Source organism: Triturus cristatus, chromosome 8 (assembly GCF_964204655.1).
Source record: "Triturus cristatus chromosome 8, aTriCri1.1, whole genome shotgun sequence".
NCBI classification, from domain to species: Eukaryota; Metazoa; Chordata; class Amphibia; order Caudata; family Salamandridae; genus Triturus; species Triturus cristatus.
Window position 1 is genome coordinate 694,429,576 of NC_140591.1, and position 288,358 is coordinate 694,717,933.

Consider the following 288,358-nt stretch of genomic DNA (forward strand, 5'->3'; position numbering starts at 1 on the left):
CAAATAAGACCCTCTCATATATGTAATTTCTAAAGGAAATGCTCAGGGTATTACAGTTTTGATTACATCAAGATGACGTCAGGCGTTCCACACTTTTGTAATAAATATAGAATGTTAGCAATCTAGTTGTTCATTGGGATACTGTTGAGAGGCAGAGGCCAGGGGCACGGACTCTGAAAATTGAAGGCAGGCAGGAGAGTGCAGAGGCTACAATTTGACCACACTGGGCAGGCAGGAAGGGCAGTGGCAGCACAAGAGACTATGGAGGGCAGTGGAAAGGGGGGCAGGGGCAACAAACCAACAATACAGGACTGGCAAGAGAGTCTGTGGCAATATAATAGACCACTGTGGGCAGAAGGAAGAGACAGTGGTAGTACAACCATACATGCCAACAGACCCGTTTCAGCCAGGAAACGTCCAATGTTTTTAAGCTCAAATGGGCTTTATTTGATCTGTCTCCTGTCTACAATCTCCTCTTTTTCAATGTAACTCAAAGGAGAAAATCAATACCCCAGTTTTTTTTCAAAATCTCCCTCTTACCAAGTTCAAAATGTTTGCAAGTATGGTACATTGGATCATGGTAGGCAGGAGGAATTGGTGTAGGGACATGGACTCGGATAAAAGAGGACAGGAGGGACATGGAGAGGTCGAATTTTTGTCGAATCCCCTTTGAATGGCTTGGTGTGCATGTGTATTAAATGTGCCCGTCAATAGCTACCCATGTTTGTATAAATAAATGACAAGGGTGTCTACCGGGATTAGGCACGGTAGGGCATCGGACATGTCAGAGCTTCACTAGTGGTGTAAATACATTCCACGTGGATTCATTGTATGCATAGTCGCCTTTTAATGAATATCACGCAAATCGTCATGGTGATAGGTACGTACGGTTTGTCCAGCATGTCCTAGGTGTGTCTCTAAATATATATTTTTTTAAAATAATAAAAAACAGTGGCCGGCCCTGGGGATTGGGGTCAAAAAAATATAATTAGGAGACAGGCCCTGGGGGATGGGGTCATCAGGGCCAATAAATTAGAATAAGAAGGGGAACCACACAGCCCCCCTTCTTAAAAAATTAAAATAAATAAAAGACTGGCATCGTGCCGGAGGCCATGCCCCCTCCTTGCAGCACTCTGCAAACGCGCCCCCTGGCAAGTTGTAAGTTGGGGAATTAATTCCTCTTCAATACTGAGGGTCCCTGAGGGCCAACTAGCCCAACAGGCATCTCCAGTATGCGCCAGGGAGCTGCGCTGCAGACAGGTGTTCTGAGGCCAAGCCCCTTTTTACACCTCTCTGCAAGGCAGCTCTGTGGCGCTTACTGGAGGTACCTAGTGGTCTAGTTTGACCCTAGGGACCCTTAGGATTCAAGGGGACTTAATCTCTCAACTTAGAACAGCCACAGGGCGCGTTTACACAGTGGTGAAGGGAGGGGACGGGGCCTGAGGTGACGTGTGCAAACACGCACTATGGCACGTTTTAAATTGGGGATATAATTTCCCTTCAATACTGAGGGCCCCTGGGGGCTAACTAGCCCACCAAGTGCTTCCAGTGAGCGCCACTGAGCTGCATTGCAGAGAGGTGGTCCAGGCCGTGCCACTTTTTACACCTCTCTGCAACGCAGCTCTGTGGCACTTACTTGAGGTACCTAGTGGGCTAGTTGGACCCTAGGGACCCTCAGGATTCAAATGAACTTAATCTCCCAACTAAAAACGGACACAGGGCGTGTTTACACAGTGGTGAAGGGAGGGGACGGGGCCTGAGTTAACGTGTGAAAAAACGCCTTGTGGCCTGTTTTAAGAGGTAGTTTTCATCCCCCTGCCCTATTATATACTAGGGGCTTACAGAGGAGGTCATGCTAATCACAGGGGGACCCCAACACATAATGTTCCCTAGTGTATGTAGGTGTTTTCACTGTATTCTAAGTGTCTTTTAACATAGCACTGGCTCTAGGACTGGTTAGTCAGACTCAGTTACCACCAGTATCCATCTGAAAAAGTTGAGGGTACAGGATGATTTTGCAACAAGGCTTCTTTCTGCTCTTCTTTTTGTTCTTTCTGCACGTTATCCTTCTTCCTGCACTTTTTTTCGTCTTTGAGGATTTCTGTTGCTTCTTTCTGCACTTCTTTTTTTCTTTCTGTGCATTTTTTCTTCTTTCTTCACATGTCATATCTCTGTAGGCATAGTTAGAAATTAGCATTTAAAAAACCTTTGAAATTCACAGAAAAAACCATAGGTTTCAGGCACGTTATAGTTAGGAATTAGCATTTAAAAAACCTCAGAAATTCACTGAAAAAACCATAGGTTTCAGGGGTGTTATAGTTAGCTGGACTTTTCACTTGTACAAAACCATTGAAATTCCCCCGTTATAATTAGTTCAGCTAACTATAACTCGCGCGCCCGCAATGCACTGCTGATGACGTCACATATTACATCACTCATGACATGGTTAGTGACATCACTCATGACATCACTGATGACATCTTAAATGACATCACTGATGACATCACTGATGACATCATCCTTGTGATAGAGTGGCAGACCTCCTCTCACCCTAATATAACCTTTGATACACACATTCAAAAATAGAGACTAAAATTTTCAAAACAATGGACATACCAATACCAGTTACAACAACCTCTTCAGTAATTCTAAGATCCACATACACATCCACTCATTCACCAACAGTCCTATACAGTCACTCATACATGTACTCACTCATCATATGTACTCATACACCTATACATCCTGTTACACAATGCCACTCATCCATAGAGTTACTCACACACATAGTCACTCATGCTAATAAAGAATCAAATATACATTTACTTGCATAAAGTTATACACACACCACCACACTTACTTCTACGGAAACTTACACATACTTAGTCTTTTAAACAATCACTTATAGAAACACATACTTATTCATACAGGAACTCTTTCAATCTCTCACTCTCACATATACTCACTTATATACACCAATAGTCACATATACTAGTTTAAAACATATGTAGTTACTCATAAAGACACTATTGAGACAGTCATTCACTCACTAACACACCCATACACACACTCATCCACCCATACAGTCCTGCACACATGCTGTGTTCAACACATACAAACAGTGAGTCACTCATTCATGCACCTATGCACTACGTAATACCCCCACCGAACCATGCAGACACTCAGACTGATACTCAAAAAACCAACTAATAACCTATATAGACACCCATGTAGCTACTCACCAACCCATGCAGCCACTTATACACAAAGTGAGAGACTGATACAGATATTTACATATTTAAACATTACTCACTAAGCCATGTTTTCACTATGATACACTTAATCAGTCAGTTACACAATCAATTTTTCAAAAACAAATCATCCATTTAGACACTTAAATACCCATTTATTCTTCCATTGACCTTGAGATATACATATATAAAACATATTTAATTTTCAGAAAAACACACATTCACTGGATGATGTCATCAGTGATGTCATCAGTGATGTCATGAGTGATGTCACTGACCATGTCATGAGTGATGTAATATGTGACGTCATCAGCAGTGCATTGCGGGCGCGCGAGTTATAGTTAGCTGAACTAGCTATAACGGGGGAATTTCAATGGTTTTGTACAAGTGAAAAGTCCAGCCAACTATAACACCCCTGAAACCTATGGTTTTTTCAGTGAATTTCTGAGGTTTTTTAAATGCTAATTCCTAACTATAACGTGCCTGAAACCTATGGTTTGTTCTGTGGATATATATATATATATATATATATATATATATATATTTAAAGAGCGAAACACGTGTCAGGGGTTGCTTTTATTGATTTCAGGTTGGCTTGCATTTTATTTTACCAGTCCAAGGCTGTAATACTGTGCCTGGAGTGGTAAAAGGCTTTGATCATTTTACAGCTCTGCATGGATAGCTCTGTGCTAATCATATGCTTAAAGACTTTGCTGTTGAAATGGCAAAAGTCTTTGTCCCTTTCTCTCTCTGCATGGATGGCACTGTGCTAATCCTATGCTTAAAGACTTTGATAGAAAAGCAGACATTTGAGGTGAGCAAATTTAGAGTGTTGCTGGTGTTGAGAGTGCTGTATACAGGAGCTGCTTTCCACCTAAACTTGAGACCAACCCAGAGTTCTCTGCTTCTTCTTTTGTATCTATCTATCTATCTATCTATCTATCTATCTATCTATCTATCTATCTATCTATCTATCTATCTATCTATCTATCTATCTATCTATCTATCTATCTATCTTCTTATATATATATATATATAATATGTTAGCGTAGGGACTGCAAGCCCCAGAAAGCAAAGCGAGGAAGAGGCCCATTGGAGGGCGATAAATGGCTAATTAAGAGACTGCCTCCCTACGCATCTGTACAAGGAGCAAGCCACGACCCGTGATCAAGGAGCAGGAGCTCCGAAACATGTTGGGTGAGGCGAGGAAATATCCGGATGTGTCTGCTGACTGCTGAATAAAGACTCCGTTGTGAAAACTGGGGTCTGCCTTTCATTGTGTGCGTCTCCGCTCTTGGGCAACCTTTGGAATGAAATATTACCGGCCAGCCTCGGTCGGGGAGACAGCACCACCGTATATACTACGGACTGTCGATTCCTGACACACGGGAGTCTCCATGACAGGATGATAAGGGAGCAATATTTTCGTCAGCAAGCACACTGGAGGCTCTATCAAGAGTTTGAAAATATTGTTCTTAATGCAGAACCCATCCAGGGTAATATGTTAGCGTAGGGACTGCAAGCCCCAGAAAGCAAAGCGAGGAAGAGGCCCATTGGAGGGCGATAAATGGCTAATTAAAAGACTGCCTCCCTACGCATCTGTACAAGGAGCAAGCCACGACCCGTGATCAAGGAGCAGGAGCTCCGAAACATGTTGGGTGAGGCGAGGAAATATCCGGATGTGTCTGCTGACTGCTGAATAAAGACTCAGTTGTGAAAACTGGGGTCTGCCTTTCATTGTGTGCGTCTCCGCTCTTGGGCAACCTTTGGAATGAAATATATATATATATATATATATATATATATATATATATATATATATATATATATATATATATATATATATATATATATATATGTTACCTACTGACGGTCAGCAGTAGGTAATTATAGTTAGGACCCAGTCTCCATATAAAAAGCGTTTTTTGTTTTGCTAATAACTTGAGCGCTGTTTGATGAATCTTCAAGAAGTTTTCAAAAGCTGACTCAAGTGAGTTCAGTGGCTATGTTGAAAGTTTCGGGTTTATCTGTAAAGCGGGGGCAGAGAAAAAGGGGGGTCCCAAAACATGTTTCCCCAATGCAATTTCTCATAGGGGTTTTAGACACGACTACATCCCGAACCGTTGGACGGAATAAGACAAAATGTGGCAGAAAGCTAGCTCTTGGGCCAGAAAGAGCGCTTTTTGTGATGTGATGTAAATCCGTTCAGTAGTTTTGGAGTTATTAAAGAAAAAAAGAAAATTGTATATCTACAGACGCAAATTCTCCGCTGATCAGACAGATCTCATGCTGAGATCTGATTAGCTGCCAACACTTCAACCAGGAAGTGTTGGTAGCCATCTTGGGACTTGGACTTGTCTGAGTCCCATGAAATAAAGGCAAAAGAAGGGGACAGGAATACCCTGACCCCCTAGGCATGGTGATGGGGTCCCAAAATTTTTTAAACCAATTTTGATTTCAAAGAGAATCCACAAATTTGCAGCAAAATGGAAGGGTAAAAAAGCACGGTCTCCCGCGCTTGTTTTTCTCAGCCACAATGGGGAGATCATGAGGCCCTCCAGTGAATAAAAGCAGCCTGTGTACCTGCTTCCGCTGCGCTGTCCCTGTCCAAGCAATTTGCAGCTGGTTTGGGGGCTTACTAGTTGCCGTGGTGATCGAGTGGAGTTGGAATGGATACAAGTGTTTCAGCACACGCAGCAAAAGAAATTGTCCTGTCTGGCGGGACCCAAAATCTTGTGGAGACACGCGGGGTGTGTGGCACTGCCAGAATCATTTTACAAGAGATACGGTTAGGCGGAGGTTTAAAATAAAAAAATAAATAAACAGCAAGTGCCTGATCCAGAGATTTAATGTTCATTATAAAGCAAGCATAGTGGTTTTGCAGCAGTTATATATATTTTTCAGAGCCCATTGCTGAAAAGGTTATACGTTCTGATATTTATCCATGTCCATGAACCTCATTGCTAGAATATACTCGTGAGAAAGTTTCACTCTAGTAAAGGGCCAATTTCAATGTCGAGTGGAATTGCTTATGCCCGATACTGACTGGGTCCTGGGACCAAACGAAACTCAGTCGGCGGTCCTGACGGCCTAATTAGGATGCGACCGAACACTGTTCGGTCGCATTCCTACATTTCCCAATGGGAGGCTGCATTACAGTTGAGAAAACAAATTTCCCCTTAGTATTCGATAAAAGTTGAGAAGTGCAATGCACTTATCTGTCATTCACACCGGTTATAGAGGAATAGAAAGTCTGCTAAAAAAAAAGTATTTTTTATACTAAATAATATACCACCAAGCCATAAATAAAGGTCAAAGATTATTTATTCTATATCATAAAAGCTTAAAGACCTTCTGGCAACAAATCTTAAGTAACACACCAAGGGTCTTTTCCCATATACTCTCAAATGTATAAAATTCATGTACCGCATAACATTTTTAATCAAGAGATAATATGCAATCAAGGTTAAAATACGGCGAAAAAATTGTCACAATCAGAAAATCAAAAAAGTATGTTTGAGAGAGAATTATTTTTAACTTAAGGGCACATGAGTCCCTAGTGGCAGACATATTATAGGAGAACTAGTTTCCCTATAAATAGAACAAGAAATATGAATCACCACTCACATACCTATACAACTGCTCACAGACCCACTCACACATCCATAAAACCACTCACAGAGCTACTCACACACCCAGAAAACTACTCACAAACCCATTCACAGACCCATATAGCCACTCACATACCCACTGACAGACCTATACAGCCACTCACTCACCTATTGACAGATCCATACAGTCACTCACATACCCATACAGCCAGTCACACAGTGATACAGCCAGTCATGCATCCACTCAGATGACATATGTTAGAAATAGTATCACTCAGTAGTACAGAAAGAATAGTAATTCAACTGATGTAGTAGCTTAGTATGTTTAATTATGTCTCCGAAACATTTACAAAACACTTACACTCATTGGATTATGTCATCAGTGATGTTATTTGAGATGTCATCAGTGGTGTTATTTGGGATGTCATCAGTGATGTAATCAGTGATGTCGTTTACCACGGCCTGAGTGATGTAATATCTGAGTCATAAGCAGTACATTGCAGGGGCTTAAGTTATAGTTAGCTCAGGTAACTGCTGAATTTCTATGGTTTTGTGTGTATAAAATCTGGACCTAACTATAACAACATTGTAACCTTCGTTTTATTGTGAATAATAGATATGTTCACTGAAAAAAACAAAAGTTACAGGGAAGTTATAGTTTGGCTCAGAATTCACTCGTAAAAAAACAGTGAAATAATTGTTACTTTTCTTTGGTATATGGCCCTAAACTATTTATGGGTAACCTGCTGGGTACTTTTGGATGTAAGGCACCCATTAACAAAAACTTAACTGCTTAACTGTGTATTCTTTGCAGTTAAATAGGTCTATGAGAAACTGCAACTCTTTTTGTGCTCCATGTCCAAGGTAAAGAGCAACAGCTCCTGAGATTTAAGATAAACCTAAGTCAAAAACATTCTTTCTGAAACTAGATCACCAAGGTAGAAAAATACAAAAAACCCTAATCACAGAGGTACATTTATTCATGTAGATTTACGTATGCGAAAATGTACTCTAACACCTTGTAGTAACTTTACTACTTTGGCTATTTACAATTTCCAAGTGCGAAAAGCTGTACTTACTACCGCCTTTTTTGGCTGTATTTTGTATTGAAGTGCAGTCTGTGAGTAGCAATGGGCTTACTCTTTTATGGGTTGGTGTTTGTCCACTCATTAACCTTCTGTACACTCCTCTCATTTTGTAGTAAGCATTCCACATTTTCAAGGCTCTTCCCTGGGCCTCTCACATTTACTACTAAAGCATAGGCACAGAAGGTTGGAGATCTCTGCAATCAGGGCAGAGATATCCTCAGACAAACAATAGGAGAGGCAGAGACATAGACCTTCACTCATTGGATAGTGAATAGCATTTTGTAGTACAGAAGTAGTTCTATTGTAGTACTACTAAACATATTCCAAAGTGGAGTAAGTGAATAGGCCCTGTGGTTTTAAATGGGACACATCTCCTCTACTGGGCACAAGTTGGGATTTATTTGGCTAATGGCAGATGTCACTCATAAATAAGTTTAAGGGTGATCAAGGAACAGTAAAATTACAGGTATGATAAGAAATAGGACTAAGATATGAAACACTGGTTAAAGTATATAGGTAAAATGTCAATATATACAATATATTCAATCATGCACCTTACGTTAGCGTGTCTTGATCAGTGGTCTGACATGTCCAAAAAAAAAGTCTTCCTGATGTGTAGCACATCATAAAGGAGGAGCTTCAAGAGGTTAACAGTGGAGAAAATAGAGAGGCAAAGAGCTACTATCAATACAAACATACCCAGCCAAATGAAAGATACCGTACAAAGCTGGCACCATCAGCCATGTATAGTAGTGAATAATGGTAACCACCTCATCACTCTTCCTAAAATCAATTGAACCCACACCTGGGTGCATTCCTTTCCCCACACAGGTAAGCTCCCTATGGAATGAGCTTCTCTATCAGCTACAGATTACAAACTGCTTTAAGGGGGCCCATTAGACTTTAATGTTTTAGGTCCCATCCTACTATGCACTGAAGCAATTGGTTGACCTATGGTTTTAATGTTCTATAAATGTAAAAAAACAAAAAAGATTAAAAAGGGAACTTGATACATACCAGTTTTCAAACTTGTCTGCACATGCTCTTTATAACGCATATCTGCCCTACAGCTCTTGTGCCAGCTTTTGTATGTTCATAAACACAGCGCTGGGAGGGAGATAGTAAGAATGAACTGAACTGAATGCAATTGGATTTAATATAGAGAGTAGGGGGGGAAGGACATAATTTATGCAAAGAGTAGGGCAAGAAGAAAGTAAGAGAGAAAGATACTTAATTGTAGGGAAGGGAAGGAAGGAGAAAAAATAAACACTGTGATATAGTAATAAAATTCTAGGGAAAGAAGGAGGAAAAATAAATGGATTACACTGAGAGACACAGCGTGAATGGAAACGGTCAGAGTGAGGGAAAGAGGTAAGCAAATTAGGTCAAGAAAAGAAAATTGCAAAACCCATTTTGAGCTCCACTGGGTGATTGGGCTTCAACCATGGTGGTTGAGGTCATTTGCCACTGGTGAGCTGGAGGCCATCCTACTATTGCTCTGCAAACAAGGCTGAGGACACCTTTTCCATACTTGACTCTCAGGGTAGTCAGGAGAAACAGTTGCTGTAGCGCCCCTGGGCCCATTTACTCTTGAGTTTTAATTTACCTGGCACTAGACCATTGAATCGTTTACTTTGGTCCTCCAATGAATCTTGAACCGTGCCGAGAGGGGTCGGATATAGGGGATCCAGATCAGTCAGCCAATGAGGGCCAGGAATTGGATAACTGTCTATAAGCTAGAATTAGATTCATTTATATAACTCTCAAAGCTACACTATACAAATACAGAATTATGACCGCTAGGCCAAATCTCCTAAAGAAATTTAGACAAGCTAGGATCATGCAAACGAGTAACTTGGTTAAAGCTATAATAAATAGTAACATTAAGATCTGTTGACTAGAAACCTCTCTATTAGAAGTCCCATCCCTCATTAAAACCATGGAAATGCACAAGCAATCATTGGAGACAAGGCATAGAGAGACATAAACAGGATTTGCAAATGGTTAGATTTTATCAGCAATTTAGGAAGTAAGGGGCACATGCATTAAAGTTTTTTGCGAGCGCAAACGGTGCGATTCGCAAAAATTGGCTGTTTGCGCCCGCAAAAAGGCCTTTCGTGATGCATGAAAGTGTTAGGCACTCGCAATTTAAGAAATCACAGTTTATTGTGATTTCTCAAATTTGTATTGCATTTAAGGAATCGCAATTTGCGATTCCTTAAATGCAATGCTAGAAGCACTTAGAAATAGCGAATTCGCTATTTGGGGACGCAAAATGCAGAGAAATTACTCTGGTGTGTATTTTGCAAAAAGCGTGAAAAATGCACTTAAGTGCATTTTTCAAGGTTTCAGGTTACACACACACATGCCCTTGGGGCATGTGTATGCGCAACATGGGTGCACATCACAATTTCAGGGGTGCAATAGGGTGTCATGTTGACACCTTTGCACCCTTGAAATTGCATGCACAATTTGCGAGTACCTAATGCAATTTCTCATTCATTCCTATGGGCCTGTAGGCCCATAGGAATGAACGGGAAGCCATTCCTTAATTGCGAGTAACAATTTACGAGTCGCAATTAAGGAATGTTTAGGAATCGCTATTTTAATAGTGATTCCTACATGCATAGGCTTTTGAGAGTTCTTGATTGCGATTCCTTAATAATCGCAATTAAGGACTCGCAAAAGGTTTTGTTGATGCATGTGCCTGTAAATACACTAATACTAGGCATTAAAGATTAGAATGCAGAATCATCAAATTGTTCTCTTTGTGCCATCAATTACCAAAGTTCTGGCAGGAAAGTTCAGGAAAGGACATGAATCATGTCAGCTCAAAGATTCTCTCCCATGTGTAAAAGAAGTCTGGGAAAAGCACACACAGGGTATGCACCAGCCAGCAGAGTCTGCCAGTAAATTTGTCTCTCAGTTCGATAGAAAGGAATCCGCAAAAAGGAATGCATGAATTACATTTTTACCCAAACCAGTCCAGGGGATAATATATTTTCTTAGTTCCGGGGTGGCACCTCCAAGGTTTCCTCAGACCACTCAGTCCATTGGTCAGTTCATATAAGGCGCTTGTCATGAAACATGAAGAAGACACATTTTACGGGACTATGGGTGTTTCAGGTTATGTAAATGATCAGATCATCTGGTAGAGGTGGATCTTTAAACAAAGATACTTTAACAAAGAACATGAGCAAGTTTGAAAGGGCAGTTTTCCAGGCAGATGTTCCTGGTGCAGAAACAATGGCATTCAGTGATTCTTGTAAACCCATAAGAACTTATGAAGCAAGATACAGTTGCAAACATTTGTAATTGTAATTGCATTTATATTGCTTACTACCCCTGATGAGGTATTAAATCGCTTTTTCAGGCGAGTAGCACGCTACTCCGGAACCCAAAAAGGATTTGCGGTGAATTAGTATAGTGAAATATTAAATTAATTTGAGCGGTGGACATGTTAGCCTGTTATTTGGATTGAAAAGGATGGTGGAGGGATAGAAAAGGGAAGGGTTTGCATTTATATAGCGCTTGCTACCCTTGATGAGGTGTTGAAGTGCTTTTCGGCGAGTAGCACGCTACTCCGGAACCCAAAAAGGATTAGTGGTGAATTAGTATAGGGAAATATGAAATTACTTTGGGAGGTGGACATGTTAGTCTGTCATTTGGATTGAAAAAGGAATGTTGAGGGATAGAAGAGGGAAGGGTTTGCATTTATATAGCGCTTGCTACCCCTGATGAGGTGTTGAAGTGCTTTTTGGTGGGTAGTACGCTACTCCAGAACTCAAACAGGATTAGTGGGGAATTAGTATAGGGGAATATACAATCAATTTGAGCGGTGAACATGTGAGTTTGTTATTTGTAATAAAAAAGGATAGTGGTGGGATAGACGAGTGAAGGGTTTGCATTTATATTGCGCTTGCTAGCCCTGATTGCGCTTGCTAGCCGGAACCCAAACAGGATTAGTGGGGAATTAGTATAGGGAAGTATGAAATTAATTTGAGGGGGGACATGTTTGTCTGTTATTTAGATTGAAAAGGATTAGAAGAGGGAAGGGTTTAGAAAGTATTTTTTGGGGGAGTTAATTGTAGTAGGAGGAGGTTTTGGATGGGTAAGAGAGAGGGGGAAGAGTCAGAGGGTAGGGTTGAGAAAGGCTTGTTTGGGAGATCTGAATAGTAAAAGAGGTATTAGATGATGCAAGGAGGGGTAGAGGAGGCAAAAGTCTAGAAAGAGTTATTTTGGGGATCATAGTAGTGGAATAGGATTTGGGATGCGTGAGAGAGTGGCGGTAGAGGATATATTGAGAGAGGTATAGGGTGAGAAATGGGGTATTCTCCCATGGAAACAGAGCTGAGCAAAAAGAAAACGAAACAATTTTCATGAACAAGGAAGCAGACATATGTGAATTTAGGCTAACATAAGCAAGAATGTAAGTATTCAAATATGTATTTTCATTATGAATTATGACTCTTAGATATGATTTGCAGTGTAAATAGATGCTTAAAATAAGTTAGTCCATTGTAAATGGCATGTGTAACTATAACGTACTACTGCATTTCGAAAGTACCAACATGTAACCTTATCTCAAAATCATTAAAATAATATGCGTTTTAGGTACATTACATTGGTGCATATATATAGATTATTCTGTGAAAATGTCTGCGAAATCAGAATTAGCATTTATGTGCAATACAATTACTTCTTCTCTGTTGATGCACACTTTAACATTAGCAAATATAGTAATATGCAACTTTTCAATCAGCGTTCATAATGTTCATAATGTCATCTAATTCGCATTTAGTTTTAATTTTTAACATATATAATTAACTTCAGAAAAATATTCAATAATACCTTCAAACATGAGTCATCACTTTACATTTCTAATTAACGTTAAAAGAATACCATAGACTCTTAGTAACTTCACAGCTATGTTAGTCAAACGAGCAATTTTACATCTACTCTACTCGTTCTCTGCATGCTTTTACAATGCAGTAACTATGTTTCTTTATAAACTATGTCTCAAAACACTTCAATGTAAATGAGCATCAATTGTGCACGTCTGTTGCTTTCTTTCATAAGTTGTTGGGATTTAGTTTTTATGCCAAGTAAAGATTGAGCAGTTTATCTGCTTCATCACAGTCAAAGGCTTCGCAGGGAGGTTATTATTAGACCTGACATCCTTGGTGTGGTATTCCCCTAAACTGTTTTCCTTCACTTCTCCTGTTTTGCTGAATTCGTTTTTGTTGGCTTTAGTACACTGTGCCCTTTACCACTGCTAGCCAGTGTTAACATGGTGAAAACCTGGTGAAATTGGTTTACACCTGATTGGCACATTTAATTTACTTGTAAGTCCCTAGACTATGGTACTACAGGTACCTAAGGCCTGTACTTTAAACACTACTAGTAACGCATTATGCCACCCACTCAAGTAGCACTTTAAAACATGTCTCAGGCCTGCCATTGCAGCCTATAGTGCAGTTTTAAGCTGCCATCTCCACCTAGCCAAATAAACCTTTTGACATATCTAATTCTTCCTTTTTAATACTTCTAAGTCACATCTAAGGTAGGCCCAAAAAGCTTATAGAGCAGGGTGCATTGTATTTAAAAAGTAGGATATGTGTACTTACGTTTTATCTGCCCTGTCAATGAAAACTCCTAAAATCATTTTTACTGTCTCCCATTGGCTAGCTAACACTGGGTAACCGTATTCCATTGAATATGTGAAAACATTGGATTGGGAGCAGATTGAATATGTTGTTTACACTCAAGTAAATTGTCATTTGAAATCCTCATTAATGATAAAATTGTATTTAAAGTCACAAAACTGAAAATGCAACTTTTAGAAAGATGACATTTTCTTGTCCTAATCACTTGTGCCTTTTACCAATGTCCTGAGTCCTATGACCTTAAGTGGCTCTCCTGTTGAAGGGTTTGTGTATTACTCTCAGACAGTGACACAAAGGGGACTAGATCCTGCCAGGATGGCTAGGGGTGGAGCTGTGTCCCAGTAGCACTTCAAGGGGTGTGCCTCTAGCACACACAATAGAATCTGACACCAGCCTTTTGTCCCCCCAGACTTATTAGAGCCTTGGCAGGGAAAGGGAAGAACTTTCCCTATTTGGAGATAGGCCAGAATGTTCCCACACACAAAAAGGCTGGCACTAAGTATAATACTAAACCTCCACAGCAACTCATCAGAACACTCCTGGACCTCTGGATATTACAGAAGAAGGACTGCCCAGTTGCCAGAGGACTGCCTTGCAGTCTGAGAAGCGAGGCTGGACCTGCTTCCTATCATCCCAGGCTAACGGCTAACCTTAGTGACTCCAAGAGTCATTTGGCTAACCTATTTGAGCTACAGGGACATAACAAGCTCCAGAGGCCTCACTGCAACTGCCCAGCTGCCCTGCTACAACCGGACCTGCCTGGACCTGCAAAGACATATATTGCAGGTGCTGGCTCAAGATATCAGGATCTGTGGCCATTTTTGCCTGCTTTGTAAATTATTGCACAAAAAAAAAAAACAATGCGTTAGTTTTCCGCTGCACTAAGTTTAAAGGGGTTGAGGTAGGAAAATCAGAATTCCTAGCAAGAGGCAGGTGTTAGCCAATGAGAAGGAAGAAAAAACAAGCATTGGCATAGCCAATAGGTCTCGCCTTTGGGACCTTATAAGTGTTTAGCCATGCAACAGTTGCATAACTAAATACTTATAAGGTCCCATAAGCGAGACCTATTGGCTATGCCGCGAAAGTGAAAGTAATCGCGGCGCGCTCGCCCGCGCACATGCACTGTAGCTCTAGGCTGGCCTGGTAGCACTTTTTGGAGCCCTCTCAATAAGTCTCGCCAGACCAGCGCATGCGCTGGGTCAGGCGAGACCTAAAAACCAGTGCCGCAGCTCAGTGCCTGAATTGGAGTCAGGCGGAGTGAAATTAACCATATGGAATTCTGCTGTGCCTGATTATGAGTGGTCTGATTTTCCCAGGTACAAGTGCACAGGTCCCAATTTTACCAGTGGTCATTCTGGCTAGTAAGCCACATGAGGCTTTTGATGCGTTAGCAGCCAAGCCTTGTCCCCACTCCACCACAATTATTTTCTGTGGCAAAGGGGAGCATTCCGTGCTTCCTTCTACCAGAACTAATCTTCCCCTTTTCTCCCTACCTTCTCTCCCTCCACTCCTGTCTCACACAGAAGCCTCCCACGCATTACCACATATATCGCAACTGCTCAGAGCAGGTGGTAAATGTGTGAGTAAAACACCTCGGAATAGGGAATACCATGCAAAATACTGCATGGTCCTTAGGTGTGTGCAAGTTATTCCCCATTCTGAGAGAATTAACTCGTAATAGGTGGAATTCTATGCAAAGATACTGAACGGTAACAATAATTCTGTCCACTGGGAATCCCCGCATGGAATTCCGACTAAGACATTCATCATCAGGGCTTAGTGGGTAATCAATAATATACAAAATGTTTTCCCAGCCTCTCTTGCACTAGGAAACGCACTAAAAACATGTTGCAGTAACCTTGCAAATCGATCTAAAAGTTCAACTAAATATTTTAATGATATCCAGGGGTGTAAGTTCATGGTGGGGTAAAAATTAAGGGGCACATGCATCAAGGGTTTTTGCCAGCGCAAACTGGACGATTCACAAAAATCGGACGTTTGAGCCCGCAAAAGGGCCTCTTGTGATGCATGAAAGTGTTAGGCACTCGCAATTGAAGAAATCGCAGTTTTATTGCGATTTCTCAAATTGCGATTGCATTAAAAGAATCGCAATTTGCGAGTCGCAATTAAGAGATGTTTAGGAATCGCTATTTTAATAGCGATTCCTACATGCATAGGCTTTTGAGAGTCCTCAATTGCGATTCCTTAATAATCGCAATTAAGGACTCTCAAAAGCTTGTGTTGATGCATGTGCCTGTTACTCCTGTAGATTGTCCCCAGGGTCGACAATCCTCGAGAGTAAGTTTAGTTGGAAGAGGATACTCCTGGAAATTCACTACTTAATCAGATTTCCCTGAATAGTTCTGGTGAATTTTGTTGATGGAGATTTATTTCTCAGATGCACAACTTAAGGGAAATAAAGACAGAATTCTCGTTTGAGAAATTTCCTTGCCTGTTGTAGGAGAAACATTTTAATAAAGGGCTCTGCAGTGTGCCAGGAGGCTCGAAAAGGAGTATAAAACAAACGCCATTTGCTTAGTTTAATTAGGCCTCAGCACTGTCTTTTCCAGACCTTCTGGGCTCATGACAGTGCATAAAGGAAGCCCGCAGGATATGTAACTCCGAACAGCCATGTCTTGCCTTTGAGCAGCAATTGTAAAATTGATCCAAATAATTGATTCGTAAGCTGCTGTGTGGCATGCTTTAATTTTTCTTTTTATAAACTTGTAAATCCATAAGTGAACCGTTTGCCAGCGAGCAGATCTCTATTGTACAGTTTGAACGCACCCACCCGACTACTTGTAACACAATGCATTTTTATCACACAAAAAAATATTCGTGGGCACGACCAGCATGATTTCTTTGCTTTCAAAAACTCTGCAGCGGTATGCATGAAGAAAGACACTTGAAAAAAACGTGAGTTAATAGGATCAGGCATCCATTTTCAAATCTAGTCCTACAAATATGTTTCTGCTATTACCAGGGGCTGTAGGTAATACATGTATGAGTCCTGGGAAACATTATCCTAGCTCGGAATATCGGAGAAATGGCTGCTGGTAATGTTACGAAACGACTAATTATTCCTGAATTATTTTATGGGCGTTCTGGATTGTCTCACACCATGGTGTGAAAAAAAACCCAGTTATCGGATTATTGGATTGTTATATGTAATATTTATGGTTGGTTTGATCCGAATGTACCTATTACTCGTTTTCGGAAAGGTCTCGAGCCTCTGGCAGCCTCTTCCTGTAAGGGAAGACATTTTGAAATGACTGGTGGACCTCTTTAAAAGATGGAGGAAATGATTTCCCATACTTTTAATGCGTGGACTGTCATTTCTCCAATATTTTAAAAGATATGGGCTGTCCTATGTTTTTGAGTTATGTGAACAGTGAATAGGACTCACAGTGTGCCAATTTAGGAATGAGTTGAAGGCGCACCTCTTTAAAGTGCACTACATCACAACCTATTAACATACTACAACCCAGCTATCTCTCCTATCACCTGCTGATGTTATGCTGCACTTTGACCATATACATTGCTCCAATGTCTTTTGACGAGGTTGGCACTGTAGGCACCACATACATGCATAAAGAGTTTTGTAGAGAAAAAAATGTTCTAAAAGGAATGACTAGTACTGATTTATTTTTATTAATGCCGGATAAATCATAATAATTCATCATGATGACATTTATTATAATAAAGGAAATCAGACACAAATTCTAATTTATGACCCCATTAGGATAGCGGGCGGACTGAAGTCCGCCTTCAGTCCGCCTGCCACCATAGCGGTGTTGGGATCGTCCACCAGCGGTGCGGTGTTCCCGCACCACCAATTAGGATGCGACCGCCACCCTGGCGGTCGCATTCCGTATTGTTAACATTGTGGCGGGTGCAGCTGTGAGCAGCACCCGCCGCAATGCCAAAAATACATGTTGTGCATTGCCATGCACAACGCGGCAGGGACAGCGCAGTGCCTGCCAGCTTGTGCATGGCAATGAGGGGGGAGGTGCAGCCCCGCACCCTACTGGGGGCCCGCAAGGGGCCCCCAAAGCAATTGCCGCCAGCCTTTCCATGGCAGCAGTGCCCCCATGGAAAGGCCTTAACCGCCAGGCATCGTAATATGGATGGCGGTGCCTGCCAGGCACCGCCACTATATTATACCCGAGTTCCGCCTGGCTGGCAATCGCGATGATTGCTGACTGGCGGAAAAGCGGCGGACGGACTTTCCGTCTGCCGCGGTACCCCCTGCCATGGTAATATGGCCGGGGTAAATGTGGTTGTGATGGCGGGCAGGTCGCCACCGGCGGCCGGGCGGTGGCGATCCACCCGCCATCATAATCAAACCCTTAATTCAAATGAATTTATCTTCAGACGAATAAATGTTGATACACAAAACATAACTCTTCAATTCAAAATACTATCGATCTAAGGCATGACGCCGAATACGTACTTATGTATCTCATCACCAATTATTAGTAGCAAAGGAGCAAGATGGCGGCTGAATGGAGAGAATGCCTCATTCCACTTCAGAAGTTGTAGATGGTGTGAGAGGGTGACCTCTGCATTGGACTGATCTTTGTAGTTTGTAGGTCTTGGGAGTACAGCTGGCTCTGATACTCCCTCCTCCCCTCTTTGTATTTTTGTGGACAATTTCTGAACTCAGTCGGACTGAAATGATGAGTCCTTTTCAAAAGAGCTGCTTTACCTTCCACCCAGCATCTCGCAGTTATTGCAATTTGGCAGTGTGGTACCTGGAAGTTTGACTGGTTGTAGAGTAACTCATAAACACCAGAATTCCTCAAGATTCAGGGCCATATTTATTAAAGGGTTGTGTCACTTTTGCACCACGCAACGGGGTGAATGCGTGATGCAACCCTTAAGTGTGATTTAACAAGCCATGCAAGGCCACCTTGCATGGCCCTGAGTGATTTGATAAATCCAGAGTAACTCAATGCAGGGCAAATCGCTGCATTGCCTTTCTCTGTCCCAGGAAAGCATTCAATAAGTAGTGCATGGGTGTTCCAACGCAACACCCATGGATTTGGACGTATGCCCAGATTTCCCATAAGTGGTAAACCTGGGAATGCACCAAAACTGCTACCCCTTACCAGGTGAGTCACAAAGAGGATAAATATCTTTACCTCTCATAGTTTTTCCTCTTTATGCGTGTGTTGCATTCTGCAGCTCACAGAGAGAGAGGAAAATGCCTCAGGAGATTGTTTTTGGTGCTCCTTCCTGCACAAAAACAATCCTGCTTACAATGCAAGACCCCTGCACCATGGTGAAAGAGTGCCTGCATTGGTGCTAGGCAGCACATCCCATGCCAGCACTGGGAAGAGGCAGGAATTCTTCGCATTATGTTAATATGGCACATTCCTGCCCTTTCCCTGTCACGCAGCAAGGTGGCTTGCTGCCCTGTGTCACATATTGATAAATATGCCTCTAGGAGATGAGCAATCTGCATCTAGAAGGAGAGAGAGAAACAACTAGAGTGAGAGCAAAACTCAGCATGGGTGCTATAGGATGCAACAAAGCATGGATGGTTGTTCCAGGTTTGCAGCAAAGACCACTCCAGAGAAGGGAGCATTTTGAAGGGATCTAAGAATGTTGAGTGTGTCATTTAGAGGATCCGTCTCCTTCTGCATTCAGGGCCCCTTGTTCTCACTCAGAAAACACAAATGTTTTCACCATCATTATTACATAAGTCTCTGATCACCACTCATTTTGGTGGACGCATAATGCATTTTTAAATGTAATACTACTGACATAGTGAGCATAGATTTTTTTAATACCGTTAAATGATGTTATGCTGACATTAAGTACTATATTTTAGGTTGATAAGTCTAGTTCCATATTTCAACTTTGAATTGCCATTAAAAATCTGACATTTTGTCTGTTGGTAGTTTGGATCAAATTAGATAATTAGCCACTCCATTATAACATATAGCATTTTAAAACCATTTAAACAATTGAAATATGAATTTAGCTTAGCAATAATCACTTTAATCAATATCTAATCCATCAAGGAATATATGTAGCATACATCTCCTGTGGTAACTCCTCCTCAAGTCCCTCACTCACCAACGAAAAATGACTTCTGCCGCTGCTGGTCTGTTCTATCTGATGCATGACAAAGTCGATACAATAGACTTCATGGATATAGAAAAAACATGGTATGCAATATTGTATTGCTTCTGACTTGAAACAATAGGACACACGTAAACTCAGCACTCTCAAGATGAGGCAAATGTACTGCTGCACCTTTAAATGACACATAGAAAAGGAACTCAGCACTCTCAAGATGAGGTAAGGAAACTGATTCAGGTTCATTTAAAATTAAACATGTGCATTTATTAATTCAACACTTTTGAAAGGAAGTCAAAATATATTGGTTAATGCAGATTACCAAATATCAACTGAAAGGAGTCAAATGTAAATAACATGTGCACAAAAGCAAGAAAGCATCTGAAATATGTACACGGAGCAAAGAAACTCATGAGATATATACACAAGGAAATAAGGGAAATACATCACCAAAAGAGTGTCTTTCAACACTCTGGCCTACAGACAGGGAAGCCCTTGATCGATCGGGCACACCAAAGATGCCCTGTGACAGGGTGTCCGCTCTACAGGCAAGCTTCTGTCTGAGAGCCAAGATCCCACACCTTAAATACCTTTTATTCAACCTGAGGAGAAGTTCCTAGAAACCTCCCCCTTTCTTCTGTTACGAAAACCAGGCTTACGGCACCGGTCTGTGTCAGGGTCATCACAGAAGCTGGTCAGGCCCCCCTGCTTTGACTGGGAGACAGAGCTGTACATTCTGCACATTTGTCTGGCAAAAACAATCTCAACCCTGTGAAAGGTACCAAGCGTGCATCCCACACAACATGTTCCAGCATACTCTGCACAGTGAAGAGTGAAAACAGGTAAATAACAAATACATCCCTTCCCCTCCTGAAACTGCTTGAAAACACAAAAAATTGAGTCAGTTATACAAAATGAAGTCGATAGTCAATGTACCATTCCTAATAGCATCACACTCCACCCTTTGACTATTGACTCCCATAACATATTAGTCTTAAATCAATTGTTTTAGGTTAAAACATGGATAAAAGATTAGGCATGCATTGAACACAACAGCATAGTAATATCAGAATACATATTGCCATTATTATACCACCTAAAATAGAGCGAAGTTTACCAAAATCAGGTAGCCATCCGAACAACCAATGCAACCATTCTTAGTCTACATCCTGTCTCACGTCTTTAACCCATTCATTAAAAGCTTCAATGTGAGAATGAATTGATTTAGAATGATCTGAAATGTTAAAGCAGCACATACCATTGAAGTTTGAACACCCAGGATCATGTTTTCATAGTAAGTAATCTATCACTGCTCTATTTTGTACAATGGTTTTTCTTGCCCCCCTGCATAGCTAATATTAATTCTGATAAAGCAACAGATGTGTGATTGATGTTCTTGACCATCAAACATGCCAACTCATTAATAGTCCTAAAATTATAAATGGTTAAGCCTGGAACTCTTACTATTGAAGCAGCTATACTTATATATTCTGACTTAGATAATCAATGAACTCCAGAGTCACAATCTACATTGAGCTGAACAGTTTCCCTCGTATTACGGACATGCAATGTTGGATTCACTGGAAGGATCATATGTCCTAGCCACGAGAAAGCACACGGTCCATCTGTTATATTTGCTGGAATATATGTATATGTAACATTACCACATCAAATAACCACCCAATTGGCAATTTAACGTGCTTGATATGACTGGCAGCAGGTACTACATCCTTACATGACGTACTTTTACGTACATTTTCACATAAGCTCTCATTTCGGCTTCTACATAGGGCCTGTTGTTCCCAAGTCATCTTTGAATTGGTTTTTTCAAGTCTCATTTGAGCACATTTACCAATTTATTTATTTATTTATTTTTAGAGTTTTATATAGCGCGAACCAGACCCAGAGTAGGGTAACAGAGCACTTTACATGGTGATCAGGGTACAAGTAACGCAATTAGTATCAACATAGCATACATAAAAATAAGACCAACGAATACAAAGTAACAGCATAGAATAACAGAGATCGTCAAGATCATTATAGTCAATTTAGAGGATATAAGCTGGCATGGTGTTGTGCAGACTTTAGGGGAGGAGTTTGCTCATCAAGAATGATTTTGCTTCCTTTTTGAAGAGGGGTCACGAGGTGATTTTTCTGATGGATGGCGGAAGTGAGTTCCAGATTCTTGGCGCTGCACCTGAAAAAGCTCTGTTGGAGGTTTTAGTCTTGTTGAAACATGAGGGTTTCAGGAGTAGATTATCTGCACTCCTAGAGTGTCTGTTTCCTCCCGATAGAGTACGTTTTTGGGATAGGTATTGGGGGGTGTTGTGGTGTAACGCCTTGTGTGTGATGCAAGCCATCTTTAGTTGAATACGAGCATCATAGGGTAGCCAGTTGAGTGCCTTTAGGTGTGGCAATATGTGGTCAAATTTCCTAGATCCAGTTATGAGTCTAGCTGCGGCATTAAGACAGGCTTTTAGTGGGGCGGTAGAGATTTTGGGAAGCCCTGAGAGGGTAGTATATCCATATTCCAGCCTCGATATGACTAACGATTGAACTGCCGTTTTGAGGTCTGGATTCTCGATGAATGGCTTCATTTTTCTGAGGTAGCTGAGATGAAAGCGGGAATTTTTAGCCATCGAGTTGATGTGCGCTTGCATGTTAAGGTTCTTATCCAGTGTGATTCCAAGTGATATTGTGGAGTCCACCAACGTTGGTGTGCAGTTCAAAGCAGTGATCATTTTGGTCCAATCCTTTATTTCCTGGGAGTTATTGGGGGGAGAGATTAAGAGAAATTCAGTTTTTTGTGAGTTTAGCTTGAGGAAGTTGGTTGTTAACCATTGGACGGTTTTTTCGAGAGCAAGATTCATTGACATTATCTCTTCCATGGAGGTGATCTTAATGTAAAGTTGGGTGTCGTCCGCGTACATATGGTGGGAGATGTTTGCCTGCTGAAGTAGGTCGGTAAGTGGTTCGACATATAAGTTGAATAGTGTGGGGGATAGGGTAGAGCCTTGTGGAACTCCCAGTAGGTTAGGTGAGGAGAGAGAAAGAATCTTGTTGGTCATGAATGATTGTGTTCTGTTTTCCAGAAAGGATTTGAACCAACTAAGGACTGTGCCAGATAGACCCATCCTGCTTTCTAGTCTTCTTAAGAGTTTGTCGTGATTGACAGTATCGAAGGCTGATGAGAGGTCAAGCAGAACTAGTAGGCAGGTTTCATTGCGGTCAAGAGCTAAGAGGGCGTTGTCTACTATATGTAGGATGGCAGTTTCTGTGCTTTGGCCAGGTCTGAAACCCGATTGGTGGATGTTTAATAGATTGAAGTTTGCGATGTGTTGATTTAGTTGTTGCTGAACACATTTTTCCAAGACCTTAGCTAGCATGGGGATGTTGGTTATAGGTCGGAAGTTGTTGGGGTCGGAAGTGTTGGCTCTCGGTTTTTTTAGGATAGGGGTGACTTGACCAGATTTTAGGCAGTCTGGGATGTGACCTTGTGTTAGTGAGGCGTTGATGATTTTTGTCCAGAGAGGAGAGATGATATGGTAGAGGTGAGGAAGGCAATTAGCTGGGACAGGGTTATTGAAGTGGTTATTGAGTTTGGTAGTCTCTATAATGTTTGTGATGTCCTTGAGCTCTTAAAGTTTGAAGGTAGACAAGTGAGAGTTATTTTTGGGCAGACTTAGCTTTTGTTGAGTTTGGTTAGTGGCTTGAGCGATCATTGGGGTGGCTAAGTTGATAGCTGCCGATCTAAGTTCAAGTTGGAGGGAATTTGTTTTTGTTGTGAAGAATGAGGAGAATTCTTCACTATTTAGCTGTGAAGTCGTTTTAACGGTTGATGATTTGGCAAGTTTGTTCGATTGTTGTTTCAAAATTTCGAAGAGTTTTTTTGGTTTATTTTTGGCATTCTCTAGTTCAGTCTTTTTTTGATTGTAGAATGCTTTTATTATATGATTTTCTGGCTTTTCGAAGTAGTTTAAGATGGAGGGGGGAGGGATGTTGCCACCATTTACATTCTGTTGGTCTGAGTTTGCGTCTCTCATCGTTCAGGGCTCCGCTGAACCATGGGTTTTTATCCATGCCTGGAATTCTTTTGAGTTTTGGCGGAGCGGCTTGGTCGAAAACCTTGGTCATCGTGGAGTTATAAAGGTCAGTGAGGGCATGTCATTAGGGGGGGTAAGGGCCTTCTCACATTGGGAGGCAAGGTTTTTTTTTTTTTTAACTTTATTTTTAACATTTTGCACATTACATCTTTCTACGACACAGCATGAGTAAATCAAAAGGCGAAGACATCAAGCAAGTAAACACTGATCACAGTCCCATCTGGCCACACATTCCCACAGGGGACCTCCACACCCGTCCAGTATTATAGGCTATACACATCTCACCCCGCCCCATGGGTTCCTTATATTGCAATATCCTGATAGTGTTGTGCGGCACAGAGAAAGCATACAACATGTGGACTATACACTCTACCTTCGCGTCTCTGGGAGACCGCCTGACCCCCTCTCACTGTATACCGGTGCCAGAAAACAAGCACCAGGGGCGCCATGAACCCCAACCAAGAGCATTCTGCGCTGCGAGGGAACAGCCTCCCAGCCCCCCCACACCGAACAGTTTGTGTGTCAGTGATAGCCCAGAGGAAGCAAGTCTCCCCCCTAGACCCCCGTATCCTGCTCCAAAGCGGGGGAGTCTGCCACCCCCGCGGCAGTCAATAAAAGGTAAGACTGAAGGGGCCCCCAAATATCTTTTGGTCTAGACATTGACGGAAGGGTCTCGGCATATGTGGCCAACCATCCCTGGCAATAGGTCAGGTCAGCAATCCAATCTTTGAATTTAGGAGCCCTCCCCCTACCCCACCTGCAAGCCACCCTGCGCCTGGCCAACAGCAATACCATACCAGTGAATTTGCGATGCGCCTGAGGGATGTGTGCAGTGTAACCTAGTAGCGCCAACACGGGGTCTCTCTCCACTGATGCATTCACCATCCTCCCCAGAGCCTGGAAAACTTGTGTCCAGAAATCCAGTATTCTCGGGCATTCCCATGCCAAGTGTAGAAAACCCACACCTGGCTGGCGACATCTCTCACACCTGTCATTATCCGCCAGCGCGAATCGAAACTTTTTTGCGGGTGTGTAGTAAAGGCGCTGTAAGAACTTATAATGAATGACTCGCAATCTGCCACTAGCAGACAGCCTTGCAGTATGGAGGCAGCAATACTCCCACTGCTCTTCAGTCACTTCTCTTCCCAACTCCCCACCCCACTGGGTCCTCGCCGTGCAACGGGGCCCCGCATAATGTGTGCGTATGTTATGGTAAAGTCGGGATACTAGGTGCCTGCCGTCAGCGGACCCCAGCATCTGGTGCAATGGTGCAAAGATCTTGGGCTCCTGCGGAAACTCTGGAAGGATAGTGCGAAGGCCCTGCCGTAGCCGGATGTATAGAAATGTATCTAGGGCCGAGGGAGAGGCCTCACCAAACATTTGCGCAAGCGTGCAAAACTTGCTGTTCCGAAAGAGATCTCCCCATGTGACAATCTGCACCCGTGCGCGCATATGATGAAAGACCCGTTCCTGTAACAGCGGCATACCGGGATGGTAGGAGAGCGGGAGCTTCGGGGAGTATAGGCATGGGGACCCACATATGCCGACTATGTTATGCCACACATCCACTGTGCATGTTACAGTGTTGGGTGGGATGTCGCGGGTGCGCCTTGGGGCCTGTATCATTCCGTCCAGTGGGATAGGGTCCGCCAGCCAGTGCTCCGCAGCCACCTGTGGCATATATAGAGAGTGACGAATCCAGTAATAAGCGTAATGTGCTTGTGCACTAAGATAATATATTTCGAAGTCCGGAATTTCGAATCCTCCCTGAGCATAAGGTTGGGTTAGTATAGACCATTTAAGCCTGGGCTGTTTGCCGCCCCAGAGCAACCTGATGAGTTCCGACCGGAGAGTCTTAAAGAAGTATCTCCCAGGGTGATATGGTATATTCAAGAACAAATATAGGAATCGCGGGAGCACCACCATTTTTATCAAGGACGCCCGTCCAGCGAACGAAAGGGGCAACGAGATCCATCTGGTGACAGCATCAGAGAGACGCTGCATCGCAGTGCCATAATTGAGACGAAGCAGCTCGTCGCGATCCCTAGAGATCTGTATCCCGAGGTACCGAAGATCAGAATCACACCAAGCCAGCGGGTAGTCTAAATCAAACCTGGTGGTTATCGCCGTCAGCGGGAAGACTTGCGATTTCCCCCAATTAATATGGACCCCGGAGAGTCTACCAAAAATGATAAATTCGCGGAGCAGTGGATTGATATTCTGCTGAGGGTCTCTCACATACAATGTAATGTCGTTTGCGTATAGGGACACTTGTATTTGACACTAGATACATCGGAACGCTTTTTCCCCATGGTGCTGTCGCAGCCTGGATGCTAATGGCTCCAGTGCTATGGCAAACAGCAGGGGGGAAAGCGGGCACCCCTGGCGCATTCCCCGGGTGATAAGAAAGGCCTCAGAGAGATGCCCATTGATCAACACCCTAGCAGTGGGTTTGTGATATAACAGCCGAATCCAGGATATAAAGAGAGGGGAGAACCCCATACGTCCCAGTATCTCAGATAGTCCCATTCAACGGAGTCGAACGCTTTCGTTGCATCTAGGAACACCGCAGCCAGCGGTAGCTCCAGATCAACAGTTTGTAGCAGGGAAAAGAAGGTGCGCAGGTTATGAGAGGTGTCGCGTCCCGGTACAAACCCCGACTGATCGGGAAGTACGAGCCTATCCAGTAGCAACAACGCCCTGTTGGCAATGACTTTTGCCAAGATTTTCATATCGCAGTTGATAAGAGATAGCGGTCTGTACGAATCGCAAGAGTCGCTAGGTTTGCCCGGTTTCAGAAGTGAAACTATTAATGCCTCCCGCATTGATCGGGGCAGTTCCCCAACCTCCATCTTTTCCTTGTATACCTCCTTGAGCACCGGAGCCATTATGTCTATGTATGTTTTATAGAATTCAATAGGGAGGCGATCTAGGCCCGGTGCCTTGCCTGATTGCGTTGTCATAATTGCCTTTCGTATTTCGTCAAGTTCGAACGGTAGGCAGAGAAAGCCGCGATGTGTGTCGGAGAGCCAGCACAACGCAACGTCTCCCAAAAAATCATCAAGATCCAGCGAGCCACTGCGCTGTGAGGTGTAGAGGCCGTCATAGTGCGTGGTAAACGTATCTAGTATGTGTGAAGTGTCTGTGTCTCGTCGCCGCAGGGCCCAAAATCTCCAAAACGTAATTGGAGAACCGGGGTCGCCCGATCACTTCAGCCAGGGCCCTCCCCGGCCTCTCTCCCTCACCATACCTGCGGGCCTCCCAGTACCGCCCCCGGAATCTCGACTCGCGCTGCACAGTTTCCTCGTACTCCGACAAATATGCCCGAAAGTCAGCCTGCACCTTTCCCCCTTCGCCCCGCTCCATTCGGTGTTCCAATTCCTTAAGATTTTTTTCCAGGGTCCGTAACGTCCCTAGTATATCCCGGAGCACTCCGAAACTTTTGGAGATGCAAACCCCCGTATTGTTACCTTAAAGGCCTCCCAAATTGTTTCAACGCTATCTACCGAGCCCTTGTTTCTTCCCCCAGCTCATGCTTAACCACTGAGTCTAACAGTGCTGTGGGTTGCAATCGCCAACTAGGCCTGGGTTTGTCATATCCCGGTGGGTGAAGCCTTATCCTCACTGGACAATGATCTGAGAGTGTTCTAGCAGGCTGCGTCGCTGCGCTTAGCATCAGCGCCACTCCCCGTGTGAGGAGAATGTAATCTATTCTGGCCCAGGTGGATGCATGTGTCGTGAAATGTGCGCCTTCTTTGGCCTGAGGGTGAAAATGACGCCAGGCGTCCACCAGGCCTCCCTCCTCCAAAATATCTTGTAGTACCCCCTGAGTGCGACTGTAATGGTGGGAATTGGGGTTGGACCTGTCCATTGCTTGGTCAAGTACCGCATTGAAGTCACCCCCCCATATGATATGTGTAGAGCCTATGTCCACGATCTTACCCCAAAGTGTGGTGAAAAATTCAGGCGTGTCTGAGTTGGGGCCATAACAGCAAACCAGTGTAACGGAGTCTGCTCCCAATCTATCCCATGCAATGACAAAGTGCCCCTGTGAGTCCACCACGGACCCTGCCAAAGCAAATGGCATCTGTTTCTTTATTAAGATCGCCACGCCACGCGCATAGGAGGAATATGAGGAGAACAGCCTATGATCCGCCCATTTGGTGGCAAATGTATTGGAGATTGTGGGGTGGATGTGCGTCTCCTGCAACATAGCGATGTGAATCTGGTGACGGTCCAAGTATGCCAACACCTGCCGCTTCTTCCTAGGGTCCCCCAGGCCCCGAACATTCCATGAAAGAACCCCTAGTTGGGATGCGGTCAACCTAGCTTCCGTGTCCCCTATGCGTGGCTGGCTAAGCAAAAAATGAGGGCCCCCTCCGTAGCTGCGGGGCAGAGGACCCGAATAGTCCTCCCTTGGATAGCTGTCAGTGCTATGAACATGCTCTCGACGTCAATTGTGTACCTGTCCTTCAAGGCGTAGTGCTGTTTCGTGTGCCCCCCAACCTGTAAAAAAACTCTGTGATGACCTCCCCCCTCCCACTGAAGCAGCCCCAACTTTCCAGAATCCCGATTCCCTCCCCCCTCCCTACCATCAAACAACAACTTCGTAAATGCATTTCTGAACATGCAAAAAGAAACCAAAGGGGGTTGCCCGCTGGGGGGAAACCCTAGGCGGCGATCCGGGACCACCCCTCCCCCAGAGCCCAAGGGTGATGAGATAGCCGAGCCCTGTATGGGATTAGGGGAGGTGCCCGGCGCAACCTTGAATGCCAGGCCCACAGGTGTGCCCTGTGCAAAACCCGATGCAGCGTCAGGCCACCCATACCAAGCACATACCGAGTCTGCCAGCAACCCACCACCCCTGTCTATCACTTTGTCTTACTGTCTCCCGGCCAGGGCCTAGCCGGTGGTGGTGTACATCAGTCTGGCGAGGTGGAGTGCCGCGAAGTGGATGGCGAGCCGGGGCCGACGCCAGTGCGTTTGAGATGTTTTAGGAAGTCTCCCACCTGCTGCGGATTAGTAAAAAACCTTTGCTTGCCCTGGTGGGTGATCCTGAGGCGTGCCGGGTATAGCAAAGCGTAGTCTATCTGTGCCTGTCGCAGCTTATTTTTTACTGCCATTAATTTACGCCTGTCCTCCTGCACTGCAGCTGTAAAGTCCGGATAAATGGAAAAGGTGACTCCCTCATAGTTGAGTTGCTGTTTGCTTCTAGCCACGCGAAGTACAGCATCGCGGTCTCTGTAGTTGAGGAGCCTAGCGATTATGGGGCGAGGCGTGCTCCCCGGTGGCGGGCGGGGCCCCAGGGACCGATGGGCTCGCTCCACAATGAACTGAGAGGATAGGTGTTCCATTCCGATAGCTGAGGTCAACAATTTCTCCACATACTCCTCCATTCTACCAGTGTTGGTGGTCTCCGAAACACCAAGAACGCGGATATTATTGCGTCGACTCCTCGCTTCCAGATCCTCGTTCTTGGCTGCAATAAGTTTCAGAAGTTTGTCCATTGCCCTACCTGCATGGAGACCCGAGTGGAGGTATCCTCAGTATCCGAGATACGGCGTTCCGCCTCTCACAGACGGTCTTCGTGATTGTCCAATTTGTGCACAATGGCATCCATGCGCGTGGACATGCCGTCCATTTTGTCAGCCATTGTCGCAAAGCCTTGCCGGACCTCCTGGAGAAGCGACGCCAACTCCCCCGCCCTCTCGGTGGGGTCGACAGCGGGGCCCGGCTCACCCGATGCGGCACGCTCTTCTGGTGGGGCGCGATTTGTCTTTTTCGCCTCAAACGTGAGGCGGGATTGTTTGGCGTCAGCCTTCCCCATCTCTGGCTCCAGTCGGGGGGGCTGTGCAATGCACTGTAAGATCAATCCCCCGGGATGTGGCGACGGTGGATGCAGCCGCCCGCCCCGAATCTGCTGATCTGTCGGAGCCACGGACTGGCCCCACCGACCGACCACACCCGTGGGCTCTTCTCGCTGGGGGGCACTCACCTGTGCCTGTCCCTGCTCCTTTCGCGGTCGAGGGGCTCAAGGGGACGCCTCCCGGGGCCCCATCCGTACGGCCCGCACTCCTTCCCAATGCTCGGGGGCCCCTGGTGTACCCAGCTCACGAGACAGAACCGGAACCGACACAGCGCCGATGTAAGCCACCACGTCCAGCTCAGCTCCTCCAGGGGGCAATTTCAACCGCCAAATGCACTGGGCATCGAGGGAGGCCCAGGGAGCGCCACACCACGACCTCCCATCCGCTCCCCTCCGTCTTCAGCACCCAGGCGGGGGTCCGCGTCCTGCCGTCCCAACCGCCTCCGCTCCGATCTGCAAGCTGGGAGGGTCGAAATCAGGCCCTCGGGGGAAGTGCAGTTTCGGCTGCCCCCGCTTTCCGCCGCAGCACTCTCGCATTCAGGCAGCACCAGTCAGAGCCCAGACTCTCACCAGGGGCAGTCGCCAGTCCGCGTCGACTCAAATCTGCCTGCTTCTCGCCTCCCGGTTCGGAGGCCCAGTCGCCTCGTGTGCAGCCGCGGGCTCTCGTAGGTCCGCCCGCCGGGTCTCACTCGGTCCGCGATCTCCCAGATGCAGCGGCTCGGCGTCAGCAGCTCCTCCACGGCGGCGGGAGCCCTCCAGCCACCCGATATTTTCGCCAGCAATGCACGCAGTGCCAGGGCATTGGCACCGACGCTGGCAGCCCTCTGCAGCTCCCGTGGGCAGGATAAATTACGGATCGAAGCGCCGGGCGGCAGGAGCCTCACATTCGTGCAGCCATCTTGCGCGGCACCACCTAGCGCCCCCCCCTGGGAGGCAAGGTTGTTCCAGTGAATGTTCTTTGTGTCTCTTATCCATTGTTTCGGCTTGATTTGTTGCGAGGGAGTTTTCTTGTTAGTGAATGGGATTTGGAAGGTGATAATGTGATGGTCTGACCAGTCACAAGGGGTAATTGAGATTGATTCAATTGTGTTTTGTTTAGAAATGAGCCAGTCGAGGGTAGCGCCCTTTGTGTGAGTAGGTTTTGTTATAGTGTGGTAAATAAAAATTCCTTTACCGGGACTGAATTTGATACAGGAACATAGTAAAATAGCTCAATAAAATGAGAGGCAGAATCCGTGGTATTAGAGGTTCGGAATGGGCTTTATTCCATTAATTCGATTATAATCGGTTGCTCCCAATGTTCCGTCACCACGAAGGTTCAGGAAGTGAAGCACACACTTTATTGACAAGAAATGACTTTTATAGTACATACATGATAATGAAGTAAATGCAGTAGGCGTAACAATTGATAAGGAAAATGACGAGTTGTTCTGCGTAACCAGAAATGGGTGTAATAAGGCGAAAAAAGGAACATAATTGGTTGTGATGTCATGTATAGGTGGATCTATAAGATAATACTTGGCATGGATGCGCGCGCAGCGGTCTGACGTGTAATTGACGTGTAACTAGGGGGTGAAGGGGACTTGACATTTAGCTCTACATGTGGAGACAAGAAGTCTGGGGGGTCAAGTCAACCTAATCCCAAATCATATCTAACATCCTATGTTTAAAGAACTATGTTATCCATAAAAGAGGGACTCTCGGACAGAATCTATTCTATACTGACTGTGCGTGCGTGTACAAGCGTCTCAGTGTCTACACTGAATGCGAGGGGGTAGGAATATTCCATGGTAACAGGGCTATGAATTTACTTGCATGAGGACAGAGAAGATGGGCCTTTTTGCTTGGTAACTGGAAGAATGTTTACTTAAACTACTAGGCAGGAATGCATCGGCTGAGGGGGAGGCAGATAATTCGAAGGTGAAATACAGTTCTTGGCAGAGAGTAGGCTGATGTCAGGCTTCGTGAGCCGCGCAGAGAATGAGACAAAGTTCATGGTCACAGATGCAGGCTCGGACTGGAGCTTTCAGAGGCAGAAGGCAAGAGGAGTTTTGATGACAGAATCAGGGCCTACTTGCCTGGACTGTAAAGTGGCATAAGTGAACCATATAAAGCCGGTGGCCTTTCATATTTAGGAATGGAATATCCGGCCTATTCATGGCGGATCTGACAGAGGACATGTTGACGGTGGACGCACATGTGTTTGCGTCTTTATAACTGGAACTGGAGGGAACATACATGTACTTGTGACATGCACATGGAACCGTTGGGGTCCAAGATAGGGGACATAACTGACCAGAAAAATCCATATTTCCACATTCCCTCCTTGTCCCCTACTTGCCCTTCAAGAGATATCAATCTTCATCAATCCATTGATCTGTTCATATAGCATCATTTGTTCTTCTTTCTTCTTCCGGGATCTTGAATGAAAATCTTGATGTGGAATGCACGATGTGGCACACAAACCACAAATCGCTGGTCCACATTGTAGACATAGACAGCAACTGAATAGTATGAGAAGGCCAATACCTAGGAAGGATAAAACTCTCCATCCCCAGGCTGATACCGCATTCCAAAACCAACTGGACCAAGTCCAAGTGCCTGGGTTCTGGTGCATCTGGCTTACAATCTTGTGAAGGCGAGTTATAGCTTTATATACAGATGGCGAATTTTCTGGTATGAATACGCAGCAGCTTGATCCGATGACCCTACAAGCTCCGCCTCTATCAGCCAGGATGACGTCAAGGACAAGACGATTTTGAAGCACAACAATCCGCATAGCAGACTGCTCTTCTGTTAAATTGCCTAAGGCGGAAATAGTTTCATTCACTACTGCTTCAAGGGTTCTAGTTAATCTACGTATCAGCTTACTATTGGTAACTGTACCTATATAGGGAAAGATGCCTTTATTGAAATCTACATACTTGTCCCATGCCGTCTCAGTATAATCGACAATTGGGAGATCTCTCCGCTCTCTATTGTGTACTAAATGAATATTTCTATAATAATCAGGAGGAGCTAGGAAAACAGGTGGCAAAAGGAATGCTATGTAGCAGGTACCATCCCAATCTAGAGGTAGACGCATATATGCAGTCTGACCACATATAAAGTAGGAGTGGCGATAAGCTCTGAATGAAGATTTGCCTTGATCACTGAATTCTACTGTAGTAGTGCATTGACTATGGCCCATATGTATGGAACCAACCTTTCTTACACACAATTCACCTTTTGCTGGGAATACTGACATGGTGGGTAAGACTAGCTCAACTTCGGATACGACATTTAGAATCATGAGATTAGGTGTAAAATTACCTAATCCATACACTTCATTTTCTAGATCAGTTCCTGTTCTTTTGGGGCGACCCTCCTTGTCAGGGTAGCAGACTTTGAGTAAAACTAGGTTCAGGTTTCCCCATATCCAATGATCTTGGTAAACTGCTGTGTCTGAGTCTATGGAATTGATTAAACTGAACCATGCTCCACAGGAGCCATTGTGTGTAAATGGGTGTGGAAAGAATGGCAGGACTCCTTCATAATTCTGATAGGGAGGGAGTCGGCCACACACCCAACAATTAGTAGCATTACTAGTCTGATGGGAATGATGTAACATACTAATGAAAGTGTTATTGCGCAGCGCAAGTCTATAGGACAATTCATGCGGGGGTAAGTCACTAAAAGAATGTTCTGCAATAACATTGTGAACATTTCTGGCAATAGGGTAATATATGTGCAACAACATACTGGTAATAATTATTAAAAGACTTAAGGAAAACAAAATTAATAATGTCCCTATACAATGGCTACGCAGTGATTTACAATACGCCTGTCGTTTCATCATTTTTCGCGACTGTTCATGATTCAGGTCTAGAGGATACATGTCAGAGACAGATTCAACCGCTTCACCTAGGAGAGGACTCAAACAATCAAACCGTCTGACGTCCTAGGCCTTAACTTAACTTTGTAAAGTTCGCTTTCAGTTTTTTCCACCAAAGGAAGTTTTGAATCAGTCTGTGAGGGAGTGCAGGGCACAATGTCTATATCCGAGGATTGTCCATGAAATTTTTTGATATGGCTTGAATGAATCCAGCCCTTGCGGCCCTCGATCTTCACGGCTGTTCTTGTGGTCAGCAGAACCAACTTGGGTGTCTTCCACCTGGGCTCCAGCTGAGTCTTTCGGTCGAAATTCCTCACAAAGACGAGATCCCCCGGAACTACGTCATGGGGTTTCACCTCAGTGTTGTCAGGAAAGGCTGCAGCTACCTGTGAACGACAAGATTGTAGTGCAGACATCAAGGAAGCCAAGTAATCTGTCAGCATATTACAGTCAATATCAGTTATTTTGCGTGGTATAGGCGTCCCCCACATATTTGGTGGTCTACCGAAGATCACCTCATACGGGGATAGCCCTGTTCGTGAATGTGCTACCATTCTCATGTAAAAGAGTGCAACGGGTAACGCTACTACCCAGTCGATACCTTTTTCTCTGCATATTTTGGACATTCTGATTTTCAGTATCTGGTTATGTCTTTCTACGAGACCTGCTGCTTCGGGGTGTCGGACACAGTGGAATTTCCACTGATAACCTAACAGAAGTGAAACGTGTTTCATTAATTCGGATGAGAACGGCTGGCCGTTATCTGAGTGAACAACACGTGGTAAACCGTATCGTGGGAAGAATTCTCGAACCAACTGTTTGGCAGTAGTCGGGGCAGTGTAATCTGAAACCGGGTACGCCTCTGTCCAACGGGACAGAGCGCAGACAACTACGAGAACATATTTGAATCCTCGACATCGTTCCATCTGGATATAATCCATCTGTAGGACTTCAAAAGGGTGATCAGGAGGATGAAATCCACCCTGTTCTACGGGAACACTTTTTCCTGGGTTGAACTGGCAACAGATCATACAGGTACGGACCTTTTGTTTGGCTGCTGCTCGTAAATGTTTATTAAACCAAATGTGTTGAATGCTGTCTAGCATAGCTTTTTCTCCTAGATGTGCCGGACTATGTATAGTGTTAATTATAACTTGGACCATTGAATCAGGAAGGAACCATACAGACTTTTCCTTCATCATCCATCCTTGGTCCGTTTGGATCCCTCCTAATTCAGTCCATTTCTTTATTTCGTCTGGTGTAGCATGTGTCTGTATGTCAATTACGTCAAGAGTAGGATCTTTAACTGTCATACAATGTGTCGGCATCGGGACTATTGTCTTTGTCATGTCGGGAGTTTGAGTTTGAGCAGTCTGTTTAGCCGTTCTGTCGGCTAGATCATTGCCTTGGGAAATGATATCAGTAACTTTCGTATGAGCTTTACATTTCATAATTGATATTGCAGTAGGTAGATGTATTGCGTCTAATAAGGCATGAATGAGGGGTCCGTGCTGAATGTGGGCACCGTGGGAAGTTAAATAACCTCTCTCTCGCCACAGCACGCCGAAGTCATGTACAACTCCGAATGCATAACGTGAATCAGTGTATATGTTGACTTTTTTATTCGTGGCTTGAATACAGGCTTGTGTCAGAGCGATGAGCTCTGCGGCTTGAGCTGACAAAGTATTTATACGATTAGTTTCAATGACTTCAGTATCTGTTGTGACTGCATAAGCGGCCACTAATTCTCCTGTACTTGTTCTCATACATGAACCATCTACATAAAATGTCAAGTCTGGATCTGACAATGGAACATCGGTCAAGTCTTGTCTGGGTTTTGTCGTTACAGTAATAACTTCAATACAGTCATGGGCTAGTGGGTCTGTTCCGGTTACTGGCAAAAGTGTGGCAGGATTCAATGTGTTACAGCGTCTTATTTCTATATGTGGCTGAAACAATGTAAGTTCATACCCTGTAAGTCGTGCTATGGTCAAGTGTTGTGTTTGTGTTCTATTTATAAGAACCTCTACTGCGTGTGGTACTTGAACTGTCAATGGATGTCCTAACACTATGGCATCGCTTTGTCTGATTGCTAAAGCTGTCGCTGCCACTGATTTCAGACATGCAGGCAAAGCCTGAGCTACGGGATCTAATGTACTAGAAAAATAAGCACATGGTTTGTGTGCTCCTGCTTGATCCTGTGTGAGTACTGACAAAGCAGTACCTTCGCGTTCTGTAACAAAGAGTGTAAACTGTTTTCTGTAACATGGTGTTGCTAAAACAGGTGCTCGACATAAAGCTTTCTTTAGGCTTTCAAAAGCTTGTGTATGTTCCTGAGTCCAAGGGAGAACAGTCGATGTGGCTGCCTCCTGGGTTGTCAACTGAATGAGTGGTTTTGCTAGAAATGCATATTGCAGGATCCACTGTCTACAGTATGAAGTGAGGCCTATGAAAGCCCGCACCTCCTTTTGTGTCTTGGGTATTGGCATGTTAGCTATTAACTGAATGCGGTCTGGTGTAAGCTGCCTTCCCTCCTTGGACAGCGAGTGTCCAAGATAAATAACTCGCTGGACACAGAATTGCAGCTTAGAAGGGGACACCTTGTGCCCTTTTTCGGCTAGAAATTGTAAAACTGTCAGTGATGCTTTTTCACATTCAGGTTCGCTTCGGGCGGTGATCAGCAGATCATCGACGTATTGAAGCAGAGCAGTGTTAACTGGCATGTGGATACTGTCAAGTTCTCGTTTCAGTGCTTGGCTATAGATGCTGGGGCTTTCTGTAAATCCTTGAGGTGCGCGTGAGAATTTAAAGCTACGTACATTTAAACTAAATCCGAACAAATATTGGCTTTCCGGATCTATTGGGACGCTGAAAAAGGCATTCTTGAGATCGATTACAGTAAAGAATGTTGCTTCGGAATCAATAGCTGTCAATAATGACGAGATATCTGGGACCACAGGGAATTGTGGCACAATGCATTTGTTTAACTCGCGCAGATCAATAACCAATCGATATACTGGCGGGGCCTTCGGATCTGTTCGTTTAAGAATCGGTATTATCGGTGAATTACATATATTGGAGTCTGTTTCCACAACTACTCCTTGGGCAATGAGCTCGTCAATGATTTGTAGTAAAGCCACTACAGCATCTGGTGGTAGCTTGTATTGTCGCATTCGTGGTAGCACCACTCCTGCCTTTAATGTGACTCGATATGGTGTAATATTCATGCATCCAACATCAGTAGGGCCTTGTGCCCATAGACGTGTAGGTAAAGTCTGCAGTCGGGGATCCATGTCTCTAGATACATAGTGACCTTTAAAATCACGTAAAAACAACCTTACTCCTTCCGGAGAACAACATATTATAGCTCCTAGAGCTTTTAACGTTTTTATTCCTAATAGATTTTCTGGACATGATTTAGTAAGCAATAAATCTGTAGTTCGGGTCAAAGGTCCTATCGTAAGTGGCAGAGGTTGTGACACTTCATTAACAATAGGTTTTCCTGAAAAACCAAGGGAAATATTCTGTGAGCCTGAGAGGGGTGCCCCTGGAACTTCACTACGTTTTATGGTCGTTCGACTTGCCCCTGTATCGAGTAGAAATTTTCTATCTTGGCCTAATAATTCACTATGTACATAAGGTCCTTCTTGGTCTACTGGGATTTCAATAAGGGGTAAGTCAACTTCCCTCTCTAGGCTTGTTCATGCGTAACGCTGATACTCGGGATATTCATACTGTGCGGTCTGATACATTTGTCGTGTTGTTGTTTGTGTGGCAGCAACAGGCAATGGGGGTGCAGCTGGCACAAACTGTATTGGCTGTTGTGCGGCTGGCATGGCCTGGGCATGCTGCATAGCTCCTTGTTCATTCTGATCTTGTCTGAGTGGCCGTGATCTTTCTTGTGTTTTACCTATGGCGATATTATGTTTTAAAACTGGACAATCGTGTACGTAATGGCCTGGCTTTTTACAATAATTGCATGTCCCTTTTACAGGTCCTGCTGAATCGGAATGTGTCATACCCCTTTTATGCCCTTCAGCTGGAACTGTCTGGGAAACTAACATTTTCATTTTCGTGTCTTTCATGCGTCTGTGTTCATGTTCTTGTTCCTCTCTAATTCTATTGTGATGGTACTGTAACATTTGTAACATTTGTGATGGAGTGTTACCTTGCCAGGTACTCTCGAATTTTAATACTCTATTCTTTACTGGGGGCAGAGCATTTTCTACTAATTTTGTTACAAACAAATGTGGGTATGATTCGCTACTTGCTTTTATGCCACTATTTATACCAAAACATTTTTCAAATCGGGCATAGTAATCACTAGTGTCTTCATCTTGCTTCTGCTTACAGGCTGAAATTGTACCCCAATCTTCCTTTTTCGTAGTTAATAAACGCGGCAGTACCTGTACTAGTAATCCTGGTAATGCCTTAGTTTTGTCCCCAAGCCCTGCTCCTGCAGTTCGGGCCTTTTCTTCAGCTTCTAACACTGACCATTCTATCTTTTGGTCTCCTACCTCCCACTCTTTTTCCTTGAGTTTTTCATAAATGCCAGCAGGCATCAATACCTTTAATATTGTCATAATGTCGGGGTAGGTATACTCTCCCATGAGTAACATGTCTTTAATTTCTCGGTGAAAACCCGCTGGGTCTTTGTCATGACTGGGTACCACTTTCTTCATTTGTAACAATTCTATTTTCGATATGGGCATATATACAAATACGCGTTTAAACTGATTGTCCTCACCCTTTATTGGGTGCACTTCTCGTAAGGGATTCTGTCTATCCAGGTGATACGTGGTTCTTTCCTTGACAGGCAATGGGACATGCTCTGAGCATACAAAAAGAATATACTGCTTTCTTGATTCTAGAATTTCTTTAATTAATTCAGTACCTGGACCTCTCCATTTATTCATAAGTAATTCAGTCAGTATGTCAGGCAAGGGACCAGGGTCCGAATGCTGACTCCGATATAGTATAATGAGTTGTTGAATCATATAAATCCCAGCTAACCTTTGTTCATCTGGGGTAAGATTCAAAAATGTGCGTACTACTGTATCATCACTATATTTTCCGGGACTGTCCACCCAATGGACAGCTGCCCTGGCTAAATCTTGTTCATCCATAGAATCGAGGAAATGATAACCCCTTCGTTCTCGGAGTAGTTTGTCGGCGGTTTGGAACGAATGCTCGTTAGACCTTATATTAATTATAGGTATTTGAAAATTCCTGTTATTATCTGGACATATCGGATGTATTGAGTCAGTATGATATCTAGTCTGATTCCTATTACAAGATCTTCCTCTACCTACATAGGCTATGGTGTCCGACTGTCCTGTGGGCAGTCCTGACCCTTCTTCCTCGTTTTGTTCGAACTCGTCTACCTCTAATCGCTCTTCGTGTAGGCGTTCTATTTCTTTACGGATCTTTCGGCACATGGCTATTATACAATTTTGTTTATCATGTCTCCCTTCTGATATATTCTGGCTCCATCTTGTAAGAATTTTCATTGCTTCCGGGTCTACCCCCGGTCGGTCTTGATTTCTGATCACACAGTTTATGAGGAAACGTAACAGTTCCCCCTGTATCTCTACTTTCTGGTATTCCATAGCTCTGTAAATACATTCTGGATCTCGCCCTGTTTGGACAAAATGATATATATTATCTAGATGCGCAGCCATTCCTGGTAACTTCGCTAAATACACTGCGGCTCGTCTGATACGCAATGATGCTAGGGTCATTTCGTCCTCCTTTCCAGGCACCGGGTCATATCTACAATCTATAAGAAGTTCCTTAAGCGCACGGGCACTAAGGAGTTTGGGTGTACGTGAATGCGCTGACTCTTGAAAAGTAAGTTTATTTATTCTGGGTGGCGTAGAAAAGATATTGGTAGCTCCTCCCGCGGCCCCATCTGGGGCGTCGGGTGTAAAAGGATTCGTCGAACGTGACACAGCAACTACAGGTGTGGACACAGCCATAGAAGTAGCTGTAGGAGCGGATACAGAAACAGATGTGCGTGCCGGAACTTGTGACTCGATTTGTTGCTGTAGGGATACGGGCACTGGATCTTGGCGTTGAACCTCCCTGGTATGCGGTCTATGTGGGGCGGAATTAGCATACTCGGGAGCTGCGTCATCTAAATATGAGGAAAGAAAAACATCTTCTGCGGTTCTAGGATGCCCCTTAGGATGTACCTTTATTGGGAACAATGGGGTTGGCAAGTCTTTTGGTGTTTCTGGAGTAGCCTTAGGTAATCCTTCGGCCAGAAGGGGATACATACCATTCATAAGGGCATTTCTTTGTCTGTCTACTTGTTCTGATTTCACTCGGATACCTTCCTCAATTAATAGATTCTCTCGAACTTTATTGGAATTCTCTTTACTCTTCTCTTCCTGTCTACGTGCTTTTTCTGTTCGTCTATGTGATTCTTTACGCCATAATTCAACGGCGTCTTTCTGTGACTGTCTGACTTTCCTTTTCCATAACTCTTCCTCGACTTTCATGATGCACTCTGCATCCCAGGTCCCCGCTGTGGGCCACCTCTGACTTTCTGGTAATCCCTTGGTATAGTCTACCCATAAATCAAGAAATAATATAGCGTCTAAGCCATGTTTGTGATACATAAAGTGCCCTGGAGTGTCCCTAGGAGGAATAGGGACGGCTTCTTCGAGAACCCCTTTTCTGGTAGTGATCTGTCTTAATTTCGAAAAGAGCGGCATATTGAGAACTGACCTTATACTTGATTTTGACCTGATACTTGAATTTGAACAGACTTAATACAATAAACACGATAATGAACAGTCATTCATACCACGATATACAGAACATACTTAAACACTTTAAACATTAAACATTAAACCTTTAACTGAAACAACAATGATGATCGTCTGCATAACTAATCACCAAGCTTAATTCTCGACAATAACTAGACAATAACTAGACACTTCGGAATACTTCGGAATACTTGATATACTGCTAAACAGTACAGATACACTGCTAAAACAGTGCAGACCGGATTTGTGTACCCAAACCCGTCTTGACCGGCACAACCTATGTGCACGTCAGAAATGCCTCCCCAGCAATGGTACTCACCGGGTAGCTTCGGAAACGGAAGGCCTCAGTAACTTGAACTTGAACCGGACTGGACTCGACTCGACTCGACTCGTCGGACACTGGGCTTGACTTCGGACTGGTGGGTCTCTGTATACCTCGGATCTTGCTCTCTCAGCTAGGCTCTGGTCGGGATACTTCGCACTTCTCACCGCCTCGTCTGGGTGTTGATCGCAGTCTCAGTCGCCCCCGCTTGACCGGAGGGAGATACAGGAAATCCTGCTGGTACGCGTTATTGTCCGTCCAGCTGTGGCAGGAGACCGGGCCTGCAACGCACCGCCGGCGCGTGAGATGAGAAAGTGTCCCTGTTCGGGCGCCATCATGTGGTAAATAAAAATTCCTTTACCGGGACTGAATTTGATACAGGAACATAGTAAAATAGCTCAATAAAATGAGAGGCAGAATCCGTGGTATTAGAGGTTCGGAATGGGCTTTATTCCATTAATTCGATTATAATCGGTTGCTCCCAATGTTCCGTCACCACGAAGGTTCAGGAAGTGAAGCACACACTTTATTGACAAGAAATGACTTTTATAGTACATACATGATAATGAAGTAAATGCAGTAGGCGTAACAATTGATAAGGAAAATGACGAGTTGTTCTGCGTAACCAGAAATGGGTGTAATAAGGCGAAAAAAGGAACATAATTGGTTGTGATGTCATGTATAGGTGGATCTATAAGATAATACTTGGCATGGATGCGCGCGCAGCGGTCTGACGTGTAATTGACGTGTAACTAGGGGGTGAAGGGGACTTGACATTTAGCTCTACATGTGGAGACAAGAAGTCTGGGGGGTCAAGTCAACCTAATCCCAAATCATATCTAACATCCTATGTTTAAAGAACTATGTTATCCATAAAAGAGGGACTCTCGGACAGAATCTATTCTATACTGACTGTGCGTGCGTGTACAAGCGTCTCAGTGTCTACACTGAATGCGAGGGGGTAGGAATATTCCATGGTAACAGGGCTATGAATTTACTTGCATGAGGACAGAGAAGATGGGCCTTTTTGCTTGGTAACTGGAAGAATGTTTACTTAAACTACTAGGCAGGAATGCATCGGCTGAGGGGGAGGCAGATAATTCGAAGGTGAAATACAGTTCTTGGCAGAGAGTAGGCTGATGTCAGGCTTCGTGAGCCGCGCAGAGAATGAGACAAAGTTCATGGTCACAGATGCAGGCTCGGACTGGAGCTTTCAGAGGCAGAAGGCAAGAGGAGTTTTGATGACAGAATCAGGGCCTACTTGCCTGGACTGTAAAGTGGCATAAGTGAACCATATAAAGCCGGTGGCCTTTCATATTTAGGAATGGAATATCCGGCCTATTCATGGCGGATCTGACAGAGGACATGTTGACGGTGGACGCACATGTGTTTGCGTCTTTATAACTGGAACTGGAGGGAACATACATGTACTTGTGACATGCACATGGAACCGTTGGGGTCCAAGATAGGGGACATAACTGACCAGAAAAATCCATATTTCCACAATAGCTTGAGTCAGTGAATGGTCTGCCAGGAAGGATTTGAGGGCGATAACCTGCTTGTCGAGTGGGTTCTCCCAGTGCAGATTGAAGTCGCCAAGGAATATGTCAGTGGAGTGAGGGGACGAGTTAGTAGTGATGATTTCCATAAGTTGTACTGTGAAAGTTGTGTTTAGACCTGGAGGGTGGAAGAGTATGTGCAGTTTGAGGGAGTGGTTACTTGATGATTTCACAGAAATCCCAAAGTATTCACTGGAGTCTAGGAGTTCCGCTTGAAATTTTGTGACTGTGATGTCAGATCGATGTATGCAGGCTAGGCCTCCGCCTGTTTTGTATGGTCTGTCTAAGCTAATGATGTTGTAGTCTGGAGGGACAAGAAGGTCTAGGCATGGTGAGGAGGATTCCTTGAGCCAAGTTTCTGTGAGGATGATTATATCCCTTTTCATGCTAAGGATGAGGTCGGCAATGTCAGACGCATGTTTAGGGGCTGAACGGCAGTTTAGTAGGAGGCAAGAGATTTGGTTTGAGGAGTTCGTTAAAGTAGTAAGCTCCTGATTAGCGAGGTTCGGGGTTATAGATTGAAGATTGTTCCGGTTTATTCCTCTATGGATTGGATGGGATGTTCTGCAAGGGTTGCTGGGGATTGGGAGGATAGCGTATTCCTCTTTGTCTATGTTAGGGCAAGAAGGCTTTTCGTATAGCAGTAGCAGTGATTGTATTTCCTGGTCTGTTAAGTAGTTGGGGAGATTGCGTGTGCGCAAGTGTCGATTCAGTAGAGGCAGGGGGATAGATTTTATCATGATGTCATCTGTCTCAAGAGAGTTCTGAAGATGCTTAAGTTTAGTAAGAGATTTTTCTACAAGTAGTAGAATGGTTCGAATTTCTAAGATAACGTTATGTAGGTTCCTGGAGGTGTGGTGTGAGTGGGTTTTGAGTGAGTCTTGATCAATCTGCGGGTGTGGTGAGGGAGATAGGATGTTGGGTGTTGAGGGAGTCGTGTTGCTGTTGGCTCTAATGGTAAGTCTAGGTGAGGGTGTTAGTGCAATGCAAGCTGAGGAAGGAGAGTTGTTGACGTTTCTTACATTGGTTATAGGGGCGGGAAGGGGTTGATTTTCTTCCGGAGAAGAAGGGGTGGTGGAGGTAGTAGTGAGGTAGTGAGAAGTGTTGTGTGAAGTGTGCGAGGGTGTCAGTGTAGTGTGTGCAAAGGAGTGAGTGTTGGTATTTCTTTCATCGGTTCTGGGTGAGGGAAGGGGTTGATGTTTTCCAGTAGAGGAAAGAATGGAGGGGGTAATAGGAAGGTCTTGAATAGCGCTGCGTGGAGTGGATGAGGGTGTCATAGTAGTGCGTGTTAAGGAGGGAGAGTTGTTTCTTTCATTAGTTCTGGGTGCGGTCATGGGTCAATGTTCTTCATGACGGGAAAGGGTGCAAGGGGTCGAGGTAAGGTTGTGAGAAGCATTGTATGACGTGGAAAGGGGTGACAGTGCCATGCGTGAAGTGGGTGGGGATGTCAGCGCAGTGCGTGAACAGGAGGGAGGGTTATTGTTGCTTTTATGCTTGGATCTGTGAGAAGGAGGGGGACGATGAGACGCGCTGCATGAGGTAGATGGGGGAGTTAGTGCGATGTGTGTTGGGGACGGAGTGTTAGTAGTGCTTCCTTCCTCAGGTTTGGGTGGGGTGGGGGGACGCTGATCTTCATGAGTAGAAGGGGTGGTGGGGGTAGTGAGGATCTGAGAGGCATTGCGTGGGGTGAGGGTGTGTGTTTTGAGGGTGATGAAGTATTTGTCGAATAGTTATAGGTCCTTGTTAGCTGCTTGAATTAGAACAGTACCATTTTTATAGGACGTTATATTCAGTGTGGCCCTGAGGTTCTGCGTGGGTTTCGTTGTAAATCTAGTACCGTAGGGAATATTTTTATGGACATGGATGGTTAGTAGCTTATGAAAGGCCAGTCGCCATTTGGCTATTTTTCTTGTGAAGAATATAAGGTTGTTGCTTATAATGCCTTTTCTGGCATTGAAGGAGGGATCCAGGAATAGGGTATCAGGGTTTTTTCTCAGAAGGTTGTGTTTAAAGGCTTTAGAGGCACTTTTTGACAGATTATGAGGGTAATGAATAGAGTAAGCGCTGTTACCGTTCTGAGTCATGTTTGGTTCAGTCATGATGTGAGATTCCATGAAGACAGGGAGGGAGCAACGGTGTAAAATAGTTTGAGAGTCGTTGCCAGATCTTAGAGGGTTTATGCAGTTGTCCTTCAATGTGGGTAGATCTTGTCGCAGATTAAGAATATATATACATTAGCCATTGCAAGATTGCTGCTGAGTTAGTTTGGAGCCATTATTAAATGGGACCTTTTTTTTCGTGCTGATAGTAATAGATATAGCCGTTACAAGATGGCCACCGTATTAGTTGGGAGCCACTAGAACATGTGTGCTGTTATAGGTGCTGATTGAGGTTTAGCCGTTCTACGATGGCTGTATTTTAAGTAGGGGCCGTTATAAGATGTCCACTGTTATGGATGGTGCTGTTGTGATATGGTTGCTGGTTATCGTAGCCGTTACAAGATGGCTGCCAGAGTTGGAAGAGTCCTTCATAGGTAGTCAATAGGTTTACTGTCTAGTAGTATTTTTTTTATTTTTTATTCATTCAATAGATTTTAGGAGATCAGCCATTTTAAAGCTGGAGATTGAGAGGGGTATTGTTCACAATAAGATGGCTTCCCTCTGCAATTTAACAGCTTAAAGGGATTTTACCTTCTCTGAATCACAGTCTCTATGAGGGAATCTAAGGCATCTAGATCAGAGACCCCGTCTAATAGGATCTAGGAATCTACTCACATTTGGCACTGGTAGGATTCATCATATCCGGAGATCGGGGACGACTTAGGAGACGTGAGTGACTTTCCTGATGATGAGATGGGGGGCGCGGTGGGCTGCTTCGAGGTCGCAGGGAAGCCTGTGGTTGGCGCATCGAGCTCCGCATCGAGCTCCGCCGAGAGCCTTTAACAATTGACCATGTCTCTGTGAGCCGCACGTCCCCACCGCGGGTGAGGGCTCCAGCCGCCCGCGCTCTCCGCATGCAACTCTTGCGGGCTGCTCCGTGCTCCGCGTTCGCCGCGGGTGCTCCAAACCGGCTGAACACAGATGCGGCCCAGCCAGGACCCACGTCGCAGGGCAGATGCCACCCGGCGGCGGACACGCAGCCGGTGTCCGGATCACTCCTCCGGGCGCGACGCCAGGGGGACTCCGCAACCGCACTCCGCTCAGCCCTGCATCCCGAGGGACCTCGCAATCAGAGATCCCCGTGCAAGCCGCGAGGTCTGATGGCGTCTGGTGCGGTAAGTGCCGTCCGGAACCGTCAGAGCGGGCGCAGTTCCTCGCGCTGTGATGGTGCAGTGATGTCTCGTTCTTATTCTTGTCTCGTTCCTGTTCCTTTGTTGGGGCCAATGTGCAAGGTTAAACGGGATTAAAGGCGATGGCTATCCCTTACCTCAGGAGCTCGTAGGAAGAGCTCCGTCTCCGTCGGCCAATGTTAGCTGGATCGCAGGTTAAGTTATTACAGACTTCACCTACAGTGACATTGTACGTTATCACTTGAGTTAGATTCTCCTACTTATCATCAGTGGCTTCTGGATGTAACTGATAAAATTTGTACGGGGACACATGAGTTCTCACACTACTTTCTTCCACTGCCCCGTCTTTACTTGTGCCATTAAATGCTTGCAGTAGTATATTGATGTGGGTAGGTATGGCTACTAGGCATGTGGAAATAATATCTATGGTGCTCTTCATGTTTGTCATGCAAAAGTACGACCTGTTGAGAACCGTCTGCGCAAGGTACGTCCACACGGGTCGATTCAGCAAAGATGTCAGTCAGTGCTGTTGGCTTGTCACTTTGAAAACTCTTTTTATTTTGCAAGAAAAACAAGGTCACAAAAGACAGTATCATCAAAGCCATGGAGTTGCTGCCACCTCGGCGACACACGGTCACAGTGCAGGTCAATATGCATTCACAATAGTCTGTTACCGGCTAGGTTTAGTCCACAGTCTCAAGGGGCTTGTCACTTTGGAGTTAGGGACTCCCGATCCCTCCCGGTTCCAATCGAACACAACCAAACACAGTCCAGCAAGTGCAAGAAGGGCACAAACATGCCGCGCTGTGATCTAGAAGAACAGAGAACAAACCAGTATTATTACTTCTCGCAAGTAGCATTTGTCAGCAGGCACATGTTCTCATTTCTCTTGCCCTGGTTTCATGATTAGCAGACATTGTCTTTCACTATTCAAATGATTTCTGCCTGTTCAGGGGGGACTATTTGGAGATTCTACTCACACCTTGGACCCTGGGTTCTTCTCGTGGAGCCAAAGCCTCCTTCCCCTCGCACAGTGAAAAGGGCTGGGGCAATCCCCTTCTTGACTATCCCTCTGTACACTGGAATAATCACTATTTTAGCAATTCTATCTCCATTTTGTATTGCCAAATCAATGTACCTTGTTCAATAAGAAGACATTGATCTCACCTTGATAGTCTGCATCAATCACCCCTCCCAACACTTGAATGCCTTTGAGAGCCAACCCAAATCAAGGAGCGATCAATCCAAAGTGCTCCGGGTGAATCTGCATTCCCGCTCCTGTCTCAATGAGTACTATATCTCTTGGTTTGAGCTTGTACACTTTCAAAGCATGCAAATCAAGACCTGCAGCCTCTGATGTCACCCTGTATGGAGCAAAGGTTCTGCACGTTATCTCCCAGTACAGAATAGTATTAGTGGCCACATGAGGCTGAATCTGAAAAGGTGGAGTTAGCATCAGCATCAAAGGGGTCTCTGCATTTGCCAAGGGTCCATTGTTCAATATTTGTAATGCTTCATTCAAATGATCTCTCCAATTCTTCAATGACCTGTCTGATAGCTTTCTTAATCGGTCTTTCAACAATCCGTTCATGCGCTCTATCAAACCTGTAGCTGCAGGTAGTATGAAATGTGAAAGACCCACTTTCTAGTGTGTTGTGCACCAATTTGCCTTTAAAATGACATCCGTTATCACTTTGGATCTGCAGTGGAATTCCATAGTACAGAATCAACAAGTCTAACATTTTAAGTGTATTCAACTGAGTAGCACGTTTACATGGAAAAGTTATCAAATATCCAGAGTAGGTGTCCACCGCTGTGCACCATATTGACATTATCGACTATTTGGCATGGGCCCAATGTAATCAATCTGTCATATTTGTGCTGGTAATTTTCCTCTGTCTAGCTGACCTCTCACTATCTGTGGGACTGGTCTATTCTGTGTATGCCGACATATGGGACATTGTATGATAGCGGTTTTGATCAGGTCTAGGGGAATATGCATCCCTCTATTCTCTGCCCACCTGTTAGTGGCTTTCTTTCCCAGGTGACTATATTTTTGGTGTGCTCACTTAGCCATTCCCACCAAATCAGAATTCTGTGTCACCACTTCGACCTCTGAGATTTTAGCTTTTTAATCTGTAAGAGGATTAAACTAGCAATCGAGTGAGTCAGTGGGACAATGAGCGTCTACATGATGCACAGTAACAATGCTTTGTGGTAACTTTTCCGAGATCTCTTGCCACAACTCCTTACCCCACACTTCTTTTGAATGTATCGTCGAGTTATGAGTATGCCATGTGGGAAGCCCACTGGCTAACCCATTGGCAGTGGACCACAAGTCAGTGTAAAGAAAATATTTTCCAGGTAGCCCTTTTTTCAGAGCTTGATATCAATCAATCAAATTCTTTTAAAGCACTACTACTCACCTGTAAGGGTCTCAAGACGCTGAGAGAGGCTACTGGTCCGTCTAGGCACTGTGGTTCAGTCGCAGAGCCAGGTCTTGAGGTCCTTCCTGAATTGGGGCAAAATCTGACATAAGTGAGGGATATGCTGTCTCCAAAAACCAAACAATGCAATGAACCTCCGGGCTTCCTTGCTATTTCGTGGCACAACAAATTATTTAATCTTTTGTCTCACTTGTGGCACCACCTCTCTTGTTCCCTGATGCCATTGGGTACCCAGAAATTTCAAGTTTTGAGAGGGTCACTGTACATTTGCAGGATTTATCTTCCACCCTTTACTGTGCAACTGTTCCACAATCCTGTCCAGTTGAATCTACACTTGTTCTTGTGTCTCTCCCTGTATCATCACATCATCAATGTAATGGCAAAGCTGCACCCCGTGAACGACTGAACCTTGTCCAAGTGTTCCGCCACCTGTGGTGGCAGATGGTAGGACTATGCAAGTACCCCATAGGGAGCTTTTGAAATGTGAACTGCTTACCAGCCCACAAGAAAGCAAATTGCTCCTGGCTCTTGGGGTCTATTGGTATAGAAAAGAAGGCATTGGCAATATCAATAGTTGCATATTAGGTCCCAGGATGTTTCTGTATTTTTCAATTAAGGTAATCGTATCTGAGATAGTGGCAGTCAGAGGAGGAGTGTGCTTGTTCAATTCGCTATAATCAACTGTCATGCACGAACTGTTGTCACTTTCGCACACAGGCCACACCAGGTTATTCCAGGCGGTAGTGATTGGAATCAGCACCCTTTCTTCTATCAAGTCTCGTATGGTCTCACTGATCTCCTCATGCCCTCCTGGAATTCTGTACTATTTAATATGAATTACCTTAGTAGCCTGGGACACCTTCACTGGAGGAATCTTCAAATGACCCACCCTCATGACGGCAATTGAAATTTACCTTTTTATCCAAATTGATAGCACTCATCCTCCAAATACAGAGTCATTCCCTTCAAAATATCAATTCCAATAATATATTCGGAGAGGGGCACTATCAATAGAATTTACTTTCTTTTTGGTTTCCTCCCTATTTCATTTGGACCTTTGTTTGCACAGCTGGTGTCTCTATTCCGCCGAAACTTGTAATGGTGAAGTATTGTTCTTTACATTTTTTAGGATTTCCATATATCAAAGTGGCATCCGCTCCGGTGTCTACTAGGGCATGGGCCTTCTGAACATTACAATGTTTATAATACATTTCTATGTCAACATAGGGTCCATTATCTTTGTGAGCCTATCCCTGTACCAGAGTTTGGCCTACACTTTAACCTGCTTTCAATCTGCCAACCTTTTCCCAAGTCAAATCTGGTTACAACCTGCCATACTCTTGGAGGAACTCACTGAACCACTCATTGTCTGAGCCTCCTTCACCTTCAAATGGGTAGTTCTTGCTCTCTTTTTCCTTTTCCTCCATCTCTAGAATTCTTTCCTCAATTGCTTCTTGTCCTGTTTATTCACTTTCCTAATTCCTTCTTCCTTGTCCTGCCTTCGCTTCTGATACATCTCCCACATACTCTTGGTTTTTATCCCATCTCTCTGTTCTTTCTTCACTCCATCCTTCAACAAGGCCATGAACATTTTTCTCCTGGACAAGCTGTTATTGTCTGTCCGGGTCTTAGATCGGGAGGCTCTTTCAGTCTTTATCCAGTCCCCTAACTCCCGCAACCACAATGAACTGCCTCAATTGCCTGCACCAAATTCTTACCAGTCTGGTTAATTAACAGGGTCATTATTACCTGTTTATAGGCTGGAGGAGCTGAACAGATTTTTTTATTTTGCACTTATACTGTCAACAGTTCATCCACCAACTCATGTGCATTACCCAGGAAAATAGAAGTTTTCATTGCTTCCTCCTTAAGTCTCTGCATAGCATCTCTCAATGTGAACCAAGGTTTGTCATTCACTGGCCAGTCTGACTATGTTGGGTACTTGTGGCTGCACCCAGCAATTGTTAATTGTAGCAAGCTGATTTGACTATTGTCTCTAAAATTCCTGAACTGTTCCTGTACAGTTGAGTCAGTGCTAAGTGTGCAAAACCTAACTGCATCTCCGTGGTCCAACATCACCCGAGAGGCTCCCATATCAATAGGTTGCACCATCCACATAAGCAAAGCCTCCCCGGGTCTCTGTCGGAATCTGTGTACAAGCATACCAAAGGGGGCTACTTCCCACACAGGTATCTCAGTTGGCATCTGGGAATCTACCTTTGTCTTTTTGGAAAATATTTTTTCCTTTAACTTTCTATCCTGCAAAGTGATGCCAAAATGTATTGAGTCTGACTTGAAACAATAGGACACATTTTGTCAAGATGAGGCAAATGTACTGCTGCACCTTTAAATGACACACATTGAAAAGGAACTCAGCACTCTCAAGATGAGGCAAGGAAACTGATTTATGTGCATTTAAAATGAAACATGTGCATTTATTAATTCAACACTTTTAAAAGGAAGACAAAATATATTGGTTAATGCAGATTCCCAAATATCAACTGAAAGGAGTCAAATGTAAAATAACATGCACGAACCAAGAAAACATATGAAATATGTACAAGGAGCAAAGAAACTCATGAGATATATACAGAAAGTAAATAAGGGAAATACATCACTGAAAGAGTGTCTTTCAACGTTCTGGCCAGCACAACCGGAAGCCCTTGATTGTCAGGCAGAAGTCTCGATCAGAAACACCGAAGATGCCCTCCACTCCACAGGCGAGCTTCTGTCTGAGAGACAAGAACCACCGCCTTTAATATCTTTTACTCAACCTGAGGAGAAGTTTCTAGAAACCTCTCCCCCTTCCTTCTGTTACGAAAACCAGGCTGACTGCACCGTGTCTGTGTCAGGGTCATCACAGAAGCTGGTCTAGCACCCGTGTTTTGAACCCAAGACAGAGCTGTACATTCTGGACATTTCCCTGGCATAAACAACCATGTAAAAGGTACCAAGTGTGCATCCCACACAACATGTTTCAGCTTACTCTTCACAGTGAAGAGCAAAAACGTCCCCTTCCCACCCTGCAACTGCGTGAGAGCACCAAAATTTAGTCAGTTATACAAAATGGAGTTGATGGTCAATGTACCATTCCTAATAGCATTACAAAGGTTTACTCAGGAAATGGACCCCAGTGTATGGAGAAAAATATGCACTGGCTGGCTTAATCTGCCTAATGTATAAAAAAAAAAGTCTTTCTTTCTACGTAGGGCATTATGGGTCCCAGATTGCTTATATAAAGCAAAACTGTATACAATTCAACATTGCTGGTGCTGTCAGTAAAGCTGTCAGTAAAGCACTGGCTTATTAAATATGAACATATTTTGATGGCCTCAAAATAAATACCTTCTGGCATAAGGTTTTTCAAAAATTGTAATCGTTTTGGGACTTGAGAGCCAAAAATTCTACTTTGGCTACAGATACAAGTAATACTTTTAACATCATGGCTGTAGCAGGTGGAACCACTAAAAAACTCCTCTATACCTAGAAAAAAAGCACATCATTTTATTGCATGGTGTATAATGTTCATTATTATGAATTTTTCCCCTCCCAGCACACTTGTGATGCATCTTGTTAATAGTTTGGTAATTTTAACCTAATTATTATTATATTAATTAATATATGCAGTAGTTTGTTTATAGAATTATAGAATTAACACTTGATATAATATATGATTGGCTATTTTAAGTAAAATTAAATTTGAAAACTGTTTAAAAATCTTGGATGTTTCGGCTGCCCCATAGAGGCGATCTATTGTGCCGGGGGGGTTAAATATAAATACAGTGAGGCTTTGTTTAATAGTATCTCCACCTCTGTGGTGCAAATGGAAGCATTTTGTATTTTCTTTATTAGCAAATATTCACTTGCACATTAATATTAAATGAAAGAAAAATAATTGACAGCTTACAAAGATATGAAACAAACAGCTATGCCAGAAATGCATAGCTGTGATGGCAACTTTAGACTGAAACCTAAGATGACTTTGTTTCAAGGTTATGTGTGGGTAATATGAACCAGAAATAAATAGAAGTTGATAAATGCACATTACTCCATGGATGATCAATTTCTAGCATTTTTCTGAAAACTCCTGGAATAGTATCACAATATGACATCCTCCTCTGAAGAGAAAATCATCAAATAATCAGGGTAAGATTGTGGTCCTCAATCAAACTGTTCGGTCTCTATGATTTCTTGGTATGCTTAAGGAAGAAGAGACTGGGTAGAAGGCTATAAGTTGTCAAAGGTGTTGGCTGGAAACATCGAAACCCAAATATCGACGGGACAGAATATCCTTACCACAATATTGAGGGACAAAATATTGAAAGTTACGTTTATATTTCTATATCTAACTTCACATATACATACCCCGGTGATACATATACATCTCTAAGGTGCACAGATGTGGATCTAAGAAATAGTGAATCCTTACCTCCCTCTTTGCATTTACCTTTCGATATTTTGTCCCTTGATATTGTGGGAGCGATATTCTGTCCTGTCGATATTTGCGATTCGATATTCTGTACTACAGTTGTGGTCAAAGGTATATGTGGCCCTTATTTGATCCAATAATACTGCCAAAAAACTTTGAACGTAGAAAATAGATTAGAGAAGTCAATGAGTACAATTTTCCTTAGACCTGCTTCTATATCAGGCTACAAATATGCAGCTAATGGCTGTATGAGTCACTACTACTAGAAGTAGAAACATGGATCGCATATAATGGAGCTTTCTGACACTAAAATGGCATAAAAGACGTTTCCTATTTATACCCACTGGAGTAATCTACTTGGATTAATAAATGCAGACATTATGGACTTCAAGGGAAAAATTCAGGAACGTGATCAAAAAGCAGACAGGAGACTAAGAAAATTAATAAATACTATTGCTAAAGTTGAGAAATGGCCTGAGATGTCCTAGATTGCAAAATGCTAAAAGGTAAAAACACCCTCCGCATTTTGGAATGTGTAATGCAATACTTTAGAAAAGTAGAATACATTATCTTGGATGCAACCAATTCCGATGCTGAGACCAGAATCCATAGCTGTTCCTAGAAATTCTCTTAAACAGTGGAAGTGAACAATTTCAAGAAACGAATTCTGTGTGATGACTGGCCATAAAACGCTCAGGCTGAACGGTGGTAAGCACGGGAAAGCATGTTGCGGCTAAAAAGTAGTTGAGGGCAGGATGAGGGCACTTCTCATCACGAAAGATGGTCCAGATACCTCCACCCGGGTGGCAAGAAATTAATAGTGTGGGAAAACATGCACCAGCCTCAGAACACGGGTAGGACAGGGTAAGGCCAGAAGAGACAGAGGTAACATCTATGACCTAAGGTAGCCGGCAAGCCTTTGTGCACTGTTGGAAACTGAAGGAGAGGAGGCTATAGAAGAATTTGAGGGTGTGGCGACTGAAGGATGCATTTGAGGGTTTCAGAGAGTGAAACACATAAAGACCCTTCAAAAGAACTCTCTGAAGCAAGGCGAAAACGTAGAGGTCAATCTTGGCAAAGATCATAAGAAAACGTAGGGGCATATTTCCAAGCCTCTTCCGCCACCAGAGCATCACTTTTTTTGATGCTCCGGTGGTGCTATGTGCTGGCCCATATTTACAATGCCACGCAAAGCCACTTGGCGTGGCCTTACACAGCCTTGTAAATATGACCCTCTTTACGCATTACTCTGCTTCAAAGGGGCTTGTCATTGGTGTTGCTGTGGGTTTTCCCATGCAACACCCATGGCTTATTGACACTGCCCTGATTTACAAGAATTTGTAAATCCGAGGCAGCGCCAAAATTTAAGGCCTTTCCAGGGGTGGCGTTAAAGTGGTGCAATGAGGAGAAATACTTTTATTTCTCCTCGTTGTTTGGTCTTTCCAAGCAAAACGCCATTAATGATTGTTTTTGTGCAGAAAGATGTCCCCTCCTGTACAAACACAATCATCCTTGCAACGCAGGCACTCTTGCACAGTGGTGCAAGGGTGTCTGCGTTGGCGCACGGCTGCTGTTTGGGCACCAGCAGAGGAGAGAGCACAGGGGTGCGCCGTATTCTTATAAATACGGCACATTCCTGCATTTTTTTAAATGATGCACTTTGGCGCAGCAAAATTGCTTGCGGCCCCTTGCTGCACCATTTAATTGTAAATGTGCCCCTAGTTCTTTGTAAAGGCCAAAATGGGACGTGCCAGATTGGAAAAGGAGTGTTGCAAACAGGTCCAACCTCTAAGGAAGCCCTTGAAACGTAAATAGGTGTAAGTGATGGGACAATACCTGCATAGTTATAAAGTAATAAAAGGCAATTTTATATTTTTATGTGTTTTAAATTTCAACCCATATAATGCTCCTTTCACCCCTTTCTCCCCCAGAAAACCTCTAAGATAAAGAAATTCTGTTCTCTCTCTAATTCACCACTTGCCGTATGCCCAGTGTTTCATGTTTCTTAGGCTTAGAGTCTACTTACTCTCTCAATCCAGCCAGCAGACAAAACGTTTCCTTTGCATTTCCTCTCCACCTCTTTTGGGAACTAGAAATTATACACGTCCCTGGTGACATACGCTAGTCTGGGAACCAGCTATGGAGCAGGCCATATTAAAATGGGGAGCGGAGGGAGAGAAGACTGTAAAACAGATACAGTTACTGACCTGCACTGGGGCTGTTAAAGCGATCAGAAAGAGAGGTGAAAACTCTTAGTTTCAGCAACTGAATACAGAATACTGACTCAACTCATTATGAATAGAGGGTGCCCCACTGATCCCTCAAAGGTGGCTTTATAGAATCTAGTCGTGGCGCGTGCGCACCAGCCTATCCTTGACAGCCAGAGACACAGTCAGAAGCACAACCGGCATGCTCACCCCTCGCAGGACGGGCAGCAGGAAGGAGGATATGGAATCTATAGAAAAAAAACCCATAAAAATTATATATATATATGTATATATATATACACACACACACACACACATATATATGTATATATATATATATATATATATATATACACACAGAGATATATGTGTGTGTGATATGTATAAATTGTATTATTGCAATATACAATCAGCTTCATAGACACAAAGTACAGCATTGTGTAACAGCACGTGATAACAAATTATAAAATTCAGTATAGGAGCAGAAACCATATAAAACACCAACTATTCTGTGACTGTTTACATTTCAATAAATTCAAACCTTCTGGCCTATCTAATTACCCGGATCTCTCCATGTTGCGTAGTTGGGCCCTTTTATGACAATCAGCTGAACCGTAGGAATGAGAATAATTAGAGGAGGATCCATTACAGGAAGAAGAAAAACTCAGGAATCTTCTCCACAGAATGATTGAAGAAGGTGGAAGGAGATTTCACTGGCACAAAGAAAGGTATTACCGGAGCCTGAAAGCATCAAAAACGTAATCCGTGCCTATGCACGACTGACCGAGGGATTGCAACAGCAGAGAATACCACTAGAATGGATTGCACCGAATTGGCAGACCTAAAATTGAAGTAAAAAGTAGATAATATAAAGCAACATAGATATTACAAGGTTGTTGAAAGGGGAGGAGCGTGAGTCATACTGTGCAAAGCAGGGACGGATTGGTAAAAATGCTCAAATCTCCCTCCCTTCATCACCTTGCACAATCTCTCTTTCCATTCATCTATTCTCTGCTCATCTTCTCTCCTCTTTCTCGCTTCCCTCTCTGATCTCTTCCTCTCTTCCGCTCTACCTCCCCCCCTCCCATTCTCTCTCCCTTTTGTAGCCTCCCTGTGCCGCTACGAGTAACCTCAGGAGATGGGGAAGGTACACTGGCACCAGAGGCGGCTCTGGGCTTTCCAAACAGGCAACCAGGCCCAGGGCGCCAGCCCACCGAGGAAATGCCCAGCGGAATAAATGGTACAAAAGACAGTGGTCCTGCAACAATATTTTAATTTTGAATCAATCAGAGATTATGATTTAACATATTATTGAATAAAGTACTCAACATAAAAAGTGCAAAAAACGACCATATTCTGTATCACCATATATTTATTTAAAGCAATTTGGTGAAAACCAGGCAGTAAGCAATACAAATAGCAATTTGAACAAGAGGGGGGTTGCTCCAGAGGGAGACGTGCAATGAAACAGAGTGCTCGAAAGTGAGGTGATGAGGAGAAATATTTCAATAGAAATATATAAGAATTTGATATGTCAAAGCAAAAACAAGGGAGGACCGGTTGCAAATCACCGTCCTTGGGTAACCTGACCCAAGTATAATCACACAAGTTTTTAATAATAAATCAGTTCCGACTAGAAATCAATTCTAGGATGGCACGTGGAAAACAAGGTTAGGGGTCCAGGCTAGATTAAATGGGTGTCGACATTTCGATCCGACTTGTGGCCAAAAGGGCGATTAATTCCTCGGCCTGGCGGATCTTCATCAGGACTGGGCTGGGCAACCTAAAATGGGAGGGGGACCAGAGGTCAGGTCGTTGCACTAGAAGATTAAAACTTTGAGACGTAACACGAATTGTATCTATGTTGGAATAGTCTCACCCGTCAATTAAAGGTGAGGACTGAAGTCCGTGGTTCCTATAGTTAATCCAACAGGGAGGATATGCGTATCCAACGTAATCTTAAAAGAAAAATCATATTTGAATTGAATGTGCTAAGTAAAACCCATGAGTTTAAGTGATAAACACTAATTTGAGTAAGGTCAATACCTTAACACTTAGTTTCCAATGAATAGGCCCCGGTGGCGTCAAGGAGATAGATGCAATTCCATGCCAACTGAAGGGAAAAAGAAAGAAAGGGGAACTGAATTCAACCTCGCGCTTAGCACATAGTATCTCTCACATAATGTTAGCGCTAAATTATGCAGCCTGTCTCACAATCACCGAGAATCTAAGATGTACCCACACTACTTAGCGTATGTCACCTCACCAAAAGGACAGAAGTTTATTAAACCCCTAAGTCAGGCACTAATGTAGCTAACCGGGGGTGGGGGGCATGGGGGGTTCGATCAGGTGGTTAACCAACTGGCTATGGGTCTAAAGGGCCGAGCGTTTCCCAGAATTGTAAAACGTCGCGTTAAAGATTAACGTAATGCCAATTGTTTGGTAAATGGTCACAGACACGGGAAAAGGGTTATCTAAATTACGCTTTAACTCTATGCCATGGACACGGGAAAAATATCTTAATGAAATATACAAATGGAACGCTTTGACCTAGGTTATTCGGCGGCCACAAACAGGGCAGGGTATTTTTAACTTACTAGCATTAATCATGACTTTAAGGAGCTCCGGGGGTTAAATTGACAAACGCGCCTTCAATCCGCGGCCGTCTCCAGGCTTGCAACAATGCCTAATGGAGGCGGTCGACGCGCGGGAGCGTTAAGTCAGTTACTGACAACGTGAGGCCTTACGTGATCGGTACAGAAGAAGGGAAAGGGAGGAAAGACTCTCCCGGTGTAGGTAACAAGGAAAAGAGGAAATAGTTAGGGCAAAGATGCCAAATGTCAGCAAAATACATCATGAAGATAAACCATCGAAAAATGATGAATAGTTATACAAAGGCATCCTAAAGGGAATGATTCAACACAAAAAACACAACACTGACAATACTCTATATACAAGGTAACAGTTTACATGTTAAAACAGACGCAATCTGAAAACGATTAGACAAAAATTACAGTCATAATAATCAAACAGCATCTCATTATATTATTAAAAATTACCAAGAGGTGCACACAGAACTTTTCCCAATAATGTCCCACACTAGATCCCTAGTGTATTATAATTGGGAATGTGTTGACCCACTAGTTATTTAACAGACATAAAACTGAATATCCCATACCAACTAACCAGATCCCTGGTATAGTCTAATGGCTCGCTGCCTCAATAGTAGGGCCAATTTCATGTGTTAGTGAGTACAGACACTTGCCTACTGATCTCTTCAAATTCATTTAAACCCCGGGTAACTGTGTCCAAAGAATGTATCAATTTACACTCACGTTTGTTAAGCACAATGCTAAAGTCACCCCCTCTTGGGTTGGGTTTGACCTTTTCGATGACCCACCATCTAAGGCTGTCAGCTGTATGGTCAAACATAGTAAAATGTTCAACCAATGGGGCACCTTGTACCTTACAACGTATACGACTACAGTGTTGTAGAATACGGCATTTGGCTTTCTGGATGGTTTGTCCGACATACATGAAACCACAAGGGCAAGTGATTGCATAAATAACGCCACTAGTGTTGCAGTTACTGTGTTCGTTTAATGTATACGTTCGGTCATTGTGTACAAACTCAGTCATCTCCTTAGACATGTGACAAGCTTTACATGAGCCGCACTTGCGATGGCCCTTGATGGGTGGAATCCCCCATAAAGGGGTCTGCCTAGAGGTCCTTGGTATATCTAATAGAGATTTAACCACAGAGTCCCTAATATTTCTGCCTTTCCTGAATGCATGTAGAGGGGTCGGTATATTACCCAATTCATCAGATACCAAATGCCAATGCTGATTGATGGTCTTTTTTATAGCATTGCTTTTCGTATTGAAGGTAGTTACACACACTAGACGTTCATCCTTGTTATCAGTTCTGGCCTTTGGGGTTAATAGGGAATCCCTATGGTTATGCCACGCACGTTTGCGTGCTCTCTTTAGCAGTCTGATGGGGTAACCTTGTTCACTCAGTCTGGCTAGGAGGCCTGCTGACTCCTCAAAATAGTCCTCCTTTTTGGAACAATTCCTCCTTAGCCTCAGGAATTGGCCAAAAGGCAAATTGTCCCTTAAATTGCGAGGGTGGTGACTGGTATATCTCAAGAGAGTGTTACGCTCACTGCTTTTCCTATACAAACTAGTATATAGTTTACCTGACTGAGCATTTATTGTGATATCCAGAAAATGTATTGTCTCTCTGCTGGAATCAAGGGTGAACTGGATATCAGGAGAACAGGTATTGAGCCACTGATGAAAAGATGTAAGTTGTTCCTCATTCCCCTTCCAAATTATTAAGACATCATCAATATAACGTCGCCACAGCACAATACAGTTTCTATGTGGATTATACTCATTCAGAACAAAACGTTGTTCATATTCATTCATAAATATGATTGCCAGATTCGGGGCAAAGCTCGCCCCCATAGCCACGCCCTTAGTTTGTACATAGTACTCACTCAGAAAAGTGAAATAATTTTGGGTCATAGCAATCCGTAAAAGCTCAATGATAAATTCAGTCTGGGACTCTATGTGGTGTGGGCCGTTTATTTAATACTGACTCAATACATGTCAGAGCAGTAGTTTGCGGGATGTTGGTAAAAAATGACGTTATATCCATAGTTGCCAAAATGTCAGTAGTAGGGTCATATGGACGTTCATCAACTAATTGGATCGTCTGCATGGTGTCTTTTAGGTAAGTGGGGGTACTTTCAGCAATGGGTTTCAGGAACACATCAACATACTTGCAGAGTGGTTCTAGAATGGAGCCGCAACCAGAAATTATTGGTCTCCCAGGCGGACACTCCATGCGTTTGTGTATTTTAGGGAGGGTATAGATTGTAGGCATCCTAGGGTGTTTATTATTGAGGTACTCATTTTCAAGTTTACTAAGAACACCTGATTCAAAGGCCTCATGTGTAACACACCTTATCATGTTGCTAATTTCTTGGGTGGGATCCCTTCTCAGTTTCTCATAGTTGCCTATAGTAGATAACTATCCAAGGATTTCTTTCTTGTAGTCTTCCACATTTTGTACCACAATCGCACCACCCTTGTCCGCTGGTTTTATCACTATATTGGTATTGGCTTTTAGAGATTCCAAACCTTCCCGTTCAGATTTACTTACATTGTATTTCACATACTGTCGATTAGCCAGTATCTTGTCCACATCCCTCAGTACCACCTGTTCAAAGGCCATCAATTTATGAGGTAATAAATGAGTAGGGGGATTAAATTTTGAGGGTGGTTTCAATCCACTGCCAGAGAAAGTCGGGTTAAACGGAATTTTTAAAAAATAGTGTTTCAGCCTAATTTTCCTGAAAAATTGGTGAAGTTCCACCTTAAGATTGAAATTATTGGGCATATTGGTAGGGACAAAAGACAGACCTTTTTCCAGAATTTCTTGTTTATGTTCAGCGGAATAAATGGCCTGCCCAGCCCGCCTTGCAAAGACATTTCTAGTGGATCAAAGTGAGCATTCATCCTATGAAATAGACAGACTTCACTGGACTCCAGGGAGAAAAGCATCTACCAATCAGCTTTCTGGAGCCTCCTTTGTGCAGTTCTTAGTGTTCAACAACAAGGAAGAAATACTGCATAGTTTAACACGGTCTGTCGAGGCAGTGAGAGGGGAAACATTTGGCTCTTTAGGCTTGCAAGGAACTAATGGGAAGAATGATGCAATCTACCTGGTGTTTTAATCCATGCCTGACAAGATTTACATGGAAAGAGAGGAGGCACACTTTGATGCACTAATAGAGACAAAAAAAACAGAAAGGCGGGGGAGACTAAAGAAAGGCAGACGAAAATAAACATAAAAGAATAAATAAGTTTTTACTTTCTACAGGTTATTCGTAGATTGAAGCAGTACAAAACAATAGCAACACAACACTAAAGAAATAAATACTAGTTAATAATTGTTAAATAGTTTGACTCATGCCAGATCAGGGAGCCTGTGCTCTAGGCATTTTCTAAACAGATTTAAACCAAGGAAGACAGGAAGCGATGAATACAAAAGCACGGAAAAAATAGGAAGTTGTTCTACTTGGAGTTCTAGAAATATTTTTTGAATACCGTTGAGGAACTTCGATTTTTGATCACGATCGTATCGACCCGCCATTTTGTGCTCCGCCGCCATTTTGTGTTACCCTCACTCCTGCAGCACTGTGTTGAAATAAGCCTTCTGCCTTTATTTACAAAGCTGGTGTTAGGACTAGCCGAGTACACTAATCCCCGTCTGGTTTTCCTAATCCTTGTCTCAACTATCTGTTGGTTCACACTATTCTCTTCTAACTTTATCTTATCGTCTGGCCTTCGCTGTCCTCTGCTCGTATTCTCTCGTTTCACAACTGTCCTCTAAAAACATACAAACGTGTCTCGCCACCTGCAAGTCAGTTACAAACCCGTTGATTAATTAACTTGTGGGGAGGGATGACAAACACAGTTGGAGGAGAGGTTTCTTCGAGTTACCCGATATCTTTGTTTTTAAACTTTTTCTATTGGTTCTGTTCTGTTTTCCAACTTCTCGCATTGGCTCTTCTTGTATGTTTTAGGTGTGTTCTTGGTTAATGTATATGTCACCTATGTACTATATAAGATTGTGCGCCACGGAGTGAAGTGGCAGTCTCCTGAAAACATACCGTGTGTACTTCTAGGACAACTGTACTAGCTGCAGCTAATAAATCTGATCTTTTACGCCTGACAGAGTGTCCCGTGTCTCTGTGTAGCTGAGCAGGAGAACCCCGGAGATTTTAGGCGTACCCTTCGCCGCCAGGCTCATAAGGTTCTGGTTCTTCAACTGGCGCCCAATGTGGGGCGGTTTCAGTGGTAGTGGTTCTGCCTGAAGGTTGTGAGGAACCCCGCAAGAAAATTCTGGAGGAATCGCGAGCCACGTCAAGCGACCCCTGTATGTCGAAGTGGTCCGAAGGTCTTTTGCAGCGTGGTTACTCCTTCCTGACGGCTACTGACGACTGCTGCCCTGACTGCCGCCCTGCCTTGGCCCTTCCTTTGGTGATGTATGGTAAGGCGAGACGATAAACGGGCCTCTGTTGGCGTAAGAAGACGTCCTTAGTTAAGTATTTTGGTGGGTCGCTCCCACAACTTTGGTTCTTTGTTTTGGTTACTTTGGTCCTTAGATTCGACTATTGCAATAGCCGAAGCCGAGGGGTAAGTGCATTTGTGCTGAGTAACGAGTTTACACCCTTGAAGTTTGTGAACAGTCCGGTGACATCACGAGATGCCTGGTCTGACTAAGTTTGGTAAAATTTGTTGCTTTGGTTGTAATAGGGATTCCCGGCTTGAGGACTCTTGTCCGATTCCTTCGGTTGGAACTCCCACATATGAGCTCTATTCTAAACATGGTGTTGGCCCCATTGCCTTTAACAAGACATGGACCCGATACACGAAGAAAGATGGTGTTTTAAAATGGCCAGAAAATAGTAGTTTCAAGCCTGATGTGCTAGATAATTTGAAAGTAGTTTTATTTCAAAGAAAAGCCCGGCTGGCAATGTTTGACTCTTTCCGCCTTTGGCGTAAGGAAACCAAACAGAGAGAAATTAAGCAAGAAAAACGAGATAGGAAAGCACAAGGCATGACGATTATACAGGCTGCCCAGCAATTCAAAGATGACAAAATTAATAATGCGATAGAAATTTCAGAGAGACAGCATCGTATGGCGATAGATAAATGCTATCCAGTGTTGCCTGTTTCTCTTCCCGATAACAAGAAAGACTTAGAAGAAGATCCCCTGATGTCTCACTTATTGAGATTGCCTCCACCCTATGCACAAGGTGCTAATGCACCTCTGTTGTTTCAGCCTGTTCAGCCGCCAGCAGTACCTCCGCCTGCTCCGGCTCTTCCCTTCTAGTTTTGCCCTTACCAGTTTTGCCTTCAACTCCTGCTACTTTTCCCTCATCTCCTGAAGATCGATCTCCTTTGCCTTCTGCTCCTCCTGTTATTACTGGTTCTCCTTCTGTTAGTTTACCTAATACCTTGTCCCCTATTCTCATGTCCAATTCTCCGTCTGTGCGTAAGCGACTCACGGACACTGTCACTGGTATTTTATCTCCTTTCTGTGAAGCTTTTAATGTGTCTCCGGCTTTTGCTCGAAGACAGTCTCGTAGTTAGTTCCCAGATTCTGAAGAACGAGAAAGGTTGGACTCTCTCGCACACATATGGATTGAGAGGGGTCCCCAGTATAGCGTGCCTGATATTATATCTACCTTTTTGCAATGGAATGCGCCTACCTAGAGATATGTTTTTAATATTATGTGTGATACTCTCGTTAAAAATTGGGAGGATGTGAATTTGAGTTCGGTTCCACAGGGTCTGTTAGATGTTCAGGCTAACTTCGATAAAGGACTTATTGTGGGTCCTAAGGTTGAGATTGCTGTAAGGACGCTTATTACCTTTAGATCCTTATTGTCCTCCCAAACTTTTCTTGACTCCGATCCTTCGGTTAGACTGACACTAAAGAATTATCCTATGAGAGAGGTTCCTCCAGTGTGGAAGGAAGAAGTTGCAGCTCAAGGTAATAATCCAGCTATTCCTGCTCACTTCCAACGTATATGGGTACATGTCCCCTGGAAGAGATCTGAAGTTTTAGCACTTAAACAGACTCTACCGGATCCTCGTAAAAACCCTGCGGGTTATTATAAAGAATTGTCGCAGACTGTTGATGCTTGTATCATGAATTTAGCTGATATCGATATGTTAATGGGAAATGTAGTTCCGCAAGCGTTATGGGCTAGGATTCGTAGAGAGAATCACGTTCAAGCATTGGGTGGTGATTGGGCTGCTATAACTGCTGTGGATGCAGCTCAAGTGGGTGGTGCTAAGCCTGATGCTTTGATTTCAGAACTCCCTGGTAGGATAATTACATTAATGAAAACAATGATGCCTCCCTTAAAAGTTAATTGGGATAAACTAGCGGCATGTAAACAAAAGAAAGATGAGAGTGTCTCCGATTTCTTCACTCGTTTCGAGGAGACATTTATCGATCACAGTGGTCAAGATATGGCTACAGAAGGTGGACAGCGATTATTTGTGGATAAATTTGTATTTAATTTGCTTCCCGAGCTGTCACACAAATTGAAAGATTCTGAAAGTTCATGGGCAGTTTCTTCTTCTGCCCAGATATTGGCTACTGCTCAATATTATGAAAATAGAGATAACGAAGAAAAAGAAAAGCAAGAGAAAAAGACGAAGGAATTAAAAACAAAGGTTCTCTTGCAACAAGCTTATCCTCCTCGTTATGCTCAGCCTCAGTTTCAACAGCCCCAGCAGTTTCAGAGGTTGTATCAAAAGTCTGAGCCGTATACTCCGCGACGGATGTATGACGTTACAACGCACACTTTTACAACGCATGCACTTACAATGCATTTTTTACAACGCATAATCCATTACAACGCATGACATTACAACGCATGACACTACAACGCATTTTTAAAAAATACCTTTACAACGCATTACCATTACAACGCATACTACCTTTACAACGCATACCATTACAACGCATAATATTAAATTACATTTAAGGTAAGTATTAGATAGTATAGGGGTAAAAATTACTATTCTAACTCCAGGGGGTGCAACAGTAGGGTAAGTGTTGGATAGTATAGGGGTAAAAATTACTATTCTAACTCCAGGGGGTGCAACAGTAGGGTAAGTGTTGGATAGTGTAGGGGTAAAAATTACTATTCTAACTCCAGGGGGTGCAACAGTAGGGTAAGTGTTGGATAGTGTAGGGGTAAAAATTACTATTCTAACTCCAGGGGGTGCAACAGTAGGGTAAGTGTTGGATAGTATAGGGGTAAAAATTACTATTCTAACTCCAGGGGGTGCAACAGTAGGGTAAGTGTTGGATGGTATAGGGGTAAAAATTACTATTCTAACTCCAGGGGGTGCATCAGTAGGGTAAGTGTTGGATAGTATAGGGGTAAAAATTACTATTCTAACTCCAGGGGGTGCAACAGTAGGGTAAGTGTTGGATAGTATAGGGGTAAAAATTACTATTCTAACTCCAGGGGGTGCATCAGTAGGGTAAGTGTTGGATAGTATAGGGGTAAAAATTACTATTCTAACTCCAGGGGGTGCATCAGTAGGGTAAGTGTTGGATAGTATAGGGGTAAAAATTACTATTCTAACTCCAGGGGGTGCATCAGTAGGGTAAGTGTTGGATAGTATAGGGGTAAAAATTACTATTCTAACTCCAGGGGGTGCATCAGTAGGGTAAGTGTTGGATAGTATAGGGGTAAAAAATACTATTCTAACTCCAGGGGGTGCAACAGTAGAGTAAGTGTTGGATAGTATAGGGGTAAAAATTACTATTCTAACTCCAGGGGGTGCATCAGTAGGGTAAGTGTTGGATAGTATAGGGGTAAAAATTACTATTCTAACTCCAGGGGGTGCATCAGTAGGGTAAGTGTTGGATAGTATAGGGGTAAACAATACTATTCTAACTCCAGGGGGTGCAACAGTAGAGTAAGTGTTGGATAGTATAGGGGTAAAAATTACTATTCTAACTCCAGGGGGTGCATCAGTAGGGTAAGTGTTGGATAGTATAGGGGTAAAAATTACTATTCTAACTCCAGGGGGTGCATCAGTAGGGTAAGTGTTGGATAGTATAGGGGTAAAAATTACTATTCTAACTCCAGGGGGTGCATCAGTAGGGTAAGTGTTGGATAGTATAGTGTAATATTATGCGTTGTAATGGTATGCGTTGTAATGGTAGTATGCGTTGTAATGGAATGCGTTGTAAAGGTAGTTTTTAAAAATGCGTTGTAGTGTCATGCGTTGTAATGTCATGCGTTGTAATGGATTATGCGTTGTAAAAAATGCGTTGTAATGGTAGTGCGTTGTAAAAGTTGCGTTGTAAAGGTTGTTCCCCCTCCGCGACCTTTGTTAGGTCCTAATCAGTGTGCCTATTGTAGAGAAGAAGGTAATTTTAAGAATAGTTGTCCGGTTTTATTGCAGCGTAATGGAGCACTATCTGCTCCACGAGGTCGTGGTGGCCTCCAGTCAGTAAATAGAGGTAGAGGTCGAGGTGTGTTGACCCAAGAACAGCGTTCCCTTCCTCCTCCTAATTCCGTTAATTATTTTGATCAGCAAAATGTTAGATCTACACAGTATTACAATGAAGACCATTATGTTGAAGGTGAGAATGAAAGTCTTCATGTTAACTAGGACAGCCATGGACAAAGTAAGGGAGTTGTGTCGATTCTAGTAAATCAGAATGGACCATATGTTAATGTCACTACAATGGGTGTTTCAGAGCCATTTCTTTAGGATTTGGAAGCTCCGCTTCTCTTGACAAATGGTTGCGGTGAGAATCTGTTGGGTTTGGACTTATTGAAGAGAATGCATGCTACGATATATTGTTCTCCTTCTGGTGTGTATCTTACTTTAGGACAGAAACTGATTTCGCCACTGTATTTGTCTAAAGACCAATTTCCACCTGAATTGCTCTCTCTTCCTGCAACGCTTTGGGCTACAGGCCCGAATGATGTGGGTTGTCTTGAGATTCCACCTTATGTTGTTACTCTTAAGCCTAATGCTGAATTGCCAAGCATTCCGCAATATAGAATTTCCACTGAAGGTGAAAAAGCGCTTTTGGAAATCATTCATGACTTGATTCAGAAGGGTGTGGTTGAAGAAACGAGAGGAAATATATGCAATAGTCCTATTCTTCCTGTTCTTAAACGCACTGATCCTTCTCAGCCTCCTGTATACCGTATTGTAATTGATCTTCGGGAGGTAAACAAAATTGTTGTACCACAATTTCCGGTGGTCCCAGATATCACTGCTCTGTTGACAATGATACCTTCCACAGCGACTTGGTTTTCTGTCATCGATCTAAAAAATGCTTTCTTTAGTATTCCCATTGCCGAAGAGAGTAGGGATATTTTTGGCTTCTCTCTTGGAGGCCGAAGCTTCCGGTTCAAGCGCGCACCTCAGGACTATTGTGAGAGTCCCTCTATTTACAGTCAAGCTTTAAAATGTCATCTTGATGCTTTCCAATTGCCGTCTGAAGCTACTCTTATCCAGTACATAGATGACTTATTAATCGCGGCTGATTCAGAAGATATTTGCAAGAATGTGACTGTTGCATTACTACGTCATAAGGTTTCACCTTCTAAGCTACAATATGTTCGTCGAGAGGTTACCTATTTGGGTCATCTCTTGTCAAAGGAGGAAAGACGATTAACCCCAGAACGTATTCAAGCGATTGCGCAAATGTCTGTGCCATCCACACAAAGAGAGGTACGTGCCTTTCTGGGCATTACTTCTTATTGTAGGCAGTGGATTCCGAACTTTTCTTTGTTGTCTAAACCTCTGTTGGCACTCACTTTGAAAGATACACCTCAGCCCCTTCCATGGTCTGATTAATGTCAGAAGAGTTTTACTGATTTGCGTACTGCTCTATGCTCTGCTCCTGTATTAGGTACTCCCGATTACAGTAAACCTTTCACGCTCTATGTCCATGAGAAAGAGGGTTGTGCATTGTCAGTTTTAACGCAGCATTTTGGAGACAAACAGCGGCCGTGTGCTTATTTTTCATCTACGTTAGATCCAGTAGCTAAAGCATTGCCTAGTTGTCTTAGAGCAACAGCAGCAGCAGCAATCTCTATTCGTCAGTCTGCTGGAGTAGTGTTAGATAGCACTCTTATTGTTATGGTGCCACATGCAGTGGATACCTTGCTAAACAGGACGAAAACGCAGCATCTTACGAGTGCTCGTTTGTCTGGATATGAGCTGACTCTCTTGGCTAGTCACGTGCACATCAAATGATGTAACACTTTAAATCCAGCTACTTTATTGCCTCTTCCAGAAGAGAAAGGTGTTCAAGAACAACATGATTGTTTCCTCCGTACTGAGGAAGAGACAAAGGGAAGAATAGACTTGAAAGATACTCCGCTAGAAAATCCGGATGGAATTCTATGGGTGGACGGTTCTTGTTTTAAGCTTCCTAATGGAGAGACAGTTTCAGCATATGCTGTTACTACCTTACATACAATTGTAGAAACAGCACGTATTAGACACAATTCAGCTCAAGTAGCAGAACTAATAGCTTTGACTAGAGCGTGTGTGTTGTCAAAAGGAAAAAGAGTGAACGTGTATACTGACAGTCAGTACGCGTTTGGTGTAGCGTTTAATTTTGGGCGTTTATGGAAAGAAAGGGGATTCCTTACCTCGCATGGCACTAAGATACAGCATGGTCAATTGGTGACTAACCTTCTTGAGTCACTTGCTTTGCCTGCTCAGATAGCAATTGTGAAGTGTAGTGCACACAAGAAGATTACAGATGATGTTGGCCGAGGGAATGCATTTGCAGATGAGATAGCGAAAAGGACAGCGAGAGATGCTACAAGTCGAATGTATGTTGCAGGTCCTGCGAATTGGGTCAGAGAGAGAGGAATGTATGAGGATACAGTAGAAAGTGTAAAGTCGATTCAGGAAGAGGTTACAGAGAAAGAATTGAGAAAGTGGAAAGAAAGTACAGCAATGTTAGATGAGATGGGTTGTTGGGTGGAATTGTCAGAGCACCAACGTTGGCTGTTACCAGACGCCTATATACTACCAGTAGTTACTATGGCGCATGGTCCAGCCCATTTAAGTGCGAAGGAAATATGCAAGCTTCTGGCTCCAGTATGGCAAAATGAAGGAATTCCAAAGTGTGCAGAAAATGTAGTGAAACATTGTATTGTTTGTCTGATGTACAACCCAGGAAAGGGAACCCCAACTCCAACAGGTCACTTTGCTCCTCCGACATATCCATTTGAGGTGTTGCAAATTGATTACATTCACATGGAGAGATGCAAAAACCTCAAATATGTTCTGGTGGTAGTATGTGCCTTTTCTAGATGGATAGAAGCATACCCTCTGAAAGACAACACAGCTTTATCAACTGCTAAAGTTCTACTAAAATAATTTTTCCCTAGGTTTGGTTTGCCGCGCATTGTCTGGAGTGACAATGGAAGCGAATTTGTGAGCCAAGTCATGCAAAAAGTTTGTGCAGGTCTTGGTATTAAGCAGAAGTTCCATGCGGCAAACCATCCACAATCAGCGGGACTAGTGGAATGTTACAATGGTACTTTAAAGCTTAAGCTCGCAAAAGTGCAAGCTAGTACAGGACTTAATTGGCCCGATGCTCTACCATTAGCTCTTCTATCCACCAGAACTGCAGTACACTCTCGTTTGGGACTTAGCCCTTATGAAGTGGTTTTTGGACACCCAGCTAATATATGGGGAGTCCCTCGCCCTAAGAAATATTCAGACTTGCCATTCCCAATGTTGATTGATTATTTGCATGACCTTACGACTAAATTGCGTGTTGTCCATCAACAGGTTCAGAGTGCATTGCCAGAGGCTTCCACAGACTCGGGTCATTCCATCCAGCCAGGCGACTGGGTCTGTGTGAAGAATTTCCAAAGGACGAAAGATTTGGAGCCTCGTTGGAGGGAACCTCGACAGGTTCTTTTAGTAATGAGAACAGCAGTGAAAGTCGAAGGAAAGAAAAACTGGATTCACGGCGTGCATTGCAAGAAAGTGCCTTTGCCACTACCCTTTGATCAGTGGGTCCGAAAGGGTATTAGAGACTCTGAGAACGAGAAGGTTCCACAATTTGTACCTTTTAGTAATGCACGCCTGAATGGAACTTTGTCGGAGAAAGAAGACGATGAAATTCTTCAGCAAGCTGTACCATCACGTCTTCGTTTGAATACGACAAATCCACGAACATTGTTCCGAGATCAAACCGCACCTGACAAAGAACATTATAACCTAAGACCTAGAGTAAAGAACACCTAGGATTTTCTCCTATGTAGTTCTCTATCCCGGTTGCAGGGTCACGGTAGGAGTCTTCGTTGCGACCTGAGTAGTGGCAATAGGCCTGCAGGACTTGCAGTGTCATAGGACGGCAGACAATCGTAACTAAGTGATTGAGGAAGATTGCCGTCAGCATCCGTTTAGAAAGATGGAGACTACATTAGGCAAAAGAGAAAGAAAGAACAAGATGAAAAGAGAACACTGCAAATCGATGTACAGTCATTGTGGTATTACTTTATGTATTATTATATTATTGTGTATTCTTTTGGCGTGTATAAATTGGATTGTTTATGCTTTGCAGCGAAAAGTTGTTCCTCCTTCTATCTCTTTGTCTCCTACTATCTCTACACATCTATTTCATACACTTCCTCAACATGAATTTATTAGAAGAACCGAATTTTACAATAATTCATTTGTCCAGTTATTACATCAACATCAATTAGTGATAAATACAACCGACTGTTGAGTGTGTGGACTTATGCCACATACCACAGAAAAAGGAATGCCGTATTTAGTTCTTCCATTCTCCTATGAAGGTTCCGCTTGGGCTTATTTTGTTATTTTCTCCAACGCCTATCAAAGCAAATTCAGATGGCCCGTTAGTTCATATAGTGGTGGTCCAGATTTTAGTCACAGTTCATTGATAAAGGGAATGGTAGCTATGGCTAAAATCATGGAAAATAGTAGGATTTCCATTGATGAAAGAAAAGCGTATACTAACTGGAATGTCACCCATTATATCACTAGCCTTAGTGATAAGGTTAAACAGGGAAAATCTCCACCGATTTGGACTATAACCTCATCAGGGAAATTTCTGTCTACAAATAAATGGTCAGTTTGCTGACACCGTACAAAGAAATAGTTGTTCCCACACATACATTCACTCCTCTCAGAATTCGCCGCCGTTGGTACCATCTCAGGGCACATATTTCATCTGCCACGATAGAGCTTACACTTGGTTACCGACTGGTTTTTCTGGTACCTGTTATATAGCTTTCCTTCTTCCCCCTACATACACTGCTCCTTCCAATCATCATCGAAATAGATATGGCAGAGGAATTATTGATTCCAAGGACACAGCAGGACAAGAGGGAGGAGATTTCCTCAAAGGATTTCTTCCTTTTTGGGATCCTATGGCCAATAGCAGGAATATAAGGCAACTGGTTCGTGTTCTAGAAACCACCATAGACATCACTGTAGGAGCTTTGAGTAATATCACAGCGGAACTACAGGTGGATCGTCTTATGACTGCAAAATCATGTTGCCTTAGACTTTGTTCTTGCGGATCGTGGTGGAGTGTGTAAATTGATCGGGTCAAGTTGCTGTATTTTCATACCTGATGACGCTCCGACAGTATACCAAGCCATTTCTAAATTACATATAATCTCCAAATCGATTCATCAGGACGAAGGAGATTGGTCATTATTGGAGTTGTTTTGGGGACTACTGTCCAAATGGGGTTGGAAAGTGTTAACTTTCCTTGGCATGGTTTTAGCCATCGTTTTCTCTTGTTGTCTTTGTATGCATTGTGGTCCCGCTATCTACGACCTTTGTGCTACTGTATGCATCTCGAACCCTAAGATACAAAGAACAGAGAATATTAAAATGATGGTACAGCAACAGCTCGATGACCTCATGGCCATCGACATTGACTCAGATTAACGTGAGTCTATAGATCTTGCCTGAGTTCTGGCAAAAGGAGGGTCTGAGGAACTTCGATTTTTGATCACGATCGTATCGACCCGCCATTTTGTGCTCCGCCGCCATTTTGTGTTGCCCTCACTCAGGCAGCACGGCGAACGAAGTCTTTTCTGCTTTTCCTGCAGCACTGTGTCGAAATAAGCCTTCTGCCTTCATTTACAAAGCTGGTGTTAGGACTAGCCGAGTACACTAATCCCCGTCTGGTTTTCCTAATCCTTGTCTCAACTATCTGTTGGTTCACACTATTCTCTTCTAACTTTATCTTATCGTCTGGCCTTCGCTGTCCTCTGCTCGTATTCTCTCGTTTCACAACTGTCCTCTAAAACATACAAACGTGTCTCGCCACCTGCAAGTCAGTTACAAATCCGTTGATTAATTAACTTGTGGGGAGGGGGGTCAAACACAGTTGGAGGAGAGGTTTCTTCGAGTTACCCGATATCTTTGTTTTTAAACTTTTTCTATTGGTTCTGTTCTGCTCTTCTTGTATATTTTAGGTGTGTTCTTGGTTAATGTATATGTCACCTATGTACTATATAAGATTGTGCGCCACGGAGTGAAGTGGCAGTCTCCTGAGAACATACAGTGTGTACTTCTAGGACAACTGTACTAGCTGCAGCTAATAAATCTGATCTTTTACGCCTGACAGAGTGTCCCGTGTCTCTGTGTAGCTGAGCAGGAGAACCCCAGAGATTTTAGGCGTACCCTGCGCCGCCAGGCCCATAAGGTTCTGGTTCTTCACCGTGACAAGCTTTTTTGTAATAATTAAAAATGTTTTTAAGTCTCAGTATGATCCGACAGTCCAACGGGGAAGGATATACTTTCAGAAAGAAGGTGCTAAAGTACCTCAGCAAACAATTGTTTCTGAAAAAGTACTCAGTTCGGTGATTTGTCACAAACAAATCCTACAGATGTGGAGAGCCGGTAGGCTTTAAAAGAATAGATGTTTGAGGTCTTCGGCAGATAGTACTCTTACAAAACAAGAGAGACAGTGCTATCAGCAAAAAAAAAAAAACTGTTCCAAAAAATGTATGCATTCACAATTGATGGATAATTCTACTAAGAGTACTGGTACCCTTGGGCACTCATTGCAAGTAAGGCAGAATTGGCCCATAGTGAGGAATTTATTATGTGTGATAAATACCTCCAATTCCGAATTTTTTACTTTCAAATAATCTATAACATATAGAAACAGTGTTTAACGCACCTAATTTTGCATGGTTTGCCTTTTTTTCCAGGCGTTTTTCCCTGATAAAGTTCAGCAGGTTTGATATTCTGAAATTTATTAGTGGAAAGCTGCAAGGGTGTAATATTTATCACACAACTCGCCATTCTGATCCATGTGCAAACATGTGGGAATTTAAGCCTGCAACTGTACTCAGGGCCTTAGTGGGAGATCTTTTGGTGCTGGTGTTGACCAAGCTTTTAACGAGGAACAATCTGAGGTTTATTCTTCATTGAATTGCACCCTCTATAACAGATAGGGTACAAATTATCTAATTGAGGGAGATTATAATGTGTTTTCAGTTCTCCTATTCAACAGATCTATCATGGAAATAGTTAGCCCAAGTAAGTACTGTAAAAAAACTGGGTACATGGAAGATAATCCAACTTAGAGACATTCATTGACGTCACATCTCAGTACATGGCCTCTTCACCTATTGATTTTGTTCTGAAACAGACAAGATATCTCCAACCAGATAGAAGTTTAAGTTTTAGTTGCAAACATTTCTTACCAACTTCCTCTTGAGACAATGTTTGGGTTGGAACGCTTACCCTAAGTCCGAAAACAGACACATTATTGTAGAAATGTCTGAAAAAAATGAATCAACATTTTTTAATGAATTAATTTCATAAGATTCCATCCTAGTCCCAAATCACACTCAAGGCACATGAATATTCAGGTGCGAAAGAGGAGTTGGAGGAACCTACATACCAAGGCTAAGGACTCCCGATGCCATGCTGTGGTTCACATCTTGATAGGGCTACCAATCCCAATGGGTTAGGAAGGGCAACTTACAGTGGTACACCTTAGCTTGGGTGATGGGAATCTTCGTTCCCAACCAAGTAATGGCCATATGTTTTCCCCCTGGCATGTCTGGCTTTTGATGGCCTCTTAGGGGATGCTGTAGGTAAATATGCAGTTTGCTGCCAATCGAGTAGGGTGGTAGATACTTCTGGGTTACCCCTACGGAGGGTAGCAGTTGTTCCAGTCCCAACACCAGAAGAAGAGACGTCAGTAAGACATCTCAGAGTGGGAGAGACCCACTAGGCAGGAATAAGTGAGCGTTCATGTATGTATGCTTCCCAAACGATTGGTGTCCTGGCTTTCTGGAGGCTAGTCATGTGAAATGTATCTAGTCAGAGAGACAACCTAGAGGCCTCTTTTATATCAGGAACCCCATTCCGATTATCCCTGAATAAACACCAGTGCATCACACCAGCTAGGTGTGAGTATTGTTTTCTGGTGTGTGTTCTTGAGGTGGCACTTTTTGTTCTGTTCGCCATTAAGAATCAATGAGGTTACTGGTTATGGCTGGGACAAGTCTGTATGAGTGACCGTGCCTACTGGTTTGCAATGGGATTTCAGATTTCAAGGGAGTTGTCGAAGTGATAAAGCAGTCAGAGAGTACTGAATGTTCCCACTCAGAAGAGACCTCAGTTCACAGCAGTGTGGCCGTCGGGTGCATCACTGGATTCAGAATCCCTGCGGGGCTCTAGCATGAGAGGCAGGTGGGAGGAAGATCGCCTTTCTGAGGGTCAGTGCGTTGGAAGGGTCTCTCTTGGAAGATGTTCAGGGTCCTCAGAAACCTAGAGGCAAAATAGCACAGCGCTGGGCTTGTGTGAAACCACTGAAGAGCTGCTTTTCCACAGCTACAATGTCCAGACCGTCCAGAAAGTGCATGGAGGCATGGATGCTGCAAAGGAGTTGGCAGCAAAAGGCTCTCCCACATGTCCCTTTGTTGCTTCACTGCTTATTCCCCGTCGCAGGCTGGTTAAGAAGGAAAGATGGCGGACATTGTTGTGCGGCTGCTACAAAAAGGTAGAGTTTCCCACAGTCCCCAGAGTGCCCACACATCAGTAATATACCAAGGCATGGGAGAGAGCCAACAGGCAGGGTTTAATGAGGTCTGCTATGTTTTTAAAATGTTGAGATGTGCCTAATCTGTTCACCTAGCTTTCCAGAGAGTAAATGGTGACAAATGTTTATAGTTTCGATCAGCTTTTTATTGTAGCCAGCGAAATGCCCATAAGATGGGTTCCTGGACCACTGCAACAAGTTGGAGGCACACATATTGTAATGACTGGCTGAATACTGCAAAAATGAAAGCACATATAGGTGACGGATCACTGACATAATATCGACTACAAAAATATAGACTTAAAAAAATATCGATGCCAAAATATAGAATACCAAAATATCGAATCCCTATCTCCAAACAGGAAAGTACAAAAATATAGAATCCAAAATATCGTTGTAAATAATATAGTTAGTCAAAATATCGATTTTTTTAAATGTTTTAAAAGTAATGTAAAATTAATGAAATAATACATATAATTAACTGACACATACTTAAAATACTTAAATAACATTAAAATTAATAAATAAATAATGTAAGTAAAAAAAAGAATTAATACATATATATTAACGTAATATTAATTAAAAATATTCAATGTTTTCTGCGTAGGATAGCGGGCGGGTAAAATTTACTATTACCACTCCAGTAAGTGCAATAGTAGGGAAAGCGTTGGATAGCGGGAGGGTAAAAATTACTATTCCCACTCCAGAGAATGCAACAGTAGGGAAAGCGTTGGATAGCGGGAGAGTAAAAATTACTATTCCCACTCCAGAGAGTGCAATAATAGGGAAATCATTGGATAGCGTAGGGGTAAAAATTACTATTCCCACTCCAGAGAGTGCAACAGTAGGGAAAGCGTTGGATAGCGGGAGGGTCAAATTTACTATTCCCACTCCAGTGACTGCAACAGTAGGGAAAGCGTTGCATAGCGGGAGGGTAAAAATTACTATTCCCGCTCCAGAGAATGCAACAGTAGGGAAAGCGTTGGATAGCGGGAGGGAAAAAATTACTATTCCCACTCCAGAGAGTGCAATAATAGGGAAAGCATTGGATAGCGTAGGGGTAAAAATTACTATTCCCACTCCAGAGAGTGCAACAGTAGGGAAAGTGTTGGATAGCGGGAGAGTAAAATTTACTATTCCCACTCCAGTGAGTGCAACAGTAGGGAAAGCGTTGGATAGCGTAGGGGTAAAAATTACTATTCCCACTCCAGTGAGTGCAACAGTAGGGAAAGCATTGGATAGCGTAGGGGTAAAAATTACTATTCCCACTCCAGAGAGTGCAACAGTAGGGAAAGCGTTGGATAGCGGAAGGGTAAAAATTACTATTCCCACTCCAAAGAGTGCAACAGTAGGGAAAGCATTGGATAGAGTAGGGATAAAAATTACTAATCCCACTCCAGAGAGTGCAACAGTAGGGAATGCGTTGGATAGCGTAGGGATAAAAATTACTATTCCCACTCCAGAGAGTGCAACAGTAGGGAAAGCGTTGGATAGCGGGAGTTCAAAATTTACTATTCCCACTCCAGTGATTACAACAGTAGAGAAAACGTCAAATGGCGTAGGGGTAAAAATTACTATTCCCACTCCAAAGAGTGCAACAGTAGGGAAAGCGTTGGATAGCGTAGGGATAAAAATTACTATTCCCACTCCAGAGAGTGCAACAGTAGGGAAAGCGTTGGATAGCGGGAGGGTAAAATTTACTATTCCCACTCCAGTGAGTGCAACAGTAGGGAAAGCGTTGGATAGCGTAGGGGTAAAAATTACTATTCCCACTCCAGAGAGTGCAACAGTAGGGAAAGCATTGGATAGCGTAGGGATAAAAATTACTATTCCCACTCCAGAGAGTGCAACAGTAGGGAAAGCGTTGGATAGCGTAGGGGTAAAAATTACTATTCCCACTCCAGAGAGTGCAACAGTAGGGAAAGCATTGGATAGCGTAGGGATAAGAATTACTATTCCCACTCCAGAGAGTGCAACAGTAGGGAAAGCGTTGGATAGCGGGAGGGTCAAATTTACTATTCCCACTCCAGTGAGTGCAACAGTAGGGAAGGCGTTGGATAGCGGTAGGGTAAAAATTACTATTCCCACTCCAGAGAATGCAACATTAGGGAAAGCGTTGGATAGCGGGAGAGTAAAAATTACTATTCCCACTCCAGAGAGTGCAATAATAGGGAAAGCATTGGATAGCGTAGGGGTAAAAATTACTATTCCCACTCAAGTAAGTGCAATAGTAGGGAAAATAATAAATTAATATTTTTTTTTAAATTAATTAATTATTAATACCAAAACAAGTATTACAATTAATTACCAATCACACAAGATTTAATAATTGATTATTTAGAAACACCAATACATTTTTGTTTAATTAATTACATATTAATAATTAATTAACAACCAATTTTTTTTCAATAACAAACATTAATAAATGCAAATAACACCAATTAATAATTAATTAATAATATATTGATTAACGATATACACAAATTATTTAAATAATTAATTTTTTACAATTATATTACTTCCCACCATATTCCCCTATAAACACACTACCCGCTACAAATATTAAATGAATACAATTAACATAATTATCAATTAAACAATTAATACAAATTAATTACCAATTAATACAAATTATTTACCAATTAATAATTAATCAACAACCAATTAATTTTCTACACCAATTAATAATTAACTAATAACAATTAAATTACTTCCCACCCTATTCCCCTATAAACCTGCAACCCGCTACAGAAGTAAAACGCAAAATTAAATTAAAGATATATTAATTAACAATATACACAAATTAATTAAATAATTAATTATTTACAATTATATTACTTCCCACCATATTCCCCTATAAACACACTACCCGCTACAAATATTAAATGAATACAATTAACATAATTATCAATTAAACAATTAATACAAATTAATTACCAATTAATACAAAGTATTTACCAATTATTAATTAATCAACAACCAATTAATTTTCAATACCCATTAATAATTAACTAATAACAATTAAATTACTTCCCACCCTATTCCCCTATAAACCCACAACCCGCTACAGAAGTAAAACGCAAAATTAAATTAAAAATAATTAATAATTCCTATAAATTATTATTTAGTGTACTATAATTAAATTACTTCCCACCCTACTCCCCTATAAACCCACAACCCGCTACGGAATTAAATTACACAAAAATAAAATAACATAAAATTCATTACTTTAAAAATATTCTAACATACATTCCAATATTAATACATACTTTTAACACATATACTAACACTTAAAACACTATAAAAAATTCGATATTTTTAACAACTATATTATGACTGTCGATATTACTTACTTCTATATTATTGAAATCGATATTTCTTACATGATTTTCGATATTCTTCACCACTATATTTTGGCAATTCGATATTCTGTCCATTCTATATTAAAAACTCGATATTCTGTCCATTCGATATTTTTTTTCCGATATTATGTCTATTTACCATTGGTGACTTGTGAACATGTATTTCTACCAACACTGTGAACTAGGATGTGTGCCCACTCCAGTACAGTTTAGCGCCATTGCCTCAGATGCAGCTCAACGTGTAGATTTCCAGAATAGAGCACCCAGGATAACATATGTACGAGGAAAAATACATCATAATTAAATATATGCAGAAGAAAGGCATTTTACCACTTTTGTATGAAGTATGTTTTGTTTTAAGGGTAAATGAATCTGAATAATTTGCTTGAAGAAAAAGTGCATGGTGAAAAATATAATGCTAAGCGATCCAGCATGTATGGACAGGGCTGATTTGCATGTGACTTTGCTCCACACATCCCCAATTATCATTTTATTTATTTTTGTCCATGCCAGTCATTAAATGTAGTACATAAAGAAATATATAAACTTGCATGTTTTGTTCTTAAAAAGAATAAAAGGGGCTTGGATAGAATTATAGAAACTGTGGTACTGTTGGAGGCCATGTTCAAATGTGCAAGAGTTGCAGAAAAGATCCATGACCAGAAAAGGGAGTCCATAGTCAGGCATGTACTATACTAAGTTCGGCCAAGATGGGAAATGTGGCAAATGCTGTTCAGTGTGGGCGATATTGGGAGTCAACTCGAACACGTGTTAGCCCCAGTGCTGCACTCATATATTGATTATATGTTGCTTGGAGTCTTTTCCTTCGCCCTTGCTTTACTAGTCAGTGTCTAGGAATCCAACTAAAGTAGCTGTGGTTAGTATAAGGAGGGAAAGAAGAGGGTGTGTGGGGAATTGGGGCAGAACATGGGACTGTTGGCAACGTAGCTCTGTTCTTCAAGACCTCAGTTGGTAGAGCCAGACTATGTCCAAAAAATACTCTTCTTTAAAAGTTTATTGATTCATGATATTTCTTCTCCTTTGACTTCTAATCTTTTGCTCCTGGCTGTTATCTTTCTTCCATTCCTACTTAATTCATCCAGGGCTCTCTTCCTTCCTCGTTAACCAACATTCCACTTGTTGTGTTTTATTTTCAGCGTCTAGTGGACCCTACCAGACGTTGGTGCCACGAGAATAGCCAGTTTACCTTTGTGAATCGGGCCCATAGTTTTCTTATTGGCCATTATCAGATGCATCAACCATACTTGTGTAAAAATTGTCAGAGAAGACAAAACTGTTCAGCACCTTTGTTTGCCTCCTTTATTCAGTCTAAACCTATGCTTTCTATCTAACTTGGGTGGCAATGTTCTGGTATAGATTCATGATGGTTATTCCTGGTTCATTTCCAAGGCCATTCTTTTGAGTTAGCTTGATTGGGTCAACTATGTTGAATCTTTGGCAACAATTCAAGGATGGCATGTACAGACATTTCTGGCGAGGTGTCATGACGATACCACACAACTCACGTTCCCTAAATATTTCCAGCAGCATATGGCTGCTGGAGGAGAAAACGGGGAAAATAAACAAATCAACAAATAGAAATGCTAGAGGGGAAAAAATGCACTACTTACTCCTCCCTCTAAGGCGGAAATATCTGGCAAAAACATTAATAGACCACTGAAAATGCTGTAATGTTTACCAGCGAGTGCTCTAAATTGAGGTTAAAGATTGCTCTGGGACAGGTGCAATTTTGCATTGAGATTTGTACTTGCATTTCAACTGCTACAAAATCGATTTTTTGCCCTGGTTATGAAGTGCACATGCATTTTTTGACTTGTCAAGAAGGGCAAATGTCGCAGAGGAAGTGCACTAATGAAGTCTATATGATTTGGAAATGTGAGTGCAAAAAATCATCCGCATCGGTGCATTGTGGGTAATCCAGCGTCTGGAAGGTTTCAACGAGCATGAATTGTCTATGGTAAATTCACGTCAATTGCTGTGATGAAAAACAGATAAAACACTCCAATGATAGTTGAAAAATAGACACACACCATATGCGTATATCCTAAGAGATTTGCTATCATAACAAAATCTGAAAAACAGAATTTCGATTCACAGAGCTCAGGGAGGATGAAATAATTATGTTTATTCTCCGAATACCGGATAAACCGGAACTACTGCCAACAGGGCTTGTGACTATGAATCATTTTCTGAACCAGGCTGCTGCGTGAAGAAAACAATTCGGAAAAACAGGATAGAGTGAGTGAAATCAGTATGTTTGCAACCTGCATATATTGGTATGTGCCATTTGGCAGTAGATCTCGGTTACTAATTGGGGATTTGCAAGGGGGTTTAAAATAAGGAAATGGAAGTCACTGGGTTGAGACCAAACATGCATATGTTTACACTTGCTCTCAGTTCTTGTTGGATAGATCCACACTCTCTTTTACTAATTGCTTTGTAGCAGATCCACACATATGGTCTGGTCTTTCCCTGTCAGTTCGGGTAGGTTGAAGGGGACAAGAAATGGGGGTTCAGCAGCTGTGTTGTCCCCGCAACAGCTTTTCTAGGTACGTCCTGCGTACAAATAAACATGTTTAGTAAAATCGAAACTCAATAGGGGCAGCTAGTACATGTACAGACCTGTAGACCCATTTACCTATTGCAAGTTCATAAACGGCTTGCTTTTTCAGTGCTCTGTTTGCTCTCCGTTCTAGACCGAGGCCCTTCATTCTGCTGGAGCCTCATGTGCTTCTATAAATGGACACAGTTTTTCACCACGAGGCTCTCAACATTGGTAAAGTGAGTCGTCGGGCCTAATGACTGCATGTAGGTACATTGATTTTAATGGAATAACGCTGACATCCGATCTGTAGGTTTGTGTGTTTGTGTGTGTGTGTATGTGTGGTTGTGTGTGTGTGTGTATGTGTGTGTGTTAGGGGGGTTAGTGGAAACAAAGCCGCTTTACTATGACTCGAAAGAGTGTGAGTGGTTGGTGTTGCAAGAAATCACCCACAAAGTGTAGTATCTGGAGATTAAGGCAATTTAGATATTTAATCAATAGCTTGAATGGACTTATCCCCCTAAACTCTACACTTGTTAAGCGTAAGGATGAATAACTCCAAACGTCTATGTAGCTGTTCCTTCACCATGATTTTCCTTTGTTCAGTTCCCCTGTATTTTTCACTTTTAAGGATAAGTTTTAGGTAACCCTAGTCCCAAGGAGCATGCTAAATTCCAAATATTGTAGTCCCTGGGGACACCTTTGGTGAACCTGAAGTCAAGGGAGATATTTAACTGGGCTGTATAGTCTGTAGTCTTGAGGGGGTGCACCTGAAACTCTTTACTGAAGTCCTGGCTGGGGGCACCATTTATGTACTGTTTGGGTAAGTATCTGTGCAAAGGGGCTAGTTCCATCTAGCACCATGTGTACATTTTCATCCTTTTGTGTATATTTTTAATAAATGTGAATATTTGCTAACTGGCTAGACTCCATTTGCAATAATTATCGCAAACATCCGAACAAGTGTGGAAAGAAGACTGCTTCTGTGCACCCATCATCATGGTTACCCTTAGATAAATCTCAACATCTTTGTGTAGCATAGGTAAATGTAAGACAGAGGATGGCTGCTGCCCACAGAGAAACAACACAGGTAGTCTATCTGAAGGGAATGGACATGGTTTTACCAGAACCGACAACTGGAAAATGTACAGCCTTGCCATATTGTAGCCACCAACCTTAATAATACATTCATGGAGCAGGACAACACCTGCTCTTCTCAGCACCCTTTCTGAGGAAAACTCTGTTCCAATCTTAGTTGTTGGATTTCTGAACTGGAAGAATATAGTTAAACTGATTGGCAGCCCTCCGTAGACCCTACGGCTTTGCTTTCTGATTGGATCTGCATGCTGCTCTTTTTCTTGTAGTTAGGGCTAAGCCTGGTGCTCTGTCACATCTCTGCTGCCTTCCCTGGCACTGGCATTGTACTTATAGAAGCCACTGGCCAACACAGAGAAATCCTTTCTACCAGATACCAGTTAAGGGCTGCCTGAGAACTGGGAAACAGCCTTTACTATGCAGCCAGAACTACGCAATACCATTACAACGCTGCCAATGCAACAAACGCTTTGTTACCACGTGTTCCATTACCATGCAAATCGTTTCGACTTGCATTAGGGAAAATGTTGTTGGATCTTAAATCCAACACCTTCCCTACTGTTGCACAGACTGGAGAGGGAATAGTAATACATACTATTCAAAAGTTCAGCGCTTCCCTAAGGCAAGTCGTTATAACGACTTGCGTGGTAATGGAACGTGTGGTAAAAACTAATTTGTTGTATTGCCAGTGTTGTATTAGCATGCGTTGTAAAAGCATGCATGATTGTGTCATACATCCCTGAGAACTATCTACATCTGTGGGTGATCAATGCAGTGCCTACACCTGTCAAGCACACTTCTTCTTTGGCGGCATTTGATTCCTTGATCCTTGTGAGTCCTCCTCAAATATACCTTGTTCTGAACTCACTAGCATCTACCATGTGTGGCATGACCACAGGTCCATCGCCACCATCGGCAACCTGCAAGATGTGATCCTGAGCCACAAATGGGAAACCGAGCCTTGCTTTGCAGTGGACTCACACCGGAGTGGCTACTGCACTAGCCAAATTTCGAAGTCTGAGGAAGTCTTTTGTTGCCTGTTTGTGTGTCTTTTGCAGGGCTTTAAGTGGGATGAAAAACCTGGGGGTCTCTTGAAGGGACGTGGCCAATGCAGTTAAGGGCATGGCTTAAAATCATATGTGCTACAAATCTGTCCTTAGCATAGTGTGCCATCCTAGTGGTACTATGCTGCTTCTGTCATTGCATCCAGATATATAAGACAACAAGTAACATTACAACTACAAAAAGCCAGGACTATTGGCTTTGCCAGTGATTGTTAGTTGCATAAGATAAATAGGCAACAACTATGACTTGGTTGCATATAATACTGAAAATGCTTCAGTTCTGAAATGATGAGACTGAAAGAACTATAACGAGTCTCTGAAGTTACATCAAAGGCAGTGGATGGTGGTACAGCTGCAAGGTTACGATCTTTGTTTCTCCCTGATGGCAAGTGAAAAAATTGAGAGCCCGATAGGGACCCGTCTCAGCACCTGCTTTTTAGAACTGCTGGTGCAGAGCACCGGTAGGACCCGGCTCACTTAAAGCATCGGTCTTTTGTGACTCTGGGCCTACACCCTAGTTTCCCCCAATGTTCCCCTTCAGCAACAATATCTGTGCCCCCTGGGTGTGCAGCCATTGACACTGTGTCACTAGCACCCTTGGGTTTCAAACTACCCATCTTTAAAAATTATCTCTTACCCTAAATTGGAAGACAAGGCAGTTTTCAGAGTCAAATGGTTATTTACTGCAAACACCAAGGTGTTAGCTTTTATTGTGCTGGTGTCTTATTTTTTTATCTTTGCATGTGGCATTTTTTACATTGAGTATTTTGTGAGTTTTGTTTTAGGGATGAGCCCAGAATTCTTGATCCGTATTGGAAGAAACAGTATATAATGTGTGTTATGTGGGTGCGCATTGTTTCTAGCTAGTTGATTGAGAAAACCAGGGGGTCCCACGTATCTGAGTGCACATGGGCAAGTGATGATGTAAATGGCGTTGCCGGAATCACAGTGTGTGTAGCTGTTGAGTTTCCAAGATGGATCAAGAACACGGCTACCGGCCACTTTGATTGTTCTTGTTTGTTGTTGACTGGGCATTGCTTGAATATCATGGCGACCACCCACACTAATTGTGTCAGTTGCATATTAACCTGGCACTTACAACATGCACTTGGGACTTCAATGTACCGTGCAGACATGGGAAGTTTCTTCCGGTGACATTAGTATCAGCTGTTCAAGGGTCCCTAACTTATATGTTGATGTCAGATAATTGGCTTGTCAATTTGCATTTCTTAGACACGCTTGGTTATTTTCTGGTCAAAGCAATACTTGATCCGCAGACCTTACCGGCCACATCACCGTTTCTGTCAATCATGGTTATATGTCTGTGATGCTCTAGAACGGATATTCCAACTACACGGTTTGCTTGTTTGACCTTCCAGCACATTGACTGACTTCCTTTCAAGATATATTCGAGACAGATTAGGGAACTGTCTAAGAATCGCCTTTCCATGTTGCATGACTCATTAGGGTGTTTGGTACATGTATACTTTGAATGTGAGATCACTAATTTCAGCTGTGTAAAACGTTGCTGACTCACTGATCACTTGGTGAACAATTTTTATCTTAAATAGAAGTACCAGTCGGAAATAGCAGTGAGCAGCAGGCCAAGTTAAGGGACTCCAAGCAAACTTCCTGAATGATAAAACGTTAGAAGCCTTCGCTCTGCGCATGTAGGTTTGAAGCAGCATTGCATATGAGCTGCTTCGAATGAATTTAAGCCTCTGAAAGGTGCTGCAATTTTTTAGGTCTCGCCTGGCGTAGGCTGCACGCATGCGCAGTCTCGCTGGCGAGATTTAGTGTTAACAGGGTATTTTCTGTAAGGGGCTTTAAGCCCCGCCTCTGTTCCATTGGCTGGCGTCACCGTTTATGCTACACGGTGGCCAGCCATTGGAACAGAGGTGTCAATGACGTTTTTGCTTGGCTTTTCGAGCCGTCCCATTTGGACGGATTCGCTTGCTTTGTGTTGGTCGCAAAAGGTTTCTTATCTTTATAGGGCCAAACACATGGCCCCATAAAGACAAGAAACCTTTTGGCAGAAGCCGAGCAAGTATGTCATGGCGAGCGCTTGTGCAATGTGAGCATGCGCAGAGCCTTTCGGTCCTAGCATCGCCTCTTGTTTTATTCTCCTTTCAAGGGGTTTAATTCAGCTTCCTAAATTGTTATTTTGAAACACCAGAGATAGATTATTTTACACCACTTGTCCTTTGTTTTCATTAGCTGGTGTTTATATTTCCCTGCATGGAAAACGGACATAGACCGGTCTCGGCTTTAAAAGTGTTCAGCTGAGACGTGTTATGTTACAAGCGGGTGCGCCGGAGTTATCTAGGAATGATCTTTCAGTGAAGTGGACGGCCGTGCCTCTGCTGTTAACCTTTCTGTGCATGCGCGCATCCAGATTAAACGTGGAATGCCTCCGACAGACTGGCCGTAGTGGTGGTATTTTAATGTACTAGAGGGAACGGTCGGCTTTGGCAGTTATTGCAGCAGAACCGGAACTCAAGCTTTTTTTTTCCAAGATAATAGCGTGCCCCGGGTGGAGAACACAAAGAGCCGTCCAGGTAATACTAATGGTGTTTAATTCGGTTGAACTGCATTTTCTTTTATCATATGTGTCCAGAAAGGTGTAAGACGATGCTGAGGTGCGTGCCACTGTTGGAATGGCGACATGTTTACAGTGAAAGTGCTCCATGCCTCAAGCGTCCAGAGCTGCCGACTTTGCCGACTCGGCTCAACATCCTGTGATTCTGGGCAAATCACTTATTCTCCCCCATGCCTAACCCCCCCCCACACACACACACAAATCCATGTGTAGTTCTGTAATGTGCCTGATGCTCATGTAAAGCGCTCAAACCTTTGGGTTGTGTTCGCGCTAAAACTGCAAAATAAATTGTTCGGCGGAGGCGTGTTATGTTACAAGCGGGTGCGCCGAAGTTATCAAGGAATGATCTTTCAGTGAAGTGGACGGCCTTGCCTCTGCTCTTAACCTTTCTGTGCACGCGCGCATCCAGATTACACGTGGAATGCTTCCGACAGACTGGCCGTAGTGGTGGTATTTTAATGTACTAGAGGGAACGGTCGGCTTTGGCAGTTATTGCAGCAGAACCGGAACTCAAGCTTTTTTTTCCAAGATAATAGCGTGCCCAGGGTTGAGAACACAAAGAGCCGTTCAGGTAATACTAATGGTGTTTAATTCGGTTGAACTGCATTTTCTTTTATCATATGTGTCCAGAAAGGTGTAAGACGATGCCGAGGTGCGGGCCACTGTTGGAATGGCGACATGTTTACAGTGAAAGTGCTCCACGCCTCAAGCGGCCAGAGCTGCCGACTTTGCCAACTCGGCTCAACATCCTGTGATTCTGGGCAAATCACTTATTCTCCCCCATGCCTAACCCCCCCCACACACACGCACAAAAATCCATGTGTACTTCTGTAATGTGCCTGATGCTCATGTAAAGCGCTCAAACCTTTGGGTTGTGTTCGCGCTAAAACTGCAAAATAAATTGTTCGGCGGAGACGTGTTATGTTACAAGCGGGTGCGCCGGAGTTATCAAGGAATGATCTTTCAGTGAAGTGGACGGCCGTGCCTCTGCTCTTAACCGTTCTGTGCACGCGCGCATCCAGATTACACGTGGAATGCTTCCAACAGACTGGCCGTAGTGGTGGTATTTTAATGTACTAGAGGGAACGGCCGGCTTTGGCAGTTATTGCAGCAGAACCGGAACTCAAGCTTTTTTTTTTCCAAGATAATAGCGTGCCCTGGGTGGAGAACACAAAGAGCCGTCCAGGTAATACTAATGGTGTTTAATTTGGTTGAACTGCATTTTCTTTTATCATATGTGTCCAGAAAGGTGTAAGACGATGCCGAGGTGCGCGCCACTGATGGAATGGCAACATGTTTACAGTGAAAGTGCTCCACGCCTCAAGCGGCCAGAGCTGCCGACTTTGCCAACTCGGCTCAACATCCTGTGATTCTGGGCAAATCACTTATTCTCCCCCATGCCTAACCCCCCCCCCCCCACACACACACACAAAAATCCATGTGTACTTCTGTAATGTGCCTGATGCTCATGTAAAGCGCTCAAACCTTTGGGTTGTGTTCGCGCTAAAACTGCAAAATAAATAAACAATACATAAATAATCAACCTGAGGTCAGAGCATTCGTACACTTACGATCTCAGCCAGCACCATATCACCTTTCTAAACAAGCATTTGCAATGCAATAGGTCTCGCATTTGCGAGAGTTTAAGCTATTGGCATTGTAAATGGTAATTCCTTTCATTTATGTTTTAAAAACCAACACGTAAATAAAGGCATTGGCATTTACAATGCCAACAGCTCAAACTCTCGCAAATGCGAGACCTATTGTATTGCAAATGCTTGTTTTCTGTTTTGTGTAATAAAATCCTTTTCTCCTCACTCCCGAATGTTAAAGTGTGTGAATTCAGGGAAAGGCCTCCCAGGGTAAGTTCGAACCCTTAAACACCAACAATTGAATTCACCTTCCAGTGTGGTATGGTTAACCTACAAGGTCCTATAAACCACTGGGGTTTGGTACATGTATGTTTGTGCTTTTGCTATGTTCACGTTTGTGGTGGTGCACATTACTTTGACAGACCCAGTGAGTTTCAAGCACTGAGATTTTAACTCTCTTAAATTAATTTTCTTTTTATTTCATTTTAATTTCCACTTCATAGATCGACTGAATAAGGTGGTTTCAGTAACAGGTATGAGAGCCTCACTGCAGGTATTGTGTGTTAGTGTGTTCACACTAAATAGGGATTCTATAGCCCTGAAGATGGCCGTCGATCCAGACTGGCAGTCTAATGGCCAAAACATGTAGGCAGTGATTTTGGATGCAGGAAGCATTACCTTCTACAGGCATGCCGGAAAATTCAATTTTTAATATTGCCATTGGTACCCTTCTAATAAAGTAACATATATTGGGTATACCACTAGGCAGTTCTAAGCTACCTGGATCACTGAGTATGCTTAGTTGGAACTATCTCTGTACTTCTGATCGCAGTTGAATCTATCTAGGTGGTATTCATCTACCTTGATTTGGAAAGCACAGCGATGATGAATCATGTCACAATGAACATTGGGTGAGGTATTCTTTCCAATATAATATTAGAGCAGTGGCTTGGTATTAGGCTAGAGTCATAAAATGATCTGCAGCCTTTGCGTGTAGCAAGATAATATATCGGGGAGTGCACACGTTCCCTCCCAGTCTCCTTTGTATGTGACATACTGAAAAGGTGCCCAATATAAGGGCACAGACTACTGGCGAGAAAGAGCAACCACCTTTCCTAGAGAGTTTAATCCTTGGCACTGCTGCCAAGGACCGCTAAGGAAAGCACATCTCCCCTGTGGGAGAGCAGAAGTGTACCCTGGTTTCAAGATATTGAGGGCTTACATGATATAAAGCTCCATGGGTTACGACAAGCACCTGGAACAGAATCAATGTTTTGACTGGGAGCTAGTGGAAAGAATATAGATAAGGCAAAGCCGCAGTTCTGAAAGGAAATTTAAGAAGCCATGCAGCCACATTTTGTACTACCTGAAGCCTTTTGATCAGGTAATCAGGCAGGCCTAGGTAGAGAGCATTAGCATAATTCAACCTAGAAGTAATTAAGGCCTGAACCACCATTTTCCTGGCCGGTAAAGTTAGAAAATGCAAGAATTTCTTTAGTATGTGAAGAAGCTCAAAATAGATCTCCACCAATGCTGAAACCTGAGGCTGAAAAGAGAGCTGGTTATCAAACTTGACCCTCAAATTTTTAACTACTTCAGTTGGGAGGCCAGAACTTGGACTACTCGAAAGGAGAAGCAAGAACGAAAAGGAGGACCTCAGTCTTATCTGCATTACACATAAGCTGATTCTGGCTTCTCCATTTGAAAACTGTCCCCAGAAAAGATTTATTAAGACCTAGGTAAATTTCTTCAACCTTATTAAAAGAGAAAAGCAGCTACGTATCACCGGCACACAAAACTATCTTTGCTCCAACGATTTTACAAGCTGTGCCAAAGGGGTCAACTAGATATTGAAGAGTGTAGGACTCAATGCAGATCCCTGTGGCACCCTCACTGATAGAGCCTTCGTACTTGATGATAAAGGGGGCATCCATATCTCTTGGCCTCTATCCTCCAAAATGGATTTAATCCAACTCACCGCTAAGCCATTTAAGCCAATGGCCCGTGGGCAGTGGAGGAGCAGAGAGTGTGATACTGTATCGAATGCCACAGAAAGATCTAACAATAGCAGCACAACTTTGCCACCCTTATCTAGAGAACGTTCAATGTGTTATGTCATACATACATACATATATACATACATACATACACACATACACACACAAGCTGCCTGCAGCATGTGGGGCATCAGGGAGGAAGCAGGCTCAGCCTTGACAGAAGTAGAGGTGACGTCTCTTCCCATGTGCCCCAACAGTTGGTGACTCTTAAGCAGCTGGTAGGGGGTAACCTTGTGTTCCTGGAGCAGGCATATTCCAACGGCTGTCTGCCGCAGGTCCTCTCAGTTGGTGGGGCTCTGTACATTGGCAGCAGGTGGAAGATGCAGTCCAACTTCTTCCTCAAGCAGATTGGTCTTCCTCCTTGCACAGGCTGCTTGCTTAGGTTTTTTCCAGATTTTGTCCCAGTTCAAAGGGAATGATGTAATAATCAAAGTCCTCTTAGGCCGCAGCCTTGCTCAGCGACATTGCTGTGCAACTCCACCCTGATTGAAGAGAAAATGTGGAACACTGCATTGGAGAAGGGGCCCTGTACTTTTGGCCATTCTTGGCCAATCAGATATTTTGTACTTTTTTAATCTTGTGCCCCCCCCCCCAGTCCTGGAAGGGAATGACCACTGTATGATCAGCATGTGCAGTGGTCATGTCACACAGTAGCTTCTCCTGGGCTGTTTTAATCTGTCCTGCTAGAATGTGTATTCACTTCAGTCAGGAGTCCAGATCCTTTGGTTAGTCAAAGCCCTGGAATGAAAATGGGAGCCACTGGCATTGCCCTGGCAGAGGAAACACCTCTAGTTCAAAAAGGGCTAGTGGGCTACTTCCCCCAACCTACGAAGATGACTGATTTTGGAGAGGGGAACAACAGGATGTGAACATGCAGGCTCCCAAATCCAGGAGGACCCTGATCAGCTTGCACAAAGCCTAGCTACTGTCTTGTTGGGATATGCACAAGTGAACTCCAAAGAAATCTATAATTTACTCAAATACACTCATGAATCTCACAGTTGACCAGCACACTGCACACATGTACGGACACAGACACACACCACACACACTACATCCTTCATAAAGCGTGGAGGGGCAAAAGACTCGGATTACTGCGGATTGGACATAGCATTAGCCAAGAGGAGCCAGTAGGCCTTTCTCCCAAATGGTACTGGAAAAAGGCCTCTACAGGAACACTCATGTTACTACTACCACCGCCAATCTTTTGTACTCTGGGGGGAGAGGGTATTAGACTCTCTGATTGAGGGTGTACCTTGGTTGCCTACTTCAACATTGGAGTCCAGCCTCCCGCCCCATCTCTCTCCAGAGCCATGGAGAGGACTTTCGTTCCACACGTATGATGTAGGGGAGAAGCATGAACAGTCTAAAATTGTAGATTGTGTGGGTATCAACAGCACTGAGGTCTCCACTTCGGGATTCCAAGTGACATGGTAGATAACATGAGCCATCCTCTGATAGTCTATATTGCTTCCTGAAACACCTCCTTATTGATACCTAACCATCTATATAATTATATATATGTTTTGCCCCATCAAACTACATTTAGGGAACTTGGAGAATAGAGAATAAAACATTTTCTTGACTTATGCGTTTGGTCCCAGTAACCCAGTAATACGAAATGGAGCCTCTCACATATGTGATTACATGATTTTTTACCTTTCTTTAATGCAAGCACTGTGACCAATACAGTGATGTCCTTTGTATGGCCCTGCTTTCAATCAGGAATTATGTAATGTATGTTTAAGTTTTTTTTTTTTTAATTTGACAAATGATAACTAATTGATGCTAAAGTATTTGCAGGCGTCAACATGCTTAGATATTTTGTTAAGCTGCTCATGAAGCTGAAGACACCATGTTGCTGGTTCTTGGATGTACCATATATAGCACAGTGTTCACAAATTGGCTCTTGAAGTCGCTATATCTAATACTAGGACTAGATTTACATTGTTGCGCTGGTTTGACGCTCGCGAGGCACTGCATAATTTTGCGCCACTTTTCAGGACTTCTATAATTGTTTTATAAATTGATGCAATGCTTTGCGTCACTTTGCACAGCCCTGTATATTTTAATGATATGTGTGATTGCATATTTTCCCTCCCACTCGGGGCAATCTAGTTTGCCTCTTTTACTTACAACCTACTGGCTCAACGCACTTTTTTTGTTGTGCCCTAACTACCCTGCACAGAGGACTAGATTGCTTAAACTGCTTTTCTGATAGTTCGTGTGCTCCAACTATGTATTGGTATGTGCTGTTAAGATTTTTTAAACGCAGGTTGATGATAGGTCTGACAAAGAATTTCAACCCGACTGTCAATTACTATGAATAATGCAGCAAGATTGTATAATGAATGACTTCACATAATATTATACGCTGGTGTGTCAAACATTGCTTTATTTACATCTGAGCATTTTTATATTTATTAGGCATTTTGGTATGATGACGCTAGGCATTTTTAATGTTGTTTAGGCAGTGATTTCCAAACACCGAACTTACCGTGAATACTAATGGAAATAAAGGGTGTTAATGTGAAAAAATTTGATAAAACACAGAGGGGTGTATTCTCAAGGAGCTATCGCAGAGTCAACGGCACTTTATCGCAGCCAAAGTCACGATAATTTTACCGCCCCATTCACAAGCTGGTGCAAACAGCCAACATCACCAGATTTCCGGCGATAGCTTCCTCAAAAAACATCGCCACAGATGACCATGGCAACTATCGCTAATGAGATGCAGAGTAGGCGTACCCGAGCAAAACGCCATGACAACACTACACTGCAACATTCTCAACGACCAGCCAGATCGGCGATAAGATCACAAAACATGTGATAAGGCGCGTTAGCAGCAGGAATTTAACACCTGCTCTGACCTGGTGCAAAGTCGGACGACAACCGGCAACAGAAAAGGGAGCCCAGACCACAGCCACACCTGAAGACTAACAGACACCATGGAGCCACTGATCATGCAGCTCGGAGCCCCAACAGAGCCACAATACCCACTGCCACCACACCCAGGACTGCCACCCCCCACTGACCCCCCAGACCACCACAGAGGCAGCGCGGACAAATACAGCGGACACCCAGGAAATGCACCAGCCTCATAAACCTAACACCTGACAATGTCATTGCCCACTACAGGCCCAAAAGGACAACCATCCTACGCATCCTGACCATCATCACCCAACAGGCTGACGGCACCAACACAGCAGACAAACAACATCCCACCCCAGACAAAGCTGCTGGCTGTGCTGCACCTGTTGGCGACTGGTACCTCCCAACCAACACCCACCAGAGTCGGAGGAGTCTCACAGCCAGCCACATCCAAGTCCCTCACACCTGTCCTGGATGCAATCATCAGCCTGGTACCCCAGTACCTATACGCCCCCCACAATCCGCAGGAACAGCTGGAGACCAAGCAAGGACTATACACCATAGCTGGATGCACGCACGTGTTGGGGCCAATCGACAGCACACATGGCCCACTTGTGCCCCCTGGTGACACAGCACACAATTACCTCAACGGAAAGCACACGCCTCCCATCAATGTGCAGGCAACATTCGAACACCGTGGAATCGCCACCAACGTCGTCACCAACTACCCAGGCAGTGTGCATGATACCTTCATCTTCCGACAGTCCTACATCAACCAGCGCTTCCATGATGGCACCAATGGAAATGCACAGCCCGTTGGCAAGTACAAAATGAACACCCCACATACCTCAACTCCACAACCATGCAACTCACAACTCTGGCAATGGACACATCACAAATTCACATACAACATGCAAAACAACATGCCCACCCACCAGACACGACAGCACAACTTACTGTGGTAACCTGGGCTAGCCATGAACATGAGCCATCAATGTCATGGCACCTCAGCCACACAATAGCGGAATGTGGGGAGAGGTGGGAACCAGGCATGTGTGAAGGAGGCAAGTGACCCATAAATGGGAAAGTACACAATGCCAAGTGTGGCGGAGATGTTCTGGACAGACTGCAGCATGCAGAACACACCCATATCCATGGCAACATACAGCGCTGGTGTATGGAGTCTAGTGGACAGTGGACGCAACCATGTCACCCCAGCCAATGGGGGAGTTTGCGGAAATGTAGCCTGTTACGTCCCCCCCCGTAAGCGTGAGCAGATTGGGCTGGCCCGGCGTACGTCAGGTCAGCGTAGGGGTGTGAATAAAAAGCACGTAGCCCTGGGCGTGGTTCTCTTCCGGAATGACCAACGTCTCTGCCAGGGCGGCGCTTCTCACCCCGCCACGAGGCAGACGCCGTTGTCTTGCGCGGAGTTGCCTGCGATCCTGTGTGCCTGCTGTACCCCGGGCCGCTGGACCCCAAACCTGTTAGGCTCGCCCCTGCGCAGCCAGGCCACACTGCTCACCTGCTGACACCAGCGTGTGTCAAAGAGGGCCCACCACGTGCCGGCACAAGCTCCGAGGCCAGCGACCTTGGCAGCCTCCACAGACCATCACGGCCTACGCGACACCGGCCCGCTTTACTCCTTTCTCGTTGACGTACTCTACTGCTGCATCCGGCCTACACTACAGTCAAGTAGGTCACACATTTGGAACTGAGTCTTGATTATGCAATGTCAGAGTACACACTTCATGGCTGAGTCATATCTGTGTTCTCCCTTCTATGTGGGGCCAACAACTCTGTGCACAGCATGCGAAAAACAGCTGTCTGTGGTCCCTTGCTGACTACTGCCTTCGGCCTACACTGAGTCCGAGTAGGTCACAAACTTGGAACTGAGTCTTGATTCATGTATGCCAGAGTTCGTATCATTACACGCAGGGAGAGGTGTAAGAGGAAGACGTGGTTCAGTCCGGAGGAGAAAAGGATCATCGTAACAGAGGTGATCGAACACTGCCGACAACTGCTCTGGTGTCACTGACTCTGTGCATCGCAGGTCAACGACACGTGACTGTGTGCTCCTGGTGACCGCTGCCTCGGGCCTACACTGCGGTGAAGTAGGTCACACATATGGAACTGTGTCTTGATTTCATGATGTCCAAGGCCATATATACATGGCAGCCTTACTTCACTGTACACCCGTCGATCAGGTGGCAGCAACTCTGTGCATAGCATCCCAGCGACATGTGAGTGTGGTCCCATGCGGACCGCTGCCACCGGCCTACACTGCGGTCGAGTAGGTCACACATTGGGAACTGAGTCTTGATTTATTCATGGCAGATTGTATATCGTTGCACTGGCCTCATCGCAGACTGCATCCCCTTTCAGCTCCGGTGCCACTAAGTCCGTTCCCCGACATCTATGGACACTTTCTGGTTGAACTTTGGAGGCGACTGAGTCTGTGGACTGGGGGTTGTCTTCATCATCATGTTGGTGATATAGACTTTACTGCAAAAATGAGGCTGTAGCATTCCACTCTATTTGCAGCTTTCGGCTGGCTTCTGCCCTCTGCATCATGCCCTGGAGGACACCTTCCACTGTCCCCCGCAAGCCTCTGCCACATCCACCTTGGACATCGATGATGACCCACTCAGCACTACATGTACCCCCATCTCCCTGCACCGCAAGTCACCGTCCCATGGCGGTGTGCCTGTGCCGGCCACAGTGCATCTGGGGCCACTAACTCTGTGCAACTCAAGTCAGGGACCCTGCCTGCTGAGATATTGGATGGCCTCTGAGACGGTGGCCTTGGGTCATCAACGCCATGTGTCAGTGGCCCTGCGCTGTCCGCTGCCTCCAGCCTCAACTGTGGACCACCAGAGCTCACAAATCAATTTGAGTCATGACCGGCCCGGTCGTCGCATCACCACAGGAGGCACACGCCACCACCGCCAGGACCACCTCCAGATGACAACTGCCAGAGTCGTAAGTGTCTTACTGCCAGACTATCAGAGCGGGTCTCACCTGTCGTGGATGCCATCATCTGCCTGATACCCTGGTCAGCACTCCAGATGCCACTGACTCAGAGCACCACGACTCATGGACCATTTCTGATTAAGTTGTGTGCTGTGGAGAGGTCAAGCAGCAATGTCAACTCAGGCAGTGTGGGAGACCTGGGACGATGATGATGAAGATGATGCAGGTGTAACACACACCACTGCAGCTGCATCATGTATTTTCCAAAGGGACACAATCCTAGACATTTTCTTCGCATGAGCAAGCTCAGATCTAGTGCCCCAACATTGGTGCACTGCAACTCACGGACACATCTGTTTGCATGTTGGGTGACAAATGTACTTGCTCCAGCTACCAACATGATGCTCCGCAGTAGTCTCTGTAATGCTGGTGTTTACTCTTTTTGTTTCCATAGTGTTCACTGTTCAAGTTGTTGCCAGCACCAACCACTCTGTGTGGGCTGGCTTACACTCACCCCACACACATCCAGCACAGGCGTCACTGTGCATGTGTCCCTGCGAATAAAGGAGCTGGGCGCACGTGCCCGTAGCCAGTTCCACAAACTATCTCAGTGTGTCCGTGTGGTCATGATGTGTGCATGAGGGTCCCTGGACCTACAACATCACATTGTGCTGTGTGCAGCGGACGTAAACATGTTAACGCTGGCAGCGGGTAAGACTTTGGACATGCAGCTTTGTCGTCACCCGCTCAATACGTGGGAGGAGTGGACTGGGCCATCGTACGGAGGCCCAGCATGGGGGTGTGAAGGATGGTTCCTGGGCTCTGGGCGTGGTTCATTGTAGGAAATATGCATGTGTCTCTGTCGAGGTGTGGGTCTCCTTTGTGGGGTGTAGGTGGTCCCTGGTGGGACTTGAAAACCCACGTGTGTGATCTAGTTCGCTTCCATGTGCTCTGACCCCACCCGCACCTGTTCGCCAACCTCCTTTTGGCATTCTGGGCCATATGTATCAAAAAAGAGTTTTGCAATTCTCAAATTGTGATTTTTAGCGAATTGCAATTAGAGAATCGCAAATTCAATGTATGTAGGATTTGCTAAAATATTTGCGAATCCTACATATTCCTTATATGCGAATCGCAAATTGAGATTCGCAAATAAGGAATACCTTCCAATTAATTCCTTTGGGCTAGGAGGCCTATAGGAATGAATGGGAAGACATTCTCAATTTGCGATTACCAATTAGAGAATCGCAAATTGAGAATGCAATTTCAAGGTTGCAAGGGTGCCAAAAGGACACCCTGTTGCACCCCTGAAATATGCATGTGTGCACATTTTGCGCAAGGGCAAGTATGTGTGACATATGGCACTTTAAAAAAATCCAAAAAGTGCTTTTTTAAAGAAAATCGCAAATTACCACCAACGTGAAGTTGGTGGTAATTTGCAATTCCTTAAGGCCAAATAGCAAATTTCTGGTGCTTCCAGAACTGCATTTAAGGAATCGCAATTTACAATTCCTTAATTGTATTAGCAAAATAGAGAATCGCAAATTTTGCGATTCTCTATTTTGTGATTGCCTTTTGGGATGATACATCCCAAAAGGCTTTTTTCCATTCGCAAACGGGCAGATTCTGAGAATCTGCCCATTTGCAAACGGGAAAAAGGCTTGATACATATGGCCCTCTGTCACCTGGCGTTGGAATGCGATGTGTGCCGAGGTGGAGTGTTGGGAGCCAGCCGTGGAGGCGGGTGCTTCCTGCTGTGTGGTCTGTGCAGGTGTTGGTGTCTCCTCTATGTAGCCTGGCTGCCCTGCTCCTGGGGGTGGGTTGTCTAAGATGTCCATGGGCTGTTGTAGGGCGCCGATGTCAAAGGTGTGGTGGTTCTCTCCAGCATCACTTATGAGTAGTCTGGCCTGCTCTGCTAGAGGTGTTGTTTGTCCCTCTGCAATGTGAAGGGGAGATGCATGTTGACATTGTGTTGACATGTGTGTTGGTGCATTTTTCTAGTTTACATGCAGATTGTCTGACAATGTACATTGTGACTTTGGGAGGTGCTGTGTATTTGATGCGGGACAGTGGACATTTGGACTACATGACGGAAGTGAGGTTGTACACGTACATTTCCATCTCGCAGTTTCCTGCTATGTTAGATGCGATTGGCCTGTTTCTGCGCATGAGCGGACCCAGTTGTGTCCTCTGTTCTGCAGTTTCGGTGTTACACTTTGTACCACATTGTCGTTGGATGTGCAGGTATTGCTATGTGTGTGTGCTGCAGTGTGCCACGCGGGATAAGGGACATGATCCAGGGTCATTGTGGTTGTGCAGTTTGCTACACATCGTCGTGCATGTGTGCCATTGTGCCCATCTCCCCCCGTCCCCCCAGTCCCTGGTCGTTACTCACCCGGTTGATGTTGTGTCAGTTCCTATCGGGCTGTGTCCGGACTCCCAACTCCTTGCGTCGTCTCCACCCTGATGACTGTGTCCTCCATTTCCTCCAGCTCCTCCTGTGGCGCAGGACTCCCACCTCCTGTCCTTGTTGCTGCCTTCCTGTTGGCGATGGGTTTGTTCTCGGTTAGGCTTTTCACATCGTGCCGGCGCATCTTGTCCTCATCCATAGACCTCCTGGACACTGCGACTGCATTCACATTTGTCATACTGATGTTCAGTGGATGATGGTGTTCTGTCACCTCCTTGACGCTGATCTGGTTTTCCTGCGAACTGCACCCCGTCTGCCTCTTCCTCTTCTCCTTGGCCTTCCCCGACCAAGGGGTTCCTTGGTGGTGGTCTGTGGGGCTTGTGGGGTTCGCGTTGGCCTCAGCACTCGGTCCGGGAGCATTCATGGTGCCACGCAGTTTCTTTTTTTCTCCCTTTATGTTGTATATATTGTTATAGTGCATTTTCCCCGCATGACGCGTGGGAATTGCAGGCCTGTCGCTGGTTTTCGCAGATTTTTGTATCGTGCTTGGCGTCATCGCAACATTTTTTGCGTTCGGGTTTTGCATTTTTGCTGCATCGTGTTGACTTTATCACGGGCATTTGATGCGTTATCGTGAGCCTATCGCATGGTACCGCCGGCTTGTGAATACCACGTTGCCACGGTGTTATTTTTCCGTGATAGACTGCGATGTGGGGAGTTGCGTTAGGCTACTTTTGCGGTGGTTATCACACGTTCTTGAGAATATCCCCCAGACATTTATACGAGGGTGTGAAGTTAGGTGTCATTTTGACATAGTGCGGCATTTCTACGCTAGGACATGTAATTGCCAAGAATGTCAGAATTGTTAGAACGGTGAGTTTAAAAAGGAAATCTGCGTTTGATAGAGACACTGTCTTGCCAGCCCAGATATTTATAGTAGCTTCCGTGAGGACGTTCCTCACAGACCCAGCAAGGGAGCGGCAGCTTCTCTGGGAATCCAGGAATGATGTTAGCTGTAGCTTAGGCGGGTGTTAAATCAGTCCTCTGCCGGAACTGGAGGGCTGCAGAGAACCGGCGCAGTGTTGCATAGCAACCGGAAGGCACTTGTGTTCCATTCTCTATATCCGCTCACTGTTTCATGTAAAGCAATAACAGCTTTCCACTCCTCGAAATGTGAAGCAGAGCCTCTATACAGACGTCCCTGCAATTTCAATCACCATACAGTAGGGGATATGGCCTCTTTCAAGCACCTTCGCGTTACAGTAAACAAGCATTGGCAAAGCCAATAGGTCTGGCCAGCCTTTGGCTTTGTCAATGCTTATTTTGTTTTTGTGAAACTTTATTGTTGGGTGGGCTGCCAGTCCCTCGCCAACATGAACAAAATTGGCCAAAAGCAAAGCAGTATTTTGGTCTCAAAACATACATTGACGTAGTAACTCATGGCACTGAAAGCATTACTTTGTGTGTGTATGTGGTCTTTGAAAAAGAGCAGAATGCCATCCCTCACAGTGAAGTTAGCCAACGGCTGAAATGGCATGAACCACTGCCCCATGCTGCATGCATGACCAGTGGATGAAGTGGGCCGTGTGAATGCCCTATGACCCTATAAGTAATTATATTGCTATGTATGGCTCTCATAGGGAGCTATTAGCCTGAATAACTGGAGTCCAAATCCAGTAATTCACTGCTATGATGTAGCAACAGTGGGCAACAAAATTTTAATTCTGGGCCGCTCTGACTGCGCTCTCTCATAGCTGGAAAGCAGGGAGCGCAGCTTCAGGAGGAGAGGGCAGTGTTGGGGGTAGGTAGCAGGAAGACAGGTATTTGCTTTATATATTTGGCAAGCAAGATAGACCGTGTTATGTATGACTCCACCATTACTCCAGTTCCCATTTGTACCAGCTGAAAGCAGGGGCAGATGTTTCTGAGCGACATGCATGCCATAAAATTATAGATGGTAAAAAAAGGTGAATTTAGAGGGATTTTAGTTTCCTCAGGACTCTGAGTATCATCATAGACAACTTGAGCTTTGTTTGTATTGTCTATTTCATGACATTCAGAGTCACTTGGTGAAAAACATCCCTGAAATTCACTGTTACCCATCTATAAATCTCTCTATATGTGTGATTTTATAAAAAATGAAAAGGTCTTTGCTAACGCCATACCTAAAAAGAAGACACATGTCAGGTTTAGCTAAATATCTGCCTGTGTGATGGTGAATTCTAACCCAGTGACCCTAATAGTGAAAACTTAGAGAACAAAAATGATAAATTAAGGAAAAACAGGGAAACAATGAAAAGAGTTTCACTATAGGGGCAGAGATTGTAACTGTAGTCGCATTTGCATGTTTAGAGAATTTCGTACACCTTGCAGAGCGCCGAAGTTCATTATCAGACTAGTAGCATGCTACACGGTGAAGGCATGCCAGGGTGGAAGGATTTTGTATTTGCAATGTGTAGGAAGGTGGAATCTGACTGCATGGTTGCCCCCACTTTTTTCCTGGTGTTTGAATGGTTTTTGACTAGTCTGGCTGGGATCCTGCTATCCAGGACCCCAGCCTATCTGCTTACTCCCCTAAACAACTTGGAGTGCATATTAGATGCACTAGTGATTGGATACTGTGGTACCTTATGAGCCCCTGGTATATGGTACCTTAGGTACCAAGGGCATAGGTACTTCACAGGCCTACCAGGGGCTGAAGCATGTATTATGCCACCCCTGGGAAGCAGACTAAATATGACACCACAGGCCTGCTACTGCAGCCTGGGTGAGGTAGTGTTAGCACTCCTCACTGAGGTATAGGTTCCTATATCTCACCTTACACACACATATAAACCTATCAGTCAACCCTAAGGCAGGCCCTATCAATCCCGGTTTACAATGTGAGGGGGTGCCTCTGCATGAGCAGGGCCCCTCTGCAGCTGGCAGGGTCTATTCTCTGTGGCTGTTTGTGGATGTGGTTAAACCATATACTCTTAAGTGCATTATAACCTAGCGGTAAATGCTAACTTTGGAATGACTGCATCAAAACATGTCGTGTTTGGTGTCAAACAACTTGGAATCATACCCCCACACCAGTAACTGGTGTGGGAGTATGATCTCACCCTTCTAGAGGGGACGACATGTACCTACTGTGGAAACACGGTAGAAATCTGAAAGAGCCCTGGCATCACAAAATGGATGCCACCAGCACAGACACTGGGCTGCCCTCCTGCTGCTGACTGAAAATCGCAGTGGAGGAGGCCCAACAATAGGCATCCTGTCACAGGGAGGTGTCACCACCTTCCAGACAGGATTTAGTGTATTGGGGCTGGGTGGGTGCACTCCTAGAGTGCTTTGAAGTCCTGCACTGGGGGAGCAGTAGGCTCCTCTGTGCATATGCCAGCTCAAACCGGTTCAGGGGCTACCTGCCCCTCCTCTGGCGTGAAACTGGACAAAGGGAAGTGGGTGTAACCACCCATTCCCCTGACCCTCCCAGAGGACTGGTCATAGAGCTAGTCCCTCCCTTTCTTTTGGTATAAGTTAGGGAAACCTTGGCATTGCAAATCAGATATCCCTGGACAACGCTCTACAAGAAGAATCCTGGCCCTTCGACGTTCCACTACCTTTGGAAGACTGAAGAATCTCCCTTGAAATCAAGGAGTGACTCCCCTGCTTGGCAGGCACCAAAAACTTGAATCAACGGTCAAAAACTTTCCCGCTCCCGCCAGAGTACAAAGTCCCTGCAGCCCCAAAAGTGGATTTCCTGACTTCTCAATGGCCATTGTGAGTCTCCAGCAGAGCTGAGGCAAGTGGACCCCACGAGTGACGAGGAACAGCAATACCCGGGTACCATGCACTATTGTCAAGTGCAACCCCTTCACGACATTCTACGAACTTGTGCATTGGAACAAGTGTGATCCAAGCCTCCAGCAGTATTTCCTTTGAAAATCAGAGGCCTACCTAATCCCGAGTGACCGTGAGCTCCTGTGAAGCGAATCCTCACAAGGCGTCTTTGCGATCCCTTGCCAGTTGGCTTGTGGGTCCCCTGAAGACTTTCTCATCAAACCAAAGGGCTCTTCTGGTTGCTCCATTCCTACCCTGACTAACCCTCACTGGGTGAGTCCCCCAGATCTTGCTGGTCTGCACCGCTGACTTTCTTCAATTTCCACAAGACTTGCTGTTGCCAAGACTTGTTGGCTCCAATCCAGTTGACAACACCTCAGTAAGCTGCAGTCTCTATGGGACACTCCGAAACCAGCTTATGGTCATCGTCAACGCCTGCTGGACCTCGTGGCTGAAGAGTCAAAACACCCTTGATCACCTGAAATCACCGACTTCCGTGGGCATCCATCTTCCTGGCCCCGGGTCACTGGCAAGTGACTGTGAACACTGTCCCTTCTGCTTTCAGGTCTTCTTCATCCTGAATCCAGCCTTGGATTCCACCGGACACTTCTCCAGTCTTCACAAGCAGCAAAACTTCTTCGGCTTCCATTGAAAACGACGACGCGACCGGACACCAAAAGACACCAATGCACCCGGCTTCCCTAGGTGAGGTAACTCGTGCACTCCAGTGCTCCTGTGGGTGTTGGCCCTCGAACTACTTACCTTGTAAGTGGCTTGCTTGTAGACTCTCTAGAAGTACCCTAAAACTTTAAAATTCCAACCGCGACTTGCTCCATTGAAATCAAAAGGGAACCCATGGCTGTGTTCTCACACTGCATGCGTCACCCGTGGGTCCTTTACTTACCTGCCTTGGGTGGATTAGTGAAGCCCCAGCGATTCCACAGGCCCTAGGCCTTGTCCCCTTGCAAGTTGACTTTCCTAAACCTCTTTTTTAGTATACGGTCTGGTACGCCCCTAGGGCCCCAGCCATATTTGTGCTTAACTTATTGTGAAACGTTGATATTTGCATATGTTCCTGACTTCTAATCTCATAACAAGATTAGTAGAGTGTATCTAGCAATAAATACATATATATTTGATATATATACCTGTGTGGTGTCCTTTCATTTGGTAATTCAAGAGATTATAAGGTAAAACAAGCTGCTTTACATTCCTCTGAGACTTAGCCTGAAGGCTGCTCTCCACAGCTACCACTAGGATAGCTTTCTTTAAAAGGTTGTCTTAAACCTATCTACCATAAGAGTCGAATTGGACTGGTGCAAGGTGGCCACTATAACTAGTGACCAGCATATGCCAGGCCAACTTCTCACACAATGTTAATAATGTTTTGGTGTCCTGCGTGAGTGATCAGAGTGTTACTTTTTCCTGTCCTGCTCAGAGTTTCATAGTATGATGGAAAATAAAGGAGTGAAAGATAGAGCGCACGCTGTTCACATCAGTTGGGAGCTATGAGTTACTCTGCAAGTTCCTCATGCATTTATGTGGTGAACGCCGAATCTTCAACCACATCCTAATCTAGATACAGCAGTTAAGGCATCTACTATGTTAAACTTGTTATGGTCTAATGAAGAATGAGAGGAGAGAAAGTGGAGAGATATGCTTGGATGTCTGCGTTACAGTTGCCCATGATGATCAAACCCAGTCCCAGATTAACTAACAGTTCATGCAATGAAGACCAGCAAGGCACGTTGCTGAGCTGCATTGCGGGAAGGGGAGAGAGTTGAACTGTGCCATATTTACCCAGGGCGGACTGGGGACCAAAACCGGGCCGGACAAAGTGCTCGGCCGGACCGCCAGAGGGTTAGGGGTGCGGCCGAGCTGTTTGCCAGGGCCGGTTTTGGCCAATTTTGTTACAGGGCAGATTATGCAGCTATGCTGCAAAAATGGCCCTGTAACAAAAATGGCCCATAGGGGCCCCAAATCGTCCCCCACCCTGGCAGTTCACCGGGGAAACGCCTGGTGCCCGCTACAGCCAGTCTGGCCTTGTATTTACCAGTGGCCCTGTTCAGCTCTCTCCCTCTGCTGGCGCACTATAGCATCAACGCAGGCACCCTTCCGCCATGGTGCAAGGGTGCCTGTGTTGTGGGCAGGATTACTTTTGTGCAGAAAGAGATATCTCTTTATGCACAAAACCAATCCTTAGAGGCGTATTTCTCTTTGCATGTGTGCTGCAGAATGATCGGGCAGGCACACCATTTTGGCGCATACCCAGGTTTACTGACTTTAGTAAATAGGGTTTGCATCAAAATACATGGGTGGATGCACGGGAACACCCTTGCTCTATCATTTAAAATCTTTCCAAAGCACCATGGCTTTGTAAAAGTCTCTTAAGTGCTTGTGTTGCATGCGTCAACTTGCGCGACATGAGGGCAATGCAAATGCTTCTTAAATCTGGGCCCCTGTTCTTTGTTGCGAAGCATTGGAGGGAGGAGAGAACATTTATCAAAGCTTTCCTAGACATTTCAAGAATATTTTAGTTCAGGTGCAAGGCAAAAAGCAGCAGCTATGAACAAGAGATTCAATTCACAAATTAAGTCCCGAATCTCCGGATATGTCAATGTAGGCCTGCCGTTCGTACAGATTTGCAGCTATTTGACCTGTTCTCAAAAGTCCCCGTTGTGTGCAAGTGCTGCATGAGACTTTCTGAATTTATGCGTGTAAATGTATAATTCATACACATTTGATGCTTAAGTCTACTTTGTCCTACACCTATGCATACAGAATTTCAGCATTGCTGAAAATCTGCATAGGTTAATGCATTTTGAAAATCTATTTCCTTCACATTGAAACATGGGGGTGCATGGCAAACAGCAGCTAAAATCGAAAGTAACTAGTTTCAGCTTACTGGACATCCTTGCCACAAAGTTACTGTACTTAATTACTGGAGGTGCCTGACTTCATTGGCTCCACTGGTAACAGTATCACCACCTTGGAACATGCTAAAACGTATTTTTGGTTTATGCATTTTCATATTCAAACTGGTATTTAAGATTGATATCATCTCCTGGTACACCTTCTCAAAGAGATTACTTTAGAGATTATTTTCCCACTCCCCTGTATTTGCTACTCGATGCGATTCGCAGCACTACTGTGGCCACACCCTCTATCAATGGTGGGCTACTTAGACACAACTGGAGAGTGTCCATCCTGCGGATGCGATGCTGGGGCACCAAAGGCAAGCTTGTCTGCGTTTGTCCTTGCCGGGATACATCCAATGGCCTACCAATATACCCACTTAAAGCTACTGTGTGTACTGTAAGAAACAGCCAACTCACAATGACAACTGACAGTAAGTCAGATGCCCTTGTCAGGGAAATCTTAAATCTCTTCTCCTTTAATTATCTGCTCCAACCATAGCCAGGTGGAGAGATGAAGACTTTCATCCTTGCCAAGAGCCACAAGACCACTAGACCACTATGCACGCCTAACTAACTCACCTCAAACTTCATTGTAAAAAGCAGAATAAGCTGAAAGCAGCCCTATGCAATGCACACTCAGCTGTAAAGAGACATGCAATTATTAACGCATAAACGATTAATTATGAGCTGGACCTATTTTGTGTCATAGAGACCTGGCTGTGACCTGATTGAAACCGTATTCTTGAAGATGTAATTCTGCCCAACTATAAAAATTGTAAGACATGACAGACCTAATTACAGTGGTGGTAGCATCACATTAAAATGTAAAGATCATTTACAAATATCTCCCCCTTCATACATGCGGTTTCAAGATTCAGAAGCCTAAATGCTAAAAATCAATTTACATCCTAACCCAAACTTGGACTTCATCAGTTTATCCTCTCTCCCACCCCAACACTTAGCCTGGACTACCTTGATTGGTTAGAAAAGCTGATTATTTATGCTCTCACAATCTTCCCAGACCTAATAGTCTTTGAACACTTCAAAATATGGGCAGAAGCCCCCAAGAATGCAAAAATCCCTGGATCCTTTTTTCCAACTTAGATTAGCACAGGTAATTGAGGACTCCCACTCCATAAGGTGGGCTGCACCTTTGACTTAATCTGTACTACAGCTGAAGAGATTCAGCTCCTTAATGTAAATCAAATTCCCTGGTCAGACCACTACTATATTATTTTCTTAATATAACATGATAAGAGAAATCACCCCCCCTTGTCGTCAGTGACCCTTACCTGGAATTGTAATCAATTGACACTAACAAAATTAATTCAATTTTCTCCAATAAAATGCTCTCAGATCAGACCCAGAACCCTAAGGACACCAGCAACTTATCAGAATGATATTATTGCTCATTATTAAAAATCCTATATCAGGTGGCTCCAAACAAACTCTGAAACTTAAATGTAAACTTAATCGACGATATACCAATAGTCTATTTGAAGAGAATAAACAATTGAAAAAAAATTATCTAAAAGGTCTGGAAAAAAAACTACTCTACCCATGATAAAAACCCTTGCACCCTGTTTAAGACTATTGATACTTTACTTAACCCTGCCATGACAAAAGCGACTACTGAACCATCACAGGAACTCAATGATTCATCATCAAACTTTTTAATAAACAGCAGAAAGGAATTTCCAAATAATCCTGTGCCAGATAACAATAATATCTCCCAGTTGAACTATACATCGGACATTATCATGGCATTTTCACACTTCGCCCCACTCCCAAGTGAGGAAGGCTTAACCTTATTAAACTCCAGCAAACCTTCAGGATCATCTCTCAATATATGTCCTGCTGCTGTTACTAAAGCTCTAAAAAGCACCGGCAGTCCAAGAATTATGAACATAATGAATTTTACATTTAAAGAAGGCATTGTTTCGGTGCAGCGCAAAACTGCCCACTCTTTACATGTCACTGAAACCTTAAAAGCAAATTTTACTTGAGACACGAAATGAACGTGCAGTTTGCACATGAGCCTTACATGTTGTAATGATTCATGAACACGCTGCACCTAACACTGCTGTTGCAAAAAAAGTTTTACTGTGGAATTTACAGTTTCTCATATAGAATGTTTACTAATGTTGAAAGAAATACATTTTATGTTTAACTTAGGAACTGTCTTCTCCAAATGGGAGATGGGTTTAATATAAATAAACTAGAAATAATAATTTGATGTGGATGAATAAAGTGACTGACATGTAATAATAAAACATTCGCTTCATTGCAACTAAACAGTTTTACAGTAAATACGAGTGCTACAATGCAACGACAAACATTAGTAATGTGTCGTTTGTTTCAAACCATCCTCTTTACTTCATAGCTGAAGCCTTGCTCATGATTCCTAAACAGGTGCTATATTGTATGTGTAACTGTTAGAGACTTCGTTATTAACTGTAAATGATCCTTAAATGTGTAGGATGCTAGCATTAGTCAAACAATAAGTCATTCAATGTATGCATTAATGTTACAGGTATGTACTTTCAAATGTAGTTCATACTCATACCTACTGTTGTGTAATTTGAATATTCACTATATGCTAATGCAATATAACCTGAAAGTATTAAGAAATATTGTATTCGTATATCTTTAAATGTGTGACCGTATATTAAATATGCACCCTTGATTTAAGTGTTAAGTTAGCAACTTTACTATAAAGGTCTTTATTTGCGTTCCATGACTTACTGTGCGCCTGTATTTTGCTGACTTGCTTTCCTTGCAGGTGTTCTCATGCATTGCTAGTTTGGAATGGATACATTTTTGTAACAGCAATAGAAACATGTCTTATGAGAAAGGAATTTAACTACGAGCTCATGAGAAACCTGTGGACGTATAAAGGACTATTGTGCTCTAGCCTGAGCGTGTGACAAAGACAATGTTCCCATGTCCAGTGTGGGGTTGTTCTCTATTGCTGCAGTGTGTTTCATGTGAGTCCACACAGAGATTGGAACAAATCCAATGGACTTCCATTGATGATACAACTAAAGGGGAGTTGTCAACAGACTCTTTCGATTATAACTAATCGTTTACCCTGGTTGAGGAGGCAGATGACTTTGGTCTTTCTTGCAGACCGTATGCTGAATTTCTTGCTGAACTCCTCCTGCAGACCGTATGCAGAACCTTCCTTGGACTCCAACCTGTACCATTTCCCTAATCCACATTGCTCCTTGAATGGACTCTTAAAGACATTCCCCTATGTCCTGTTGTCTTCCCCTAAGTGTGGTTTAGACCAACACTTATTTCTGACTACTGACTATTCTTTATTGAGCCTCTGCAATGCTATTGATGGTGTTGCTCATCCACTTTTGCCTTACTACTATTGCTTTCTATCAAGCTCTTTGATTTCTGAATTCCGAACATTCCTGTACCTTGGTATGTGCTTGGAAGATTTATATTGCTAATGTATAGAAAAGACCAATTGGGATTGTTTTCCGAACCCCAAACTCTTATGTTGTTTTTCTGTAGTGTGGCGACGTAGCTGCTTGTTTATTTAATTCTTGTTCATCTAGATTTCTTTAGGAGGCTTGGCCTCCCTGTTGCTATCTTATACTTATATAGTTTGGTCTTAAGAGTGATATACCTGAATCTGATTACTAATTTGTAATAGACACCCTTGAACTTGGCTACCAATTCCTGGTCCTCATGGTGTAGCAAAATTGGTTGCACTGTCAATTACATTGTGATTGATGGGATAAATGCTAGCTCTCTTTCCCCTCAGTGCGACTCACAAAGATCCATTGGAGGACCAAGTTAGAAAGTAGGTAAGAGTTTAATGATCCAGTAGAGGTGATAACTTTGACCAGAACCGGCCGTGGGCTCAGAAACTCCAGATTCAGCCTCAAGATGGCAATAGTAGGACCTATATTGAAAAAATCTAACTAATGTTAAATGGTAGCGGCAGTCGTAGTCGATAACCTTTCAAGTATTGCCCGGCGGTAATCGCCTCTTATACCATTCGATGCTAAACCAACAAAGAGGCAGGCGCCGGAGACTGGAAGGCAGGAAACAAAGTTTTATTCCGTTGGAGTGGAACACATCAGATCAGACAGCGAGGTATCGTCACGAGGTGCTCTAACTGCATCTCTGAGGCCTGGCCTCTTATACACAGGTTTATGACTTTATTGCAGGTTTATCATACATGGCACATTCTTGAGATCGCTTTGATACATGAAAGAACATCCTCGGAATCCCCACTTCAAGCTCGTTCCCACACATATCTATAGTAGAAGTCCCCACCCCACCCACAGTAGGAGATGGCTATCGCACAGCTGGACATTCCGCACACGGGTGTGTGCGACCGGTCGGGTCTCAGGGGGTGGGGGGCCTTGATCTACTGTAATCCCTTTGATGTGGGGGTGTTTCCCTTACAGTAGGGGCAATAAACTGCATCCGCAGGGCTAGGTGATGGCCTGGGATCGGTTCGGACAATTGGGCGCAGAGGAAGGGGGTTATCAAAGAGATGCATGACCATGTATGGGATGTCGGTCAGGCGTGGGATGTGGTTCCATGGCAGGGTCGCGCAGAAGGAGAGGTTTTACGGCCCATGTACGAGACAGCGGGGGTGGCCAGCGCGCGGGGGATGTTCGCAGCGCCTGAGGGACGCGCTGGTGATCGTCAATGAGCGGGGAGAGAGAGAGAGAGAGAGGCGCCTAAAATGGCGGCCGTGCGTTCGCTGTGCGTGGCGCTGGGGAGAGGCAAGATGGCGCAGATAATGTTCAGTTACAAGCTAAATTTCCACAGTCCTCCCTTTTAACATATCTCGCCAGCTTGTTTAGTTCGGATCTATCCCCATAATACTATGAACTTCCACCTCATACAAAGCTTTCATTCGTTCCGCTTCAAAGTTCAAAGTCTTAGGGCAGATGCAGTTCATAAAAAGCGAACATAAAGGTGGCAGACACTGAATCCCCAAGCAACATCCACATATTATCACAATCGGTATTAGGATAAATGAAAACAGCCTCCATCCCCAACTTCTAATAGTGTCCCAAAACCAACTTCCCAGTGACCATCCTTCTTGCTCCTGATGAACCTCTGCGGAAAGTCTGTGGAGGTGTTGTAGACTGAGGGTGAGTTATCCGGTACGTAGGTACAACAGCTGGACACAATGATGCGGCATGCTCCTCCACGATCAGCCAGAACCATCTCTAGAACGAGGCGGTTCTGAAGAGCCACCAGGCGGACGGCCTGAAGCTCGGCGGTGTTGTTGGCGAGGATGCCAGCCGTAATGTTCATCGCCGTTTTGACTGCCTGAGTTAAGTGGCGGATGGCACGGCTGTTTGCCATTGGACCCCAGAGTGGAACAAGTCCCTTTACTGCATCCAGGAAACTGTGCTCCGGTGGAGTCGGCTTGTACAATGTCTTTGGCACGTTTCTGTCGGTGATGGTTTGCTGGAGCCACATAAGTCGGAGGAAGGACAAAAGCGATGTAGCAGGTGCCTCCCCAACCTTTCGGAAGCCAGGTGTAGGCCTTAGTACCACAGACGAAGTACATATTTGGGGAGGTAACAAAGGAGGGTGGATCAACTGAGTCCAATGTTCGGGTGATGAGGCAGGAGCTGTGGCCCACCAGCTGCGCCCCCAGGCCTTCGAGGCACACAAGTCCAGTGATGTTGATGACGGATAGGGCTACTGTTAGGGTGGCGGCCGTCCGTTTCCGGAGGTAAGAGAAGGTGGGTCTGGCTGGGTTGTTGAATACCTGCATTTCAACTCGTTCTTTGGCAGGGATGTCCATGTGAAAGGAAGTGTTTGATCTCAGAGGACAGAAGGGAGCAGAAGTTTTTCCAGTTTTGTTCAGCCAGAACCCATGGTAGAAGTGTGACACAGTTTTGCCGGAAGTGGCATTATCCTTGTAGCTTTCTTGCAGGAGGATTAGCCAAGCGAGGCAGGAGCCCTGGACAGAAAAAGGTGAAGGGATGAAAGGGATAGAGTGTCCGGTGGCATGTGGTAGCAATCCACAGATCCAGCAATTAGTGGCATTGGCGGCAAGATTGTGTTGGTGGAGCAACTGTACAAAAGAGTTATTCCAGAACTCCTTACGCCTTTCTCGGAGTTGGGGTGAAAGTGAGATCAGATGGTGTTCTCTCATGGTGGTAGGTTGAACGGTGGTCAGCAATGTCCTGTGAGCAGGTGCGCTCTCCTCTACGATCCAGAAGGTGACCACGAAGAGAAGGCAAAAGAGAAGGGTAATGAAAAGTGCAATAGTCTTTGAGCTGTGCATTTTGTCAGTTTTTGGGATTTTGTAGTGGATCTTCGGACGTCCGGTTGCTTCCATCATCTTCATGTCGGGTGCTTCCATCACCTTCAAGGGACTCGGTAGCGGGCAGAACCACAGACTTTGTTTAGTTTCTCTCCTGGTGGCCTTTGAGGTGGCTAGGCAACCGCTCTGAGATTTCAACTTAGTTTGTGGTCTGCTTAGCCGAAGTTCCCTCCTTTCGTCATAGGTTATACCCTTCCTTGGATGGCACAGTGGGATCGGGATATTTCGTTAATTCAAGTGTCTCTGTATCCGGGCAGTGGCTCAGGGATGGTCGGTCTTTGTCCAGAAGTTCCTCTTGGTTGGTGATGTTGTCCGTAGTCGTCAGGGTCGATGATACCTTCTTGCAGTGGTGTGCATGCAGCCAATTGCGCTTCCCCTCCACTCGAAGAGCTGTTCGGGTGGTGATCAGGACTTGCAGGGGGCCCGTCCACCGGGGCTCCAGACTCTTGGTGCGCTGGAAGTTACGCACTAAGACAAAGTCACCGGGTTGGATGTCGTGCCCGGGGCCCCTGGAAACGTCGGGAATGGCTTGCAGCACCTGCTGATGGATAACAGACAACGTTTTAGTTAGGTTGTACAAATAGTCAGACATGAGGACGTCCGGGACGTCGTGGATGGATGTTGGTTTTGGTGCAGTCCAAAGGTTCATGGGCCGCCCGAAAACGACCTCGTAGGGGGTTAAGTGGTGTTTGGTGGGGGTGGAACGCATTGATAGCAATGCTAGCGGGAGAGCGTCTGGCCATTTCAGTCCTGTGGTGGCAACTATTTTTGCTATCTTAAGCTTCAATGTGGCATTATGTCGCTCAACCAAGCCTGCAGATTGGGGATGGAAGACCGCATGGAACTTCTGTTTTACACCCAGCCCCTTTAAGATGAGTTGGATAACCTCGGCTACAAAGTGGGGGCCGTTGTCGCTCCACAAAATTCGACAAAGGCCGTACCGGGGGAAGAATTCTTTCAGTAGTACTTTTGCGGTAGTCATAGCGGTGTTGTCGCGGGTTGGGTAGGCTTCCACCCACTTGCTGAAGGCACACACAACGACAAGTACGTACTTCAAACCTTGGCACCTTTCTAACTGGATGTAGTCCATTTGTAGGACTTCAAAGGGGTGATTGGGAACCCCAAACCCTCCCCGGGGTACAGCAGTTCCTTTCCCAGGGTTGTGTTGGAGGCATACCAGGCATTGTTGGACCAGACGTTTGGCTGAGTCTGGGATTTTGTCGTTGTGCCAGACTTTGGAGATGAGTTCGATCATGGGAGCAGACCCTATGTGTGTGGGGGAGTGTGCCATGGTCAGCATGGGGATCAAGTATGAGTCAGGTAGCAACCATTTGTTCGAGTCTTTAGTTCGCCAGCAACCGTCATCGTCCTTCAATCCCACCCGTGCCCATTCAGTTAATTCGTGTGGTGAGCTGGCTAATTGGATGTCCCTAATCGTTTCCCTAGCATCCTTCCATTTCTCAGTTTGTGAACTGGTTACGTACATACGGGTCGTGGACCTATTCTCGGCTGTGGTTCGGGCAGTAATGTCAGCTAGTGCATTTCCCTGTCCTATAATGTCTGTCACCTTCTTGTGTGCCTGGCATTTGATCACAGCCAGCCGTGTGGGGAGGAGGACTGCTTCGGTCAGGGCAGAGACTAGATCTCCATGCAGGATGGGTGTGCCATGGGAAGTCAAGAATCCCCTCTCCTTCCAAAGGAGCCCAAAGTGGTGAACTACCCCGAAGGCGTATTGACTGTCTGTGTAAATGTTTGCGGTTGTCCCTGCTGCCAGGATGCATGCTCGTGTGAGAGCAATCAGTTCAGCCGCCTGTGCGGATCGCTGTGTGATGCGGGCTGTCTCAACAACTGTTCGGGCTATGGTGACTGCATAGGCTGCTGAAGTGGTGCCATCGGGGAGCTTGATGCATGAGCCATCCACCCACAGTTCTCCGTCAGGGTCCGGGAAGGCAGTATCTCGAAGGTCAACCCTACTCTTGGTCTGTTCGTCGGTGAGAGTCACGCAGTCATGTATAGGGGACGCATTGGGGTCAGTGTCAGGGAGAGGTAGTAGAGTGGCTGGATTCAGAGTGGTGCATCATTTCAATGTGATGTGGGGTGCAAGCAGAGTCAGTTCATAACCAGTCAGTCGTGCGCTAGTCAGGTGTTGAGTCTTGGTCTGGTTCAGGAGGGTGTCAACCGCATGGGGTACCAATACAGTGAGGGGGTTTGAGAGCACGATCCCCTCACTTTGCCGGATAGAGACAGCAGCGGTGGCTACTGCTCGAAGGCAGGCGGGCAAAGCTCTGGCTACAGGGTCAAGAGTGGCAGAGAAGTAGGCACAAGGGCGTTGTTTAGGACCTATGGACTGTGTTAGGACAGACAACGCGCATCCCTCCCTTTCGTGGGTGTAGAGGGAGAAAGGTTTAGTGTAGTCTGGGGTTCCTAGGACTGGTGCTGAGCAAAGGGCATCTCGTAATTCTTTGAAGGAGGATTGGCATTCGGGTGTCCAGGGGAGGGGGAAGGGGGCATCTTTAGCCAACAGGGAAAGCAGAGGTTTTACAATAAGACTGAAGTTTGGCAACCACTGTCGACAGAAGGAGGTGAGGCCTACTAGAGACCGCACTTGCTTCTGAGTTTTGGGAACAGGGGTTTCTAGGATGGTCTGAATTCGGTCAGGGGTAAGTTTCCTCCCGTCCTTGGATAGGAGGTGGCCTAGGTATGTCACTTGGGGTTGGCAAAACTGTAACTTCTTCCTGGAGACCTTGTGACCGTTCTCCGCGAGGAAGTGGAGGAGGTGAATGGTGGCTGTGACAGCAAGTGGGGTGGTGTCGGCCGCCAAAAGAATGTCGTTGACGTACTGTATTAACACCACTCCATCGGGTAATTGGACTGCATCTAGTTGTCTCTTGAGGGCTTGGCTATAAATGCTGGGACTCTCAGTGTAGCCTTGGGGTGCCCTACAGAATCTGTACGAACTGGCTTTTAAAGTGAAGCCGAACAGGTAGCGGCTGTCTGGGTGGATGGGGATGGAGAAGAATGCGTTCTTGAGATCAATAACAGTAAAGGTGGTGGCAGTGGACGGAATCAGGGTGAGGATGGTGGTGATGTCTGAGACCACGGGGTACTGAGGTATGACTACTTTGTTAACTTCTCGTAAGTCAACAATGAAGCGGTATGCTTTCTCATCTCCCTCGCCTTGCTTCTTTACAATGGGTAGGATAGGGCTGTTGCAAACATTACTGACTACTTCTTCTACTACTCCTGCATCGACTAGGGACTGGATGATTTCTCGCCTTCGGGCGATATTCGATACTGTGGAAGCTTTGGGAGCACTGCGTCCGGTCGGACGGTTATGTGTACTGGGTCGATCACCATGCGCCCTACATCTGAGTCGGTTTTAGCCCATAGATGTGAGGGTAACGTGTCGAGTAGGGACAGGTCAGCATCGGTTATAGAGAGCATACGTCGTGTGCGACAAGGTCTGAACAGATCTGGGTTATCGTGCAGGATGACTCGAACTCCGTCTGGGGAACATCTGATGGTAGCTCGGAAATGTTTTAGCAAATCGAGTCCCATAATAGCATCGGGGGTGTTGGAGGAGAGCAGAAAGGTCGTGTCAGTGGCGTTATCTTCTAAGTCAAAGGAGATTGGTGCTGACAAGGGGTTAGTGGAGGGCGTTCCATCGAAGCCTATTGAGGTTACGTGTGAGCCAGACAAGGGTGCCCTAGGAATCAGTCGTTTAGATAACGCACTACGTGTCGCCCCAGTATCTACCAGGAATGGAGACTTTGTGCCCAAGACCTTAGCAGTGACGTAAGGACCTTGCTGGTCAACACGGAGTTCGACTGGATCCCTCCCTTGCCCCTAGCGGTCCTATGCGAAGTCATGGGTGCTTTCGTAGTCGGACTGCTGACACTGGTTTTGTCGGGGGCGATCAAAGGTGTTTGGTCTGCCTGGCCTGTCGTTGATGGCGTCGTTCGTGTACCCTCGTCCCTGTCCTCTACTTCTGGGGTCATATGCTATGTCTCTGGGGTCCCTATTTTTGTTCATTTCCAGAAGGACCGGGCACTGGGATTTCCAGTGTCCGAACCCTCTACAGAACGCACATTGGTTCCCATCTAAATCTCTTCGTCCGGTGTAGGGTGCAGGTGTATGGTCTCTAGGGGGTAGATTTCTAGAGGCGGTTGGTTGGTAATTCCCTTTAGTCACCCCTTGCAACTGTGCTATCATTACCCTCTCCTTCAGTTCCTTTTTCTTTCTCTCGGACGCCCTATCGTTCTCATTCTTTTGATGTTCGTAGTATTGGGCCATCTGGAGGATTGCTGGGGGTTTGGAGGCTGCCCAACTACTCTCGCTGGTCTGTAGCTTCTGGGAGACTTCTTGCGACAGACCCTTCACATAATTCTGGACAAAGAGGTGATGTCCGGTTGCAGTGGTCCTGTCCTGGCCACTATAATCGGAAAACACGGTCTCGAATCGAGAGAAGTATTCAGACACATCCTCCTGGGGTTTCTGGCGACAAGCCGTCACTATCGACCAGTCTACCTTTCTTTCTGGGATTAGAGTCTTCAATTTCTGTACAATCTTGTCTGGGAGCTCCAATATGGCTTTCGGGGGTTTCTGTCCCGGTTCTCGCTGTTTGTCTATGGTATCAAGTTGTACCCAGGTATATCCGAACGGCTCAGCGTGGTCGACTTTCCGGATTTGCTTCCACACATCAGCCGGCAGACATAACCCGAAGAACAAGTCGATATCTGCTAAGGTCATTATTGTTGAACCTAAGGCTGTACCTAGTTCGGTGTAGAAGGCAGTCGGGTTCTTTCTTAAGTCGGGTAGGGTTTTTCTAAAGGTCAAGATGTCTTGTCGGTCCCATGGCTGGTAGACCCAGTTATATACAACCCTTCCCTTCGCATCTTGGTGGTTGATGTCGTCATGTGTTCCCTGACCTCGTGGGGGGACCAAGTAGGGGGCGGCTTCTTTGATGGGCATCATGGTGTCAGCCCTTCCTGTCTGGGGTTTGGTCGCTATGGGGGTTTCTGCTTTGGTTGTCTGTCTGTGCTCTTTACGGTGCCGGAAGACCTCGAGTGTACGAGTGAAGAGGTCCGTCACATCGCCCTCTCCTTCTTCCCCAATGTCTACCTTCCTATATAGGGCCGCTAAGCCTTCAGGACCTTTATCGTGGTACCTATCCTCATATGTATTCAGGGCGTGATAACAAAGTCGTACGACAAAGTGTCGTCTGCGGTTGTCGGCATACGAGTTATACACGTCTGTTATATACTCCTCACTTTCCTTTCGCTCTACCAGTGTCCTTACTATCTTATCGATTCCGGCTCGTTCATCCTTTGTTAGTCGATTCATTCTGGTGGAATCTTTCTTTCTCATCTCAGGGTCATCTAACGTTATCGCCAACGTTGTGTTCAGTACAAGAGGCTCGGCCGGCGCGGAGGCCGTGAGGACCGAGGCCCTGGTACTGCTTTCGCTTGTGTTTGGGGGTTGTGGGTGTTGCACTACCGGTTGGGAGGGTGCGTATGGAGGGGGCATGTAGATGATCGGGGGACCTAATAGCAATTCGTCATTCGTTCGTTGCTTGGAAGGCAACTCAGGGTAGAGCATAGAGGGGGTCCTAACAGGGTACTGGCCTGATGTTTCAGGCTCTTGTTTTAGTTTAGCTTCCCTTCTCTCCTTTATTTCTTCCTCTAACTTTCTAGCGGCAAGGTGAGCTGCCTTTCGTAATTCCTTTTCTGCTTTCACTTCTTCCCTCTTTTTTCGTTGCGTTGCTTCTTTGCGCCACATGCCGATACTGTCAAGCATAGTAGGCGTCGTTTTATTACTACGTAGAGCTATTTCTAGCGTTTCTATTTTATGGTCATCGAAGGATCCCATCAGTGGCCACTGACTCTCGGGGTCCTTCTTTGTATATTTATGCCATAGCTTGCTATAAGCTACGGCGACTAGTCCATATTTAGTGAACATGTCCTTATTAGGGGTGCCCTCCAGTGGAGCCGGATGGTTCACCTCTAATAAGCGGTCCGGGCAGAACCAACTACCAATCAGTGGGGAGAAGATAGGCATGACGGGTTACAACGGGGACAAAAGTCAGCACTACCTATCTTTTCACTGCTTGCAAAGACTAGATAGAATATCTCATTCCTCGTTATTTGTAAGCAGAGAATACCTCCAAAGAACCAATATCGAACAACTAGTGTTTGGACAATCAATCAATCAATGGTGAGAAAGAGATAGGCACGACGGGTTACAATGGGGACAAAAGTCTGCGTTACCTACCCTTCACTATTTGCAAAGACTAGACAGAATATTTCTATTCTACGTTATTTGCAAACAGAGAATATCTCAAAGAGCACTATCCTTCAAAACAATCAATATTCGGACAATCAATCAGTGGGGAGATAAAAATAGGCACGACGGGTTACAATGGGGACAAAAGTCTGCGTTACCTACCCTTCACTATCTGCAAAGGAAGAGAGAGTATTTCTACTCCTCCCCGTTTGTAGACAGCGAATATCTCAAAGAGAACAATCAATAAGCAAATACTAGTATTTCAATCAATCAATCAATCGTTTCGCAATTTGTCGTGTTTCACGACCTTACCCGGACCGCGTGGACAGTTTCTCGTCTTCCGCCTCCAGCGCCCGATCGTCCTCTACTCTCCGTTATTGCTGCGGCACTCCTGATGGTTCCCAGTCAGGACCGTAGATCACTCGAGAGAGGTCTGCTCGGAACCAGTGAAGTTCGGATGATCGGCTGCCAGACGAGGGTCTATCGGGCAGGAGCTCTCCCGATCGTTGCAGTCGTTCACTCTGTCGTCGGGACCTCTCTCTTTGGATCCACGTGTCGCTGATGGGCCCCACGCTTGGGACGCCAATTGTTAAATGGTAGCGGCAGTCGTAGTTGATAACCTTTCCCGGTAATCGCCTCTTATACCATTCGATGCTAAACCAACAAAGAGGCAGGCGCCGGAGACTGGAAGGCAGGAAACAAAGTTTTATTCCATTGGAGTGGAACACATCAGATCAGACAGCGAGGTATCGTCACAAGGTGCTCTAACTGCATCTCTGAGGCCTGGCCTCTTATACACAGGTTTATGACTTTATTGCAGGTTTATCATACATGGCACATTCTTGAGATCGCTTTGATACATGAAAGAACATCCTCGGAATCCCCACTTCAAGCTCGTTCCCACACATATCTATAGTAGAAGTCCCCACCCCACCCACAGTAGGAGATGGCTATCGCACAGCTGGACATTCCGCCAATTCCCGGGGGTGTGTGCGACCGGTCGGGTCTCAGGGGGTGGGGGGCCTTGATCTACTGTAATCCCTTTGATGTGGGGGTGTTTCCCTTACAGTAGGGGCAATAAACTGCATCCGCAGGGCTAGGTGATGGCCTGGGATCGGTTCGGACAATTGGGCGCAGAGGAAGGGGGTTATCAAAGAGATGCATGACCATGTATGGGATGTCGGTCAGGCGTGGGATGTGGTTCCATGGCAGGGTCGCGCAGAAGGAGAGGTTTTACGGCCCATGTACGAGAGAGCGGGGGTGGCCAGCGCGCGGGGGATGTTCGCAGCGCCTGAGGGACGCGCTGGTGATCGGCAATGAGCGGGGAGAGAGAGAGAGAGAGAGAGAGAGGCACCTAAAATGGCGGCCGTGCGTTCGCTGTGCGTGGCGCTGGGGAGAGGCAAGATGGCGCAGATAATGTTCAGTTGCAAGCTAAATTTCCACACTAAGACCATGAAGATCCAGCCAAGTACAGAACAATTTCCCTTCTTCCACTAATTTCTAAACTTACAGAAACAAATTGTAACAAAACAATTGCAGTCTTTCAAAGAATCAAAGAACCTACTATTCCCCACACAAGCAGACTTTAGATTTGGCATCTCTACTGAGTTGGTCATAACATCCGCAGTAGATAACGTAAGAACAATGGCTGATCAGGTTGAGTTAGAAGGTATTATACTCCTTGACCTAGCCACATCCTTTGAGACAATAGACAAAGCATTTAGTTGGCTAACGTCTTATCTCTGAGAGAGATCTCAAATTATCCAATTAGGAAGCTTATCCTTATTCCCAAGAATAACCCACTGGGGGGTACCACTGGACTCAGCCCTGTCACCATTGTTTTACAACATGTTCATTCATCCTCTAGCTCAGATTCTAAACAATCTAAAAGTCATTGCAAACCTTTATGCAGATGACACACAACTAGTAAATAATCTTCTCAAGTACCCATTCCATGAGAGCTCATAATGCCATGAGTACTATTAACAAGTAGATTACATGAAACTTTTTAAAATTAAACCCAAGTCAGAAATCCTCTCTATTTGTAATAAAATGTACAAGTGAAAATGATCCCAACTCTGAACCAAGTTCTTCGGGGACTGCCCACAACAAGCGTCTTTAGTCAGGGACCTGGGAATCACTGTTGAGTCTAAGCTCAGCCTGAACCTTCAAATGTACAAAGTCACTAAGTCATGTTCCTTGCAGATCAGACTGTTTAGAAGGGCTATGCCTTTTTTTTAACCTTTCTATGGGAAAATGACTCTTGCAAATGACTTTGTCCAAACTAGAGTAGAACACTGCAACTTGGTGTATTTGCGTCTATCAAAGAAATCCATTCAGAAAAATACAAAATTCCCTAATAAGAATCATCTTAAATTTGAAGAAATTTAAATCAATATCACCATGTAGGCAACAACTCCACTGGCACCCACTATACAACCACATTGTATTCAAACCTTGCTGTGTTAATCATAATATCAATTATGGCAAAGCGCTTATATTTCTGAGGGAGAAATTCATGAAACATTCCTCAGCTGAACACCACATTTTAGTACAAAGGTATCCTTCACCATCCCGCCCACAAAATTTGTTTTGTGAAGAGGCCGTGTCGTTAGGAATCAGGGAACTCTTCTATGGATCAAAATCCCACTCATTTCAGTCTAGCCCTCCCCACTTTTCAATTAACAGCAATAAAAACAAGGGGGCTAATTTATTAAAGAGTTGCTTCTCCCTTGAGCCACGCAATGGGGCGTAAGAGTAACGTAACTCTTAATTTAGATTTATCAAGCCACTCAAGGCCTCCTTTCGTGGCTTGATAAATCCAGTGTAATGCAAAGCAGTTCGAATCACTGCTTTGCATTACTCTGCCCCAGGGACGCCGTCCATGGGTGATGTGTGGGTGCTCCCATGCAAAACTCATGGCTTTTTATGTATTCCAAGATTTACCATTACTGATAGACCTGTGAATGCATCAAAATACTACACCTGCACAGATGAGGCATAGGGAGGAGAAATATCTTTTCTTTCTTCTCATTTTTTCCTCTTTCAATGTGTGGTGCATTCTGCAGTACATATAGATAGAGGAATATGTGTAGGAAAGTAGTATCTGCTTCTTATGGTTACCCCCCACATTTTGCTGATGTCACACTGTTTTTGGCCTAGTCTGACTGGGATCCTGCGATCCAGGACCCCAGTCTATCTGCTTTCTCTTGTAAATTGATATGTATGTACTTTAGGTACACTCCAGATTGGATTCTGGGGTACCCTTATCAGTCCCTAGTCTATGGTACCCCACATACCCAGGGCATAGGTACCTCAGAGGCCTCCCATGGGCTGAAGCATGTATTGTGCTGCCCCTGAGAGGTCATTCAAATTGACACGACAAGCCTGCTGCTGCAGACTGTGTAAACTGGTGCTTGCACCACTTACTTAAGATATAGGTTCACTATATCTATCTAAATCACTACACTTAAATACCTATCAGTCACACTTATGGCAGGCCTTAACAATCCTGAAGGCAAGGTGCTGGGTTTTACATGAGAGGGTGCCCCTGCATGAGCAGAGCCCCTCTGCAGCCTTCGGTGACCATTCTCCGGGGTTGTCTGTGATGCAGCCAGACATATATGTTTAAATGCATTATAACCTCCCGGTAAATACTAACTTTAAAACAGCTGATTAGAAACATGTTGTATTTGGTGTCAAACACCTTGGAATCATACCTCCACACCAGTAACTGGTGTGGAAGGTATGATTCCACCCTTCCAAAGAGACATATGTGGGTCAGTGATACACCCGGTGCCAGCTTTCTCGACCTGGGCAGCACAAAATGGATGCTGCCAGCCACAGACACGATTTTGCTCTCCTGCTGCTGAGCCAAGCATGCGCAGAGAAAGGCATGACAATAGGCATCCTGTCACAGGGAGGTGTAACCACCTCCCAGACAGGATTTAGTGTATTGGGGCTGGGTGGATGCACTCTTAGAGTGCCAGAAAGTCTGCACTGGGGGCACATATGGTGTCCCTGTGCATAGTCCAGCTCAAACCAGTTCTAGGAGCTATTTGCTCCTTCTCTGGAGCAAAACTGGACAAAGGACATGGGTGTAACCCCTCTGTCCTGCCCCTCCCCTAGGAGGGTCCACAGAATCTTTCCAACCCCTTCCCATGGGTATTAAGTGGGCTACCTGGCTACAGGACTTTAGATTTTACCTGGGCAAGATTCTGCAAAGAAGAGAGCAAGTACTTCGACTGGCTGCATGACGCTGGACGACTGAAGAATCTCCCTTGGAGTAAAGGAGTTACTCCCCTGCAAAAGCAGGCACCTAATCGCATCTGACCAGTTTGCTTCTCCCAAGCTCCTGAGGACTCCAAAGATTTCAGCAACACAGGAGGTGGGTTTCCGAAGGTCCCTGAGGTTGATCTGCCCTCTCAGCAATTCTGAGACCAGTATCCCTCGTGGGGACCGTGCAACCCGAACCCCTGTGCACCGCGTACATTTTCAGCTGCATATGCATAGTGACAATTCATGAGCCTGTGCTTTGGACTCTGTGTAGTCCTGACACCGAGCAGTATTTGCACTGAAGATTTTTGGCCTCCACTCCTCGAGTGTCCTGTGGGCTGGCACTTTGCAAACTTGCTCGAGGTCTCCTCGTGATCCCATGTATGTTGGCCTGTGGGTCCTGGCGAGGGTCACCTTGTTAATTCTTGGACTTACCTAGTTTCTCCAGATGCTCCCTGACTCCCCATTGCTTAGAGAGTCCCCTGGACCCTGCTGGTCCACACCGTAACCTGTTTCCTTTGACCGCATGGGTTGCATTTGCCAAGGTTTGTTGGTGCTCCAGCCGGACATCGACCCCTCAGCTCTCGACATCCTTCGTGGGATAGCTCACCTCCGGACTCTGGTTGTCCTCGACATCTCCTGGTTCACGTGGCTGCAGAGTCAAGCAACCCTTCTTCACTCCTGAAGCACTCGACATCGGTGGGCATTTGACTGCCGAGCCCCTAGTCACCTGAAGTGACCCAGACTCTGTCCCCTCTGCTTTCAGGTTCTTCTCACCTCGAATACAGGCTTGGATTCCACCGGACACTCTTCGCCCTCCTGGCAGCAGGGCTTCTTTGCAGCTCTCCATTTAAAACGACAAAGGTTTCCGACACCACTTGACCCCTAGGCACCCGGCTCCTCTGGGATAAGTAACACGGGTACTTTGGAACTCACTAGTGGGTTGTCCTTAGAACCTCCTAAGTTCCAAAGGGTTTGCTTGAAGTCCTCTTAGAAGTGTCCTTAACTTGTAAACTTCCAACCGTGACTTTCCCATAGAGTTGTACAGAGCACTCGTCCGTGTTTCCTCACTGCACCCGTCCTCCGTGGGCCGCCTGGGGTCCCAGCGATTCTACGAGCACTAGGCACTGTGTCTAGTTAAGTTGTTGTTGTTATACCATTTCTTTAGTATATGGTTCGCTCTCCCCCTGGAGCCCACTGTGTATTTTGCTATTTACGAATGTTCTATTGATTCAGTATTGTGTGCTTTATGCCCTAGTCTCGTATAGAGACTAGTATAGAGTGTTATATTAATAAATACATATTTTTATATAACCACTGTGTGGTTCTCCTTTCATTTAATCATTTAGGAGGTGATAGTCTGGTAAAACAAGCTGCTTTACATTCCTTTAATTAAGCCTGAAGGCTGCTCTCCATAGCTACCACTAGGATAGCTTTCAATAAGGTTATCTTTGACCTCATACATCATAAGGGTCATGTGGCCTGGTACAAGGTGCCCACTTTAACTAGTGGACAGCATATACCAACCCACCTTCTCACAATATGCCTCTCTGGATTGTTTTTGTGCATGAAGGCGACCCTTCCTGCAAAAAAACAATCCTGCTCACAGCACAGGCACAGTAAAGGCACCCTTGCACTATGGTGCAATGGTGCTTGTGTTGGTGCTAGGCAGCACATTGTACGCCAGTGCAGGGAAAAGACAGGAATGGGCCATATAATGTTAGTTATGGCACATTCCTGTCCTTTCCCTAGCACGCAGCAATAATAATAATAATAATGCACCCAAAGGTCATGAAACAATTTTGAAGATGGCAGCATCACTGAAGTTTGTGATAAGTGAACATTGTTTGAGAAAGGGCCGTGTTCTGTCTTGGCCTCCACACGTAATATTCAGACTATGCTCAGGAGTATGAAGGCTTGTCCGACTGTGATGCAGGATAAAGAATGTGCTCATAGGCGAATAGTAGCGTCGGTCTGTGCTGCTCAGGTTGCCCCATTGATCTGATTCTGTGGTTGATCTGGCATATGTGTGGTATGGTCACCAGAGGTGGCTGGCACGGTTTGGGGGTGGTGGGGTTGGGGGGATTGGATATGTAGAAAAATATAAATTTTAATAAACTTACTTCACCACCGCTTCTCTATTCGGTCGTCTCTACGCTGCCAAAATGGAAGCAGGAAGCACACAGGCTCACCTAGCCAATCAGATTGGTCTTAGCCCCAAGATGGCTGACAAAACTGTCATGCGCACTTACAGAGTGGCAACCACTCCTGCCCCTGCTCCTCTATGAGCAGAGCAGCCCGCCCGTTTCGCAAAACTGCCTCAGCAGGTAAAAATAAAATGATATATATTTTTCCTTTTTTTACACTGCTGAAAAGCAGTAGGGAGACGCTACTCCGCCTTAGCGGAGGAGCCGCCACTGATGGTCAAGGAGGTGAGTGCACATTGATGTATCCAGGGAGTCTGCACCATTGCTGTGATGGTGGTGGGCGAGTGGTGGTCTTGTGCTGGGTGCTGAATGCAAAATGGGTGCAATCCTGAGTTTTCTTGATTTGGCTGCGGTGAGACTTGAATCCACTGTGCATAGATGGCTGAATGATAACTGATGCAGGTGCAATGAGGTGGCTATGCAGCATTGATGAAAATTATGCAAGATGGCAGGACAGATGCACATGCAGAGATGGCAGACTTGCATATGGGGTTCTAGGTGTTCTGGAACTCTAGGAAGAGCAGAGTGAATGTCGTGTGCCGTTGTACAGCAATAGAACTAGAGGGAACACACTCAGGCGGTGTAACAACTACTCTTTTAACTGTAAAAACTATGGCAGAACTAACTGCAAAACGGCATCGTTGGGTATCAAGTGGAGGGAGAAAAAATACTTTCAGTCAGCTATGGAGCTGCAATGCTTTGCCGAAATTTTACAGCTCAACGCAAAACTAAACGACGCATATGGATGTTGGTCTTTCCTTTGGCTCCTTTCCTGGCTGATTCGCTCCTATGAATCGCCAAGAAAATAACAATGTAAACCGCACTGCGTACGCCACAAGCAACAATAAAATGCATTACTCCACCCTACAAATTAAAGCCTTCTCCTTGTTCTACTGGATCAGAATTTTTGCCACTGAATTTGGCAGCCTGCTTCCAATCCTGAGAACAACGAAGTCGAGTAACGCGAGGTGGAAACATGCCAACACAATGAACAAGGGCAATAGCACCACCATCAATTTTAATAAAATATTGAGAATAAATAATGATAAAAGAATTTTAATAGGACTTATCATCATAAAACCCTCACCAGGCATACAATAGAATGTTTTTTTGTCCTTAAGGGAGCATTTTGGTCTCACTAATTAAAAACAAATTGACATATTTTTGACTCTCTGCCACATCAATGCACAATAATATCATGAACTATATTTCTCTCTATTCGTGTGGAATATTGTTTAAATATTTATGAGTTATTTGGATAATTATTAAACACACTGGAACAAAGCACTAAGGTGAAGTTATTTTTCGTTTGAACTATCCTAAAGCTAGAATAGTCATCAAGAAAATACAACGTTTAAAGTTTGCTATGAGTAACAATGTTCATTAAATATATTTGCCAATTTTAATTTGAGGTGCGAGTGCAAACAGCTGTTGACTGGAAAGCATTTTTTAAACCAATAACCAGTTTTTGGAGGTCGTGATTTCTGGTGTATGGAATATTCAAGAATGCCCACAACACAGTAGTAAAAATGAGAAAGAGAACTAGAAAGGTTGTGTTACTAATAACATGATTATGATAGATCTTACAGATCCATATGCCGAATATAGCATGCTGCAACGCATGCAAATACATTGCGTTCTGTAACAACGAGTCATTACAACGACCGCATTGTTACAACGCGATATCATTACTACGCAAGTCATTACATCGACGCAGCAGATGGCGCTGTAACATTAGGAATGTATAATTTACTATTCCAACTCCAGCCTACACAACAGAAGGGAAGGTGTTGGAATAGTAATTTTACTATTCCGTATGTTAGAGCGCCATCTACTGCAAGTCGATGTAATGACTTTTGTAGTAATGGCATTGCGTTGCAACAACGCAGTCATTGTAACGACCGCGCTGTAAAGACATTGCGGTCTAATGACGTGATGTAAAGGTTGTTTCACCATATGCCACTGGTTTTGCCACCTTTTGTTCTATGACCCAGCTGAATACATATATCCAGTAAACAACTAGTAGTAGTGTAAATATAGTGTTATTCACGAAAAAACGACAAGCACAACATCAAATTGCCCAATTGTACTTGCCAACAAAGTAAACCTACTTGCTAAAGAAATTATTGTGCTAAATTAGATTTAGAGGATAATTACTGGATTATTTACACTTATCTTGCTAACACTGAGTCGTGTCTTTTTCGACATAATTCTTTCTATAATAAGGGGATGAGCCATGCCATCTTGGTAGAGACCTTTTGCACTGCAACTCTATTTACTAAAAATATAAAACCACTGCCCAGAGGAAAGGCCACAAATATATCAATAATGTCTACCATAACACCATGTAACATTTATACAAGCAGTACCCACTTAAGGAAAAGAAGCTAACCAAAGAAATACCAGTAAATCAAGGGAAACAACCTTTACAACGCAGTCATTACACCGCACTAACTTTACATAGCAGTCATTACATCGCAACATCCTTTACATCGCATTTCATTACAACGCAGCCATTACATCGCATGTCACTACAACGCATGTCATTACAACTCATGTCACTACAACGCAGGCATTACATCGCAAGTCATTACAATGCATACCATTACAACGCATAGTACCCTTACACTATCCAACACTTACCCTACTGTTGCACTCACTGGAGTTAGAATAGTAATTTTTACCCCTACACTATCCAACACTTACCCTACTGTTGCACTGACTGGAGTTAGAATAGTAATTTTTACCCCTAAGCTATCCAACACTTACCTTAAATGCAATTTAATGGAATGCATTGTAATGGTATGCGTTGTAAAGGTATAATGCGATGTAATGGAATGCGTTGTAAAGGTAGTTTCTGAAAATGGGATGTAATGGCATGCGATGTAAAAGAATGCATTGTAAAGGATGTTGCGATGTAAAAACTGCGTTGTAAAGGCATGCGTTGTAAATGTATGTGTTGGAACATCATACATTCGGAAATCAAATATGAGGCAACAAAGAGATTACTCTACTACGTAATGTTGGTAATCCACATTAAGTAATTCAGTCATTACCATATCACCCGTCCCTGTTCTATACTGACCGTACCAAAATATCAAGGGACACAAGGCTAACTTCCTGACAAAAGTGGAACACTTATTGTAGCTTGGGCACAAACTCTGGACAGTGGTTGAGCATCAGTGGTTCTCGGTGGAAATGCATGTACGGCTCTGAAATTGAGAGAGACCATGTTTCCCCTCCCTCTTTTCAAACCTAATTGCTTGCAAAAACAGAATTTTGAGAGAGACATCCTTCAATCTTATTTCAAGCACGGACATAAAAGGAAGACTTCTCTCGGCTCTGAGGCCCAGATCAGGTCACAGAAAGCATGTAATACAGAGGTAGAGGAAGACAAAAGAAACCTTCAGGAGGTAAGAAGAAAAAAAAACAACCTTTACAATTATTCCTCTTCTTGAAGGGCCCTTTACATGTGCAAATGATTGCCAACTGTGCTCCAGAGGTGGAGAGCACCAGGCCCAATGAAATAGCCCCCTGGCAGAAATTCTAAACCTTTCATGGGTTCACAGGAGTTCTTGGGGATACTTACCCAAACACAATGAGGAGACATGCCAATGTTAGAGTGTGGATGGGGGTCTTAGAGTCTCATAAAGGGACTTCATATCCTGTGGCATCTATGGGCTGCACCTATCTCAGTCTGGCTTCAGGTGGGCTTCTGACCACATCTTGGACTCCTCTGGCTACGGCATGGGTCCTCACTGAGGGATCTGTCCACTGCACTGAAGAAGGATCCATGCACTCCAGTAGTGATCTGGAGGAGTCACTGGACATACTACATGTCTAGGAAAGGCCCTGGCTTCATGAGGAACTATGGGATTGTTAGGTCTCACCTGGATCTGTGCATGGACAGAATAGGAGGACTAGCTGTGTGCTCTTGACGGGTCTCTGAAGTCAAGTATCTATTGACTTCACTGAATTCTTCCAAAACAGGAGAGAATCACCATGCAGCTTATGCTGATCTCACCACTTCTGAAGAAGGCTAGATAGCCTATTTCTTATATGAGTGAAGGACTAGACCTGCTGAGGCTGTATTGAAAACAAGCATTTGGCAAAGTCAATAGGTCTAACTTGTATTTTTAATTCCTGGCTAAAGCAATAAAAAGCCTCATGTAGTAAAAAAGACAAAACAGAAAATGTTGCTTTCTCTATTAAATATATCTATGAGATTATGCATTTAATGTATAATGACGCAAAGATCTTTTGACGTGAAATAGTGTATTGTGCTTGGCAATGCAAGACCTGTCTAACGTGAAGTAATAATACACTCAACAGCCAATAGCAGGAGGTGAAATAGAACACTCCTTTAGACAGAGCCAAACACAACTCTACATGTATTCTAAAGATTTGGTAATACTTTAGGAAAGCAGAGAGTTGCGCTGTCAAGCCAGACCTGAAAATTTGGGGCAATATAAGGTCTGCCCTTTTTAGGTCTCGGCTAGCGAAGGCTGCGCTTGCGCAGTCTCGCTCGCGAGATTTAATGATTTTCAGAAGTGGGGCTTGAACCCGCCCCTCTTCTTCCCTCTTCTCCATTGGCTGGCCTCTTAAATGCTGGTCAGCCATTGGAGAAGAGCTTTGTCGCTCCAAACAAGCCCCGTCTTTTTCGGATTCGGGGGTGTGTTTTTTACTTTCTTTCTCTCCTCTGGAATGTAAACATTCCAGCCAATGGCAAGAGGAGAGAAAGAAAACACGCCCCCGAATCTGAAAATGCCGCTGCGTTTCTCCGAGGCATTTCTGCTTGACCTCGGAGAAACATGGTGGTGTTCAGGGCGATTCCCTCAACGACTGGCAGCTGGGCTCGCTCGCCGTGGCAGCACGTAAGACTTGTTCACAGAAGCTTCAGGTACGTATACAAGGCAGCACCGCTACACGGAGAAGTTAGTGAGGTCACTGCCAGCGCCCCCAATGGCAGCAGGATAGCACGAACTGCCTTATTCCGGGCAGCAGGCTGGGCAGTATAAACCGAATGGCGTGAAGTGCTTCGATGCCAGACAAAATCGAGAAGCACGTAAGAATTCCCATTTTATTTAAAGGTGGAGACGCCTTTTGTGCAATGTGTACTGAAATGTCCAATTTCCACATTGTCTCATAATCGTTGATTGCATAATGCAACAAGATGGCGCGCCCCTCCAGAATATAACGAGGCGCCAGAGTCTCCCACGTGTCACAGTCTTGACCTTAGGCTAAATGGGGGCCCCCTGAAGCACCCACAATCCCGCTGCAGGGGCCTGCGTTACTTATTACTCCCTGCGCGCCCTAATCAGAATCCCCGGCATCGTGCCTGACTGAGCCCTCTGCGCTTCCGAGGAAAGGCAGCTGCGTGTCCCGGTCTCTCATTCCGCATCGTCAGCTGATCCCGCTCAGGGAACCCGGCCAAGTGCATTCCAGGACCGCTTCCGCAGACTTCCAGCGGCCGCCACGCAGCGCATTCCGATTTCATTCAAAAACAAAGGGCGACGTTCACTAACCGGGGTTCTGTTTCACAGAAGCATTAAGGCACATGCCAACATATGGAAATTAATGCATGCGGAACAACTTCCTATGGGCCTGTTGATTCCTCCCCCTCCACCCAGCTACCCTGCATTGCCACGCCACCCTCTCCTCCGTATCTTGCTCATGGTTGACAATGCCCTCCCTAACAGCCCGTGTTTCACTGTGAGCTATCTGTGATTAGTGTCAGGACACGTGTGGCAATTCAGACGCTTTGAGGTCCAACACAAGAGTTGGGTGGTTTTCACTATCAAGTGTGCAAGGGCCCTAGTGCAAGCACGGAAAACAGGCCCCTAACCGCTGCACTTGTAGAGCAATAATATAACAACTATCTGGGTCCAGTGCCCTCTTAGGCCTCTGGAAGCAGGTGCCACTGCACCTGCTGCACCTTTGATAGCAGCACTACTGCACTTTCTCGATCCTCTCTTATAGGGAGCCAGTTAAAGCGCTTTCATTGTTTACACTTCTTAAAATTGTTGGGGAACTGCGGGTGGGCAGCACTTTGATTCCTTGCCTCATGCACAAGTGTCCCCGGAGCCGCCCCTCCCCCCCTTCACTGAGAGGGTGTGTCTTGCGTCGTGTCTCACCACACGCTAACACTTGCACAGCTGCACCGGCCGTTATTAGAGCCCCAGTGAGTGGTTCAAAACACTACCGGGAGTAGACATCGCACGGGTTTAGGACAGAGATCTGTGCACACGAAAAATGACGCTCCAGTGAGTCTCACCCGAACACACATACCTTCCTTCTCTAGCTTCTTCTTATCCTCTTTTCTCGTATATTATTCTTATTTCTTTTTCTTTCCCACTTCATTTTCTTTCATCCTCTCAATTCCTTTCCATTCTTGTAGATATTTATTTCCTTCTCTATGAGTGTCGCACAAAAAGTATGCTTCAAAAATCATAAATCTCAAAATGTCTTTTCCACCTTTCAGATAACCTGTCAATTTTTATTAGTCATTTTTTTTCTAAAAAGCTTAATTTTGAGTGATAAATGCAAAGATCTAGAAACAACGGTGCCACTTCTGCTTTGTCTCCCAAGATCAATGTGTATGTGTCTAGATCTATGTGTGTGTGTGGTTCTGTTGGTGTGTGTGGCTGTGTGTGTGTATGTGTATGTGTATGTGGCTCTGTGTATGTATGTGTGGCTCTGTGTGTGTGGCTTTGTGTGCGTGGCTCTGTAAGTGTGGGTGGCTCTGTGTGTGTGTGGAAGGCTCTATGTGTGTGTGTGTGTGGGTGTGTGTGTGCCTCTGTGTGTGTGGCTCTGTGTGGGTGGCTTTTTTTGTAGGTGGCTCTATGCATGGGTGGCTCTGTCTGTGTGTGGGTAACTGTGTGTGTGTGTAGGTGGCTCTGTGTGGGTGGCTCTATTTGTGTGTAGGTGGCTCTATGTGAATAGCTCTGTGTAGGTGGCTTTGTGTGGTTGGCTCTGTGTGGGTGGGTGGCTTTGTGTGTGTGGCTCTGTGTGTGGAGGCAAATGCAATAGGTCTCGCATTTAAGAGAGATTAAGCTATTGACATTGTAAATAACAATGCTGTTTCTTTAAATGTTTTAAAAACAAAAACATAAACAAAAATAATGTCATGAGCAATGCCAATAGCTCTAACTTTAACAATGCCGAGACCGTTGCATTGTAAATGCTTGTTTATACCTCTGTAAAGCTACGTTTTGCGTTAGAAATGTTAGAAGAGATGTTATTTCATTATGTTAATATTCATTTGAAGGTTGTTTTCGTTATGTTGCTCATTTATTTAGAACTCATGTTATTTTTAGCTACGTTTTCACATACGTGTATTCAATGTAACAAGCCACAGTGGCCTTCTGCTGTTTTCACGGGAGTTGTACAACGAGCACTGTTGGTTTTTACCTGGTTGCAACACTTGATAGCTGAGGTAAGTACAGGGCACTGCGAGTGCTGTAGTAAAGACAGTAAATGTGAGGAAAAACTGAAATGGGAGAGCAGCACAGCTTCTGGCTCTGGCCCACAGCCTCGATCCAGTGTTGAGGCGCGCTGTACAAAAAGAGTGTACAGGTCAAGCTGCTGTTGCCCCTTAGAGCTGCACTGCTGGAAACATGATCTGCATGCACAGAGGCCTGCTTTACTATTCTGACAATAACTGGGTGCGATAACAAACCCCTGCCCCGTTAAACTTCAGCAGGTTAAACCTGTCGAAATGTTAAGGAAGAATAATGCCCTGTCATTACGGGGGCATGTACCAAAATCCGCATGTTATTCCCCATTTTAGGGGAAAACTCGTAATAAGTGATATTTACACATGTTAATAAATTTACCCTTCTGTGTTGTTATTTATCAGGCGCGTTAAATATCGCAGCTAACACCGGGCAACTCGTAATAAGTGCCAAGGTCAGTCTGCAGGGTTTGAGCTGCCAGTCAACCCTGGATCAGCACCTACAATGAACTATACACTGCTGGGCCCTTTACAGGTGTTTTTCAAAGCTGGTTGTTGATGGAAAATCTTTTTATTTGGACACCTCAGAACAGATAGCAGTGCCAACTGTGAAGCACAGTCAGTGGGCGATGCCAGTCATGTAGTATGTACTTTGTCTACTTGTTCACATGTCCTTAGGCAGGTATCTTTTGTCTCCTCCGCCGGAGCACGTGGCACGAGGCACGATCCCTTCACATGTTTATGCGGTTGTGGCACTGAGGTAAAATATTGGATTAGAAGAAATGTTATCACACCATTTTAGCTCATTCTCATGTTTTTCCTGTCCTGGAAAAAAACAAGGCAATGTTAAACCTCTCGCAAAAATATTTTTCATGCAGAAAATGTAGGTATCAATCATAAAACAAGCATTAGCAAAGCCAATAGAAATGCTCTTGGCAAGCATGCATTGTTTTTATTTTGCCAAATTTGCCGTCCATTACAGTGCAAGACAGCCAGTGGGGGAAGTGGGCTCACCCCCTGCCAAACACTGTATGCAGTGGTGGGCAGAAGCACAATGTAAAAGACACTTCCAACAGACCAGTAGCAGAAGTCGGGAGATCAAATTTCCATTTATGTATGTACTTATATATATCAATGAGACTCCGTGGCCCCCTTTGAATCTGGGGTGGCGTTCGAGTGCTGATTACCTTGTTGGACACCCCACTGAGCCTTGAACATTAAAGCGGCCGTCCTGCCGCTAAGCAAGCACCACCCCCGATTCAAAGGGGGCCACGGAGTCTCATTGAGGGACTCTACAGTGGAATGCGCCTCCTGGATTAAGTATGACATCGCTTCTTGGGGCTCATGATGAGCTTTGTACCCAGCATTCATTTAAGAGGCATCCATCTGAGGAGAAATGGCGGACTACATCTCCCATAGGCACTACTTACAGACTCATTCAGAGCAGCTGCATGACAGCGTAGGATATTGTTTAAAAGGAAGATGTGACCCGCAATGCCTCTTTCGACCGCTCAGCCTCTGATGAAGTGAAGCCACGAAACGCGTAAGGCTGCGGTTGTATGCTTTAATAAGGACTGAGAATGGATGACATACACACCAAATAAAGCTTTTACGGTGAAAAGCGGAGCTGCGTTCGAGTGCTGCTTACCTTGTTGGACACCCCACTGAGCCTTGAACATTAAAGCGGCCGTCCTGCCGCTAAGCAAGCACCACCCCAGATTCAAAGGGGGCCACGGAGTCTCATTGAGGGACTCTACAGTGGAATGCGCCTCCTGGATTAAGTATGACATCGCTTCTTGGGGCTCATGATGAGCTTTGTACCCAGCATTCATTTAAGAGGCATCCATCTGAGGAGAAATGGCGGACTACATCTCCCATAGGCACTACTTACAGACTCCTTCAGAGCAGCTGCATGACAGCGTAGGATATTGTTTAAAAGGAAGATGTGACCCGCAATGCCTCTTTCGACCGCTCAGCCTCTGATGAAGTGAAGCCACGAAACGCGTAAGGCTGCGGTTGTATGCTTTAATAAGGACTGAGAATGGATGACATACACACCAAATAAAGCTTTTACGGGGAAAAGCGGAGCTGCGTTCGAGTGCTGCTTACCTTGTTGGACACCCCACTGAGCCTTGAATATATATATATATGTATGTTTTTTTATCAGATTTTTTGGGAAAACAACGGCTGCCAAGACTGCTAAAGAGGTCTCTAGAACTGACATAAAACAGAGAAAGAAAAAGGAAAGGAAACACAATTTTGGCCCCTTTTCCCCCACACAGGTACATTTTCTCTGAAGGATTAAAGGAGTAAATATTTGACTTAATCTCACTTATAGGGTTGTTTGTATGAACATGTTGTCACATTGTTTAAGATAGCTTGTTACTGAGGAAATGTGTTGTTCCCAGGATCACCAATTCTGTCTGCACTTCAGGAGTATTTGATTCCTTAAAGTTTTGGGGGAATATTTTCCTGTCAGTTTGAGAATAGGGAGAACAAATTAGCATGCAGTGTATCACACTGTTTGATTACTTTTATATGGAATTGTAGCGAGTACCCGGTAATTAAACCTTGGCAGGATAAACAGTCCTCTTTCTCTATTAATGGTGCCTGAACATGTGAAATAGAAATGCATGTTTGTTGTATTAACATAGCTAGCGATTGGAAATGTTCTGATTGCTATTGTTTTCCCTGTAGCCTGTGGTGTGCTGTTCCTGAAACAGTTTTCAGAACATGAGTTGGCAGTCTTTTGTTCCAGGAACATGTTTGGATGAAACCTCCCAGACTCAGGTTTTGTAATTCATCTCACAGAGGTTTGAATTATTTGGCATCAATTATTATTTCATTGGTCATTTAATTAATCAGGTGGTTAGCTTAGGACCTGAAGAGTTTTAGAGCCTATCCTGGGGATTGGGGTGGGGGGGCTTAATTCGTTCACTCAGTGGTGTATATCTGAGACATTGCTCCAAGGCTATAATAGAAGAGTTGTTTAAGAAAATTAGCAAAATACGTCCACAAGAACGTTCAGAAACAGCCAGTTGCTCCAAGGTGATGCCTGAACCGATCAACTCTGTCCCATAAGCCAGAGTTGCTGAATTTGGACTTTATATCTACTTTTTGGGATCTTGTGTGGTCATGGGTCCTAACCAGGTCAAAGGCCTTCTACCTTCACCACCTCCTGATTCTAATGGCGGTGACAACTCAGACAATGTACTATTCAGATGCCCCAGTGCAAAAACTCTTTCACATTCCTTCATTTTTCTTATATCGCCAAGAGGGCTTTAACCGGGTCTGTGGTGATCCCACCAAAAAGTAAAACTTTAGCTATCGCTGTTGTTGTTCGTAAGGTTCTTTGCTTGGCAATACTTCTCTACTGTGATACGTGTGTTACTCTCACGATACATACAGATTCAGCTGCATAATGTAGAAAGGGTACTTGGCATAATCCGGCGACCAGAACATGGCGTGATGCTGCATGACTGTCTTGTAAATGGAATGGAGGTATGATGGAACCATGATGGATGGCAAGTGGAGTCTATATTGAACTGCAGTACTTGCAGTGAGGCTTGAGATAAGTTTCCCTTCACAATATCTGGGATGTGGTATCTATGTGCAGCTTTCTTATTACACAGAAGAGATTGGAATCCATCTTTATGGGTGATAGTTCCACCTAAAATGTGCTGAGTCGTATGTATATATGAAATCCAGGTATGCCGCACACAATAGCATTTTCATAGCATCTTCATGTTTGTGTCCAAAACTCTGGTCAACAGTTTAAATAGACTGTCTTGAAAACCTCCCTGAACCTGTTTGAGATGTGCATTGCTTGTATCTAATCATAAAAAGACCCCCACGGCAATCTTTTTCCAAATCCTGCTGTCAGTGTGAAGCATGCTTATTGATCTATGATGTGTTGCCTCGTTTTAGAGGTATTTCTTGTAAAGTGGGACAAGTGCACTGCTCGTCCAAGAGGACAGAATGCCTCTGTGCATGGTGGAGCACATGAAACACATTAGTATTTGACCCACTTTGTTCAGGCCCGCTTATTCATTAGCTTTTGTGACCTTCTGGTTGCCAAGCTTCCGTCTACTGTCACTATAGGTCTTGGTAAATTGCGGCTGCCAGAGGCCCCCGCAGGGGGCCACTAAAGAGGGCAGCCCTCTAGCCCTCTCAGCAGTTTTACCCAAACAAAAATTGTGTTGTGTGTTTATTTATTAGCATGCATGCTATGTGTGGTGGGGTGGGTAGTGTTGCCAATGGTGGTGCTATAATTCACGTATCCTTCTCTAACACGTTTGTCTCTATGTTTGTCACAGCTTCTGTGTCACATGTGATACAGCTGCAGAAATCTGATTTCATTTTGTAGAAAAACTCTTGCTGCCATGAACTACTAGCAGAATGGCTTGCTTTGTGCCCACCCTGCTTCCTACAATTAGTGGAAAGCAGTGTCCACACTTAGATGTGTGACGCAGTAGCACACTGAGGCAACAAGAGGCCCCGCAATCTTGGCAGCCTGTGGAGCCCCATGTATACTGCGGGGACACAGCCAACAGGGCAGGCCAGCACTTGTGCATCAGCCCTCCCACACCACAAAGATTGCCTCTTGCTTAAAGATGATGCCATGGTCACCAAGAGAGGTGTCACTGCTTCCCCAGACTCCAGGGCAAGCAAAGATCTCCAGAGCAGCAGCCTGGAAGACCTTCCACCTCCACAACCCTTCATAGGCCTAGGCAGGCCTCAGCCATTATAGGGGTGATTTGGAGGGGAGCGTTTGCCCAGCTGAGTTGTTGTGCTCAACAGCGCACAGACAATGATAAGGAACCAGAGACCGTATTAAACAAAGGGTGTAACGGGCGTGTGCGCCTGCTTTGCGCGCCCCTTTGGGCAATTTGATTTTGCAGACAGGGCCTCAGACGCTTGTGCAGTCCTTTCTGCAATACAGATAGCACTGGCGCATCACTGGAGGGTGTTGCCTCATTTGCATGGGGGTGTGGCTCCATTGCAATGAGGGTATCTCTATGCCTCCTGCACAATGAAACCCAGGATGCCGCACACATGGAAAGAGAAAAAAAGAAGAAAAAGAAACATATTTCTCCTTGTTACTCCTAGGAATGTGCCAATAACCATGGGTGGATGTGTGAGAATACCCACAGTCCACCCATGGAATGCCTTAACAGGGCAGAGACACGCAAGGCAGTGTCTTCTTTTTGTTGTTGCAAGAACTGCATTCTTATGAACTTGCACAGTTGAGCATATTATCCATCTACCCACAGTAGGCAAAGATGGTTGTTGTTTACACCGTTCTATTGGGAGTATTTAGTTTACATAAACTATGTTCATGGTGCTAACCTACTCTACTGTTGATGTTAGTTGCTGAGCTAGATATGAGGGTCTTTGTTGTCTTCTCCCTTGCAGGTTTCATAGTGAGAGGTCTGCACAACTCTCCTGTCTTCTAACTTTCAGGACAATCCACAGCTGGCAGTCGAGGAAGATACACCACTTAAAAATACCGTGTAATATGCATACGTTTTGTCAACATTACATCTATTAAATGAAAACATTTTTCCCACCATCTGCGTGAGGATTATACACATGTAAAAGCCATGTGCGATATGGTGGGAGGCTGGTTTGAGTAGAAAATGCCTCTGAGCCAGAGTGCAGGCCACTTTCAAAGTTCCTGCTTGAATTTTTTTGCATGAAGCTGTCTCTGAAGGACAAAAATGACATGAAAAGGGTATCCGGCCAAGAGAAATATGCAACACCCCACAACCGGAAATTATCCCTATTTTCATACATGGAACAAAACCTTCTCTATAGTATAGTTTTCTTCTGGCTTGCTAACAAGGTTCACATTTAACTATTTTTTTTTATAACTATAAAAATTAAGACAATACATTTTGTAAATAAAAAATAAAAGCAGGCAACATTAACTGCCTCGCAAGAGGTCGTCAAGCAAACTAAAATGTGTTTCCCTAAAGTGCTCATATTAGGTACAACCTTCTACAGTGTTCCTTGGAATAACCCAAGGTTATTTGTGAAGGATCTGGGTTGCTTAAAAAGGATATCTACAATGACATCTCTACATACCGAGTTTGAGGGCTCATCACCCCCAATTTAGAAATGAGTTGTAGTTAAAAATCCTACAATCCTGGTGATAACACACTAGGTCGAAAAGCGAATACACTGGTGGACTTCCACCATATTGTCCCGATGGAGGAGGAAACTCCACCCTTGAAGATTGCAGATTGCAGATTCAGCACTTCTTCCAGTGATTGGAGGACTTTCCATTACCTCCCGAACTTAAATCAGTTCCATCGTCTTCAGATAGAGATAATTATGACCTTAATCTCTTGAAAATGTCTGATTCAGCCTTCTTGATTTCTGGTGACAGATAGTCTACCTTGGAACCACAAAGTGAAGCTTTCTCCTGGCTCTTGTGCTGCAGCTGCTGAGCCTAATCTAACATTGACTTCCAAAGCAGGCCTTGTAATGGTGTATGATGAAGAGGCCTCCGCATAGCACAGAAAATATACTATAGATGGTTGGTTCGAATAATTTAACCTGTTCATACCAGGCATCATTTTCGGTTGAGTACAATGGAAAATGTTTTCTCTATAATTCACTATCACTTCACAGGCAAATCTGGTGACAACAAGGGCCATATTTATAAGTGGAGTTGCATCAGTGTTGCACCATGAAACGTGGTGAAAGCGTGACGCAAGTCCAAAATGTGATTAATGAAGCCACGCAAGGTCACCCTGCGTGGCCCTGAGTGGCTTCATAATTCTGGAGTAAGGCAATGCAGCATAAATCGCTGTGTTGCATTACTCTGCTCTGGGAAGGCATGGCATTGTGTGGGTGTCCCCACGCAATTCCCATGGTTTTTGACACATTCTGAGATTTACCCAAAGTGGTAGACTTGGGAATGTGCCAAAAAGATCCGACTTCCCAGGCAAGGTGTAACGAGGAGAAATATCTTAATTTCTCCTCGTTACTTCCTGTTTCTGTGTGTGCTACACTCTGACGCTAAAATCTTGGCTAAAATACTGGCCAATAGGTTAAACCTGTTGTTGGAAAAATTGGTCCTCCCCGACCAGGCGGGGTTTATTCCAGGGCAGGCAACCTCTCACAATCTTCGTACTTTCTTCTCTATATTTCAAAATGTAGACTCCAATTTGGCGCTTGTGGCAGTCTTTCTGGACGTCACAAAAGTGTTAGATTCAGTAGAATGGGACTACTTACTGGGATTATTACAGCGCATGGGAATGCCAGTGGGGTTCTTATCATGGATAGGTCTGTTGTATAAATCCCTGACAGCTAAGGTTCTGATCAATGGGCAGATGTCACTGGCCTTCCCAATTACCAAAGGCACTAGACAGGGGTGCCCTTTATCCCCTTTACATTTTGCGCCAGCCATTGAGCCACTTGCGGCTAAACTGCGGCAACATCACCAGGACAAAGCATTAAGGTATGCCATGTGCCAGGTGCTTGTGGTGTAACTCTGAAGTAAAATATCTGGGTATTCGCATCACCAAAGAAAGGGAGGAACTAATGCTCCTTAACTATGGCAGGTCGTTAGAGAATATTATGAGCTGTGTTACACGCTGGATCTCCCTGCCCCTATCAGTGGTAGGACGTACCTCTCTTATTAAAATGGTGGTTCTCCCGCAGTTACTATACTTATTTATGAACATGCCATACTACCCAGGCAGACATTTCTTCACAGCTTTACGATCCGAACTGATCAGATTGACATGGGGAGGTAAACAACCAAGACTGCAATGGGACATAATTACCAGGCCATATTCTCACGGTGGGTTCAATGTCCCAAACCTGGATCTATACTACATATGTGCCCAGGCTCACTACGCTCACTACTGGTTCAATCCACCCAGATACATACCACACATAGCAGTGGAACAATGACTCGCAGATCCAATACCTTTGGAAGGCATGATATGCAGCGTTCCCCAGCCTTGTGAGAAAGACACCACGACGCCACATGTACGGTGACCGCTTGGCGACGTATAGCCAAATTGCTACAGGCTCCCATGATTTAATCTCCGCTGCTTCCACTGGCGTATCACCCATGCATGCAGCTGTTACAGGAGACTGTGTTCTGTAAAGTCATGACGAAGACAAACATAACGTTTTGGGGTGATCTATATCAAAATGGGAAATTTCGCACCCTAGAACAGATCTGTTATGCCTACGCCATTAGACTTTTTTTTATATGTGAGGCTTAGGCAAGGCATTAAGGACAAAACTCCAGCATACCTACTAGAGCCTCCAACTCTGGCTCCACTTCATACGATACTGCAGTCCACATCCCCTGAATACGCTGTTTCAGCGCTACACCATGCACTGCACACTCAGCAGATGATGGGTCAGTGTCCTGCTCGAATACATTGGGACAAGGAATTGAGGTGTGAAATATCAGTCATGTAATGGTCTTATTGCTGCTTACAAACAGAACAGGTATCGGCTAGTAGCAGACTGTGGATTATCCACTTCAAATCTTTACACCGTCTGTACTACACCCCAGCCAAAACGTACAAATATAAACTCAGAGATAATGATAGATGCGACAGATGTGGGATGGAAGGAGCTGATTTCTCCCACTTGGCGTGGAACTGCCCGGGGGTTTATGAATACTGGCGCCAGGTCTTTGGTGCGCTGGAACAGATGTCGTCACTGACACTCGAACCGTCTCCACTGCTGGCATTATTAGGTTACACTGAACTCATATACAAACCCTCTCGCAGATATGTTGCTCATGCACTACTGATGGCCAAGCGCAGAATTGCATGCAGATGGGGACGAGGTAGAGCTCCCAAGTTCAAGGAGTGGTTCAAGGACTTAATATTCTGCCAAGAACAGATGCTCAATTATGTGGACCTGCTCCCTAAACACATTTGGGAACCTCTGAAAGCAAACTTAAATAATTTTTTTTTTTTAAAACAGTAAAGGGTTTCTGTATAGTCCTCTCTCCAAGTGTTAAGTTATGGCCCAGGCGGGAGGCTCCTAGTCTTCCCCACATAGGCCTGTGTAAACAGAAAAGCACTTACTCTAATGAAATGCTGTACAGTCTTGGATTCACTGGAAGCAAAACCAGTTGCATTTCCTCTCCTCTGTCCTCAACCAGCATGTGCAATGGGAAGGCTGTTTCATCAGTGGCCAGATCAAGAGAATGCAGCCCTCTCCCTTAACTCTGATTGACTGTTGCCAACTGATCAATATGGAGGGGTGCTTCACAACATTGAAAGTGTGTTGGTCTGACTGAGGGATGATGAATGAGAAGTAAGGATGATGGGTGAGAACTAGGGATGATGAATGAGAAGTAGGGATGATAAGTAAGGATGATGGGTGGGAAGTAGGGATTATAAATGAGAAGTAGGAATGATGGGTGAGAAGTAGGGATGAGAAGCAGGGAAGAGAAGTAGAGATGATGGATGAGACGTCGGGGTTATGAATGAGAAAAAGGGATGAGAAACAGGAATAAGGGATGAGAAGTAGGAATGATGGATGAGAAGTAGTGATGAGAAGCAGGGATGAGAAGAATGGATGATGGAAGAAAAGTAGGGATGATGGATGAGAAGCAAGGATGAGGGATGAGAGGCAGGGATGAGAGATGAGAATTTGGGATGATGAAAGAGAAGTAGGTATGATGGATGAGAACTAGGGATGATGGATGAGAAGTAGGGCGAGAAGTAGGAATGAGGATAACCTAAAAATGTAAGCTGTACGTGAGTCTATGACTAGAACGAGTGCTACATTTTATAAAAAAGTAAGTGCTGGGCCCAAAGCTTTGTCTCGATGCTACCAGCCGGTCCTTTCGATAGTCAGAGTGCCAAATATCTAGGCTGCGTAGTCTTGATTCCATCCCATGCCTCTTGCATCCACCACCAAGCACTCCTTGTTCCTTCACCTGACTCTTGCAGGTTCTTTTTCATCCCTGCTTTCTTACTTTGTCACTGTTGTTTATCTTTTCTTCCTCCCCCCACCCTTCTGTGCTGTGCTCTCACTTCCTCTGGATCAACGTCTATTGGAAACAAGCATTTACAAGGCAATGGTCTCGGCATTGTTAAAGTTAGAGCTATTGGCATTGCTCATGACATTATTTTTGTTTATGTTTTTGTTTTTAAAACATTTAAAGAAACAGCATTGTTATTTACAATGTCAATAGCTTAATCTCTCTCAAATGCGAGACCTATTGCATTTGCACCCACACACAGAGCCACCTACACAAAGCCACACACCCACACAGAGCCACCCACACAGAGCCACCTACACAGAGCTATTCACATAGAGCCACCTATACACAAATAGAGCCACCTACACACACACAGAGTTACCCACACACAGACAGAGCCACCCACGCATAGAGCCACCTACAAAAAAAGCCACCCACACAGAGCCACACACACAAAGCCACACACACAGAGCCACACATACATACACAGAGCCACATACACATACACACACAGCCACACACACACACATACAGAACCACACACACATAGATCTAGACACATACACATTGATCTTGGGAGCCAAAGCAGAAGTGGCACCGTTGTTTCTAGATCTTTGCATTTATCACTAAAAATTAAGCATTTAAAAAAAAAAATGACTAATAAAAATTGACAGATTATCTGAAAGGTGGAAAAGACGTTTTGAGATTTGTGATTTTTGAAGCAGCGAAATAAAAAAGAAAGAAAAGTGTGCGTCTGTGTGCGACACTCATAGAGAAGGAAATAAATATCTACAAGAATGAAAAAGAATTGAGAGGATGAAAGAAAATGAAGTGGGAAAGAAAAAGAAATAAGAATAATATATGAGAAAAGAGGATAAGAAGAAGCGAGAGAAGGAAAGAGAAGGAAAGTATGTGTGTTTGGGTGAGACTCACTGGAGCGTCATTTTTCGTGTGCACAGATCTCTGTCCTAAACCTGTGCGATGTCTACTCCCGGTCGTGTTTTCAGCCACTCACTGGGGCTCTAATAACAGCTGGTGCAGCTGTGCAAGTGTTAGCGTGTGGTGAGACACGACGCAAGACACACCCTCTCAGTGAAGGGGGGGGGGAGGGGCGGCTCCCGGGACATTCGTGCATGAGGCAAGGAATCAAAGTGCGGCCCACCCGCAGTTCCCCAACAATTTTAAGAAGTGTAAACAATGAAAGCGCTTTAACTGGTCTGGGGACAGACTTTGCCAGAACACTGACGAAATCTAGAATTAATACTTGTTAACCATCTGTATGTGGCACAGCGGCCTGCAACACGGGGCGCAGGAGGCGCTACAGCAGCCCGCACAATTTGAAAGATTTTAGACAGAGAAGAACAATTATATATATGCTCAACATCTAGATGGGACTCGAGGTTACTTTGCCTCCGCCATTTTAGAAGCCATTTAAGAATATCAATTTGTAATGCAATAGGTCTCGCATACCTTTTGTAAACATACTTCAGTGGCGCCCTGCCGCACAGGAGAGCCGTGAATGTCCATCCCTGGTGTATGTGTCATTCTGTCCAGCTGGAGAAGCGCTGCATTGACGCAGACGACCTGAGTGGCTCACAGACCTCTCCTCCCCCAGCCCGTCTGGAGAAGCCGAGCAAGCCTGCGCATTCCAGTGAAGCACCGAGCGCCTCAGGGACTCGTGGCGATACCCTCTGCTAGTCTATTACACAGGTATATTAGAGCGAGATTGGGAGCCGGTCTGGAGCGACTTTTTCTCTCCTCGCCTTCATTTGCCTCGGCTGCTGTAAGAGCGGACGGCACCGAGGAATCCGTGAAATCCTTAACCTGGACGTGGGCAGGAGGCGGCAGGAGCGGCCGTCGGGGACTGTTAATGTCTCCCCCTCGCTCCTCCGCCGCCTCAGTTAACAGCAAGCCTGGTTGTGCCCAGCTTATATACATAGCTGTGCACCTTGCTGCTTACATCTTGCCTTTGGGAAATGTCTGCGGTCAGGGTTAGATTAGAGTAAGGGCGCGAAACTCATCGAGCCTAACTTGGAAAATGATGCTAAATACGATTCAAGAGCGGACAGGAAAGGGACGTTTCCACAGTCACACAGTGCATCAGCCAGGACCAAAAGCAAGCCACCCGAAACGGAAAAGGAGAAAATCAAGTGTAAAAGAGAAAGGGGAAGAGAGAAACGGGAAAAGGGAAAGGAAACAACGAGAAAGTAAATTAAAAAAAGAAAGTAAAAATAGAAGAGAAAGTAAAGACGAAAAACTATTTGACTTGACTTGAATGGAAGACATTGGAAAGTAAAACCGGGTAAAACGGGGAAACAGTGAGAAGTGCACGAAGGAGACACGCAAGTAGAGGTGCCCCGAAGGAAACCTCCGCTTGTCGTCCAGGGCGTCACTGGTGCCAGTGAGCCCGGCCACCAGGGGAGGCTCCAGACGGGGAAGTTCACTGGCTTACAACAGTGCAGATATGTACACTGGCCAGCCACTAGGCAGGGCGAGATGCTGCATATTCCGACTCGCCACTGAAGGGTCGTCCCTGCTGATGCCACCCCCGGCAGATCACCACGCTCTTCCCACTGGGCTGTGGGCAGGACCACTGGAATTATGTGGCGGCAGATGACCCCCTTATGCGGTTGGAGTAATCACCAAAAGAAAGCCGAAGCAGCACAAAGGCGAATTATGAGGCACAATGTGGAACTTGGACATTTCAGTACACGTTGCACAAAAGGCGTCTCCACCTTTAAATAAAAGGGGAATTCTTACGTGCTTCGCGATTTTGTCTGGCATCGAAGCACTTCACGCCATTCAGTTTATACTGCCCAGCCTGCCTCCCGGAATAAGGCAGTTCGTGCTATCCTGCTGCCATTGGGGGCGCTGGCAGTGACCTCTCTAACTTCTCCGTGTAGCGGTGCTGCCTTGTATACGTACCTGAAGCTTCTGTGAACAAGTCTTACGTGCTGCCGTGGCGAGCGAGCCCAGCTGCCAGTCGTTGAGGGAATCGCCCTGAACACCACCATGTTTCTCCGAGGTCAAGCAGAAATGCCTCGGAGAAACGCAGCAGCATTTTCAGATTCGGGGGCGTGTTTTTCTTTCTCTCCTCTTGCCATTGGCTGGAATGTTTACATTCCAGAGGAGAGAAAGAAAGTAAAAAACACGCCCCCGAATCCGAAAAAGACGGGGCTTGTTTGGAGAGACAAAGCTCTTCTCCAATGGCTGACCAGCATTTAAGAGGCCAGCCAATGGAGAAGAGGGGAGAAGAGGGGCGGGTTCAAGCCCCTCCTCTGAAAACATTAAACCTCGGAGCGAGACTGCGCAAGCGCAGCCGAGACCTAAAAAGGTGCTGGTCCCCAAAAAGAAGTGTAAGTGGGCCCCTCCTGCAACCATTGTTTCACATTAAACACTGACTGGGACGAGGAAGATGGACCAGGTGGTAATGAAGCATACCTAAGGAAATAATGCATGATTGTGCCTAAAAGAGCAGACACCTGTCATGCATATTTCGGTATCAGGATGGGAAGTGGTGATGTCGGTGTCTTCTTGTGTACTGCAATGCTGGGTCAAACCCTTAACGATTTTGCTGTTGAAATATGAGGGGGAGTTACCTATTGGACATTTTGAAACCTAACTGGTTACAACGAGAAAAAAATGGAGCAGATGAACTTGAAACTAATTGCTCTGTGTGAAAAGCAGCATTCCTCAGTAGTTAAAAAACAAAGAAAGACAGCAGTTTTAAATGGTATTTTTAAAGTCATATATGAGAAAGAATTGCCACGGCGCAGACCTAGGCATGCAAGTAGGCCTCACAGCAAGACGCCGACATGAAACATGCACACACACAGTTACAATGATGGCAATGGCCATGAGCGACCATCTTCCCCTTTATTTATCTCCTTGGACCGAGGCCAGCCCTCGAGTAAAAGGTGGATACTTTGTATTGTAGGCACCGGGTGGCAGTCTACACGCATCTGTCATTCCTCCTTTAACGAAAAGAGCTCCGCCAATGTTCAGGGTATAAGGTTACTAAGAATAAGGACTCGTGTATTCGAAAAAAAAGTAACAATTATTTAGTTACACTGACATCTTGTATCCAAAGGGGAATTTACCAGCAGTTTTATTTTACCCTTCAGCTAATCTGTTGCTTCTTTCTTCATTTTACTAAATCTTCAATTCCCCATCAAACATGGTAAATGCAGGTTGAATGAATGCAATAAAAACCAAATAATGTGTTTCATTTATGCCACTCTCTCATTTCCATTTCACACATTGTATTAACCAATCGGATTTAATGCATCAAACAGAAATTAACTTGCTTCCTCTCCTGCCTTCAACACATTTGTGCTAACGTTCCACGCTGTAAAAATGTGACTACACACATTTTCTCTGTAAAAGAAAAGACTTGTGTTGTCTAGATAGGTAGCACACTAAAAGGAAAGTTAAGTCAATTTGCCTATAATTTCTTCAAGCTTACAAATCTATTTTTGATTTTAAAAAGAATGAAAATTATATATATAGCAAGCCTAGCAAATCAGTCTTGGTCCTACTGCAATTGGAACAGTTAAGCCGGAACTACCAGACAACATCACCGGCGTAACATAAGCCCTGCAGCCCCCGTGGGAGGGCCCCCTGAGCTCTGGCGTCACTCTCAACAAATGTGCTAGGTGGTGGACTCAGGCAGGAAGGCCCCCTTCATTTACTTTGCAGGGGGCCCCCTCAAGTTTCGTTACGGCACTGGGCAACATCCCCTCTGAACAAAACACAAGCAACTCCAGACCTTTTTCTGTCTTCTGGGACCTCATCAGGGAGATGCAGCTTGGATCCTATGACACAGCGAGCAGGGGACCCAAGTCTGGGCAAGTACATCATTCTAAAGAGTAGAAACATGATCTTGGCAACTCGAAATGAATGGGAGCTTTGGTACGGCCTTTCATGAATTTAGGAGTGGACCAACATCGTAGAATAGCCCCATAAAGCAGCGGTGGCTCCTATGTAATGGCGGTGGAGCATCGCCCCACTGCATAATGTAAAAAAAAACGATAATAAAACAATTTTATTATTGTTTTATTTTTCACTGCCAGCCGATGCTGCCAAGTCTAGAGCCGTGCCAGGCAATCCTCTCTTGACTCTAGCGCAGGGACTGGGAGGAGGAGTGGCAGGCACTTGTTAAGCATGCATGTCAGTTTGTCCGGCCGTCTTAGTGAATTTCTCCACTCAGCTGTATTGTACAGCTGGCTGGAGAAATGTCACAGGTTCCCATTCCCTTAGTGAGCGCCTAACCAGGCTGCTCAAACCAATCCAGGCGCTGCTCTCACAGCATGAGTGCAGCGTCTGGTTTGGGTGGGGATTCTAGGAGCCTGTGCTGGCCCTGGGACTTCTGGAAGAGAGGAGCACCGAGACAGCTGGCAGGTAAGTGCTTTAAAAAAAATCATTTTCCTCGTGCTGCCTCACCACTTTATTTTGGCAGCAGCCACTGCTGCCATAAAGTCTCCTGTAACTCACGTCTCCAATACATTTAATATAATGAATTCCACAGGGTGCACCTGATGCCCAAGCTCCTAAAAACATTGTCCCCAATGCTGATTCCTATTCCAAGTGCCTCAGAAGCGTACGGCCAGGCCAACCTGTTACACATGTTTCGGTTGCCACACTACTCTAACTTCTGCTGCAAGGTAGTGCAGCTCCCCTCTGGATTCGACGGGCGAATTAGTGTCATGCTAGCTGAGCTCAACCTACTTGGGTCTCTTTAAGTGCTCAAAAACCTGCAGAGCTGAATCCAAATTCTTGGAATTGTCTCTCTTGCTTGCTAAGTGATCCATACCCTTGAATTGGAAGAGCTAACCACCCACCTATGTTGCAGAAGGGGCTCTGCATGATGTTGTGATGGGCAGTGACCACTGGCCTTCGCAATCATCCGATACTTGGCCACTTTGCTTGGACTGCGTGGAGCCACAAAATTGAAACTGAACTCCCTTGATTCCCTGGCACTCATCTGTTCGCTCTCTGCAGTTGCTGGCCGTGCCCTGCCTCCTCTGTTGCTGTCTCAAGCTCAGCCAATTGGTGCTCACTCACACTACACCCTCACCTCTTTCCCTCGCCCTCATACTACTTGGACCCTCACTCAGCAAGATGCCTTTGGCAAGGTTGCACCTGGATGCCTTGCTGACGGCCTGGCTTTGGTGGCCCCCTGCATTGCTGCCCACTATGCTGACTCACCCTCAACTTTGCCACATGCTCACAATTGATGCGGTTCTCAACTATAATTCTTGAGGCTGTCTGTGAAGCCTTGTTTCTTTAGCTGCCGTGTTGCTCTTGTTTTCCGACTGTGATCATTTCATGCTGAGGGTGCTTATTTTAATCATTGCTGGTTAAAATTGCAACCACTATACTACAGCTTGTGGACTGATACCATGTCCATTTGTCACCGTGCAGCAGTAGCGGCTGGCATCTACGAGGAGGTGGGGCAGGCGCACTTGCAAAAACTAATTTAGAAAACAACACTTACCTGAACCAATGTCCTCCATCCTCTGCTCCCGAGCTCGACCCAGGAACTGGATGCATTGTGGGCACCAATCCTGGTGCAGCTCTCATGCTGTTATAGCAGCGCCTTTGTTGGAGGGAGCGGCCTGACTCGCCGCTCCTGAAGACACTGGAGCCCTGCACTTACTGTAACAGCTGGGTTAGAAGTTAGAAGTTTCAAAGTGCGCATGAGTGACTGGCCGTCACAAGACAGCCGGCCCAAGAGACATTTGAAAAGTGCACAATCAGCCCACCCTCCTCCCTGCTGCTGTCATTCAGAAGCGCCCGCCCCCTTCCCAACTCTTTGTTCAGGACAGGAGAAAAAAAACATTGGTAATGAATTACCATTTTATTTTTCGACTTAGGGGGAATTAAGTGGGGCGACCCGCCCCTGTGCAGCTAATGTTGTTCACTTTATACTTACATCTTTGTCGAACCATGTACGACAGGCAACACGCTGGTCCGATTGTTGTATTTCACTTATTTCAATCATAGCATTTTTTTTCCTATTTCGCTTTATCTTCTTCCTCTCCCTCATTTCATTGACAAAATATCCAAGAGTGACAATTGGTCCTGATATCATCCCTGGAAGGAATCGAGGGGACAAAAGGCCTTCTTTACACATCACTCAAATGATGAAAACCTTACATTGCTCCTCATTTCATCTATGAAATGACGAAATTCGCATAATAGGCATTTTTTCTATCACATTCAGAACCGTGAAAAGCTAACAATGAATCTTGATTTCATATCCAAAGTTATGGAAGCTGGAATTCCGAATCCTTTCTTCTTCCTTGCAAGTGAGATAAAATGCCTTAATCTTTTGAGTGAATTGAAAAACAGCTTTCTGTCTATGAACTCCCAGAGTCCGCCTGCACATGTTTATAAATATGAGTTTTAGACACCTATAACTGTAACTTGATAGCAGTGTAAGCAGGGTCAAGCAGCATGGAAGGGATATGTTATAACTTATTACATGGTACATCCCGGCCACCCCCACATTCTACTGCACAGTGGTAACGTTCAGAATGTTGACAGGAAGGCAGCCTTCGAATGTTGAAGAGGTTGTCTTCACTTTATGTTTGATGGCCAGTAAGCAGAGGATGCAGTTAACCTATGACTTGAATAAAGATAACCAATAAGAAAAGATAACGCGTGTACTTACTTCAGATGGCGACGAGGATGACTGGAGCTGTGACAGGGACGGCGCTGCATCTTCCCATGTAGAAACTTCGACTTACTGGCTTTATGGTAGCATAGGAAAGCTCCTGGAAGAAGAAGCTTGCCTACGGTGTCCTGACATCTGGCTTCGTTCATGGTGAGGAGTTAAGAATTGGGGGAGAGACTGAATTGAATTACCCCTAGTCAATTACCCCTCGCTAACGGGGTGTGCAGCATACTCCAGCGGTGAAAGTCTGAGTCAGGACAGCATTGGATTGGTGAAGGGAATTGAAATAACACCAGCTGCGGTGCTTGATGGGCATATGTAAAGTAATATGACCCGGTTCTGTCACGAGGGGACCGAAGTGATGAACTGAAAATATGACAAATGTGGTGTTACAGCGGGTGTGGTTGTGAAGAGGAGCAACAGGCACGGACATCCCTTAGTCGCAAGCCCTGTGGTAGCGCTGACGACAGAGTATCGGGTGAGCGTACCACAGCAGCGTAGGGGCAGAGAACAACGACCGCAGTAGCACAGCAGCGCTCAAGGGATCCCAAGCGGGATTAAACATTAACTTGGTGAGGGGGCGCAAAACTATTCATACCCTTCCCCCCCCCACCTTTTATTTTTGAGCTCCGTTTCAACCCTGGTGACACAAAGCAGCCTCGAAGTAATTAGTCAGCTGGGAGTTGGCCGCGCGGCTTATGTGGAGTGCCTCATCCTGTCATCGGAGGTCTCCGTGTGGAGCGGTACGGTGTGCGGCCAGCGAGCGGATTTACAACGCGTTGGGTGAGCGGAGGCAGGCGCGAGCAGTCACCCCCTCGTCTGACGTGCACTGTGTGCGGGGGGGGAGCAGAACAAGGTTTAAGGAAGCAGCCTACGAACTGAGCAGTTTTAAAGTGGAAACCAAGGTTAGCAGTAACAAGATTCACCTCAGGAGCATTAACTTCCTCACAGTCTCGAGTGCTTCAGGCTGCCACAGGAAGGGCTCGTCATAGCACCACTAGAGGAACCATGGGAAAAACAGCAAACAAGGAAAGAGGACTGTCCTTGTGGAAATAAGGGAAGAGACTTCAGGTTACACAGAGTTGACTAACGAAGCAACCCTGCCATTGCTAACGTGTGGGAAAAAAAGTATTTAAATTCATGGTGGTTTCTGTATTAATAATCACAGTGTAATTGTTGTAGCTGCTGACTTAAGGAAACAGTTGGAGTGCCGGTACTTTGAAGCAAGACAGTGAGTTACACATTCAATAGTATGGCAGGTGCAGGGATGAGTCAGCCGCCTCCATTTCTAAATGAGCTGGGGGAACCAGAAATTCCGTGGAAAAGATGGGAAGGCATTTTCAAGTCATATCTGATAGCTATAGGAGGTGGGAATTTTTCTAACCTAAGGAAACAACATATTCTTTTGCATAATCTGGGTATACAAGGAAGAAAAGTTTTTAAGGATATAACAGGTAGACAGGTAGATGATGAAGGGAGCGGAGAAGATGAAGGGGTGGATGTGTATGAATATACCTTAAGGAAACTAGAAGCACATTTCAAAGTAAAAAAAAAATGTGGTGTTGGAAAGACACAAATTCTTTAAAAGAGTACAAAGGAAAGAGGAAAAGGTGTCGTCTTACATAGCGGTATTGAGGGGCATGGCAGCAACATGTGAGTTTGGGGCGCTTACGTACTCGCTTATCAGAGACCAATTGGTGAGATGCACTAATGAGGAGAAGGTTCAGGAAGAACTACTCACTAGAAATCCTGACTTGGAGGAAGCCATTAGCATAGCAAAGGGGCTGGAACATACTGCACAGTGTATGAGAGAAATGAAAGTTTCAGAGGGAGCAAAAGAGAAAGCAGCAGGGAAAGACAGCGCGAATGGGGAGGCAGTATGCAAAGTTGAGAATAGGAATAAAGAGAGCGTATTAATAGAGGGGAAGGCCTGAAGTGCTTTAGGTGCGGAAATCACAATCACTTCGCAAACAATTGGCGCTGCCCAGCCCGTAATGTAATATGCAGGAAGTGCAATAGGAAAGGACATTTTTCAAAAGTGTGCAATGTGAGTACCAATAAGGTTCATGTAGTAGAAAACAGAGAGGGGGAGGAAGAAGATGAGAAAAATTTAATTTTTCAGGTTGAAGATGAAAGCAAGGATGAACATACACAGTACCCCACATGTGAAATAGGACTGGATGGGAAAAGGTTTAATATGTATGCGGATTCATGCTCCCCATTCACTCTAGTAGATAAAGACAGGTTCTATGAGAAGTTTGCAAAACATAAGCTCATACTAGAAACAGCTGAGATAGCTCCCACGGGTTACAACAGGGTACCCATACCATTGGAGGGGATGGTGAGAATGAGAATTTCTTTTAAAGACAGGCACACTGTAGGGAAGGTCTATGTAACAAAGGAGGGGTCAAGTTTATTAGGGTGGAAACACCAGAAGGAATTGGGAATAAAACTCGACCCCAATAACCAGGAGCAGGTGCTTTTGATTGACCCCCCAGTGGTAGGATCCAATTTAGTGAAAGAATTCCCTGAAGTGTTCAGTGACAAGTTAGGGGTACTAAACAATTACATGCACAAGATTGAATTGAAGGAGGGAGCAATACCAGTGGTGCACAGAACACGATCGATCCCTTTATTGATGAGGGAACCCTTGAGATTGGAATTGAAGAGGTTGGTTGAGCAAGGGGTCATACAGGAGATAGAATGTGCAGCATGGTTGGCGCCCATTGTCATCACGAGCAAGGAGGGTGGAAAGAGCATCCGGCTATGTGTGGATCTCAGGACACTGAATGCCAACATTGTGGTGGACAGGCACCCCTTACCCAGGATACACGAAATGTTGAGCACACTGCAAGGGGAAAGTTTTTCAGTGTTCTGGACCTCTCATCGGCCTACCACCAAATCAAACTCCATCCTGAATCACAACCATTAACGGCGTTCACCACCCCATTTGGAAACTACAAATTTTTAAGAATGCCCTTTGGGCTGGCATCAGCAGCATCGGCATTCCAAAGGGTGATGCAACATGTGATGAAGGATTGTCCTAAATCTATGTGCTTTCAGGACGATATTCTAATATATGGAGCAAATGAGAATGAACATAATTTAAATGCAAAGAGAGTACTCAACAAATTAAAGGAGGTTGGGTTTACCACGAAAGAAAGCAAATGCAAAGTGGGTGTAACTGCTGTAGACTATCTAGGGCATACCATTTCTGAGGAGGGGATAAAACCAAAAATTGATCTAGTAGAAGCAGTTAGAAGAGCACCAACGCCATCAAACAAAGAGGAAGTGCTATCATTCTTGGGCCTAGCGGAATACATGGCCAAATTCATTAAGAACTTTGCAATGTTAGCGAATCCCCTAAGAGAGATCCTAAGGAAAGACATGAAATTTGTTTGGGAGGAAAGTCAGGAACAGGCTTTTGAGGACATAAAGGAAGCAATAGTGACAGCACCATACATAGGCAACTTTGATGTTACAAAGGACACCATTATTACTACTGATGCAAGTGGTAAAGGAATAGGGGCCATGCTCTCACAGAGGAGGGGCAGCGAGGTGAAAGTGGTAGCTTTTGCATCAAGGTCGTTATCTGGGGCTGAGTCCAATTACTCTATTATAGAGAAGGAGGCGTTGGCGGTGTATTGGGCAATTAGACATTTTAGTTTCAATGTGTGGGGATTGCTATTTGAAGTGTGCACGGACCATAAACCATTAATCTTCTTGTTCGGCAACAAGGTCGTGGAAAACATGACCCCCCGCATAGCGAAATGGGTGCTAGGATTGCAAGGCTACAACTTCAAGACAGTATATGTCCCGGGCCAACAGAACAAAGTGGCGGACTTTTTATCAAGGTCACCAGTGGGAAGGCAGGAGGAGGAGGTCGGGAACAGTGAAGGGGTTCTTGAGGTCAAACTTCCTGCAATGACAAAAAATCGGTGGGACTACCATATGGAACAGGACAGCACTCTCAACAAGGTAAAAACTTGGGTAATCAAAGGATGGCCCATGAAATGCAAAACTCTACCAGAAGACATTCAGCCGTACTGGAATGTAAGAAATGAACTGTCCATAGTAGGAGGATACCTCCTCAAATCGGGCAGAATAGTTCCTCCAGCGGGATTAAGAGGACAGATCATGGATCTCACCCATGAGGGGCACCTGGGTAGGAGCCTATGCAAGGCAAGATTGAGATCGGAATATTGGTTCCCTGGGATGGATACACACATGGAGGAGAAGGTGAAGGATTGCTACGCATGTGGAGTGAGCGATAAAGCAAGATGTACCAGGCGATCTCCGCTTAGTCCAGTGGAGGTTCCACGATCGCCATGGGACAAATTGGGATTTGACATCACAGGCCCAATAAGAGCTAAGGAACCACAGCAATGGTACATCTTAGTGCTGATAGACTACTACTCAAACTGGATCACACACAAGTTTGTGAGCAACATCAACACAAGATCGTTGATCGAATTTTTGAACGAAGTGTTCTCAAAGGAGGGCATTCCCTCCACCTTAATTACTGACAATGGTGTCCAATTGGTATCGGAGGAGATGAGGGAGTATCTTAAGGACATGTCAATAAAACACATACGCACCCCGTTGTACTGCCCAAAAGCAAACAGGAAAGTGGAGAGGGCTAACCGCATGTTGAAAGAGTGCATACAACTAGCAGTGAAAGCGGGGACTCCTATTGAGGGGGCGCTGAGAGACATGCTTTGGTCCTACCACACCACACCTAGTCTCTCCACAGGACATACGCCGTTTGAACTATTGAGGGGGAGGAAGGCAGGTACCAAACTATCCCCCAACTGGATGATCCCCAAGGATCCGGTGGTGATTGATTGGGAGGGAATCAGTAAGAGAATTGACACAAGACAAAAGAGGTATAAAGAGTGGTACGACAGAAAATGGGGAGTGCAGGAGAGATCGTTCAGAGAGGGACAAATGGTGGTTATCAGGAAACCAATGAACCTAGGGGGTAAAGAGGAAAGGTACTACGCCCCAGGGAAAATAAGAGAGGTTAAAAGAAATGTGATCATCATGGAAGAGGGGAAAAAATGGAGCATGGACCGGGTGGCCATGGGTCCGAGGGAGAGGGACCAAGAAGGAGATGGTAGGTCTCATGCCCAGAGTTCCCGAACAGAAGGGGCACAAGGTGGAAGGGAACTCAGGGACCGCAATCCCCCAAGGTGGCACAAAGAGTTTCAAATGGGTTGAGTTTGCATTATCACAAGGTTATTCATATGTTATGTTAGAGTATCCTCGGACTGCACCATGATACACCCTGGCCCTTAGCTTCATCCCTGTGTGAGTATATCTTTTCTATAAGGAGGGAGATGTGTTATAACTTATTACATGGTACATCCCGGCCACCCCCACATTCTACTGCACAGTAGTAACGTTCAGAATGTTGACAGGAAGGCAGCCTTGGAATGTTGAAGAGGTTGCCTTCACTTTATGTTTGATGGCCAGTAAGCAGAGGATGCAGTTAACCTATGACTTGAATAAAGATAACCAATAAGAAAAGATAACGCGTGTACTTACTTCAGGATATTCACAATTTAAAAGTTAAAGTTTCTCCTAGAAATGGCCACTTACTCCTACGTTAAGATTACGTACTGCTTTAGCCATGGGTAGTGTAATCTCCACGTGTCTATCAAAAAAACTTTATTCTCATTCTACAATACAAATAAAATTAACCTGTTCTTTCCATAGTGCTAAATACCTCACCTCCTGTTTTTAGCGCTGGGCATGACATATTAGTATAACTCACTGGAGGCCGCCCACGCGGCAGCATTTGTGAGGAAGTCGTCGGCGAGAGAAGGAAGAGGGAGCCCCGGGACGCCGCAGCTCAGGTAAGTTATTTAATTTACTTAAACCTTGTTTTTTAAAAGTTCAACATTATTCTTAATGTATTTTAAAAGCGGGTGGCAGGGAGGCGGGGGGCGGGCAACTCGCTCCGCCGTGGGTGTGCGTAGCTTGCATGCCCTACGCCTACTTCGCGGATCGCGAAGTAGGCAAAGCTATGCACACTCCGCGGCCGGAGCGTAGCACTGCGCCCAGGGTTAGTTCCCACTCCACCATGACCTCACTACATCAGTAAATGCGGCCAGGTACATCGAAATCTGTTTGGGGCAAACCCGCCAGCATGACAGCAATGGAGTACTGTCACTCAGCAGAGAAGACCGCGGTCTCCTGTCTTTTGCCACAAAATCTAAATACCGCTGGCGGACCACCATCAGCTTGACGGAGGAATTGGGACCGCCGCCACGTCGGGACGGCAAGATTTATGCCAAGATCTAAATCAGGTCCTAAGTCTTAGCATTTATGTGGGTTCAAAAGTCAAGCCATTATCAAAAATAACTTCTAAGTTCCTCACAGTCATCACTGGAGTAGATGAGGATCCCATTTGGTACTACCAATGAAAGCCGAGAATTAGTATCTCTGTTTATAGGCAAATGAGGCCTAACCAATTTTCCCAATCACTCACTTACACATCTTGACTGAGTTCTTGGAATCATCTTTAAGATTGAGGGGAATCTGGAAGGCATCATCATTGGAACCGCCGGCAATGTCCTCCTTTGAGACCAGCCAGAGGGAGCATGAAAAAGTTAAAAGAAGGGAGGAGAGGGGTGGATCCTGTAAAACGCCATAGGCTGCACCACCACAGTTGAAAAACGGCCAAGTGTTGATTCACTGTGATCTGTTGCTTTGGAATGGCCCAACCGTGTCCCATACTTTCACCCTCAATCTATAAACTTTTTAAGTAGGCCTAAATGAACACCAGTGTCAACAGCATGAATAGCAAGTATAACCAAGGCTGATGGTCTACCTTTATCCCTAAGATCTGCAAGATGCTCCCAAACAACCATGATGGCAGCCACTGACTGAATAGCAGACCGACGCAATCCTGTATTTGCCCCGTGGTTTGGCATCAATCACCTCCCACATAAAAAGGAAGTGAGGAGATAGGGTGAAAATTAGAGGACTCTATTTCATAGACATTTGGCTGTTCTAATATTGGCATCGTTATTGGGTTGTTCAGTTCTCTAAGATAGACACTGTTTCAGGGATTCATTAACTACAATAGAGAGATCTTCAGCAATAATCGCCATATTACTTTTGAGAAGAACATCAGGGATAATAGAAATGATTCACAAATAAAGTAATGAATTAGCATCCATAAAAGTATACCTACTTATAGGTTCATATTTACTACTATGTAGCATTCACAAAAATTCCCAGTAGTACTACTGGAATAGGTACTAGTATGTACCACTGGGAATGCAGTGTGGCATGTCCACCAGGCTCATATTAAACTATTCTTAATTCTTCACAGACTATAGCACAGGGGGAATGGAGCTAGCTTTGGAAATTAATTTTGGGTTTTTTTGCCCGAAGGGGAAGCTTTTTCCTGAGGTAAAATCTCTTCCTCTACACCCCTACTAAATCTGGGTGTGATCTGTTCTCCTTCACACCCTGAAAGGGAAGTTACTCCAACCCTTTGTTGGAGTAAATTTCCAACTATTTAAAGCATCGGAAAGGGTCTGTAAGAAATTTGGGAACACACACTAATATACAAGTTTGTGGGTGTTCTATGCCTTCTAAGGTCCACTTCCCATTGCTAGCACCAGATTTACTTGTGTGCATTTCTCTGCATTGGTGAGTCTGAAAATGCCTTTATGAATTGGCCCCAGAGTCTTCACAAGAGCTGGATACCTTCGGAGGACATTGTGTACATACCACATAATTTGCTGTCAGTAGGATTACAAAGGAGAATTGGTAGCGCGACCCTCTCTCATTGTGGCCCTGAACTCGGTTGTGCTACCATATTTGAGAATATGCTCAAGAATAGTGCACTTTTTTGTGTGGAAAAAACTCACTAGGGAGTTAGATATCTCCTGAAGGAGGGGTGCCCTATCCTGGCTGTGATGTGCACTCAGTCTTTGTAAATTCCGAAACACTCATGCCCATTATTATGGGATCTTAGCCCACTGACAAGGGCTGTCATAGTTGTGAAAGGCATGAGTTATGGGCCCAAGTCGCCTGTAACAAGGGTGAATGCCTTCAGCAAGCTTTATATCCTTAAGCAGAAGGGCGGTAATGCTTTTAAAGCATTCCACCTAATAAGGGTAGAATTTTCAAAAATAAACAAGGAGAAACCGAAAGACAAGCATTGGAATGTTTAAGCACACGTACTATACCAACCACTATTGTCCCTGAGACACTTCACTGTCTTCAATGAAGCTCTCAAGATTCCAATGTTCTAATATTGCTTCATAAATATGTTTAGATTAGTATTGTCTCTTTCTCAAATTAGTGACCAACCTATAATACTCATTGTATTGCTGACAGTGTTTTTTTTTGCCTCTAGTCTAGGTTTCCACCACTTATGCTCCAGCTTTGTTCTCGCTTGTTTAATTTGGATAGTTTGAGGGAATAACAAGGGTTATATATCACAGAATCTAATTTCTTCCTTTCCCTATGGATGCAACCCATTAAAACACACAGGGCCTCATTACGATGTCGGTCTGAAAGCATTCTGACTGACTCTTGTCGTAATGGTTTCGGACCGACTCAGGTTCGGGGAGTCCGACCGACCGATTACGATGTTTCCAAACACCGTTCGATCGGACTCCAATTGATTTCAATGGGATCCTTTGTTCCGACCGACCACACAGGCTCGCATTGAAAAAAGGGTTGGTTCTGGAAGACCTTGCACCTTGTCACAGGCACCCCATGGTGCCTGCCACACTGTGCATGGTTGGAAAGAGGGGTCCCATGGGTACCCCCACGGGTCCAAACCCAACGTCAGTTTCCGACAGCCGTTTCATGTCGGACAGACCGATTCGGAAAGGCTGTCAGAATCCGACATTGTAATACGTCGGTCAGAAATGCGGTCTATAGACATAGTCGGAACAGAGTCGGAAAGACCGAACAGTTACCATCTATCGTAATCGGTCGGTTGGAAATGTTTCTGAGTCAGTCGGAAACATGGGTCCCGACACAGGTTAGGAAATTACGAATGCCATTCAGAGTCTTTCTGACTGACAACGTAATGAGGCCCACAATGTGGAAAACACCTAGGGGATTACCGGGTGTTGAAATGGTAATAATGCATTGTGGGTGATGTTACGGTGTCGACTCCCACTAAACTCAGGGACACACATTTTTGCTACCCTAGAACACATGAGGTCATGACTTGCAGTACCGCTGCTTTTTTTGCAGTTTTATATAGCGCAAACTCGACCTGAAGGTATTGGAGCATTTTACATGAGCACCAGTTACGTTGCACTAGGACACATTCATTTTTGTTAGGCACGGGGAGATTATCTGATTTGCCCAGAATCACAGGATGTTGAGCCGATGCCAAGACTCAAACCTGGTTTCTCAGCTACAAAGTCAGCAGCTCTGGCCTCCCTCTTATTCCACAAGCTACTGGGCCAGGGTCTAAATATAGCAGAAATGGCTGGTGGTACTTTCCGCCATAATTACTGTCATGTTGTTGGTCAGGATGTACATGTGTCTAGTGCCAAATCTGCAGCGCTGCTGCACTTTGCAATGTGTGGTACCGCAATTACCACATCAGCAGTACTAACATGGATTAAGCAAGTCATTGTAAATGAGGGTCTTGGTGTCTGAAGCAAGGAAAAGACTAGCCATCCAGCTCAAGCTTCTCATAAAATATGATTGCTGGAAACATAAAACAAACCTAAGTCTAACTAGGCCTTTACCCCAATGTCCCTTGTGATCAAACAGGCAGTAATGGCATCAGTGATGTCACTGACCATGTCATGAATGATGTAATATGTGACATCATCAACAGTGGATTGCGGGCGCGCGAGATGTAGTTAGTACAACTAACTATATCGGAGGAATTTCAATGGTTTTGTTCAAGTGAAATGTCCAGCTAACTATAACACCCATAAAACCTATTCTTTTTTCAGTGAATTTCTAAGGTTTTTTAAATGCTAATTCCTAACTATATCAGGCCTGAAACCTATGGTTTTTTCAGTGAATTTCAAAGGTTGTTTAAATGCTAAATCCTAACAATATCAGGCCTGAAACCTATGATTTTTTCAGTGAATTTCAAAGGTTTTTTAAATGCTAATTCCTAACTATATCAGGCCTGAAACCTATGGTTTTTTCAGTGAATTTCAAAGGTTTTGTAAATGACAATTTTTAATGTATTAATTGTTATACTGATTTTTTTGATACTGATTTACTACATTTTTTAAACTGTTTATTTTTAGATATTTTAGTTTTTTAATTACATTATACATTACAATACAAAATATACTTTTTCAGAATGAATTACTTTAGTTTAAATACTTTGCAAATAGGCAATAGACTTTTAAGTACAGTAGTTACAGTTGTTGCAATGGGCAACAACATTTCAAACACAAAGCAACATTGAGCTCAATGTGAATTTCTAGTCAAATGCAATTAGTTACTTTATGGATTACTTTTCTAACCACAGGACTGGATCCTAGATTCAGTCCTTGGACATCTCCTGTAAACAGTTGAGTAAAAGCATTTTGGTTACAGTAGTGATTTTTAAGGATTATTATTGTATTTTAAAAGTTGACACTTCGAAATTTTTTCACATAGAATCACCAATGTTATCCTATGGCAGAAAATTCACTTAGCAGGTAAGAAGTGTTATCGTTACTTTTTCTTACTCAGTGGTGGATCCTGGATCCAGCACTGGCCAATCTCCTGTAAACAGTTGAAAGAATGTGTTTAAGTCATACAGACGATTTTTAGGAATATTTTTAGTTTGTGAAAATAGACACTTAGAAACTTTTCTGCTGAAAACCACACACTGGATTCCTATGGAAGGAAATACAAGTTACTGGTAAGTACGCTTAGAATTACTTTTCAGGGTCAGTGCTGGGCTAAAAGATGCAGCCCTGGGTTCTCTCCTGATAACAGGTGAGTAAATTGGAATTCGTAGTTCGGCTGATTTTAGAGGAATATTTGTACGTTTCAAAATTGGACACTTAGAAACTTTTGTAGTGAAAACCACACAATGGATTCCTATGGAAGGAAATACAAGTTACTGGTAAGTATGCTTAGAATTACTTTTCAGGGTCAGTGCTGCTCTAAAAGATGCAGCACTGGGTTCTCTCCTGATAACAGGTGAGTAAATCGGAATTCGTAGTTCGGCTGATTTTAGAGGAATATTTGTACAATGGTGAAGGAAGGGGGCGGGGCCTGAGGTGAGGTGTGCAAACACGCCCTGTGGCGCGTTTTAAGTTGGGGAATTAATTCCTCTTCAATCCTGCAGTCCCATGGGGGCCAACTAGCCCACAAGGTACCTCCAGTATGCGCCAGGGAGCTGCGTTGCAGAGAGGTGTTCAGAGGCCACGCCCCTTTTTACAACACTCTGCACCGCAGCTCCGTGGCGCTCACTGGAGGTACCTGGTGGGCTAGTTAGCCCCCAGGGGACCTCTGGATTGAAGAGGAAATAATTCCCCAACTTAAAACGTGCCACAGGGCGTGTTTGCACACATATCACCTCAGGCCCCACCCCCTACCTTCACCACTGTGCAAACGCACCTCGTGGCGTGTTTTAAGTTGGGGGGATTGAGTCCCCTTGAATCCTGAGGTCCCCTGGCGGCCAACTAGCCCACCAGGTACTGCCAGTATGCGCCAGGGAGCTGTGTTGCAGAGAGGTGTTCAGAGGCCACGCCCCTTTTTACAACACTCTGCAACGTATTTTTTTTAAAGAAAATAATATAAATGTATTAAAATAAAAAATTAAAACAAGAAAATTAAACAATATTTCAGTTTGAATTTTTAAAAAAAAAAATTGGTGCAATTTTTTAGAAAAATATATAATGTTATTTAATGAATAAAATATTTCTAAATAAACAGTTAAAAAACTGTACAAAATCAGTACAAAAAAATAGGTATAACTACTATCACACTTAAAAATTAGCATTTAAAAAACCTTTGAAATTCACTGAAAAAAAACATAGGTTTCAGAGACGTTATAGTTAGAAATTAGAATTTAAAAAAGATTTGAAATCCACTGAAAAAACCATAGGTTTCAGAGACGTTATAGTTAGAAATTAGCATTTAAAAAACCTTAGAAATTCACAGAAAAAACCATAGGTTTCAGGGGTGTTATAGTTAGCTGGACATTTCACTCGTACAAAACCATAGAAATTCCTCCGTTATAGTTAGTTCTGCTAACTATAACTCACGCGCCCGCAATGCACTGCTGATGATGTCACATATTGCATCATTCATGACATGGTCAGTGACATCACTGATGACATCACTGATGACATCTCAAATGACATCACTGATGACATCATCCACGTGACAATCTGATACACCTCATCATACACTAGTATAACCTTTCATCACTCACTGTAAAATACAGAGTACCATATTTGAAACCATTGACACACCAATACCAGTTACTACATACCCACTCACTGATTCCTAAGGCTACACACACAACTACCCATTCAACAACAGAATCACTTATACATGCAGTCACTAATTAATAGAACACTATCAAATGCACTTATACACATATATAGACATTGACACATCAGCAGACATCTTAGTCGGTTATGCAGTCATCCTACTCACTCATGAAAACAATTAATCACACTTACATTTACTCACTTACACAATTATCCAACAACCCCTCATTTATTTAAACACATAGTAACTCATAGTTAATATGTTAAAAAACCACCATTACAATGATACACTCATTCATATAGTTACTCTCACAATCACTGACTCTTATACATACTTATTTATATACACCAACTCTCACATACAAGGCCTTTTATTTTTTTACTTTGTTGAAGATGTACAACTAAAACATATATTCGCTCACCAACACACAAATAAATACACTCAGTCACCCAAACAACTGTTTCCACATGCACTCTTAAACCTATACACCTAGTCAATCAACCATTCACACATCTATGCATAGAGTTACACACGCCCCATCCAACCACACACAAACTCAGTGTCCCATACAAATACTCACCCAACTAATCAATAACTAATATACACACTCATGTAGTTAGTGACCAACTGATGCAGCATGTTATACAACAACAGAGACAGTGCTGCACACATTCACATAGTTTAGTTACTAATCCATGTATTAAGTGAGACACTTTTAATTACTCACTTAAACAGACAGTCAGACAGCTACTAAATCCTCCATCCAGACAGTTATATATCCACTCAATCTTCAATACAGATTGGTATATATATAATACATATTTAAATTTTTAACTAAACCACATTCACTGGATGTTGTAATCTGTGATGTCATCAGTGATGTCATTTGAGATGTCATCAGTGATGTCATCAGTGATGTCACTGACCATGTCATGAATGATGTAATGTGTGACATCATCAGCAGTGCATTACGGGCGCCCGAGTTATAGTTAGCAGAACTAACTATACCCGGAGGAATTTCTATGGTTTTGTACGAGTGAAACGGCCAGCTAACTATAACACCCCAGAAACCTATGTTTTTTTCTGTGTATATATATATATATATAGATATTACCTACTGGCGGTCGCCAGTAGGTAGTTATAGTTAGGACCCCTTTTCCATAGGAAATCCGCAACATTCTATTTTGAATAACTTTGGCGCCGGTTGACGAATCCTCGCGAATTTCTCAAAATAGGTGGGGCGCTACGCTCCGCTCCTACCCTGAAAGTCTCGGGGGGATTCGTCAAGCGGGGGCTGAGATAAAAGGGGGGTCCCAAAACGCGTTTTCCCCATGCATTTTTCCATAGGACCTTTAGAACGAGCTACAGCCCGAACGGCTGAACAGAATTACTCGAAATTTGGCAGAGAGGTAGTCCCTAGGTCAAGGAAGTGCCTTTTGTAGGTTTGGTGTAAATCTGTTCAGTAGATTCTGAGAAAATAGCCTTTAAATCAATATATATATCTGAGCCCGCTTACGGTACGCTTACCGTACGCTTACCGTAAGCGTACGGTGGCGTGCGCGAGCGCGATTCTGATTGGCTCTTAGATCTTAGTAAACATTCGAATCGGCCGAAACCAGGAAGCGGCGGCCGCCATTTTGTGTATTTCACTCTGAAAAAAAGAGTGAAAACAAGAAAAGGGGGCAAAGAGGAGAGTAACAGACCCCCTTACATTTGTGAGGGGGTCAAAGAAGGACTGTAAAGTACAAAAAAAACATTTATTGTTTTTAAAATAAATCACGGGGTACGCGTACGGTAAGCTTACGGTAAGCGTACGGAAGAAAAATGGCGTGCGCGAGCGAGATTCTGATTGGCCCTTAGATCTTAGTAAACATTCGAATCGGCCGAAACCAGGAAGCGGCGGCCGCCATTTTGTGTATTTCACTCTGAAAAAAAAGAGTGAAAACAAGAAAAGGGGGCAATGAGGAGAGTTACAGACCCCCTAACATTTGTAAGGGGGTCAAAGAAGGACAGAAAAGTACAAAAAAAACATTTATTGATTTTTAAAAAAATCACGGGGTACGCGTACGGTAAGCGTACGGTAAAAAAAAATAAAAAAAAATAAATGAAATGCAGAATTAAGAGTTTAGATATTAGGGAGCTCTAAAAAGAGCTGTTGTGTTTATGAAGTCATTTTTTTAAGTGGTACTTACAAGTAAGTACCGATGCAGAGTCTAAGGTTCAAAAGGAAGACTCTGTTCCCTTCATCATTGAAGTGCACACCATCTCCTCTATAAATGTCTTGCATGTCATAACGCAAGTTGTTGTGGTAAATGGCACCCATACCATAGTCACGGAGGAAAGCAGAAACAGATTTGTTGACGTGCTTTCTTGCTTTGTCAATCTGCGGACAGAAATGATTGGACCAGTTCCATTTTTGCCTTTGGCATATGTTGGAAAACACAAAGGCAGTTTTAGGGAAAAGTGAAAACAGTTGTGCAAAGGTGTCCTTCATAAGCATTTCCAGACCTACCCCAGTCAAAGTGCCTAGGTCATTGCCACCACAGTGCACTATTATGAGGTCAGGGTGTTGGATTTGCATGAAGGATTTCACCAATGGCATCAACTGGTGCCACTTTAACCCTCTCTGACCAATCCATTTAATGTCTACATTTGGCAAAGCAAGGTCTCTCACCATATCTGTTTTCTCTGCAAACTTTTCACTCCAGAAGACATAGCTGTGCCCTACAATCCACACTGTGAACATCTTCAAAGGAGAACTGGATGCACTCAGGAGGTGTCTTTCAGTAGAATGGCAATATGAAAAGAAAGACAGTTTGGAAATGGAGGCATACATATTTTTTTCAAAACAAAAAGAACTGATTGGCTGTTTCATACCATTCTAGAATAAAAACTAGGCTGTATGTGTAAATTAATAGAAGCATGTTTTGTATTGGTACAGAAAAATGTGTTACCAAAGAACAGTACTATGGATTTGCTGTTAGGTTTGAAAAGTCAAGCACTCTTGCTCTGTGGAATTGAAACATTGTGTGGCGAACTTCTGACCTAACTCCACACAGCAGTGTTCCATGAGCTGTTGCTATGGTAGCAGGCAGAAGTCAAGTTGGGGGAAGGGTACTAGGCAGAAGTCAAGTTGGGGGCAGGGTACTTTTGGAAAATGGTTGGTTTTCAACCAATAGAAATGTGTGATTACATTTGAAAAAAAGGAGGAAGCACTGAGATTTGAAACTTACATGTATATGTGTGGAAAAATAGAGGGAAAGTTTGCCATTATCTGGTTCTGCTGAGAGGAGAGAGGTGAACACAACAGAGATCCTGGCTCTGATAATCTGCTGTTTGAGTGCCACATTTCTTTCACAACTAACTAATTTTAAAGGTGAGTTATGAGTTTGAGAGGGGATGTATGTGGTAACTTAAGAAATGAATAATAGAAATGGAAATTCTTTTTGTTGAAGTTGCGTTTATCATTTTCTGTTTTGGGAGAAATTTAAATGTGAGGAACATGTAAAATAATATGGACTATGTTTTCACAATAAATTAAGGTGTACTGGAAAAAAAAGAATAGTTTAAGGGTTTGAGGTTGGACTCAGTAATGCAAATACATTCAGCATCACTAAGGCTGGTTGCCCTTGCTGGAATGTAGGCAGCCACCCAGGTTACACATGGTGGTGGTCTGAAAAAGCAGTTTGGACATGTGCATTTAAGAAAATCAAAAAAGTGGTTTCATAATGTGTCAGTCTGTAAAAGTGATTTTCACTTGCCAAAAAAAAAGAGCAGTAAGTGTGCTTTCAAATTGGCAAAGAAATTTCGTTTTGTGACTAATGTGAAAACATGACTCTGTGTGCAAAGAGGAATTATAGGCAGAGATTTATTGCGTTTTTTTCTGGTGATTTCACAGTTGCATTAGTAGGAAAAAGGGGGAGCGATTTTTTGGGTGAAGAAGCAGACTCTTAGCACACACCCATCTGCTTGCCGTGTATAATCATGCACAGTATTTACAAGCGAGTGGGGTTTTCAGGTTTCAGTCTGTAATGCAAATACATTCAGCATCACTAAGGCTGGTTGCCCTTGCTGGAGTGTAGGCAGCCACCCAGGTTACACATGGTGGTGGTCTGAAAAAGCAGTTTGGACATGTGCATTTAAGAAAATCAAAAAAGTGGTTTAATAATGTGTCAGTCTGTAAAAGTGATTTTCACTTGCCAAAAAAAAAAGAGCAGTAAGTGTGCTTTCAAATTGGCAAAGAAATTTCGTTTTGTGACTAATGTGAAAACATGACTTTGTGTGCAAAGAGGAATTATAGGCAGAGATTTATTGCGTTTTGCTCTGGTGATTTCACAGTTGCATTAGATGAAAAGGGGGAGCGATTTTTTGGGGGAAGAAGCAGACTCTTAGCACACACCCATGTGCTTGCCATGTATAATCATGCACAGTATTTACAAGCGAGTGGGGTTTTCAGGTTTCAGTCTGTAATGCAAATACATTCAGCATCACTAAGGCTGGTTGCCCTTGCTGGAGTGTAGGCAGCCACCCAGATTACACATGGTGGTAGTCTGAAAAAGAAGTTTGGACATGTGCATTTAAGAAAATCAAAAAAGTGGTTTCATAATGTGTCAGTCTGTAAAAGTGATTTTCACTTGCCAAAAAAAAAGAGCAGTAAGTGTGCTATCAAATTGGCAAAGAAATTTCGTTTTGTGACTAATGTGAAAACATGACTCTGTGTGCAAAGAGGAATTATAGGCAGAGATTTATTGCGTTTTGCTCTGGTGATTTCACAGTTGCATTAGATGGAAAGGGGGAGCGATTTTTTGGGGGAAGAAGCAGACTCTTAGCACACACCCATGTGCTTGCCATGTATAATCATGCACAGTATTTACAAGCGAGTGGGGTTTTCAGGTTTCAGTCTGTAATGCAAATACATTCAGCATCACTAAGGCTGGTTGCCCTTGCTGGAGTGTAGGCAGCCACCCAGGTTACACATGGTGGTGGTCTGAAAAAGCAGTTTGGACATGTGCATTTAAGAAAATCCAAAAAGTGGTTTCATAATGTGTCAGTCTGTAAAAGTGATTTTCACTTGCCAAAAAAAAAGAGCAGTAAGTGTGGTTTCAAATTGGCAAAGAAATTTCGTTTTGGGACTAATGTGAAAACATGACTCTGTGTGCAAAGAGGAATTATAGGCAGAGATTTATTGCGTTTTGCTCTGGTGATTTCACAGTTGCATTAGATGGAAAGGGGGAGCGATTTTTTGGGGGAAGAAGCAGACTCTTAGCACACACCCATGTGCTTGCCATGTATAATCATGCACAGTATTTACAAGCGAGTGGGGTTTTCAGGTTTCAGTCTGTAATGCAAATACATTCAGCATCACTAAGGCTGGTTGCCCTTGCTGGAGTGTAGGCAGCCACCCAGGTTACACATGGTGGTGGTCTGAAAAAGAAGTTTGGACATGTGCATTTAAGAAAATCAAAAAAGTGGTTTCATAATGTGTCAGTCTGTAAAAGTGATTTTCACTTGCCCAAAAAAAAAGAGCAATAAGTGTGCTTTCAAATTGGCAAAGAAATTTCGTTTTGGGACTAATGTGAAAACATGACTCTGTGTGCAAAGAGGAATTATAGGCAGAGATTTATTGCGTATTGCTCTGGTGATTTCACAGTTGCATTAGTAGGAAAAAGGGGGAGCGATTTTTTGGGGGAAGAAGCAGACTCTTAGCACACACCCATGTGCTTGCCATGTATAATCATGCACAGTATTTACAAGCGAGTGGGGTTTTCAGGTTTCAGTCTGTAATGCAAATACATTCAGCATCACTAAGGCTGGTTGCCCTTGCTGGAGTGTAGGCAGCCACCCAGGTTACACATGGTGGTGGTCTGAAAAAGAAGTTTGGACATGTGCATTTAAGAAAATCAAAAAAGTGGTTTCATAATGTGTCAGTCTGTAAAAGTGATTTTCACTTGCCCAAAAAAAAAGAGCAGTAAGTGTGCTTTCAAATTGGCAAAGAAATTTCGTTTTGGGACTAATGTGAAAACATGACTCTGTGTGCAAAGAGGAATTATAGGCAGAGATTTATTGCGTTTTTTTCTACTGCAAATAAATTTTACATGTTTATTTAAAAAAATATATTAAAAAAAACATATTAAAGAATTTTAAAAATTTAATCATAGTCTTTATAAAAGGTAAGAAAATTAAAATAAAAATATGTTAGAAAAAATAGAAGAAAAAAAAAAATTAGCATTTAAAAAACCTTGCAAATTCACTGAAAAAACCATGGGTTTCACACACGTTATAGTTAGGAATTAGCATTTAAAAAACCTTAGAAATTCAGTGAAAAAACCATAGGTTTCACACACGTTATAGTTAGGAATTAGCATTTAAAAAACCTTAGAAATTCAGTGAAAAAAACCATAGGTTTCACACATGTTATAGTTAGCTGGACATTTTACTCGTAAAAAACCATTGAAATTGCCACGTTATAGTTAGTTCAGCTAACTATAACTCGCGCGCCCGCAATGCACTGCTGATGACGTCACATATTACATCACTCATGACATGGTCAGTGACATCACTCATGACATCACTGATGACATCTCAAATGACATCACTGATGACATCATCCTTGTGATAGAGTGGTAGACCTCCTCTCACCCTAATATAACCTTTGATACACACATACAAAAATAGAGACTAAAATTTACAAAAGAATGGACATACCAATAACAGTTACAACAACCTCTTCAGTAATTCTAAGATCCACATACACATCCATTCATTCACCAACAGTTCAATACAGTCACTCATACATGTACTCACTTATCATATGTACTCATACACCTATACATCCTGTTACACAATGCCACTTATCCATAGAGCTACTCACACACATAGTCACCCATGCTAATAAAGAATAAAACATACATTTACTTGCATATACAGTTATTCACACACCACCACACTTACTTCTACGGAAACTTACACATACTTAGTCTTTTAAACAATCACTTATAGAAACACATACTTATTCATACAGGAACTCTTCCAATGTCTCACTCTCACATATACTCACTTATTTACACCAATAGTCACATATACTAGTTTAAAACATATGTAGTTACTCATAAAGACACTATTGAGACAGTCATTCACTCACTAACACACCCATACACACACTCATCCACCCATACAGTCCTGCACACATGCTGTCTTCAACATATACAAAGAGTGAGCCACTCATTCATGCACCTATGCACTACGTAATACCCGCCACCGAACCATGAAGACACTCAGACTGATACTCAAAAAACCAACTAATAACCCATATAGACACCCATGTAGCTACTCACCAACCCATGCAGCCACATATACACAAAGTGAGAGACTGATACAGATATTTCCATATTTAAACATTACTCACTAAGCCATGTATTCACTATGATACACTTAATCAGTCAGCTACACAATCAATTTTTCAAAAACAAATCATCCATTTAGACACTTATATACCCATTTATTCTTCCATCGACCTTGAGATATACATAAATAAAACATATTTAATTTTCAGGAAAACACACATTCACTGGATGATGTCATCAGTGATGTCATTTGAGATGTCATCAGTGATGTCATGAGTGATGTCACTGACCATGTCATGAGTGATGTAATATGTGACGTCATCAGCAGTGCATTGCGGGCGCGCGAGTTATAGTTAGCTGAACTAACTATAACGTGGCAATTTCAATGGTTTTTTACGAGTAAAATGTCCAGCTAACTATAACATGTGTGAAACCTATGGTTTTTTTCACTGAATTTCTAAGGTTTTTTAAATGCTAATTCCTAACTATAACGTGTGTGAAACCTATGGTTTTTTCACTGAATCTATATATATATATATCATTAAGGTTCTTAGATGTGGATTTAAGAATAGTAAAGCCTCACCTTTCGATATTTTTGCTATAAATTTTTTATGAGATGTATGAGATGGGTAAGTTAACTAATAGTCCAATATGTTTTTGTAATACACTTTTGCATTAAGTGCTTTTTAATGCTGTAGCAATGATGTGTTAGCCTGAATGAGACTGTGGCTCTTAATGATTCTACCACTGGAATCCTGCCTTTTTGGTCTTTTTAGGTCGAGCCTAAACAGCGCTTGCGCTGTAGGCGATCTGTTGTTTTACCTTGTGGAGTGATGGAGTATTGGCTCGGGAACGAGCAGCGCCGCACACGCTGCTTGCTGCCTTTATCTCCTTGTTTATTTCTGCCTGGATGCACTTTCAGTTCGCTGACACCAATCAACAGATGCACAGCGCCTTCCCCCGCCCCATGGAGTATGAGGTCAAGCTACTGTCTGAGGATCCGCCGTCACATGCTTTAAACAAGCATTTGCAATGCAATAGGTCTCGCATTTACGCGAGTTTGAGCTATTGACATTGCAAATAACAATGCCTTTTATTTTTGTTTTTCTTTTTAAAACATAAATAAAAGGCATTGTCATTTACAATGCCAATAGCTTAAACTTGCGTAAATGCGAGACCGATTGCATTGCAAATGCTTGTCTGCTCTTGCTGCTAATGTATTTTATGTAATGTATCTATTATATAGTGTTTGCTTATTTGGAACTCGAGGCACAATAGCTATTTTATGTACTTTTAAGTGCAATATTTTGTCCTGATCCATCTACATTTTTGGTTTCGATGGTGCTATTCTACTTTTACATAATGTATTTATTTCATAATGTTTGCATAGTTTGCACTGGTGGCATAGTAGCAATTTTAAGCAGTATTAAGTGCAATACGCTGTAGTATATCGGAAAACTGTTTAATACGCAACCTTAGTATATTGAGCATCAAACGTATGTGCCGCGCCCACTACCGAGGTAGTATCAATATTTCTTTGACTTCAAAGTTGCATTTTCGGTATACTCTTTTATTTGTATTTTTGCACATATAAGCTTTATATGATTTTTGGTGGTCCTCTTCAGAGTTCCGTAACATAAATAAAAATAAACTCCTCTCTAATCTGGAAATTTGCTTCAGATTATCTTCATAATGTAAACCACGAGGGCTCGTGAGAATACACCATAATGTCACTGCACTGTCTCCAAATGCACATGCATCTGCACACATTGAGGAAAGGGTGCTGTACCAGGAAGGGTTCTACCACCCAACGTCTCTGGAAGCCATCTTGCGTCAGCATGTCCTTCCAGAAGGCCTTTTCAAATCACTAATGGGATCTCTTCAGGTTCTGGAGGCAGGCTCCCCCCTCCCCCCACCACGCCATAACCTCTGAGGAGAGTAGGTCACCTCCCTTCCGGTTACCTGGCAGTAAATAAATACAGAAGTCAATAATGCATACATTTCTAGGCAGTTTCATTTTTTACTAAGACATGATGATAAATGTGCTAAGAAGGAATCTCCGTTCATGAGACGTTGATTAATGATTCTTGGGCAAATTTAAATATGCATGTAAAAAAGATGCCTTCAGAAGTATTGGGTCCGGTAGTAATTATGTAGGGCCAACCAAGTCCCTTTACTATAACTGTTTCTATCTGCTGCTCAGTGGATTCAACAATGCTCTGTTCTAAAAACTAGTAATGGCAAAAGACGTCACAGATTCACAAAAAATAGAACAGAGACAAAAGATTGATGCTTTCAGGTAAGGGGATGTACTGGGGCAAATCAATCAGGACTACTGCACAGATAAGTGGGGGTTTGTACTAGCACGTGACGAGCAAAGGCCTGCAGAGCTGATGGTGGGTTTTGTGACGTGCTCTGCACTTTTCGCGGTGGGATGTTTCCATAGCCGGTCTTTTTAACCCTGCTGACAAAATGGAAGAGGATTGTCCGAGAGTGCACTTATGAGTGAGTTTGAGACCCGCTCTCCTGTGAAGTGTCTTTAAAACACATCCTCTTGGGTGTTCACACAACGCACACTCTCCTAGCTAGACCCGCGTAAGTGGGAACGTTTTGCATGTGTTATTTATGTGAGTTGCATAATAATTTACTTCAGGCTTATTAATGCAGCGCCTAATTATCATACTCAGATTAACTCTCCAGAATTATACATTACGTGTAAAGCGAAAGAAGTCCTTTTTCACATGTGCCACTGCAGTGTTGCTCCCAGAGGCTGAAAAACAAGGAAGCGTAATATTCCCATAAGAACTAACGGGTCTTCCCTGCAAAGGCAAAGCTGTATTTCAAAAAAGGTGTGAAGCAGCCAATTTAGACTCCACCCCCTGCACCTCACAGAAATGCAATTCAATGCTCGCATTTTACATTATATTCAGGTGTGCTTTTAATTCATCAAGGTGTGTGAAGCATTTAAACGGATTAAGGAATTGTAAATTAGCCTGACGACAGGCCTCAATTCAAATGCATTTTGCTTTGCTAACATGTTTTCTCTTTTCCTTACACGTTTATGATTTTGTTAGTTAGGGAAAGGGATATTGTTTGTATTAGACTGCTGATAGAGTGGTCTGGGGGGAAACTTGGCAGTGAACATCGAAGAATAATGGTCGAAAGAGGCCTTCTGTTCATCATGTAGCAGGATGGCAGGATGTTCAAGGTGAGCACTGCAGTACCAGTTTGACTCATTCAGAAACTGAAGTGATGCTGCAGATGGCTGCACTTAAGTAATGAGTTGATTGGTCCCTGGTGGTGTGAAGGAGATAAGGATGTTTCTGAATCTCCTGTTACTTGTAAATTGGTGTTCACACAGTTAAAGAAAGCTGAGATTCCCTTTTGACCTAGAGAGGTATAAACCTCTCTGCCTTATTCTTGGAAGTGTGAAGATTTATACTAAACACTTATTTCTTAGACTTCTACTGAAGTCTGATCATGCTGAAAACTTATATGCTCAATGAATTAGAGACCCTTGATAGATGACCTTATATTTAACCTATGTTTAGAAGAGAGAAGGGAAGTTTCTTTATGGAATGCCTGTTTGCTTTAAGTTGGTTTTGGATTGTTGTGGCGATCACAATTCTGCATCTCATTCTTTTGCGCCTACAGAGATAATTCAGTTTACCTAGTGTATTGATGTACTTATTTGGTTTGCATATATACTGGATTGATTGGTAATCCCAATAAAAACCCCTTAATCACATTCAGTGATTCCTGGTCCTTATTGTGGGGTCACATCGGCTTTGGAAGTTAGAAATGTATTGTTGATGCTTTCTCCCTTTCAATGCTTCACATCATTTAACAAAGGTCCACACGACCAATGGGGAAAAATCTTTGACAATTTGACTAAGAGATTACGTGGTAAAGCCCAGCGCTCTTTCACGTGTAAGATTAAAGGTCTGATTAGTTGGGTGGGCTATTTGGAGAAAATGCTAATTCTGATGGAAAATCCACCAGTGGATTTTTATTTACAATAAGAATAGTATTGAGAAGGAGTCTCTGCCACTGTATTCCCCTCCAGATTTAGTCTTCCACCAAAAATCCGAGGGATTTACATTACCGTCAAAACTAGATCATGCCCTAACAGCCTGATTTAAGGTTTTGGTAATCAGGCCACCATAGTGGATGATTTATAACCTGCGACAAGGCAGCAATGTAAATCTGCAATATTTAGAACTGTACATAGGAGTAGTTGAGGATTTTCCTCCAAATGTGGCTGTATGTGCTATCTGTGGAGCTGATTTGGTGGCAAAGCATTTTGGTTATTGTTGGAGCCGGCCTCGTGGCGTGGTCCTGTTCTCCCTCGCTAAGCCGCACGAGGTCCCATGCACCGCGGGGCTCCTCCATTTTGGATTATATGTCACTCCACGTGACCACCTACGTGACCCTGCTCTACCCGGCCTCGGTCCCAGCGAGGCCCGACATCGAGGCGCCAACCCCTGGCCCGGGGGATACCACGTGAGCCCTTCCCACTCCCGGCGGAGGGCAGTATCGATGGGACCCCCAACCGTCCTTCCACACCTAGGTGCGATCGCCCCACAGCTCTCTGGGGCCTGGCGCCTCTCCTGCTGGGCGTCTGGCCGCGCCCTACCCGGCCTCTCCGCCCTCCTGGGCGCAAGGGTCCGGACATCAAAGGGCTCCAGACCTATATCTGGGGCGACACGGCAACAAGACGACAGTTGTATCCCGGAGACAAGAGCCCTGCTGATCGGATCGCGGCTGACCCTACGGAGAAAGACTCTTCCTGAAACCACACTCTGAGCCCTGCTGACGACGTCGCAGCTCCATCGTGCTTACAAGACCTTCACGAACCTTTGGGGCCCTGCTGACGCTGTCGCGGCCCGACCTTGTTGAAACGTACCATCAGAGCCCAGCTGACCTCGTCGCGGCTCGACCAAAGCGGACCTACCACCGGAGCCCTGCTGACTGTGTCGCGGCTCGACCCAAGCGGAACTACCACCCGAGCCCTGCTGACGCCGTCGCGGCTCTCCACGTCCGAGCCGCTCTGAGACCAGCACCCAAGGTCTGGCGCAGAGCCTTCCCGTACCTGGCTGGTACTAAGACTGTCCCACTACCCTATTCCTCCAAGGACATTGAGACTCTTACTGGATCACTCGATCCCCCTGTAAATATTGAACGTGCTCCTTTTTATATAAAGAACCAAGATAAGCAACTGATACGGAGTCCTGTGTGGTGGTGTTACTGGGCCTAGTAGGATCATAGGAGAAGGACCTCTCCTAGGAGGCTTCTCAGCGGCGCTCGGCTATAACTTTGCGGTAGGAAGGTGCCCCGGAGTAGTCCCTCCGACTCCCCGGTGGTCCTCCCTCCAACATTTGGTGGCCAGCGACGGGATCCGAGCCAGACGCAATCGTACAGGCAAGTAACGCACCCACTACCTAACCAGACGGAAAAAGAAAAAGGGAACCATGGACGGCCAAGAAGCAACCGTGGCCGCAACCTTCCAACTGGAAAAACTGGAAGAATACACCCACAAAGAACTAAAACAATTCTGCAAGGACAAAGGGATCCCAACCACAGGATTGGGCACCAAGGAAGAAATGCAGAAAGCCCTGAAAGCCTGGGCAGAAGCCGAGGCTACTCCACCCCGAACCGAAGGGACCTCGGCCCGGGACGAAAACCTGCCGACCACAACCCCGACAGATGGGGGACGAAGCATCCCGGAAGCCGGCCTATCCCACGAAGAAATGCGAGAACGGGAGAGGGTCCGGACACACGAAATGGACCTCGCACGACTCCGGCTGGACGGTGAGCTCCTACTGGCGGAGAAGAAAATAGCCTTGGAGCAACTACGGCTAAAAGAGGAAATCGAAGAAAAGAAACTGCATCGGGAACTCGAAGAGAGACGGCTAACCCTCGAGCACGAGAGGAGCCTCAAAGAACTCGAACTGAAATCCAAAACGGGGGAGACCAGCACCCCCGGGGCCCGGGACGCTCTGCCACTGACCGAGCCAAAGGTTCATATCCCCAAGGATGTCGTCAAGGAATACTACAAAAACGACGACATCCAGCAGTGGTTCCGAGCCTACGAGGTAGCCATGACCTCCCATCGGGTACCCCGGAAGGATTGGGGTGCCGGCCTATGGGGGAGGTTCCTCAGCGAGGGCCGTGATACCCTGCTGCAACTCCCCGACGCAGTGATGACCTCCTACGACCACATGAAAGAAGCCCTACTCACCCGCTACGGACTATCAGCCGAGATGTACCGGCAGCGCTTCCGGGACTGCAAGAAGCTCCCTGGTACCACATGGGTCGAGTACGTGGACTTCTTCAGCCGGGCCTTTGAAGGGTGGATAAAAGGGAGCAAGGTCACCTCGTACAATGAACTGTTCGACCTCATTGTCTGGGAGCACCTCGCCAACAACTGCTTTGTGGAACTAAGGCAACACCTCCTGGACAGTAAGCTGACCGAGCCCCGGAAGCTCGCCGCCGAAGCAGACTGATGGGTCAACACCCGGGTCCCCCGGAACCCCGTGGGGGACTACCAACGGAGTACCACGGGACCTCCTCACCAGCGGGACGGAGGAGGGGGGTCCCACCGCAGTCGAGAATTCCCGGCCGGGCCTCCCAGAAGCCCGCCACGAGGCCAAGCCGCCAACCACAAGTCCCCGACCCTGGGCCGAAGGGGGACCCCCATCGCCCGGCCTAGACCCCGACCACCAGTGACCTGCTTCGGCTGCCAGCAGACCGGCCACTATGCGAGCGACCCGGCCTGCCCCGTGAACCGACGGAACGGGACCGCTGGGCCCCCTCCCCGACAAATAGCCGCCGCAGCCCTGGGGGAAGGAGAGGACGGGGAGGAAGACCGCGACGACGGGTCCCCCGAGTGGGAACCAGCTGCCATGTCGCTCGTATGCCTGGGCTCACGAGAAATGGTGCCTCGAGCGGCCATCCCAAGCAACACCCAGAAGTACCAGCAGTGGGTCACCATCAATGGACGACGGGCCGAAGCCCTCCGGGACACTGGGGCCAGCGTGACCGCTGTCCGCTGCCACCTAGTGACCCCCAAACAAATCCTGCCACATGTCCTACGCCCTGTCCGGACCGCGGACAACACCGAAAGCATGTGCCGGATGGCCAGGATCCCCTTCGAGTGGGGAGGAGTGTCCGGCACCCTAAAAGTGACTGTCCGCGATGACGCCCCCGTGGACTGCCTCCTGGGGAATGACCTAGAGAGCTCCCCCTGGGCCCAGGTGGAGCGCCGAGAGCATCTGGGGATGCTAGGGCTGCCCGAGTGGGCCTGCGCCACCACCCGGTCCATGACCGCCCAACCAGCCGCTGCCGCGGCCACCGACAAGCCTACGGGCCCAGAACTATCACCCTCCTCCGGCACGGAGGAACTCGACGAGGAGGCCGGGCCATCCGAACTTTCTCCCGACGAGGCCGCCTCCCTCAGCGAGATCCCCGAGCTGGCCCAGTGGCGCCACGATGGGGGCCCCACCCGCAAACAATTCCAGCAAGAACAGAAGGCCTGCCCGTCCCTCGAGGGGGCCCGACAGCAAGCGGCCGCCCAGGCCTCGGGGGACCCCACGGGAACCCACTGGGTCTATTGGAACAATGACTTACTATATAGCGAGCAGAAAGTCGCCGAACTGGGAGCCGGCCGGGTGTTGGTGGTTCCCCTCCGGTTCCGGGAGTTCCTCCTGAACCTGGCGCATGACGTGCCCCTCGCCGGACACCTCGGGCGGGACAAGACTTACAGCCGCCTAGTGACCCATTTCTATTGGCCCCGAATGCGGAGAGACGTGGACCATCACTGCCGGTCCTGCCCGACCTGCCAGGCTAGCGGAAAGACTGGGGGTCGAGTTAAAGCCCCCCTCCAACCATTTCCAGCCGTCCACACCCCGTTCGAACGAGTGGGGATCGACATCGTGGGGCCCCTCGACCCCCGAACCGCCCTGGGACACCGCTTCATCCTGGTACTGGTCGACCACGCCACCCAATACCCCGAGGCCATCCCACTCCGCACTGTGACAGCTCCAGTGGTGGGCCGGGCCCTGATGGGCATCTTCTCCAGGGTGGGGTTCCCCCGAGAAGTGGTGAGCGACAGGGGTACGAACTTTATTTCAAAGTACATGAGATCCCTCTGGCAACAATGTGGGGTCACCTACAGATTCACCACCCCCAGGGGAACGGACTAATTGAGCGGTTCAACAGAACCCTAAAAGGGATGATCAAGGGCCTGGAAGAGCCCCTGAGGAGGAGGTGGGATGTCCTGCTGCCCTGCCTCCTGTTCGCCTATCGAGAGGTACCACAGAAATCCCTGGGCTTCAGCCCCTTCGAACTATTGTATGGGCACCCCGTCCGAGGGCCCCTCAGCCTGGTCAAGGAGGGCTGGGAGGCGAACGTCCAAGATGCCCCCCCCCCGACGTCTACCGGTACCTCCTGACCCTGCGGAACCAGACTCGGAAGTTCCGGGCCCTGGCAGAAGCCAACCTCGAAGCCAGCCAAGAAGACATGAAGCGCTGGTATGACGCAAATGCCTCGACCATCGAGTTCGAGCCGGGCCAGCAAGTCTGGGTCATGTCAACCGTGGACCCCTGCGCCCTGCAGGACAAGTGGACCGGGCCCTTCAAGGTGGTTGAGAGGAAGAGCCCCGTCACCTACCTGGTCGACATGGAGTCCCCGAGGAACCCCCTCCGGGTCCTACACGCCAACCGGCTCAAGCCCCACTTTGCCCGAACTGAACTAAGCCTGCTGCTGGCTACTGACGATGGGGCGAAAGCGACTCCGAGCCCCTACCAGACCTCCTGGGGTCCTCGGGCCAAGACGGCTCCTTGGAGGGAGTCCACCTCTCCACCACGCTGACCCCAGAACAGCGCCATGACTGCCGGAGGCTGCTGCAACCCTTCGCTGCCCTCTTCTCTCTCACGCCCGGGGTGACCCCCTGGTGCGTCCACGACGTGGATACCGGGGACAGCCCCCCTGTGCGACACCGCGCCTACAGAGTACCTGACCGAGTCCGAGCCTGCATACAGACCGAGGTCGCCAAGATGCTCGCCCTCGGAGTCATCGAGCCCTCAGACAGCCCGTGGGCCAGCCCGGTGGTCTTGGTGCCGAAGGCCGCCGCCCCCGGCACTTCTCCGGAACTCAGATTTTGTGTAGACTACCGGGGCCTGAACGCAGTCACCAAGACCGATGCCCACCCCCTGCCACGGGCAGACGAGCTGATCGATCGCTTAGGGGCCGCCCGCTACCTAAGCACCTTTGATCTCACCGCTGGGTACTGGCAGATCAAGCTCACTCCCGGCGCCCAGGAACGATCCGCCTTTTCCGCCCCCGATGGGCACTACCACTTTCGGGTGATGCCCTTCGGTATGAAGAACGCCCCAGCGACCTTTCAGAGGCTGGTGAACAAGGTCCTGGCCGGGCTAGAAGCCTTCAGCGCGGCCTACCTCGACGACATTGCAGTCTTCAGCGACCATTGGGCCGCGCACCTAGGACACCTCGGAGAAGTCCTGGCCGCTCTCCAAAGGGCCGGGCTCACAATTAAGGCCAGCAAGTGCCAGATCGGTCCAGGATCTGTGACCTATCTGGGCCACCAGGTGGGGAGTGGCCAGGTGGCGCCCCTCCAGTTAAAGGTCGATGCCATCCAGGCGTGGGAGCCCCACGCAACCCAAACCGCTATCTGGGCCTTCTTAGGCCTCACAGGCTACTACCGGCGATTTATTAAAGATTATGGCAGCATTGTTGGCCCCCTTACGGAGCTCACTTCCAAGAAACAGCCCAAGGTGGTGCACTGGACGCCCCGCTGTCAGACCGCTTTTGAAGCCCTCAAGGCGGCCATGTGTGCTGCCCCGGTGCTACAGGCCCCTGACTACAGCAAGGAATTTGTGGTGCAGACCGACGCATCAGAGTACGGGGTCGGGGCGGTCCTCTCCCAGATGGACGCCGAGGGCCTCGACCGACCTGTGGCCTTTATCAGCCGCCGACTGCTGCCACGAGAACAGAGGTGGAGCACCATTGAGCGGGAGGCCTTCGCTGTGGTATGGGCTCTCAAGAAGCTCCGGCCCTACCTTTTCGGCACCCACTTCAGGGTCCAGACTGACCACCGGCCCTTGCGGTGGCTCATGCAAATGCGGGGCGAGAACCCCAAGTTGTTGCGATGGTCCATCTCGCTGCAAGGGATGGACTTCACCGTGGAACACCGGCCCAGCAACGACCACGCCAATGCTGACGGCCTGTCCAGATTCTTCCACCTCGGCGAGGAGAACCCCCAAGGAGATGGGTGACTCTCCCTGCCTTCAGCTGGGGGAGACGCGTGTTGGAGCCGGCCTCGTGGCGTGATCCTGTTCCCCCTCGCTAAGCCTCACGAGGTCCCATGCACCTCGGGGCTCCTCCATTTTGGATTATACGTCACTCCACGTGACCACCTACGTGACCCTGCTCTACCCGGCCTCGGTCCCAGCGAGGCCCGACATCGAGGCGCCAACCCCTGGCCTGGGGGATACCACGTGAGCCCTTCCCACTCCCGGCGGAGGGCAGTATCGATGGGACCCCCAACCGTCTTTCCACACCTAGGTGCGATCGCCCCACAGCTCTCTGGGGCCTGGCACCTCTCCTGCTGGGCGTCTGGCCGCGCCCTACCCGGCCTCTCCGCCCTCCTGGGCGCAAGGGTCATTACATCAAAGGGCTCCAGACCTATATCTGGGGCGACCCGGCAACAAGACGACAGTTGTATCCCGGAGACAAGAGCCCTGCTGATCGGATCGCGGCTGACCCTACGGAGAAAGACTCTTCCTGAAACCACACTCTGAGCCCTGCTGACGACGTCGCGGCTCCATCGTGCTTACAAGACCTTCACGAACCTTTGGGGCCCTGCTGACGCTGTCGCGGCCCGACCTTGTTGAAACGTACCATCAGAGCCCAGCTGACCTCGTTGCGGCTCGACCAAAGCGGACCTACCACCGGAGCCCTGCTGACTGTGTCGCGGCTCGACCCAAGCGGAACTACCACCCGAGCCCTGCTGACGCCGTCGCGGCTCTCCACATCCGAGCCGCTCTGAGACCAGCACACAAGGTCTGGCGCAGAGCCTTCCCGTACCTGGCGGGTACTAAGACTGTCCCGCTACCCTATTCCTCCAAGGACATTGAGACTCTTACTGGATCACTCGATCCCCCTGTAAATATTGAACGTGCTCCTTTTTATATAAAGAACCAAGATAAGCAACTGATGCGGAGTCTTGTGTGGTGGTGTTACTGGGCCTAGTACGATCATAGGAGAAGGACCTCTCCTAGGAGGCTTCTCAGCGGCGCTCGGCTATAACTTTGCGGTAGGGAGGTGCCCCGGAGTAGTCCCTCCGACTCCCCGGTGGTCCTCCCTCCAACAGTGATATATCCAGAAATGTTGATCAATGCAGGTGAAAATTCCAGAAGCAAATGCAGGCACTGAGATTTTCCCCTAAATTAGCCTACCTATTGCTAGTAGGGTGAAGCGGTGTAAACAAGGGAATACCACCTCACACGAATACTAGTATTACTTCATTTGTGAATGCACCTGGTAAAATGTAATGAGTATCTGTACCCATTTTCTTCCTGCTGGGCATGGAAATGGGCAAACCATGCACAACTGAACCACGTTTTTCCCAATTTTGGGCAGCAAACTCATAATGACTAGTAATTGAGGTTGGGGTATCATCTGCAATGGACCAGCTCCAGTATGCTCACCTCCAATTACGGGCCAAGTTGCAATGGGGCCCATAATAGTCTCTTTTTTTAGATTGTATCCCAGCATTTTAGGGCAGCAATGCTTACATTTTCCTCATAGTCTACAACTAATAAGATAGTGACACAGTTGGAGTTACAGATGGTGTGTCTGTCCTTTCTGTGAGATTCTCCAATACAGCCTGCTGTGTTGTGCATGCATTAAAATGAAGATGAAATAGCCCTTGGTATTCCTATTGTTTTTCTTATGCTGTGTAGGTTAATTCAAAGACTTAACTGTGCATGGTGTATGGAGACAACACTGTTGCCCATTGCCATATATTTCTAAGATCTCTACATGTGCATAGAGAGTTGAACACACTCAAGGACACAGATCTTGTAATGAAGGATGGGCATTTCCTAGACTTGCCTGTGACTCACCCATCTTCAGAGACATGCTTCCTCACATGTGCCCTGACCTTCAAGACGACCATTCTCCACCATTTATACCATTGGATTTATTTAACCAACCGTTTTGAGCTGCAAGGTGATACAAATTGATGTTCCTTTGCAGGCCTCCAGTATGGCTCCAAACATTCCTCAATGAAAAGGTGGAAAAGAGGCAGCATCACTCCACATCATAGATTAAACACCAGGCATGGTTCAGTGTGTGGTAGAGTGTGCACAGGAAGATTTAAGGTTTCTGTGTCATGACTCGTAGGCTCACCATAGCTGGAGTAAAGTTAACCCAACAACACTCTCTTCAAAATTTTGACAACCACTTCCAGCCACCAATAAATATCACAGGACTATGTCCAATAGCTTTGCAAACTCTTTTGAAATAGTTGGCACACATTGTCCTAAACTAGTTTTTGCTCCACAAACTTTTTAAATGAGGTAAGAAGTTCAGCGCTTTTTCATGTAACTGGAAAATACATCTTCAAACTATCATGACTGTTAACATAAGGTGGTCCACTTTTCATGTATGATACCACAGTCACTGCCCTTAATAATTACTTTGCTTCAATGGCCAAAAAAAAAGACTATAAACATTTCCAACTACGACACACCTGGCAAAGATTAGTGCATAAACCATCCAAGGGTGTACCTCAACAAAACTCATATCCCTAGAGAACCATGGATGCTGCTCTCCAGCATTCTCATACTAAGCCACTAACTCAAATGATCAAACTATTAAGAACATCAAAGCCATAATCGAGAGCCCTTTGGTAAAGACTATAACTGTAATCGAATCTCAAGATCAATAGACATGCTCAGCAAACAGAATGATGACTCACTATGTATAATACTCCTGATCCAGTACCTCAAAGCCTTACTGATCACAGACCACCATTCCAACTCAGAACATCCGAGAAGTCATTCCTACATCCTCACTATCAGAATTGGAGTACTTAAAAAAAAGTGTAGGTAGTGAAAAATGGTACTGTACATGCGATGCATGTAATCTGATTGCCTGACGCTCATCGGTGGAACCAGAAAAAATTCCAGGTACAAATTTACAGCCAGCCTGTCATCAACCCAATCAAAGGGGTACAGCACTCAATGTTGAAATCACAATATATATTGCTATAACCATCACCAACTCTTCTTACAACTACAGTTTTGAATTGTTGTTTTTGCGAACCCCTTCCACTCTGCAGAGTATTCATTGTACATGTTGCTCAAAATGACTACTCCGTTTGCACCAAAGTATTTGTCAACAAATCTGTATCAGACACCTTGATCATCTGTCACACTGTTGAGAAACTATGCCTCACCCAATTTGCTTCAAGTGTCAGCACGTGAGAGCTGAAGAAAATTGTTTAGTGCCTTAAAGCACTCTACAAGGTCAGTGGATGCCTTAATGACAAAACTCTGCAACAGCATATCAACCACACAGTCGCTTATAGCATCTGTCATTAACATATTGCATTCAACATATTGTCCAAAATGGAAGAAGAACTAACTGTTCTCAATAATGCAGACATTATAAAAGTGGTATAAGGTCTAACATCATGGGTCTCCCCAATCATAGTGGCCTGTAAACCTCAAGTAACCCAATAAAGTGCACATCTGTGTCAACATGCATCAGCCTAGCTCTTCCATCAAGTTTGAACACCACCTAACACTTACTGTAGACAATCTGGTTGTAGAGGTCACAGGTTCCTGTTGGTTCTCAAACTCAAGGTACTATTAGCTAATGCTTGACCCTGAATTGAGTTATATCACCATCCTCTAGACTTATGTTGGACTTTGAAGGTACAAAAAACTGACCTTCCGCATCGCCAATGCCACAGAGATTTTTCAAAACTTAACCAAAGTCAGCGGTGACCTCCTCATTTACACCAAGACCATTCAGGAATATAACTTTAGTGTGATGGCCATACTGCAAAATCTCCCGCACTGTGGCCTTACACTCAACAAGAAATAAATGGGAATTTCTGAGACCCATTGTTGATTTTTTTGCCTATCATTTTTCTGCGAGAGGAATAGCCACTTCAGGAACTTCTCAAATGCACATCATCATCGGAGTGGACAGGAGAGCATAAGCAGACTTTTCAGGCGACCAATTATGCCCTCTAAGGGGATCCTACGCTCCAGTACCTCAACCCTACCAAAGAAACTGAACTGTCTGTGGATGCCAGTCCACGGGACATGGGGCTGTGCGCCCTTCAAAAGTAAACATGGGAAGAATGGGCCCTGTGAGAAATGTGGTTGTTGGTTTACTGGAGTGTGAGCCCTGATCAAGCAACAGCCACAATCCGTTGCAGGGTGAACCACGAAAATTAACTAAATTAACGTGTGTTTAACCCTGGGTAGCTTGGCACAAAATGCAGCCAGGCTTAACTTAGAGGCAATGTGTAAAGTATTTATGCTAAATCACAAGAGCGACCCTTATGTCCCTGTGAACCGGGTAAGTACACTGTACTGCAAACAAAATTCACAAGGAACTCATTCAAAGATATTTTTCTAATACATGCAACATTAATGGTTGCTTTTGAATTAATCTAGCACATGTAAAACAAAAGACAATAGAGAATGAAAAATAAAGTAAGACCAAATCAATAGTCAAAACAGTAAGTCCATACACAGCCTATTTTCTTATTGAAATCTACCAAACCTCAGCCAAGGTCTTTATTTAATGTACACTATTCAAATCACATATAAAAACATTTTATATATACATAATACCTCTCTTTCTTACAATTATAGTGCAATGTGAACCCCAGTGAAAAAAAACATAACCTGTTATAAAGTAACCAAACAAGAAGAGGGAGAATATAGAAGGTTATTGGAAAAATTATAAGGACAGTTTATATACAATTAACAATAATTCGGTCAGGGCTGTCTCTTATTATGTTGTCGACGGCGTTTCGACCCACTTTTAAATACCGGGTCTCATCAGGACTGTATTTCTGGGGGCAGTATAGAACATACAGTTGTCCGCATAGGATCCAGTATGTATGGTGATTTGGCGAATGAAAAATAACATCCAAACTTGGGCTTGTTATTCCTCCAAGAATAGGGATCAAAAAATTAGACCCAATATTTAGAGAGAGTCGAATATTTTAATATTAAAAGTGGGTCGAAACGCCGTCGACAACATAATAAGAGACAGCCCTGACTGACTTTTCCAATAACCTTCTATATTCTCCCTCTTCTTGTTTGGTTACTTTATAACAGGTTATGGTTTTTTTCACTGGGGTTCACATTGCACTATAATTGTAAGAAAGAGAGGTATTATGTATATATAAAATGTTTTTATATGTGATTTGAATAGTGTACATTAAATAAAGACTTCGGCTGAGGTTTGGTAGATTTCAATAAGAAAATAGGCTGTGTATGGACTTACTGTTTTGACTATTGATTTGGTCTTACTTTATTTTTCAGTCTCTATTGTCTTTTGTTTTACATGTGCTAGATTAATTCAAAAGCAACCATTAATGTTGCATGTATTAGAAAAATATCTTTGAATGAGTTCCTTGTGAATGTTGTTTGCAGTACAGTAAAGTATTTATGCAGCACACAAACAGCAATAAAGTGAAAACATAGCACAGAAAAATCTCAAACAAATTTAGAAAAATAAATGTTAATAAATTATTCGACACCACAATGACAAAAATCCATTCAGCAGCACCAGAGTTATGAATTCTTTTAAGTGTTTCTGGTTCTCAGAGCAGTTTTTAGCCAAAATCCTAAGTTTGGGGAATTGCCCATCTTGCATCCTTTAGCACCACAACCAAGGGTCCAGGACTGGTGGGCCACCTCTTGGGGGTTTAGGACTCAATCAGCCTGGCTCCAGGTGTGGGTTCAAGATGGCGTGAGCCTTTCATGTCTCTGTGGGTCTGAACAGGAGGCCAGCAAACTAGCCCTTGGAGCCACTTCCGGTAGTCCTGGGTGCAGATGAAGATGCAGGGCTCAACAGCAGGACTGGCCTCTGAGGTTTCAAGGCAGGCTCCAGGCAGCAAAGTAGTCCATCCAGGTAAAGAAGAAGTCTGGCAGAGTCCACAGCAGGTCAAAGCAGCAGGCAGTTCTCTGAGAGTCCTTCCGCAGTTCCAGTGTTGAACTGAAGAGTGGGTCTGAAGGTCCTATTTTTATACCCTGGAACCCTTTTTCTGAAAGGTGGGAGAAAGTTCTGGAAAGGCTCTTTGAAGTGCATGGAATTTCCTGACTCCCCTGCCCTGGCTCCAAGCTGGCTGCGGTGACAATACAGGGTTGTTAGGCCCTTTGTGTGAAGGCAGAGCACAGGCTTTTTAGATATAAGTGGGGCTGTGCTCAGTCCGCCCCCGATCCTGCCAGTAGATGGCCCATTGAGGAACACATAATCCTCTATTGTGTGACTGTCTAGGAAGAATTCACAAAGTCTAATTGTCACCTATACCCAGTCATGTGACCCAAGTCAAGGTGCAGACACAAAGTGTTAAGGGCAATAGAATGCCAACTTTCAAAAAGTGGCATTTTCAAAATTGTAATGAAAAATCTGAATTTACCATTAAAGAGGTTTTATCGTTACAATGTCATAGGTACCAAACATGATATATTTACCTGCTCCTAATTAGGAAGTACAGCTTATTAAATGTAATAAGAATCACCAATGTTATCCTATGGTAGGGTTAGGCCTCACAGTAGTGAAAAACAAATTTAGGAGTTTTTCACTACCAGGACATGTAAAATTAAAAAAGTACATGTCCAGCCATTTAATTAGACAAAACCCTGCCGTATGGGCTGCCTAGGGCCTCCCTTAGGGGTGATCTATATGTAATAAAATGAGAGTTTATGCCAAGTCGACATGGCAGTTTAAAGCTGCATTCAGGCTGCAGTGGCAAGTCTGGGACATGTTTTCAGGGGCTACTTAATTTGGAGGTACTATTAGTGCTGCAGTCCCACTAGTTGAGTACATAGTATATTACTCTTGAAGGGACGTATAAGTAAATTAAATATGCCAATTGGGTATAAACCAATTACCATGTTTAAGGGAGAGTGCACAAGCCCTTTAGTACTGATTAGCAGTGGGAATGTATGCAGTCATAGGGCCAACAAAAACAAATTCAGCAAAAAGTGGAGGAAAAAGTAAAAAAGTTTGGGGATGATCCTGCAGAGAGGGCCAGGTCAAACACGACCCCCCCTCCAGCCTAAATCCAAGGGAGACTAATCAATACCTTGATGGACATCCCTGGTTAGGCGATAGAATGTGGATGGAGACCCTCTACTGCAAAGGCACTGGTCAATTCTATGCCCCTCTGATATCAGTTTGATCCCCCTGTCTACACTCTCCTGAGCCACTGAACTGACTCATGGGAAGCTCTTCTTACCTGGAGACCCCATATGTGCGCATCTAACCTCATTTTTCTCAAAGATGCATCCCAGTAGGCAGACAGTACCACCATGGTCAGCAAAGTGATGTGGCCCATTCCACCCCTTGGATCTGATCCCACCAGTCCAGGGATTGTAGCCTGAGACTGGTCACTCAGCCCAGGATCTGTACTCTGAGGGTAAACAGGGGTCAGGGATGAGGTCCTCCTCCCCTTGATCCTCCATCTAGACCTCTGTGCCCTCCATTCAAAACAATAGATTGTTTATTTGCAGGAAGGTTCACCTTCCTACACATAAACACTCAATGGCCTATTGCTGTTTCTATGTGTGATGTACAACGCAGCACACATACAAACAGCAACAACTAGGAGAAATGAAACCTTTCTCCTTGTTGTGCCTGTTTAAGACCAGGTTTTCCCTGAGCTTAATTTTGGCACTGCCCTATATGTACGCTGCCCTTGTAAATATGGGGCAGCGTCAAAATCAATGGGTGTTGTGGTGGAACGCCCACCATAACACCCATTGCTGGCCCCTTTCACGGTAAGTATAGCGTGAAAGGGAGCCTTATTTACAAGGCAGCCTTAGTTGCCTTGTAAACAAGGCGAGGCCCATATCGTGACAAGGAACGTCACTAAAAGTGACGTTCCTGTGGCGATAGGGGCTTGTAAATATGCCCCTTAACCTCTTCGCCGCGGCACGAATTTTGCCGCGGCGCTGGGGGGGTTTGGGGGCAGCGCGGCGCCGCCATGCTCGTGACGGAACCACTCCGTCATGAGCCACGGGCGCGCTGTGCTCATGACGGAGTGGTTCCGTCACGACTCCGCCCACTCGCGCTATTCGCCCGCACAGGCGGGGAATCAGCGCCGCGTGGGCGGAGCGGCCGCCAACGGCCACAGCATGACGGAACCACTCCGTCATGAGCACACGGCACCTGTGGCTCATGACGGAGTGGTTCCGTCATGAGCAGCGATGCGGTTAATCTTGTCCCAGAGACCTGCAATTTACTTGTGATAAAGTAGCGAAGTGATGAAGTAGCTTGAAGGTGTAATGTAACTAGTTAAGGCACTCATCAGTAAACATTTCCGTGTTGAAAGTATTACCTTTCTTTTCTTGTAAAACAACAAAATTATGAAAATAAATCACAAGTGCAGCCCTTCTCTATCGTCCCATGCCTGTCCGGTCTCTCTTCTTCTTACCATCTACTTAATTCTCCGAATTCCCTCCTATTTCTGTTTGTCCCCTTTTGTTTAAATCCCCAGAACATTTCCAGCTTTACATAACGCCAGCAACGTGCCTATCTGTGCATTAGTTCCGACTTTCTCCATCAAATTTCACGTTCCTATTCATCTGATTTATACTGGAGGCCTTTTGAACATTAGACATGTGAAAAAGAAACGACCATGGACATAATTTAGGGGTTTTTCAGGGGTCGCAGTCTGTGACAAAACAAGAGAGAAAGGAAATGCCCTCACCTAGAGATGAGGGAATGGACACTAAATGATTATACGCGGAATTACTTTTTATATAACGTGAGACAAAATGCCCTTGGGTAGAAAAGACAACAAGGACCGTAGACATTCCACCTTCATCAAAACAGGTTGGTTGGGCATGCTTCCAGAATTAGATAGCAGGTTCTTTTTGTTTGTTTTGTATTTGCAAATGTGAAAGCCTTGTCAGACCAGAGGCGCCGCACAGGTTTTGGTAGGTTGCCATTCCAGCGAACTGTGACGCAGTCATCCTTTGAATTCCGTTCTCCAATTCTAAATCTCATAATTGTTTTCAGATTTTGCAGCGTACAATCGCACATCCATGGTTTTGTTTTGAGGTATTCCCTCTGTCCATGGATTTAGGTTCAGGGGACATTTGCCATCAATGTTTTTCAAAGTATCTGGCAAGATCTTCTGCACTTTTTCATCCCACAGACATGGACTTGAGATGTTTAAGGCTCCCAGTTGACTCACTCAACAGTGTTCATAAAGAGCCACCACGCCTAGGGGTGTCTTTGCGCTGCTCTAAACAACTTCCTAGCCAAAGAAGCAACTCTTCAACTTTTTCTTGATGCTCCGAAGTGAGACTGAGAATCCAGGGCCCAGTTGCTATGAGTTCTAGGTTAAGGGAGGTGGAACCGAGAAGGACGAGTCCCCTCGAGAGTAAAAGAGAATCTCAGAACCACTACATGAACCTTATGCACACTTCACAGGTTCCCCTACCCCCGGGCTCATGTCCGTTGTGAGACAGAACTTGTGCAGTCTTCAGTGTGGGTGCAGTGAATGGACACTGGTTTTACTGCATGGTCTAATTTCAAGTAGCTCCACTGCATGGGAGCTTGCAACCAGGCGCCATGTCACCCCTGACACTTGCGTCAACCTACCATTCATATCGGTTTTCTTTCCTTTTAACACTTTTGGTTCCCCATGCTCTTCTTGAGTTGCCCATTTCATCTCATCATCTCATGCTTTATACTAACAGATTTTTACTTTCCCTGCTTTTCCCATTCTTCTACCAAATCTATTTTCAATATTTCTTAAGCTTCTCACCTTTACTCCTAATGTGTCCTCTTTCTTTTCGAGAAACTGCACTCCCTGATTTTCTATGCTCCAGTCCCACAAACGTACTTTCCCAATCCTCAACTCTCTGTTTTTTCACCAATATGTAAATTTTGTGATTTTTCAAATCTTGAAGACATACTGTCATCCCTATTTTATTATTTTTCTTCATCCCATAGTCTAAAATGTTACCCCATCAATCAATCAATCAATCAATCAAACTTGAATTGTATAGCGCGGCTAATCAACCGTGAGGGTATCCAGGCACCGATGTGTCAACATTTCCTTTATTTAAACATATTCTTCAACATTAATACATGGACATATCATTGAATCAATACTGATACTGACAATGGGCCTCATTACGATGGCGGTCGGATGCACTGTAGCGGGAGGGAGACCGGCTGACAAGTAGTTTACAGCTCCACCTGCCATATTATGATATGACCGCTGTGTAGTCTGTCAGAAACATGCCTGTTACTATTGTGGCTTGTGCTGCGGCCCGGAAAGGGTCACAGCACAAGCTGCAGTAGTAAAAGGCATGTTTTTAAACATCCATGCACTGTGTGCCAGGCACTATGAGGAGCCTGGCACATGGTGCATGGATGTCTGGAAGGCACCACATGTGCCACCCTGGCCACATAGCGGATGCCCACATGGGTTGGGGGCCTTGATAAAGGGCCCTCAAAATCCCTTTCTGACAGCATTTCCATGGCAGTGGGATCACCATGAAAAGGCGTGGGAAATGGAAATCCTAATCCATATGGCGGTGCCTGCACAGGCACCGCCTTCATTGTAGGGATTACGGTCAGACTGCTGGCCTAACGGGCTCCTTGAGCCTGTCGTAGGCGGTGGTCTTTGCCCTGCCTGCTGCGCACTGACCGCCAGTATCTTAATCGGGCGGTCGGATTGTTTCTCTGAATGTATGGTGGACGCTCCGCCCAACATCCTAATGAGGCTCTTACTTATGATATCTATTAAAAATAGTGAGCTAGGGGGGTGTGGCCAGCAGCCGATGGGAATGCCCACACACTAGTGCGGCTGCGGAGCCCTCGTTAAATATCCGACACCTATCCTGTATGTAATCAGCCAAAAACAACTCTGACTTGTGGGGACCCCAGCTCCCGATCTTAAGGGCGTCTTGTATTCATCAATTTCCAGCCAGCAGATGCAAAGGGAAGGAGAGAATACACAACACGAGCGAGCAGAGACATGCACAAAATGGCGACGATGTGTCGCACTGCCCGCTGAAGCTCTGGAGAGAGGTGGTGCGATGCGGCTGCTCCGGTCACAGACAGCACCGTATGGGAGCGGTTGAAGGCCGGAAACAGCGATGCACACAACGACGGGCTGATCTGCGGTGGCCGACGGCCGATCCTCTACGAAAATTAGGTGGGCTCTGCATTCGCAACATAGATGCAGCACGCCGGCCAGGCGCAAGTACGGAAGATCCTACTGTGAGAGCCCAGCAGGGAATGATTGCCAGCAACCGAGGGGCTGAACGTATTCCACATCCGCAAGGTAGTGAGTGAGTGAAAAGATCGCCGGTCCCCAAGTGGGTCAAATAAGAACTCATTAGCTGCAGGCGGCCGGGGTGGACACAAAAGGTCAGAGAAGGGCAGAAAACCCGGAAAACTGAGAGCGGAGGTGCACCCCCGGGGTAGAGTGAAGAGATCTGCTGCAAGTGCAGGTATATGAGGCCGGAGAGAGGAGGCTGGCCCTGTGCACTGCGAGCGGAAGGACAACCCCTGTGGGGAGTGAGTGGATCTGCGCGAGTGAGCCTATCACTCCCTAACTATATGAACAACGGCTTAATAGACCGGCAGAATATCCTCAAATGACATTGCATCGTGGCAGTGAGTCACTAATCTCTGACCTCCTCTGAGTTACACCACCCGGGAGCAAACCGCAGTGTATAGCATCTCTAGAAGGAGAAGGGGCGTCCAGGCATTGGACACTTTGATAAGGCAGATTCACTCCACAGCAAGTACTGCAAAACCGATAATCCATTCCCCATCTACGAGGTGGAGAAGAGCCGGGGAGGGGACCGGGTATGCACCAACGAAACAATCTGGGGTATATAATCACAGCATCTATATACCTCCCTCCCAGCAGTACCAATTCTCCCATTCTCGCCATTATTTAGGGGTGAAGATAGCAGGAAACCAGATAGGCCGCTGGAGGATTGAGTCCCCAGGGCAGGCAGCGGGGATTACTGGGTCTGATCCCTAGTCACTCAGCACTTGTCTATCCAGTGACTACCAAAACTGGCAGGAGGGAAAGGCAATAAAGCAGCAATGCAAAATAAACTGGCTAAATACGCTAGGACTAACACCGGAGATGACCAAGACGCCGCCCACCCAGAGGTTCAAGATAAGACGCAATCCCCCCAGATGCAACAAGACTTAACGCTCCAAGATATTATGGCGACAATTACTGGGGTAAGCACTTCTCTGGAATCCCGTCATGACACAGTGAACATTAAGTTCTCCCTCATAAGGGCGGGCCTTCGAAAAATGGACACCAGAGTTAAGGAGGTGGAAGAAGCCACTACAGAACTCAATAAAGATACCTACCTGCTCAAACAACAAGTGACGCAATTGCAAGACAAGCAAACCAAAATGGAAGTGCAACTTGATGAATACGAAGGAAGGGCGCAAAGAAATAATGTGCTCATCCTGGGTGTTCCAGGACGCGCAGAAGGCCCTGCAGTGGATCTTTTTGTAGAGGACTTAATTTCAAAGTATTTGCAACCAAAGGAACTCTCAAACGACTTCTCCAATGAACAAGCTCATCGAGTCCCAGGGGGTAGGCCGAAGCCGGAAGCTCCCCCTCGACCGATAATAGCCAGAGTCTTTAATTTCAGTGATCGCGACGTCATACTTCAAGCGGCGCGTGCAAACCCACCAGTCATACTAGAAGGTGGTGTGGTGTCCTTTTTTCCAGACTTTACCACAAAAGTTCAAAATCAATGACGTAGTTTTATAATGGTCAAAAAGGCGTTGCCAGAAAAAGACTTGAAGTACTCCATGATTTTCCCAGCGAAACTTTGAGTAGAATCGGATGGCAAAGCATGGTTCTTCTCCTCACCTGAGGAAGCATGGGACTGGCTAGAGGGCTGGCGTTGAGTAGAGAAACACCACAGGGAGAGATACGTGGGACCACAGAATAATAGAACAGACCACCTCAATGGGCCGCGGAGCGACTCTGCAAACAAAGAGACGGATTCGACATCGCGAAGCTGAAGAAGCAACATTTTTAGTTTTAGCATGGGCCATGCAAGCCACAGCTAAGTGACTCTGATGGGGTTATGTAGTACTTGTAGGACACTGCAGGGGAATCATCAATGCAGCAGTTGTGCTTATTATACCCAAGTGCGCACTCCCAGAACTGGGAGGATGGACAGTAACTGCATAATGGGCTCTGAATAAATGACGGAACTGGGGTCCACCCACATAATAAAGTTCATCTATTGAAATAGTTAGATTTAGGCGGGGGGTAGGGGACTGTAGACCAGGAACCTTTCAAACAGGGGGAGGGGCGACAGGTACTCTGCCTTGTTGGGGAGTGGGTAGTTTAAAATCCACTGGCAGGGGGGCAGGGAGGGGGGAATTGTTGGATGGGAGGGGGGTTTATGTTTTGTTCATGTATCCAAGTCATAAGGCTTGAAACACTGGAATCAGTCACACGTAGCATCTCCACACTTGAAGAGAATGAGGTCAAGTCATTACTTCAGATCTGTATGCCTAACTGTCATTCAGTGACTAGAGTCGCGCAGGAAATATTGATTATTGACGTCCGTGCTCCATACGATCTGTCCTTGGGCTCATAGAGAACCTATCTACTGAAACCATGGCGGAAGATTGGTAGAAACATCACTTTCTGACCTGACCTGGAATGTCAACGGGTTGTGGGATAAAATAAAACGGGGCATTGTATTACAATATCTTAAAAGACAAGACCCTGGTCTGGTCCTGTTACAGGAAACACATCTAGTGGGGAATAAGTTTAAAGCCCTGACGTGTTGGGGGTATAAACTCCTGGTTCACACGGGATATACCTCGGGCTCTAGGGGAACAGGAATCTTAGTCAAAAAAAGTCTTGCATTCACTCCGATACGACCATGGGCGGACCCTGTCCTGGAGGCAAGTTGTGAGGGTAAGGCGCATAACGTAATATCAGTATATCTTCCACCAGCACAAGGTAAGGAGGTGCTCACAGAGCTAGGAAAAACCTGGCAGATCTCCCGATAGGAACCCTTATTCTGGGTGGGGATTTTAATATGACCTTTGACGACCATATAGATAGACAACCAATGTGTGCCACACCTAAGAGAAATGTATAACGAAAGTTGCGAAAAAGGAGTCCTGCCGGAGGATCAAATGTTGGCTTCTATTGTGGTTATTCGTAAGCCGGGGAAACCTGTTGACAGTTGCGGATCCTATAGGCCGATTTAGTTAATTAACGTGGAAGCAAAAATACTTGCAAAATTCCTGACGGCTCACCTGATCTCAAGGATCCCTTCATCGGTTCATACAGAACAGTCGGGCTTAGTGCCAGGCCTGAATACTGCATTAAACATCCGCCGAGTTCACAATGTTCTGGGTCGCAAACAATTAATAGAAGGGGATGAAGTGGTATTGTCCCTGGACACCAAAATGGCGTTTGACTCCATAGAATGGCCATATCTTTTTGAGGTGCTTCGGAGCCTAGGGTTTGGCCCAAAATTTACGAATTGGATTAAACTGCTTTATACAGACCTAAAGGGCCAGGTCAGAATCAACAACCACCTGTCCAGGACATTCTCACTGGGAAGAGGTACAAGACAGGGTTTCCCTCTATCCCCCTTGATTTTCTCGCTAATGTTAGAACCATTGGCCTCATGGGTAAAGGGAGACCCACTGCTTAGAGGGCTGAAATGGGTAGAAGGACAAGAAGATAGGATATCTCTCTACACCGATGATATCCTGCTGTATCTGGCAGCCCCCCATAAATCCATGCACAGAATCTGAAATATTTTCACAAATTTTGGCAAATATTCCGGTTATTCAATTAACTGGTCTAAATCGGTCATTTTTGCCATTCAGGGACCAATTCCAAAACTCCCCACAGGATGCGAGGTGGAGATAGCTACTGAGGGATTCCGATACCTTGTAATTTATATAACCCCAGATCCTCAGATCTTTTATGACAGAAACCTAGCCGTCCCTCTGGAGAGACTGCGTAATGACGTCAAACACTGGAGGTCACTCTCCTTACTGGGTCGAGCTGCCCTATTTAAGATGCTTGCTCTCCTCCCTTTTTTAAATATCCTTCAAAATTGCCCATAAAAGGTCCCCGACTCATACTTTAGGAACATAGAGAGTGAGGTTAGAACTCTACTGTGGGAGGGAGGAGCGCCCCGGATAGCATTGCATAAATTAACCATGGGTTGGTACGATGGGGGTATTGCACTCCCAGATATGCGACTATATTATTGGGCCTCACAGTTGGTAGTGGTGAATCACTGGGTGTATCACTCCCCGATAGACCCAGCATATCTGTTGGACAAATATCAAATGTGCAGGGAGGGCTGCATGGGAGCCCTCTACTCGAAAGCCCGGAAAGGTCGATACCTGAGCCCAACAGCCCATACGGTGGAGATCTGGCACCAAGCTAATGGACGTCTTGGCTGGTCGGAAGTACTGACTCGGGCCACTCCATGATAGTCCACCCAAAAACTAGGACTACTGTGTAACCAGCCCAGCTTTGATAGATGGGACACTATAGGAATCTCCACAATAGGTCACCTAGTGAAAAATGGAAAAGTACTAACTTTTGCGGAACTAAGGGAGAAATATGAACTAGCTCAGGGGGAGGTCTTCCGCTACCTACAGGTCTGTCATGCCCTTTAGGCAGCACTCTCAGACATAGCAAACATACTGGAGTGTCCCCATGTACAGACTCTATGGGAAAAGGCAACAAGACACATGCAGAGAGCACTTGGAAAAGAGATTACCTTAACACCACAATTAGGGCTTCCTCATATATGGGAGGTGACAGACCTTACGGAGGTGGAGCAACAAATGACCACTCTGGGATACAGGCTAGTGAAACGTGCAATTGCAATGAAGTGGGGGGTGGCCGAGGGGCCATCGCCAAAAAGTTGGGCAAAGGAATTAGACAAATGTATGATAGCAGAAAAGGAGGTGTTCAGGTCCAGAGGTTGTCCTAAGAAGTGGGATAAAAAGTGGAGCAAATGGAACACGCAGCGGGGTGAATTGTGTACCTCGCCTACCAAGGAAATGGAGATGAGAAAGAATAGTGGAAATAATATAGGGGCAAGTGGCTGATTTATTAATGAATCCTTGTTATATATACAAATGATGTAACTGTGCTGAAATGTAAGCATATAAACTATTTGAGACTAATATGTTTTTCAAACCAATAAAAACATTTTGCAAAAAAAGAAGAAACAAAATAGTGAGCTGATGGTGATAAAGAAGACTAATAATTCTGAGAAATTGATGATAATGCGCCGTTATCTACAAGATTCACTGGGTTACCCACCTAAAATATATAAGCCAGCTTTTCATGGCTTATGACTTTGTCTTAAACTAAAGGGGATGATGGACGGAGTGTTGAACATTGCAAGCACTCACCCCCAGTCAACTGATCTGGGTTTAATCCATCATCATTCTTTAGCTCACTCCGCCACCCCAGTTCAGACATGGCCATATCCAAATCAGTCTGACCATGCGCCTCATGGGAACAGTCCAGCCCGAACTGCCAAGCTTTAAGGCCTTGCATCACAAAACACCGAGATACCTAGCGGAGAAATTGGTACTTTCGGGTGGTAACAGATCCATTAGGAGCTCCAGCAATCTTCTACTTAAACCACAACGGTTCTCCAAGAAGAAAACTTACTACCGCTCCTTCTCAGGAATGGCTCCCAGGATTTGGAATGCCTTGCCCCATGAAACGAGACTTAATCCATCCGCAGCTTCTTTAAAAAAAGAAGTGAAATCTATTCTTCTATCCAAATTCACTTGACTCTTTGATATTCCCATGTAAATACATGCTATTCGTGTATGCTCATCTTTACTTTATTCACCTACTCCACGATACCTATATGTTTTTATTTTTTATGGTGATATCTCTGCACTGTGAAGCGCTCTGATACCTGCAAGGGTCTTGTTCGCGCTATACAAAACTGCTAAAATAAATAAATAGATAAATAAATGTCTTGCCTGGACCGGAAACAAGCATCCTCGGACCGGTTTCTGGCTAATCAGCCGCCATCAGCCAGGCTAGCTTGAATCCAGTGGCAAAGTGAGCAAGGGACCCACGTCTGGGCATACCCTGCCAACTTAGGGCGAATAAAGGAAAACCAAAGGGGATGATGGATGGAGTGTTGAACATTGCAAGCACTCACCCCCAGTCAACTGATCTGGGTTTAATCCATCATCATTCTTTAGCTCACTCCGCCACCCCAGTTCAGACATGGCCATATGCAAATCACACTGACCCTGTGCCTCATGGGAACAGTCCACCCCGAACTATGACTTTGTGTTGCCACATGTCTTGTTTTTATGCAGTTTTATATAGCACAAACTGGACCTGAAGGTATTTGAGTGCTTTCCATGGGCACCAGTTACATTCCACAAGGACATTTTTTTTGTAGGCACAGGGAGATTAAGTGGTTTGCCCAGAATTACAGGCTACGATTCAAAGCTGGCTCCCCATCTCCTTAGTCGGCAGCTCTGGCTGTAGTGACAAATCCTCTCCCCTACGATATAACCAATCAGAACCTCATCACATAATTTCACTCAATATTATTGGTGCATACTGTCATCCGCCAACATTAAAACACAACTCCATTGCCCTAAGCAGTAGCCCCATATTGGCACAGTTGTTTTCCAGTTCACATTGAGCCCCTCAGCGATCAATTCCAGTTTCCACAAAGCCCACAATAATGCTTATATTATTCGCCCAGTTTCCACAATGCTGATTTCACACAGCTACTTGGCCACTTTTTAAAAGACTTAGCAATGCACACAGCTGCAGCAATGCATAGGTTTCCCCATTTCCAGAATGGGGCAGTAATGCACATTTGCCCAATTTCCATAATGACACATAAATACACGTATTTGCCAAATGTCAACAGTACTGCACATTATAGCACAGTGTCTCTGTAGAGGCCCGGTTCACTTTACCTTCCATTATCCTTATATCCTGTACTTTATAATTAATCTGACAACTTGAACACAGCTCTGTAGTGTGCACTGTGCTTCGGTGAAACTTTTCTCCTCCCCTGCTCTCCCCCACTCTCCACGCTTCTCCCAGCGAAGCACAGCCCACACTCGCATGCAGTGAGACAAAAGTGTGGGGATTCAGTATGCAGCCAGTCAATTCTATGCCACTCACTCACTGTTGGAAAGTTGGCAGGGGCACGGCACTCAGCACATTTGGCTGCTGCCAGAGTGTAGCATGAGAGGATGGAAGAGGCACGGAAATCCGAGTTAGACGGGATCCAGTGCAAGGCACAAGTCCTAAAAAAAGAAGTGGGGGGGGGACTGACCAAGTTAGGAAGTTTGCAAGTGACATCATGGTGCGAGATATCACAGCGTGACAGCATAGCATCACAGGAAGTGACATCACAACCCATGACCTCACAGGAAGTGACATCACAAGAAGTGACAACAGATCTTAATACATGTTTTGCAGGTCTATCATGAGTTCATTTGAGCGCATTATGAGATTTAACAAATTAGATTTTGCGTCTCGGTTGTGCCAAAAAAGTGATACAGCCAGCGAGACAAAATGTGGGCCTCAATTTATACATTTATATTTTTTTTAACTCTGCCACAAAGAAGTTGGCAGCAAGGAGAAACAAAGCAGTGAATATATTGTTTGTGAATCAAAGTAGCATAGAGGAGTAACATGTCTCCTGCAAGCACATCATCTAACATGCAGATGACAGATTTTTATTTAATATCAGATATAATTTTGTTACTTGTAGTTCATAAATTGTAATCCTTTTAATATGGCAAAGTGAGCTATGAAGGACATGTGACTCCTACACCTTGTAGCCCTCACTGTCTTATGTAACACATCTTGTACATTGATTTACACATTTATAGGATTTATTGTCAATATATAATGAGGCAGGTTTATCAGCCACCTGGCTGTACTGCACAGCATGAAAGGGCAGGAATGCGCCCTATTATTTCCTTCCACTGGCGCAATGTGCTACCTAACACCAACGCAGGCAGCACTGTGGTGCAAATATGATTGTTTTTGTACAGAAAGGGGCACCATCCTGCACAAAAACAATCCTCCGAGGCATTTTCCTATTTTTTTAATGTTTGCTGCAGCATGCGTCACACATAGAAAGAGGAAAAAATGAAGAGAAATAAATACATTTCTCCTCATTATGCCTCACCTGGAGAGGCATAGCATTTTGACACATTCCTAGGTCTACCCATAATGGTAAATATGGGAATGCACCAAAATCCATGGGTGAATGTGTGGGAACACCGATGCTGCACCCATGGAATGCCTCTCTGGGGCAGAGTAACGGAACGTGATTTTTTTGCTATGCATTGCGTTATTCTAGCTTCATCAAGCCTCGCACGGCCACGCAAGGTGGCCTTGCGTGACTTGATAAATATGACTCAGGGCCTTACTACAAGTTTAGGAGTCCATGAACTGCCATACGCGCAGTACGACCACCGCAAGCTCGGCAGTCCGACTGCCATATTACGTGATGGGCAGATTGCTATTGCAAAGACCGCAGATGAACCGCCTACACCACCAGCACACCTCAGACCACCATGGTCATGGTTGGGAAAAGCAGTTGCCATAGGGCGGGACAGAGGAGTTTTACCATCGTCCGTATTACGAGTTGGCTTTCTGACAAGCCAACCACGGCGGTGAGACCGCCAGCTTCAAGTCATTGGAAACCAACTATTTAGGGTGCGTAATCGCCCCTTTCCTGTTATTTGATTCAGAGTTCGACGTGGATTGCTTTCTTCAGGTACTCCCTTCACAACAGCATCTTCCCCTGAGGATTAAGACCCTGTTTACAGCGATATACTGGTGAGTCCTTTTTGTACCATATACCAATTGCTTGGACTGCCCACATATGGGCCAGACACCGACAATAGATAGGTGGTATTTTTCCACATATAGCATGCAAATGAGAGCATTCGACACATATGCAGTCGAAATCTTCACACAGGCATCAATACATACGGAAACTAATCATTCCCACAGCAGCCTAACCACCGGCACCCTGATAAACTAGAAATACGGTGGTTGAAAGACCGACAACGCTGTCCAGGTCGTTTGGTGGCCGCAAACACGGTGTTTAGGCAGTCGGACCGCCAAACCCGTAATCAGGCCCCTAGTCGTTGCGTCACCCTCACACCTCTTTGTGTGGTAGAAAGGCGACACAACTCATTGATAAATCTGCCCTAATATGTACGTGTGATGTAAAACACTCTGACAACCTGCATTGGGATGAGTAGCACAATAAAAGAAATAAAACAAAATAGAGGTATTTAAATTGTTTTTCTATAAATACTGGAACAGACCAACACATCTGACACTCTTACAGTGCATGCATATTTCGTACATACAGGGATTGAACAAATTAAAAAGCATGCATCTCTTAAGTATTTGTGAAGTGATTACAACAAGCTATGTGCCTTTGTTTCCACTCCCTTGCGTTTGCATCTAGGTATGAGGCTCAGATATCTCCCAATCAGTATAGTGGAACAAAAGGAGGCCTGATGGCTCCTTAAATTCGGCCTATGTTATGGGCCCAGCTGGAGTCTGAAATATGAAAGCCCCCTTCCCGCATGCACGTTGCAGTTCGGAAAGAAGGCCGACAACTTGCACCGCTGCTGAATGTATCCCGGTGTCTAAAAATTACATTAGGACAAGTTTAGCATTTTTCTGTGGGGCCCACTTCGTGCAGGATGAACAGCGTCCATCCTATGAAAATGGTGGGTGGCCGCTATGTACCCTCGTGTACCCCCGACTTGCGCCCTTTTCCAATGTAAGGTTAGGTGTTTGGCAAGATATTGAGTTTTTAGTATTGTGATACCAGAATATCATTGCAACAATATTGTGATGTGGAAAATATCATCAACAAGAAAATCACAGTTAAGAACATTGTTTTATAAAAATGCCATTTATTAAAAATTTTGCTGTGAGTAATCTTTTTTCTAGTTTAGTTTATTTATAAAATAGTTTATTTAAATGTTCACTGCTGAATGTTTTTCAATGTACTTTTTACATTTTTTCAATGGAAATGTGGATTTGTTTAGTGGTGGGTGGAAAAGCATAGGGTAATTTGTAACAATAGTGTAGTTTGACTGTATTTCTATTTAATAATACATTTACATATTTGAATATTTTTTTTTACAGAATTGCATATTAGTTTAATAATGAAGTTATTTAGATAATATTATAATTTTAAATGTTGTATGTACATTTTGTATTGGACTGTTAAATATTATATATACATTTTTATCTTGTAATAATGTACTTAATCTCTTTGATGGAATGGGGCAAATTTGTTATTATATTTATTATGTAATACAAATTAATGTTATTTATTAATTATATATTTAAATATATTAATTAAAAATAGTTAACTTTTTTTATTATTGTTTTAAATATTAGTGGCTTTTTCCTTATAAAATATTGTAATTTGTATTTAATTAAAAGATTGGTTAATAGTCTGGAATATATTTATTTAGTTTGTCTTTACTATTTTTGAAGTGTGTATTGTTTGTTAATTGAAACAAATTAGGGAAATGTTGTATAGTTTTTGGGGTGAATAGTATATCTACTATATTTGATTATTTCATAAATATATAAATGTTATTTAGTTTGGTGTTAGAGTACTAAAATAGTCCCTTTAATAGGATACATTTTCCATAAAATGGTTTAGAGTGTCGTGGGAACAGTAAATTAGATCCTTGTCGGAACGGTAATTCGGTGCTTACCTGAAAGACCTGCACTGTGGCTTCACGGAGACGATATGAACCCAACTGCTTATGCCTCACCTTTCTCTCTTGGTGATGTATTAATACGAGAAGATGGTCAGGACTAGGGAAGAGTGTCTTGTTTTTGGAGAGCATCGTTCAGTTTACTTTCCTGTGAGGAGTAATTGTCGAACCTTAAAATAACAAGGACTTAATTAGTGTTCTGTTTCGTTTGATGCAACAGATGTCATTCTGATTAGTCAATCATTGATCTGCTATATCGCTATATCTAACAGAGATCAACTCCTTTTAAATGTGAGGGGCCCTGTGTGCGTGAAAGCTCTGAAGATGACTGATTTTCTTCTCTGTCTCTCTTATGGTTTTCTGATTACCTACACCACAAACACTACATGTGAGGATTGCATAAATAAACTCAACACCCTTTCATCAGTGATATTCTTAATTCAACATTCCTTGAATTGACTTACATTTAACATAAAGAAATATCTTTTGAATTTCAGTAGTCCCTTTTATGCTGTTTTTCTTCCCACCGCTAACATAGTTACTGGTTTCCTCTATTCGTTCACTTTCTTTACCTTTCTTTTAGTAAAGTATAGTGTGGTTTGGTTTCTGGATTCCATTAATCTTGTGCATAGTTATGTGTGCTTTCGAAGTTAAAATCATTCCTTTTGTTGAAGGAGTTCCTACTATGATTACTTTTTCTTTCCTTACAGGTGATTCCAGATGTACTAGGAAGCTGAAAAGACTGACCGGAGACGGACCTTTAAGAAATGGAGACTGAGGCTGCATGATGACTTCGGATCCTCATGGTAAGTTCTAGGATGCAGAGAGCCTTCTTGTTCTCTAGTCTTGAGGTAAAATGGGTGACTCAGCTTGGGCACAGTTGAAATGTCGCCAGCACCCAAGATGCTGAATTCTCACAAGAGTTCCGTAAATCTCGTGGGCTGAGCACAAGGTGGTATCAAATGATAGCAGCAATATGGGGCTTCCACTTACAAGGCTGTGAAAGCCCCTAGATACTGTAACAGACAAATGTAACCCACTCCACTCCCCTGAGATGTTGAAGCAAAGATGGTTTGGGGTGAGTAGTACACTGTGGGCCAGGTTGCAGAGATAGGACAGGAGGAGAAAGGAAGGCCTGCTGATCCCCAGGGGAAAGCCCTACAAGAGGACAAGAGTCAACACATGGGAAAAGACACTGCTTCAGTGACAAGGGGCATAGAGGGACATAAAAATCTCTTTAATGTCTAACACCTTCCTCAAAAAGGCTTAGATTAGAGTGGTAATAGTTAATCTGATTCTTTCTATGCACATTCGTTTGACCCCTTAAGTGTCCAACACATTCCCCAAAGTGGTTTAGATTGGAGTGGACCCCTTCGCCCGTATGGAAGGGCCGCAGCTGTTAATGTAACCCTTTTAATGTTCAACAATTTTTAGAGTAGTTTAGTTTGGTGAGGGCATAATATATATTAGTCTTTTAAAGTCTGACATTTTCCCAAAAGTATGTTTTAGTGGGATCAACACCTCCAAAATGGTTTAGATTGGAGTGGGTATTTTTAAATGGATCCCTACAGTGTCCAGCACAATCCCCAAAATGGTTTAGAGTGGGAATAGTAAATATGACCCGTTCAATGTCCCACATCTTCTCAAAATGGTTTCGATTGGAGTGGGAATGGTTAATTGGATCCCTACAGTGTCCAGCACATTCCCCAAAATGGTTTAGAGTGGGAATAGTAAATATGACCCATTCAATGTTCAGCATCTTTTCAAAATGGTTTCGATTGGAGTTGGAATAGTAAAGCTGACCTCTTCAGTTTCGAACACATTCCCAAAAATAGTTTAGATAGGAGTGGGAATAACAAATCTGACCCTTTCAATTTCCAACATCTTCCCTAAAGTGGTTTATATTGCAGTGGAAATAGTTAACATGACCCCTTCAGTGTCAAATTCATTCATTAAAATAGTTTAGATTGCAGTAGGAATAATAATTTTGACCCTTTCAGTGTCCAACAAATTACCAAATGTGATTTTGGTTGAAGTGGGAATATTAAATCTGACCCCTTCAGTGTCCAATACCTTCTCTAAAATGGTTTAGATTGGAGTGGAAATAGAAGATGTGACCCCTTCAGAGTGCAACACTTAGATTGGTGTGGGAATAGTAACTATGACACCTAATGTTCAACTTTTTTTGTGTTGTTTAGTTTTGTCAGAGAATAGTATATATTAGTCTTTTAAAGTTCAACGCCTTCCCAAAAATATTTTTCCAGTAGTGGTGGTGTATGTTAACATTGTAATGTGAAATTGATTTGATAATGTATTTTAGGAAAGGATAGGGTAACATAGGGGCCGATTACGATGTTGGGTGGAAAGAATCCTAACTACAGTCTCATTCTCCTTGATCGTGCCAGAACCCTTCCGACCGACTCGGTCGGTTTACAATCCACCCGACCAATTACGATGTTCGCAATCAGAAGGTAAACCACGCGGTCATTCCCAACCGGTTCTGACTGTCTCTCGGAGTATTCGTGTCAGTCGGAACCGCATCGTAAACCCCTATGAATAGCATTTCCGATCTCGCGATTAAGATGTCGATTTCCAACAGCCTTTCCGAGTCGACCTGTTCGACACAAAAAGGCTGCCGGAAAGTGACTTTGGGGGCCCCTGGCAGGGCCCCCTTCATCCTGAGGTCTCCTGTTGAGGGCCGAAGGGGTACCTAACAGACCCCCCTGCACTGTGTGGCAGGCACCATAGGGTGCCTGCGACAGGATGCAGGTTTTTCTGCACACCCCCCATTTCCCCTTAGGAGCCTGTGTTATGGCCGGTTGTGGGCGGATCACAGGCTCCCATAGGAAACAATGGGACTCTGACCGAACAGTGTTCGGTCGCATCGTAATCGGGCAGGCGGAACCGCCGACCGCGAGTCTGTCGGTCTCGATTCTGAGTCGGTGTCGGGCCGAAAGTTTCCGGCGACATTGTAATCGGCCCCTATATAGGTTTTATTTCGCTATTGTATATTTTGCCGTGTTGATTAGTTTGTAGTGTTTAAGTGTTTTGATATATAAATTACACAGTTGGCTAGTTTAAGGTATATTTTATTTATACATTTTAAAATTATTTACCACATATACATGTATGCAATTTGTTTTTTATATAGAATTTTGTTTACAAGCAATAGGAAAATACATTGCTTCACATATATTTGTTATACAATACATTTAACATATTTATTTTTGATGTTATTATATGTTGTGACGTCATTTTTCAGTTGAGTCATATATATAGTTGATATTATTATATGCTTTTTTACACACATTATATTTTTTAACATACTTTTTTATTAAATAAACATAATTCTTATTATTTTTAAATCACATATAATTTTGTTAAAATATATTAATTAGTACCATTAGTTAATTATATTAATATCATAGTTCTATTCAATACATATTTCACAAATAATTTGTAACATTTTTAAACATTTTTACTAAATGTTCGGAAAAAATAAATTTTATATTTGTAATATTTTTTTTAAGTTTCCATTCGTGATAAAAACATAGGGCCTCATTACAATTAGGCCTGGGCGGTGAACTCTGCTCCATTCGTGGAGTTTGTAGAGTTTTCTACGCTCCACGCTCCGCTGAGTTTGGGAGTTTGGGGGGTGTAGAAAACTCTACTCCGCGTAATGCAGCAGACTTTTGTTCCCGTTTGCACTAGCAAACGATAAGTTCTCGAGCTCGAGCTGCCACCTGGGTAGAATTTCTACCCGAGCGGCTGCTCGAGCTCGCAAACTTACCGTTCGCGAGCGCAATTTCTACCCGAGTGGCAGGAAGACCAGTGCGAACGGCAGTTCACACTGCACTCTGCCACTTGCGGAACTCCACTGCATTTTTTTCGTGGAGTTCCGCGTAGCAAAACTCCATGAACTATGCCCAGGAATGATTACAATGGCGATCAGGCGAGCATCCGCCCGCCATCATATCGGTCAGGTGTCCAACAGAATACATGTCGGTGGTTCCACCTGCCCAATTACAATGTGACCACCATGCAGGCGGTAGGAAAACTGCTCTTTTCCATTGCGGCTTGTGCTGCGGTTCTAGAAAAGGGCTGCAGCACAAGCCTGGAAAAGGGCAGTTTTCAAACATCTATGCACTGTGTGGCAGGCACCATGTGGTGCCTGACACAAGGTGCATGGTTGTTTGGGGGCACTCCATGTGCCTTGGGGGGCACCCCATGTGCCCTCCTGGGCCCATCACGCAGCCCAAGGGGTACGGGGGCTTGGCTAGGGACCCCTAAAGTCCCATTCCGTCTGACTTTACTTGGAGGTCAGACCGCCATTTAAAGGCAGAGGGAAGAGGGACATAGTAATCCCTACGGCGGAACTGTAAATTGGTCGTATTGTTTTTTTATTTTGGAAGGAAAATCTTTTCTTCGTTTATACTTTTTTATTATTCTGTAAATAAATGTTGTATATTGTATGCATTTTTATATACATTTTGTTACATTCTTTTTTTATTTTATTTTATGTTTTATTCAATGTATTTATTCAATTATTTGTTTTATATTTGATTATTATCATATAGCAGTCTTATTGAATATTGTTTCATTTGAAAGTTTAAGGTAGACTAGTTAATAAAGAATTTTACGTTGCAGTGTAGAATTTCGTACATTTCTTTGGCCTGTTTGAATATTTGAGGTTTAAGGTGGGTTAAAGATTGCTCTATTCTAAATTCTTGGTGGCTATGTTCGTTTTTTAAGATTTCTAGGAATTGGTACAGGGTAGGATTATTTGGGCCGAATGTGGTTTGAAAGGCATTGTGCCATTCTCCCACTGGTTTTGGCTTGTTGAGCCATGGTGCTCTTAGAGATGTTAAACCCAGGGGCATAGCTGTCAGTGAGATTCGGAAGTGTGAATATCAAATTTCCCAACTAAAAAGCAGTGGACTGCAAGGTGGAAGGGTGAGATGACCGAGGTCTGGGATGGACTGTTTCCATGAGACACAGGATCAGCACTGATTTGCAGTAGGTGGGTCTCTGTCTAGAGTGTCACAGTGGGTGAAAATGATGAGTCTGAATGCTACCCCAAGTGAGTGTCACTAGTTAAACTCTTTGCAAGTATTCATCCCAACACTTTTTGGGTGTTTGATTGCCAGTAGCATGACTGGTAGTTTGATACAGGTGTGGCTTTCCAGGCCTACGAATGGCAATGTTTGTGAATTCCCAAAAAGTTGTAAATTACCCATTCAAGGAGCACTTCAATGTGTGCAGATTTACTGCTATTTTGGGTAACCAGTCACTATATATATATATAAGAACCCGATCCATAAAATGAACAAGTTAAAACCTCTTAGTGAAATGAGAAAGATGAGAAAAACCAACACAGACATAGCAGGCTCGGATAAGGGCTGCCACATACATCTCCCAAACCAAGAAAGCATTTGAGTGGTGTCACACTCCAAACACCCAAGCTCAAGCTCCACCCATGCACATCTCACCTGGGCCTGGTAGTTCTCCCCGGTAACCCATCACTAAAGTCACATACAACACAATGTCCTGAAATCCCTGGCCTGGGATCACTTATTTTAAAATTTCTTTTTATTGGCATTTTTAAACAAAACGACAAACAGTAGCATTGCTTAAGCCACAATGGGTTACAGGATCACTTATTTTAACAGCACTTCACTGTATGCACTCTTCTTTCTCTCTGCTACAAGAAGCCTTAATGATAGAGTTGTCAAATCATTGCATGTGGGCAAGGCTACATGTCTCTAGTCCTTGCCTTTTACAAATCATTTTAGCAAGTTGTGGCCCCATATATTAAGCCCAAGTTGCAAATAGATGAGGGCACATATTTAAATTATTAGGCTGAGTCAAGCCAGAATCGAGCCATGTGACTGGTTTGAATCTAAGAATCTGTGCTCAATCCGAGCCATGACAATGCTTGGTATGTATTTGGTGCAACAAACATAGGGCCAATTATGATGGTGGTCAGACGAGCGTCCAACCGCCATCATTGCGGGAACGGGACCGACCGACAGGTAGTCGGTGGTCCCACCCGCCAAATCAGGATCTGATCGTCGTGAAGGCAGTCGGAAATATGCCTCTTTGCATTGAGACTTGTGCTGCAGCCCAGAAAAGGGCCGCAGCACAAGCCTCAGTGCAAAGAGGCATGTTTATAAACAACCCTGTGGCAGGCACTATGCGGTTCCTGCCACAGGATGCAGAGATGTTAAGGGGCACCACAGGTGTCCCCCAAGGCAGCTAGTGGAGGGCTACAGGGTACAGCAGCCCTGCTAGGAGCCCCATGAAAGCCTTTCCAGCAGCCTTTTCACGTCAGAAGAACCAATGTGAAATGGCTGACGGAAAGGTGGGTAGTAATCCCCACGACGGTACCCGAGAAGGCACCACCCCCATTGTGGGTAATGAGATATGACCAACCGCCTGACAGTCTCCTTGAGCCTGTCGGAAGCTGTCGGTCAGTCCTTGGGGTAATGCAGTCAGATCGACCGCATCGTAATGTGGTGTTCTGACCGCAGGTACAGATGTCAGTGGGACCGACACAGACCGTCCCACTGACATCGTAATCAGCCCCATAATGTACAAATATGATACAATTGTTTTAAAATTCAAAAAAGTGCATTTCTTTAACATGCAGTCATGTTTCAACTTAGTACATCAGGTTATATCAATGTATTTATTAAGAGTGATAGTTTTTTAGAAACATTCATTGCTCGCCCCCAGCAATGTCATTAGTGAAATAAAAAGCAAGTCAGTAGTCATGTAAACCCCCCAAAATTCCTAGATTCTCAATATATATGGGGCAACATTTTCATCTAATAAATCAAACACAAAGGGTGCTTGTACTGTGCACATCCTGATGTCAAGTATTTAAAAGTCTGCATATATGTGATGATAAAGAAATAGGAGACTCTGCTAAATAAAATGTTTGTCTAGAATTACACAGTTATGACAAGTAGGGATTTCAGGGTATCTGGTTTCGCTATTTGAAAGTCAACCATCAGATGGGCATCCATGTCTCCCTCTATCACGTTTACATTAAAAGGTTGCTGATTTGTGTTTTATTCTTGGCTCTGGACGAGAAAAAAAAATGACACAAAGATAGCAAACTCAAATGTCGTTTGTAATCTTGTAATGTAAGCTAAAGTTTGGAGATATAAAGAAAAAGATTTGCTTGAATTGTTTCATTTAAGTTAAGCGTTAGGCAATTAGTTTAGGTTAATTTTCAGTTAATGGGTTTATATTTTGGGGGTGATTTAGCGAGGCAGTTTTCTGCAAGGTTCTTCCTGGAATTTTATTGTTGAATCCAGCAGAGTGTTAGTTTTATATAGGTGTAGATTTTTTTGCTTCAAGGTTTAGGTGATTTTTGTACTCTTTCTATAGTGTTTATTCAATTCGTTTAATAATTCTATTGGTAACTTTGTTTTACATTTCATGTTACTGGTTACTTTATGTTCAGGTTAAATGCTTTTTGGCAGTTTGTTCCTTAACCCCTTCGATGCGGGTTTATTTCTCCCGCTGTGCGGGAGAAATAAACCGCAGCCGTGATTACGACGGCTCCCAGCCGTCGTGCGCACACGCCCACTGTAATGCACGACGGCTGGGAGCCGTCGTCAGCATGCAAGGGGTTAATTGGTGGACGCTAATTAAGGAATATGTTTGCCTGTAGATTTGTTTTTTACTAATAATATTGTGTATTTACGTTAGTTTATTAATTTGTTATTATTTATATATGTTGAATTAGCTAAAATCGTTGTTCATTTATTCTAGTTGCTTAGTGAGTGAATATGGGTTTAAATTTAATAAAAAACTATGTTGTGTTTATTTTGTATGACAATATTTGTAAATGTTTTGTTTGTGTTTTACCGATAATTATCACTTCAAAATTATTTGGATTATTTTTTTAATTCATTTAAACAATATTTTTGTGGTCGATGAAGTTGTTTTTGATTTTGTTTTCAATTTGTATATATTTGATAGGTTAACAATATTTAGTTTTACTATATTTTTGTATTCGAAACTGTGGTATTTTAAATACTCTTAGCAATATTTTTCTTAGCAATATTTTGGCACTTCTTGTTTGTGTACAGGGTGATTATATTTTAGCAAACAATATTTATTTGGCTATGTTGTGGTAATTCGATATTTTGATGGTCGATATTCTGTCATGTAGTCTGAGTTTAGGACCAAGGGAACCTGTGTGAGGCCCAGGGGAACAAAATAGCAGACTCTCTATGAATTGAGGACAGCAACACTCCACCCCCTAGCAACGCACAGTGGCCATACAGTGGCGCACAATAGCAGGCATACATAACCTGCCCGGTTCATAATCAATCATGTATATCAATGAGTGAGACAGTGCACTCCATCTACTGTACTGCAGCTGCCACTTCACTTAACTTACACTACATAACAGTATTCTCACCTAATCTGGCCTAAACAAAAATGAAGTGACCCACCCTAATCTGGTGGTATGGTCCTCCAGCATTGCTCAGTGGCCTAATAGGTCTTTTCAAGTCACTATGCAGTATGTCAGCATGTGGGTGGTGAGACAAGAACTGAATGTATTCATTTTTTTAAAGAAGGACACAAAAAGAGAAAATTGGTCACTGTTTCTTTCAAACTACTGCAATGGAATGTGGAGTTCTATTGGCTTGAGCCCTTTCTCCAACCACCACATTCCCAGTGTGCTTGTGCGACTACTGGCTGGGGTCATCAGGAAGCAATGTTTCTATTTGCAGGTGCATATTGATGATACTGGGCTCCTGCTTAAGATGGGAAAAGGCTGAGAATTTTTAGGTATAGTGAAGTACGAATGAGGAAGAGTATGTTGAGATTTAATTGGGAGCTGAGATTTCAGTTATTAGAACTCTTGGATCGTATGTCCCTGTCATCATTTTAATTAATGATCTTAGAATATAACGGGACACACGTGGAACTCAGAACTCAGTGTGAGACTCTCAGGATGCATATGGGCTGAGGCAAGACGAACCATGCCCCTGTGTAAGTCGTCTAGGACTTATCATGCTGGAGTAGGGAAAGAAGATCTTACTCAGAGGCAATCCGTTTGAAGCCTCAGGGATCCCGGGTGGGGGGTGGGAACAATCTGGCGTTATATTCTAGACACGTTATTTAGGATAAGAAGCATTCTAACTTATCCTACACCGATATCAGGATAAACCTAGGTGCACTACTCTCACCATTATTGCACCTGAGGTAGACGTTAATGGCACTTTCTCATCTGAGCACCTAAGTTCAATTACGAGTTGACCATCAACATTTACAACTCTTTCATGTTTTGTCTTTTGTTTGTGTGTCTACCTAACATCAGAATAAACTCGTTTCTCTCCTCCATTGTACTTCTTGGCGGATTTCTCACTGTAAATATTTTTCACACAGTAGTCCTCGGAAGGGTGAACCTTAGCGCGCTCATACCTCCGGGACTCTGCACCTCCACTCTGGTCCTGACGAAAGCCTGCTGAACATGCATTTAGGCAGAAACATGTTGACCGCCACGGAGTGAAACAGGTCTTCTATTTTTTTACCTTCACTCCCCTTTTTAATTTTCCCAATTAGCAAAACTAATAAATTTTACTTTTTGACTCAATTGGAAATTTTAAATTCACTGTCACCTCACACGAACCCCGCTCCGCAGTAACCTGGCGTTGCAGCACACTGGGATGACATTCGGTCATACCCAGTGGAGCCCGATGATGAAGCATGTCACCAACCAGGTTGGCGAGTGAGGGCTTTATACATAACGGGTTGTATACATAACGGGTATTGCCTGTAGAGGTCTACGTCTTTCCCAACAACATAAGGGTTTGTTCTGAACCTGTGGACCAATGCTCCTTTGATACATAGTGCTTTGTTTACATCACACTGACTTTGTTGTTTTTTAGTCTTTCCCTGAGGGAGTAATCGTGTTGTTCCCTTCCTCTCTTGTTGTTTACCTGCAGAGATGGAGCCCACATCTCCATTTCTCCTAAGCAGTGATAGTCTCTCGCTTGAATGGGTCATAATGGGGCTGGATTTCTTGACACATTGCTGTTACAACCCTACATGGGGCATCATACTGGGGGAACCCTGAACTGTATAGTAGTGTACTAACTGCCAAGGCGAAGTCTACATGTGTACAATTTGTATTGTGGCTAACTGGAAATGTATCAGGCAGTACTATATGCCGCCTTACAGTGTACAGAGACGATGATATTGTGCTACATTGACTGGCTTGGTGTTGGGACGCACTTCACCTACCAGCAGTATACATACGGGTACCCTATGACGCATGCATTTAGAGGCCTACTCCATATCACAGACTAATACCTAGATTTGTCACCACATAATATTACCACAAACACCGAATACTGTGGGGTACTGGGGTTCCTTCCTCACAATATCTCAGCTGAGAAGCTCCACTCTTGCAGGGACAACACTAATGAATCTCAGGGTATCGCACCTACAACATGTGCTTCATCATGCCATACAAGTGATGCAGGTGGAGCACAAAAAAGCACACCAAACCTTTGTTGTGGTACAGAAGCCCCAGCAAGTTCATTTTCTTGTTCCCTTTTCTTTTCAGCCACATTCAGCTGCTGGTCCAATAGAGCGTGCACACTAGAGTGGTGGGGTTAGAGATGGGGCTGTGTCATAGGGCCCACACCCAGTGGGGCCCTCTCACTGTCATGATCAGTACGGATTTTAGCAGGCCTCATTGTTTTGGAGGAGTGTGCATGTTTGTTTATTAGGAGAGGAAGTTATACTGAGGGATTCACACAGAGACAACTCCCTATTATGCAGAAGGACGATGTCTGGCAATAAATCATCTTAGATAAAACACTGTGCAGCTTGGTGCTGGCATCTATGCATATTTTTAGATCTGGCGTTAGCCAAGACCTTTTGATTTTTCTAAAATAACGTGTGATATACCTATAAGGACTTTCAGCCAGCCCTCTTCATCCATTTGGCTCTTATTGTGCCATTTACATTTTTCTTCCACCCACTACAGCACAGGAGAATTAACGCACTTCACCCATTGGCTGACTTCACTGTGAGTGAAGGCATTCCTCCCTTTCACACACAGTCCAGTTCCTTTCAGTTTAATTGGCTAGTATGGCAATGTGTGCTTTCTGAGGCTAGAAAAATCTTTTTGCTTATAGCCAATGTTTTATTTTTATTTTTTTATTGATATGGGCACATCAGTTTCCCCCACAATAACGTTTTGCAAACACAAAACAAGTATTGATAAAGCGAAAAACCTGGCAGACAGCGCCAGACCTATTGGCTTTGCCAATCTGTGCTTTATATATGCATTCAGTGCATTTATTTACAACTTCCGTTCAATAAGGCTGCTAAGCAAACGATTGATTATCCTCAAGTACTTTTATTGTATCAAATGTCTCACCTGAATTTAGCCTCAGTTTCTATTCAAAATGGGGTCTTTGTGTCTCGGTCCCACTAATAACATGGTGAACATGGCTCCCATGAGTATTACTACAGCATTTAGAATAGGGTGCAAACAATATTCGAACTAGCATGTAGCACAGTGTAAAAATCTTGTTTAAAAGCATTTGTTTGTGGTTACTAGTAGATTTTTGCTAGCGACAACCAGTTATAGAATTTCCATGATCTGAGCAGCAAAGTAGAAAATCCAAATAAATACGGCGTGAAATGTCAGGTTCAGTCACAACAGCACTTTGTGCCGTATTTTAAGGTTCTCTGGAGATTTTGAAACGTAACCAACGAAAACAGTTTCAACCGGTCATTACCACAGGTCTTCTTCGGCTGCAAAGAAAAGGCTGCCAAAGATGCAGGGGACATTTCTCGGGGTCAAATAAAGTGTGTGTGTACCATCACACTACTTCGAGTAATTTCGACAAGTAATTTCAGTGCTGCAGAGAGGGGGAAAAGGTACAGTAATCTGATTTCCAGTCACTTGGGCCCCGATGGCTGCATTCTAAATGGGCACCTAAAACACACCAACGTTGTACTGAGGCAGCCTACTGGTTACGATAAAGAGTGGTCCTGCACCTGCTACCACCAGCGCAATATTTGGGGGACCAGGTCTGATTTTTCATCATCAGAGCTGGGCCCAGAGCAACAGAGAAATTGTCAGAAAAGGGAGTAAGGGGGGAGGGAACGATAGGAACACAGTGACAAAGGGAGAAAGCAGGGATGAAACAGAAGTGAAAGAGTGGAATAGAGAGGCCGGAAGTAGAGGTAGAGGAAGAAATAAACATGAGGTGGAATTAAAACAAGGCATCATTGTTGTTCAGCAACCTTGGTAACCTGTACCATCAATGGCATGCTCCAAAAGGAACGCTAGACCCCTGCACTTAATTTCTTTTTTCCAGATTAAGCATTGACATTGTTGAATAGAATCTGAAATCAAACACTAGTTTACAGAGAAATTTAGTAGAACGACCCCACTCGTTTTAATTTTTTTTTTTATCCCAGTTACTGTCTATGTGTTATTTTATTCACAATGCATTGGAAGTGATACCAGAAACTAACTGGAAGGCTTTCACGTAAATAATGCAACTCACGCGCCGGTCAACAGTTTTGCTCCAACAAAGACACACTCTTCTCTGTCGTTCTGAGATAAATACGATAGCAAGTTGGAGATAGGAAATTATGTTTCAAACGCTTCACCAGTTTTCTCATTTTGACCTCACTGAAATAACACTCCACAGACCGGGTCTGTTCATCACTCTGACCTCGTCTCCGTGATTACAGCGCGGCTCCTGCAGCCGACAGCAATGCCTGGCAATCTGCAGTGCGCGAGACGTGTTTAAACTCACAGGCTCTCTCTGCTAATGGGTGAGGCCGACGCACGAGACTGAACTGTGGAAGGGCGAAGCACGTGCGACCTGTGATGGGTGCTTGACAGGGAGCCGTTACTGGTCACGTGACGATCTCTGTGGTGCTTTGCTACCATTCCAGCGTTCTTTATTAGTGAGAACCTAACCGGCATTGAATTAGAAAAGGGTTAGAGATAACGTTAATGCACATCCTCGGATATTCTTAGGTCTGGTGTTAGCCAAGACCTTTTGAATTTACTAAAATTACATACATTTTATTTTTTCCTTTACACTGGCCTTTAAGTGGGCAGGGTCCTGCCGGTTGCTCAGCACCTGCATTTCACAAATGCTGGTGCTGAGACGAGTCCCTATCGGGCTCTCCATTTTTGCCTTCACCCTCGGGGTGAAAAAAAATCTTAACTCTGCAGCAGTATCACTCTTTCACTGCCTTTTATGTAACTTCGAAGAGACTGTTTACAGTTCTTTCACAGTCTCATCATTTCAGAACTGAAGAATTTTCAATATTCAATACAACAAAAGACATAATTGTTGCCAATGCTTTAAATGGGCCGGTACTCACCGGTACGGAGTACCGGCACATTTTATTTTTCTCCCTTTGAGAACTTTTCCTTCGCCAAGGACAGTACCGGAACTCAGGGGAAAGTCAGGCAGTGCAGGCTCGATGGCACTCGAGACTGGGCTGTGCAGAAAGTGCTCTGCTTGGCAAAAAAGAGAAGGCAGAATGGAGAGAGGGGCAGTGTATGCCTCTGAATGGAGCCGCTGCTGAGCAATCCAGCAGCGGCTCATTAGCATCACTTAAGGGCTGTTTAGGGTTGTGAATGCCCTCCGGCCCTCTGTGAATAAAAGTGAAGGGTCCAATCAGACCCTGACCAGTCAATCACACTGTAGGTGTGGGACTCTGAGCCTATCCCCCACCCCACAAATCTAATTACAGCGTGACACCCGAGATGAATGCACCTCTCAGCACGAGTCTGCGAAGGGGGTGTTTGGGGGGGGGGGTATTACACGCTACCCAGCATCAGATTGGGAAGGCGGACATAGGGCGATCGGATGGTGCCTAAGGGTCTCTCTGCTTTTCTTCCCTGCTCCCTGTCCAGGCTAGCGCCCTGAAGCTATAGTTTGCTGGGAAAGGGGGGGAGTTAGTGAATTGGCCTTGATGTGTGCCTGTTGTTAGCACCTTAGCACCAGTGTCTTTCAGGCCTTGGTGGTGGGGTTATGTTTTCATAGGCTGTGAGGCATCTCCCAGATAGAAAAATTGAGAGGATGTAATGTTAGGGCCGGTCAGAGTTGCCTAACAAGGAACTATGAAAATAGCTTTGAGTCCCAGCTTCAGCTCAACATCCTGTGATTCTGAGCAAATGACTTAATTGTCCTAGGCCTAAATCAAAAATTAATGTGACTTTCTGTAATGTAACTGGTGCTCAAGCAATCTCTGCCCTTGTGTGTCTGCTATGTTTGTGTGTTTGCCTGCATTTGTATGCCGGTTTTTGTAAGAAAAAAGTGAGAGAAAGAGAGAGAATCAAGACACTCTCAGGAGGTATTTCAAAGAAAATGGGTGGCACTTTGTGTGTACATGTCTGCTCGGCGACAAAGATTCATTAATAACGAAAAAAAGGGTTGGTGGGTGGGTGAGTGAGTGGATGGATGAGTGAGCAAGGGTGGATGCCTGGATGGATGGATGAATAGATGGATGGATAAGTGAAAGCATGCATGGGTGAAAGAGGGTGGATGATTGGCTAAAAGGGCGGATGATGGGTGGATAAGTGAAAGATTGGATAGATAAATGAAAGGGTGGATGATGGATGAGTGAAAGGAGGGATTGAGTGAAAGGGTGGATGGAATGAAAGGGTGGATGGAATGAAAAGGTGGATGGAATAAAAGAGTGAAAGGGTTGATGGATGGATGAGCGAATGGATTGATGGATGAGGGAAAAGGTGGATAAAGAGATGGATGAGTGAAAGGATGAATGGATATGTTTGGAGATGGATGGATAGGTTTGGATATGAAGGGTGGATAGACGGAATGGTGAAAAACTGAATGATTGATGAAAGACTGAATAGACAATAGAATGTAAAGGTTAAATGGTGGACATCAGCAGGTAAATGGTAGGATGAAAGGATGAATGGATAGATCGATGGAAGAGACAAGAGATTTCTTCTGGGGAGGTTCATGATTGTTTGCTTCATTTGCTTGGTGCCATAAGATCTTTTGTTCGAATTGGGGGTATTTTCAGTTTCTTCCTACTCGTATGCTTAAAAATATATAGTATTGTGCCAAACAGCAATTAACAGTATGACATTAAAAAAGGTGCAACTATTGCAAAAAAAAGGAAATGTTACCATATTATCGCATTTTTCTTTCATTTTGTGTAATAAGTTAACTTGCTTTGTTTATATCAACACATTTCTCGTGGTTTGGTGTGTGCTGCAACTAATACAGAAGTCGTTAAGTATCATCATGTCTGGCCTTTAGCCCCGCCCCTAGCCCCGCCCCCTCACTAAACCTGTAGCTCATTTTAATGAGTACCTGCACTTATTATTTCCCATTTAAAGCACTGGTTGTTGCTTATTATGGAACTAATACCCATTGACAAAGCCAATAGTCGTGGCTTGTTGTAGGTATAATGTTACTTGCTGTATTATATATCGGGATGCAATGAGAGAAACAGCAAAAATGCAGTCAGACCACACACTATGCTAAGCACAGGTTTTTAGCTTTGATGTTTTAAAGCCACCCCCTTCATTACAGAGGCCACGCCCCTTTGAGGCCTCCCAAGGTTTTTTTTACCCCACTTGAAGCCCCGAGTTTATATGTACTTATAGGAGCGTTCAGCAAGCCCTCTCCACCCATTGGTCAGCCCACTTCAGTCACTGGCCAACTTCACCTTGAGTGTTGTATTCAGCTCTTTCACAAGGAGCATATCCTTACACAAAGTAATTTGTGTTAGTGCAAGGGAGTACAGTAACAAAAAGGGAACCTATGACGTCTGGATGGTTTACCATCAGATAGACATAATCCACGGATAAAGGGTGTTTTTTTAAATAAATCTTTTCCCATCTCAAATAATTACAATCAAGCAACGAACTCAGTCAGCGAGAGAGAATAGGCAGGACGGTTGTTTGTGATGGGGCTGTGAAAAGTAGGCATTCAGCTGGCTGTGACATAATTCAGAGTGAGTGTTTTTACAAAGTGTACACTGCAAGCAGAATCACTGATCACAGTATCAATTCAGAGTGAGTGTTTTTACAAAGTGTACACTGCAAGCAGAATCACTGATCACAGTATCTTAGAACTGCATGATCAGTGTAATTATGGAGTGATTCATGTCGCATTCCATAAAACCTATCTAGTGTCCTGTTTGAAGATTTGCTTATTTTTATAAGTATCTATTCAGAATTTTCCACTTTTCTCTTCCTTGTATCACCTATTAAACGATTTCTCTGTAATAGAATTCCATTCGGTTCGGATTAGGTACTAGAAAAGACCTTTCATGCCAGCTGTTCCTTGGTGTCAGTATCATTCTCAATTAAATAGCCAAAATAAAATCAATGAAGCCCTAACAATCATCCGCCTTGTTAGCAAACCCTCAGATGGCATCTGCTTCAAGCATGGTTTTCCATGACTTCCTATGTGGTCTGCCACCAAAACTCTGCCATCTTTTCTCTGTGTGGCAGTGTGAATGATTGTTCCCTTAGGCGTGAACAGGTGTGGTACTTGGGCATCTGGATTTGATTTAATAGAAAAGCAAATTAATAGAATACCATTTCTGAAATACCATTTCACCTGAATGTGTAATCGAAATTGTCAAGATTAATGGCATTTACTATTTGGCAGAAGCCAGTTTGTAGAACAAAAAACTTTTTTTCAAAGTTGCATTTCCATGTTTTAAAAGCCATTACTGTTTAAAATAAGTCATCGATGTTGTTTTTTGTGAGCTCCCTTTTCCCACCACTTCTTTCTCTTCACACATCTGGTCACAGAGGGATAGTTCACTTTTTTGAAATTGCAGTTTATTTGCTGTTCAGGGAGTTAATTTCTGAGCCCCTTTCTCTCTTTCCGCTTTCCTTCACCTCCCACACCCCTTCTCCTTGTATTCCTCCACCTTTACCTTTTTCCCTTTTTTGGCAGGATACACAAGTCTCCTATTTCCGTCAACAGTTTGAACCCCACTCCACAAGCTCCTTTTTCCACTTTTTCTTATGGACTTCCTATTCAGTACCCTCATACATAAAATCTCTCCCCTGCTTGCCTCTACCTTTGTCTCTTCACAGTTGTATGTCAGAATATTATTGATGAAAATATTAAACATCATGCCCTAAATATTGTTTACCGAAATATCATCCCATTTGGTGTAGAATCTCTATTAGAATCTCCAGTGAGACCATATATTGTAGTCAATTTATAGGGCACAATAAATTTGCCAATATTTTGACTGCATTATTATGATACCACACCAAAATAATGATCTCTGTTTTCACCTTCAATATTAGAACAGTGACCCCGAAATGACATTCTTCATGGGGTCCACAATATGTTTTCTTTGAAAACGGGTTGAAAAAAAAAATGAATATTAATTATTTGAACTGTGTTTTTTCAATTATTGTTGAACAAACTGTATTTCTTTTACATTGTTTTTCCAGTAAATGTGTCTGTGGATTTTTGGGTTCTCAGTTTATGACTTTTGGGATTTATGAATTGTTTCCCGTTTGCTTTTAAATTCACCACTTACTCTACACACTTCCTCGTCCAACTTCTTTTCATAAGCCTTTTCTTTCAGGGTGCAACTTAAGTCTACTGATTCAGGGCCTGATTACGAATGCAGCGGTCATAAGATCTCCCAACTCGCGGTGGCGATGGTCTGTCTGCTGTATTACGACTACATGTAGTCGTAGCAGCGGAGGACCACCGGCTGTGCCAGGGAAGAGCCATACCCTGGCGGTGGCGCAGCGGAGGCTCAATGCAATATGCTGAGTGAGACTGGTGCAGTCCCGTTCAGCATATTATGAGTTCCGCCACCACCAGTCATTTCCTGGCGGGAGCCCCGCCACGAAAAGGCTGATGGTGGAGGAACAAAGGGGGCCCTTTAGGGCCCCCATGCCTCCCCGCCACAGGTATGCATGCAGGGGGGCACAACATGTGCTCCCCTGTCTGTTGTCCCCCGCAGTTCCAGCACGGAATGGACATCACCATCCATGTTGTGCTGGAACAGTTTTGCGGTGCCCTTTTTTAGTGCACCGCCATTGAAACAGCAAAAGGACCACCATCTCGTACGAGAAAAACTCGTAATAAGGTGGGCGATTCTTGCGTGGCTTTGGGCAGTGCTGTGTCGGCAGAGATTCGGCGCAGCACTGCCAAAGTGGTAATTAGGCCCTCAGTCTTTTCAACAAAGGAGCTCTATTCCCACCTTCCATATTCTTGCAGCAAAAGCACAAGAGTTTGATTCCTTATGGTGTTTTCTTTCTAGAACACACAGTCGGACAACTATTACCAAAAAATCAGTATTAGGCTGTTTGTGTACAGGCATAGGCACCTCTTTGGTCTCTTTCTGCACCTGTGAGAAATTTGGTTGTTGGTTGACTGGTGTGTGAGTTCTGGTCAAGCAACAGTCACAATCTCTGGCAAGGTGAACCACGAAAAGTCACCAGATAAATCTGTACTTAACCCTGGTTAGCTTGGCACAAAAAGCAGCCAGGCTTAACTTCGAGGCAATGTGTAAAGTATTCTCGCAGCACACAATCAGTAATAAAGTCAAAACATAGCACAAGAAAAATCCCATACCAATTTAGAACAATAGAGTACATTTTAATGAACGATTTAACACCGAAACAGCAAAAGTCCAATCGGTAAAACTGGAGTTATGAATTTTTAAAAGTTTTTAGTAAAAACTAGTGCCTAAAAATCAAAGCGCCAATTGTGGACATCTAATTATGCAAGAACAGGTAAAAGTCAAAAAATATGGCCGACCGTGATTTAACAAGGGCCAGATACAAGATGTGGATTGGGCCCGGTTGCCGCTTATCTTGGGACTTAAAAGAAGTTTCAAGAAAAATGTACTGAGAAGGCTGCAGGAGGTGCCGAGGCGACAGCATCATCGTTGGGATGCTGCTGGACGAAGTCGGGTGAAGATTTCTACGTTCGGACGTAGTCACTTTTTTGTTTTTGGAAGCCGAAAATCTCCTGCAGGGTGAGGCACGAGGCTGTAGCCGAAGACAGGTAAAGGAAGTCAGATACCCCTTTGGCGAAGGACCGCTGAACCAGATTTGCTACTACATAGAAGAATATAGCGCAGCAGTCGCGGAGTTAGGCCGACCGGCGATGCTCCCTGGGCAGCTCGATGAGCAGGTTGGCCCCAGTTTTCCTTCATTTCTCAGAGCAGTTTTTAGCCCAAAAATTTTAAAGTCTCAAGTTTTTTTGGGGGGGGGATATCTGGGTACTTTAAGCACCACAACCAAGGGTCCAGTACTCGTAGGACACCACTTAGGGGCTCAGACATCAAGACGGTGGGAGCCTTTTATGTCCCTGTGGCACTGAACGGGATGCCATCAAACAAGCCCTTGGAGTCACTCTGGTAGTCCTGGGTTCAGGTGAACATGCAGGCTCAACCAGCAGGGCTGGCCTCTCAGGGTTCAATGCAGGCTCCAGGCATCACATCAGGCCTTCCAGGTGCAGCAAAGCAATCTTGATGAGGATACAGAAGACCAAAGCAGCAGGTTGTGAGTCCTTCCTTAGGTCCAGAAAGTGAGGTTTCCCTTTGAAGTGCTTTGAAGTTCCTGGCTCCCCTACCCTTGCTCCAAGCTGGATGCAGAGACAATGTGAAGGTGACAAACCTTTTGTGTATAGGAAGAGCACAGCCTATTCAGATGCAAGTGGGGCTGTGCTCAGCTCCACTTCCAATTCTGCTAGCAGATGGCACATTCAGGTACACCTTTTCCCTCTATTGTGTGACTGTCTGGTGGGAATTCAAAAAGTCTGTCAGTTACACCAGGTCATGTGACCCAGGGGAAGCTGCGGGCACCAAATGACTAAGGGCAGAACAATGCCAACTTTATAAAAGTAAAAGACACACAATTGATGGAAGGAATGCAGAACAAATCAAGACATTCACCCCCACCCCAGTCAAGAGATCTGGATTAAATCCATAATTCTTTTGCTCACCATGCCACCCCAGTTTAGACCTGGCCATCTGCAAATCAGTCTTGACCCTGTGCCTCATGGGAACAGCCCAACCTGAACTGCCAAGCCAGGTCCTCCCTGAACCAGAAACAAGCATCCTAGGACCGGTTTCAGGGTTTCACCCCTCATCAGCCAGGACAGCTTGAATCCAGGGGCACAGTGAGCCCGGGACCCACGTCTGGGCATACCAGGTGCACTTGGGGCGAGAAAGCAAAAGAAGCACAATTGATGGACGGAATGCAGAACAAATCAAAACATTCACCCCCAGTCAAGAGATCTGGGTTAAATCCATTATTCCTTTGCTCACCATGCCACCCCAGTTCAGACCTGGCCATATGCAAGTCATTCTTGACCCTGTGCCTCATGGAACAGCCCAACCTGAACTGCCAAGCCAGGTCCTCCCTGGACCACAAACAAGCATCCTAGAACCGATTTCGGTGCCTCACCCCTCATCAGCCAGGATAGCTTGAATCCAGGGGCACAGTGAGCCCGGGACCCATGTCTTGGCATACCCGTCGCACTTAGGACGAGAAAGCAAAAGACACACAATTGATGGACAGAATGCAGAACAAATCAAAACATTCACCCCCAGTCAAGAGATCTGGGTTAAATCCATAATTCCTTTGCTCACCATGCCACCCCAGTTCATACCTGCCCATATGCAAATCAGTCTTGACCCTGTGCCTCATGGGAACAGTCCAGCTCTAACTGCCAAGCCAGGTCCTCCCTGGACCGGAAACAAGCATCCTAGGACCGGTTTCGGGGTAGAAACCGGTCCTAGGAAGCTTGTTTCCGGTCCAGGGAGAACCTGGTTTGGCAGATCGGTCTAGACTGTTCCAATGAGGCACAAGGTCAAGACTGATTTGCATATGGCTAGGTCTAAACTGGGGTGGCATGGTGAGCATAAGAATCGTGGATTTAACCCAGATCTCTTGACTGGTGGTGAAATGTTTTGATTTGTTCTGCATTCCGTCCATCAATTGTGTCTTTAACTTTATAGTTTTTAAGTGGCATTTTCAAAATTGTAACTTAAAATCCAACTTTACCATTAAAGATAATTTTTAATTACAGATTCACAGATACCAAACATACAATGCTTATCTGTTACCAATGAAAAGTTGGCACTTACTATTTATAATGAGGCAACCCAATGTTATCCAATGGGGAGATAAGGCTTACAATAGTGCTAAACAGATTTAAAAGTTTTTCACTACCAGGATATGTAAAACTTAAAAGAGCAACTGTAGGAGAGTAGGGTCTGCTATCCTATGGTCACCCCAAATTTTTGCTTTTTGCTTCACTGGCTTTTGACATATTGAGGCTGTGGGCCTGCTAATCAGACCCCCAGACTGCTGTTCTCTCTACTAAATTGACACTATGCACTCCAGGTGCATAACCAATTGGAATTGGATCACCCTGTGAGCCCCTGTACCAGTGTACACTAGGTACCCAGGGCATTGGTGCATCTAAGGCCTACCAGGGGCTGAAGCATGTATTGTGCCACCCCTGGCCTGGCCTAACAATTTGACACAACTGGCTGATCACTCAGCTGGGGTAAGTTGGTGTAACCACCTCTTACTTAGGTGTAGTATACCTATACCTAACCTTAAATGGGACACATGTTAACCTATAAGTCACTCCTATGGCAGGCCTAAACAATCCTGAAGGCAGAGTGCTTGGTTCCATGTGAGATGGTGCTCTGGCATGAGCTGAGCCTGTCTGTAGTAGTCGGAACAACTTCCTTCTACCGTTTCCAGATATCGCCATACCATATACTCTTAAGTGCATTATGAACCTCGCGGTTAAATGCTAACTTTGGTTTGGCTTTATCAAAACATGTTGAGTAAGGTGTCATACGAATTGGAATACTAACCCCTCACCAATTCTGGCGACGGGGTTAGCATTCCACCCTTCTAGAGGGACACGACATGTACAGTACCTGAAACCCGGGTAAAATCAGACATAGCCTCAGCTCCACAAAATGGACGCTGCCACCACAGACACAAGTCTGCCCTCCTGCTGCTGGGAGTCCTTCCAGCTTGGGAGACGTGGACAAAGGGTTTCCTGCCAGGGGAGGTGCGTGCACCACCCCAGACAGGATTTTGTGTATTGGTCAGGTAGGGCTGAATAGAATCAGACATGCCTGAGGCTCACAAGGAGCCTCGGTGCATATGCCAGTTCAAACCGGTCCTGGGGCACACCAGCCCCGGACCTGGGGCGAGCTGGACAAAGGATTGGGGGTGTAACCACCCCCCTTCCTGGTCCCACCCTTAGGGAGGGACCTAGCAGGTAGTCCGGCCCCTAGAATCCGCTTAAAGGTAGGAGCTGTGTCCTAAGACTTCAGACATCCTGGAATCAACTTACTACAAAGAAGAAGACGGGAACTTCGACGCTCTGCTGCACAGAGGACAGAAGGAAATCTCCCCTATGGTCAGGGAGTGACCATCTTGCTAACGCAAGCACCAACCAGCTACTCGACGTCTGCTTTGCCGCCGCCTCCTGCCGGAGCCCGAGCCCAGAGCCCGACAAGACCTGGACCTCCAGACCTCTCACAGCCCGATCCACAGTCCCTGCAAAGAAGGAACCCGTGGAGGCACCGAGACACGTGGAGCCAGCCATCTTGAAAAGACACTTGACAAGCTGCAAGCGCAACAACAGAGGCTCCCTCCAAGTTGTGCTTTGGGTTCTGAGAAGTCCAACATCCGAGCAGCATCTGCACCAAAGGTGAGCCCTCCAGCATCTCCACAATCTGCGTGGGGCCCCTCTGCACTTTGCATCTCGACGCGCCTGCCCGGTCCCTGGCCCGTTGGCTAGTGGCCATTTTGGCGATTTACTTTGAAAACTACGATGCTGGTCTGGTTGCTCCAGACTGGCCCCTGCTTCCCTCCAAAGGAGCAGCCCCTCTGACCTTACTGGTCAGAGTAAACAGCTTTCTTCAATTCCTGCTACTCCTGCTTTTGCCAAGGCTTGTTTGCTTCCTTTGAGTCGCCGACAGCGAGAGCCTGCGTGGGACAGCTCGTGAACCGACTCCTGGACGTCATCGACCTTCAGGGACCACCTGGCTGCAGAGACAAGCTACCTCTCTTCACCTGTTTGCACCCGACATCGCCTGGTACCTACCTGGTGCCACGCCGGTCACTGGCTAGTGACTGTGAACACTGTCCCCTCTGCTTACAGGTCTTCTACAACTCCGATCCACCCTTGGATCCACCGAATCTCTTCTGGACCGGCCGCCTGCAGCATCTTTGTCACCAGGCTCCATTGAACAGATAGACGAAACCCGACGCACTTCGAGACATATGCACCCGCTTCCTGTGGGTGAGGTAAAGCTGGCACTCCGGTGCCCAAGTGTAGAGAAACATCTCTAGTGTCTGTGTTTTAAGTCTTAAGTTCATAGTCCATCCAGAAGATCCTTTTAGCAGTAACTTTTGAACATTTACGCACCCATTGAAAACCTATGGGAGCCCGCGTGTAACTTTCCTCACTGCACACGCGACCCGTGGACCTCCTGGTCACTAACTGAAGTTAGCTCCTTGTAAGCCCAGCGATTCTAGAGGCCCTAGGCCTTTTCCCTTTCCTAGTCGTGGTACTTATACCACTATTTTAGTATATGGTTTGAGCGGCCACCAGGGCCTATCCATATAAAGTGCAACTTCTGTATATTGTAATACTTTCTTGTTTAACGATTTGTGCTCCTGAGCTCATAAAGAGTTTAGGGGATACTTTGAGAAATAAATACATATATATTTTGAATATATATCTGTGTGGTGTCCTCTCATTGGTATAAAGGGGGGGTTACATGTGGTAAAACAGGCTGCTTAACACGTTTTAACGAGTTTAGCCTCAAAGACTGCTTAGCCTACGCTACCACTAGGGCAGCTAGTCCGAAAAGGTTGACTTACAACCACACCATAAGGGTTGCTTGGCATGGTACAAGGTGGTCACTTTAACTAGTGAACATCATATACCAGGCCAACTTCTCACATTGGTGAGCAGCGGTTGGATTTGAGCTTGCTGTGTTTTACCATTGTAATCTCTTTGTTACCAATTGAAAGATCACATAGGTACCTGTAGGTACATATAAAACAAGATTAGTTATATACTTAAGTTCTACTGAACTTAGTTGTTGTAGAGATAAGGGAGTAGCACACCCTGACTACAACTACTAGATAGGTTTAGTAGGAAAACCCAAGTGTAGGTAGTTGCAACACATCCACCCACACTTAAGAGCAATGGCTGGGGCAGAGGGGTCCAATGTACCCATCTCTGTCGAGAGTGACCCCCAGAGGGCACCAACCATCTTTGCTACCCTAAACCAGAATGAGCTCAGGCAGTTGGCAAATATCAGGGGCCTTAAACAGCCCAGGAACCCTACCTCTGCTGAACTCAGAGAACTCTTACAAGCTGATGAAGATCAGAGAGCTCTCAAGAAAGCCTCCCAGTTAGACCCCTCAGGGACTGGAACAGGAGGCCCTCCTTCTGAAGATTCTACTGAAGTACCCCTTTCCAACAGTCGAACCTTAGTTGAGAATCTGACTGCAGATGATGAGAATCAGCATAGGGACAGGGATGACAAAGGGGGTGAGTCTGACAGTAGTAGTAGTTCTGATGGGAGAGATAGCCCAGTGCCAGGTGCCATACCTGGCTCAGCTAACTTAAGACTACTTGGGACTGACAATGGGTTCACCCCATTGAATCTCCCTAGTGGACTTAACCAGGGGTTTGGGAGACAGAGGAATCACTCAGGTGACTCTAATGGCTCTCATGCCTCTAGAGGCTCTCAGGGTCACTCCAGAAGAAGGATGACCAGCCCTCAGAGGAGGGAGCATGAGGCCAGAATGAAGGAAGCTCAGCTGAGGATCAGGAGACAGGAGCTAGAAGTAGCCCTGATGGAAGAGAAACTGAACAAGGCTAGGCAACCTAGAGAGAGTTTGTCTATACCCACTGGTGGCAGCATTGTCCCTAAGGACAAAGATAGGGTCTTTGACAATAGGAACATGTCCAAGGTTGTGCCCCCCTACAAAAGTGGGGATGATATCCACAAGTGGATGACTGCTCTTGAGAGAGCCTGCAAAGTGCAGCAGGTTCCTGAAGACCAGTGGGCAGCAATCTTATGGCTCTCCTTTGAAGGTAGAGGCAGAGATAGACTCCCCACTGTTAGAGAGGAGGATGTCAGAAACTACAGAGCCCTGAAGAGTGTCCTTGTTAATGGGTTAGGCTTAACCACTGAACAGTACAGGTTAATGTTCAGAGATACCCAGAAGGCACAGACTCAGGACTGGTCTGAATACATTGAATGTGCCACTAAGGCTTTGGAGGGTTGGTTGCTGGGAAGTAAGGTATCTGATTATACAGGATTGTACAATTTGATGATGAGAGAACAGATTTTAAATAACTGTCAAAACCAGCTACCTCATCAACACTTGGTTGACTCAGATCTGACCTCTCCCCAAGAATTGGGAAAGAAGGCAGACAAATGGGTCAGAACCAGGGTTAAGCAAAAGAACCAGAACCAGGGCCAAGGGGTGATCAAAAGAAAACAGACCAAAAGGGTGGAGATCAGAAATCCAAAGACCAGAAGTCTTCAACAGGTCCCCAAACTAATACTAATGAGGGTGGGTCCCAACAACCTAAAGGGAAGAAGAAAGAAGGTCCAAAGAAACCCTGGTGCAAATCTTGCAAGAATACAACTCACTGGACTAGTGATTGTAAGAAGGGTGGAGCCCCCAACACTGTTGCCCCTAAGGCACCTGCTCCCAGTACTACTGTTAGCAGTGTTGGTCCCCAGACAAAGGGTGTAGTGGGAATCACTATGGGAACTGAAGGAGATTCTGACTTAGACAGAACCCTTACACAGGCAGTCTTGATCTGTGATGGGGACATGGATTTGTCCCTGACTGTAAGCCCCAGTAACCTGGGCAAGTACAGACAGACTCCATTGATTAATGCAAAAGTGGCTCAAGCCTACAGGGACACATGTGCCAGTGTCACTATGGTGACACCAGGCTTTGTGGACCCTGGACAGTACATACCAGGTGAGAATTACCTGGTGACCAATGCCAGCAATGCCACTACTTCTCATAGTGTGGCTATTGTTAACTTCTCGTGGGGAGGGGTAACTGGCCTCAAAAGGGTTGTGGTTAGTGCAGACCTCCCAGTAGAATGTTTGTTGGGCAATGACCTAGAGAGTTCTCTATGGTCAGAAGTGGAGTACAGGACACATGCAGAGATGTTAGGTATATCACCACATGTCCTTGCTGTGACCAGGTCACAGGCCAAAAAGTGCCTTACTGAACCACAGGTCTTGGATCCTGGAGCAATGGACCAAGCACCTACCAAGAAAAAGAACAGGAGGGTTAAGGCTGTGCCTTCCCCCCTGCCTCCAAGTGATGATCAATCTTCCCAGGAGGATGATCTAAAGAACCCTGAAGGAACTGTCCCTGAAGAGCTTAAACCTGACCAGGTTGAGTTTCTGGGGACAGGGGGACCTTCCAGGGCTGACTTGGGGCAGGCTCAGTTATCCTGTCCATCTCTTGAACCCCTCAGACAGCTGGCTGCTGCTTAGGCTGCTGGGAATGCTCAAGGTACCCATAAAGTGTATTGGGATGATGGGCTCCTTTATTCAGAGGCTAGAGACCCAAAACCTGGTGCAACCAGGAGGTTGGTTATACCTCTGCAATTTAGGGGCTTCCTTCTTACCTTGGCCCATGATATTCCTCTAGCAGGACACTTAGGCCAGAACAAGACTTGGGACAGGCTTGTCCCTCACTTTCACTGGCCTCACATGAATGAAGATACCAAGGAGTTTTGTCGCTCCAGTGTGACCTGCCAAGCCAGTGGCAAATCAGGTGGCACAACAAAGGCCCCCCTAATACCACTACCTGTGGTGGGGGTCCCCTTTGAAAGAGTGGGAATAGATATAGTGGGTCCCATGGATCCTCCCACTGCATCTGGGCACAGATTTATACTGGTGGTAGTGGATCATGCCACCAGGTATCCAGAGGCAATTCCCCTTAGGACCACTACAGCTCCTGTTGTGGCCAGGGCCCTGCTGGGAGTATTCTCCAGAGTGGGGTTTCCTAAGGAGGTGGTTTCTGACAGAGGTACCAACTTCATGTCAGGATACTTGACAGCTATGTGGGAGGAATGTGGTGTCAACTACAAGTTCACCACCCCTTATCACCCACAATGCAATGGGCTTGTTGAGAGATTCAACAAGACCCTAAAGGGTATGATCAAAGGATTACCTGAAAAGCTCAGGCGAAGATGGGACATCCTTCTACCCTGCCTTCTGTTTGCTTACAGAGAGGTCCCACAAAAAGGAGTTGGCTACAGCCCCTTTGAATTGTTGTTTGGGCACCCTGTAAGAGGCCCCCTATGTCTGGTGAGGGAAGGATGGGAGTTACCTCTCAAAAAGCCTAAGCAAGACATAGTGGACTATGTACTTGGTCTCCGCTCCAGGATGGCTGAGTATATGGAGAAGGCATCCAAAAACTTTGAGGCAAGCCAGGCCTTACAGAAACCTTGGCATGACCAAAAGGCTGTCTTGGTTGAGTTTCAGCCAGGACAGAAGGTATGGGTGTTGGAGCCAGTGGCCCCAGCAGCACTCCAAGACAAATGGTCTGGACCCCATACAATCCTGGAAAAGAAGGGAGAGGTTACCTACTTGGTGGACCTAGGCACTCCCAGGAGTCCCCACAGGGTACTCCATGTTAACAGGTTAAAAGCATATGTTGACAGGGCAGACATGGGCTTGCTCATGGCTACAGATGAGGGGCAGGAGGAAGAGAGTGACCCTCTCCCAGACCTGTTGTCTCAGAACCCTGAAGATGGCTCAGTTGAAGGAGTGACCCTTGGGGGCAACCTCACTGAGCATCAGCAGATTGAATGTAGACAGGTTCTACAATCATTTCAGCATATGTTTTCACTGATACCTAGTCAAACTGACTGGTGTACCCATGTGGTGGACACTGGTGACAGTCTCCCTGTAAAGAACAAACTTTACAGACAACCTGACCATGTCAGGGACTGTATAAAGGCTGAGGTACACAAAATGCTGGAACTGGGTGTCATTGAACCCTCAGAGAGCCCCTGGGCTAGCCCAGTGGTTCTGGTCCCCAAACCTCACACCAAAGATGGCAAGAGAGAGATGAGGTTCTGTGTGGATTACAGAGGACTCAATGCTGTCACTAGGACAGATGCACATCCTATCCCAAGGGCAGATGAGCTCATAGATAAACTGGCTTCTGCTAAGTTTTTGAGCACATTTGATTTGACAGCTGGCTATTGGCAAATCAGGTTAGCTGAGGAGTCTAAGGCCAAAACAGCATTTTCAACCCCAGGAGGACACTACCAATTTTTGGTGATGCCCTTTGGTCTGAAGAATGCACCTGCCACCTTCCAAAGGTTGGTGAATCAAGTCCTTACTGGGTTGGATGACTTTTGTGCAGCATATCTTGATGACATTGCTGTCTTTAGCTCCACCTGGGAGGATCACCTGATCCACCTGAAGAAGGTACTTGAGGCTCTGCAAAAGGCAGGCCTCACTATCAAGGCTACTAAGTGCCAAATAGGGCAGAGTAAGGTTGTGTATTTGGGCCACCTTGTAGGTGGAGGCCAAGTTCAACCACTGGAGAGTAAGATACAATCCATCAAGGACTGGTCTCCTCCAACCACCCAGACTCAAGTTCGAGCTTTCTTGGGCTTGACTGGGTACTACAGGAAGTTTGTTAAGAACTATGGGTCCATTGTGACTCCTCTTAATGATCTGACATCCAAGAAGATGCCCAAAAAGGTTCAGTGGACAGTAAGCTGTCAAAAGGCATTTGATGACCTGAAGAAGGCCATGTGCTCTGCACCTATCCTGAAAAGTCCTGACTACTCCAAAGAGTTTATTGTCCAAACAGATGCTTCTGAGTTGGGTGTGGGAGCTGTGCTGTCACAAATTAATGTAGATGGTCAAGACCAACCCATTGCTTTTATTAGCAGAAGGTTGACCCCCAGAGAGAAGAATTGGTCAGCTATTGAGAGGGAGGCCTTTGCTGTGGTGTGGGCCCTGAAGAAGCTGAGGCCATACTTGTTTGGCACTCACTTCAAGATTCAGACTGACCATAAGCCCCTCTTGTGGCGAAATCAAATCAAGGGTAAAAACCCCAAACTGCTTAGGTGGTCCATTTCCCTACAGGGGATGGACTTTACAGTGGAGTACCGGCCAGGTACAGACCATGGGAATGCAGATGGTCTCTCCAGGCACTTCCACTTAGGACATGAAGACGAGACTGGTCAAGGCTAGTTTAATGTCCCTGCGTTTGGGGGGGGGGGTTGTGTAGGAGAGTAGGGTCTGCTATCCTATGGTCACCCCAAATTTTTGCTTTTTGCTTCACTGGTTTTTGACATATTGAGGCTGTGGGCCTGCTAATCAGACCCCCAGCCTGCTGTTCTCTCTACTAAATTGACACTATGCACTCCAGGTGCATAACCAATTGGAATTGGATCACCCTGTGAGCCCCTGTACCAGTGTACACTAGGTACCCAGGGCATTGGTGCATCTAAGGCCTACCAGGGGCTGAAGCATGTATTGTGCCACCCCTGGCCTGGCCTAACAATTTGACACAACTGGCTGATCACTCAGCTGGGGTAAGCTGGTGTAACCACCTCTTACTTAGGTGTAGTATACCTATACCTAACCTTAAATGGGACACATGTTAACCTATAAGTCACTCCTATGGCAGGCCTTAACAATCCTGAAGGCAGAGTGCTTGGTTCCATGTGAGATGGTGCTCTGGCATGAGCTGAGCCTGTCTGCAGTGGTCGGAACAACTTCCTTCTACCGTTTCCAGATATCGCCATACCATATACTCTTAAGTGCATTATGAACCTCGCGGTTAAATGCTAACTTTGGTTTGGCTTTATCAAAACATGTCGAGTAAGGTGTCATACGACTTGGAATACTAACCCCTCGCCAATTCTGGTGACGGGGTTAGCATTCCACCCTTCTAGAGGGACACGACATGTACAGTACCTGAAACCCGGGTAAAATCAGACATAGCCTCAGCTCCACAAAATGGACGCTGCCACCACAGACACAAGTCTGCCATCCTGCTGCTGGGAGTCCTTCCAGCTTGGGAGACGTGGACAAAGGGTTTCCTGCCAGGGGAGGTGCGTGCACCACCCCAGACAGGATTTTGTGTATTGGTCAGGTAGGGCTGAATAGAATCAGACATGCCTGAGGCTCACAAGGAGCCTCGGTGCATATGCCAGTTCAAACCGGTCCTGGGGCACACCAGCCCCAGACCTGGGGCGAGCTGGACAAAGGATTGGGGGTGTAACCACCCCCCTTCCTGGTCCCACCCTTAGGGAGGGACCTAGCAGGTAGTCCGGCCCCTAGAATCCGCTTAAAGGTAGGAGCTGTGTCCTAAGACTTCAGACATCCTGGAATCAACTTACTACAAAGAAGAAGATGGGAACTTCGACGCTCTGCTGCACAGAGGACAGAAGGAAATCTCCCCTATGGTCAGGGAGTGACCATCTTGCTAACGCAAGCACCAACGAGCTACTCGACGTCTGCTTTGCCGCCGCCTCCTGCCGAAGCCCGAGCCCAGAGCCCGGCAAGACCTGGACCTCCAGACCTCTCATAGCCCGATCCACAGTCCCTGCAAAGAAGGAACCCGTGGAGGCACCGAGACACGTGGAGCCAGCCATCTTGAAAAGACAATCGACAAGCTGCAAGCGCAACAACAGAGGCTCCCTCCAAGTTGTGCTTTGGGTTCTGAGAAGCCCAACATCCGAGCAGCATCTGCACCAAAGGTGAGCCCTCCAGCATCTCCACGATCTGCGTGGGGCCCCTCTGCACTTTGCATCTCGACGCGCCTGCCCGGTCCCTGGCCCGTTGGCTAGTGGCCATTTTGGCGATTAACTTTGAAAACTACGATGCTGGTCTGGTTGCTCCAGATTGGCCCCTGCTTCCCTCCAAAGGATCAGCCCCTCTGACCTTGCTGGTCAGAGTAAACAGCTTTCTTCAATTCCTGCGACTCCTGCTTTTGCCAAGGCTTGTTTGCTTCCTTTGAGTCGCCGATACCGCGGACAGCGAGAGCCTGTGTGGGACAGCTCGTGAACCGACTCCTGGACGTCGTCAACCTTCAGGGACCACCTACCTCTCTTCACCTGTTTGCACCCGACATCGCCTGGTACCTACCTGGTGCCACGCCGGTCACTGGCTAGTGACTGTGAACACTGTCCCCTCTGCTTACAGGTCTTCTACAACTCCGATCCACCCTTGGATCCACCGAATCTCTTCTGGACCGGCCGCCTGCAGCATCTTTGTCACCAAGCTCCATTGAACAGATAGACGAAACCCGACGCACTTCGAGACCTATGCACCCGCTTCCTGTGGGTGAGGTAAAGCTGGCACTCCGGTGCCCAAGTGTAGAGAAACATCTCTAGTGTCTGTGTTTTGAGTCTTAAGTTTGTAGTCCATCCAGAAGATCCTTTTAGCAGTAACTTTTGAACTTTTACGCACCCATTGAAAACCTATGGGAGCCCGCGTGTAACTTTCCTCACTGCACACGCGACCCATGGACCTCCTGGTCACTAACTGAAGTTAGCTCCTTGTAGGCCCAGCGATTCTAGAGGCCCTAGGCCTTTTCCCTTTCCTAGTCGTGGTACTTATACCACTATTTTAGTATATGGTTTGAGCGGCCACCAGGGCCTATCCATATAAAGTGCAACTTCTGTATATTGTAATACTTTCTTGTTTAACGATTTGTGCTCCTGTGCTCATAAAGAGTTTAGGGGATACTTTGAGAAATAAATACATATATATTTTGAATATATATCTGTGTGGTGTCCTCTCATTGGTATAAAGGGGGGTTACATGTGGTAAAACAGCCTGCTTAACACGCTTTAACGAGTTTAGCCTCAAAGACTGCTTAGCCTACGCTACCACTAGGGCAGCTAGTCCGAAAAGGTTGACTTACAACCACACCATAAGGGTTGCTTGGCATGGTACAAGGTGGTCATTTTAACTAGTGAACATCATATACCAGGCCAACTTCTCACAGCAACCTTTTAATTACGATGCAGACCTACCCTATGGGCTGCCTACGGCCTACATTAGGGGTGACTTAGTGCAAAAAAAGAGAAGTTTAAGGCTTGGCAGGGGGGTTAGATTGCCAGTGGCGGTTGGTGGCATATAAATACGGTGAGGTGCAACATACTGTATAACATACATACAAAAAAGTACATTAACACATACATTAACCACCTAAGAAAGAAAAAAAATAAAGTTTCTTACCTTATCCTTCAGCATGTCTTCGATGCACTGCAGTCTCTGGCTCCAGACTCCTCCAAGCACGAGGTGACGTCACACAGACAACTACTTTATCCAATCCAGACGCTGCATGAGTGAAGCTTCTGGATTGGCTGGAGCAGGCTGCCTCAGGGCTCTAAAAGGCACTGGAGGCCTGTACCTGTTCCCCAACCATTGGAAAGGTTCGAATTGCGCATGTGAGACTGGCCGTAGTAAGATTGTCAGCCAAACCTACATGCGCACTTCAAACCGAATGGGCCACTCCTCATTGCTGCCAAACAGTAGCAATAACGCAAATACCCCACCCCCATGCTCGTGCGGCAGAAGGTAAAAGATAAAATGGTAATAAAATAATTTAGTACCATTTTATTTACCACTCTTTTTGTAGCAGCGTGGGGGGTGACACTCCTCCACTCCTATGGAGGAACCGGCACTGTATAGTGCAAAATCTAATTGCCAGTTTAAAACTGCATTCAGGCTGCAATGACAGACCTGGGACATGTTTTGGAGGGCTACTTAACTGGGAAGCACAATATGTGCTGCAGACCCACTAGTAGCATTTAATTTACAGGTCTTGGGTATATGGATTACCACTCTGCAGGGGGTTTATAAGTAACCTAACTATGCCAATCAGGTGTGGGCCAATTTAACCATCTTTAGGCGAGTGGGCACTATCACTTTAGCACTGGTTAGCAGTGGTAAAGTGCACAGAGCGCTAAAGCCAAGAAAAACGAATTTAGCCCAAACAAATGGAGGGAAACAGGCAAAACATTTGCGGGAAGACCACCCTAAGGCTGATAGGTCTAACAGTACAATATAAAATATACGTTTTCCTAGCAATGTCAGGGCTATGTATTTGTGTATTGGTGTCCACCCAACATCAATATCTCATTGTCTGAGGATATAATAAAAATGTGGGGATGCGTCCGTTTTTTACATTTGCTCAATGAAGTTTTCCCATTGCTCAAATGTACAAACTAAATCCCTAAATACTAACCAAGGAAATGTTGCCCTGAATGGCTGGAGCCAGGCAGTACCAAATGTGTGTGGGTTTCAGTGTATGTAGTCTTTAGGCTATTGCGGTAAAATCATTGTTTTTAGAGCATTATTCATTTGATCAAGATCAGGACCGTATGGTGAGTGTGTAAAGTATATATGTTCTATTTATGTATGAGCAAGGATTGTACTAGTGCACGCCATACCTCCCTTGTCCTAACTGGCCAGCAGGTAGAATACTATGAACATGACCTTTGTCAGATATTTTAGCAATTTATTATCCAAAATATGGTCATTTCCTCCAGTTTTCCTCATGGTTTTCTATGGTTTCATGGCGCTCATAGCCAATAAACTGAATGTAGCGCATTTTGGAAATTTGGGAAAGCAGCTTAAAGACAAATTTCTAGTTTAAGACACCTGCATTTTTGTCACAGATATTACCCTGGGCTATATGGAAAAATATCATAAGTATACATTTTAAACATTCACACAGCCTATGGTTTCTATCACTGGGTAGCAGGACTCTCCTATTCTGATTGGTTGTCCACAGGCATGAGAGAAAGATGGCCGTGGGTCATGGGGGTGCCAGACATGTATTGGTTTTTGATTGGTTGAGAGTGCCAGATAATCTAGAGGCAGTGGATTTTGAAAATTTGGAAAGCAGTTGCAAACAAAGGTTCTATTTTAAAGTAACTGTCTTTTAGAGACATATATCATCTCTGGGCTACATAGAAACATTCCATACCCTTAGATTGGTTCCGTTTACACATCTATCTCTTGGTACCAGACCACCCTCACCCTGATGGGCTCATCGGGACAAAGCACTGAACAAGACATTTGTCTAAGTTTTAATATTTTTCTCTCAAAATGTGGTTGTTTCCTTCAGTCTTCCTCAAATTGCAAGAGTTTCTTCCCAAGGTTGCCCCAAATCTGTGTCCCGTAGGTCTTCTGTGTATGGGGTTATCAAACATGAGTGGGGTTTCCTGGTGTTTTATCAGGAATCCACAGAGTAGGCAACAGGAAATGCTTTTGATGGACGAAATTCCATGGGGAATATCTGAAGCATGGGGTACAGGGTCGGCCAGCACCTCAGGAAACCTATTAGATCCTAGACATTTCTAAAGATTAGACACATAGGGAAATCCATAGTATTGTGGCTTCCATGAATCCCAACATGTTTAATTACCTACAATCCCAGGTAAATGTCAAAGAATGGATAAATATCATAATTATTTTTTTCTGTGGAAGACCTTCAAGCACATAGCAAACCGTGTACCATTCAATGTTTCCATACTTTTATCGATAAAAAGAGAAATCACCCATGTGTGGGTGAGCCTATTGGACAGGACAGGAATAGGCCAAAACTGTGCACATATCAAGACCACATTGGCTCTATATTGACTACACATGGCAACATATTTGGGCTGTTTCAGGCAGTTATGATAGGCCTAGTCACATATACAAAGCATTGTTTACATTGGCAGAAGTGTGTGAACCCTGGGTGGTGAGAGTCTTGCTGTTTCCTACAAATAACAAAATTTATTGTTACAGATATGCGAGAAGATTATTTATTTAACCAATGTTTGACCTGTGCAGTGCATTCTGGGTATGCAAAAGTAGAGCTATCCTTGCAAGTCACAACACCCAGGAGTCTTCCTTGTGTGTAGTGTTCAAAGATTCCTGGATTTGGTAGGCTGCATTTGTGCCATTTGACCCCAGGCCCAGATAAGTGTTTCTATGCCCCAGAAAGGAGCTGGGTTCTGTCCTGGGCTCTTAGCTGGGGCACAACCATGTGTGTCCATGTCTCCAACCCAGTGAGAAGCCGGACACTGTTTGGATTTTTTTAGGTTAAGAAACAATTCATTCAATAGCAACATCAGAAAACCAGGTTCTATTGTTGTATTTCTGACCTAGAGGCTAATAACGAAAGATCTCCAGCAAAGTGTCCCATCAAGAGGCCCGTTGGGCATTGCAACACCAGCCCAACGAGAAGCATTGTCTGATGATGAAGCATGCCACCATTGGTGGGTGAGTGCTTGTGCTCCTAATTGAAGCTGCCTGTGATGACCAGGGTGGACCATAATATAGGCTGTTCTGTTATGTTACTAGGGAACAGCACACCTTTTTGTTTGCCCTAAGTGATGAAGGGAGGACGTGTGTTGGACCAATATCCTTCTCAGTCCCCCGATATTTTGTAGATAAGAAAAAATCCAAACAGCAGCCAGGCTCTTCTCTGGGCCAGACGTGTGTATCTGCACCCCAGTGAGGAGCCTGGTACTTTTTGTATTTTTCTGTAGATATCAAAAATTTCAAACAGCTTCCGGGCACCGCACTTGGGCAGAGACCTCTGTGTATATATGACTTTTCTGCAACAAGGAGCTGAGCACTAGTTGAATTTGTTCATAGCATAAGAAAAAATCCAAACCAGATCCGGGCTCATTGTTGGGGCACAGACGCACGCCTCCTTCCTTTACCAATTTTTCTGCTAGATAGAAGCATTGGAAGACAAACAGCTGTCTGAAACTGAACCAGGAAGTAGTATAGGAAGGGGAGGGGACTAGGCACAATCCTATTCTATTTTCTTCTAAATACCTACCCCCAGGGGCGTAACCCAGGCCCCCGCATCCCCCACGGTGCGGGGGGCCACAGAGCTTCAGGGGGCCCCCTCAGCACAGTAGTCGGGCCTGAGAGCTCCGAATTCATTCCGGAGCGGGGCCCCTCCATGTACTTTGCAGGGGGCCCCCCTCAACTTTCGTTACGCCAGTGCCTACCCCCTTCTGTTGATGAGGTGGGAGAAAGAGTGGGAGGAGCAGGATTGCTACTCCTGGCCTCTCTCTGGCCCCTATCCCACTAACATAAAAAGTGTCTTGAACTGGTAGACATAGGCGGATAATAGGTGGTCTTAGTCCCTCCTGTACCTCCACTCACCTGTTCGATCCTTGAACGGGTCTTAGATTGGCTAGGGAATCCCTCCCAGGCCCATCCGATATGTGTGTGATATTACTAGTGATGTCACATGCATATTAGAGAGACATTCCAAAACTCAGCACTGGGCCGCCTCATCAAGAACTTTTCTGGTGCCACGAAAGAATCCGGCACTGGCAAAATCGTTCTGCCCACCCCCTGGCAGTGAAGGATATGGTTTTACATCTGGGGAGGGAGTACTGCAAACAAGAAGAAAATAGCAGTAGGGGGCAGGGGAGCCCTTTGTCCCACAGACATAAAAAAAAATATATACATCATTAGCGTGTACTGTGGACATTAAACCATGACCTATTTATACATCAATAGGGCAACGAATGAGTTAAAGAAGTACTGTCAAAATCAATTGCACAAACCTTGGCAAGTGGTGTGTTGTTTCTTTTACTGCAATCATTAGCCACAAAAACAAAATGAATAAAAAAGAAAACATGCTGTCACCTAAAGTTGGTGGCCATATGCTTGCAGTACATTTAGAAAAAAAAATACCATTAAAGATAACTGTAGTAGAACAGCACGGGTTGACCTAAAATACAGGTGTACTTTGTACAAGTTTAGAAATCATTTTTAGTTTTAATGCACATCACAGGAGAACTTGATTCTTTTTGGTGCAGAGAAAAGTTACCATTGTCCTTGTATTACTGTAAACTGCAGAAATAATTTAAACATACAGGGAAGAATAAAACATTAAAGAAGGATAAAAAATAGAAAAAATCAATGTCAATCGTGAACAGTATAAGAAGAATGTATTTTGCGGGAGACTGATGGTGGGGATGTGATTGGGAGGAGGAAGCAAAGGGGGAAATCCCCCATTGTACGTATAGGAATGTATTTTTTTAATGAATATTTCTATATAACATAAACCTGGTGAAGAAACCTAAAGCTGAGTCTAGGCCAGACTTCAAAATCTGAGAACCTTTGGCTTTCTAAAAGCGTGTTTAATTTATTTATGGATGCTTTTCAACATTTTAATGTTTTGAGGAGGTGACTAGACCTCTTTGTAGTCCCTGGTTGTCTGTCACCTTACACCTTTGAACATGTGCAGCAACACCTACTACTACTACGAGAATTAAGAGTTTTACAGTTTAAATTACACCAGGTGCATACTGGGTGCAAAGAAAACCACATCAACTGGTAAATTTTAGCAGGTCAAACCTGCTGATATTATTGAGGGAAAATGCCCTGTCAATACTGGGATATGCGGATTTTGGTGCAGTAAAAAAGTAATTTTTAATATGGGGAAAGAGTGACGTATTGGTGGCGCAATGGGCTTGTAAATAAACCCCGAAATGTGCTTATTATGCCCCATTTAAGGAGCAAAACTTCTAATTGGGGGAATTACAGGACACGAAAAATTCCCTGCGCATCCTTGACGGATTTTATCTCGTATAAAATAGTGCCTATATAGTCAACCCTCCCCACCTTTGCAGAACATAACATCCTTGACGGATTTTATCTCGTGTGATAATTACCGCACATAACACCGGGCGACTCGTAATGAGGGTCATTTCTAGGGAGGAGGAAGTGAACTGGGAGTTAATGGGGAAGGCAGAAATATGAGCTTTTAGGGGCAGATTTACAAGCCCCTTGTGCCACTTTTGCGTCATTTTTAACATGGGAAAAGGGGCGCAAAAGTGGCGCAAGGGCCTTGTCAATCTGCCCCTTAGAGACTGGTTGTTGTTATTTAACCTCTGTGAATGGGACATTTACTTATGAATGTCTCTGAAGCACGTCAAATGTGATTTATGCAGATGAAAACGTCATCAATGGGGGTACATTTCAATCTATTTCTTAGTACAGTCCCCTCCCCGATATTAAATTGTCTATTAGCGCCTTGTTAGATGGTCCTGTTCTATTAAATCCCAGAACAATTTGGATAGATGTTTAAACTTGTGAAGGGAGCTGTTAAAAAGGATACAGAATGTAAACTCTTTACGAGCCTGTCTGTTGCCATTGAAGTCTTTCCTCTGTGACGAGTTTGTAGGAAAAGGCCCGGATGCCCCCAGGTACAGGACTGCAGCAGGGCAGGCCTGCATGTCGCCTTCAATTCTCACTGACTGTATCTGAAGGTGATGGGACGGGATATTCAGGTCACTGCGCGATGAAATCTGCCAGGACTTATACGAAAAGACACTGTACCCGAAGGCGTCCTTGCTTCAGTGCCTGTGTGCGAGAGCGACAGGTGAGAGGAATATTAGACATTTGTTCAAAAGGATTTATACATTCAACTATGTCTTAGGAGCGTGCTTTTAAAAATAAAATTCCTGAGCGCTTTGTCCCTAAGGTGATGGAGGCGTTGAGGACCTAGGCGAAGGTTTCTGGGTTTAAAGTCAACCTTGAGAAACCAGAAATAGTTACGTTGTCCTGTCTCCGGAAACTGAAACACGTTTCACGAATTCGACACCCATTCGATGGGCTACGAGTAAAATTAAATATTTGGGTGTGTCCAGGACGCCAAAGCACCGACAGTTCTACGCAGGAAAATAGCCCAGTCTTCTTGGCACCATCACTGATGACTTGCGTAAATAGCGCACACTTTTCGTATCCTGGCTAGGAAGAGTAGCGGTATTCCAGCAGGTGCTCCAGGTGAAATTTCCTGATAATATATAAAGATTCTACCAAACGCCATAGGCGCGTTCATCTGGGCTGGAAAGAGAGCACGCTTTTCCAGATAAATACTCTGAGGCGGCTCCTCCATTATGGCGAAGGAGTGTTGCTCACCGAAAAATAAATAATAAAGCCAGTTCATTATAATTTTATTTAGGCGTCCGAGCTGTTTGCCATGGCCGGTTTCGGCCGATTTTATTACAGGGGGCCAACATTGCCGGCTCTGTAACAACAACGGCCCCCCAGGGGCCCAAAACCGGCCCCAAACCTGGCAGTTCATTGTGGAAACGCCCGGTGCCCGCTGCGGCCAGTTCTGCCCTGGCAGGACAGCAGCGCCGTGATTGGCCCCAGGGAGAGTGTGCTGTGTACCCAGCGTCAAAAGAGGGGCATCGAGGCGGAAACTGCAGCGGCAGGTAAGTGCTTTTAATGTATTAATTTCCCCTCACCCTAGCCCCCCCTCCGTCCCTCTCACCCAGGCGTTCGCATTGCCCCACTGCTTTGAGGATAGAGCAGCTGCCACTGTAAACACATAAACGGTCAGAAGGGGTTGGGTCTCCACATGTCAAACAATATTACCATACTTTTTGAGTTGTCTCTATTCGAGACTAAGAGGCACTGGGTGCACATGCATTCAGCAGTGGTGAGCTCCCCTCATAGGCCATACCTAAGTCCCAGCGTGCTACTATTAGTAGATACTGAAGCTATCACTATAGGGTTGTGACTCCATTGCAAAGAGCAGGGCATTGCCAACCTACCCCTCCCCATTTACTCCACCCATGGGCAATTTAGAGTTCACGTCAGGGCTGGCGAAAGATGGTCAGAAGGAGGGTGTAGAAGGTTATATGACCTATTACAGGGGTCACGTGAGTGGAAATCAAACCCTTTTAACAATGCAAGTTGGACTTCAAAATAAACGAGATTGATTGCATACGTTATTTACAAATATGACACTGGGCCCTACACCCGGGAAATAAAGAAGCGGCTACTAGGCTCATAACGCGGTGGGAGAAGCCCTTCACATCCTACACCAGTCCCAAAAGGCTTACCTCCAAATATCTATGCTATACTGACTGTCAAGAGATGTCACCACCTGAGCTAAATTGGTCATATATGTTAAAATGCCATCATCTTCAGGGTACTCAGAACCCCTTGATCTAATGGTAAAAGCTGCAGGCATATATCACTTCAATGTGCAAATGTGTACAGAGTTGAGATCCGACGTATACAATCAGGATGGTGTGACATGTCTCCCCTAAGAAAATTACACAGATATATGGCACAACCAATGGCTTCTGCTGAAGGGACTGTGGGCAAGAAGTAGACTTGTTACATATGTGGTAGGCATGTCCTAGCATTACGATTTTGGGGGAAAAAGTTATTTGCCACGCCAGAGGGGTGGTGTACTACCCACTGCATCCTGAGCCAGCTACCATCATACAGGTCTCAGGCCTGTAGCACTCATCTGCCTCCCTAATGCAGATTGGAGGCCAATAGCCCATATGGCTGTTGCAGCAAAACAACTACTGGCGCTGAGGTGGAAGTCTCTTGTCCTCCCAATAATGCAGGAATGGGCCGGTAAACTTAGGATGTTGCTGGCTATGGAAAAACTGACAAGGGACATCAACGGAATGAGCCGTAAATATAACAACCAGTGGCAACCTCTGGTGGACTATTGAATAGACAAAGGATTGGGATATGCTTGCCCTAAAGCACTGAGATCTATCAAACTCACTACTATCTTGTGTATTGAGGAAAGCTTGAGCTAAGTAGTGTGGTTTTATACAAGTGGTTGAATATTTCTGATTCCCTTGGTTACTTTACTGGAGGAGAGGGTACAGGGGTAATTATGTTTCCTTTTGAGCAAAGCACAAGAGGGTGTTAAGAGTAATTTGCTCACTCTATGACACAATGTTTTTTGAGTTGAAAAATAAGTAAAATTTCATTGGAAAAAAATAAAATGTCACTCTTGAAATGAAACCCTCTAACTCTAGAATGTAAAGTTTTGGTTTTAAGTTTAACTGAGACCAAAACTGAGACAAAGTCTAACTTTACTATTCATAAATGTCCTTTGTGAATACCGAAGGTCATAAAGTTAGACTTTTTTCTCAGTTTACCTTTGTGAATTGGTCCCTTTATCTTTTTCTAGTTTTGTTCTTTGTCATAATAATGTAGTTTTCGCCTGTCTCTCTGACATCTATCCTTTAATGCCTTCATTCTTTCCACCCCATACTTACCTGTGCAGGACATGGTATACAAACTGAACCCCAATTCAAACCCCTTCTGCAAAAGGATATGGCAAGATGACAGTTCTTGACAATATTTTGACAGCGAAGAAGTACTTGGGAGCGTGGGCGGTGGAGTGGGGGAATGCAGGTCATCTCTGTAAAACTCTGTCCAGTACCCTATAACTGGAGATTTCTCTTTCTTCAAAGACAATGGTGTCCTTGGGTATTTTTGTACTGCGTGGTTGCATACACAAAACAACGGTTCTTCATGTGTGGGTCAGTCGCTGGAGACATGAACCTCTTTTTGTACTAAATCTGGTAAATTCTATTGTTGAGTTACAAAATATCACTCCAATATCTAGCCAACTCTGACCACGTCCCTCCTGCCTGCCCTTCACCTTCAGACAGAGTAGAAATCCCAGGAAAAAGCCAGTTGAAATTACCACAGATTTGGTGCAATAGGGGCTCAGATTTTCACCAACATATGGCATCTGATTGGGCTCTGCCTTCCAGCAAGAGCCCCTCATGTTTTTTATAAATTTTTCCTTTTGGACCAGTTGTTTGTATTCACGCTGAATTTGGAAGCAGACTCTACAGGGCAGCTCAGAGAGAGTGAGGTACCATTCCCAAACTCTATTGTCAATCTCTTCGAGAATGAGCCTGTCTGATCTTCAAGGTTATGAACTTGTGGCATCCGCAGTAAGAAGGGCGTAGTTTTGGTCAGGACAGTGAAGCTTAAGTCAAGATCGACTGTTACCCGCCCATCTGGAAACTGTGGTCATCCGCAAAGGATGCAAGGAGACCTGCCACGAATAGCAGCCCAGCTGTCAAGGGCATGTACCCAAGACAAATACAAGCACCTTCTTCATCAACAGAAAGCCTAGTGGTGTAGAATTGAATCCAAGCACAGTGACCATGCCTAGTGACCTTTCTCCTCTACATCACAGTTGAATTCCCCTTCTCCATACACGCACCTCTGTTTGATAATAGCAGCAAACTCTGGGTCCCTCGACTCAGATGTGCTTGGAGGGTATATTTAAGGACACTTGATCACTTTTTTGACTTTGCCAAGTCCCCTCAAATCAAGTGAAATTTTAACTTTCCTCAGTGACTTCATCCACACCTATCAGAGGAACACTAAGTCACACTTATGTAGCCTGGACCTTCTGTGTGCTTTCACTTGGGCAGCTCTGTTTAAGGTGGGTGAAAGAGATTTCCAAACAGCTTCAGATAACCTACCATTCCCAGGTTCTCACTGGCTGAAGGCCGCCTTGACCCTATGTCCTGTGTCCCGTGAGTCCTGACAACATAATATTCTTCAGAAACTTAGCCAGGCCTTTGTGCACCCGACTGCAGATGAGCAATTCCAAGTGATTATGGTCACTTCACAAAGATCGAATATCTACCTAAGTGATTACTTGCTTTTAAGTTCTATAAAGAAATCTGACGTCATAACTCGACATCAAGATGACATTAGAGAATGACTATACAAAACATGTCTTGGCTAACCTCGTGAAGAGCACCAATGTTTAAAAAAAAACTGGCACACTAGTAACAAATTACTTTGCCAACCATAGATGTGATCCAGTCGATGCAAACTGCCTGGAGAAAAGTCTAACACCACTCTTTCTTCTTTTGCCTCTCAACCTGCACTCTCACTCAGGTATTAGCTTGACTTGACTGTTGCTGCCGTCGTCTTTGCCGTGATACGGCATGTCCACTTTATCCTCTCCATCTGTTCTGTTGTTCGCCTTCTAACAAAGTTACCTCCAGTTGCTCATATTTCTCAGTCTCCTGTGTCTGTGTTCAATGGCTATATTTTTATGCTTCTCTCGCATTCTGTTTTGTCTGAATTGTCTGTATCCATGGTCTTGCCACCATCCTCTCTCTCCTCTCGTATTAGCATCTATGTTTTTTCTCCATCCACACTCTGTGAAACATTACAATACTTGCAACCGATTGGATATAAATCAATAGATATTTGGTGGTGCCATTGCGGCTACTGTTGAGGCTGGAGGTGACAGCCATCTTACCGGAAATTTGGGCAACACAAGAAGTATCTAGATACCAAAAGCTATCCATCGGTCAGGGCCTTATAGGGAGCAAAGAGGTACAGAGCACAATAGTGGGGAAGCCTTACACCGCTAATAGTAGAGCAATGCAACCCTCACATAGACTGGTGTATGGCAGAGAACAGAGCTGAGTATGTAGGTAGGGGATGCCCCAACAATTTCAATAGGATTTGGGGGGCCTGTGTGGAACATAATGAATTTGAATGAATTATGGGGGCAGGCTACAATACAAGATTACCACTGTTCTATGTGAACCATGAATTATACATTAGAGTACAACAGGACTCGAAAGCTCATTTGGAATGTATATTTTATTAATGCTAACATTTCTTATTGCATTACCTCTAGTGGATTGATACATCACTTTACCTACATTGTACTGGTGACTAAGCACAACTGTAATATTTGTATATTTCATCCGCCTTTTGTATTGTTACTATACCTGTTGTTAATTTTAAAAATACTCAATAAAATGTGTTTTTATAAAAAAAATCTCTATGTTCCATCTAGAATTCTTTTTCCGTTTTGCTGACTGCTTGCTGCTTTGACGTTCACAGTTTTCATCTAAATATTTTATAAAGCTTGATTGTTCATCGTGTACATTGCTATGGCGGAATAAGATTGAATGATGTTTCATTTCTCACGCTCTTCATTATTCCAATTTATGCTGTCTCATTTCGATCTTTTTTTTCTGTTTTGCAGACATGAATCTGTCAACCGCCCCGCCATTCTTGCTCCTACGTGTTCTTTTCCACTTTTCTCATTAGCAGACATCTATGTTCTGCAATGTCATTTTTTGACTTATTTCTCTCTTTCTGCACACATATTTCATCTGCCACCTACACCACTCAATACCAGCTGCATAACATTAGTAATATTCAATAATTCCTCGATTTATTTTGCAACCCAGCTTATTTTTTCCGTTTAATGTGTTTATTGAAATAAAGCAACATATAAAAAGGAACATGCATACCATTCAATGAGTAAAACATTCTAGAATAAAGATAGCAAGTAACAATAGACCATAATCTAGAAATGATTAAGCATATCAATAAATAAACGCTAATGGAAAGGCAGCTATGAGAAAATGTATAGGTAAAAGATGAAAGAGAGAAAGTAGAAGGAGCTAAGCGAGAGAGAAAGGAGAATAGAATCTAACAATTAAATCTTCATATAACAGTATTGCCAACTTTATAATGATAAATTGAATCAAGGAAAAAGCACAAAAAATGGTGTGCATAGTAAAAACAATACACCTTGAAACTAAAAACTATGTCTTGGAAGTCAAAGAAGCATTACGAATTCAAGTCCTAGAGAGATACCTGGTGAGTGTTGACCACAACATGTGTTTAACAATTAAATGATGAAAATACAAATTATACCTATACAGCCTATAATTACTGCAAACTAAATCCCACCACAGTTGAATATTGTAAGTGGATTGCCAGTTGTAGGTAATCAACTGCAAACCAAGTGGGATTAGGATGTCACCAATCCACTGAGGTGTAATGCTTCCAATGAGTATGTAAAAGGGACATAGCGTCTCAGGATGATGTGCGGGATAACCAAGACTGGTGGATACCTGCACCCCCACTACCTTGTTCTTTTACCCACCCGCAGGACGATTGGGTACTTTCGAGACTGCAGAAGCATTCTCAGAGACCGAGCCGGATCCCTTTAAGCCGCACTGCCTGTTCGCGGTCGCCACGCCCCCTTCATCACGTGGACACACCGGATTGGATATTGGGGCGGAAGACCAGAAGGAGGCGGGTGACATCACCAAAGAGTGGATTCCAGGAGACGAGGAGCGGAGAAAGAGGACGGCGAGCGGAGAAGACGTACCAGCGGAGTTTTGGGAGGGAGACTCCACGACGGAGCTAGGAGTAAAGCCAGGAGGCCAACGTACCCACGCAGCGCCGAGCCACACTCCTGGAGGGGTGTGGCTACCCCAGGTACGGGAACGGGTCAAGGGCTGGATGGGGTGGCGAAAGGGTCTTTAGAGCGCCGTATTCCCCTTCTTCCCTACCCCTTCACTAAAACTACTCACACACCGCACTGAAGGGCCGCTACAAGAGCACTACTTATAAAGCACAACAGAAGGTGTTTCCTCACCCCCGGTCCCGGTTTTAGGGTCTCCGAACGTCACACATTGAGTCCCTAACGGTCCCCTTTTCCTTCTTTTGCATACGCCCTGTGGATCCTGGAGTCCCCCCGGAGTACCCGCAGAGGACGTCCCGTAGCTGGAAAGAAGACCAAACACCCCGCTGTAACCACGGAGCCAGCAAAGAAGGAGGAAAGACTGCCTAGCAGATTCAGACGTGTAACTTCCACAATAAAACCTTACGTTAAACGACCTGGTCTACGTGCTGTTCCTCCCACACCTCTACAGAGTATGATGTAGAAATGCCAGTATAGCCCAAATTCTCGGACACAGTTGAACCCAGAAATCAGAAAGTGTAGGGCATAGGAAACATCTGAATATAGGAACCAGACTCAGTATAGCATCACCAACAAGTGTCTTGTTTAAGAAGTTTGTTTAATTAAACATGACGGAGTGGAAAATAATCTATTATAAAAAATAAAAGAAAGTTTGGGTGACGTTGGTCGGATCGGACGTAGAATGAATCTTCTGCCATAATTTAGTCCATTTGGAGATAGGCCAATTATAGTGTTTCAAACTCCCATAAAAGTTCCTGTTTGGCTTTAGATCTATCAGTATTAGGCATGCAAAGTGACATAGATATGAGTGCTGCTTTGGAGGGAGTGGTAATGGAGCTTGGGATGGTCTGCAAATCATTACCCCGATTAAGAGAAGTTGTGAAAGACCTAAGTGTAATTTAAAGAAGGTTTTCTAATTCTTCATATTGTTTAAGCCACTTAGAAGGAAGATTATAGGACAAAGAACTTACTCAAAAGGAATAATTCAATTAATATTATGTAGTAATTGAGAAATAATATATTGCCCTTTATCTCACCAAGTCCTCCACATCAACATCGTCCCCTAGTGCAATTGTCTGGGGGGTGGGCTATGACGGAGATCCACGCCTCCGCCTAGCCCCAGGTGACCCGCTGCTCCTCCCCCCAGCGATTAGCGATGGCGATTCCTACCTGACTGGCGTGCTTTGGGTGCTCAGCGGTTTTTGGTGATAAGGGGGGATTTGACGAGGACGACGGTAGGACATCAGGCTCCTTTGATCCCCGAGGCGGGCTGCAAGGAGTCTGACCTCCAAGGCAGCTGTTAGGAGTGAAGAGTGTCGGGGGCACTGAGAGGCGGGACGGCAAGACGCGGCAAGACGCAAGACTTCTTGTCCTCTGAAGGCTGCATGGGGAGCTGATGAGAAGCTGAGAGCGCCGAGTACGCCGAGAGGCTGGTGGCTGCTGGTGGCGCTATTAAGAGAGAGTGAGCGTCTCCAAAGCTCTCACACGTTCAGCTGCTGTGGTGCTGGGGATAACCGTGGCTGGAAGCTTGTAGTGAGACGAGGCTCCGGTGAAAGGGGTGCAGTATCAGCGCTCGGAAAACCAGAAGCTCACAGTTAATTACAAGGAACATCTCCCTGCCCCGATGAGATGTGAGCATTATTGGGGCTGCAGTTTCCTCCTCTTTCAGAAGGTTTACCAGTGAGTGAGCTATGCGGTGGCTCTGAGGCTTTGAGCTGCGGCGGTGGTGGCTCCTCTGTATCTCCTCTGTGCCTCTGTGGATTTTTGAGCATGGAAAGGCCTACACTGGCCTACACTGGTGTCCCTTGAAGCTGTGCCGGTCCATTGCTTTGGAGACAGCTGCCAGCCGACGTTATATTCAGGTACGGAGGACCGGGGGGGCAATACCCTGATGGAGAGGAAATCAGGGGGAAAAAAATCCATAAAAGTGAGACTTTGTTATACTGAAATTAAAGAGGGGGCAAGGATGGGGAAAAACCTCCAAAGAATGTTAATGCTGCCACCAAACCAGATTCCGCGGCTCGCACTAAGGCAAAAACACGCCTAGCAATGGCAAAAGGCGCTGCACGTAGGGCCAAACAGGAAAAAAATCTTAATCCCAATTCCAATTCCCCTGGCTGGATAGCACTTTTGAAAGTTCGGGGGAGGAGTTGCCTCCCACCACTTCTCCACAACATGACGGACTTGTTGCTAATCAAGGGGCCGCCACATCGGAATGGGTTGAAGCGGCTGCTGTTCCTTCCCAGTCGCCACAAGGCAACTCCACATCAGATGACCCAAAGGAAAAACTAAAGGAGATGAAGGAATTTCCACTTTTTCAAAAAAAGAAAGCCGCTTCACAATCTCCCTCCCTTAGCCCTAGCTCAGTATCAAAGACATCTAAGGTTCCATTATCTAAAGTGGGGGAAGGACCGGTCTTCTTAGACCCGGCAAGTAAAGAGCGGGAAGCACCTCAAGCTAATCTCGAGTCAGAGAATTCAGAAGGTTTAATGACACATCAAGGTCGAACCCAAGGTCATGCACAAGACTTAGTGGTGTCCCCAATATCTCCAACCCCCTTGAGCCTAGTGGAGATGCCTACATCTACACAAAATTTAGCCCAGCCACAAGGAGCAGCAGGTGAAGAAAGGAGGACAGTGATTGATACTTCATTGATAAACCCCCAAATGAAGCTCCAGGCTCAATCCCAACTACAAATATGACCCCAAGGGATAGAATTACCAGAAGCTCTAGCTGGTTGGGTACATCCCTAGGTTGGAAGTACAAGTATTAGCGATGTAGATCTACAAAGCAATCTTAGTCAGAATACAGAGACTTTGGGTGTTTATCAGCTAGATATAAGAGACATGCTGCATTGAATTTTGGAAGAGGTCCGTAAAAATGAGAAAAAAAACGCCACAACAAGAAATCGCCTCTTTACATCAACGGTTGGGGAAAATTGAAGAAGTGATGACATGTTTCCCCATTAAACTCCAGGAGGCGGAAGCCAGAATTTCAGTGTTGGAGGACCATATGACTTTGGTAATTGGAGAAGTAAAGGAGGCAGCTAAAAATAAAAGGCATCTGGAAAAATAAACTAGAGGAACTTGAAAATCACTCTCGGAGATCCAACCTCCAGATTGTTGGGGTTCCCGAAGGGATTGAAGGCTCCCAAACCCTCCTCTGGGTTAACTCATTTAGAAAGCAGAAAGTGCTTCCGGAGTTTGAGGGCGATCTCACGATTACAAGAGCTCACCGCGTCCCAGCCCATCCTTTTCCCAATTCCACGATACCCAGAACAATTCTATTGTTCAGTTCAGTTCAGTAAATTTTATTTCGATGATTAAAAATCATCATAAAAATACATAGTACATAGTACAAATCATCAAAATCATCAATAACATACATTTCTGAACCGTACAATGTTAAAAACAAGATAAAAAAAAAACATTCAATACAGTCTGAGTCAGCCCCTGGTATTTCTTAATTTAACGGCAAATTTAAAAAAACTCAAAATAGAGCATAAAGTGCGTGTGTCAGTTGCTCTCTGCAAGAATGATAGGGCAGGTTTAGCGTGACGTAGTTTTGACTCTTTTAAAATATTTACAAGGAATCTACGACGGGGGGTAGGATAAATGGAACATAATAGTACAAAATGAAGGGTGTCCTGTGGAGACCTATTGTCGCAGCCGCAGGCACCCTTCTGCTCAATTGTTAGGGTAAAACCAGATGGGTAAGCTAAAATGTTAGGTAACAAATTGAGCCTTAAACGACACATTAAAAATCTATCTTGCTGATTATACATTAAAAATAAATATGGTTCCATGCCCTCTCCGTTACTGACTAGAGAGTGTGATGTTACAGATGTTTTAATAGAGTCAAGTTGTTTCCTGCTCGAATCATATTTGCCCAATAACATTTTCTGAATCCGATTTTTGCAGAATGGGTCAATCAGTGATGGTTCTGTGAAAAGTATTTGATGATCTATAGCCCCTAGAGTTTCTTTAACATATTTAAGCCAGGGAATTTGAAGCCATCTATCTCTCTGGAGACAATCTTTGATTATTTGTCTGCTAAGCTCCCCTTCTGGGTTTACCCAGATTCAGAGCCAGGACAGAATAGGTCTTACTTTTATCTGGTCTGTAATATATGGGATGCCAAGTTCCGTATGTACAATCACTGCTGAGATGCAATGCGGTATCTTTAGCATCTTACGTAGGAATTTGTCTTCCTCTACTTGCAGCAGGTGTGCGTCCCTAAAACCCCACACCTCTGCCCCATACGTAGCTTTAGCGATGCAGACGGCTCTGTACAGCGTCATCACTTGCTCTGGTGACCATCGACCCAGTCTACGTGCAAAATTTAAAATAGCACCAATTGCTGAGATCAATTTCCTGCATCTTTCTTCTAGCAAGGGGGCAAACCTAATCCCTCCATCAAACAGAAGGCCCAAGTACGAGAATGTATTAACAGTTTCAAGAACATGTGTTCCTATTTTAAAACTAAATCTTTTGGTGGGTTTTTTCCCTGCCACCATGACAAATGATTTGGTCAAGTTCACGGAGAGGTCCAAATTCTCCATGAACTTTACAAATCCATTCACCAGATGTTGTAGGCTCGTTGCTGTTCGTGCCAGCAGGACCGCGTCATCCGCGTACAGCAGAACTGGTATATGGCGCGATTGAATTTCGCAGACTTTCGTATTAAGGAAAGAATCTTGACAAAGGCGATACAGCAGAGGCAGTTTTTAGTAAATGAGACTACTAAGTGTTGCATTTTTTCAGATATGACTGCCGCTGCTGCTCGAAGGAGAAAGGAATTTGTCAAGATTCTCCATCTGTTTAAAGCCCATGGTGCTCAAGCTTTAATCGCTCAACAATCTAAATTGAGAGTGTTAGTAAAGGGGAAATGTTTTATGTTCTCTGACTTAGAAGAAGCCCAGGTGTTGTTAAATGAGATTTCGGCAGGACCCAGTGTGTAAGCACTGATACTTAGATAGATAGAGCATCATATGGCAATAGGGGGGGAATGGTTCCAATTTCTTTGAGATAACATGCATGTATTTACTAGCCAATTAGGATTGTTTTAAAGGTACTGCTGAATATTGGTATATATCTAGATTTGTTTTCTCTCTTTTAATATCTACTGCCTAGACATCGGTGTATATTTGGAGTTAGAATTACCATATGGCAACATGAGGGGCTTCCTCTCTTCAAATATAAGTCGGGCTAGCCAGTCTGTGGATTGGCTCTAAGGTATAGCTGGGGGTTCTCGGGGTCAGCGGGGTCACCCAGGGTGTAATCTCATGACACCTATGAGGTTAGATGGGAGGGGCGAAATGTGGGCAGCGTGGCTGGTAGGGTTTCTTCCACATTTCGAGGGGTGGGTATTTCTTTTTCGGGATGGGAAGGGAGGGTTTGAGGTAGGGTTCATAGCAGAAAAAAGAGCACGAGCAGAAGGTACAGCAAACACACAAGTTAGAGTCAATTACAGAAACCAGTAAATGTAAGATCCTATCAGTCAATGCTAACGGAATGCTAAATAAAAAAAAGTATGGTGCTCCTATTAGATGGCTTACATCACTAAATCCCCAAGTTTTGTTATTTCAGGAGACACATTTGAAATCAAACTCCCCTAAACTATTTATACCCAAGGTTTTTTCAAAAGTTTTTTTGCTTCTTCAGGCCTTGCGGTGAGAGGAGTAGCAATCTATTTCTCGAGTAAACTTCCCTGGGAATTTTTACAGGTGCATAGGGACACACATGGGAGATGGATTTGGGTGGTAACTAGGCTATATGGGAAAACATTGAATTTTATAAATTATTAAGGCCCTGTCTCAGATGATGTTGTATCCCTGGTCTAAATCAATGATTTATTGATAGGAGCTCCCGGGCAGGTGATTCTCGGAGGAGACTTTAACTTTATACAGGATGTAAGGAAAGATACTTCGAATAAGAACAAAAAACAACTAAAACCAAATACAAAGAAATTAGTGGGAACAATCAGACAAGAATACCAACTGGTAGATCCATGGTGGGAAATTAATCCAGATAAGGAGTTTTATACCTGCTATTGGCACCGTTTTCGGACGGCGTCTCGAATAGATTTTTTTCTTACCTCCAGATCCCTCCAGATTCAAGAGGCTGGCATAGGCTATAACCCTTTTTCAGATCATGCTTATGTTGGGGTAGAAATGGTGTTTGGGGAAAGAAGTAGGGAACGGCCCAGGTGGCAGCTGGATCGTCTCCTTCTGCAAGACGAGGATTGGGTGAAAAGGTTTAGAGAGTGGATCCTGGAATACTTCCAGATCAATGAGAATACGGCAGCTCCCTTTTCAGTGTGGGGGGGTTTAAGGTAGCAGATAATAGCCTTTACGGCTGCCCAGTCCAACACCCGGAGGGCTAAAATAGCTAAATTGCAAGCTACGGTGGATCACGAATATGCTCTTCAACTTCAGCTTCTTCTAAATCAATACGAGCAGGCAAGAACAGAGCTGAGGGATTTTTTCATTTTAGAAGAGGTCTGCAATTCACAAATATTCCAACAAAGGGTCTATGAAGAAAGCCAGTTAATTGGCAAATTCTTGGCAAACTCGACGAGGAAAAAGCACGAATCAGCAATAATATCTAAGGTTTTTGACCCTCGGACTGGTCGAGAAGTAGTTAAAGGCAGCGATATCCCACAGATTTTTGTCGACCACTTTAGCCAGCTTTACTCTACTGAATACTTAGTGGAGGAGGAGATGATCCAGCAGTACTTCATAAAATATGAATGTTCCTAAATTGTCAAATAACCGGATCAGTGAACTGGGTTCGGAAATGGAAGCCGCCGAGATCTCAGCAGCCATCAAAACAACAGCTGGGGGAAAAGCTTGTGGGCAGGATGGCTTCCCTATCGAGTTTTATAAAGTTTTTTCAAAGGAATTAATTACCCCCCTAAAAAATGTATTTAGCTTTGTTAAAAATGGTGGTGCCATTCCAGCAGATTTTAAAGAAGCAATAATTGTCTCCTTTGTTAAAAAAGACAAAAATTCGGTAAATATAAATTCTTATAGACCTATTAGTCTTTTGAATTCAGACTATAAAATTCTGATGAAAGTATGGGCAGAACGTATTTTATTTGCCGCTCAAGAGATAATCCATGGAGATCAGACCGGCTTCATAGCAGGCAGGCTAATACTCCGTTTTTAATACATGCCTTGGATTATTTTAACACAAATTTTATTCCGGCAAGTATTGTAATGGTCGATGCAGAGAAAGCTTTCGACCTTGTGAATTGGAGAACCCTGTTTGTTACCGTCGGTTTGGGTTTCCTGCCCAGGTAGTTAATATGCTACGCAATATCTACCAGGGAGCCACGGTTCTGGTAGTAATATACTCAAGTCGTGCAGGAATCGGAAAAATAAACCGTGGAACCAGGCAGGGCTGTCCGCTTTCGCCATTGCTCTTTCCTTTTTTTATAGAGCCTTTGGTAATCAAAATACAAAACAATTCTGCTATTCAATCACCGATCCCTGGCATGGCCAAGCTAAAACTATTTGCTGATGACATTATTTTATACCTGACTCCCGATAAAGAGAATTTGGAAATAGTTTTAAGGGAATTTTCGAACTTCGAACAAATAGGTGGGTATAAAATAAATGCCAATAAAACCGAGGTTCTGGCCCTCAATGCAGATCTGAATTCTTTTCCATCTTGCTTGAAGACACAAGCGACTAAGTCTGACCCCATAAGATATTTTGGGATATTTGTATCCAACCAGTACCAACAGCTATTCAAACTGAATTATTTACGAATGAAGGACAAGATTAAGAAGCTCTTGGAACAATAGATATTACTCCCTTTATCGATAGTGGGTAGAGTTTCATTGATTAAAATGTCCATACTACCATTGCTTATCTGTTTGTTCACCAATGTCCCCATCAAGATAAATCAGTCTTATTTTAGGGAAATCGACACCCTACTTAGGGGATTCGTTTGGGACAAGAAAGCTCCTAGGGTCAAATTGCCTGTGGTGCAACTGCCTATAGTATAAGGGGGTCTAGCGCTGCCGCATTTGAGAACATACTATGAGGCCGCTTTTTTACATTTGGTGTCCGGCTTGATGGGATCTAAATGCACCAGCAACCGCTTTTTTATAGATAAAATGACGCAAGAAATTGGATCATTAACTCGAGTGTTTTTAAAAACTTCCAAACTCCCAAAAAAAACACGATACAAGATGCTAAAAGACTACTTTTTTAGACTTCAGTCTTTTTTTTAGAAAGATGGGCTCTTCGCGTCTCCCGTACCTAAAATTGAGCGAATGTACTAGTCTTGGTCTCCAGCTCCAATTAAGGCATATAAACCTCTGGGAAGGCTGTGGATTATCCGAGTTACGACATTTTATAATTCAAAATAGGCCGATTTCCTGGCAAGAAGTAATGGCAAGGGCGGAGAGCCACCGGAAACCGGCCTTTTTTGAATATATACGAATTGTTCATCTGCTAAAAAACACCAGCGGTATATTGGGCGCTCCTAACGAACTTGTGATAGCCCTTTATGGGGCTAATATTAAAGAGGTGGGAAACTGGTATAGGCTGCTACATAAACAGGGTCAAGCTCCTGTGATAGAGAGCCACTTGGACAAAATAACTCGGGAGGATGTAGGCTGTAGGCTGGCTTCAAAGAAGTGGGAGGCCATCTGTTATCTAGGAAGTAAATCTTTACGTGCCGCAAACTTTAAAAGGATGGCCTTCCTATCGCGATTGGCTCTCTTATTTAACTCCGGCTGCCTTAAAAAAAAGATTCCCGGGAGTAGAGAACAAGTGCTTTCGCTGTCAGACAGATGGGGAAGGTGGATGGCTACATACTTTTTATGTATGTCCAGGGCTGAAGCTCTTTTGGGAGGCAATCTTTCTTGATATCAGGCAAGCAATCGGAAAGAATGTCTTGTTCGAGACCGAAGCAGCTTTGTTTGGATTTTGCAGAGAAGGAACAATGCTATCCGAGGCCGAAAAAGCCTTTGTATTTATTTCTTGTACGGTAGCTCGCTCTCTAATTCTGCAAGATTGGAAATCTAGTGAAGCTCCCTCTCACTTGAAATGGTTCAATAAAATGAAAAGAACCCGTAAATTTGAAGAAGCTTATGCTAGACGGGTGGGGGCTACTAGGAGATTTGAAAAAAATTGGAAGTTTTTTAGTGAATTAGAAAAGCTTAAAGAGGGATCTTAACACTCGGGTTGGTAAATTGATGTAGCAGCTCTCATTATAAGGCATTAGCACTTTCTTTATGGCACTTTAGAAGCACTAGCACTTTTTCAGTCGTTGCACTTTATAGAATGATGTATTCCGTATTCTGTTTTATTAGTCAACAATGTTATCAGTCGCTACAGTCATAATTTCTTCTTTTTAATAAGATGCTGTAGTTATGACGGCATTAGGCGATAAGAAGGCACTAGCACTTTAATGGTATTGCACTTTAGATGTACGAGAAACCTTTTTCAGTACTGCTGCTCTTTAAGATAAATTTGCACATTGTTAATTTGTGAATGAGTATATGATTAGCTGCTCCTTATTGTGTATTGAGAGGCTGTCGCTTCAGTTTTTGTACTAACTGTTTTTTATAAGGATTTTAAATATACTATGTATTATATGAACCTAATGAGCTGCTCAATAAAAAATAATAAAAAACAAAAAACATCGTCCCATTCCGCTTGATCCATTTGTTATAACAGATGGGACTGTGAATAAATGATTCAAAAGGGGATAAGTTAGAGACCAAATATGGCTTCAATAAAGAACAAGCATGAGATATAACTATCGGTATCCAGTACTAGAGAGGATGAGACATGTAAATAATATGTTTATGGGAAAAAGGAGATATCGTGGCGGACTCCGAATGAAATCAAAATTTAGAGCTGGAGTCAGAAGAGTCTGTAAAGCAAGCCTATTTTGCTTAATGCCAAATGTTTGTGAGAGAGCAAAGAAATCAGGGAATTTCACCTCTCCTGAATTCTGGGGAAGTTTCAATCTATCTAAAGATATATGAGAAGGTTTCCCATTTCAAAGAAAATAGATAATAGTTTATCTTGTGGAACAAAATACTTTCTGGGAATTTTGATATGAAACATCATAAGAAAGTAGTTTATAATAGGAAATAACACCTTCTTAATGGTGTCCAGATGGCCCTACCAGGACAGAAACCAGGGTAACCAACCCTGCATAAGGTTGTCAATCCTGGAAACTAAAATATCCATTTAAACTTTCAATGTGTCGCTAAGATTATTGCCATACCAAATCCAAAAACACTTAATCTTAGTAGGGTTCCAGGATAAACCCGCCTCACCGAAAGTAATTTTTTTACAATATTTATTCAAGTGAAAGGGAGAATTCCGGTTTTGAAACATAAAGAAGATTGTCATTGTCATAGGTAGTAAATGTAATATGTGTATGTCTGATTTTAAATCCAGAAAGATTATCTGAATTTTTCAATTGACACAGGAAGGTCTCAAGTGCAAGAACAAATTACAGAGGAGATAAGGGCAACCTTGCCTAACACCTCCATTAAGCGGGAAATATCGGGACTGTATTCCAATGACCATAACTGTAGAATAATATAGTAACAAGATTAATTGTAAAAATCTAGGACCAAACCCATGCCAATGTAAGGAATGCATAGGAAATCATCAGTTAACGCCATCATTTGCATTAAGAGAAATTGTCACAAGGGAATGATTGAGTTTCGGTGCTATACTAAGAATGTTCAGGAAGATACAGGAGTCATCTATAATATTTCTATTTTTTCATGAAACCAGATTGTACTATGTAAACTAAATCCAATATTAAGTCATTTAATCTAAGGGTAAGGCCATAGCAAAAAGTTTGCAGTCCGTGTTTATTAATGAGCTAGGATGATCTTTCAAAGGGATAAATAACAATCTTTTTTTGGAATGAGGCAAATCGTGGCTTCTGTAAAAGAACCCGATGAATTATTCAAGTAGAGAAAATGGTAAATGAATTTAAATACCTTGGGGAATAGTAATTTCGAAATTGAAGGTAACATTTAATTGTGAAGCCATCTGAACCAGGCGCTTTTCCAGTTGGAAAACACTTGACTGCTGAAAACAATTCTTCAATTTGTATTGGTTGCTTGAGAGAGAGGACATATCTATGGGCGTGGGGTTTTGGGTTTTAAGGTTAAAAAGTATGACTCAAATAATTCTTCTGGTGGGTGAGACTCAGGAGTATAAAAGGTTAGTCAGTAGTCTGCAAAGCACATTGCAGGTCCCTATCTGAAAACTCTTGGGTGCCTAATTTGTTAGTGATAACATTTGATGGATTTTTCTTTTCTACATTTTAAATAATTTGCTAACAGAGTACCAGCTTTGTTCTTACCCCCATAATATCTGGCATTAATTTTGAGGAGCGTGCCACAAGCCTTCTCTCTGGAGAATTTGTTGAATTGAAATATGGCTGCTACCAATGCATCCAGATCTGCTTCATTATTCTTAAAAGTATAGTATATTTGCTCCAATCATTTAATGTGGGCTGAAATGGAGTTGGATTCTTTTTCCAAAGCCTTCCTTTTCGAGGAAACTTGATTAATAATAAAACCTCTAGAAGCAGCTTTGAATGAATCCCAAATGAACAAAAATAAGTCTCCTCTATATCATTCAGCTTAAAATATTCATTCACAAAGGTTTCATAGACAATAAGGAATCAGTTGTCGGATAGTAATGTATTACTGAACCTCCAGTGAGATTTGGGTGTGTGATCCCGAAGGATTTCGAGATCAGTGCAGACAGGGGCATGATATGAGATCAAAATGTAACCAATCTTTGAATTAATCAAGTGCTGGGTCAAATTGTTACTTACAAAGATATAATTAAGGCTTCCGGTTTTCTGTTTTTACTGATTTTTACAGATAAATACAGACAGAAAACAATGTGTTTCCCGTCAGTATTTATTTTTAAAAGCAGAAAAATACTGAAAATGGTGCTTCTTTTGAGAGACTATCCATGCTGTCTTTCATGAATTCCAGACAACAGCTGAGCAGATAGACAGCATGGAGGGTTAAAAAACAGGATGACATTTCCTTAAATACAGAAATATGCTCACACATATTTGTTATCACCCTAATATGTACCTGTGAGTGTAGTCTTTTGTTGTAAGTGGCTGCTTAATTTGCTAAAACATGACAGGCATCCACGTATGAGTGCACGTCCGAGAGTGAAATAGACGTGGAAATATACCATTTAACAGCTCCATTTATTCTCAAAACACAAAATAAATATGGATAAATACCAATGAGTTGGCCAAAAAATAAATTTGGATAAATACAGATGGAAAAGTTAAAAAAAATACATACCATAAAACCGGGAGCCCTAGATATAATCAATTCTGGTTTTAGACTTTGTCTGTGGCAGAATAAAAGGAATATTCCTTAAGAGTATGATTAATTCATCTCCAGGAGTCTCAACACATAAGATGTGTTGAGTTATAGTGTGATTGAATGCTTGTTGAGCTTTGTGTGGGATAAACCAAGCAATGGAATGCCAATCTAGAAAAGGGTCAAAAATCCGATAACAGTCGCAAATCAGCACAAAGTTCTCAGTGGAGTACTGTGCAATCTTACAAGAAATCTTCTTTCAAATAGTGTCATCTATTTTAAGTTGTACTAAACCCATCTACCCTCATCAGCATTCTCTTGGGTAATAAGTGATATATTAAGGTGTTAATGACAAAACATTACTACTCCATTTTTATGAAGAACAGAAGGGGAGAAATATAGTTCATCCACCCATTGTTTCTTAAGCTCACTAATATCTACTTTGGTGGTATACATTTCCTGAAGTAAGGCCATCTGACATTTCAAGCATGATAGGTGGGATAAAACTCATTGACATTAGATAGGATTTTTTTAAACCTTTGACATTCCATGTTATAATTCTAAGGTTCATTCTTGAGAATAACAAACGTTATAAAATTAAAAATCATATTTCTGAGCATAAGGATAGAGAAAATGAGAGAAAGAGAGGGGATAAGAAGAAAAATGAAAGAGCAAAGGAAAAAGAAGCGAGTAAAACAGGGAAGACAACCCCATAGAAGTAAATAGAATAAGAAGGCAATACAGGCAGAAAATTCCTTGATTGCTAATATACCCATAATAACGTAAAAGAACAACCTGAAGTATGAAAAGGGCATGGTACACCTAATGGAGATCTATCAGTCACGGCTCCAGCAAACAAAAAGGAGAAGCACAGCAGTAGCAAAAGACAACATACAATATATAAATAGACAAATGAAGGAAAGCTGGGGTAAACAATACAATGAGAAACAATTATCATGGAAGCAGATGCCATAAGCATGAATAACTGAACCTTGAACCTACCACAGATGACAGGTAAAAATGGCGATGATATTGATAAAAGAATAACATTATGGCAGGGATAACAAAGACAAATGGAGAGGTCCACAGAACACTCTACTGCTGAAACAAAATGGGGAAAGAGACAATGATGGTAAATGGATTAGCACAGAATGATACCTAAAAAGAAAAAACATAAGGTCAAGCATGAAATCACCAAGTGTAACAGAAGGAGTGCAGTCATGTTTTGGCAGCTGACCAGATCTCCATATTCTTATGTAGATGCTGATGGATAAAATCTTGCAACTGGGCTGGGCCTTCAAAAGTATAGAATTTCCCTTTGAAAGTAGTTTTGAAGAAACATGGGTGCACCAAGCCATATCTAATGTTCCTGGACTTTAATTGAGGATGCATTTCAAGAAAGCATTTCCTTCTAGCTACTGTTGTATTAGAGATGCTGAAACAGAAGAAAGCAACCAGAAAAGACTTCAAAACCACAACAAGGCAACTTCAACACAACACAGTAACACAATAAATCAAAAATATAACATAAACACACTACCACACAATCACAGTGCATAATACAAAGGGACAGCTGCATAAAATAAAAACACACTAACACAAGACACCTTACCAGCCCACCAACACAACAAAACAACACAATAACAATAATTTTGTGTTGTGCTGCACTGAGGTGTTGCCATGTTGTGTTTTTTGTTGTTGTACAGTGGTACAATATTTATTTCTACTGTATCATGATTGTGTTGTTTTGTTGTGCTCTGCTTATTTTGTTCATGTGGTGGGCAGTTGGGTTGGTGTGTTTTTGTGTTTGTATGTTGTTGTGTTCTATTGATTAGTTGTTATGTTGGTAGGCTACATTATGTATTGTGTTTTGTTTTTGTGTTGTGAAGTTGCATTGTACTGTGGTTTTTAAATAGCACATCATACCCCTGATGGGGGTCACAAACCACTCTCATTTGCATCAGATCCCTGAGTGAAGTTTTGGAGTGCACTGTTTTCTGCCGCTAAAGCAGCGATAATTTGAACGCCGTGCTTGATAATATGCCCCAAGGTTTTTAAATGCTCTATGGAATTCAAAACGGTTGTAAACTGTTCGTATTTTATCGGCAAGTGATTTCCTTGCGGGGAGCCGCATCGTCGTTTCCAGGAGAGTGCAGCGGGACCAGGACTACGTGTCCCAGGGGGCTTGGCGTTCTTCACCTGTAGCTGATTTCATCTCGCCACCTACAAAGCACCTCGCCGCTCCCGCTAGCGCGGGAGCCGCATCGTCGTTTCCAGGAGAGTGCAGCGGGACCAGGACTACGTGTCCCAGGGGGCTTGGCGTTCCTCACCTGTAGCTGATTTCATCTCGCCACCTACAAAGCACCTCACCGCTCCCGCTAGCGCGGGAGCCGCATCGTCGTTTCCAGGAAAGTGCAGCGGGACCAGGACTACGTGTCCCAGGGGGCTTGGCGTTCCTCACCTGTAGCTGATTTCATCTTGCCACCTACAAAGCACCTCGCCGCTCCCGCTGGCGCGGGAGCCGCATCGTCGTTTCCAGGAGAGTGCAGCGGGACCAGGACTACGTGTCCCAGGGGGCTTGGTGTTCCTCACCTGTAGCTGATTTCATCTCGCCACCTACAAAGCACCTCGCCGCTCCCGCTGGCGCGGGAGCCGCATCGTCGTTTCCAGGAGAGTGCAGCGGGACCAGGACTACGTGTCCCAGGGGGCTTGGCGTTCCTCACCTGTAGCTGATTTCATCTCGCCACCTACAAAGCACCTCGCCGCTCCCGCTAGCGCGGGAGCCGCATCGTCGTTTCCAGGAGAGTGCAGCGGGACCAGGACTACGTGTCCCAGGGGGCTTGGCGTTCCTCACCTATAGCTATTTCATCACGCCACCTACAAAGCCTATCATCACGGACGTGCGCCGGGCGAAGCCCGGGCCAAGGGCGGGCCCGTTTAAGCCCGTTCAAGACCGGTTAAGGACGGGACGGACCATCCCTCATACGCCCCATTCAAAGAAAGGTACATTATCATTATCACTACTACTGTGCCTTACTACAGAATCCGTGTTAAAATCTTTCCGGATATTTGCACAAGATTCATTGTGTATATAGCAGAGGTTGTAAGCATCAATCATGACATCCGTTACTACAACAATCCCACGAGACATCAGTGTGACTGGCGCTGGCTCAATGTTGGGTACTCTGGACAATTTTCTTGTACGGGTGTCGTCAGCTCTGGCTAAAGACATTGAATTGTCAGAAAAAAGGCTATTCCTAGACACCATATTTGCTAAGCGGTCATCTATGGGAAGCCTGGCAGGGGCTAAATCTCCTATCTGCCTTGACACCGAGCCAGATGATACATTATGTTCCTTGGATGAAGCCATTAAAAGCCCACTTGCTTCCACTAAAGATCTTATTGCGGTTCCGCCCAAACAGGTTATTGCTATGCTGGGGAACAATACAAAAACCCCCTCTCAGAATCCTTTGATTTCTCCTATAATCAAAACTAGATCAGCACTCATAGCTAAAAAGGGTGTGATGATTCAAAGTAAGGGCACGTCTGTGGAAAATAAAAGTTTGGGCGTTAAAACACCTACACAAACGAAACTTAAGGGTAAAAAAAGGAAGTTGGGAAATGATGCATTGACTAAGAAAAATATTACAAATAAAGATTGCTCTGGCCCACCTCACCTTGTAAATAAAGAAATTTCCCCTAAGTTGGGTGTTGAAAGGGATTCTTCAGAGGAGCTGGGTACTCTGTTTTGGGATAAAATGGAAGAAATGCTTAAAAAGACGATTCACCCACTTTATGGAAGATTGGACCGTATCGAGTCTAGACTCTCATGTCTCGAACTTTTGTCAGTATCAGTCCAGCAGACCTTGAGTAATCGGACTAGTGAGCAACAAAGTATTCAGATGTTATCCCATTGCCAAAAAGCCGCGGGTAAAACTCGCAATGGTCTGCCAAATAGTGGTAGCATCCTTGCCGTTAATAAGCCGGTGTCTTCTGGTGCTCCTACCCCTCCTGACAAAGTGGCCGAGGCAAGCCAAACTGAGCAGGGAGCTAAGGGTAAAAATGTGGGGCTAAGTAAATTGACATCTATTGCGGCTACTACACCAACTAAATCCACAGAGTTTGCGATACCTAATTTACCTACTGTAGATCTCCCCCCTGAATCTGTCCCTTATGTGGTTATATTGGCAGGTGTGCCATCATTGGGACCGGGTAAAAGGGAGACACATACAGAGCTCAAAAATAAGTGTTCATTTTGGCTTAATGCAAATAGGCAGTTGCCCGTGTATAGCAGGGCCGAGATTTTGTCCGTTAGAAGGGTAAATTGGGTAGGTAGAGGTATAAAAACAGTAGAGGGGGATTGTGTGATCGTTAATTTTAGAGACAGGAGATGTGTTGAATACATCTGTAACTGGTCACAAATTGATTCCAGATCTCGGATTCAATCACTTCCCTTGACCTATTTTTATGCCTCTATGCAAGATTTATGTGGTAAATTGTCCCTATGGAATGATCATTTTAGACACCCGGTTGTACGGAACTTAAGCTTATTTAAACGGTTCTCGGCCCTGTCCGGATTGGGGGATTGTGACTGACAGCAAAAGGAGGCAGGGGATGAGTCCACTAGTCTTAGCAGTTTATATAGATCCCCAGAGTTATTCCCAATGTCAGGCGAGGATCAAACGTCTGTTGGTATTGCTACAGCTGCGGGAGGGCCAAGTCCTGGTGTAAATGTCCATAATAGTACTATTATATGTTCAGGTATTGATCCCCCCTTAGACCATTGCCTACACGGGATAGATAATTCATCATTTACGGTTAAGAATGTGACCCTTGACTCTAGTACTATCCTTATTAGGGATGTACTTTTTGAAGAACCTAAAATCATAGGTGAATGCCCAACGATATACCCTTGTCTCACTTTAGGCCGAAATGCCCCCAGTAGGGAACCACTTACCATTGCTGCATATCTGTCGTTAGTCCCGTGTCCCATTGTGGATAGGACTGTAATTAATGAAGGCAAACAGATTACACATGGATTGACTTCAATGTTATCGTGGAATCTCGCTGGAATTGGGTCTAAGGTTGTCTCTCTGTGTTGGTCTGAATTCATTAACGATTTTGATATTTGTCTCTTTCAAGAGACTTGGTCTGTTGAACCAGTTTATAACCCAGGTTATCTGAATTTTTATGTCCCTGCTGTGAGAGGACCTAGGGGACGCCCTATGGGAGGATTGATAATTTGGATTAAACAGCATATAAGCTGTGGTATTCAATCCATCTCGTCTGGGCATTGTGATATTTTGGCTGTTAGACTTGATGTGTTGGGTTACCGAAAAATTGTTATTATTAATGTGTATGCCCGAGGCGTTCCAGGAGGGAAAAAAATCGAAGTATTTTCTGCCTTAGAATCCCTGATTGAATCACAGCCAGATGGGGTGTTACCATTAATTGCGGGTGACTTTAACTCAACTTTTGAACCGCTAGGTCTGGGAAGTATTCACATACTGGAAAAGGAGGACAGTAGATGGGGTGTCCCCGAATTGGAGGCAGGGCCATCAGCCAAATGGACTGAGGCGGCGCTGTTTTTGAACGGATTTTGTTTAGGTAACCAACTAAGAGCCGCTAATGGTCGGACTTTGTCAGACAAGAAGCGAGCAAAAACCTATGATAACGGGTCAAGGTCTAGCAACATTGACTATCTACTCGTCCATTTGAAGCTCTGGCATACTCTGGTCGACATGGAAGTCAAGATTCGTGATGAAAGTGACCATAACCCTCTTGCCGCATTATTCAGGCTGGGGTTGGAGGGTAGAGCTTCATTTAGTGATGATTTACCTATCCCCCAGACTATTTTATCAAGTGATGAGCGGCACCTTAAATGGTCTACAGTGAGTAAGCAAGCTGATACACTTATCGCTATTAATGTTCAGCTTGATAAGGTATTAGTCAAGATGGGTGATGGAGCGTATTCTGGGTCGCAGTTCTGTTGTTTTGAGCAGGATCATAATGAATTGTTTATCAATCTCAAAGCTAAGTTCTCTAAAGTTGGTGCTTCCAAGGCCATGGTGAGCAAAAAGCTTGAGAGGTGGTACAATAAGTCCTGTAGGGACGCTCGGGCTGGTCTGAGTTTAGCTTTAAAAACAAGGAATTTAGAGGCAATTAGTGCAGCCCGTTGTAATTATAGTGCGACAACTAGTAGGGCAAAAAGAGAGTGGGATGACCAAGTGTGGCTGAATCTTAAAGACGCATGCTTAACAAAGAACCAGGCTCTTTTTTGGGATATTTATAAATGGGAAGGTGGTGGACTTGTGGCTAGCCCACAAAATAATGTACCCCAAAATTCCTGGGTTGAATACTTCAAGCCGCAGTATGCTAATGCAGAAGGCAACTGTAGCGGGATGATTCCTGCCCTTAAATTTTATGAAGGTAATGTTTTTAGCTTAGGGGATGTCGATAAGGCATTGAATGTTGTTATCGCAGGGCGAGCTCCAGGGATGGATTGTATACCTGTGGACTTATTCCTTAGTGATAAAGTGAGATGGAGAGTATATATTAATTACTTAGCTAATGCCATTGCCCAGGGGATGGCTGTTCCTCACACCTGGAAAGGAGCAGAAATTGTGCCCATCTACAAAAAAGGTGATAAGTCTTTAGCGAGTAATTATAGGCCTATTAGCTTGATTGACTCCTTACAAAAACTAATGGGTCGTCTGGTCCTGGGTAAGATACAGGACTGGATAGATGAGGGGGATATCCTCAGCCCGTTGCAAGCTGGGTTTCGTTCAAGGACTAGTACGATTGATCAGGTCTTTAGATTTATTCTTTTGTACTGGCGCGTAGTGGTTTTGGGCAAAGGTACATTATATGCTGTTTTTGTGGACTTGAAGGCAGCATTCGATCTTGTCCCTCGAGGGAAGCTTTGGCAGGTATTGGTGGATTTAGAAATGCCACGGGAATTGTTATCTTTGATTGTTCGCCTTCATGAGGACACCTATGCAAGAGTTAGATGGGGTAGGCAGGAGGAGACCACAGATGCTTTTCCGGTAGAGAGGGGAGTGAGACAGGGATGCGTCATGGCGCCTACCCTGTTCTCACTTTTTATAAATGGAGTGGCTAAATACCTCTCCCTGGTTCCAACTGATGCCCCTGTGTTGGCAGGTGAGTGCATCCCGGTCCTTATGTTTGCGGACGACACCCTAATACTTTCTAAAACTCCAAGTGGCCTTCAGAAGGCACTCCAGTGCTTTATGGTCTTTTGCGATATGCGAGGGCTTGAAATTAATAGCACTAAAACAAAATTTATGGTACTTACCGAACCGAGTCGTTCAAAACAAATCAAACGGTTCAATGGAGGCATATATATAGGCAGTGAAGGTCAATTCTCCTACTCTGCAGAGCCCTCGGGTAATAACACCAATCGGCAGCCCCCCTGGATAACAAACTGGAAAAAAGCTCTCATATTGACTTGCCCCCCGAATCAGCTCCCTATGTAGTGACACTTACCGGCTTCCCAGAGCTTGCCCCGGGAAAAACGGAGAGACATCAGGATCTTAAAAACAAAGTAGTGCACTGGTTAAGCCAAAACAGGCCACTCCCCCCCAAAATTAATGGCGAGATTTTGCACGTGAGAAGACTGAAATGGTTGGGCCCCAGACCTAAGGACATCCAGGGTGACATTATCATAATCAACTTTAGGGACCGAAGGGTGTTACCCCACATCGTGGACTGGTACACCCCGAGCAGGGGCACGGGAATTTCAACGTGTGACCTGAGCTACTTTTACCCTCGTTCCCTCTTGTCAAACCCTACTCTTTCACATCCACTATTGAAGCTTAACACTGGGGCCCATCATTTCACTCTCCCCACTTCAAACAGATACGCCACTCTTTCTGGCTTGGATGAACAAGATTGACTTACAAACTCTGCACTATTGGCTGACAACCCCCCCTAACATGAATACTCTGCTAATTACCCCAGAACTTGATAATCCTAAACACAAGAAAAATACACTGTTCATTGACAATTTCGGGTGGAAGTCAACCTATGGCTCTGCCCCCCATCCCCCAATTTTTGAGCTAATCAGCTCAACTGGATGCTCATCAACCAACTTTTCTTTGATTACTTACCCCATGAGGGATACTTCCCTCCCTCAAACTTCCCCGCAACCTCAAGAAATCATCGAGATTTCAACATATTCTACGACTGGTTACACCTGTATGGACGAACCCCTTTTGGTTGACAGTCTTTTGTCCTGGAATGTGGCAGGTCTCCTTGACAAACTGTCCAATCCTGCATGGGTGCAAATTGTTTCCCGATATAGCATTATTTGCTTACAGGAACATGGACCACCACAGAGCTTCATCTCCTAGGGTATCAGACCCTTCATACCCCAGCTTCTCCCAGTCTCCACGGCAGAAGCAAGGGGGGACTTTCGATCTATATTTCTGTAGAGAGCCGATTAAAACCAGTCCACGTCACAGGGACCTCAAATTACCAGCTTATTAGCTTAACCGGTGGTTCTTTCAAGAACATCGTCCTGGTCAACTTTTACCACAACATTCCAAGTTCTCACCTGGACCAGGTGCTCAATGGGCTAAAAACCGATTTAATTAAAATAGAGACCCAAAATAAATCCGACACGTTAATTATTTGGCTGGGTGATTTTAACTGTCCTTTGTGCCCCCAGAGCATTAAAGGCATCTGTGGAATGGTAACTGATATTGACGACTCTTCCAGCCATTTTCGCCACACCAAATTAGGAGACCTTTTAAACGGTCTAACATCCCACTTTAACTTATCTTATGTTAATGAACTATGCCACCCACCCAAGTGCTTTAAACCCACCTATAACGGGAGAGGCTGTCACACTACAATCGATTACATACTCATATCCACCAGGTACTCAGGGTCCATACTTAACTGGGAGACCCTTGATACAGCTATCAGTGACCATTATCCAATCGGGGTGACTTTAAAACTAACTCCGCATGCTAAGGACAAGGTTAGGCAGAATCCCCCTTACTCCCCACCTTTACAGTTGGGAACCACTATGGGCCTTTATCTAAAATGGGACAAAGTAGTCGCCCTCACCTTTCTTAACTCTCTGGTCAAGAATACACATGACCATATTCAAATTTGTTTGTCACTCACTGAAAACCCGCAGGCAATAAGCCACTCTTTTTCCGTAATCCTGTCTTAAATCAAAACACTGCTTGCACGTACCCCAAGAAAATCTTCCCTACTTACTTACGGCTGGTTTGATAGGAATTGCTCTAAAGCTCTGCGACTGTTGAAAGTTGCCTTAAAATCTAATCCTAGAAACCGCCTGGAAGTCCAGCAAGCCAGACTAAATTATCGCACCATCCGCCAGGCTAGGAAAAACCAGCTGAAGTCAGAGGCCTGGCAAGCTCTCGTGGAAGCCTCTAGTAAGAGGGATAATACCGCCTTCTGGAGGGTAGTTAATGCTCCCTTCCTCCGACCCTCCCAGTCCCCAAACTTGGATTCAGCCATAACTGCCGAAACCTGGGTTAAACACTTTAGTACTCTATATAACCCTCTTGACTCGGCTGACCGACTGAGCGAGCGGGAAAGTCATCCTAATTCCCTCCCAGAATTAAATACTTCTACCTTTTTTCGCTTGAATATCTTCTTTGATCATGCCGAAGTATTAATGGCACTAAAAGAAAGCCCCTCCGGGAAGGCCCCAGGTCCGGATTGCGTTCCAATAGACGTTTTTAAATCACAGCCAGACCTATGGGCCCCACTGCTTACCAATGTGCTGAACTCTCTGAATACTACAGGTTTTATTTCCACCTGGCCCAAGGCAATCGTAGTCCCGATTTTTAAAAAAGGCGAAAGGGATAATCCCGCCAATTATCGCCCAATTTCACTTTTAGACTCCCTCATGAAGGTAGCCGGGCGAATTATTTTAAACAGAATACATGATTGGATAAGCGATCAAGACATTATCTCTAACCTGCAATATGGCTTCAGACAAAGCAAGGGTACTATTGAGCAAGGCCTGAATCTGACTCTCATCATAGCCAAATACACCCAGGCTAAAAAGGGAAATCTCTTCATAACCTTCGTAGACCTCAGCTCCGCCTTTGATTGTGTTGATCATGAGCTGTTATGGGAATCTCTTGCAGAGATAGGCTTAGATCCCCCTATTCTTTTATTTATTAAAGAGTTGTACAGGGACGCATCGGCCCGCGTTAGATACGGTAGGAATGGAGAATGCTCTGATAGGTTCCTCATTAGACGAGGTGTCAGACAGGGTTGCATATTAGCCCCCCTACTTTTCACTCTCTATATTAACTCTGTTGGTCACCACCTAAACAGAACCTTCAATCACTACCCTACTATAAATGGCAAACCCATACCTATTCTGCTCTACGCGGACGATGCTGCAATTATGTCCCAGACCCGCTTGGGGTTACAAAGGGCAGTCATTGAATTCACTGACTATGTCAAAGAGAGGCCTAAACGTTAACACCTCTAAAACCTTAACCATGTCTTGTGGCCTAGGGATTGGGAAAAAACCATGCTCCATCTTTTTGAATGGTAAAAAATTGGACAGTATTGATAGATTCCCTTATTTGGGTATTATTTTTAATAAGAGGGGCACTTGGCGAGCCGCGGCTCAAGCCAGGGGCTTAGCACTGTCTAAAGCTATAGGCGCATTGACCAACTTCTCCCAAAAACTTGGGGGTCGCCCGATAAGTCCTCTACTTCAGATCTACCGGGCGAAGTGCATTTCAGCTGGCACTTATGGTTCCGGGATCTGTGGGATCGAGCCCGCTGACCAAATTCAACGCCTCGAGAACGCTTTTTTACGTTATCTCCTGGCTGTTCCACCCAGTACTTCCACCTATATGGTGCACACTGAATTAGGTCTCACACACATTGCGGACACGATCAATTCCTCCCCCCTCATTTTATGGCACAAAGTTTGGACTAATGAAGAGACACCTTTTAACAGAGAAATCATTACAGACTGCCTTAAATTGAATGAGGTCAAGAACATTAAATGGCTGAACTATGTTAAGAAGCTGTCCTCTGACCTAGGGCACCCTGAATTTTTCACTGACCCATCAACCTTAATTAATATAGCAAGAGTTACGCTAAAACGTCTCGTCCTAAACCATTTGTGCAGCCAACGATGGTCCTTAGAAAAACAAAAGAGCTCAATTGTTGAATATCAACAATCGACCATTACGAATGGAATACAGCAATACTTACTCTTAGAACCATCGCCTTTCATTCGCATGCTCCTGACCCGTTTCCGCACCGACACTTTTTTTAGATTGTTAACTTTTCCTAATCCAAATTGTTGGTCCAGCAACATGGAGAAATGCCCCTGTGACGGATTATCAACCCAATCTAATATTCACTGCATCTTATTTTGCATATTTTATCAACTGCCAAGGGCTATTTTCTTAAAACCTCTGCTTATATCATGGGGATTACGCTCATGCAGAATGGCCTACTATAAATTAAAAATTTTGGAAACACCCTTAGCCTTGGCAGCAATTTCATCTTATCTGAATAAGACCTTGAGATTGAGGTTATCAATGCAGACTTAGCTGACATTTGCCTTGATGCCCTGATTGTGTACCTGCACTTTTAAATTGTACTTTTACTCGTTTTTATTGGATCTTTTATATTTATGCGTGTGTACTTTTATGATATTGTTTTTACATATCGAATAAAGTTCATTATCTATCCATCTATGGGCAATTGCCAGCTAGAGCGGGTCAATGCCTTTACCTATTTAGGGGTTAACCTCCAGTGTGACATGAGCTGGAATATGCAGTTAGACACAAGTATACTGAGGTTTAAGCAACAAGTAGGCGCTTTACTCAAACGATTCAAGTCTTCTTTCACCAAACCAATTAGATCAGTTTTAGAGATCTATGGGATGAAAGTCTTGGGTTCAGTTCTTTATGGCGCCGAGTTGTGGGGGTTTTCCAACTTGAAGCAATTGGCTACCCTAGAAAATGAGTTTCTTAGGAAAATTACTTGTGTCCCCCAAAGTACCCCTCTAGCCCCCTTGTATTATGACCTTGGCAAGAAGTCTGTGTACGATCTTGCCATGTTGCGTCCAGTATTATACTGGCGTAGGCTGTGGACCACGGAGGAACTCTATCATTATGCTAGGGGTCTTAAGGATGTAATTGAGAAGGATTGCTTCCATAAAATTAAGTGGCTGAAATCAATTGGTTCTCTCTTAGGGAGAATGGGGTTGAGGGAACTGTGGGATGATCCTATTAATACTGTTTTCCCTCTAAGGCAGAAACGAAGAAGATCTATTGGGAGATGATTTTTACTGAAAAGTGTCATGCAAATGCTTCTGCCCATCTCACAGAACGCTTTCTTGAATTTAAATCCCATCCACTACTGGAACCCTACTGGGACTCAATAGAGAAACCATTAGATCGGAAGCTTTACTTCCAATTTAGGATTGGATCCCTCCCTATTAGGGCTTTTACGTCTAGCTGGGCGGGGATAGATGGTGATAAATGTCGCAATTGTAAGGATAAGGTAGAGACGATGAGCCATTTCTTGTTTTCTTATCCATTGTATGCAGCCCCAAGTAATAAATGGGTCAAACCAATATGCCGTCTTATTGGGGTCCGGAAACATGATGAGGCATTACGAATATTACGTTCTGATCCTAGCCTTCCAATTGCACTGGCTATGGCAAAATTCTTGAAATGGGCATGGTTAATAAGAGCCAAGGAAGATTGCTAGGTATATGAAATCCAATAAATTTTAAGATGGTGGCTCGCTCTACTTATTAATTATTGAATCATGGTTACTTTTTGTACATCCCCTTTTTAAGAAATTCATTCGACACTAAAAATGTGAGTTTAATTGTTTTTTACTAATTTTAATTATTTATCAACTGTTTTTATGACTTGTATTATGTTTTATGTATGTTTGCGATACTTTTATGACTTATTGTCGAATAAAGTTTACAAATGGATTTCCTTATCTCAGCCATTAGAAGTGAGGAGATTCCTCCACTGAAAGATTATGAAGGAAGGTATGGTGAAGAGTGGAGCCACCTAGATCTATATCAAAGACAGCTCTAGGTTGCTGGGAGGTGCAAAGTTTGTGCTGCGGGGAGAGATCTAAAGGTGTGGCATGATGAGCTATGTACATTGCTTTGAAAGTGATACATCTAGCCACAAGGAGACAATGCAGAGACTGAAGTGCAGGTTAAATGTGACTCTAGATATTGAGGGTAAAAAGCAGTTTTGTTGTTGTGGTCTGAATTCTCTGTAGCTTTCGACTCACGTGGATGGATGCTCCAAAGTATTTGTTGTTGGCATTGTTTAAACAGGAAGGTACTGGTTTATGGTGACTTGTACGATTTCAGAGAAACATAAATAAGGCAAATCTCGAGGTAGGTATCTAGTTGTTTAAAAGGATCCAAATGTAACATAAAAATTGATTCATTTGAGGAATCAGGAAGAGGTTCTTATCCCAATATATGCATAGTTTCCTTACTACATTTGATGGCTACGGGTAGGCCAAGCTTTCCTGGCCTGGTGGTGGGTGGTTTAAAGTGGAACATTTTCCACAGGCACCTGTTCCAGCATTTGACTTTTTTTTTTTTTGTTTTTATTTTTTTTTTTTATTGAAACTGAAAGGTGTCATACAACATTAAAGTTCAATACAGAAAATATGAAATTACGAAAACCAAAACATCTCTGATACAATGAACCAAGATCCATCTAAAATAACAAAAACAATTTTAAAATAACATTAATGAAAAGAGGGTCAAAAAAAGTTTCCCCATATTTTTTCGAATTTTCTCCCCCCTCCAATCCGCGCCGCGTAGTTACGCTCACTAATCTTAACTCTTCGCATTTTACGTAGCCATTCATGAAAAGATGGTGTCTGAGTAGATCGCCAATTCTGAAGTAACAATGATCTGGCCACGGCCATGCAGATGAATAGAAGTTTAGCGAGTGAGACAGAAAGATTAAGATTCTGATCAAAGCCATAAAGCATCAATTTAGGATTTATAGATATCTGGATATGAAAAATAAAACATAAAAAAGCAAAAATGTCTACCCAGAACTCTTTGACCATACAACATTCAACTATGACGTGTGTCCAATTAGCTGGGGCGAAACTTTGACAACGAAAGCAGATCGGTATATAATTACTAAACATTTTAGCAATTACCGCCGGGGTATAATACAGGAGCCATTTACCAAAAAATATCATTCTGCGCCAATTGGCTCCCCTTAATGTGGAAAAATTAAATTTATTAATAGTCCGCCACGTCGTTAATGATAAAACATGTTTTTCGTGTTCCCACCATTTTTTGACTGCTTTGGATCCTAGATCGTCTTGTTTAAACTGGGCGAGATGACGTTTCCACTCACCAGGTTTCCTTATTAAAATACTATTGAAAAAAAGATCGTTGTTTAAAGGGGAAGTCTGAGTAAAGGAGGTGGGAGCATACTGCTGCAAAAGTTTATAAATTATATTATAAGACCCGGCTAACAAAAAATTTCCTGAAAGTAGTAAACGCATCTCGGGCGGAGTTAACCACCTGGAATAATGTAAAAAATCGCACACTTTGCTAAAGCCGGCCTTAATCCAATAGCACATTAAATGCGAGCTTACCCCCTTCCCTCTTGATGAGAGTAAGTTAGTCAGCAAGGAGGAGGTATTAAAAAGAGAGAGAGAGTATCTACTAATCATGGCCGAACGCTTCCTAAAAAACCAAGCTATTATTTTATACCTAACCAATTTTGGGGATTTAGGTATTTGAAGAGGGGAGGATATTTGACTCTCTGAAAAAATTAAATCGAAGAAAAAACTAATATAATCATTTGGGTTCGGAGTTGGGACCTTGAATCGAGTCAGGTACTGAGCAAAATAGGCATTATAATAATCTCTAATGTTTGGAAGTGCAAGGCCACCGTTATCTAAACCATCATAAAGAGTAGTCATCGCGATCCGGGGCTTTTTATGTGACCACAGAAAGCTTGAAAATAAGGATTCTATTTTCGAAAAAAATGAACCTGGAAGAAAACACGGAGTTGTTGAAAACAGAAAATTAAATAATGGTAAAATAGACATTTTGATCAGGGCGACTCTACCCAGTATTGATAAAGGTAATTTATTCCAGCGAGTTAGCATCGAGCGAACCCTTTGAAGAAGGGGAACAAAATTCAAACCGAAAAGATCTTTAACTGAAGAGGAAAAAAACACCCCCAAATATCTTTTAGGTTTATTATTAATACAGCCACGTAAATCCGGATATAATTCGGGAATGTGATTGCCACAAATCAGTATTTCGGTCTTTTTTTTATTGATCCGGTAACCCCCAAAAGTCTCATATTGCTCGAAAATCTGAAATGCCTGAACTTGAGACGGCAAATCGGATTTAATGAGTAACATAATATCGTCTGCATAAAGTTTTATCTTCGACATAAATGGAATTGGGGGTGAGATCTCTACAGACTTCCGAATAGCTATTGCGAGGGGTTCGATAAAAAAAGCAAAAAGAATCGGTGATAAGGGACAACCCTGACGGGTTCCGCGATTAACTGAAACTGATCCAACCGAATGTGAATTGATAATAATATTAGCTTTAGCACCCGAATAAAGATTACGAATAAAATTAATAACGTTGGATGGAATATGAAAGTGCTGCAAAATAATAAAAAGTGTCTCCCAAACCACCAAATCAAAAGCTTTTTCCGCATCAAATAACAAAATAAGTGCAGGGATCCTCCGTGTCTCAAAGTAATCCAAAGCTTCTGCCAGATAATGAGTGTTAGTCATGAGCTGTCTACCGGTAATAAAACCGTTTTGGTCTTTATGAATCAGATCCGAAGAAATTCGATTAAATCGAATAGCCAATAATTTAGTGACGATCTTGTAATCCGAATTTAAGAGAGTAATGGGACGATATGAATTAGGATCGGTAGCATCTTTCCCCTTCTTCAAAAAGCTGACCACAGTGCCCTCGCGGAAAGAGTCGGGAATTGAGGCTCCAGCCAACATAGAGTTAAGCAATAGTAGAAACAAATTTGAAAAAGAGGGAAAAAAAACCTTAAAAAACTCTGCGGGTAGCCCATCCGGACCAGCGGCTTTCCCTGATGGAAGATCTTTCACCACCGCCTCTATCTCTTCCAAAGAAAATCCATCTGCCATGGTTAATTCTTCAGAGTGGGAAAGAGAAGGGATCACAGCCTGCCGCAAAAAGGAATTTAATTTAGACTGGTTAATTTTAAGCTGATGAGAATATATATTTTGATAATGACAATGCATTATCGCACCTATCTTATCTGGATCAGTTGTAGATTGATGCGAGACCGGACATTTTAACTCCCGAATTAAATTAGGTGCTGCTTGTTCCTTGGCCTGCCAGGCCAAGAATCTCCCAGTGAAATTACTTTCTTCATATATTTTCTGATATTGAATACGAAAAAATGCCTCGCCCTGCTCATATAAAAAAGTGGTGTATTTTTGTTTAGCTTCATTTCATTGTTCTTTAACTAATCGTGAGGGATTTTGTTGCCTTTGAAAGCTAAGTGTATGTATACGGAATTCCAATAGTTTAATTTCAGCCCTAGATGCAGTTAAAATGGCCGCATCTTTCCCTATGATGATTCCGCGAATAAAGGCCTTTAAAGCATCCCAAATAATACTTATGGGGGCAGTGCCCATATTAAGAGTTATAAAGTCTTTGATCTTGTTTTTTAATTCAGAGACCCATTTATCGTCATTAAGATGAGCTTTATTGAGGACCCATCTTTTGGGGGATCTTTTGGTCTCCCCGAAAATGAATTCCCTAATAAGCATACCATGGTCTGAGAATACGTTAAACACCGTATTGAAAAAGCCGAGCTTAAGGTTGCGTGAAGCTAAAATAAAATCAATACGGGATGAGGATTTGAATCTACCCGACCAACAAGTATAATCTCTTTTAGAGGGGTTATCTACCCGCCAATGATCAGAAAGATCGAATAGTTTGATATAATGTGAAATGGTTTGAAAAACTTTCGGTTTAAGTTGTTTTGATGATTGAGATGATGAATCCAAATGCGGATCCATCAGCACATTAAAATCCCCACCCATCACAATATCTCCTGACACCATTAATAGAGATTGAAACAAGTCTTCATACAAACTAGCATCGTCTGTTAGAGGCCCATAACAACATACAAAAATAAAAGGTCTCTGCCTAGTTTTAACTCTACATGAGACCCAGCACCAACGTCCTGAGCCTCCCTGTTCTGATTGAATAATATCAGCACATAAGTTCTTATTCAAGAATATTGCCACCCCTCGCTGAGATGCATCGCATGATGCAAAACACCGAAATGAAGCCCAAGATTTGAGCATTGAAAACCCATCTAGCTTGGAAGAGGGAATATGAGTCTCCTGTAACAGAATAACGGAGGGATTCTCAGCCTTTAACCAAACTTCCATAGCACGCTTTTTCTTAATATTGTTTAAGCCATTGACATTAAGAGAAAGCAACTTCAAACTCTCCTTATTAGACATTGAGATCTGAATTAAATTGACTAAAGAAAATTATCACCAAACCACTCCGTACCCCTTGAATACAATGAATACATTGAAAACATGCTGACAAATAGAATAATAAGTAAAAATAATCAGACACCATCAATTTCCTTTTTGTTTCAACCCACCCACCACCACCAACAACCCAAACAACCCCAGCACCACCCCCACCACCCCCGTGAACCCCACCCTCCAATGGCCCAGCTACCTCCCTCCACGCTGACCATAGGATCCTAACCCACTCCATTGGGGCGACCGGTTAACACCCCCTAGGCTGCCTGAGTTGCGGACTCCCACAGGCTCATCTGACCCCCCCTACCCCCGGACCCACTTCTAGGATAGGACTAATAGCATTAGGAGCGCAAATAGACCCCCCCACCAGAACGGAAAAAAAACTTAATTTAGGAGGGTGAAATCTCCTTAAGCAGATCCTGTGCCGCTGATATATCGGAAATCATAAAGAATTTGCCTTTGACTAACACTTTAAGCTTGGACTGCTGTGCTATCGTAGCTTGTGCCCCTTTAGCTTTAAACAGCCCCAACATTTGAACAAACTCTTTTCTTCTCCGAGCAGCGGAGGCAGACATATCTGAAAAAATACGACATTTGACAGTCTCAGTAACAAAAAATTGTCTTTTCTGAATTGCCGTTGAAAGAATAGTCTCTTTGACCCGGATATCCGAAAAATTAGGTAACATTGTTCGAGGAAGGGAGGAATTTGGAAAGGGCTGAGCAGGAACGCTGTGAGCACGTGTAATAGTTAAATCGCCTTCATAGTTGGGGATCACTTTAGATTTTAAAAAGGATGTTGCCCATTGCACCGTATTAGAGCCTTCAAGGCCTTCTGGAACCCCAACTATACGAAGGTTCGATCTACGATTATAGTTTTCCAAATCGTCCAATTTATTTTCAAACGAACGTGTACACACAGAAAGATGTTTTGCATCTTTTTTGACCTCCGTCATCTGATCCTCCAAACTTGAAATACGGGTTTCGGACTCTTGGAGACGAACCGGAAATGTAGAGAAGAGAGCCTCCATTTTCTACAGTCGTTGATTAATTGAAGCAAGCTCTGCCCTTTGAACCCTCTTTAATTCTCGAACTTCATCAAGAATTAAATTTAGCATGTCTTTAACTGACATCTGGATCTCCCCTACAGTCTTGGTGTCGAGATCTAGCAAGGGACTTAAAGAACAAGGAGGACTCACATTAGAGACGAAATCAGCAGGAGTGTCTAGCAGTTTGTCGGTCAATAATGGAACTGTAAGCGCTTGACCAAGATGGCCGCGTGAGCCTTGAGCTCCCGCGACCCTCGCGCCCTCCTGCAATCATCCTGTCCTAAATCCTGATTTTCATGCACGGAATCCTGCAGATGAGTCACAGCTGGGGCGATTGACGTTGTCCGGGCTAAGATCGCCCACCGGGGACCGAAGTTGTGCATGGAGGAAGATTGCGGCCTACCTCCGAAGGATGCCAGGGGCTTGCGTTGGCAGGATGCCCGGCCACTAATTGAACAACAGCGGCCTTGGGAGGTGTGAACTGGCGGACGGGTGCCGCTGCACTTTCACTTTCGCTTTCTCGCCCTTTGCTTGCTCTGGGTTGGGAGTGCTTCGTGCCGATCCCCTGTTGTCTGGAAGACCTCCACTCGACCCTGGCTGGCTGCTGAAGTTCTAGTTAACCCTGTTTCCTCTGGCTGAGTGAGGGATGTCTTTTTGCGACTGACTGCCCTGCTGTTCGGGATGTCGACCAAATCGGAGGCAGACAAGCCGAAGTCTAAGACTACCAGGCGGGGAGGCTATACCCAATCCAACAATATGGATCGCTATGCCCAGCAGAAGGGGTCGCCTGGTGGATCGGGACAGTCGCTGGAAGCACAGAAGGCCGATTCATCCCCAGCCTCGGAGTTATCATTGCAGGATATCAAGGGGGCGATAGATGGGATGCAATCTTCGATTGGGCGACAGTTCGAGACCCTGGCGCACAAGGTGGACATGATTTTGGATGATGTCAACTTGATTCGCGCGGACCTGGGCAAAACCAATGAGCGGGTCAAGTCCCTGGACCTCAAGACTATGGGCCTCGCGGACGATGTCTCGGAACTCCAGGCTGAGGTTCGTAAGTTACGAACCGCGAATGACCTCTCCGCCCGCCGGCTCGAAGACTTTGAAGGTCGGGCCCGGCGCAACAATGTGCGCCTTATTGGGGTCCCGGAAACTTCGGAGGAGCTCTCCGTGGATTTACTCGTCGAGGACTTGGTGGTGAATCATCTTGCGCCTAAGGGCCTTGGCAAGTTTTTTGCGGTTGAGCGGGCTCACCGAGTGCCTGGCGGACGGCCTAAGGTGGGAGCCCCCCCGCGGCCGATTGTCGCCCGGATCTTTAATTTTCAGGATCGAGACGCTATCCTGCAAGCATCGAGGGTGACAGGCCCGGTGCCTTTTCAGAATGCTTCTGTGAGCTTTTATCCTGACTTCACCCAGATGGTGCAGAAACAGAGGCAGAGTTTCCTGGGGGTGAAGCGGCGGCTTAGGGAGATGGACCTGAAGTATGCCATGCTTTTCCCCGCCAGGCTACGTGTGGTGTATGAGGATCGGACTTTCTTCTTCGAATCACCGGACATGGCAGGGGACTGGTTGGATGCGCTCCCTCGGCGACAGCCCGGCCGGGACCGCGTGGATGGAGCGGAAGGCGACCGGGATGGACAGAAGTGATACCTCCGGTGTCGGTCTGTTTTGACTCAGCCCCGGACAGTGACTCGCATTCTACTGCAGTAATGGGAGGGCGGCGGGGGGAAGATAGGAGCTCTTTCCTCCCTTGGGGTACTTTTTGTAGATTTGTTTTTGATAGGGCGACAGGCACACTGCAAGTTGGGGGGTTTTGTAAGCTGACGCAGGGGTGCAGGGAGGGGGGGGGATTCGGGATGTTGGGGTTGTTGTTGGGGGTTGTTTTTTTCTTGCAAGGCGTAGCAATTGTTGTCAGTATGGTCCGATCGTGGTTCTCCGGGGGGGTGGAGGTCTCTTTGTGTTTGGGGATGGGGGATAGGGGCTTAAACATAATTAGCTGGAATGTTAATGGCTTAGGGGATCGTATTAAACGGGGGATAGTCCTGCAATTCTTGAAACGGACCTCGCCAGATGTGGTCCTCCTGCAGGAGACCCACCTTATAGGGAATTCATGTTATGCACTTAACAGAAAGGGTTATAAATTAATTGCTCACTCGGGGTTCTCCTCGGGCTCCAGGGGTGCGGGCATACTTGTTAGAGCTTCCCTACCATTTGAGGTTGACTCCACCATCGCTGATGACAGGGGGCGCTTTGTGGCTGTGGCGGGGAGGTGGGAGGGCAGAACGTTGGTATTGGTTTCTGTTTATGTCCCTCCTGCCCTGCAGGCCTCCACGTTTGCTGATCTGGGCAAGGCCTTGTTGGAACTCCCCGAAGGGATGCTCGTGGTGGGAGGAGACTTCAATGCGGTTGGTTCTGGAATGCTCAATAGGTACCCGCCCAGGGACACCGGGGGGGCTCAGAAGTGGCTTCCTGACTTTATAGATACTTTTGGCCTGGTAGACTGTTGGAGGCTACGGCACCCCACTCAGAGACAATATACCTTTCACTCCGGGGCCCACGGTAGTCTCTCTCGGATTGATTACTTGCTCACTCTGGCTGCGCACGCCTCATTGGTATCTGAGGCTAGGCACATGGCACGGGGCATATCTGATCATTCGCCGGTGTGGGCCTGTCTGGATATTGGCCGGGTGGTGGGGGGCAGGGTGGCTCCCATTAACCCCTGGTACTTTCGTGACCCCAAGCTGCGCAGTGCGTTGCTGAAGACAGTTGATCACTATTTTCAAGATAATCAGGGTTCAGTTGAATCTGCGGTGTCCTTGTGGGAAGCTTTTAAGACTGTATTGAGAGGGGAGGCCCTTTCCTTGGTAGTGGCCGCCAAGCGGCGGAGAGACGCCGAGGTGACACAAGTAGAGGACGAGATAGCGGCTTTAGAAGTGGCCTTGGAAGAGGATGTTGCAACGGCCACACTGCATACTTTGAGCTTGAAGCAATTGGAATATAGGGATCTGGTGACGAACGCTGCCAAGACCCTCAATAGGGAGCAGCAGGGTCGATTGTACGATGTTGGTGATAAGGCCGGGAAATTGCTGGCGTGGTTGGATAAAAAAGAGCGTGTTAATCGAGTGGTGCCGGAGTTGTCGATGGATGGGGGAGAGGTTGTCACTGACCCCGACGGTATAGTTCAGTGTTTCTCGGACTATTTTCGTACGTTATACACCTCGGTTTCGGATAGGCCGACTGAGGACTCGTGTGACCTTCTGCGTGATATCGCTCTGCCCTGCCTTTCTGCCATTGATAGGGATGACCTCGATGGAGATATAACTGTAGACGAAGTGGCGTGTGCTATCCGTGCTATCCGTGCGTTGCGCTCCGGTAAGGCCTCGGGCCCAAATGGTTTGCCGATTGAGCTGTATAAGCTTCGTCCGGATAAGTTGGCTCCTCACCTGCGCGCCATGTTCGTGGAGGTGCGGGTGAATGGGTTTCTTCCGCTCGATCAACGGCTGGCGACGATTGTGGTAATACATAAAGACGGTAAGCACCGGGACAAGTGTGGCTCCTATCGGCCGATATCACTTCTCAACGCCGAGCCGAAAATCCTTGCTAAGATCCTTGCTAACCGCCTGGTCCGGGTGCTTGGCGACTTGATCCACCCGGATCAGTCGGGCTTTATCCCGCACCGTAACATTGCACTGAATCTTAGACGCCTTCATGGAGTGATTGCTAGGACGGGCACGATGCGGGAGCCGGCTATTGTGGCGTCCCTCGATGCCACGATGGCCTTCGATACGGTGGAGTGGGCATACCTGTGGGCTGTGCTAGCCAAGTTCGGCTTTGGGCCTGGATTTGTAGGCTGGGTGAGGTTGCTCTATGAGGGGCCTCTTGCTAGCGTCGTGGTGAACGGGCGGGCATCGACACCGTTCGAGCTCGGGAGAGGCACCCGGCAGGGCTGTCCCCTGTCGCCGTTGTTGTTCGCCCTTGCTCTTGAGCCGCTGGCGGCGTGGATACGATGGCACCCGGATATACGTGGGATTCGTTGGTCGCCTGACCCCGAAGACCGCATTTCACTTTACGCCGACGATATTCTGCTATACCTCGCCTAAGAAATCTCTGATAGTGGTTTGTGACGTCTTGACTTCTTTCGGTAGGAACTCTGGTCTTGTCATTAATTGGGGGAAGTCATACTTGTATGTCCTGTGTGGGGTTGTCCCGCCTGTCCCGCGCAACTGCTCGATCCAGATAGCCCGGCAGGGCTTTTTGTATTTGGGGATCTATATTTCCACCGACCCCATTTTACGATACGAGAAGAACTTGCTCCCTCCCTTGGCACGTCTGCGACGGGACGTGGCGGGCTGGCGGCGGTTGCCGCTTTCCCTCCTTGGCCGTGCCGCCCTGTTTAAAATGATGTCTCTTCCCCGTTTCCTCTATGCCCTGCAGAATACCCTTGACTTGGTCCCGGCCAGTTATTTCCGTGAGGTCGAAAGCCACCAGCGCGCGCTATTGTGGGAAGGGCGTCCGCGCATAGCGATTGCTAAGTTGACGCTTCCGTGGTATGACGGGGGTATCGCGCTTCCAGATATTCGACGTTATTATTGGGCCACTCAGTTGAGCGCGATTAGCCATGGTGTATATGGTCCGGCGCTGAGCCCCGGCTACGCCATGGACCGATGGTTGCTGCGTGGGGGTAATTACCACAGAGCGTTGTACTCGAAGTCGTCGGACTTAACCCTTACGGGGCCCACCAGGGTGGCCGTGCATGTATGGAAGGTGGCGACGGATTCACTGGGCTGGAAGGGTAAGCTTACCCTTGCCACCACTCTGTTTGACTCCGATATTCTGGGAAAGCATTGGCATACAAAAGGGTTTGAGAAATGGGACCTGATCGGTATATCCAGGGTTGGAGACCTTTTGGTTAAGGGTAGGATAAAGTCATTCGAGGAGCTGCAGAAGGAATATGAGCTAGGGAGCACGGAGTTCTTCCGATACGCTCAAGTGTGCCACGCCTTGCGGTCAGTCCTTGTAGAGGGGGAGAAGGTGCCTGAGTCCTCTCCGTTAGAGGACCGGATCCTGGATGGCCATATGCCAGAGAGTACGATCTCGCTCATTTATAAGAAACTAATTAATGTTCTTCTATGGTTGCGCGATCAATGGACCAGGGATGGCCTCGAACTAGATGATGAGGATTGGCAGTATGCAGTTTCTTCTCCCAAAGAGGTCGCGATCCCCGCGCGCCTGCGGCTGGTGCAGCTTAAAATACTCCATAGGGTCTACGTGACGGGGCCCAGGCTGGTCCATATGGGTTTCTCTGAGGAGGGCTTATGTAAGAGAGGCTGTGGTATGGTGGGCACCTTCCTACATATTATTTGGGAATGCGGTGCGATTATGGAGTTTTGGAAGCGAATCCACGATGTGATGGGGGAGGTGACGGGCATCGTCATGCAGCCGGAGGCGCGGTGTTGTCTCCTGAATGTTTGGGGTCCTACTGACCACGATGCGGCACAGACTCAATGGGTGACCCTAGGGAACATGGTAGCCAAGCGCGACATCGCTCGCCTGTGGGGCTCTACTAGGCCTCCTACATTGACAGCGTGGATGGAAAACATGGATCGGAGCATTTTTAGGGAGAAGACAGTGTATTGTGCTCGAGGGCGCCCTCGGAAATGGCACTCTGTATGGGGGCGATGGAACCAGTACAGAGGGGGCATATGCCTGCCCCCAGACCCGGACCCGCCTGAGGAGCAGCTCTCCCCTTAGCTTTCTTTCCGGCTTTGTACTCCTTGCTGGTATGTGTTTGTCTTCTTGAGTCTCTGACTTCCCCTCCTTTCCCTTACTATAGACCTGTGTCTGTTGGACGAAATGGGGCTCGCTCCCCCTGATGGGAACCCTTTTTGTGCTTTCAGTACTTTTCGCCTTGCTTGGGTTTAGGTTTGGGTTTGTGTTTATTTAAAACAGAACCTTTGATTCTCCTGTCAGTGAAATGTGGACGCTCGCATGTGTTGTGTTTCTAAAGCTGCCGTACCTCCGGGTTGTCGGCTGAATAGCTGTGTCACTGATTTAAAAGAATAAAGGTTTTGGGAAAAAAATAATAATAATAATAATAATGGAACTGTAGGCGTATTTTCCAGAGAGAAAGCCTCTTTCAGACTATCTTTATGAGGGTGCGTCAAGGAGTTCTCTTTCTCTTTTGATAATGGTGATGAAAATGTTGAGAGTACTGAAGGATTGGGCTTATTTGGCGAATCTGAGGAATGAGAAGAGGAAGTTTGGAATACAGAATCTAAAGAAAGCGCTGGATTTTTTTTGTCGAAAAGAGGAAACGGTTTGGTCCCCTTCAAAACATCCATGACTCTGTCTTGCTTAGATAAACGGTCTGGAATAAGAGTTAAAGGGGCCTCCTCTGCACTATGCACGAGCTCTGCATCCAGTGTTAAGGATTCCACCAGAGATACCTCCAATTCCTCTGAGCTCCCAGAGCTGTTGATTTTCACCCTTGCATCTCTTGCATCACCTTCACCTTCATCCAAACTGACACTTTTATCGGCACTTTTGCTCAATAATTTGGCTGCGTTTTTGGCTTCTCTAGCCTGAAGGCGGAGAACTTTTGCCTTGCGTGTGTTGAGTAATTTTCCCATATTGAACAACAGAGAACGAAAAAAAAAAAAAATAATTTAAGGAACAAAACCAGCTAGAGTTCAGCTAGAGTTAGGGGTCCGCTCTTTCCGCTCTCCTCTCCTCTCCCGAAAGTGAAGATCCCCAAAAGTCTCAGAGTCCAAAGTCCAAAGGATAAAGTAATGAGGATAACGCCTTCCCTCAACAGGGTTACTTCCTAGCAACAAACCACAAGCCACAAACCGGCTGCACTAACTGTTCGAAAACAGGAATAATCTAAAAATGACCAACTCACTGCGTGCTTCTGCCATGGGAAATATCCGACTGAAAGAACCAACTTTAATGCGTTGTAAAGCCCCAGGTTGAGAAGTGCCTGCTCGGCGGCAGAGAGGAGCGGCGACAACAACGCTGGTATGCACTCTGCACTCTGCTGGTTAAACCGCCGCCTCATTCATGGCATCGCAGCCAGCCACGGAGCCTGAAGGTATGTCGTCGTAAAACTGACAACGAGCAACGAGCAATCAATCCAGTAGCGGTCGCGGTCACGGTCATGAAAGAAAATCTGGGCGCTGAGCTTTTCCGCTGCCGTCCGCCATTAACCACCACGTCCACCATACACGTTCACCTGCACGGCTTCAAGCGGGGGAGGAGGAGCCAGGAGTCAGGAGCCGGCAAGCCTCAGGTGAGAGCGGAGGCGTGGAACTCCATCTCGCTAATTCTACGTTCGATTCGACTCCGGAGCATTTGACTTGAGGTGATTCATTATCATCCATTGGTAAACTGCTAGAAGCCAATGGCTGATGGCACAGGACTCAAGATAAGACGGGTTATTAGGTTTTAAAATAATGTGTCTGTTTTTTATATAATTGTGGCAAATAGTGGTAGCAGTCAAAGGAAAATGTTTTTGAGGAGTTCTTTAGTTGCAGTCTTCAGGGATTTTGGCATCAAGTGAAAAGGAGAAGAGATAAGGAGATTCAGGTGGAGTCTGTTATTGAAAGACTACAAATTTACAGAGTTATCAAGGACCTCTTAATTTTTATGGAAACATTATAATGGGAACCTCGCATGAGGTGCTAAAACTACCAATCATACAGCCCTAATAAAAGAACTATCCTAGACCCAAAGCTCCCTAATAGCTTTTGTACAGCAGCCGGGGTATTGATGCTTTTCAGCAATTTCAGGATAATCTTGATTTACACAGCACTTTGAATGGCAGGCAATCCAATTTTCAACAATTGCAACAAATCAAGTCTACATTAATGGACATTACAAACAACATTTGTCAATTTCTAAAAGAAGGCCAACCTGGTGTGTGGTGCTATAGATCTTTCTGCAGCCATTGATAGTGTGGACAAAGCTTACCTCCTTCAAAAGCTGCCTATGGTGGCATTATTGGCTTGAAACAGAAGAAATAGCATTGCCTTGGTTTCTTCCTCACAGACAACAATGTGGGTGTGATCTTACCTTTTGGAGCCAATTACCTTGCGTTGTTGGGACTCTCAATGCTTTCCCAGCTGCACTACAGGGAAGTGAGCTTTGGTTTTAAGTTCACACCCATGACATGAAACATTGGGACTCAATGATTCCCTACAAAAAAAGCAGTGTCCAGATTTAATTGAGGGGATCAAGGAAACACCTGAACCTACTAATCATTATAAGGATTTATCATTCTTAGGACTTCTTGAATTTTACACTAAATTTGTGCCACGTTTTGGTGATGTTGCTGAACCTCTCTGAAGGGTGTTGATGAAAAGGACACAGTTTATCTGGAGGGAGTGAACAGTCTAAAGCTTTTTCCAAGTTGAAGGACAGTCTACTGAAGACTTTTCACAAGCTTACGTTCCTAGCATAAAAGTGTGTCTCGCGGTGGATGCTAGCAAGTCTGGCCTGGAAGCGGTCCTCACTTGGCAATGCGTAAGTGGTGAGGATACCCTTGCTTTTGCGTATTGCATTTTCAGGGGGCCAGAAAAACAGTAATCAAAAAATTAGTTACTGGCCTATACCTGGGGAGTGCAAAAATGCAGGTCTTACCTTTGGAGAGCAAGATTCAAATTAAGAACTGAACATAAGCCACTGGTTTACTTTTTAATTGGTGCCAGCATCAGTTCTTATAAGTTTATAACGCCATCAGAATCTCTGCGTGCCAAGCTACTGGAGTATGATTACAGCGTGGAGCACATGCTGGGGGTTAGCAACAAGAAGGCTGTTTGCCTTTATAGACTACCTATTTAGGAAGATGATTTTACTCTTTCAGATACAGATATAGAGTGTTCTGTGGTCTTTGTAGGAGTAGAAGATTGAGCATGTGTGACTTAGGATGAGTAGAGGAAGGAGTTGGAATAACATTCACTTTTTGGTCAAGTGGTGACGTTTATTTTGTAGCAATCACCGAAAGAATGCTGTTTGAAAAGGAGTTACCATACTTCACCAAGGTCTCTGTAGAGCTAATGTCAGTGGTTTGTATCCTCGTCAGGGGAGAAAAGTTGATCCCACCTCTGCAAATCAGATCCAATTGATTAAAATAGCGCATAATGGGTTTCTTGGTATGACGCAGAATAAGAATAGGTTGAGGGATGATGTATTTGCGGCCTAAGTTGAATGGAGACATGAAAGTGATGGTAAAAGGATGCACGGTGCATAGTTCTGTGGACAATAATTTAACAACTAGGATGCTGCCAATGGTGGCCATGGAGTTGCCTGAGAAAGCTTGGGAGAAGTTGAGCATAGTTTTTTGGGGCCAGTTAATAGTTTGGCACAAAAGTTACAATAAGCTATTATCTTTATTTATTAAAAGACCAAGTAGAAAGAGGTCAAGTTCAGCATGACAACTGACATCAGAGCTACAATCATTTTTTTAACAGATATTTTTTTCCAGTGAGGACATTCGCAAGGTGATAGTTTCTGACTGTGGGGTGCAGTTTTTGTCAGGTGAAATGCAAACGTTGTTTTGTAAGACAGGGATAGTACATCATCTCTGAAGTCTTAATCACACCCAGAGTAATGGACTTGAGGAAATACCCAACAGATTGTTGTGTGTTTGTGTAAGACTGGCTCAGGTGAGTGGACTGCTGGGGGTGGATACCCTAAGGGAACATTTGTGGGCTCACTCCACTACAGGGGTCTGTCTCTCCTGTTGAGATCCATTAAGGCCAGAAGGGAGAGAGTTGTGTGAAGCCAGTTTGGTTCTCCAGGTTCATCAGTCGGAAGGAGTGCCACACTTGTGTTGAGAAGTTATGGGAAGTCGAATGGAAAAGGTGCAAGACATTAGTAAGGCAAGATATGATTGTCTACACAGTGTCAAACCACCTGGGTTCAAGGTTCAAAAGAGAGTCAGGGTAAAAATTCCCTCTGGGGTCTCAAAAGGCAATTCAAATTAAGTACCTGAAGTGACTCACAAACGAGTCGATGTTGGCAGTGTGCTTGGAGACAGGCAAATGTTGAAATCCAGCGAGAGTGGCAAGGAGTTAGTTGAGAGTTGTGCTGCATTCTGGAGGTTAGTTTGAGTCTGATCAGAGTAATGATGACAAGACAAAATGGAAATCTGCTGATGCTCGGACTGCATGGCAGTGGATGAATGGTTATGTGTGATTCTGCCATGTGTTTTGGTTGTTTTTCATTTATTCTTTTAGGGGCTGCCCTTGTTCTTCATCTCTGTGTTTGGGTATTCATCTTTGTTTATTTAAAGCTATCGTATTAGTTGAGTGTTGTCTTGTCTCTCATTGCCTTGTTAAACAAGCATTGGCATAGCCAATAGGTCTCGCCTTTGGGACCTTATAAGTGTTTAGCCATGCAACAGTTGCCTAACTAAATACTTATAAGGTCCCAAAAGCGAGACCTATTGGCTATGCCAAGCGGCCGTGAAATTGATCGCGATCCCGATCAAACATCAAAGCGGCCGCGCGGCCGCCAAAGGGAAAGTAATCGCGGTCAAGCGCAGCGCGCGCGCCCGCGCTCATGCCCTGTAGCTCTAGGCTGGCCTGGTAGCACTTTTTGGAGCCCTCTCAATACGTCTCGCCAGACCAGCGCATGCGCTGGGTCAGGCGAGACCTAAAAACGGGAGGTGTGTTGTGTCCTGTTGTCTGGGGCTAGGAACTGCTCCTGCCAATCACCCTCGAAACCTATGACAGTGTTAGAATGTGGTGGATGTCATCGCTGTGTTAGAGCAGTCAAGGCTGTGGATGGTGTTTGGAACAAGCTAGCAGGCTTCCTGTATTTAAGTTGAGGGATGCAATAAAGACTCAATCTAACAATTGTGCCGCTCATACTTACCCTCAACCTTCAGGTCCTTATCAATTGAGAGAGACCTCTAGCAACTGGGGGACCGAGTCCCATAGAGTGCGCCTCACTAAGCCTCAGCGGCACAATCTGAATGAAGCTGTGCCTGGAATGTACAGGCAAACACACAAAAGGTGATGGAGGGATACTTGCAATAAGTGTGACCACTGACAACCACAACCGGTAGCTTTCCAGCCCATCATTGTTTTGCCCACCATGCCACCTCTGTTTGGACTCTGCTATATGCAAATCAGTCTTGACCCTGCTCCAGTAGGAACAGTCCAGCCTGAACTGCCAGGCCAGATCCCCCCTGCCACCAGTGGCTTAGATTAATTCAAACATTCCATACATAACTTTTTGTATACTTCAAGTTGATATGTACAAGCAGCACCGCATACATTGTCCCTCTGCTGCACCCTAGAAGAAGCCTGCCAGAGTCTAACTGGGCCCAGGAGCTCTTTTGTTCTTAGGAGAGACCCTTAACTGTGGAAGAAAGATTTAGCTGTTAGTTTATCTGAAATCTAAAATTCCATTAACGCTGGGATATATGAACGTTTACATTTAAAAGATAATCTCTCTTCCATTTTTTCCTTGATTGGCTGAAAAAATGTGTGAACAAAGGTCTACAAAACCCAAACATTTTATTTTCCTTTTCAATTTTACAAAACTGTCGGCGCTTAAAATAATATGAATGTCCGTTTAGCATGCAAAAAAGCCTTCTGCGCATATCTTTAGAGCGTGCATACATTTATTCACATTATGCATAAAAGAAACTTCATGCCTACATCAGAGAGACTGCCAATGACTTGCTGATATGTGAACCTGTATTTAAAATGAGGCTATTTTTTCTTGTGCTCTTTTACCGTGTCTTGCCTGTAGCACAATTCTCAAGTTGTCAAATGTCAGTGGCTTTTATTTGCCTTCACCTTCAGGAATTTTTAGTTGAGCATTTTAAAAGAAAACACTAAAACTAAAAACAGGTGAATGCAAAGTAAAAATAGGTTGACTTATTATCACAGGAATGTTTGAGATATCTGTTCAAACTTTATCACTCATTGAAAGGCAACATACCAATAATTGATTCAATACTGTGACAAAGAATTTAAAGTCTTGTGCGTCAGACAACAGAATATTCTGACTGGGTGCCGAGCCTTAAAAGCTCTTCTTCACAGCCGCAATAAATAAATAATTTCGCCTTTGCATCGTCCCTCGAAATACCCCCTTACCTGGCCCCACCTCTCCACCGCTGTTACCTGCACGGACGCGGCTTCTTCTTTAGACATCAGACTTATCGCTCAGAATGCACACAACTTACAGATTCATACAACACACTGCAGAGCAATCTGTTAGGTGTGAAGAAATTGTCTGCTCAAACATTACACTGAAGGGTAAAAGACCTTTCAGACATTCGTTTCACACAATAGAGCTCTGTCTCAGACTATCTCCACCTAAACTGTATGTCTATAACTTAAGTTCCTTGGCCTGATCCACAATTTGCAGTTTGTAGTAACTTGGGGGCCAATTTATATATTGGCGGTGTGTACACTCTGCTGCAGTGGCCACAGAGTATATGCACTGTCAACATAATGGTACAGCCACCTCATTTATTTCCTGTTGAACCATAAGTTTGGCTATGGCAGAGAGTACTCCGTCACCACCATGGCCAAACCTCTCCGATCGCCCAATGGAGTCAGGGCTGTCAGAAAAATGGCTACATGTTCCCCCACCCAAATTAAATGTAGCCATTTTTTTACTGTCCATCACCTCCAGGAAAACCCTGGCA

At 44.5% G+C, this 288,358-nt stretch overlaps 1 long non-coding RNA gene across 1 annotated transcript; it reads right to left on the reverse strand.

The window, feature by feature from the left end:
- Window positions 1-47,915: 47,915 nt before the first annotated feature.
- Window positions 47,916-212,245, reverse strand: LOC146802554 (uncharacterized). The gene is made up of 3 exons (XR_014967417.1): window positions 212,148-212,245; window positions 146,990-147,150; window positions 47,916-48,001 (listed from the first exon to the last, which is right to left on the reverse strand). It is a non-coding gene; the product is annotated as an uncharacterized LOC146802554 (long non-coding RNA).
- Between the last annotated feature and the right edge of the window lie 76,113 nt (window positions 212,246-288,358).